At 37.8% G+C, this 259,339-nt stretch overlaps 2 protein-coding genes across 4 annotated transcripts; one reads left to right on the top strand and one right to left on the bottom strand.

The window, feature by feature from the left end:
• Window positions 1-7,177: 7,177 nt before the first annotated feature.
• Window positions 7,178-33,845, bottom strand: bace2 (beta-secretase 2). 2 transcript variants are annotated; one of them, XM_051864067.1, is made up of 10 exons: window positions 33,826-33,845; window positions 32,293-32,460; window positions 20,800-20,888; window positions 17,604-17,820; window positions 16,795-16,926; window positions 13,765-13,899; window positions 13,361-13,462; window positions 13,072-13,221; window positions 12,494-12,662; window positions 7,178-9,541 (listed from the first exon to the last, which is right to left on the bottom strand). In XM_051864067.1, the coding sequence occupies exons 2-10, from the start codon at window positions 32,365-32,367 to the stop codon at window positions 9,300-9,302; spliced, it is 1,311 nt and encodes a 436-aa protein (XP_051720027.1). In that variant the 5' UTR covers window positions 32,368-32,460; window positions 33,826-33,845; the 3' UTR covers window positions 7,178-9,299. The 2 variants fall into 2 exon arrangements, with proteins under 2 accessions (XP_051720027.1, XP_051720026.1); XM_051864066.1 differs by lacking the exon at window positions 33,826-33,845 and having other exon boundaries at window positions 32,293-32,816.
• A 21,565-nt stretch (window positions 33,846-55,410) lies between these two features.
• dscamb (Down syndrome cell adhesion molecule b) lies at window positions 55,411-258,967 on the top strand. 2 transcript variants are annotated; one of them, XM_051864046.1, is made up of 33 exons: window positions 56,092-57,794; window positions 89,598-89,915; window positions 92,922-93,068; window positions 175,128-175,274; window positions 177,742-178,020; window positions 180,474-180,749; window positions 183,322-183,618; window positions 186,774-187,046; window positions 191,390-191,668; window positions 197,661-197,780; window positions 200,713-200,892; window positions 220,469-220,665; window positions 223,083-223,179; window positions 223,330-223,458; window positions 225,511-225,678; window positions 225,810-225,880; window positions 229,936-230,176; window positions 232,542-232,688; window positions 235,210-235,365; window positions 237,855-237,988; window positions 238,814-238,967; window positions 241,717-241,834; window positions 242,105-242,268; window positions 242,842-242,940; window positions 243,117-243,305; window positions 244,067-244,357; window positions 244,530-244,706; window positions 244,831-244,861; window positions 244,955-245,070; window positions 246,229-246,378; window positions 248,800-248,997; window positions 250,293-250,595; window positions 257,314-258,967. In XM_051864046.1, exons 1-33 carry the CDS (start codon window positions 57,752-57,754, stop codon window positions 257,685-257,687), a joined length of 6,063 nt encoding a protein of 2,020 aa, XP_051720006.1. In that variant the 5' UTR covers window positions 56,092-57,751; the 3' UTR covers window positions 257,688-258,967. The 2 variants fall into 2 exon arrangements, with proteins under 2 accessions (XP_051720007.1, XP_051720006.1); XM_051864047.1 differs by lacking the exons at window positions 191,390-191,668; window positions 197,661-197,780; window positions 200,713-200,892; ... (20 more) ...; window positions 250,293-250,595; window positions 257,314-258,967 and having other exon boundaries at window positions 55,411-57,794; window positions 183,322-183,611; window positions 186,774-187,013.
• The last annotated feature ends 372 nt before the right edge of the window (window positions 258,968-259,339 follow it).

The following is a 259,339-nucleotide window of genomic DNA, read 5'->3' as shown; positions in this document are numbered from 1 at the left end:
TTTTACATGGGGATCATCAGACTGTAACAAATTAGCTCAAATTATGGGTGAAATTATATATATATATATATATATATATATATATATATATAAAATTAAATCATAATGGATTATGAACAATCATATACATAAATCAACCACAAAGGGAATTATATATATATGGATAATTAACCACAACGGATTATAATTAATTATGCATATATATGATCTAGTATTAGTTCTAGTTTTAGAATTAACTTCAAAAGGAAACAGGTTTTGTCCACCAAAACTTCAGTCTGCTGATCTTTTATCAACTCTAAAAAGGAAATTATTCTTCTGGCCAAGAGGAATAATTCTAAAACTAGGACTAATTCTAGATCTTTTATAGGCTTTGGCCTATGTATTAATTCTCTCTTTTGAACTCTTTTGGTATTACTGTTTCAGAGTTGCATATTATGGTTAACTAAAATCATGTTTGCATGTTTGGTATCGATGGACTCCAACTTTCGTTTCCTGTTTGGTAATTTATGTTACATGTTGCTAACTCTGTGGCACACTAGTATTATAAGAATCTAGAAGGTTCTTCTCTCATGCATCCAATCCAATGTTTTATGCTAATATCTTGCTACAGAACAAAGACGCGTAAAGGTTCCCTCTGAAGGGAAAATTCCTTATTGGCTCATTCACCTTAAGAGGGTGTGGTATCTTCACACTTTAAAATCACTGATCACAAGATCACTGCCCTTCTTTTTACTGAAAAACTCTGATATAATGATGATGCTGAGCTAGAAGACGTCTGAAGACACCCAAGCTTGTGCCAGGCTCCGGCCTAGACCTTCCATTCACCAAAGATCTTCTGAATCCAGCTGGTTTTCTCTCATCAAGACAACATCAGCAAAGATCAACAGGAGCCTCCACAAATTGCATCAGGACAGTTTTAATTCAAATGGGCGAGACATGCAAGTATTAATCTTAGTCTCATTAATTGATACATTAAGTATCCTTACCCCTTTTAAAGAAGGGCGTGTTAGAACTAAACTGATGGTTTGCTCAAGGCTGTTGATCTGCTGAATTTAAAACAATGCTGTAACTACTTGCTTTACTGTATTCTGCTACAGCTCTCTTTCCCTTGCTAAACTGTAGGCATGTATGTTAGATTAGTCTGTTTAGTGTAGTTAATAAAGTCTTGTTTGTGTCACACATAAAGTTGTCCGTGTTTCATGCTCATACACTGGAGTCCCTAATCATGCAGATCCTGACTACATGCTCTGAGTAGTACAGTACAATAAGAATGTTATTTCCATAACCTGGAAATGAACATTTCTTAGAATTAATAAATTATTAACACTGATTGTTCACTGGACAAACAGGTTAGTTGATTGTAATATTAATTTTACAACATTAAGTTAATTCTATTAACTGATTCATATATTTATAACTAATTATAATTAATTATTCATATTTCTTTTGAGCTAATTTGCTACAGACTATATATGGCAGCAAAAAGTTGGAAAACCCCTAATCTAGTCAGTCGCCTGCTGACAATGTTTTACTCTGTAAAGCCTTTGTGGGTGTCCAGAATTTTAGCATAGAAAAATACAGTAGCAATGTAGACTATGAAGCATCACCCACACAAAAATATGAGAAACACAAATGAACAAAAAATCGAAACAAAACAGTACTACAAAATAATAAAAAATTACAAAAACATGTACATAAAATATAATCAAATATAGTCACCATAAATGATAAGGTGATAAATGGGTATTTTTAAACATTTAAATAAATATTTTCATTTTAAAGGTAATTCATAACTTTATTTCTAACAAACTTTGCAATATTTTACAGTAAAACTATAACTGTATATGGTAATGTTACTCTCAAAAAGCAGGTTTTTAACTAGCATTTTTAGATGGTATTTCTGATAAAAGTTTATTTCCAATGAAAGAAACCATTTCCATGAACGATACTGTATGCTGCTATTTCAAGGGTTTTCTGTTTATTGAAAACATTATAATGTTAGCGCAGGAATATGATTTCAGTTGCCTTAAGTGAAATCAAACCTGCAGTCTTTAAAGGGTTAGTTCACCCAAAAATGAAAATAATGTCATTAATTACTCACCCTCATGTCGTTCCACACCAGTAAGACCTTCGTTCATCTTCAGAACACAAATTAAGATATTTTTGATGAAATCTGAGGGTTTCTGAACCACACAGCGGCAGCAACGTCATTGCACCTTTTGAGGTCCAGAAAGGTACTAAAGACATTGTTAAAATAGCCCACGTGACTGCAGTGGTTCAACCTTAATGTTATGAAGCGACGAGAATACTTTTTGTGCGCAAAAACAAAACAAAAATAACGACTTTATTCAACGATATTTTCTCTTCCCTGTAAGTCTGTTGACGTAGTAAACAGTGCAGCACTTCCAGGTTCTATGTCAGAACACCGACTCATTATTGGCCGATGCTGATCACATGATCAGCACGACGCATACGTGTGATGCTGACGCAGGAGCCGGCCAATAATGAGCCAGCGTTCTGATGCCCACCCTTTACAAACCCAATGACTTCCTTTCTAACATGGAACACAATAAAAGCACAATAAAATTAGTCAAGTCATTCAAACGAAAATACTGCCCTTCGCCATAGCTCTTAAATATCCTTCACAATGTTAAATGCGTTCATGCCAAGAAAGAAGAATTCATGCTGTTGTTGTCCACTTCGAAAGCTAGAGTGTTTTGGAAGGCGCTGTATGTCTGGAGACAGAAGCAGATTTTAACCCTGATAACAACATACTGTCTCTAATGTACACCTCTGCCTACTACAGTATCCCATGAGACAGTTACCCACATACTGAACCATCTCTGCTTCATTAATCAATGTGTCGGTGCAGTTAATGAAGTTATAAAGAGCATATGAGTCAGTGGAAGGACTGGAGTTGAGCTGCAGAATGATTACACCTGCTTTAGCTTCATTAGTGGCTTCATGAGGCAAACCTACTTAAAACAGGTGCGGAGAGACTGTTACATAACTCACTAAAAGACTTGAGAGTGTGTGTGTGTGTGTGTGTGTGTGTGTGTGTGTGCGGTGAATCATTCCTCTTGATATATCCCAACTCATTTCAGTCAAGAGTATAGCATATATGAACAGAAGTGCATAGCCTATTTACACTACTCTTGCAAATCAAGCACATTAATTCAGTATAGTTCAAGCTGTATGATAACTTTATATGTGCAACATTGCAGGGCTGTTTCTAAACATTTTGGCGAATTTCTCCAGCATGTTTGTATTTTTGAAACAATTGCATATATGCATGGTTTTTGAAAAAAGAAAAAAAATAAGTCACTGAAATAAGGCCTCAAAACACATACTAACATTTTTTTACAAGACTTTTGGGAACTATATATTTTAGTTTAGAGTTTTTGCTTCAAAGGGATGTTAAAATCATCATGCCTACTCTGTCACATGAAACAATGTATTGATTTTAAATTTCTAAGACACTTTTTGTTTAGGATGCGATATGCGAGAAGGCGTGAATCTTCATGAATAATGCTGTGATTCACACCTGAGGAGATTAAGCAACCACCTCAAAAACTCCTCAAAAACCAACCAGAAAACTTTGGAAACCAAAAGCGAAAACTAAAAACCACTCCTAATGCACTCCTTCTGTAAACCAATGACAAAAGTCTCATTACACTGTGTTCAGCACAAACTAGACTACAATAATATGTGAGCAACAAGTATGTACATGTTTGTATTTTTGAGACAATTGCATATATGCATGGTTTTTGAAAAAAGAAAAAAAATAAGTCACTGAAATAAGGCCTCAAAACACATACTAAACATTTTTTCACAAGACTTTTGGGAACTGTATATTTTAGTTTAGAGTTTTTGCTTCAAAGGGATGTTAAAATCATCATGCCTACTCTGTCACATAAAACAATGTATTGATTTTAAATTTCTAAGACACTTTTTGTTTAGGATGGCCATATGCAAGAAGGCGTGAATCTTCATGAATAATGCTGTGATTCACACCTGAGGAGTTTAAGCAACCACCTCAAAAACTCCTCAAAAACCAACCAGAAATCTTTAGAAACCAAAAGCTAAAACTAAAAACCACCTAATGCACTCCTTCTGTAAATCTAGTTACTTCTACTTATTTTCTCAATTTGATATCAGCAATTATTTAGCCAATGCTTTATCCAAAGCAATTTATGGTATACAATACTACAGGGACAGTCCACCTCAATGACCTCTAGAGGCACTAAACTGTACTGCAAAAATAATTATTGCTTTCAAACAATAAAGTTTCACTTCAAACACTCCATATAAATCATGGTTGTAGACAATAAAGTACGATATTGGAAAGTACTTTATTGTCTACAACCATGATTTATATGGAGATTTATATGGGGGGGGGGGGGGGGGGGGGGGGTATTTTACGTAGTAAAATAACGTACAAACTTTGGGCTACCAGTCCAGTTCGGCAACTACGACATTTTACTTCTGGAACATGACTGGGGAACTCTATACCTCTTCCTGGGTCAACATTTCATTTGGTAACATTATGCAGTTTTGATTTATATGCTGTTTAATGTTTGATGATCACATTAGCTTACTTGTGCATATGCAACTTCTGTCTGCTTCTTCTGATTTATGCTAATCATCTTCTTCACTTGTTTTTGGATCCGGAGATGCTGTAGCTTTTCAGAAGATCTGTAACAACGCCCCCTACCGTATAACCGTGAAAACACCGATTTCAGGAACTCATCAATGGCAGGGAAGCATTGTCTCATAAATGACAGAAAATCTCGTCAATGGAGTTAAATAATAAATAAAATGACAAAAAAAAAGATCAGGTGGTATTTTAAACACACATTTTTATTTGTGGGTTTCTTGTGGCAGTATGCAGCATTTCCTGGACTGAATATATGAGCACATGCAGAGAGAATTGAGCACTGAACTCAACACTAATGTGAGATTGAGGAAAGAATCAATGCATAATGGAAGCTTCTGGACATTTGCATTTATTTCAGTTACCTTTCAAATTTTACAGACTAAATAAATCCAATTCAGATCTGTCTGGACATTTCTGGAGTAGTGAGTAGAAATGACTATAAATATATACATTTTTATAATAAATAATAATTAATTAGCAATATACATGTATAATAAAATTTTTCTAATACATTTATAATAATTACATTTAAATCATTAAGGGCCAGATTTACTATACAGGGCAAATTAGCGTGAGACAGCAGTCCCATAAAAGAGCAGAAGAGAGCGTAAAGTTCTGTGGGTGAATCTACTGAACATTTCCATAATGACCAACGCAATCTACCAAGAGCAGCGCCGATGATAAGGTGTGGGTAATCTACTAACAATACAGGAGCAGCAAATTAAAAATAACGTGGCTTGCCAAGCAACATGTTCGGATATCATTGCTTAGTAAATCACGTTGCATGATTTATTTAAATACTCTCCTCCCGTAAATTTTGCGTCTGAAAGGGAAACTCCTACAAAGGCATATGCAATAATGTCAGCCACAAAAGTAACTGTCCATGGCTTTTCATCGCTAATTTTTCACTGCGTGTCTTTAGTAAATCCTGACAGTATTTTTTTTAACTCCAAGAGAGGGTTTGCGCTGGCGTAAGCTGTTAGTAAATCTGGCCCTAAATCACATAGATATACATCAGTTAAAAGTTTGAAAAACTCATCTGAATATGTTTCTTATGATCTTGCAAATGTAAAGGCCCAGGTTTTTCCAGCCCATCTTTACAGATTTGCATGATTTTCTTCATGTGAGATCATCTTATGATGTTTAGCAAATGTTCGCACTGCTCTTTTCCATACAATGACAATGAATGGGGATAGGACCAAAAAAAAAAAAAAAAAAAGCTGACCCAACAAAGGAATCCAATAGAATGGTACAGTGTTTCCTGTATGATTTTTATGTGCTTCTGTTAAAACAACAAAATGCTTCTTGTGTACAAAAAGTACCTGTACACAGCAAGAAAAGCTTTACGTGTGCTGGTAACTGTGCATTACCTTTACCTTACAAACCTTTTGAATACTTTCAGGGCATGGTGCCCGAGTTTTGTAATGATATGCCAATGCGTTTGTAAAATTGAGCATTTTATAACCAGTTTCAATATGGCCAATGCCCAAAATGGCCGATATGGGATAATTGGCTTGGCATGCTGCACCGAATCTAAAGAGATCAGTTATGATGATTTTTGCCCAAACCATTCAGAAGTTATAAGCAAAAAGAGCCATTTTTCATTTCTCCTGACCACTAGGTGACACTGTGCTGAAGCTGTGCAGGTAGCCTCAGGTCATGGTTGTCATAACACACCCAAGTTTGGTCAGAATTCGCCAAAGCGTTGCAGAGATATAGCCTCATATCCTTTTTGGAATGCTCTTCGTCAAATTCGTTTCTGTGTTATTCAAGTTTGACAAATCAACAAATCAACTCGATTTTTACATTTTTGTCAGCATGGTCTGAAGATGATCTGGTTCAATTTTCGTGAAAATTGGAGCAACGGCCTAGGAGGAGTTCGAAAAAGTAGTTTTTCTGGAAAATTCAAAATGGCGGAAAAATGTTCATGATAGAAATATATATGGTTAAAAAGTTATTAGCATCAATGTAAGTGAAACTTTGGACAGTTGGTGGCGCTTGAGTGATTGAGTTAGAGACTCCAAAATCACTGTGGTTAATGTTCAGACTGTCTTCTATCTGTGTGCCAAATTTCATAACTTTCCGACAAGTGGTTCTATAGGCTGCCATAGACTTCAAGAGCAGAAGAAGAAGAAGAATAGGAACACTAACAATTACAATGGGTGGCTACATGCCTTCGGTGCTTGGCCCCTAATGAAAATGAATGAAAAAACAACCAAGATAAAAATTAGGGGAAAAAATCCTTTTATCCTAAGTTAAACTTGATTTAGACTGAGATTTTTACTAAATACTCACCATTATTTCATATATTTTATTCTAGGTATTCACATACCCTAAATTATTGAGTCTTACTCTCACACCAGCTTTACCTTCATGATCGCACTGTCACAAACCCGCCATAACTTCACAGAAATTCCTTTTAGTCACGTACATACAACTTGCTAAATCAGATAATAATAGGCTTAATTATTTTAAGTGTGAAAAGCCCTATAATCTACTAGAAATAATAATTTCACAAGATTCCAGTCTAACAATTTATTTACCAGGTGTGGGACTGCACATGTAAATTAAAGAATTAAAAAAAAAAAAGATCAATCCATAATCAATGCACAGAGCATAAAAATAAGTCAAAGAAGCATACCAGACAACAAAAACACAACACATGTGAAAGGATTAGTTTACTTTCAAATGAAAATTAGCCCAAGCTTTACTCACCCTCAACCCATCCTAGGTGTATATGACTTTCTTCTTTCTGATGAACACAATCTGAGTTATTTTAATAAATATTCTGACGCATCTGAGCTTTATAATGGCAGTGAGTGATACCAACAAGTATGAGCTGAAGAAAGTGTCTCCATCCACATCCATCCATCATAAACATATTCCACACGGCTCCGGGGGGTTAATAAAGCCCTTTTGAAGCGAAACAATGCGTTTGTGTAAAAAAAAAAAAAAAATAATAATAATAATATATATATATATATATATATATATATATATATATATATATCTCCATATTTAACAAGTTATGAAGTAAAATATCTAGCTTCCGCGAGACCGCCTTCCATATTAAACTTACGAAGTATAACTTATGTTGTGTCAGTTAAGTTTTTTCTGTAAGTTGAATAGGGAAGCTGTAGGATGTAGCGTAAGCTTTTCGAAGTTGAATACGGAAGGCGGTCTGGTGGAAGCTCGATATTTTACTTCATAACTTGTTAAATATGGATATTTTTCTTACACAAACACATCACTTCACTACAGAAGGCCTTTATTAACCCCCCGGAGCCGTGTGGAGTACGTTTATGATGGATGTGGATGTGGATGGAAGCACTTTCTTCAGCTCATACTTGTTGATCCCACTCACTGCCATTATAAAGCTCAGATGCGTCAGGATATTTATTAATATAACTATGATTGTGTTCGTCATTAAGAAGAAAGTTATATACACCTAGGATGGCTTGAGGGTGAGTAAAGCTTGGGCTAATCTTCTTTTACCAGTCTTTCTTAAATATCCTGATCAGAAATGAAAGAAATCTTCAATCTGAGGGAATTAATAACTAAATTAAATTTTAACTAAACACAATCCCATGACCCTCAGGGGTCACAGCTTATCTAGGGCAAAAGATAATTTTTAATCAAGGGTAGTTTTTACACAAGGCACAACCCTCAAATCAAAGAAGACTTTCCCTGTTTTAAATCTGTATTATAATCTGCTCTGCTGGTATGAGAAGGACGTCGTCAGACACTAATACCAAACATGAAGGAAAAATGTACTCAGTATACTATATATATGACATACAGACATTCTGAGTGAACTTTTAATGGCGGCACGCTGAACTCCGTACAAGGAACAGGTTTATTATTATTTAATTGTGTGTTGTTCATTTTCTGTGAAAGCTCCTGAATACAGGCCACAGCAGAAAACTACAAAAAGGATTATAAACATAGTCCATACAGCTTGTGTGCTGCATAACAAGTCTTCTGAAGCAATTACAATAGCGTGTTTTTTATTTTTGACCTCAACAGCTTCCCTCCCCATTTACTTTCATTGTACGTAAAACAGCAGCATAACTTTCTGCCAAACATCTTCATTATACAGGTTTGAATCAACATTGAATCAAGGTGAGTATATGACAAATTTTATTTTTGGGTGATTTGTTCCTTTCAAAGTACTGCATCTAAAAGGACAAGAAAGCCTCTAGATGTGAATTTGAATCTCATTTAGGCCCCTGAGAGACCATCGCTGATTTACAGTAGCTTTATTGACACAATTATATTGAAGACTAAGAATAAAAAAGAGCAGCATACTTTAAAGTGAAGTATAGGGTAGTGCTGATGCTCCACTCTTTCTTGATACTCATTTTGGCACTTTTATTTATAATAATACTATAAAAGTCACATTAATAATCATGATTCCTTCATCCTTCAGTAGTTTTGTCCTGCTTGAAAAGTTCAATCTACCGTAAATGTACACAAGTGTCAAGAAATGTTCAAATCCCGGCATCTTCCACCCAGACAAACAGGAATCTGTGATCTTGGGCAAATTTCAGTGCAGTGTGTTCACTCCTGTTACCTGCCCTGAGTTCCCTTCAGCCCTGTTTTGCTGAGTTGGTGTCTCCTCGTCTTCCACCAACGCCTGACGTCACTTGATGCGATGCCGCACCAGCGAGGACTCGTCCGTAATCTCGCCATCTCTGTGGCATCGGCAGGGCAGTATGAGCAGGATGAGGAGTATGATCAGAACCACTGCACATATGACCATCAGACCGTATGCGATCACCCACATCATAGGTTCCCTAAGAGACACGCCGCTTGTGCAGTCTGACGCTACGCCCTCAGCTGGGAAAGGCCCTGCAATCTCTGCAAATGGTACACCGCCGTTTTCTGTTTGAAGGACAGGAGAGGAATATTCAAAAAGAACCCTAATAAAGATAGCTGCACTCTAGACCACTCAAATGAAAATTACCTGAGGGCCACTAGCCAGGCGGTGTTCAGGGGCCATTTGAACAGTTAATCCCAAAGTATACTTCAGATTTTATATGTACGCTACGACAGTGCTTCCCAACCCTGATCCCTGGTCCTTTAGGCGAACGGACCAGGACCAGGTTTGGGAACCACTCTGCTAGGGTATGTGTACCGTGCACGTGAAGCAAATTTTGTCATAGCATAGTACACACGTATTGAACATTTACACAACTTTCTTAATGTGCAGCCCCCAGATGTGCGCTTTGAGTTTTTCTAGAGGGCCATTTCTCAAACACTATCAAATGGAGTATACTTTGAAAGGCTGAGCATTGTGCGTTTATACTAATGTACACACAAAACAAAAAGAACTATACTTTGGGCTTTACAATTATAGGATTAGTTCACTTCAGAATTAAAATTTCCTGATAATTTACTCACCCCCATGTCATCCAAGATGTTCATGATTTTCTTTCTTCAGTGGAAAAGAAATGAAGGTTTATTATATAAGGGTGTTATCTAGAAAAACCATAGGCCATTTTCTAAAAAACAAGGCCATTTTTTAACCACAAATGCTCGTCTTGCACTGGTCTGCGATGCGCCACGCATTATGTAATCATGTTGGAAAGGTCACGCTAGACGTAGGCGGAAGTACAGTGGTAGGGTGAAAAACTCCATCTCATTTTCTCCTCCAACTTCAAAATCGTCCGACATCGTTGTTTTACCTTTTTTTATAAAGGGGGTTTGACTTAGTCTTTGGACGTTTGCTTTGTAAACATTGGATCGGTGACCTTTCCAACGTGATTACGTAATGCGTGGAGCGTCACAGAGCAGTGCAAGACGAGCATTTGTGGTTAAAAAGTGTATAATTTTTTATTTTTTTTAGAATGGTTTCTCTAGATAAGACCCTTATTCCTCGTCTGAGATCGTGTAGAGCTCTTTGAAGATGCACTGAAACTGACATTTGGACCTTCAACCCGTTCACTATATGGAGAAAAATCCTGCAATGTTTTCCTCAAAAACCTTCATTTCTTTTCCACTGAAGAAAGAAAGATAAACATCTTGGATGACATGGGGTGAGTAAATTATCAGGAAATTTGAATTCTGAAGTTAACTAATCCTTTAAGTTACTTGATTTATTTTTGTAGGCCAACATACAAAAACAAGTTTGCATCACCCTGGTTCCCTCGACAAAAACCCAATAGGATTTTTCCATTGGCTTTTGGATTACTGCAGAAAATAAGCTCTGTCACCAACAAAAGCTTATGAATCTTAAACATTTTATTTATCATGACAATCTTCATAAATGTTTATAATCTTTTATGAATTTTGAAGACTAAATACAATCATCAGAAGTTAAAATCTAAATGTACGATCTGCATCGCGGTGAGCGGTTTGTAAGAGCACGACTATAAACACAATAGCTATGTTTACATCCACCTATTTCTATGCACATTTTGGGATATCACATAAAAAATAGCTGGATGGAAACGTCAAGATGCACATAAATTCTAAAAATGTGAATAAAAAACCTGTATGCTCGTTTGAGTCAGATACATTTTTTTTTATTCAATACAACAACATGCACATAAACTATGATGGAAACGCATTTACTGAATAAATCCCTTGATGGCCATCAAAAAAAAAAAAAAAAAAAAAAAAAAATCACACGGCTTTGTGCAATGGGACGGCATAACTGGACTAACCATTGGACTGAGCTTTTTGCACAGCATCTGAAAGTGTCTGTTGCCAAAGTGGTTCGGTATACTGACCTTCCTGGACTGTCTTATTCGACTGCATTTCCAAACAGGCATCCGAAAAGCAAAATAACACATTTACTGCGGTTTGTCTGCACGCTCTGAGATGCAAATAATTACAAAATTTATTATACACAGTGGCTTCTCCTACTTTTCTTAGTGTTATTTAGTGCCAGGTTATCACAAAGTGACAATTTTGTTCTCTTTGACTCACTGGATGGAAACGCTGATTTATTCACAAATGTTTCATGTGATATTCCAATTTTGCAACTTTGGATGGAAACATAGCTAGTGAGGCTGTGAAAGTGAACTAGTGAGTAGATGTTCATTTTCATGTTCGGTGTAATGATATTTAACACTTTCCCTGCCAGCAATGTTTTTTCTTAAAAGTTGTCAGCCACTGCCAGCATTCTTTAAGACTACAACGTGCATAAGAAATGCTTTTATCACTTGTTTCTGCCCCCTTTTTTGCCTGTTTTGATACAGAGATTCAGAAGATGCGTAGTAGTGCCTCCTACTATATAACAGATAACATAAATGACAGAAAATTCCACCAATGTTGGGGAATTTAGCCACTTGTTAGCAACCACCTTTTTTAAGATGAGTAAAAGCTTTAAAAATCATAGGGGGTCTTACTGATGTAAATTATGTCATAGAATAAAACGTGAAGAAATGATGAGCTTGTGTTCACCTGATTTCATGCATTTAACAAAAAACCCATTAAAAAAAAAAAACACTGACTTCAGGACAATGGAACCAGAAGTGCTAAAATGCAACTTGTTTCCGGGTTTTGGCCTACAAAAATATGTCATCCCAGCACTCTATACAAGCAAAAATATAAGAACTAAAATTAGCAACATTAAAAGCCAATCCAAACACAAACCGAAAATTGATTTGCCTGCTGGATTGTCTAAGGATAAACTATTAACACTTCAATGGCCCACTGAGCGTTAGATCACTCTAGATTAGACCCCTGCCCTACTCTCTCCTTATTCTCTTTAACACTTTAAGTTAAATTGTCTTGTAGAAGACAGTTTATCCTAAATACAGCTGTGACACACTTGAGGACACGTCTCTGAGGCTCCCAGACCCCTGTGTCTACTAGTGACCCACCTACCTGCACATGTGCTAACAGCAAAGCCCACCCTCTTTTGTGCACGGTCAAAGATGACATAGAAGCCCTCCATCACAGTGGCTCCAATGACTAATCCGTTGGCTGAAGGGGAGATTCCGAAACGGAAACAGTCCAATGTGCCGTCGATATCTGTGACTGGCTGGACGTACAGCTGCAGAGACAAAAACTGATATCAAACGAAGATCTGCGAGGTATGTACGATATTATTTTCTCAAAACGAAAAGAAACCATGCAACATGACATGAAAAACCACAAAGTAAGGGAAGATTAGGACGATTCTAAGGGCCTCCCAAAATCCTGATTATTGACAGCTCCAAACCAATGTTATTTTAGTATTTATATACTATTAGAGTTATTAAACGCACAATATGTAAGATTTTTGGATTAAAATATCCCAAAACCACTAGAACAGTGTTATATATTTTGTTGACTTGTGTCAACAAAATCAATACTAGTACTGTATTGATTACAATATTATAGCACTGGAAATATTTTCCTCTATAAAAGGGGGGCCTGGCAGAATAAGTTTGGGAATCACTGCTCTAAGGGATAGTCCTGACCTGTGGAAGGATGGTGATGCGGAAGGACTGGCTGGTGTTCGTTGCTCTGAGGTAGATTGAGAGTTTCGGAAAAAGCCTCAATGGTGATTCTCCTCTCATCCAACATGCAAGCTTAGTGCCGTCAAAAAATCCAGCAGAGAAATCCTCGATCTAGGACAGCAGGAGAAAGCAGGGTTGTACCAATCAGTTGTAACTGAGGAGTCGTTTTAGAATAATCTAAAAAAATTTGAATATATGCAAAAAGTTTGTGTTTCTGAGGTAAATAATTTGCCAAAACAGTAGGTCATACCATTGATGTTTGCATAATAGCCTCCACCACAGCACTAAACACATTTCCAGGAAGTCGTAGTAGAGTCGTCCCGCTATCCACAATGGCTTTATCTGAGTTGTACTGAACAAACGACCAAAGGGAGAGAAGGATCAGTCAAGGCCTCCATCCTGCTCTGCTCAGGATTTCATAAACAAGATCACTAGATTCTTTTCGCTGTCGTATATCTTATCGAATGCTGTAGTTACTCTACTGGCAGCCTTTAAAGATACAATTTCAGCTCACCCTTTGGGCAATTCCAGTAGCAACACTTTACAACAGTTCAAATAATCATTGTGTTTTTCCCCTTAACTCCATCTAAAAGGATGGACTAGATTTTCTGGTTGAATTGACTTTATTTTTGGAGATTAGACTGTGTCATGTACCTCTTTGCAATCTAGGTTTAAATTTTGGTCTCCAACTTCAAGCTTCAAGATTTCCACTTGATAGTACCACTCTTCCAGGACCGGTGTGTACCAAACTGAACCCCGGTACAAGGTTGGTTCAACTCCTCCCATGATCTGAAACGCAACACAAAGACATTGAAGCATGTCATCTGAGGAATATCATTTTTTCATTTGTTTATATCAAAAATCTTCCAAGATATTAAGAATGGATACACTTGATATAAATGAAAGTGAGTGTGTTGTGACGTGTAGTCAACTATGGTGTCCCATACTTGGAATTTGTGCTTTGCATTTTACCCATCCAAGTGCACACACACATTGAACATCCGAAGCAGTGGGATTGATGTGGCGCCTGGGGAATGATTGGGGGATAGGTGCCTTACTCAAGGGCACCTCAGTTGTGGGTAACGAGAGGCTGTTCATTCCCCCACCTACACTATCTGCCGGTACTGAGACTCAAACCCACGACCTTTGAGTCCATCTTTCTAACCATTAGGCCACAAGACAGATGTTTTGTATTGCAAGTTTTCTGAATTCTACAGATGGAACTTGGTAAAGTGTAATAAAATAAACACTTAAAATGTGTATTTTGGATGTTTTCTTTCCACTGGTCTGAAAGATGACTTGTTATGGAAGCAAAATAGCCCAAAATCTCAAAATTGATCAATGCCTGAAAATTCTATTGTTTTGTCTGTAGTGTCTTAACTTAAATCTTTTTCACACTTATTTTTTACAAGATGGACAAAATTTGTCACCAAAAAGTCATTTGGTTGAGCCAAAATTTCAGTTTTACCGAATGAAACTTTTGGTTATACAAATGACGATATTTTCAAACAATGTTAACAGACTGATATCTAGCTAGCAAAAGGACAATCAAACATTTTATATTTAGTACAAGTTTTTGAAATATTACATTTTCCATGTTTTATAGCGGTTGTACCAAATGACCTGATGTTTCGGGACATGCGTATGAGCAAGTGAAAACATCTTTCAAATAGTTAAAAGAGAGTTAGTGAGAGTTACTTTGCTTCATGACCATGTGGTCCTTTGCAGGTGTCTGAATGATCCTGTCACATGATATTGACCGCATGACTTGATCCAAAATGGTCCCTTTATATTAGTTACTCCGAATGACATCAATGAAATTCATTTTTCTGGACATTCTTTCTTATAACAAAGCAACGACTTCTACACATAATTTTAATACCTGTATTGCACTATGTTGATGTATGATGTTACAAAATCATCCTAAAATCAGAATAAAAAACATTTATTACATTTTAAGATAGTTTAATCACAAAAGAAATGGCTGTATTGGCCTTTGGACAGTTAAACCGAATTACCTTTTGACACTTCAAAATCTTTAAAATACCTTTATATGTAGCAAAATATAATTAAAACCTTTTGAATTTAATAAAAGAGATCTAGTTGTACTACCTTACATACTTTGGATGTCATATTGTTGTTTTTTTATGATTATTAAGGCCTTTGGACAAAAAAAATGACCGTCACATCATTGGCCCACAAATAATAAAATAATTATAAATGAAAATCAATACAAAATAATCTTATTTGTTTATAAATAAATAAAACTTTTACGCAGAGAAAAACTATTTTGATACAGAACTGGTATCATCCGAATCAGCAGGTATACTTTTTTAGGTAACAATAATATAATAGTGGATCTACAGTATCCATTTTTCCTTAGCTTATATTACAGAATATAATATCAGATAAATCAAAAAATTCTCAAAAGACATCCAACTGAAGACAATAATAAATAAAATTGACTAGATCTGTTGCTTTGATTTCTGCAAATAGCATCTAATTAAGAGGCTATAGTCAAATATTTCCAAAAGACTTTGGACGTTGTTCAGCGGTGGACACAGGACACACCCCTCCCCACTGCGCTTCCCATCTGCTCCTGTCTGCGGGACACGTGGCCGCCTCTTCTTCCAGCGCTCCCGTATTGCTAACAGAATGTGCCGGCAGCAGGGGGCTCTCTTTAGCTTAATTAGCTTCTCACTAACGAGACATGCCATCCTATACGTGGCAAAGGAGGTGTGAGACACAGGGACGCACTGAGCTATTATGTTTCTTGAGTAGCGCTGAGAAACCCAATCTCCTCTGTCCTTGAGAGGTGTTAAGGGGTCTGATTTATGAGAGCAGGAATCCTGAATGCTACCTACAGCACCAACTCTTACGGTTAAAATCCATTTTACCTCTTAAAATAATGTTCTCAAATGTTTTATCAAGGGTCTTGTTATCAGGGTCTCTGATTTTGTAGACAATGGGCTCAAAGTCTGGTCCACTCTGCTTCAAATTTGTTCAAATTGTCCATAGAGACTGCTGCTACTTGTCTGAATACAATATCTGTAACAATCTATTTCTATACACCTAAACAGTCTCTTCTTGTAGTTCTCGGTCAGAATAAGCCGTACTGTGTTTCTGTCATTTGCCAATTTTAAAAAATATTGATGCTTACCTCAAAATGCTTTCCAACATTTTAACAAATAATGAGTTATCATCTTTTCTTTCCCTAAATTAGAAACATTACCACAATAAATTATGCTAATAAAGAGAAAATTAAGTTATATTGTGTTGGTAAAACTAAAACAGCTCTTGCCACAAATGTTTTTTGTTATATTACCAAAGACATGGTAACTTTTTTTTATTAATGTATTTAAATTGAGTTTTGAAATACAATGTTCTGTGACTGAATTAATAAATATTAATACAGATACTTAATACTGAAACTTATTTTCTAATCTTGAGAGCTGATTATAAACAAAAACTTTATAACTTACGTTAAACACATTCCATGAAAAATATATGTTTTTGAGGTCTAAGAGATCCAAAATATGAAAACTGAATAGTTTTCATGTTAACATGAACAAATTGAGGTACACACGGTAGCAATTCACTCCAAGTAGTTGGATTAGTTTTGTACTAATTTGGATTGTATATTTTTGCAGTCCAGTGTAAGACTGCTTTAGGTTCGGTACACACCAGGCTTCCGCCCGCTGGGTCAGCTGTAGTGCTGGCAGAGACCCCTGCTCCACACATCTGGAGAGAAAACACATCTGGAATGCCAGTCTGCCGCACAACAGAGTTAAAGAAGGGTTCCACGGATGGGTCGGGCTGAGAGGAGAAAAAGACAAAATGCATCCTATTTAAGGAGCTTTTAATATTTTCAGATTATATAATACAAATAGTCTAAATACAAATTAGTATTTGTGTTTAGTATTTAGAATTAACTGTCAAAAATAGATGACAAGGACAAATATAAGGGAAAATATGCTCTGAAAAAGGTAAAAAATGTCCTTGAAAAGTAAACTCCAGGGGGCAAATACTGAAAAAAGTTTGATACTATGGTATAGGGATGATATTAGAACCAACTGATTATAGCATCTGCCACTGGTATACACCATGGCACTAAATAACCATAATCATTTACCACTGTTTTTGTATGGTCCTTAAAAGAATACCAAGGTATCTGTACATCAAAAAACCTGTAACTAGCATGGTACTATTTGGTGCTTTAAAACAAACTATTTTCAATTATTATCTGAAAAATGCCACTTAATTGCAAATATACACCTACCTTATTTTTGGGTTTACTAGTAGAGTGCATAAACCATTATCAAACTCATAACACCACTGATGTTTGAGGATCTGAGCCACACCTTTGTGACAACATAATTTAACTTATTACGTGACAACCACAGCTGAGCTAAATCAAACATTTGCAACCGTCCCTAACATAACACACCTTTTCTCAACAAAACACCTGTGTAACACACCATCATGTGACTTACCCGAGCCAGTAGAGGATATGCAAGTCCAAGAATTCCCTGCCAATTGATTCCAGGCAGGAAGAAGCCTTCTGAGGTGAGGATTGCGGCTATGTTGATGGTGATGGTACCACTGGGCCCTTGAGGAATGGTGATGTGGTCAGTTCCCAGTTCTCCCTCCCATTCTCCCTGTGTGTATTTTACTGCAACTCCTCTCCCAGTGCTCTGATATGTACTGGAACTAAGCAAACCATCATAACATGATCACATCATAATCACATCACTAATGCACTGCTGAACTTACAAACATATATCACTGACATACATTAAAAAACTGGAATTAATGTACGTTTTGTCAGTAACACTTTATTTTAGTGCCGTAGTAACGTGTAACTATATGTACTTACTATAATAATTACAGTAAATTATGCATAATAACAAGTAACTAACCCTAAACCAAACCCTAACCCTAACTGTAACTCAATGGTAAGTACATGTAGTTAATTAATAGTACTCAGCATTTATTTGAGTAATTACAATGTAACTACAACTGTAATACTGTAAACCACTGTAAAATAAAGTGTAACCATTTTGTCTGTATGCACAGTGTGATGTAGTGGTGAGGTGTGTTTTGATCTTCCAATGCTCTGTTATAGTAGTGTGATATAGGGATGTGATCGTACAGTGTTCTGTTATAGTAATGTGCGATGTAGGGATGTGATCTTACAGTGCTATTGTTACGTGTTAAGATTGTTGTCCCCTCCCCTTTTGTTATTTGTTATTGGTTTCTTCCTGTTTTTCTGCTCTCTGCTGTCTCTCTGTTTTAGGTGCTGTGATTGGTCAAGTAATCTGTCCATCATGATGAGTCATCTCGTAGAACATCCGATCATTAACGGGTTCAGGATAAAAGACGCCGTGGAGAACGGAAAAGGAGGGAGCTTGGAGTGTTCGTTGGCTGTGCCATTTGTTTAATGCTGCTGATTAATGGTAGTTCGCTTGCTTGCTTGATTGTTTGTGGAGTCTGATACAGAGAATGTCTTATCTGAACTAAAAACTTCCTCAGCCCAGAGTTAAAGAACAGGAAAGTATGTCACGTGACTTACATCTTACAAACACACAGGATTGACTTTTAGACGGAGGAAGGAAGGAGCGGGTGCAACCTTGTGTAAGTTTTGTTCTGATAGATAGTGAAGCTTTAGTTATTGCGTGAACGCCGAAGTTTTCTTTATTTTCTGGTTTTGTTTTCAGTTAGCTTAGAGGGCGGGGGAATTAGTTAGTGAATGTTTTGGTTTTGTTTTTTTCTTTTTGTTAGCGCCGCTCATTTTCTTTTTCTCTGTGGCTTGTTTCAATTTATTATAATTTCTTTTCTTTGTATATAGCTATAAATAGGGATTTTTGGTTAGTGTTTTCATTTGTGTAAACTTATATTCTTTTTGTAAATATAGCGAACCACTTTTTGTCACGTTGATTGTCCTTGTGTCACTCACCCACAGTACTCCCCAGAGACCAAGATTATAGGTTGTGTTTAAATTTTATTATGTGTGTCTTCCTCATACCTCTATGCCACCAGGGGATGTAACAGCTATGTTATAGTAGTGTGTGATGTAGGGATGTGATCTTACAGTATTCTGTTATAGTAGTGTGTGATAAAGGGATGTAATCTTACAGTATTCTGTTATAGTAGTGTGTGATGTAGGTATGTGATCTTACAGTGCTGTTATAGTAGTGTGCGATGTAGGGATGTGATCTTACAGTATTCTGTTATAGTAGTGTGTGATGTAGGGATGTGATCTTACAGTGCTCTGTTATAGTAGTGTGTGATGTAGGGATGTGATCTTACAGTATTCTGTTATAGTAGTGTGTGATGTAGGGATGTGATCTTACAGTATTCTGTTATAGTAGTGTGTGATGTAGGGATGTGATCTTACAGTATTCTGTTATAGTAGTGTGTGATGTAGGGATGTGATCTTACAGTATTCTGTTACAGTAGTGTGTGATAAAGGGATAAAATCTTACAGTATTCTGTTATAGTAGTGTGTGATGTAGGTATGTGATCTTACAGTGCTGTTATAGTAGTGTGCGATGTAGGGATGTGATCTTACAGTATTCTGTTATAGTAGTGTGTGATGTAGGGATGTGATCTTAGTGATCTGTTATAGTAGTGTGTGATGTAGGGATGTGATCTTACAGTGCTCTGTTATAGTAGTGTGTGATGTAGGGATGTGATCTTACAGTGCTGTTATAATAGTGTGCGATGTAGGGATGTGATCTTACAGTATTCTGTTATAGTAGTGTGTGATGTAGGGATGTGATCTTACAGTATTCTGTTATAGTAGTGTGTGATGTAGGGATGTGATCTTACAGTATTCTGTTATAGTAGTGTGTGATGTAGGGATGTGATCTTACAGTATTCTGTTATAGTAGTGTGCGATGTAGGGATGTGATCTTACAGTATTCTGTTATAGTAGTGTGTGATGTAGGGATGTGATCTTAGTGTTCTGTTATAGTAGTGTGATGTAGGAATGTGATCTTACAGTGCTCTGTTATAGTACTGTGATGTAGGGATGTGATCTTACAGTGCTCTGTTATAGTAGTGTGTGATGTAGGGATGTGATCTTACAGTATTCTGTTATAGTAGTGTGTGATGTAGGGATGTGATCTTACAGTGCTCTGTTATAGTACTGTGATGTAGGGATGTGATCTTACAGTATTCTGTTATAGTAGTGTGTGATGTAGGGATGTGATCTTACAGTGCTCTGTTATAGTACTGTGATGTAGGGATGTGATCTTACAGTGCTCTGTTATAGTAGTGTGTGATGTAGGGATGTGATCTTACAGTGCTCTGTTATAGTACTGTGATGTAGGGATGTGATCTTACAGTGCTCTGTTATAGTAGTGTGTGATGTAGGGATGTGATCTTACAGTATTCTGTTATAGTAGTGTGTGATGTAGGGATGTGATCTTACAGTGCTCTGTTATAGTACTGTGATGTAGGGATGTGATCTTACAGTGCTCTGTTGTAGTAGTGTGATGTAGGGATGTGATCTTACAGTGCTCTGTTATAGTAGTGTGTGATGTAGGGATGTGATCTTACAGTGCTCTGTTATAGTAGTGTGATGTAGGGATGTGATCTTACAGTGCTCTTTTATAGTAGTGTGATGTAGGGATGTGATCTTACAGTGCTCTTTTATAGTAGTGTGATGTAGGGATGTGATCTTACAGTGCTCTGTTATAGTAGTGTGTGATGTAGGGATGTGCTGCTGCAGCTACAGCAAAGTTGCTGCTTCCAGTATCAACCAGGATGTTCAGCTGCAAAGACAGAACACAATGATGCTTATTAACATCACTCATTTTTTATTCATTACTTGGTAATAGTGGCATTTCACATGAATACGCTGTATTAAATATAACTTATGATCATCTGTGACAAGCTCTTGATTACCACAGAAAATAAACATCACCCAGCTAGTAAAGAACTGAAAAAAAATGTATCCTTATCTTGAATGCAGTGCAAGTCACTTTGGATAAATGTGTCTGCCAAAATGCGTAAATGTAATGTATAAGTAAAAGACAACAAAAAACACATTTACTGTAATGTACTTTAATGGAAGTCTAGGGGGCAAGTACTAGAAGGTTTTTTGTTAAGCAGAAATGTCTAGCTTCTGTAGCATCTGGACCAATCAGACACACAATTATTTGTTGTATTTAATGAATAATCCAGAAACTCTTTCTCTCAAAGTTCTGTGAACCCATCCCCCTAAGCTGCAACTAGCATCCCAAATGAAGCTAACACACGGACAGAACCAGGTGTCCTGTTGCAGGACACAAGAACACTGTTAAGTTTTATTGCCGTCTCATGATTTTCCTTTTATAGGCTTTGGCCTTTTGAACTCTTTTGGTATTATTGTTTCAGAGTTGCATACTACGGTTAACTAAAATCACATGGATAGCATGTTTGGTATCGATGGACTCCAACTTTCGTTTCCTATTTGGTAATTTATGTTACATGTTGCCAACTCTGTGACACATTAGTATTATACGAATCTAGAAAGTTCTTCTCTCATGCATCCAATCCAATGTCTTATGCTAATATTTTGCTACAGAATAAAGACTCGTAAAAGTTCCCGCCAAAGGGACAACTCCTTATTGGCTCAGACACCTCAAGCGGGTGTGGCATCTTCACACTTAAAATCACTGATCACAAGATCACAGTGCTCTTTTACTGAGAAAACTCTGATGTGAAGATGATGCTAAGAAGCTAGAAGCTTCTAAGGAACCCCAAGCTTGTGCCAGGCTCCGGCCTAAACTTTTCATTCACCAAAGATCCTTTGAATCCAACTGGTTCTCTCTCATCAAGACAACATCAGCAAAGAACAACTGGACCCTCAACAAATTGCATCAGGACAAGTTTAATTCAAATGGGCGAGACATGCAAGTATCAAACTTAGTCTCATTATTTGATACATTAAGTATCCTTACCCCTTTTAAAGAAGGGCATGTTTTAACTAAACTTATGGTTTGCTCAAGGCTGTTGATCTGCTGAATTTCAAACAATGCTGTAACTGTATTCTGTAACTGTAACTCTATTCTGTAACTGTATTCTGCTTCAGCTCTCTCTTTCCCTTGGTAAACTGTATGCATGTATGTGTGTGAATGTTAGAGTAGTTTAAGTGTTTAGTCTAGTTAATAAAGTCTTGTTCATGTCACACGTATAGTTGTCCGTGTTTCATGCTCATATACTGGAGTCCCTAATCATGCAGATCCTGACTACATGCTCTGAGTAGTACAGTACAATAAGAATGTTATTTCCCATGACCTGGAAATGAAAATTTCTTAGAATTAATAAACAATTAACACTAAGTGTTCATTGGCCAAACAGGTTAATTGATTGTAATATTAATTTTATTACACTAAGTTAATTTTATTAACCGATCCAAATATTTATAATTAATTATAACTAGTTATGATTAATTATTCATATTTCTTTGAGCTAATTTGTGTTTTTGTTAAGAACTTTTGAGCTGTAAAGTTGTCTAAATTATTTGTTTTTGAAGTGGGACTACTTTCCTAGGAATATGATTCCTGTGGGTGGAGTTATCTCCATGTGAATAGTGCTTTAAGGATTGTTACATCACATCCCATATCATATGAGAAGGAAAGGTCTTCCACTAAATGTTGGAACATGCAGGGATTTTTTATTTTTTTATTTATTTATTTATTTATTTTTTGCAGGCAGTCACGTTCTTCCAGACTCATGTTCATAGGATTATTGCCATGCTGGAATAAAAAAAGGCCCTTCACAAGCTGTTGCAACATGGTGGAAGGCACACAGTTCTCTAGAATACCACTGTATGGCGTAGCATTAAGATGTGTCCTCAGAGAAATGACTGAAATAACCAAACCCATTAATTAGAAGGGGGGTTAATCCTTTTGGCCATATAGTGTTCAAATATATGGAAAAAAACACAATATAAAGCCACTTTTTGTACATCTACAGTGGATATAAAAAGTCTACACACCCCTCAAACATAAATTGTATCAGAAATTTTTAATGTTTAATATAAAAATTGGAACCTATAGTGACACTGAAAACTAAAGTGACACATTTCAGAGAAAAAACATTTAAAATTAAAAACTTGGAATAACTAAGCAGATTTTCCCACTCTTCTTTGCAAAAACGCTCCAGATCTGTTAAATTGCGAGGGAATCTATTCAGGTTCCCCCACAGATTTTCTATAGGATTCAGGTCTGGGCTCTGGCTGGGATATCCCACAACATTAATCTTTCTTTGCTGAAGCCATTCTTTTGTTGATTTAGATGTTGTTTAGATCACTGTGATGCTGAAAGGTGAAAGTTCTCTTCATTTACAGTTCTCTACCAGATGCCAGAAGGTTCTGTGCCAAAATCAACTGATTCCCTCCACCTTCACTAAAGCGCCAGAAAATAAAATCTTTTTCCACATTGTTTTGGGAAAGTGGATATATATTTTTGCAAAGTTTAGCTGGGTTTGGAGAGAATACAGAGATAGTTGTCACATGTAAAGAGCAATCAGTACTAGCCAGAAAGAGCTGCAACTCTTGTAATGTTGCTGTAGGCCTCTTGACAGCCTCTCTAACCAGTGTTCTCTTTGTCTTCTCATCAGTTTTAGAGGGACACCCTGTTCTTGATAGTCACTGTTATGCCATATTTTCTGCACTTGCTGCTGACTGACTTCACTGTGTTCCATGGTACATCTAATGCCTCACCTGAGTGATACTTTTCAACAATGAGATCCCATTGATGCTTCTTATGCTCTTTATTGCCCATACAACCAAGAAGATGTCAGAAAAATATAAGAACAGCTGAGGTTTATTTTGAGTTAGAGTCATTTCAGGTGAAAACAGGTGTGTACTTTCACATGAGCTTGATTAGTTAATTCTGAAAACAGCCACATAACCAATTTATTTAAGGGTTTGTACACTTACGCAGTTAGGTTATTTTAAGGTTTTTTTTTTTTTTTCTCTCTGAAATGTGTGACTGGTTTTCAGTGGCTTTGCATAGGTTGTAATCTTTACATTTAAGGTGCAAAAGTTCTGACAAGATTTATTTTTGTTTCATTTGTTTTTTACATTACAAAAAACCACGGGTTTTATCAGGGGTGTGTAGACTTTTTTACAGTAGTAGATCCACTGTATATAAATTGTTCTTGTTGACTGAAATTGTTCACTGTATATAAACCTCTTGTTGGTTTCATATGGATTACATAATCAGAGAATATTTGTTTTCGATTTGAATTGGTTCATTTAAATTTCACATTTCAAGCTTTCTATAGACATTTCTTATCGTGACTGAGGCAAGTATACAACAAATTTCGTTTCATTTTTGTGACATGCTCCAGTTCAGGGAGAATGAGACGGCAGAAAGCGCATCCTGTTTTTTTCTTTATTTTACAAAAGCTCAACATTTTGTTGTTATTGTTTGTGTACATAAATAAAAGCAGACCCTTTACAGTTTTGAATGATGTCTTACTCTTATCTGTATGACCAAAAATGCGCCGGCCAGAATTTACATGCCAGAATAAAACCCGATTTTAGAACAATGCATAGCGCCACTTGGCCAGGTGTGCCAAAACACTTATTTATAAACAAAACAATCACAAAACGCTTTGTGACTTTTTGAAAAGCAGTGCATGATTAATACCGCTGGAACCAGGATCATAACTTGTCATCTCTCATCACACGAGCGGAAGCGTTGACAGTTCAGATTCTACTGTTGTTTAAATGTGCGTGTTGCATATATTTTAAATCTTCATTTAGGATATTTTATATGGTCTATTGGTGAAGTAGCATTGATTACTGTTGAGTGAGGGGGTGTACAAACAACTATATTGTATTGTTTTAGTTTATATCAAATATATATTTTTATGCTTAAATATCAACCATCTAAAAAGCATCAAACCCTGCTGGCACAGAGCCCTCCAATTTAGCCTCTCCACACATGTTTCTGTTTGCCAGGCGCTTGCGAGGCGGTCACGGCAGTTGGAATAATGTTGTTGGAGCGCTGGTTCAACGAGGGGGAACTAATGAGATAACAGAGCTGTGCCATCTCACCCAGTTGCCAAAGAGGCCATTATGGGCATTCCTCATCGTTAACGCCATCATAATATACACACAGATCTGCTCCACTGCACTGATCCTAACAGCTTCATTTAAAAACACTTAAACTCTTAAACCTAGGAACGCATTTTAATGCCATGTTTGAATTAAACATTATGGAAAATCTTGAGTTGTTATTAAGTAATGATTTTTATATCTATTCTACGGAGAGGGAAAAGGGAGGGTGAAAGGCCCCGGCTATGTTTGAGTGGAATGCTATTGTACTGCTTACTTGCCAAGTGTATACTGCCTACTGCGTTTAGAAATAATTTGGGAAATAATACATAGTATGCAAAAAAAAAAAAAAAAACTTTTCAAACATTAGGTGTGTTCGACTTGTTCCTTGCCCCTACTTTGCATGAACTTTCTTAACTCTTTGCAATCAGAACAAATAATGAGTCAAAAAGGAAGGTTTGGGCCAGTAAAGGACTTCAAAGATTTTCTCAAATATATGGAGACAATGAGATGGAGACATTTTAGATTATAGGGAAAAAATATCTATTGTCTAGGACATTATTTTACAAATATCTTCAAATAAGAAGTTATTTAAAGAATGAGATGAAAATAAAAACTTTAGATGATATCCACCCTTTGTTGCACTTTATGATTAAAGTTAGTAAAGTTAATATAGTAGATCATTTGATAGGACGAATTAATAATATATTTAGAAAAATTAAGGAGATGGGTTTATATAAGATTAAAACAAAATAGGAAATTGAATTAGATAATAAAATAACAGAAGGAGATTGGAAACAAAGTTTAAAAGAACATTTAAGAACTACGCAATCTCCATATTGGCAAGAATATGCTTGAAAAATGATTATGCAATATTTTATAACACCAGAAATATCTTCTAAATATAATCATTTATCTTCAGGATGTTGGAGAAGCTCATTACACTCATATATTTTACACTTGTAAAACAATAAAAAAATTCTGGACAGAAGTAATTCAGGTAATAGAAGAAAGTTTTAAGAAATCAAATATGATAAAGATACAACATATAGTTTTGGGTATAGGACCTATGCTACTTAGTAAAGATGAGTTATATCTATTTAGAATACTGAGAATTACAGCTTTTAAAGTAATAAAGTTTTGGAGAAGGCAAGAATCTCCAGTTTTAAGTGATTGGTTGGATTTACTTTCTAAAGTACACTCTATCGAGAGGATAACATATGAAATTAAGAGCAAAAGTATACATTTTGAAAAGATTCGGGCACCTTTAAAATTAAAGTATGTGTCATAAAAAATAAAGGAATGCATTTTTTTTTTTACCTTCTTGTATAATTCTGCCTCCTTTTTAATTTACTTATTATTATTATTATTATTATTATTATTATTAATTTACCTATTTAATATTACTATTAATTGGTTTAAATAATATTATTTGAATTACTTATTAGGAATTAGGTGACATTATAAGATTTTGAAATGAATATCTGAATGTTTAATTGTTTAAATGTTTTTTTTTTTTTTTTTTCCTATATGTAAAAGTGTTTATGTATGTATTGGCTTTGTCTCTAATTATTATTTATTTATTTTTTGTGTTGGTGATGGGTATTATCACAAAAAAAAAAAAAAAAGTGAAAGGAAGAGAAAATAGAATGAAAAATGAGGAATAACTATTGGTAAAAAATATTATGTCTTTAAAGGAGATGTGTATTGGTATAATTGTATTAAATATGCTTGAATTGAAAGACATAATAAAGTATAAAAAAACAAAAAGGAAATGTTAAAAATCATGGTAGGCCTATATTACCGGTTTGTTCATCATTACAGGGACATGTAAGGTCAGTCAAGCACAATGTACAGTCGAATACAGTACCCAGTGCAGAATGCTCTTTTGTAGTAGCAAATGGCGTTAATAATCCAGTTATTCTATGCATACAGGAAATTTCCACACTATCACACGCGTAACCATGGCTGGATTTACCTCATATTGTGACAGGCAAAATAAACATATGGGCCGCCTCAAAGCCCGCTGTCGGTTGGAAAACTCATTTGACCAAAACTACTACTGTTCAGGAAATGGGAAAAAAAAAAAAAAAAAAAAAAAAACTGTAGGCCTATTTTTTTAAATAATGAAACACTGTGTTGTCAGAGTTGATATTGTGGCTTTATAAATGATAATTTACTTGTATGTGTCATTATACACTGCCCGAATCTGCTTAACAGCGCTCAAAGCGTCACATTTTTAACATTTCAGTACCAACTTTGGTACTGAAATGTTAAAAATGTGGCGCTTTTGACAACACTAATCCCTATGTGTGAATAAAGACAAATTGTTTTCAGTTTGTTATTTGCCTAATAAATGACAATATTATTTTTAGTTTTAAACAAGTTTTTGGCAGATTCCTAAAATATTGGTGTCGTCATTATTATGACAGGTGGTCTAATAAATTTGTTGAGCACTGTAAGAGGGGCATCTTTCCCCATCTTACCCTAAATACTGTATCATGGTTATTCACATTAGTAAGTAAACTTATAAGAACAAGCATCTGTATCTGCTTCGTAAAGTATTTCAGAAATAGAATGTGTTTGTTTTTCCGAGCATAGCCTCTGTTTGTGCAGGGTGTGAAAGAAATTCGATCGTCATATTGTGTTTTACTAGACCTTTCTAAGTAAGCAGAAACTTGATCATTATTGTGTCTAATTCCTCATTCCTTGCCGGCTTAAACTCAAGACGATTATTAAGGACACATTTTCAGGCAAATAGCACAAAGTTCCCCGTTGTTTCCCACCCGGTTTCGATCACGTGGCTCCTCCTCGGTCACAATCACATTCTTCTATGGAGATGGGAAAAAACAAATATAATAAAAGACCACAGGGGTCATTCAGTAGTAACAGTGGTGCTAACCTTGCCACTAATAATTCTGGAGGATACATTAAGGACAAATTCCTCACTTTGGCTCCTGTCCAGCCATGCTTCAGTCATGACTTCCGGCTTCTTTGAGTAAACACGAAGTCTGTCCGCAGCAGGGCCCTGGCTGGCACACACATTCTCCGGCTGGTTCCAAGGAATCCGGCCACTTCCCTGTGCTTCCCGTTCCCTGTACTCCTCCTCTCTTCGCTCCCATGGCTCCTCTACAGCTGAAGCGGGATCTAATCACCCCTATCGAGGTGGCTTAGCTAATTGGCAGGCGCTCTGTCACTGGGAACGCATCTGCTACCTGTTTGTACCAATTAGCAGATGTGAGCCACTCCAGTCCGACGCCTCCGCACATACGACAGATTCCGCAATTAGTGGCTCGTTTAGAAAGAGCGCCTCAATTAACATGAGTACCCTTAATTACATATTCGCAGAGGATGCGGGAAGATCCTGGCCTCTCGCAGTTCACCTTACTCACTCGTTTGTGATGAGATGAGAGAATAAACATGATGTTCAATGACACTGGAGATTTCATTACAATATTTCCAGAGAGACACGCTATGTGAAGGATTTATGATCACTTACAGTCAAGCCTGATTTTCTAAAGAGAGAGGAATGCAATTACAGTTATAGTAGGGATGTAAAAATGCTTCTACCTGGCGATGAAAATTTAATGAATCAGTTTTTAAGCATAATTTAAGTAGTGGTGTTGGCCGGTTGAACTCCTCATTCTTAGGGTTAAAGTTAAATCAAAATATATTTTGATATTTTTGGAGAGCATAAGGGATTTTTTGGCACTATCTTTCATTATTATTTCTTTAAAAATATTTTAACAAAACTGAGTCACCAATTTGCGTGTTAATATTTGAAAAAAAAAGCCAAATCAAAGTCGTGGTGCAACCAACATGCAGACAAAAAAGGTCAATAATTCTCTTCTCAAAATAATAATTTGACTATATAATATAAAATATGCAAAATGTCATTTAGTGTAACTTCTAAAAATGTAATGATTAGGCATGTGACAAGACAGTTAGCTCACGAGATGAGACATGAGATTGAGTTCACGAGAACGAGACGAGATCTACAAATAAAAATCTTCAATGATGAAATAAATGACTAGAAATAGTCTGCAGGAGCATTTGAAATGTTTTAACTAATCATCTTGCAATGAATGTCATTTCAGTTCTACTTCGAGTATGAATTATCATATAAGACAACAATACTCAAGCACTGTAAAAGGTTTTGCCACAAACTCAACTGACTGGCTTCTCTCCTGTATGATTTCATATGAGTCTCTTCAGACCTTACTGTACATGATTTTTGTGCAACGAATCCTCCGCCATTGTCTCGTCAGTCATCTCATCACTTATTCTCGTCACATGATCAGTGGACTGCAGCTCGTGTTGGATGAGCTGGATGGGATTGAAGTGACTGTTGTCCAACTGAATTAAATGGTTTTTATTTCTATAAAAATCAAAACGACAATGGAGGCGTAATGTAACTGTAGCAGTGGCATATTCTATCCTAATTTCACCCTCACATTCGATCATGGCATTATTGTGAGACAGCTTTTCACCTCAATGAGAAATCTCGTCACATTTTAATTTCGCATGGCACGAGATCTCGTCATACCCCTAGTAATGATATTTCTGAATGAACCATTTGTGCTATTTTAAAAACACTTTACTACATTGAAAAATACATTTTAAAACTTTTTAAAAAAAATAATTTAAGTTAAGACATTTGTCAGACGCTCTGTTGCGCAACGAATCCTCCGCCATGGTCTTGTCAGTCATCTCATCACATGATCAGCGAACTCTGATTCCTGCTGCACAACGTACAGCTCTGCAGCTCGTGTTGGATGAGCTGGATGGGATTGTCTGTTATACAACTGAATTACCTAAATGGTTTTTATTTCTATAAAAAGCAAAACGACAGTGGAGGTGTAATGTAAACGTAGCGGTATCATATTCTATCCAAATGTCACCTTCACACTCCGTCATGGCAATATTGCAAGACAGCTATTCACCTCGACAAGAAATCTGGCACGAGATCTCGTCACACCCTTAGTAATGATATTTCTGAATTAATAATTTGTGATATTTTAAAAACACTTTACTACCTTAAAAAATACATTTTTAAACTTTTTTTAAAAATAATGATTATAGCTGAATTATGTAACTTAACTAGCTGCATATCTAGAAACCAGAATTTTTATTCTAATTTCTGTTGCATCAGATAATGTAGAAATCTAGTTACTGATTATAATTACTACAACAATCAATATCTCATGTACTACTGTAAGTGTTAATTTTAGTCAAAAGCACAGTACTTTACCAATTTTTTGTTGTACTGATCATTCTGCTAATTTCTGGAACATATCCATTTACGTGTGTATGCTTTAATTATGAATCATACCAAAACAAATTAATCACATTACTGTCCAAATTTTGGCCAGTTTTCACATTTCAAAATACATTATCATTTAACAAAGAATCAAATGTACTGAATAATTCAAATAGTCAGGATAGAAAACGAGGCTGTGAGAGGCAGACGGCTCAGTCCGATCAATAAGATCCACTTAAAACCTTCTACACATACAACACATCTAATATTAATCAAACACTTGGAGTTTTGCAGCAATTTTTGTTAAGAAAGAGAAATAGACAACTGGCCATAAAGCCTGTACAGACAAGTGGACACACACATCTGCTTCAGGCCCTAATCTGAGTCAGCTGCTCTCATGGAGGGGCCCGCTGTCATGTGAACCCATGTGAGCTGGCTCTTACATATTCTCAGCACAAAGATCAAGGGCTCTTTGGTCTCCCTCCTGCGCCCAAGGCATCTCATAGAGACTTTCACATCACATGCTTCTTGAACTGATTTGCTCTTAAAGGCTGAAACGCTGCTCTGAGATCAGCCTAGTCTATAGGACCCATCTAACCTGATGTTTTTGAAGCACAGTAACAGCTGATCAGAGATCAGTTTTGAACAAGACTGTGGAGGGCAAACCATATGAAAACTGCTGAATGTATACATGTAGTATAGTGGCCTACAAATATCTGAACGTCATTTTATTAGATAAGTGCTTTTCTCAGAACTACTGTAACTTCACTTTTCTCAGAACTACTGTAACTTCACTTCTCTCAGAACTACTGTAACTTCACTTCTCTCAGAACTACTGTAACTTCACTTTTCTCAGCTTTTCTTTTGCACTGTCTTCTAACAGGTCCAAAGGTGTTTTTAAATGGATGTATGATGTCAGTTGCTCTCAAATTCACACAGGTCTTAGCAGAGTAACCTAAGGTGTAGTTCATCACAAATTCACTCTGAAAAATGCTGGGTTAAAAACAACCCAAGTTGGGTTGAAAATGGACAAACCCAGCAATTGATTTGTTTTAACCCAGCGGTTGGGTTAAACGTTTGTCCAACCTGCTGTGTAGTTTTATTTAACTCAACTATTGTTTAAAAAGCACCGTATTGCTTGCTTAAATTTGAACCCAAAGTATGTTGGAAATTAACATATGTTTAATAAATGAACATTTATTAATAAGTTTAATGAATAATAATTAAACAAACATTTATTAAATTGCTTACTAATAAATGTTCAACTTCTGATTAATTGTTGCCTCTAGTAATTATGTCTGATTTTTAATTTCCAACTTATTATGGGTTCATTTTAAGCCAGCCATATAGTCATTTTAAATAATATTTTAAAACGTTCATTTAACCCAACTGCTGGGTTAAAAACAACACAAAAATGGAAAAAAAAACCCAGCAATTGGGTTGTTTTAACCCAGCGGTTAGAGTGTATGGTCATTTTCAACTAGTGTTTGACAACCAGAAAGTGTCCAAACGCTTTTTGCCCTATTTGAACAGTATATGTAAAATGATCTTGTGAAACTTTATAAAGTGTGCTAGTGCCAGCATTCTTTCAAATAACTAATGGTTGGGTTGATATTTTGATGCCTAATTCAATGACATTCATTTTTAGTGAGACTTAAAAGTCCACATACTTTTGGGTAATACTTTTTTTTTGTTGTTGTTTTTTTGCAGAGGCTATGATCAACAATTATAGAGAATCTATTAAAAGTTACAGTGCCGCAGGGTTTTAACTGGAAACGGTTGGGAAATGTTTTGTAACGTAGCTATTAACGTACAAAGGAAAAATATTAAATGAAAAGATTGAGATTTCAAAATGTGTACATACCGTTTGTCCAGGAGTCCCAATGACCATCTGCATGTAATACCCCCTGCCAGAGTCTCCTTTTAAATTATTGATCATGTCCAGAAAGTTGACAATCCCCGCCGGATCTGATGCCAGGGACAGTCCGCTCTCAACGGCGCCTTCATCCTGTCTCAAAGGCCTGAGGTCCAGCTGTGCAGACGCGTTGAAGTTCCCAGTAAATATTTTTAAAGGTATTTTAAACACTGAATGAGACGTCCAGAAGTAAAGAGAAAGTAGCAGGAGACCGTAGAGCCGCATCTCGTCAAACTTCACCTTGACACACACTCAGCTTTGCTTCAAAGTGCAGAACTCTGTCATTGATAGCTGAAGTCCCATTCTGATTATTAGTTATGGGAATAATCTTCGGCAGCATATGTGAACCAGACAGATGCCGCGGGGAAATAAAGTTTGTGTGTAATGTGTTCAATTCATAACTTCCTGAAAGAGCATATGACGGATATGACGAGCATATCCAAACATTCCAGCGTTTAATCAGGGCCAGAGGCACGGAAGAGTGAGAAGGACTACTGGGCTGTGTCTCAAAAGTACTCACTGCTGCTGCCTACGCAGCATTTGAGGGCGCTATCGGAACGCGACTGTGACGCTTACCTTCAGACCTGAATTTTTTCCAGAGCGTAAAAATATTTGCTCTTTAATGAGTCTAAAAAACAAGATTTGAGCAAAATGATTTTTTATTAATTTTTTTCATGTCCACTAATGGACATGAAGACTGAAGCACCAAAAAAAGTATCATATTTTAACCATACAGTAGCCTACTACTTAAGAGCTAGAGTTCAAACACAGTATGTGAACTATAGCATTGAAGATTTTGGAAATAACAGTGAAAATAAAAAACTGAATGACAGTTTATGGTCACAACACTGAAGACATAAAATCAGATAAATTTTTTTTAAATTATTCATTTAAGTCCCCCTGTGGTGAAAATCAAGTTTTTAATGTTGTTTATATGCCTGTGTGGTGTTTTTAATATGCTTTAAGACAAACCATGTGCAAATTTATAAGTCAGCATTGCTGAGTATTTTCTCCTTAAAACTGCAGTGAATAAAAGACAGTCTCAAACCTGTGGTTTGAAATCGCAGCTCTTTCTGACGTCACAAACGACCTTGTAACCAATCACGTCAACATGCCGGCGGGCTTTAGCATATCATTATTAGCGAAATAGCAGGAGAGTCTCGAGAGAAGTTATCCTGGTATTTTTTCTGTTGATATGAAAAATCGTGTAGATTTAGCAATATGGCAGGTGAATGATGTATATTACGATGTTATGATGAACTATATGCCTTTCTCCACTGATGTTCAGAGTTGGTCAAAGCGTTTGTAAGGATACTGATTGTTAGAAGGCAGCTGTCTGACTCTGACATGGCAAACGTGAAAATGGTTTGTGTAACATTAGCAACACAATATTAGCTGTTTGATAACGTAGTCAAGCAAAACGCTAATCATATTAATTATGTGTCAGATGTTGTAAAAAGTGATACCATTGTGAGCGTTTACCTCAGTAAGTTGACCAGGTGGATCTCTGAGCTGGCATGAGCGAGTGGAGGCGGGGCTAATTTGCATATTCATTGATCCACATATATTAAATGAGGCAAGAGTGTAGAGTTACATTCGAGCTATTTTAGGCATGAAGACAATTTTTTAACAGGAAAAAACTTTAAATATGTCATTTTGGTGAGTTTTAAAGGATAAAATTATTGACTACAGGGGGACTTTAAGACCTAATGTCCACTGCGATGGACATCAAACTGTTCTTCACCTCTGAAAGATCTTCAAATTAACTTTGAATATTATCACTTGATACTATTAAGATTATAATAGTTGCAATGATGCTACCATGAACATAAATCTGCATATAAAAAGGTAAAAAAAAGGAGCTCCTCTATCTATCTATCTATCTATCATTAATATGATGAACTAGCCTACATTCATCATAGGAACTAAAATTCAGCTGGTAAAATACAATGACATTTTTTTATAACCTTTTTGGGTACCCTTGTGTGCAAGCACTTATTTCTCTATCTCTCTTTTTTATATTAACATTTTAAAAATATGCTACATGAACAGAGATATGTTCATAAAACTCCTTACAGTCGGGCCATTGTCTTGCAGTACTACTGATAGTCGGATGAGGGCATAGTACACCGCTCACTCCCCAGCTAACCCCATCTAACAAGCTGTGCGGTAAATGAGGGAGATTATCGGAGTGAGCAGGCTAACAGTTTACAGTCCAAATCGCCTTTGCTGGAACATTGCTCCCTAATCTTCCACGAACCCTGATTGGAACAAGACTTGAGAAGCAAGACAGAGAACCAGTCAGAGGTAAACGCACCAGCGTCCTTTTACCTCAAGACGACACCCATCTTCCACAGAACCACTGCCATTTTAACCCACCACGTTCAAACACCTTTGTGGGGCAAGATGGTGGGTTATAACATTTTATATTTGGTGTAGTAGTCACCATAATAGTTTGAAGATCAATAAAAATGTATTATTAAAACAAATACTGTAAACAATAAAAAAAATACAGATATTAAATATTTTTAGTTAAAAATACATCCAGTGGCGACCAGCCTGACATTACGCGCGTTTATCTTTAACAATTACCGTGTACCGAGTGTCCCCTAATATTTCATAATAAAACTATTATTTAATTAAGGATATAAACAGCATATGCTCGCTTCCTCTTATAATATCCCCCTCAGTCTCGTGCCATGTCCGCCCTGAAACCGACCACCTGTTGTACATTTCTGCCGCTCGACCTCAGACCTGCACGCGCTCCTCAATAATCTGCATGCCTTGCGCAGGCCGAATTACTCAAGCATCTCTAAGTCCATAATGCTTGTCTTAGACAGTGCATCTGTTGGCATCTTGCATGGTGATATTGTGTAATTACAGGCAGGGAAGAGGAGTTGGACAATCTGGGATTAAGGGGGGGGAAGGAAAGGATGTGTGTAGTGATGACCTGTCCACATGATTTTGCTCCAAAGTTCATTTCCACCCTGGACCATTTAGTGTGCAGGTGATGGAGCAACACTAATGACTGGACCATGCAAAATTAATATTAATAGATTATGAAAGGCAACATTAAAGGGGTGTTTGATTATGATTTCACTTTTTTAACTTTAGTTAGTGTGTAATGTTGCTGTTTGAACATAAACAACACCTGCAAAGTAACGACATTCAAAGTTCAAAGCAAAGGAAGATATTTTCTTTTACAGAAATCGCTTTTTAAGGACTACAACAAACGGGACTACAACGAGCTTCTTCCTGGATTGGTGACATCACTAACACTAAAATTTACATAAACCCCACCCCCGAGAACACACAACAAAGCGGGTGAGGCCATGTTGGGCTGCTTTAGAGAAGAGGAAGAGTTGTTGTAGTAGAGTGTTGTTACCATGCCGTCATTTTACGCCAGACTGCTTCACAAACGAGGGTCGATTCAACACTGGATTTGCACAAAAGATTAACATGACGGCACATGCTAGTCGATGAGTTGAATGAACTCCACAGCAACTACATAAATTTATCCACTAACTATTCAGAAACGTCCAGTTTCATTCTAAAAGTTGTAACTTCTTCCTGAGTCTCTCCATCAGTGTCGACTCCGGTTTGAACAATGTAAGGCTGAACACCGTTACTGACAATCCTCATTTTGGCTGCGCGAGATTCTCCAGCTTTGTTGTTGTTGAGCAACTGAAGCACGAGCTGTTAAAGCTCCGCCCTCTCAGGGCTCAACGCTAAGGATTTTTTCTACAGTAGTTTAAATTTTTACTTGCCCTGCAAAATTTTCACTGGCTCCACAACAAAAAATTAATAAAGTAAAAGAAAAGAAAATGGTCCTATAAAATAAGCCTAGTTATGGTTTTCGTTGTTTTTGTAATCATCATAAATAAGGTTATGACACCAAAAGCTCAGATTAACTCACTTAAATTTTAAATATTGTTAGACCAGTAAACAGTAAGTAATAGGAGCAAATAATCAAATTACAAGTAATAGCACAAATAAATACAACAGAACAAACATATAAATGAAATAAACGGTGCTTTTCAGGTTTTTTTTTATGTAGGCTTAAACAGGAGATTTTCTTATAAATCTTTTAAAATCTTATAAAAATATAGTAATAGAGAATGGGGCTGGAGCTTTCTCTCTCTCTCTCTCTCTCTCTCTCTCTCTCTCTTCTCTCTGCTTTGCATATATTAATTTGCCATCTGAATGTTTACGGCTGGTTTTATGTTGTTTTATATCTCCAGTGTGTATTACTTGCGTAACTGCTAAATTGAATCAGGCAGTGTTCCTGCTAAAAGCTGGTTTAAAGATTCATCATTAGTAACTGGTAAACTCTCACTGGCTGTGTATTTAAAGACGAGTCCCTGAGCAATAAACACATCCAGTTGATTAGAAAATAACTACATTCTACAATGTCCTTGATAACTGAGAATCTTCACACATTTACTCTTAAAGAGGTTTACTCTGAACATGTTGATGTTACAAATCATCTATCAAGAGGCCATTTTTATTTAAAGTTGAACTAGAAAAAAGAACAGGTAAGAAATAAGAACAGGTTCATAAGATCAGATCTATGCTGTCCACATTAAGGAAGTTCAGAAGAAACATCCAAGACAAATTTAAGACTATATGTTATAAATTAAAAGTATAGGCCTAATTATTTACCACCAGTCTATACATTTTATTATGGGTTCATCTTCAGTCCTGTCCATAATAAAGAAAGAAAGAAAGAAGACACGGTAACACTTTCTATGAAGACCATGCTTATAATGAATTATAGCTCCATTTATACTTATTTATAAGCAAGTATTACTATTTTATAAACATATTTATAAAGACTTAAGACCTATACCACATTATAAGAACAGTTATAGTTACATTTATATTATTTATATAATTAATTATAAGTCATGCATTTTCAATGCTCATGCTCATAATCCATTATAAACTGATTTATAAGTATTAATTAGTCAGTCGTATGGTTCCATGAATGTATTTATAAAGATACAACCTGCATTGCTATAATGTTATTATATTATAGTTACAATTACTTTTTAGTAATTCAGATTTATTTCTGTCAAATAAGTGAATATATTGTTATTAATAGCCATGTTTTGTTCTTATCAATACTTATTGTGAGTAATAATAGTTACTATAAATGCATCATTGTTGGCTTTAAGTAAAGTGAAAAAATAGGTTGCAATTTTCCTAAAGCAAATGTGAAGAAATCATGAAGATGTGCTCATTATACATTGTAATTTGCTTACTTGTAAATGTAACTAATGAACAATAATTCCTGTAATAATAATAATTAATAAAAAAAAAACAGCAATCATTAATACGAACAGTTGGAAAAAAACTATATTTATAAAATAGTAATACTTACTTATAAATGGGCCTATAAATCATTATAAGCATGGTCTTCATAGAAAGTGTTACCGAAAACACTTTTCTCGGTTGTTTCTCCATGACCGCAGTCAATCACCAGAGATTAAATGGAGAAAAATTTTGGACTTTTGCACAATTAAGACTTTTTTTTGCACAAGTGTCATGCTTATCCTGATAAAAAGAGTCTAGTAATCTCAGTTGTCTCCTTAGGAGTTTTTAGAGGAGTTGTCAACTGTCTCAACTGGCCTTGCCAAGATATCATAGTCTACAACCAAACATAAGATTTCTTATAATTTTCTTCATAATGGTGATAGCCACATTTATTTTATAGCTCGTACTATCATCTCTTTATATTTCTCATATAAGAAACGTCAGGAAAAGTTGATTTTTAAAGTCGCCATGAAATCAAAATTGAAGTTTTTTGGCTTTAAGTATGCACATGTTAGTCTTACTGTTATCTATAAGCTAATGTGCTCCAAAACAATGACAAAATTTACATTTAGAAGATTTAAGAGTTCAAAACTTCCGCCAATATGGATCAACAATTTTGATGACATCACTCTGCACTTCAGCTTCTCATTAGATTTTCTGTCCAATCAAATGCTCTCCAGAATCTCGCGCTGTATTTGCCTCAATCACGGACATTCGCATGACGCGTTGTCACGCAAGCCAATCAGCGAAGAGCTAGACACGTCCGGTTGTATCAGAAAACGGAGGAGAGCATTATCGTAGCCGTCTGTTGGCTCCCACGAAATTTATGACACAACATCTATTAATACAGAGCCCGGACAAAAAGGAGATAGCTTTGAGAAAACTAAGCGAGGAAGTTGGACTACCTGTGTGTGCCTCTGGATGGTGCTGTGAACCCAGACACGTCGGCGTTTGGCTTTCTGGCGTATTTGGGACTTCCACAACAGGTACAGAGCAGCAATAATAGTTATCTTGGTTGATGACGGAAAAAAAATTGGCAGAAAAAAATTGTTGTTGTGTGCGAAGACACTCCTCAATGCGTAATGCGCAATGCGTAAAAAACAAGTAAATCCCGCGAGTAAACAAGAGCGAGTTACACGATGCAAATATTCGCTTTGCATTTGGTGTGAACACACCATTAGTGTCATGTGAAACGACGCAGTGCGCGCACAGTCTGCTCCGGCCAGAGACACGAGCACAGAGCAATCATATGCACGAGTTGGTGCAGACCACAAAACATATGAGACCCATTCGAATTCTGCACAGAATGCTATATTTTAAAGTGATATGGAGGAGATTAGGAGGAGAAACAGTTAGAGATTAGGAGGAAACTGCAGTTTTACCGAGCTTTGATATAAACAAAACGCTATTGGCTATTTTTAAAAAGGGGAGGAGCTGTTTGATATGTCCCACCCTGTCTTCCTGTTTCAGTTGAAATTACATCAACATATTCAATAATGCTCCGCGTTCCAAGGCACTTCAGTGGGCCTTTAACTGAAACAGAACTTCTTTCTTTCTTTCTTTCTGCTTGTTTTGTAGGCATTACCTGTAAAGTAAACCCTATGGCATTCACCTATAGGTTTTCTACATCCAAGTGTGTAGCTGTCCATACTGCAGTGTGCATCGCTGCACACTACGCACACTGCTGACGGCCCACTCAGCTGGCAGGGTTAAGCTCACCGTCCCTGTACCTGCCAGCTTGCTCTCTTAAGGGGCATCGCCCGCTTGCCATCTCTGAGGTATCACCCTCGCCCGCCATCTGCGCCCCGACAGACGCTCGTACGCCACACTGCGCCGCAGCTGTTCCCAGGACAGCGGGAGGTCGAGTGGTGAAGTCTTTCTGCCACCCTCGCTGCCTCACGGTGCCCCCTGGGGCCGGAGCCATCCTGCACTCGGCATCACAAACACCTTCTGTGATATGACCGCGAGGTGTGTTGATCACCGGCTCATTTGAAAAGGAACTAGAGGACATAGAGGAGAAATGTTTTGGTGGGCTGGAATCGCCATTAAAAGTAAAATTCACTTTGACACCAAACTGCATTGGCTGCGTTCACACTGGAGTTGAATCTCCTCATGTGACACAGATGTGCTGTATGTGACAGTGTGTACAGCAAAAATCACTTTGAATCTGGATCACTTCTGATCTGGCTCAATTTAACATGACTTGACACGATTTACCCTTGAAGAAGATGGAGGACAAGGAAAATGGACAGTTGAATGATGAGATGTTAGACCCAAGGGGTTAAGGTGTCTCTGGTTAGCATGGCCCTGTTAACCCCTGCCAGTGTAAATACACAGTTAGGGGCCAAGGCCAATCTTAAATTTATATCTTGATATGTGTGCTTTTTGGAATGCCTTGTCATTTGTGAGATGCGCAACATGAGTGCAGTGGTAAAACACATGTTTCCACCTTATTTTTCAACACTGAAGTAAGATATTTTCTGTGAATGTGCGGAGATTTCTGATTCATTAGCCGCCAAATAACAAGAACAATATCAAAGTATATAGAAGCTTGTTTCTGCCATGAAATAAAAAATAAAAAAGATAATTGCGACTTTTTATCTCACAATTCTGACTTTTTTGATATCACAATTCTGATATAAAGTCACAATTGCAAGTTATAAAGTCAGAATTGTGTGATAAAGTCAGAATTGCGTTATAAAGTCAGTATTCCGTGTTATAAAGTCAGTATTGCGTGATATAAAGTCAGAATTGTGTCATATAAAGTCAGAATTGCGTTATAAAGTCAGTATTGAGTGATAAAGTCAGAATTGCGTTATAAAGTCAGTTTTGCATGTTATAAAGTCAGAATTGCGTTATAAAGTCAGTTTTGCATGTTATAAAGTCAGAATTGCATGATATAAAGTCAGAATTGGGAGATATAAAGTCAGAATTGCGTTATAAAGTCAGTATTGCGTGATATAAAGTCAGAATTGCGTGTTATAAAGTCAGTATTGAGTGATATAAAGTCAGAATTGAAAGTTATGAAGTCAGAATTGCATGGTATAAAGTTAGAATTGCGAGTTATAAAGTCAGAATTGCGAGTTATAAAAATAGAATTGTGAGTTATAAAGATAGAATTGCGTTATAAAGTCAGTATTGAGTTATATAAAGTCAGAATTGCGTGTTATAAAGTCAGAACTGTGTGATATAAAGTCAGAATTGCGTGATATAAAGTCAGAATTGCGTGATATAAAGTCAGAATTGTGAGTTATGAAGTCAGAATTGCGAGATATAAAGTCAGAATTGCATGATATAAAGTTAGAATTGCGAGTTATGAAGTCAGAATTGCGAGTTATAAAGATAGAATTGCATTATAAAGTCAGTATTGAGCAATATAAAGTCAGAATTGCGAGTTATGAAGTCAGAATTGCATGATATAAAGTTAGAATTGCGAGTTATAAAGTCAGAATTGCGAGTTATAAAGATAGAATTGCATTATAAAGTCGGTATTGAGTGATATAAAGTCAGTATTGAGTGATATAAAGTCAGAATTGCGTGATAGAAAGTCAGAATTGCGAGTTATAAAGTCAGAATTGCGTGATATAAAGTCAGAATTGTGTGATAGAAAGTCAGAATTGCGAGTTATAAAGTCAGAATTGCATGATATAAAGTCAGAATTGCGAGTTATAAAGTCAGAATTGGGAGGTATAGTCAGAATTGCGAGTTATAAAGTCAGAATTGCGAGTTATAAAGATAGAATTGCCTTATAAAGTCAGTATTGAGTGATATAAAGTCAGAATTGCGTGATATAAAGTCAGAATTTCAAGTTATAAAGTCAGAACTATGAGATATAAAGTCAGAACTGCGAGTTATAAAGTCAGAATTTCGTGATATAAAGTCAGAATTGCGAGTTATAAAGTCAGAATTGCGAGATATAAAGTCAGAATTGTGAGATATAAAGTCGCAATTACCTTTTTTTATTTAGTGGCGGAAACAGGCTTCCATAGTTTTCTCCACAAACAAATTTGTTTATAATTAAGACAATACATTAAAATAATAAGAAATACCAGTTTGGAATATCAAGCAGGATAGCAAGCTGTTTTGTACAACTGGAAGCGGATATGAGACCGGAAACCAGACACATTCAATTTACAAATGGTTGCACTCACTCTTACGTGAAAAATAAGGAAGATAAAATGCATGCATAGGAATCACAAAATTATATTAAATTATATTAAATTAATTAACCACATAAGAATTAATGAGGTACACACCAAAGTTTAATACTTAGAAATGGAGGTTTGTTCAAATCTACAATAGAAATATGGATGTTTGCCTTTGAAAACATCATTAAATATTCTTCAGTGTCCCCTAAAGCTGCCTTCTTGTACAGTTATTCAATCTTTAGAGGCAAAATCATATTCCACAGAAAATTGGCGCAATGCTGCAACAGACACAGTAGAATTACATTGTAGCCTCAGTGTGGTGGATGATGGGAAAAAAGTGTCAGGTGTTATTGAGCGCTGGTGTCTGTCCTCCCCCCGGAGGCTGAATGGATTCTGCCGAAATTATCACTGTCAAGGCCAATCCAATAAAGGTACAGCCTCTTCTATAAGCCCTCTCCCTTTCAGACATTTCCCTTTCTCTCTCCCATATAGATACATGTGTGTGTGTGTGAGTGTGTGTGTGTGTGTGTGTTAAATTTAAACCATGTGATCTGCTTCCCTCCTACCCAGTGTGTGTTGAGAGACAGTGTTCTGGTTCAGATAACAACGCTGTAATGAAACAAGGGAGCTCCCAGGCAAAGCGCGCGCACACGCACACACACACACACACTCACGATAGCAGTGCTGTAGTAGGGAATAAGAAAATGCATAGTGTGCTTTGCCCTTGGCTGCGTGCGAGTGATTGTGCATGGAGAGCGGGGAATAGAGAACCGAGGAAGGAAAATAGGGGGGACTTCATACATTTTTATGACCGCACGAGATAAGGTCAGTTGTGTGCCATCGTTACTAGGCAACACTGCAACCCGGTATTGGATTGAGTTGTGGAGCTGAGCAGTCAAATTCACAAGCTTTATTGGACTCATCTTTTATTTATTTATTATTTTATTTGTTTTACAGTTGCTCATGAGCAGAATGACACACTTGCTGGTCATTTATTCTAATTGTCAAACACAAAATGATCTTTTGTTGATACTGGAACAACATTCCTATCTAAAAACATAGTCCTAGCCCTATCCGTACCACTAAACCTAACCCTACCCATAACCCCTAAAATCAAAGGGAAATGATAGGTTAATAACACTGAAGTAGAAGCACACTGATGGTTGTAAGCTTAAAGGGGTGGTTGATTATGATTTCACTTTTTTAACTTTAGTTAGTGTGTAGTATTGCTGTTTGAGCATAAACAACATCTGCAAAGTTACGACGTTTAAAATTCAATGCAAAGGAGATATTTTCTTTTACAGAAATTGCTACAACAAATGGCTGGTAGGGACTACAATGAGCTTCTTCGCAGGTTGGTGACATCACTAACCCCAAAAATTTACATAAACCCTGCCCCCGGGAACACGCAGCAAAGGGAGTGAGGCCATTTTGGGCTGCTTTAGAGAAGAGGAAGAGTTGTTGTAGTAGATTGTTGTTGTCATGCCGTCATTTTAGACCGGACTGCTTCACAAACGAGGGTCAATTCAACACTGGATTTGCACAAAAGATTAACATGACGGCACAAAATGTAAGGCTGAACACCGTTACTGACAATCCTTATTTTGGCTGCGTGAGATTCTCCAGCTTTGTTGTTGTTGAGCAACCGAAGCGAAAGCTGTTAAAGCTCCGCCCTCTTCTGGAAAGGGGGCCGGGAGCAGCAGCTCATTTGCATTTAAAGGGACACACACAAAAACGCTGTGTTTTTTCTCACACCCAAATAGGGGCAAATTTGACAAGGTATAATAAATGATCTGTGGGGTATTTTGAGCTGAAACTTCACAGATACATTCTGGGGACACCAGAGACTTATATTACATCTTGTGAAAGGGGCATTATAGGTCCCCTTTAACATACTTCATGCCATTTCTGCAGTTTCTACAGTTTGTGAATTTTCTGTTTGCACTGAATACCTGGATGACCTATATTTTTCCCCAAAATGTGAAGTATTCAACAGCGCACACCACTGAAATCCCTTTCAAAAGTCTGTTCGCTCGGCGGCCATATTGGCATTGAACTGTTTACAACGTCAACAGCATCAGAGACTGACACAGAAGATAAGAAATTGTTGAATAAAGATGTTATTTCCAGGCGTTCCCAAACTTTTTTGTTGGGCAAACCCTTTAGATATATTACTGTATTATTTATTAATTCTTATTATCATCATCATCATCATTTTAATCAATAAAAATAACAATAAATAATAAATATGTTTTAACTTTAATTCTAAAAATGTAGACAGAGATATATTACTGTTGTAAATTATAGGGGTGTAACGATACCCTTATGTCATGATTCGATACATATCACGATACTGAACTCACGATACAATATTATTGTGATACTCCAAGACATGGTAAAAGGTTAACAAAAAATGTACTGTTGATTAAAATGCTAAATTTGATATTACATTGGGGGTGGAAATAAATAGGCTTGGACTTGGTGCTGGTAACCCAATGCACAGGACAATGGTGACACAAGAATAAAACATTTATGATTCTAATGCTGAAACACAGATTTATTTTAGATGAATATGCTTGCACTCTGTCACTGACTAGATACAGTATATTTAAAATAATGTAGGCCACTTTTTACTGGTAACATAAGCATTTGGCATTATCAGGACCCACAAATATTCCCCCATTGCATTATTATACATTATATTCAACATTATATATAGTAGTTTAATTGTAGTACTGACACTAAAACTCTAAACTCAGTCATTTTCATTTTTGGGTGAACTATGCAGAACACATATTGTCACTATCCATGATACAATATTGTTGCATTTTTGCATTGCGATATATTGTGACACAATATATTGTTACACTCCTAGTAAATTACAATCGCATTGTAAAATGAAAAATGAATATTTTATAATAACTATAATAATGATTTTATTTTTCATCACAAGTTACAGTATTAATATTTATGTCTTAAATTCTTCACTTCCAAAATTTCAGATCCTCGAGATTTTTAAATTTCAAATCCTCAAGACTTTAGTTTGGCAGAATACTGGTGAAATGCTGTATATTTATTAGAATTGTATGCAATGTTGGATATTATGTGAATAAGTAAATAAAATAAACCTTAGCACACACAAGATTTTTAAAAAGTGTATCACGATTATTGCACAGCCCCATATATTTATTTTAATTTTACTTTTGATATAATTAATCATTAGCTCACAAACCCCCTGGAGTTTCTCTCAAACCCCATTTGGGACATTTAAGATAATTTTACACTAAATTCAGTTAAAAATAAATCTTTATTATTATTTCCATATTTCCAAGGTGATAAATGAACAGCGCTCAGATGCAGTGTGATGAGGTCATATGACAACATTTTAGCACACTGCATTTGAAACATTTATTCTAGAATATTTTTTCCTCTTTTCCAACAGTATATGGTGCATACTGTGTATATAATACTAGTATTTAGTGTCATTTTAAATTATCTCACTAAAAATACTGGATGTCTTAAAGAATGATTATTCACAGCAATTCAGTTATTGCCCTGTAATGTTGCTAAAGTGTGCTGTGTGCTAAAACTGTGAAAAACACAAAGCACACAGCCCTGTTCTGTTCTTGTCCCCCCAACCCCGCCTTCCCACCACTCCCTCAACATTTTCCTCTCTCTCCTCCCCTCATTCTAGCATTCTAACCCTCTCAGTGCCCTAGTTTAGTACTTCAAGGTTGGCCACATATATTCTACCCCATGCCTTACGGCCAGCCAATGACAGGCGAGCAGCGGTTGCAGTGGAAGGGTGGGGCTGTCGTGTCATACAGCAGCGCAGCGAGTAGCCAGTGGAAGGCGAGGGGCTGGGGTGGTTTGGGGGGGTTTGGTCGCTGCCACTGGTGTGTGATGCTTGTTTTACTGTGGCAGGTCACATCAGGGAAGAACCTGAGAAGAATAGACGGCATGTGTGCGGAGAGCCAGGCATTACAGAGGCTGAGAGCGGAAAATTGACTGGCTGGTTCATCATACATCTTCAGTGCTTGGATGCATTCAAGAATATTGTAAGATTTAAATATCAGATACAATTAGGAATTAAATGTAATACAAATAAACTCGTTAAAGATCATTGCCATACTGTCAGGGTTATTATAGTTAACTAAAACTAAAACCATAAAAAAAAAAACATTACTTGAAATAAAAATACAAATGAACTGAAATATAATAAAATATAAAAAATCTTGTACTTTCTTTGTCATTTAGAATGACTTGATGTAATAACTCAAATTGAAATAAAAGGAAAATGAATAAAAATGAAATAAATTTATAAAAACTATTTACAAAAAAACTAATAAAAATTACAAACACAACAAAATTACTAAAACTTTAACTGAAATTAAATTAAAAAATACAAATGTATTCAAAATATTTATAAAAACTACAGAAGTATCTCAATGATACTAAAATAACACCGTATACTGTATGCTATATTACTATATTCTGATTTTAAAAGTTACATATACATATAAGACAAACTAATTTAATCCTTAAAGTGACAGTTTTTCTTTCCGATCCTGTATGATTATCTGTCGCAGATGTCAAGGTTGTTGTTTTCCATACATCAGAGGTGGATAGTAAGTCTTTAAAATGCCACAAAAAAAAAACAAAAAAAAACTTGTGCACTATTTTCAATTCTTGTAAAACTGTAAATAACTTGTAAAAACATTCAAGCTCTCACTCACTAAAAATCTTTCCCTTTGCAGTACACATCAAATCTCATTCACAATTGTGCACATTCAAAGATCGTGGCACATGAATATTTTAAACTGAATGCTAACTAAACCCCTAAGTATTATAAATATAAGGACAGCTCATTCTGGTTGTGAATGATAGCTCAAATCACATGGCTATTATTTTTCTAAGTGTGTAGGGAAGAAAAAAAAACAACAACAAAAAAAAGCACATCCTAGCAAATACCATCCTAGCATTATGCATGTTCACATTTTCTTAAGAAAATGTAAAAAAAAAACAAGATATTTTTGCAATTCTGTTTGGTGCCTCCAATGGCAAAGAAATTACACACTTCACCTTTAACTGAAAACAATATTCCCAATTATTCTAATGAAATGCCTGTTCCCTATTCATGAAAGGACAAAGTCAGATTTTAGAGACCCTTCTCAATTAAATGATCTTATCGCAGTAGACTTTGAGCTGACTTTTAGCTCAATAATGTTACAGACTGTCTCTGTCCTGTCAGCCTCAGTCAATCTGCCCTTGTCCCAAAGGTCATCTCTCTCCTACAAGCACAAACTCCGCTCTGATAGAGACAGCATGTCTGCAAGACTTAAAGGAATAGTTCACCCCAAAATGTACCCTCATGTGGCTCAGTAAGTTCTTTATGCACCATTTCCACATAACAATCTTAAAAAAATATGATTTACCCTCTTCAAAACGTATTCCAAGTCCTCTGAGGCCATACAAAGCTTGCCTTAAAGATGCCTTAAAGATGAAAAAATGCTATATTACTACACATGAGACCCAATGACACTGTGATTACGTTGCCTTGGCATTTCTAATATTTAGAATCAGTAAAACACATTCTGATGAACAGTGGGACATAATGGCTTAGTGGGTACCAATACTGCCTCACAGCAAGAAAGGCCCTTGTTGGCATGGGTGTCATCTTAGACATGTCTGTGTGACATCAGAAAGGTCTGAATTCCTTGTACGGGCACTTCTCCGGGAAGAGCGCGCGCACACGTCGACCAGAGCAAGAGCACGCCCATCAACGCACGTTCGGCTTTACGGAAGTCGTCGGCAGCGCTGCACAGGTCACAGGACTTCACAAAATCAACAATGTCACCAAAGAACTATGTTTTTGGTTGTGAGGGAAAGATAACCTTGCTTCCCAAAGAACCCAGCGTTAAGTGGAGCTGAGAGTTTTGTGCTCACGCATTACATTAATGCACTCTCAATATTTGTTATTAAAATAACCATAGAAACTGATCACTTTTTTATTGGTTAAAATGAATGGAGAATATCTCGTGTTTTTCCATGGCTGCTCGAGCCCTCAGGAACTGCCCTTATGGTTTCATAAACAAGGCCCAGTTCTACGCTGGATTTACAGAACGTTTGAAACTGAAAGATGGAGCGGTCACAGCGATAATGATCCCGGTAATGAGTCGGAACCGCAGGTGGTGAGTAAAACTGCTTCAAATGTCTGTTTTGTTGGCAATAGGTGCCTAAGTGCATGTAATGTAAACAACACGAACCTAGTGAATTCATAAATTCATTATTCATCATTCACTTTACGCTATATTCATTATAGTGATTCAAAAGTTATCCAGGGATAATGCGATGGTGTGTTGTGTGTGTTTAAACACAGTTGTTTAGCTGACCATTGATAGTTTGCAGACGATTGCTTCGCAAAAGCTGCGTGTGCTCGTCACTCTTTAGCTTCGCTCACACGGCACGCCTCCAGGCGCTCGGCTGTTTTCGGAAAGACTCGGTACAGCGTATGTATCTTTTATAAATATGATAAAACTAAAGACTTTTTGGAGATATGAAGGATGCACTACTACTCCATAGGTACTCAAGATTTACACGAGTTTGGCAGAAACTGTGTGTGATACCCCCCCCTTTAATTAAATACTGTTTTTGTTTTTCTACTCCTGAGTCGTATTCGTGTGCTTTGACTACCACCCCACCTTACAGAAGAACCGACCTAAAAGTGATAAGAGAAAAAGTGAGTCTCGGTTACTATTGTAACCTCCGTTCCCTGATGGAGGAAACAAAACGTGGTGTTCATGACTGACACTAGGGGTCGCACTTGGGAGCCCCAAACATCTCTGATACTTGAGAAAAGGCCAATGAGAATTGGCGAGTGGAATTTCCATGCCACTCCCCCGGGCACACGGGTATAAATGGGAGACGGCATGCATGACTCATTCAGGCTTGTGCTGAGGAGCCGAGACAGTGTCCCGGCCATTTCAGCAGGCAGTTCAGCATTGTGGCAGGAAGGACACTATGTCTCGTTCCCTCCATCAGGGAATGGAGGTTACAATAATAACCAAAACGTTATCTACCTGTCAGTCACTTCAACGTGGTGTCGATGACTGACACTAGGGGTTCCCCAGGGAAAACGGCACAACAGCTGAACCGTGTTATGAGGTTTGGGCGGTGCAGATATCAGCAAGCCCTGCGTGCAGGGTAACAAGTGCACTTGCAACATCGTAACCTACCCAACACCCCACGTAAGCCGTGTAGTCTTTCGTACCATGTGGGGACAGAGAGGACAGTACTTACCATGTGAGAAGAAAGCGGACGTTGTTGACCTCCCTCAACTTAAGCCAGGTTAAGCCAGAGATGGCGCTCCTGGACCACCATGGTGGACATCGCCTGTCCGAGAGCACGCACCATGACCTTTGTTGCACGGAGCGCAGTTCCTGCATCAATCCTGGCTCAGAACTACCCTCGTGCAGCTCTTTTAGAGCTTTGGCCTAGAGCCCTGCGTGGGACTGATTTCTTAAACCCGCTCCCGCTGAATGTCTGACCAGGACCGCCCGCTCCTGCAACCTGCGTATTCCACTCCCGCCCGCTCCCGCAATGATTTTGTCCGCTCCCGCGGACTTTTTTCTCAGAGCTTGTGAAAAATGTAGGCCTACACAAATACTCAGACTAAATTCGTTCAAGTTAACATCCAGAATAACAGACTTTAAACATGATTGCGTTTAAGTAAGATGAAGTAGCCGCTAAACCAAAGCACCACACGTGATAAAAACATTGGGTATTTTTTATTGGCGTTATAAAACATTAACCGTTAAAACAAAACCACAACTAGCAGCACCACAGTTTTTAAACGCAGGCTACTGCATACACACTCACCAAACGATTAACTAAACAAACAGTAAATAAGCCAAAGCACAATAAGAAATAACTTTAACTTATTAAATAATTAAAAATAGGCTAGATATACTTTAAACAAGTTAAATACAAAACAAAATAAATAAAATAAATAGAATGGCTCAAAAAAATCTCAGATTTTACATTCACAAAAGCTTGCTTAACAGGTTATTGCAAAAAAGAAAATAAATAATACTAAAAAATAAATAAATAAATAAAAATAACGTAGCCTACTTAACAAACAAATGAATTTGATCACTGGGCCTTGCATTGCTTACTCCACATTACTATGAAGGAAAAGTACATTTCTGACTGACTGCGGTCCCAGACTTATGCGTCTTTGTTCCAAGGTCCACCCACACACACTGAATGCCCTCTCTGACGGTGCACTAGATGCGAGAATGCTCAAAATAAAATGCGCAAATTTTGAGAATTGTTTCCAGATGTCTGACTTGTCTTGCTTTGCTTTTGTCAAGTAAACAGCCGCTTTAATTTTCTTCTCAACTTCATGTGTTGACTCCATTTCTATTACACGCCAAATCCCACCATTCCCCGCGGGTCTCCCGCAAAATTTTCTGACCGCCCACTCCTGCCCGCAGCAAAGATAAAACCGCCCACTCCCGCGAGATTTGCGTTGGGTCCCACGGGAGCCCAAACCCAATGCAGCCCTCTACTTTGGCCTGATGGACCTGCAGGATGGCCATGGCATGCATGGCGGAGGCAGCCTGTCCAGCTGCACTGTAAGCCTTCGCTGTTAGAGACAACGTGAACCTGGATGGTTTTCAGGGACGATTCTGCCAGGTGGCGGTGTTTTGCGGGCATAAGTGCACCGCACCCGCACGCTCCACCTGTGGAACGTCTGTATACACCCTAGCCCTCCCACCATTGAGGGTAGCTCTTCATGCTTTTTATGCACTTCCAGGAAGAAAGGCACTGGGGCTGGGCGCGGCTGTGAGTTGTGTTTCAAGCACAGATATCAGTCAACCAGCCGTGAATGCTCGGGACAGGGCGGAGGATTCCACTCCAGCCTGATCTTCACGGCGGCCCAGGCAAGCATGGCTCCTCAGCATCAGAAGGCATAAGCCTGCCCGCTGATGCTGCTATTGATAGTTCGTCCTCACCCTGAATGAGAAATCAGGTGCACCATGTGAAGCACCCTCAAAGTCAAGGCAAGGACAACATGCAAGACGATGAACGGGAGGACCATTAACCCAAAGGAAACATTGCAATGTTGACATGGTTCTCGCAATGAGGACATGAACCATCCACAAATGCTGTCTCGGCATGGGTGAGGAGGAGTTCTTGGAGCTGTACCAGATGCTGCTAATGAAGGAAGGCCGCTGTCCCCTAATCGACTTAATCGATTACACCTCATGGGTGTGCGGATCCTCCTTCACCAAGGGAGTCATCGAGGAAGACAACATTAACTCCGACTTCACCAAGCCAGTACCAACTCCAGCAGCCATCTCCCTGCCTGCTCCAAACCGGAAGCCTCATCATCAGTGCCTGGAGCTTTCCGCAGTGGCAGAAACAACTTCTGTAATAGACGCAGAGGCGATGCCCACACCCGCCATAGGCCCCATGGTAGAACCCACTCACACTATTGACCCAGAGCCAGTGACTGTGTCCATCCTGGAGCCAGAGCTGACTGCTGTATCCATCCTGAAGCCCAAGCCTGCTTCCAGGTCTGTTCAGAGTCAGTGCCGGTAGACCAGTCCACCCAAGAGGCAGAGGAGAAGCTATGGCTCTTTGATTTGTGGACTATGGAGCCAGTCCCCACCCAAGTTCATACCCCAGCACTCTCCTCCTCAGCCTGTCCTGTCTGGCTTATTGGATGAACCGGTCCCATCTGTTGATTCCATGTCTACTTCATTATCTCCCTGTACAGCGACCTTGAGCTTGGAAAAGGTGCTTTATAAATAAAACGTATTAATATTATATGGAATCATCCCTTACCCATTGGCCCCACCCCCTCCGCTGGCTCCATCCACTTCCCTGGATCCACCTTCTCTGCTGGTGCTGTTCAACTGCTCAGCTCCACCCTCTATGCTGGCTCCCTCCAGCTCTTCGGCTCCACATCGGGCCTCTCTAACACCAGCTCAGCCTTGTGTGGATTCCCTAGCTGCACCTCAGGCCTACGGGCCCATGACTCCACCTTGGTCTGTTAGTCCATCAGCTCTGCCTTGGCCCATCATCCCTTGGGCTCCCCTAGGCTCCCTCGATCCTCCGGCTCCACCTTGGTCCATCGTTGTCCTGGTTCAGCCATGGACTTCTGGGCCTGCTGCTGTGCCTCAGCCTTCCACCCCTTCGGCTCCACTGGGCTCCTTCCCTCAAGTTCTTCAAGTGCCTTCCGGGAGGGGGGAGTTATGTAAGAGTTAGTTAAATTGTCATTTTGTTCTTGTGTGTCTGTTTCTTGTATTCCCTTTCAGTTTAGTCTCTGATTACTTCCTAGTTAGTTGCCTTAGTTACTGATTAGTTTCACCCGTGTCTCTTCTAGTTTCCTTTGTTTGCCATGTATTTAAAGCCCTATGATTAACCCCAGTTAATCCTTGTTGGTTCTCGTTTGTTCGTTTGTGGTATGCAATCTCCCAAGTTCCTGTTATTTACTCTTCAGCGATCTCCTGCGTGTTTTGTTTATTTAAATAAAAAACGTTTTTGTTTTTCTACACTTTGTGCTCTTTGGCTACCATTCTACCTTACAGTCTTTTTTTATTTACAGTGATGCCTATAGTAAATGTATGTAACATGTAACTTCTGAAGGAGAGATAACTGTTCAAAATTATACAGTATATGCTTTTTAATCAATTGTAAATAAATTATGGCTTTATTAAGACATTTTTATTTAGGTCACTCAAAACAGTGTGCCAAGACTGTGTCAGTGAAACCGTTAGTCTTGGAGGAAGTTGAGGGCTGAATTGTGATTGCACATACCAGATATTGCCAGTCAGTTTGTTGTGAATTAAGTTACAACTGATGTTACATCAGTTATGTTAAGTCTCATCCAAGTATAGCATCCGTAATATAGCAACAGGCATTTGACACAACTCTCATGAAAGGTTACACATCCATCTTTAGCAATTAATTTTCCACTGTAATTGTACTTTTGTGTTGCATGGAAAAGTTTCGAATGACACGAGGGTTGATTAAATAATGGCTAGTAATTTTTATTCTTAGGCGAATTAATATTTTCAGACTGACTTTTGATTTATCTGGGAGATACAGTATACATATGGCAATTCTAACACTACATTTATGGATATTGTGCATGTCTGCGTTGAGTGATCTGTAAGGTGAATTCTGGCTCTCATGGGCATGTATTTGTAAATGGTGCATTAGTGACAGTACACCCAGCAGATAACTTTACATTTCGTTGTTATATTTAGTTCTCAACACGTGCCTCATGTCTTTATCGCCACTATTGTTTAAGGTAACAAAAGAGATCATATGGCGTTGCTCTAGACGGATCTATTCCTGGCTAATGGGCAACATAGTGAAAGGGGAACCCGATCCTCTGCAGGATGTCTGGAAGTCAGCGGGCTGACATTTGGCCGCCGATAGACCGGTGTGTGTTTGGTTGTAAGGGAAAACTAGGCCTCAGTGGAGTTGTCAAAACAAAGGGGCTGCTCTCAACAGGACTGACTTACCGACTGTCAACTTGCGTATGTGTACATTGAAATGGCTGATTATGACAGAGGAATGGAATACTGTGATGCGTGTGAAAGTAGCTCACAACATTAAAACCTGACAGAAAGTCAGGCAACTATTATTGTTTAAATATTTGGTCAGACATTGATTTTATTTGATTATGATTATTTACTATAATGTCCAACACAAAATTGTAAATCTGGACACAATTCGATTTAAATTAATTTATATTGAGTGACTAGTGATCTGGATTTACTGAATTTTTACAACTAAAAAGAAGTCAAGAACTGTGTTTTGAGTAAGAAATGAACACATGCTTTATGTTTTTATAATAATTATAAATGGAGTTATAAACAAAGGTTGGCATGAGTGGGTTCATCTAATCCTGCCAATCGTAACACAAGATGAGATTTATCATGGACAGCTAGCCAAATCTGTTTGCAATCATTCCACTTAAAAATTATTTTACCATGTGAATGTGTGACTTGATTAAGAAGTTTCTTAATCGGTGTGTTGAATTTTCATGGTCAGAGTGATGTATCATGTACATACATGTATTAATGTGAAAATGTGTTCCACTGAAAATAAGTGTCATACTCTGTGGTTCTCGATACCAAGTGGGTATAATAACCACTTATACCATGTATCTGGTCAATGTCATTCTAAGTGTAGAACATGAACAAGCTGAAATATCTTCCACATCATCCCACTGATGGCTTTAACATGAATCTTATATCACTTTCATAATGTGATTGGGATTGTGCTACTCTCTGATTTAAAAATCATTCAATGCCATATTTTTTCTTTTAAATCAAAGTTGCATTAGATAAAAACATCTGCCAAATGAATAAATATACAGAGTATCAAAAAAGTGACCATCTTGATGGAAAATTCTATTTACACTAATTCCACCCACCACTGTCTGGTTGAACCAAACAAAACAACAAAAGAAACCCAGTAGTAACAGGAGCGGTGGCATGGAGAGTAAGGATAGTGGATTTAGCTTTTTATGCAACTGACCTGAGTTCAAACCTTTTTCTATTTAAAAAAAAAAAATGAAGGATATTTTGAAAATATTTGGATATTTAACAGGCATGTAATTAAAATTGGATGTGGTGTCCATGTGTTGATCACATGGACTAGCACCTTGACTGTGACGCATGCAGCTTACATTGTTTAGGGATAGGGATAAGTAAGGTCCCAATAAGGCATCCATTTATGATTTTAATAAATATGTTATATGTTACTAAACTATGTGCGTAGAAGTAAGGGGGCACAAAGACTGAAATGGTCAGTTCCCCTCGGGCCCGGTCATGGCGCCAACACTGTTATTATTGCATACTGTTTTATAATGTACTACAATACACTGGGGTGCAAATGCTGTCTGCCACTATGTACACCAGTTTTTCCCAACCCTGTTTCTGGAGGCATACCAACACTACACATTTTCAAACTCTTCCTAATCAAACACACCTGATTCAACACATCAGCTCGTTAATAGGGACTCCAAGACCAGAAGTAGGTAGGTCTGATGAGGTAGACATCCAAAATGTGCACTGTTGGTGTGCCTCCAGGAATAGAGTTGGGAACACTGATTTACAGTATAACTACTATTTACACTACTAGGACAGAAAATCCTGATATTTTGCATCTGTCACTACTTGCACTTGTTATTGCTTGTGTTGTGATTGAATGTTACCTTCATGTGTATTGAGGGTATAAGTTACCCTGATTTATGACATGACAATAGCAGTCAGTGGTTCACACAGTATGCCCCTGAGAGGGGACTGGTGTATTGAATTTCACACTGTAAGTGATCTACATGTCCTTGTCATAAAAGTATTTCACATTAAGGCAACTGTTCCCTCCCATGTATATCATACAGAGGGGAAAAAGTCCTATCTGGTTGAAATTAAATGACAGAATCAGAAGAAGATTAGAAGTATTTATTTATTTATTTATTTTTAAAATAAATATGATAAACAAATATATACTTGTGCAGTAATGTTGTAATTTCTATTGAATAATTAATTGTTACATCAACTAGCATCGGGGTACCCCAGGGTTCAGTACTTGGTCCCATCCTCTTCTCGATATATATCCACAGACCACATCAAAAAGACCGTCCAGTCATGCATATAGCATCTGGGAGATGTTTAAATAATTGCCATATGTGCAATTACATTAATAGCATAAGATTTAGATCAGAAACATGATCTACTCCAACATGCATACAGTATGACTATAAAACAGGACAGTTAATGCTAATGTCCACTATAGCCCCTTTGAGGAAGTGATGTGAATGCAACGCATACTTCTTTATGTATCAACACCACTGAATGGTGACATTGTTGCAACAGCGAAAATAGAAAACAACAAAATGGGTTTAGCAGAAAATGTTTTCCAGACAATTGAGCTTACAGAATTGGTTTCTCACAAGACCTCCTCTACGTCATGGAGATTTGCTGCTAACAGAAATATGCAGAGGTGAGGTGTTGTTTTGGGCCACAGGTGTACTGTACTTAAAGGGATAGTTCACCCAAAAAATGAAAATGCTGTCATCCTTTACTCACCCTGAAGTTGTTCCAAACCTGTATGAATTTCTTTCTTCTGCTGAACACAAAAGAAGATATTTTGAAGAATGTCGGTAACCAAAAAGTTGACTTTTTTTTTTTTCATACTATGAAAGTCAATGGAGTCCATCAACTGTTTGGCTACCCATATTCTTCAAAATATCTTCTTGTGTTCAGCAAAAGAAAGAAATCTTGAGGGTGAGTAAATGATGACAGAATTTTCATTTTTGGGTGAACTATCCCTTTAAATTGTTGTCCAGCCAATGGTGCACAGGCTTTTATCAGTCTGCAAGGAAAACATGTACATGTACAAACATGTAGATTCACAAGACCATTTTCTAATTTGTTACCCCATAAAATACTTTTTTTTTTTTTTCTCAGAATTTCTTTTGGCCCCTGCACTTTCAGTTAGAAATGGTTTGATATTTCTGACATCATGTTTAGGAAGTGAGTCTTGTTTTTTGTACATGGTTTAAAGTGAGGTAAGTCTCTTTTAGAGTCACATAGGTTCTGCATAGGTTCTGTCAAGCACAGTTCAACTAAAAATTAATTGTTAAGAGCAAAAACTGTAATCAGTAATTGACAGAAATACAAGTCCTTGACACAAAGCGCAGGAATACTTACTGTAAATAATGTGGTGTGATCAGGTTAACCATCCGAGCATACAGTGGGAGATAATGGCGCAACGACCAAAAACGAGATTTCAAGATTTGTTATTTGCTAGCCTGTAGCATTAGCAGCTGGTACATTTTCATTTAATAGACAGAACATGCTTACAGCCCTGAGTAAAAGGTAAGTTTTCATATATACATTTTAAATGTGTATATCAGCTAAAAGTTTACTCTGTGAACTTTTAAAAATGCTCTAGCATAGATAGTCTCAAACATGACAAAAATACAATTTGGTTGTGAAGTTCAATTTGAACAAAAAAAAAAACCCCAAAAAACAAAAACAAACAAACAAAAAAAAAAAAGCACGAAGAAGGTCTTTGGTGCGCTGATATTAAAGATTCGCGAGCTAAGACCGCGCGCGGGACTTTTTCCCTCGTTCATACTAAGTGCGCACCTGAAATAGGTGTGTCCTCCTCATCCCTCAGCCTTCAGAGGAGTGTCTCGGCTCCTTTAAGGCAGTGAGCAGTGAGCCAGGCTGTGGAGGCAGGGGAGAGAGAGAGGGTTATTCTCTAATGCTCTGAGGCAGAGAGGGTTAGCAGCACACGAACCAATGCGATTAAAGCGCCACGCAGGAGGAAGATGCGCCTGCTTGCAGCCTGCTGGACGGCGAGAGGTGCTCAAGAAGATGGTCTGACTCTGGGATCTCACCTTTGTTCCTGCCGCTTCAGCTTTTCCGGACTTTCTTTCCATTCCCATTTCTGATTAAACATCTATGATTTATTCTCCCCTGTTTAGTTCTTTTTCTTCCCCTTTTTTCAAAAATACTTGGTTCCCCTTGGTTTAAATGAAACGCTTGAACGGCACCGTTGCTTTTGCTTTGAAAGTTTTCTTTCTCCGCATCACCACCTGCTCCGTGGAAAGACGCTCCTGAATCAGCATCGCACCTGCACCCAGCATCCCCCCCTGAAGCACAGCAGCATCCGGAGAGCTTTAACCAAGACAATCACACCAGAACATCCGCACATCCTTCATGCGCAACGACCGGGCGCAAAAGCGCACACATAATACGCACGGTGGAGATCCTCTCAAGTCATTGGCACAGGAAATCAGGACTGGCTTTTGTTTTAACCTTCTGAGTGGGGGATCAGGAAAAAGCTGTGGACAAAGTGTGCGGAGTGAAAAGAGGAAAATCTAGCTTGGGGATTGAACGCAGCGGGGCATGTGGATATTGGCATTTCTCTTTCTCCAGAGCATCCTGAATGGTTAGTCCTCATTTTTTACCTCTCTCCATAATTTCAAACTTCATTTACTCTCATCAGGACATTCAGGAAAAGGTGTATGCAAATTAATTTCAAGATTTTTAATGGTATTACGCGTGGTCACCTTTAGGCTGGAAGAGTTTCCCTCCTCTAATCATTTATAAAAACCACCTTCCATTAGTCACATTATGGCCTTGGTGATGGCAGCACTATATAAGCACTGCGTACTGCAAAAGCCTCATGTAATGATTCCCGTGCACACACCGGCAGGTATTGCACAGGTTTCTTGTCGGTTGTTTTACGCATGGGGAGATGTTAATGAATGTGACCTCTTGTTTATCACACGGAGTGTTGTAGAAGCTACTCATCCATGTGCTTTCGATTTTCAGCGTTGCATATCTTATTTTAAAGGTCTTTTGTATCTATAATGACTAACGTTTTTTATATTGGTTCTGTGTGCTGCGCCCTTCCCCGTCCGCACAACTGTTTTAAATGAACAAAGTCCAATTTAATTTAGTTAACTACAGCAATATATTGTTTGATTTAAAACGGCTTTATTTTTTAAAGATGATTTTAAAGAAATCGTGGCATAGAATTATTATTTTTTGTTTATTGTATGAGCACAATCGTTTGACAGCAGACAATTAAGACAATGCAATATTTAAATATTTTATGTAGGCGCGTCAAATGAAGTTATTTCATCCAGTTATTTTTGTAATACACCCCTGTTGTGCACTTGAGCCTCACAGTGAGTGGATAGCAGTGAAAAAAAAGAGAAAACAACAGTCATTTCCTTTATATAATTAAATTTTTATCACGTTAACACGTGAGACATCAAATTTGTATCTGGTTTTTTTTTTTTTTTTTTTTTTTTTGCAAAATGTATTATATGCTTAGAGTCTTTAAAAACAAATTATGTGTTTAGCTTGCGGGTCATACTTTTTGAATTGCATATCTAAAATGAGACTTTAAAGCATACAAAAATTAATCAGTGATGTAAAAATCTGACGAAATAGAAAACAAAAATAGTCCGTAAGACAAATGCAGGGCAGTAAATACTACACAACGCCTTAATAAGTGTGTGTGTGTGTGTGTGTGTGTGTACTTAAGGGACTGCGCCTGCGTGGATTCATGTGTGTGCAGCGAGAAATTTAAAGCCATCTTTATATTTTATAAGGCCGATTGTGCCTTAAGCATGATTTTCCTTTCTTTCGTACCTGTTTTTAATACTGCATCTTCGCAGCAGTGTAAAAAGGTGCGATTCGGCAGAACTGGAGAGATGGTCAGTAGGTGCAAACATGGAAGGGTGTGTACATAAGGAGAGAGCCATGGAGGGGAAAAACAGAATGAAGCGAGACGGGAAAATAGACTTATCTCCTCGAAAAATTGCAGACAGACAGACATTGTCGAGGGAAGGTTATCGCATGATGCAAAAGAAGGAACAGAGACCCTTGAAGATTTGATGTAAAATGGCTATCGGGCAAACGCTGGCATGAGTCCTCGATGTGAAGCTCTGAATGGCAGTCATTTTGAGGCGGTGAGGATGTTACGAAAGCTCACCCTTAGAAAACAACACAAATAATCCCTCTTTTCAGAGGAGGGAGATAAACACACCCTCACTCTTGCTGTTTGAGCTCTGAACACGAGACGTTTCTCACTTGGGGCAAATATGAAATCAAAAATATTGAGATGTATTTTGTAATAACTTTGAATTGAAATTGCGCCACCCTGCCTCCGCTGAAACTCATAAAAGAGCAGTAAGAGCTCATCAGTCACCATCGCCCGACGCTTTCCTGATCTTTCTGAGTGTGCTTTGGCTGTTTCTTTCTCGTTCTTGTATTTCTATTACATCTGATGCGTGTGCAGCAGTTTTTAAAAATCTTAAGTTAGCTGTTGACGTCTTAATATGCTAATTTGTTAAGTGGGGAAAAGTTCTGAATATGACTAAACAAGTGTGGCTTTTTCCAAAGATATGAGATTAATCAAGCTTCCCATTATACAGTAAGTGGCCACTTTCTCGTCTCAGAAAGCAACTGTATTCTAGAACATTCGAGCCTCTAATCTAGAAGGTTTATCACATGCTGCTTGGCCTGTCACTATGGAAACCTCTATTATTAGAGCCATAGTCACGTATCAAATAAGGCCGTTGTGTGTGTGTGTGTGAATGAATGACCCCTGACGTTCAATAAAAGGGCATCGATTGAATAGGTGTCATTTAGGAACATGTTTTTATCAGTGATTATCAGATAAAAATTAGATTTCTTATTAAGAGCTCAATTTCAATCATTTGGGATTTAAAAAAATATATTTTTTTAATCATATATGCAGCATCGTATAACAGATATTGATTTTTTTTCTGTAATAAGTAAAGAAACCCTTCAACTGTTGCATTTGCACGACAGCCATGTTGTGCGAAGAAATGCAGCTGCATATATTGAAGTTCTATAGACGTCTAATAAAAGGGAGTGTTCAGCACCTCGATTTAAGGACAATAATATGCTTGAGGTGAATGAGGAGTGTAACCACCTCAGATCTGTTACTCAAAAATCATAATCCGTCACTTGTTGTCCACAGAAAACACATGCAGTCGCATGCGGGCACTGCGGATTATAATCTCAGCCGTCTAAATCCTGTGAAAAACATGCTGTTGTTATTGAGGATTACACAGTCCTCGCAGTAACTGAATTATACAGAGTAATCAGAATGATATGATCCAGAATAATGACTTCATTTCAGGTTTAACTGGGATTTCTTCAAGAGTCTATAAGGAGAAATGCGAGGAATGATTTGACTAAATTTGGCTGTGTGCAACTGTTAATCTATTGGGGGCAATTAAGGCAGTTTGCTGATTAGAGGCCCATCTGTTCAAGTTTGTGAGATAGTCCTGTAAGACCTGTGCCCTGCAATCCTCCATTACAATATTTACAGATTCTGAGTTAGTGTCCCTATCCTCAAGTACATATTTAACTCTTACAATTTACATTATCTTTTTTTGTGTGTGTTTGCTAATTTTGTTGCAATTTAAGTGTTTCTGCTCCTTTGACACATGTGGTATCAGGATATTTTCAATCAAACCACCCACTGATTTTAATGTTAGCCAGTTTGAATAATATTAGATTACATAGTTTTTATGTACTTACTTAAGGACTGTATACTTAAAGATGCATGAAGGACTGTAATGTAAAGTGTTGATATCAGTACAATTCAACCACAAAATGTAAAGCATATTTCTAATAAAACGAGCTGTATTGCTATAAATAATGGAAAGAATGTGAGATGATTTGTTATCTGAGAAAGACTTAGAGGACAAATATAGAGGTCATTTTGAGGACAACATGGTGAAATAGTTGTCCTGTCACATTATGATGTCAGTTTTATTTATTAGGTGTGAACTGTTATTTAATTTACTGTAAATTAATTGATTATTAAAAGCATTTATTATTGTTATTACTGGATTTAACTATATTTTGTTTCAAACTCATGAACATTTAAGGGAACCATCTAGGTTTTTTTTTAAACAATTATTATTTAAATTTAATTAATTATTTATTACATTTAAATATGGCAGGGAAAACGTTTCTCATCTGTAACCTTAATACACTCTAAAAAAAAATAATGTGTTGGCTCAAAATTGCATCAATTTTTTTGAGTTATGACAACTTTGAGTTCAACCAACAAGCTACGTTGAGTTAGAGGAACTTAATAATTTGTAGCATAAACACAAATTTACTCAGAAAAATTAAGTCGCTCCAACTACCCGGGTTGTAGCCCTGGAACCAGTTAATCTTATCTATTTCAGTTCAAATCAACAGCTGTCATGCTGGGAACTAGAAATCCACTGCCTAATTTCCGAAGTTATCAAGATAATTTTATTAAGTTACTACAACTTATTTCTGCAATAAATGCAGAAATTTGAGTTTAAATTACAGACGATATTAAGTTGATGTAATGATCAACATTATTATGTCAACAGAACTCTACAAAATAATATTTTCAACTTAAAAGGTTTAATTAAAACAATAAATTAGAATAAATGCATTTATTTAAGTTGCGGTAACAGGTCCCCATTACTTTTTAGTCAGAGAAAGCAAAGAAAGCTCAAGGAAATGTGTCACCTGCTTTGACCGTGAAAACATAACTTGAAAAATGATATCAATTTAATGTTCAATAATTATGATTTTTCTATTATGATCAACACCTATTTTAGTGTATTACTTTTTATAGAAACTACAGTGTAAGAAAAGATTTGTTGGTTTAACTTAAAAAAAAAATTGAGAAATTATTGAAATTCATTGAAATTAAAACTTTGAGTTGATACAATTAAGGTGATTGGTTTAATCAACAGAAACTCAAAATATTATGTTATCTGAACCACATTAATTATTGAAGTTGGTTTGAAAAGAAAATCATGAATTTTTTTTTTTTTTTTTACAGTCTACACACTCAAGATCGCATTTAAAAATATTTTAACATTTTTTTTCTGACAAAAAAGTAATGTAATTGCAAAAATAAAAGAAAAAACTCCTTAATTGTTGTTTTATGCAGTGCTTTATCCATCCAGTATGTGGAAATGACATCAACCTAATATCCATCAACCGAATGGACCTGTCTGTCATCAGTGCCCTCGGTAAAATACCATCATCTCTAGTATGCGTCTCTGTATTCATGTGCTTTCCCTCCACCGCTGTCTTGTTATTTTTAAAAAGAGACCCAGAGAGAGGAATGTAGGCTGAGGCATCTCTGACCTAGGTGGGAGAAAGTGACAGGGTGACAAATGACCAGAGCTTGCTTTCTCAACATTGTGATATATTTTTAAACATGGCATAGACTGTAAGATGTAAGACCAAGTTGGTGGTTGGTATTTTTAGCTGCCCCCTTTCACAGCACTGTCACTTTTGCCAGATGTCTGCTATGCATCGTATGTACTGCATGATGTGGACGTGCGTTTAGCCCAGCCGCGAGACTGTCATGTTCTCGTTCATTTCAACATTATTCATATCGCAAGATCTTTAGAGAATGGAAGCGCACATGTAGTATCTTCATCACTGCGCTGCAAATTAACCATACACTCTAAAAAATGCTGGGTTAAAAACAACCCAAGTTGGGTTAAAAAAGTGGACAAACCCAGCGATTGGGTTGTTTTTAACCCAGCGGTTGGGTTAAATGTTTGTCCAACATGCTGGGCAGTTTTATTTAACCCAACTACTGTTTAAAAATGAATATATGTCTGGCTTAAAATGAACCCAAAATATGCTGGAAATTAAAAATCAGACACATTATTACTAGAGGCAACAGTAATAATCAAAAGGTGAACATTTATTAATAAGCAATTTGTTTAATTATTATTCATTAAACTTATTAACAAATGTTCATTTATTAAACATATTAATAAATCTTAATTTCCAACATAGTTTGGGTCAATATTAAGCAAGCAATACATTAATTTTTAAACAATAGTTGAGTTAAATAAAACTACCCAGCAGGTTAAGCAAACATTTAACCCAACCACTTGGTGTGTCCATTTTCAACCCAGCTTGGGTTGTTTTTAAACCAGCATTTTTTGTTAAGTTGAAGGTCTTTGTTGTGGTATCAGTATTAGCAAGACAAGACCAGTATCAATATGGTTTTCATATTTCCTTGTCCAAGATTTGACCACACTCCAAAAAAAATTCTGGGTTAAAAACAACCCAAGTTGGGTTAAAAATTTACAAACCCAGCAGTTGGTTAAATGTTTGCCCAACCTGCTGGGTAGTTTTAGTTAACTCAACCATTGTTTAGAAATGACTGAATTGTTTGCTTAAAATGAACCAAAAATAATATTTATTTATATGTTTAATAAATGAACATTATTAATATGTTTATTGAATAATAATTAAACAATAAACATTTATTAAAATTGCTTATTAATAAATGCTCACCTTTTGATTATTATTGTTGCCTCTAGAAATTATAGTCTGATTTTTAATTTCCAACCTATTTTGGGTTCATTTTAACCAGTCATATAGTCATTTTTAAACAATAGTTGGGTTAAATAAAACTGTCCAGCATGTTGGACAAACATTTAACCCATTCACTGGGTTAAAACAACCCATACACTGGGTTAAAACAACCCATTTGCTGGATTCGCTGGGTTAAAACAACCCATTCACTGGGTTAAAACAACCCAATCACTGGGTTAAAACAACCCATTTGCTGGATTCGCTGGGTTAAAACAACCCATTCACTGGGTTAAAACAACCCAATCGCTGGATTCGCTGGGTTAAAACAACCCATTCACTGGGTTAAAACAACCCAATCGCTGGGTTAAAGCAACCCATTTGTTGGACTCGCTGGGTTAAAACAACCCATTTGCTGGATTCGCTGGGTTAAAACAACCCATTCACTGGGTTAAAACAACCCAATCGCTGGATTTGCTGGGTTAAAACAACCCAATCGCTGGGTTAAAACAACCCATTTGCTGGATTCGCTGGGTTAAAACAACCCATTCACTGGGTTAAAACAACCCAATCGCTGGGTTAAAACAACCCATTTGCTGGATTCGCTGGGTTAAAACAACCCATTCACTGGGTTAAAACAACCCAATTGCTGGATTCTCAGGGTTAAAACAACCCAATCGCTGGGTTAAAACAACCCATTTGCTGGATTCGCTGGGTTAAAACAACCCATTCACTGGGTTAAAACAACCCAATTGCTGGATTCTCAGGGTTAAAACAACCCAATCGCTGGGTTAAAACAACCCATTTGCTGGATTCTCTTGGTTAAAACAACCCATTCTCTGGGTTAAAACAACCCAATCACTGGGTTAAAAGAACCCATTCGCTGGGTTTGTCCATTTTCAACCCAACTTGGGTTGATTTTAACCCAGCATTTTTTAGAGTGTATGGTAACCATTTCTGCCAAAAATACTATAGTTGGTGTAAATGCTGTAAAATTATATGGGATCTTTTAAAGCATATTTTTTTAAAATAATTTTGTTTAATTTATTTTATGACAGTTTTATTGATAATTGTTATTATATCATGCTGTCATTTTTGCATATTGTTATAATGCCTTTTTATGTCGCGTAATTATTTTTTCTCAATTTACACAATGGATAGACCTAATTTTTTTGGTTTTAAATAATTTAACGCATCTTTCAGCATGATTTCCCTGTTAAATGGCTGCATTTGAAACACATTATTGTCCTTCAGCTCATAACAGCTGTCTCAGCTCCAGAAAGCATGAAGATGTTGCGTTTTGATGTGTGTTTTAGCAGTTAAATGTCTCATTAGAGCGGCAGTTGCCTGAGGTTTATTATGTGTTGCTCTCTCTCCTCTATCAGCTGTTCCCCACAAGTGATTATGCTAATTGCTGTTTGATCAGATGATTAAATTATAATTCGATTAATCCAGGGTACTAAATGCTCTGAATATATTTGTGTCTGCTCGGTTGGCTGGCTGGCTGGTTGTGTGGAGCAGCGGTCTCCTGTCACCTTGCTAGCACACATGAAGAAGAAGGGGGAAAAAAAAAAGGAACGTGACAACCTGAAATGGAAAGAGAAACACTCTGCAGAGAAGAGGGGTGGGGAGGGGTGCACTGTGTCCTTCCTTTTAGAAAACACTACAGCACTGTAGCCTACAGATGGACATGAACCATTTTGATACTAAAACGGAAAAACAACAACAGTACCAAAAAAAAAAAAAAAAAAAGAGATAAAACTGTCAAAAATGGCCAGTTCATATATTTCCCTATAATCAAAAGAAAATGAAATTATATTTTGCTTGAAGACAATGTAGTCTGTTTTAGGACAGTTAGGGTTAATTTGGGATAATTGGGCATTTTCCCCCAGTCATCTCATCATCTCAATGTCAAAAATGTCCCAATTTACCTGTATTCACCCTATTATTATTATTATTAATAATATTATATTAGTCATAGTAGTAATATACTATTATTATTCGCATTGTGGCATTATCTTTATTTATAATATTATTATTAATATTTTTTCTTTTTATTAGTATTAAAATCCAATAGTTATTGGACAAGATGATTTCATTGCTGTATTATAACAATGAGAATGTAAGTATCTTTTACATTACAGTAATCTTTTTTTTTTTTTTTTGCATTATGATAATGTGAATTTGGGGCAAATTTTGCCTAGTTCTAAAGAAAATGTCATGGTGATTTCAAGAAAATCTCAAATCAAGAAATGCGTCTCAATCAGCTCCCTAGTTCAGTAGTCAGGGCACTGGTCAGGGAGTCAGCCATTTTAAGGAATCCTACCAGTGCACTGAAACGTTCGCTCCCTAAAAAACAGATACGTCGCTACACAGGTAGTGAACATAATCTGGTTAACATTTATAGCTTATTTACGGCTGAAATGTTGCAGTAACGAGCAAAGTATTTATCACTGCGTTACTCACTAAGAAAGCAACTACACATGCTGAATTAAAAACAACCCAAGTTGGGTTGAAAATGGGTTGTTTTAACCCAGCGAATAGATTGTTTTAACCCAGCGGGTTAAATGTTTGCCCAATGTGCTGGGTAGTTTTATTTAACTAAAATTTACTGTGTTGCTTTCTTAAAATGAACCCAAAGTATGTTGGAAATTATCATTTATAAATATGTTTAATAAGTGAACATTTATTAATAAGTGTAATAAATAACAATTAAACAAACATTTATTAAATTGCTTATTAATAAATGTTCACCTTTTGATTATTATTGTTGCTTCTAGTAATTATGTGTCTGATTTTTAATTTCCAACCTATTTTGGGTTCAGTTTAAGCCAGCCATATAGTAATTTTTAAACAATAGCTGAGTTAAATAAAACTACCCAGCATGTTGGGTTTGTCAATTTTCAACCCGACTTGGAGTGTTTTTAACCCAGCATTTTTTTTTAGTGTAATTGCATTACTTAGTTACTTTTTATGGAAAGTAATTTATGTTACTTTTGCATTACCTTTTCTCACCTGGGCTGGGCTTGCTTGTTTTTTTCTTTTTATAACAACAACAACAACAACAAAAGTTCTATTTTTTGGCAAATGTTAAGGCCTTTTCGCATCAAAAGTTTTAGGCTGAAGGAAAATCACACCTGTACAGTAGAGGGCACAGCTCAAACAAACCTTTCTGGATCACAGAAGAATAGAATAAAGGAGAAGGAAGTTCAACTCTTGCTTCAGCAATAAAAAAATGAAACACGAATGTGATGTTTATCTAAAGTCATTTTTGCTTATTAGTATGGTTGAATTGGATCATCGAAGGTCAACAGCAAAGACATTGGTTAATAATGTGAGATTAAATACATCAAGGATGTTTTTGTAAATTTTTAATTTAAAAAATGGTGGCTGAAATAAAATGCTGCGTGAAGTCAACCAATCAAAATGTTGCGTGAACTCAACCAATCAGTGTGTTCAGCGCCCAAGTCCCACCCCTGAAAGTTCCTGAAAAAGTACTACCTCGTGAGCAGGGACTTTCTGAGGGTAAATTTTTACCCAGAACTTAATTTAGACCCTGGTTCCTGCGGTCGAAACACATCGAGTACCACCCCAAAGTCCCTAGTACCTGGGGAAATTCCTGCGCTGGAAACGCAGCTTTAGTCTAGAACTACTGTAATCATGTTCACACAGCGCACACAACGCCTCTGCACTTACTCACGATTTCTCTCAACATGGGCAAAGGAGAGGTGTCGGTCAATAAATGGGGAAAAAAAGTAACTTGCGTTACTTATTTGGAAAAAGTAATTCAGATAGATTGTTGTAAATTTTTAAAAGTAATGTGTTACTTTACTAGTTACTTGAAAAATGTAATCTGATTACGTAACTCACATTAGACTACTTGTAATGTGTTTCCCCCAACACTGTAAATAACATTTTAAAAAAAGTCAGAAAGATATTAGTTCTGCTGTTGTTTATAAGTACCAGCAGTGATATTGTACACTGAGGACGTTGTCATGTCACCGGAAATAATGTGTAGTGAGTCAGAGTCCTTACCACTGCCTGAATTTGTGTACACACTATACTGATTCACCACCTTGAGAGCTGATTGAGACACACCACTTTTCTTTCTTCTTTCTTTCATAGATTAACATTGTTTTATAATTGGAATAACATGCATTTCATGTTGACTTCAAAAAATGGGAAAATGACAGAAAAGTCTGCAGATAAAAATGACAGAAAAATGTACTTAATTTAGTAAAAAGCTTAATAGTCTGGCGATAAAATCAGTGACGTAGTCTGGATTTATTCTACAAATTCAAAGCATTTATAGATATTTGCTGTATGAAATTTACATTTTATTATCAATGCGGTGATCAGTGGCAAAGTCAGCTTGCTAATGTTACGAGGTTAACTTCCCCACTATGGTCTTTTGTTTGTATAAATTATACTTAAAGTCTATGGCTATGTTCAGAATACCATACTACTTTTACTACATTTCACAGTAAATTGTGGTATGCATACTGTGCAGATAATGAGATACATTTTCCAAAATGTGAAATATGCAACAGACCATGATGTGCTGGATACTGTATCCCACAATGCAATGTGCCTAGCTTGACCTTCCATTTAAAGTGTGACAAATAAACTAAGTTATATCAACCATTTCTTTTCTTTTCTTTTTTTTGATTGGGCTTGCAAATGTTAAGACATTCTTACATGCAGTAAGAATTTCCGTTTTTATTTCCGACATAACAGAACACCACTTACAAAATTAAACAATTTATTAAGGCATATGATGTAACAATGTAGCACACTACTGTTTGAAAGATTATTGCACACTGTTTTCACATACTATACCCTCTAAACTGAATTTGAGTCAAACTGGATCTGGTGTAGAATCCACATCTTTGTCAGTAAATTAGCATCAGTGTCATTGATGTCATTAATCATTATATAGCATTTGTGTTGTAGAGATAATGACATATTGTCTTATATAGGACCTCAGTAATGACCAGGTGTACTGAGATGTGGACTGGGATGTTTGGCATCGTTGACTAGCGCACACAGCTAACCGAGCTGGGCATTAGCCTTTGCAAGCTCAAATAGACGGATGTGTACAGATGCTATTGAAACAGACACCTGCACCATGATAAAGACAACACAGAGGAAGTCTTTTACTGAACCCAGAACAGCTTTACGTGCCAAGGAGGGAAAACAGCCACTATCCGGAGTTGTGCTGACCACAATGAGGGTTCTTGTTGAACCTCTCGCTGGCTCTAATGAAGGCAGGATGCTTGTTTGTAAAGATGCTCTACATCATTATGAACCGTCAAGGCAGGACAGCCTCTCTGGACACCGGTCTCATAGTCTTTCCTTTCAGTCATTAGATAGAGGCTTCTCTGTATGTTGACACAGGAGTTTTGACTTCCCACTGAAGAGCTCTTGTATCCCCTAATTTTTATTCCCTCTGCCCCTGTCCAATAACAGACTCTTATTTAGGAAGCGCCAAGATTAGAAGTCAGATTTTATTGATTAGACACATTTTCTTAAAACTTGAGAAGAAATATAGCTAACATCATGCTAATCAGCTAACATTAACCAGATAACATTCAGAGGATCATTTGTACAGAAAACTACTACTCATGATACCACGACAATGTTTTTGTGTTTTTCCTCCAGACATACTATGGCTTTTTGGACATTTACCTTGGGGTGTGTGTATATATATATATATATATATATATATATATATATAGTATAAGTATTGTGGTATTATCAGGTGATATAACTGCGATTATCACTATACATGGTATTCCCTCAGTACAGTTCTGGTAAAAGTAATGGTCTGGCCAGTGAATTTGTTTCAAATTAAAACATTACTACATCCTGCTCTTTTTTACTATTTCTTTCTTCAGACCTGTGTTGTGTTGCCAGGTTGTGCAACATAGTTTAATGACAATTCGTAATTCTTTTGCATTTCGGAAAAAATGTTGTCGAAATGCAATTGTACGCATTTGTACATTTCCAAACAATCTCATTTGTACAGTTTTATGACCTGTTCATGCCTCACTGAGGGTTAAGTTTTGGGTTGCAGGCTTATTTTATTTTCCTACATCATACAGATTTGCAACTTTGTAAAATAATTATGCTTTCTCGCAAGATTGGGTTGGATCTATGACTAGCAACATGTGGTCTTGGGCCAGTTGCATTAATATAGCCACTATGTTAAGACTATAGTTGTGTCCCAAATGACACACTTAACCCTGTAGTTTGTGAATTTTTTAAGGTTATTTTGTCAGTCAACATCTGTCTGATAGCCCCTCTCCCACCGCTACGTAATTAAAGCTGCGACAGTTGAGTGCATGAAGTGTCCAATATTCTACTTCATCCGGGTATTTAAAGTGCACTTTTTCTTTTTGGAAATTTCAGTGTGAACACACTGCTTTTAGAATTGTTAAAAGTACCGACTTCAGTACCAAGTCGGTACTGAAATTTTAAAAATGTGATGATACCAGCATTTCCCCCAGCATTTTGAGTGTTGTTGAGTGGATTCGTAAACACCTCTGATTGGCCATTGTGTTCATGAGCTCAACAGATATGTCTGTGATTGGCTACAATGATCAACGCTTCAGAAACATGTTGTAAATAGACATCTTTGATGCTCTTCAGCGAGTGTTTTTGGGAGCGTTTGAAAGCAGGCATCTATCAGCGGATCCGTCTATCAGCGAATATATTAGGGATCCGTTGATAGATGGATCCGCTGATAACATGTTTTTGAAGCGTTGATCATTGTAGCCAATCACAGACGTATCTGTTGAGTGCGTGAACACAATGGCCGATCAGAGGTGATTAACTTAGTCAGAATCCACTCACAGCGCTCAAAATGCTAGGGGGAAGTGCTGGTATCATCACATTTTGAAAATTTCGACTTGTCGGTACTTTTGACAACACTAACTACTTTCACTAGTTATACTACAAAACAGCTTAAAAGTACACAAATTTGGATGAGAACTAGCCTGACCAACTACAGTTAGCCAGTTTTACTTTTCGCATTCGAATTAGACCAATCTACCTTTTTATGCAATTGACTTAAAAACGTTATGAAAAAAAAAATTGAAAGACTAGCTTGTAAGACTAGTCGAAGCAGTTTATGGACCCGGCCACTGGTCCAGACCACGAACTGCCCACTTCTGACTGTGCTTTTACCACAGATTTTACCACAGTATTAAACAAATTCATTTAAATAATGATGTGACAGTGTTCGCAAGCAGTTTTACAGAAAACAACAAAGAATTTCTGTCTCTCCACAAGCAAATGGTACAAATTATTTCACAGGCATAGCTCCAATTCTAACTAAATGCACCTGAACCAGATAAGCAAGGATAGCTTCAGGATAGCTAGAAATTTAGAAAGTTGAACTAGGTTGAAGCTAAACTATAGAAGTTCCTATTTTGCTGCCGCATCCAACTGTATTATGTGGATCACATTCTGTGCTCCCATTGGTAGTTGTGGGGTTTTATCCAAACTTTGTCAATGTTGCTGTCATTTGTCTCTCTGGATTTGACAACTCTCATTGAAAATGTCTGGTTGCTGCCAATCGCTGTTATAGTCACGGAATATGGAAGACCTTTTCTTCCATATTGTGATGTACATCCGAGTGTAATGGATTATCAAAAAAGAAAAACAATGTAGGGTGGGGACTTGCATCAGTTGTTCATTGGTTTTTCAGATGTGGGCGTTTTTTACTGAAAAGTGGAGGCAGATAAACGTGAGCTTGCAGGGACGGGGTTTAAGCAGACTAAATGATTGGAGTCCTGCATACATCACCAGAGAGAAGTTTGTCATTTTCAGCGGAAGGTCCAGTTATGACATTTTGATTAAACATATGCACGGATTAATCGTTCACAATAAGATCTATAACATTTAGAAAATAGATAGATTTTTATTTCATGCCGACTTTAATGTGAACTTCTCTTTAGGCTGAATCCACACTGTTAGGCCTTATTCAGATTTATACAGTATCTGCATTTAAATGTATTCATTTAGCAGGCGCTTTTATCCAAGGCGACTTACAAATGACTAATGCAACAAAGCAATTTATCCTACACTCTAAAAAATGCTGGGTTAAAAACAACCCAAGTTGGGTTGAAAATGGACAAACCCAGCGACTGGGTTGTTTTAACCCAGTGGTTGGGTTAAATGTTGGAAATTAAAAATCAGACACACAAAATCAGAAAAATAATCAAAAGGTGAACATTTATTAATAAGCAATTTAATAAATGTTTATTGTTTAATTATTATATCATGAGAAGTGCTAGTACTAAGTTTCACAGGAGAGAGAAATAAGAAATAGTGAAAGAACAAAAATAATATTAATTAGGGATGCACCGATCCGCCTTTTTTGCTTCCGATACCGATACCGATCCGATATTCAAGTAATAATAAAAAAAGTGCTAAATTACCTAATGAACTGTATGCCTCACTGTGTGGAAGAAACTGGGATCATTCTTGTGCAAGGTATCAGGCTTGACTTAGACATTACTTGACTAACTTTGTAAAACAAAATAACAAACAGACACAAATGTAGTGAATTATTTATTAAATCAGTGCAACAACTGTAAATAAACCAATAGCTTCACTAGCTCGGTAGACATTAAAAATAAACAGGAGTCCAGTCGATTCCTTCACCCATGACTCATGGCTTGTTTTTCATGAATGTTTGAGTCATACATGACATAAACTAAATATATTTGTATATAAATATAGGCTATACAATAAAATTAAAAGACATTTCTTTTAAATTTATAGCAGAGTTTTTTTTGAGGCAGCAACATATGAATGCTATTAACATTAATGCAAAAAAAAATGCTATTAACAATCTTTCATTGCACAAAAGTAAGTATATAATATGAATGGCTCCCATACAGAGCAGCACTAACCGAATGCGACACGCAGTTTGAATGCTGAATTGAGAATGACTGACAGCCGCAGCGGAGGGAGGCATTTACGTGAACTTTAATTTAACGACTTAAATATTTATCTGTACCTCAAATTAAACTATGGAATGGCTTCAGAACACTTGGAATATAGTGCACGTAAACTTAATGGTGCTTTTTAATGTTTTTGTGCCTTTTGTGGAGCTTAACAATAACACAGAATAGTACAAGCACAATATCGGATTTGGATCGGTCCCATCCGGCCGATACCCGATCTGGCAAAAATGGCAGTATCGGAGCCGATACCCGATCTGAATATCGGATCGGTGCATCCCTAATATTAATAATAATCTAGATTTTTCTTAAATATTGTATGGGATTTGGCTGTCTGAGTAGGGTCAGGAAGATCATGCCACCAGTGAGGAACAGTGAACATGAATGTTCTGGAAAGCGTTTTGTCCTTCTGTGATGGTACCATGAGGTGCCGCTCATTCACTGGAGTGAAGGTAGTAGGGTGCAGAGCCTGTGGCTGTTCTGTATTCAAGCATCAATGTTTTGAACTTGATGATGATCCAGTGAAGATAAATAAAGGGAGGTGTGACGTGGGCTCTCTTGTGGGCTGGTTGAAGACCAGCCAAGCTGCTGCTCATTTTGTATCTACTGTAGAGGTTTGATTGCACATGCTGGAGGTCCGGCCAGAAAAGCATTGCAATAGTCCAGTCTAGAAATGACAAGGGCCTGGATGAGGATCCCACAGACAGAGCTTTCTGATGTTGTGCAATGCAAATCTGAATGACCTTGTATAATGGACGTAGGACAGTAAGAGCTGTGCGTGTAAACCTCACTCCCCTGATCTTAAGAGGGACTCTAGGGACTGTGGGTTTTAGCCTCCTTGTTAGCGCACCCGACTCCCATGCAGCAGACCTGGGTTCGAGTCCCGCTTAGACAAGAGGGGTTACACTTGCTGTCTTTGCAATGTGGTCTTTGAAGTTCCACTGATCATTATTTGATATCTAATCAGAGATGAGACCCTATTAAATATTAGATCTGATATTTTTACACAAATCAGATTTTGTGGAACCAAAATACTGGTACAGTACTTGTGACATCTTTAAATGCACCAAACATATCAAAAAGCCAGCCAATCAGATTGGAGCTAGCCAGGTGTTTTAGGCGATAAGTGAACAGAATTGGGCTGAAGGTGTGTTTGACTAAATGTGGCATTGCGCAAGACTGATCAGTGTCTAACTTGAAGCAATGCATGCTGGTTATAAATTCTGTCCGATTTGAGACGGCGCCGACAGCAGGTCGCTGTGATGCATGGCATCAAAGTACCGCAAGAGTGATTCAAGAGTTTCTCAAGAGTTTCAGTTTCTCCAGATTACAATGTTACAATGAACATGTTTGTTTCGTGTTTATTCTGACGCCTTCCCAGCTAACAGGGAACATTCTCGTAACTTTGGCTAATATTCTGGGAAGGTTGTCTTAAAGTTATGAACAAATGTTTTTCCAGTAACGTTAATAAAACATTTGTTCATAGTTACCTTAAAAACTCGACAGATTTATTCAAACATGCATTAAATATTTAAGAACATTAAAAATTATAATGAATATGTAATATGGTTCATATATTTAGCAAAATGCTCCTCTCTAGAATTAATTTTTCTAGCTGACTAACGAGTTTATGGTCACTGAATATGGTTTTTCTGCCTTTCCGCGGTTGAAACACTAATTGAACGATTACATGAGACATGATACAGATTTCAGTAAGTTGTACTGTATCTTGTAACATACCTTCAGATGTTCATTCATGTTTATTTTGTGCTGTAACTGGTATTAAAGCGGAGGAGATGATCAGTTTACGTTCGCTTCGTGCTGCCACTTCTCTTGAACTGAGGCGATACAGCGATCTGTCACGCCACATTAAAGAGCGCCAAAATGGTATTTATTTTTTGAATTTCGTAATAAAATGGACAGAATTTGAAATCTGAGACCTTGTTTCATATCAAATGTAACAAAGCACAAAACTTATTGTGATTTATTGGATGGGAGGCGCGCTACAATGTTCCGTTTATTCATCAACTGAAAACAGGATAGACTAATCGATTCTAGGGATTTAAGAATCAATTAAAATGAGAATCAATTAAAATCGAGAAATCAATATTTTTTACCCAGCCCTAATATTTATACAGTACATCGTTCATGGAACTTTTATTCCTGAAACATTTCAGCTAGACATTCGTTTAACGTTTTTTAAAAAATACTTGTTTCAGAACGTTCAGAGAACATTCAAAAGTACAATTCCCATAACGTTTGAAGAATGATCAAATGGAATGTTCCGAGTAACCAAGAAAAAATGTTTTTAGAACATTTAAAAAAAATGGAAATTTTGAGCATTCAAAGAACATTCAGAAAAAAAAAGTTTTTATATCTTAGAATGTTAGCAAAACGTTCTTAGAACATATTTTTATTGCTAACAAATTTGTTTTTATAAAATTAACTTTTTTCATGTAACCTTAAAGTTATATTGTGTCATGTTTATAAAAATGGAACTGATAAAAAAAAAATAGTCCCCACTTTATTGATATTTGCATAGTGTATTCTAATGTTGAACTTTATTCTTGTATATCCATGCGTTGTGCTAAGCAGTACATCAAGTATTGAATAAAAAGTGTTTCTGCTACTACATGAAAACCTCTGAAACATCTGTGTATTTGACAAATATTACATCAAATCCACTTCATATGTGAAAAAGGACACACAAAAAATTGCAAGTGTCACTACAGGGAAAAGAAAGTGCCCAACTTCATGTTTCTGTTTTCAACTCCTTCCACGATGGAGCGGCAAATCTCGCTGATAAACACCTTGAGTCTAGTTGTAAAATCTAAAGTGATGAAATGTGGCAGTAGCTAATTGTTGTAGCTTCTTGATATACAGTGCTTATTAGAATTAATTAAAATGTATTGAAGCAGTTGTGTTTGTCATCTGTTCATGCTCTAAGAAAGGCTTGAAATGGATTGGGTGTGTAACGTAGTGTGTAGGTTAAATGAATTTGATAATTGTTAATTACTTATGGAATTAAGAGATGCCAGTCAGTAGCCTTCAGCTGCAGCTCCAGAGATCCGACCTGACACGATCGTTGATAAATATTATCTTGCTGTACTTGGCTAAGTGACTTGCCATAATAGATTTAGAAGTTTTTGAATGTGGAAGTGCTTAGATTGAAATTGCCTGACTAACAGCCTCGTTCGTGCCATCAGCTGGGCAAATTCAGACATTAAAGTCAGCAGCGCTTTCGTTTTCCGATCTCAGCCTGCTGCCAAGTCGGCTCTTAACGAGCCGCTCACGTTCGCTCGTTTAAAACATGACAACGGGAATCAGAGGCGCACCGCAGGGCCACACTCGGCGCGCTTTACCCTTCGCCGACATCAGAGAGCCGATCTGTCTGCACATATCACAGGCGAGCAGACGGCAGGCCTTTTCTCGTCTGTCATGTCCTGCTTAATATTCATGAAAGCAAATTGGGAGACAGTCATTTGGCAAGTGCTGCGAGTGCTAAAGCCTGTGGGGGTTGTAGGAGAGAAGTGCATACTCACAGTGGCAAAAACCCTGTCCCGCTCACCCCTACCTTGTCCTCGGTCCGCAACGCCCGTCCCCAGCCGCTCCCTTCGGCACCTTGTCTCGTCCCATCTCCCCCCTCTGCTCCACAAACCCAAAGCCCCCCAGGCGGTGTTCTGAGTGCAGCCTTAATTACCCCAGGCCCCTGACAGAGCCTGTCATTGTGAAGCAGATATCCCATGATCCTGTCCAGGGCACACAGTGCCGTCCCTGCACTAGACCTGGCACAACCAGTAGGGCGGGAGCTAGGACTGGGCGATATGGCAAAAAAATAAAATCTCCATTTTTTCAGAACGATTGACCGATTCATGATTACGATTTTTTTTTATGTTTAACTAGTCAACTTAAAAACGTAACTACAATATGATTCAAGTAACATTCATTTTATTAACCATCTGCTTAAAAAAAGTTCCAAGTGCAGCACACCTGAAGTGATCAACAATGACTTTAAATATCTTTGCAGAAAATATACATGAAATATGAAGGCAAATGTTGTACAAACTTATCCTAAACATATTCTATATACTCAGAAATAATATAAAATAAGAAAAAATGCTACATATTTCTTAGCCAAAAAGTAATAGCAATGAATAACACCAGTAATAGGCTACGATTAACAGCCAATGCTTTGCTTTGTAAAAACAGAAAATAACAGCACCTTTTAGCCTGTCACCATCATGCAAACATGAAATATCAAACATACAGTTTGATACACCCTGCACTAGACCTGGCACAACCAGTAGGGCGGGAACTAGGACTGGGCGATATGGCAAAAAAATAAAATTAAAAACATGCAAACATGAAATATCAAACATACAGTAGTAGTTCTTTACAGGTTTTTTTCTATTTTTCCATTTTTCCTATTGTTTGGCGGACATGTTTGGCTGTTGCACTTGTGTCTCACGTCTTTTGCAGTGTCTCACCCATGAAACGGTGTGGTGAGAAATCGAGTCCCCCCAGGAATCAGGTCTCCTTTAGGAGACAGTTGCTGCAAAAAAGGTCACTGCAAAAAAGGTTGTGCTGTTGCAAAGTGCTGGACGAGCAGAAAATGACAATATAACGGAGACATGTTTTGAGACCGGTGGAGACAACAGCATTGAATAAAGCCACACATACCAGCCTCATAAGTTTCTGACACCGCGTCAGGAGACGCAGTAGTTCAATGTAGCCGCTACATGTTGTCATGTTGTAAATAAGACAACATCTGTATTGCAAACCCCTCATATTGCGGTTGTTGTTGTTTTAGAAACCAATACAGATATTCTGGAAAACAAAAGAGTGTCATGGACACACAAATCGGATCTGAACAGTTGTAATACACAGTGTGGACAGTCAATAATTTTAGATCGGATTCCAATCAGATACACAAATAATCAGATTTGGATTGACAGTGTGAACGTAGCCTAAATGAATCATTTTCTTTTTTTGGTTCGGACCAAAATAACCAAAGAGAACCGAACTACAAGTGTGAACACTCCCTAATGCTGTGTACACACTATAAGATAATCGGGCTGATTTTGGGCCGATTTCTCCCTTTCCGACAATCCTAGGTATGTCCTGATTATCTTGATGGTTCTACAGATTATCTTATCAGATTTTCCTGTGGTGTGAGGTGTGTTAAGAGTGGCTGAATCTGCTCAGAAGAACGTCGGAGGCACCCCGATCGCGAATCGTAAATATTCAACATGTTGAATATTTACGATCAGAAAACCTGAGGTGTGGGGGGAACCCCGAGGACAAACGCGCACACGCTATGGAGATTATGACGTGAAACGAAACAATATCCAATCAGAAAGCGAGATGACAGAAGACAGAAGCATAACAAACACAGTCATGGCGCAACAAAGTTAAATGGATTTGGACAGCAGAGATGGAGGATCAGCTTGACGATTTGTGGCAACAGCACTAGTATTTATACAAAGTGTCTTGTAAAACATACTAAAATCATTCCAAACACTATCAACGCAAATTCTTCCTGCATATCGTCCGTCATGTTTATCCTGAAGTCTCGAGAGATTGTGAGAGATTTCTCGTGTTCACAGTCGGGACTCTGGTTGAAAATCTGTTTGTGTGTGGTGTGCTGTGTTTGTCACATCATGGCACACCATACACTATAGGAGCAAAATGGTTAAATCTAGGATTGTTTGTCCTCATGTGTGTGGACTCTCACACTTTGAAAATATTATAAGTTTTCAAAAATCTTTTAGTGTGAACCCATGAAGTGTATTGAAGTAATGAAGTATTTTTACTTTGTTACTGTAGGCTACTTAAAGGGTTAGTTCACCCAAAAAAATTCATTTATTACTCACCCTCATGTCGTTCTAAAGACCTTCGTTCATCTTCAGAACACAAATTAAGATATTGTTGATGAAATCCTATGGCTCAGTGAGGCCTCTTAATCTTAATATTAATATTATAATATTATATATCTTAATATTATAAAGCGACAAGAATACTTTTTGTGCGCCAAAAAAACAAAATAATGACTTTTCAACAATATCTATATGGGCCGACTTCAAAACACTGCTTCAGAGCTTTACGAATCGAATCAGTGAATCGGAGCGCCAAAGTCACGTGATTTCAGCAGTTTAGCCGTTTGATAGGAGATCCGAATCACTAATTCAAAACAAAAAGATTCATAAAAGATTCATAAAGCTCTGAGTGCGCGCACGACTGATGGCGAAAAGTAAGTTACAAATTTTAATTTTAGGATTAATTATTGCAACTGAAAAATATATTTAGGTCACAACTGTCAGTTGTTTGTGAACTAAATCTGCAGTAAAGGGCGACCTGTTTAAGCCTACTGAAATGCTTTAATGCGGTCCACATACAGACCGCGATCTTGATTCAAACACCCACGCAATCTCATTTCTAAATGACATCGATTTTCCTGTGTTTGAGCCAGAGAAAGCGCACAGTATTGTTATTTCTGCGTTACAAATATCCAAATGATCACAGAAGTACTGAGATAATAGCTTGGATATAAACACGGAAGTCTACGTTAGCGATCAAAACAGAGCAAATCACCTTTTAAAACCATAGACTGTGTTTAAAATTAACTTGGCGCTTCTAAATAACGGTTGTATCGATTACATCGTTATGCCACTAGGTGGTGACAAGACTGCTAAAAATGTATTTGACATTGAACGATTAATTCAGAAGATTCGTTCAAAAGCATTGATTCACCAGTAATGAAAAAAGTGTAGTTATGAGTGAGCCCTTGAATCCTTCATTTAAAACAATTTTTTAAATAATTAAATATTTTAAATAGACTGCAGCAATTAATATTTTGTTCTCTAGTAAATAATTATGTTATTTTGTTTAGTTTTGTCTGTTCAGAATCGTGGGAGAATCATGATCTCTATTTGAAACAACAAAAAAATTGTGATTCTCATTTTATCCAGAATCGTGCAGCTTTAACAGAAATGAAAATAACGCATTCACATTCTTCATCTCCACTGCTGTAGAAATTTCTTAAAATGTTATGCATTTAGCCCTATGTGACGTCTGTTTTTTATATTATTTGTCAACACACATTACAATATTATGTATCTGCATCCACTAATCATCCATACTGACTATCGCTGGCTATTTGACAATTCATAATCATTCATAATTATTTTGAGCAATAGGATTATATAAAATATATAAGTACTAAATACTTTCACTATTATACGTATCTGAACTTTTACTCAAGTACTTGATTTGTGTACTTCATCCACCACTGATTGAATTTGATATTTTAATATTACTGGACACCTTAAACTTTTTTCACATTAGGCATTTGAGAATGTCTCGCTGTTTTCAGTGATTGAAATACTGCAGCAGGTGCTGGATATGGATCAAAATGCTCAAAACTTGCCGTTTGCTCACATATCTTAGTTTTTATTTATTAATCTTTTTTTTTTTTTTTTACTTTTGAGAGATGATCTAACTATTCATGACTTGAAACAGATGAAAAATTGACGGGCCTGTGCTGCAGCTATATGTAAGGTATTATAAATGACCGTTGACAACACCAAGATATGAGTCTTTGCATGCGCACAAGGCGAAAAGCATTGGGGGGCAAATTTAGATTTTTGAGTAAGTTAGATATTTTGATGTTTTAAAATATTGTTGTCATTTGTTTTAATGAAAACTAGGTAGTAAATCAAAATCACAAAACTTGAAGGTCTTTGTTATTGGCAGGTTGGAATGGTACACGACAGTCATAGATGTGTTGGTTTGTTTGTGGTGTTAGTGTTTGCCTCATCAGCATTGATCGCACCATTGCTCAGATCAAACGCATCAGTAGCCCTGAAAGCTGTTTGGGATGGCTGATTAGACAGTTGAAGATGATAAATGCTTTTGTCTGTGATTGACTAGTCACCCTAAATTTGAGTCAGAGACTAGATTTCTGCCTCTTGTGTTTTTAAATAAATGTGAAATTGTTCTTTTGTTCAACTAATGCTTCAGTGATTTATATTTTATCTATATCTATAGCCATAGTAAGCTCCAAATATAAGAGATAGAGATGTTTATAGAACATTAGTTCTCTAGAATGAATAAGACTTTCTGATGCTATAGAGAGAGAACTGTATAGAACGAACCGATTCAAATGAGCAAGAGATAGAGAGGATCATTTAGGACCAACTGACTCGCTAGAATAAATCAGACTTGCCAATGCTAGATATGAGAGAGAGCCATTTAGAATGAACCAATTCACTTGTTACTGGAAGAAAAAAAAACTATACTGTTTTAAAAGCTGGTGAGTGTTACGTTGAGGTGAGTGAGTGATTCAAATGAAACTGCCTACTAGAAAACATGTTTTTTTTTTTGGGACTCTCACATCTTATCTTAAAGGAACACTCCACTTTTTTTGAAAATAGGCTCATTTTCCAACTCCCCTTGAGTTAAACAGTTGAGTTTTACCGTTTTCGAATTCATTCAGCCGATCTCCGGGTCTGGCGGTACCACTTTTAGCATAGCTTAGCATAGTTCATTGAATCTGATTAGACCGTTAGCATCTCCTTAAAAAATGACCAAAGAGTTTCAATATTTTTCCTATTTAAAACTTGACTCTTCTGTAGTTACATCGTGTACTAAGACCGACGGAAAATAAAAAGTTGCAATTTTCTAGGCCGATATGGCTAGGAACTATACTCATTCTGATTATTACGCCAGAATGAGAGTGCAAAAAGTGCACACTAAGTGCACTTTTTGCATAGTTTGTTCTTGCTGTTTAATATTAAAATAAAAAAGCAGATTGCTTTGTGTAATCTGCATAACCTGGTAAGCTCCAGTAGTAATGAAAACAAACTAGCTTGTGTAAAGCATAATTAATTTAAAGGGGATCTATAACACCCTTTTTACAAGATGTAATATACTGTCTCTGGTGTCCCCAGAATGTGTCTGTGAAGTTTCAGCTCAAAATACCCCACAGATCATTTATTATAGCTTGTCAAATTTGCCCCTATTTGGGTGTGAGCAAAAACACATCGTTTTTGTGTGTGTCCCTTTAAATGCAAATGAGCTGCTGCTCCCGGCCCCCTTTCCAGAAGAGGGCGGAGCTTTAACAGCTGGTGCTTCGGTTGCTCAACAACAACATAGCTGGAGAATCTCACGCAGCCAAAATGAGGATTGTCAGTAACGGTGTTCAGCCTTACATTGTTCAAACCGGAGTCGGACACTGGAGAGACCTTAATGAACTCAGGCGCTGCGGTTTCAAAATGTGTACAACATGTCTTTGCTGTTCTTGTTGCATTTACACAGCTTTAACCAGCAGATGTCCTCAGCATGCTATGTTTTGTTGAGTGAATAGCTAGTGTAATCGATCTAATCTAACAGTGAATTTAGCTGACAAAGTCAATATAGTGGAATAAAAACAACGCCTATTCTTTTTCACTGCAACTTCAAAGGAAGCAAGACAATGTTGTTGAAACTAGCGCTGGATACCTGAGGTAATTTTATTACTCTGTTTGCTAGTCTGACATAATGATCTCATCGTTAATACTTCTTATCCATTTATTCTGAGGGTATGACCGATTGTTTTCCATATATCCATTTTCTTTAAAGTATCTTGAAAAGGGGGTTTGCCTTATCAAACAGTGGTGGCTTTTTCTGGACCTCGGCGATTAACTTCTCCGCAATGTCGTCTGCCATTTTAAATGCGCAAGCCCTTAAATTAATGATTCTGATTGGCTGTCAGTGTTTTATCGTTCAACAGCTGGAAAATTCGTTCTAAAAAGTGATCTCAACAACATTGTTTTTCTATATCATTATCATTATAGCTGTGCTGTGGACAGTGCTATTCTTTTATATTTAGATTTTTAAAACTATATCTTTATCGTTATCTTTATAGTTATCGTTCTTGGTGTGAATGAGCCTTTAGTCTCGGACTATCTTAAGCCTTGCCTGTGAAACCAGGCATGTGAGTGTAGAGGTTTCCATTCACAAATATGAGTAGATTTTGGCAACTTCAGGGAATTTGGGTTTAAACAACGAGTGGATATTCTCTTTGAGGCCTCTAGATTCTGACTGGTAGTCTTTGCCTTTGGCATAAAGCTCATCTCCTGGTGCTCTCAAAGACAACGCGTTTTAGCATGCTGTCAGTATGGCAAAAAAGCTCTTAGATTCTTCAATTCATAAATCTTCTTCGTCCCTTTATCAATACACATTCAGGTGTTCTGTTCCTTAATCAGTCAGTGATTTAGTTGAGTGAATAATTCAATGAATCGCTCATAAAGACAGTCAGGTAACAACTGCAGCAAAAGTTAATTGAAAATCAAACAGTACCTCCAAACCGTCTGTAAACATAAATTAATATTTGAGCATCTCAATTTGAGTATGCATGTGTGCATGCACAAATGCATAGCTAATTGTAGTATGTGGAATAAAAATTCATGCAAGTTGTGTGCGTGCTTCTGAAATGCCCTACTAAAGTCACCTTGGCTTGTTGTTAGCCACTTTCCATCAGGTTCAGCCCACGCCTCAGGTGACATGACATTAAAGGCCTACAGGCAAAGCAAGGTCAGTGCATTAGAGTCAGCTGCCATCCCAATCACTCTCCCAGCCCAAATAAAAGAATGGGTAGATGTGTTTGATGTACAGACCTTCAGATGAGAGAGCAGTTTAATATTGAATAGAGTGCAGTTTTTCTTCCAAAGCTGTACCCAAAGAGAGAAAAACCTTGGTTAATTATGAATGCACACAGTACATTATTAAACAGTGTCACTTTTTCGTCTTTATGGTTCATCTCATGAAAAATTATGACAATTATGAATTTTTCCTCTGGGTTGTTTTAAAAGAGCATTAAAGTGCTGTTTTCTTGTAAATTCAGATGTGTGGCCCTTTCAAGAAGGGTTTGATGTGACTTCTGCTTTTGGACATTTTATGCTTCATTTGTAAGGAAAAAAACTAAGCTTTAAGAAGGCTACCTTTTCAGAGCAAACTCATCAACTCATGTTGTGGATTAAAATAATATTTAATTTGTTTTGAACCATATAGGGTATAAGGTAATATCCTCAAAGGGGAGACAGGGCAAATTTTGGGTCAATGACATATAAGGGCCAGTTCACACAGAATGCATTTTTGCTGTTAAACATTCTTTTCTTTTTTTTGAACTTCTTTTTAACTTGAGCACCGTGTTTTTAGAACTCTGTGTCATGCGCGAGACGCTGCAAAGGATGCGAGGGCAAACACGTCTGGAAGAGAAGTTCAGTGGAATGGAAAAACACTTTCCACAATAATTAAAAAAAGAACAGAAAACATCTTTTAAATTTGAATTTTAAAGCATGCCAAATTCTTGTGTACTCCTTGTAAGTGAAAGAATGCTAAGAAAATGACTTTGTATTCATGATAGTTTCATATGGTTTAAGAAAACTTTTATACCACTTTTAAGAAATGTTTCAGCTTAGTGGTGTAACCATCAAGTAAAAAGCAATATTTTAACATAATTTATTTACACATTAAATACATTGAGATTTTAAGTATATTTTTCAAGATATTATTGAAGATAGATATTATATTGCCAAAAGTTTTGGGATGCCTGCCTTTACGTGCACATGAACTTTAATGACATTCCCATTCTTAATCTGTAGGGTTTAATATGGAGTTGGCCCACCCTTTGCAGCTATAACAGCTTCAACTCTTCTGGGAAGGCTTTCCACAAGGTTTAGGAGTGTGTTTATGGGAATTTTTGACCATTCTTCTAGAAGCGCATTTGTGAGGTCAGGCACTGATGTTGGACGAGAAGGCCTGGCTTGCAGTCTCTGCTCTAATTCATCCCAAAGGTGTTCTATCGGGTTGAGGTCAGGACTCAAGTGCAGGCCAGTCAAGTTCCTCCACGCCAAACTTGCTCATCCTATGTCTTTATGGACCTTGCTTTGTGCACAGGTGCGCAGTCATGTTGGAACAGGAAGGGGCCATCCCCAAACTGTTCCCACAAAGTTGGGAGCATGAAATTGTCCAAAATGTCTTGGTATGCTGAAGCATTAAGAGTTCCTTTCACTGGAACTAAGGGGCCAAGCCCAACCCCTGAGAAACAACCCCACACCATAATCCCCCCTCCACTAAACTTTACACTTGGCACAATGCAGTCAGGCAAGTACCGTTCTCCTGGCAACCGCCAAACCCAGACTTGTCCATCGGATTGCCAGACAGAGAAGCGTGATTCATCTAGAGTCCAGTGGCGGCGTGCTTTACACCACTGCATCCGACGCTTTGCATTGCACTTGGTAACGCAAGGCTTGGATGCAGCTGCTCGGCCATGGAAACCCATTCCATGAAGCTCTTTACGCACTGTTCTTGAGCTAATCTGAAGGCCACATGAAGTTTGGAGGTCTGTAGCTATTTGCAGAAAGTTGGCGACTTCTATGCACTGTGCCCCTCAGCATGCGCTGACCCCGCTCTTGATTTTAAATGGCCTACCACTTCGTGGCTGAGTTGCTGTTGTTCCCAATTGCTTCCACTTTGTTATGATACCACTAACAGTTGACAGTGGAATATTTAGTAGTGAGGAAATTTCACGAATGGACTTATTGCACAGGTGGCGACCTATCACGGTACCACACTGGAATTCACTCAGCTCCTGAGAGCGCCCCATTCTTTCACAAATGTTTGTAGAAGCAGTCTGCATGCCTAGGTGCTTGATTTTATACACCTGTGGCCATGGAAGTGATTGGAACACCTGAATATATATATATATATATATATATATACGCTCAGCGTAAATGAGTACACCCCGTTTGAAAAGTAACATTTTAAACAATGAATGATAAACAATGATCTCAATGAACACAAAAACAATTTCCAAAATGTTGACAAGACTAATTTTAATATAACATCTGTTTAACTTATAACATGAAAGTAAGGTTAATAATATAACTTAGAGAACAAAATTTTCAGTTTAACTCAAATTAAAGTGATGCAAAAATGAGTACACCCCACAACAAAAACTACTACATCTAGTACTTTGTATGGCCTCCATGATTTTTAATGACAGCAACAAGTCTTCTAGGCATGGAATGAACAAGTTGGCGACATTTTGCAACATCTATCTTTTTCCATTCTTCAAGAATGACCTCTTTTAGAGACTGGATGCTGGATGGAGAGTGATGCTCAACTTGTCTCTTCAGAATTCCCCATAGGTGTTCGATTAGGTTCAGATCAGGAGCCAGTGAATCACTTTCACCCTGTTCTTCTTCAGAAATCCAACAGTGGCCTTAGATGTGTGTTTAGGATCATTGTCATGTTGGAAAAGTGCACAACGACCAAGGGCACGGAGTGATGGTGGCATCTTCTATAAAAGGGTTTTAACACCCTTTTATAGTCAGCTGTCTGCTGGACAACTGTGTAATGAATAATTAGACTCACCTGTGGTTGAATTCTTGTTAAATTAGACATTTGTAGTCTAAAATTTAGCTTTGCTCCAGGGACTTTCAGTGGGGTGTACTCATTTTTGCATCACCCTAATTTGAGTAAAACTGAAAATTTTGTTCTCCAAGTTATATTATCAACCTTACTTTCATGTTATAAGTTAAACAGATGTTATATAAAACTTAGTCTTGTCAACATTTTGGAAATTGTTTTTGTGTTCATTGAGATATTGTTTAAAATGTTACTTTTCAAAGGGGGTGTACTCATTTACGCTGAGCACTGTATGTGTGTATATATATATATATATGTGTGTGTGTGTGTATATATGACCTATTATGCCCCTTTTACAAGATGTAATATAAGCCTCTACTGTGAAGTTTCAGCTCAAAATACCCCACAGATCATTTATTATAGCTTTGCCTCTATTTGGGTGTGAGCAAAAACACGCCGTTTTTCTGTGTGTCCCTTTAAATGTAAATGAGCTGCTGCTCCCGGCCCCCTTTCCAGAAGAGGGCGGAGCTTTAACAGCTCGCGCTTCAGTTGCTCAACAACAACAAAGCTGGAGAATCTTACGCAGCCAAAATGAGGATTGTCAGTAACGGTGTTCAGCCTTACATTGATCAAACCGGAGTTGAACACTGATAGAGAGACTCAGGACGAAGTTACAACTTTTAGAATGAAACTGGACGTTTCTGAATGGTTAGTGGATAAATTTATGTAGTTGCTGTGGAGTTGATTCAACTCATCGACTAGCATGTGCCGTCATGTTAATCTTTCGTGCAAATCCAGCGTTGAATTGACCCTCGTTTGTGAAGCAGTCTGGCGTAAAATGACGGCATGGCAACAACACTCTACTACAACAACTCTTCCTCTTCTCTAAAGCAGCCCAACATGGATTCACCTCCTTTGTTGAGTGTTGTCGGGGGCAGCGTTTATGTAAATTTTAGGGTTAGTGATGTCACCAACCCTGGGAAGAAGCTCGTTGTAGTCCCTACCAGCCGTTTGTTGTAGTCCTTAAAAAGTTATTTCTATAAAAGAAAATATCTCCCTTTGCCTTGAACTTTGAGCGTCGTAACTTTGCAGATCAAACAGCTCAAACAGCAACATTACACTCTAACTAAAGTTAAAAAAAAAGTGAAATCATAAGGACCCCTTTAAACAAAGATTTTTTTTCGTCTAAGAAATAATAACAGCCAGTTATAACAATATTAATATTTAATATGGGTTTCCTTTCAAGAATTTCACTCTTTTAATGAGACTTTTTTTTCTTCAGATTTTGGAAATGACAAGAGCATCATGACTCGACCGTCAGTCCTTTCTGCTGGTTTTTGTAGAAGAAACACTGGTTACTCTCTGCAGTCTGAATATTCTTAATTAGGATTTATTCATTTGTAGCAGACACACATGGAGTTTAAATTTGTATTACATCAGCAGGTCTTTATTTATTTCAGTGCCGGCCGCTTGTCTATTAACCGACATACCCACATGAATTCATCAAGTGCAAGTTGATTAGTGCAGAATGTGTTGAATCACTTGCGTTGGGTAGCAGAAAGTCCTCTTGGAATGAAGATCAACAATGATTGCTTTGGTTTACAACAGCGTGAGTGAGCAAATTCTTATTGCATAAAGGCCAGAATGTTTTCACGCTCTTTAATATCGGAACAAACGCTCCGCCAAGCCTCTCGCTGGCAAAACAAGACATTCTAACAGATGGTTGCTTCAGCGTGCCACTTGATGAATGATACCATATGCCTCAGATTGCCACAGTAAAGATTATCACCATTACGAGCGCCTGTTCGCGGGTTCCGTTTGTTTGCTTGTCGGTGTTTGCTCATCAAGCGTGCCAACAACTGGAGTGTAATATCTGAGCATGTGGGCGCACATGTGTTTATGAACGCACGTCTTCTTCTGCGCGCACCTTCTGCTTTGTGAGTGAAACCCGCTGATCCTCAGAAAAGGTTGAAACTGCTGCAATTTGAAACCTTGTTAGAAATTTATGAAGTGCTAAAATGTTTCGTCCCGAGGGAAAACACTGCCAGCTGTCACTGGTGAGCCATTTACTGCCAAACCGAGATTGGCGCTCAGATAGGGCCTGTGGCACGGCGTTGAAGAGATTTTCATCAAGACACACGCAAGATTTAGCAATTAGCAGGAAGCCATCCATCTTGAACTTTTCTTTGGCTGTGATTAGTGACATGATGTCAGATTTTTTCTTCTGTGTCTCAGTGTTGACCTTTAATACTCTCCGTATATTTATATATGTACTGTATGCATTTGAACTCATGTCATATATTTACTATGATATTACATCAATATTTACTGCCAATTCAATAGGTATTGTGATTATTTTTTTATTTTTTTTTTGGGAATATTTGATAATACTTTACAACAAGGTTTCATTAGTTAACCACAGTTAATTACTTTAGTTAATTAAAATAAGCTTATGAAATAAGAATGAACAATACTTCTACAGCATTTATTAATCTTAGTTCATGTTAATTTCAACATTTACTAATACATTATTAAAATCAAATGTTGTATTTGATAACATTAGTTAATGCACTGTGAACTAACATGAACAACAAGCGTATTTTTTATTAAATAACATTAACAAAGATTAATACTGTAACCAATGTATTGTTCATTGTTAGGTAATATATTAAAGTTAACAAATGAAACCTTATTGTAAAGTGTTACCATATTTTTATACATTTTATACATTTTTGGCTACAGTACATTTGCTGGTTTCTGTTTAACTTCTGTTTTTGGTTAAAAATAATTATTAGTAAAAATACTGTTTGTAATAATAGTAATAATAATAATAATATATTGAATCAATGATATGTATATAAGTATTTTCAACTTACTCGATTAATTGTATCAACCATTTTATCATAATTTTATTAGTATTTAAAAATCTAAAATTGTATAACTTATAATCTTATATACTGTACACTGTAAACCCGGATAAGTTGAATTTACTTAAAAATTTTGAGGAAACTGGTTGCCTTAAAAATGTAAGTATTGTGAACTTAAAAATTTCAGTTCATATAACTTAAAATGTTTTTACTATCAATTAATTTACAGTCATTACACTTAATAGTATATTTAAGTCCAATTTATTAATTTCCAAGTTAAATTTATATTAATTGTTTTATTTTTTTTAATTTGTTAAACTAGAAAATGATTTTTTCATGTCCTGAAAACATTTTCCCCATAAAACATGTAAAAAAAAAAATAGTTTGCTAAGTGCTAACATTGGAAGTTTAAACTTGAAAAGAGCCACTCAGCCATTTTTTCTGCCATTTTTTTTTTTTTTTTTACTTGACTTACTTATAGTTGTCTTTACATATTAAACTGTGACAGAATATATTTATAACATTAAAAACAAATGACTGCCATTACAGTCAACATTAATGCGCCTTCATCCGTATTACTGTTCTCACTCACTAACTCCTGTCCTGTCTTTTCCTTGACAGTTTTCGGTGAAGATCTACGTTCCAGCTTATATTTTGTCAATGCATCTCTGCAAGAGGTAGTGTTCTCCAGCACCACAGGGGCACTGGTGCCGTGTCCTGCCGCGGCCGTGCCCCCCGCCACGCTGCGCTGGTACCTCGCCACCGGGGAGGAGATCTACGATGTCCCAGGCATCCGCCATGTGCACCCCAACGGCACGCTGCAGATCTACGGCTTCCTGCCGTCCAGCTTTAGTAACCTAATCAATGACAATACGTACTACTGCACAGCGGAAAACCCATCAGGAAAGATCAGGAGCCAAGATCTACACATTAAGGCCGGTCAGTCAGAGTAAAAATCATAATTCAAGAACATGAAACCCAGTGAGAAACACACAAAAATAGCTTTTTTATTATTATAATAGCTTTATTATTATCATTAATTTAACTCTTGCTACTTATGTACAAACAAAAAAATTGCTAACACTTTACAATAAGGTTTCATTAGTTAACTATATTAGTCAAAAGTTGTATTTGTGAAAATCTACATTCACAAACAATGAACAATGTTGTAATTTTAACTTTTTAATTTTAATTTTTTATTTAACTAAATATATTGTTAGTTCATGTTAATAACTGATGTTAACAAATGAGACTTTATTGTAAAGTGTTACCAAAAAAAAAAAAAAAAATCAAACAAATATAATAAGCAAATATTGAACACCCTTTGAGTTTTTGATATCTTCTACAGTTCAAGCATAGTTTAAAAGTGCTCATAGAGCTATGCTTCTGTGACAGCTCTGAGATAGACAGATGAAAAACACTGAAATATTAATGAATTTTGCTTAGGTCAGTCATGCGTGGAGAAGACAATGCAGGAATTTGGGTCATTTAGTTTTTTTTGTACATTTCAGACAACTGAACGAACCACACTCTTAGAATAAAGGTTCAGTTGAGTTCTAAATAGAACCCTGGGCTTCCTGACTCAATTTAAAATGCCAAAAAGGTTCTAAGATAAGGAGAAATGTCTTTATTGCACAATACTTTCATGTTTAATGGGTTATTTCAATGTTTTCTTGTTTACAAGCTGTTTAATTCATAACATTTAATTGGAATTAAAAATGAATTAAAACAAAATGAATTAATTAAAACTAAATCTATAAAATGATCCCATGACGGGAAGCCCTAAAAGGTTCTATATATGAGGCACATGACCTATAAGTTTAGAACCTTTCCTTCTAAGAGTGCAGCAATAGGCCCTGGTTTTTTTCTTAAATATAAATAGCACAAATATTTACAATAAATTGTAAATTGTAAAACACTTTATTTTGATGTTTTTTTTTTTTTTTTTGATGTTTTTTCAGAACCAATTTACCAGTATTTTTTGAAAAGGTCCTATTCACACATGATCTCTTACCTGCAGGGCCGTAACCACCGTAGCCATTGAGGGGGACAAGTCCTCCCCAATAATTGAAAATGGCCAAAGTGTCCCCTCCAATATTTGCTATTTCTTAATGCTGCTCTCCATTATGTACCACTCCATTTGTTGATAGACAATAGAGTACCTCAGGGATGACGTGTTTTTGTAGGCCAACCTGGAAGTTAGCGGCGCACGGGTTCCCTCGATCGAAAGCCAATGCATTTTTCCCATAGACTTTTGGAAAATCGCAAAAAATAATCTCTGTGTTTAACAAAGGGTTATGACACTTACACGTTTTGTCTATCAAGATAATATTTACAAGTTAACACAACATTTATACATTTTGAAACCATAAATAAATTCGTCAGATATAAAAAGCTAACAGTAGGCTATAAACGGACTACAGCACACCATGGTCGTGGATCAATGTCACCGCCACCAAGCTTCCTCAAACTTTATTTAGAAAACAACTTTATTTAAAAACATGCTTGCTGATTATGATCTGCGCTGTGTATGAATACTTGTCCACTTTTTTATGAGAAATGCTGTCCAAATGTCCTGTTTGTCATGATGACGTCTAAAGTCCCTGCCAAAGGAAGTAGTCCCTTTTAGCAATTTGTTAGCAACCGCCATTTTTAAGACACAATAAAGGTTTAAAAAAATCACAAGCGGGTTATAACTGGTGTGTTTTATGTCATAGATCAAAACGTGAAAATATTTAGAGGCTTTGTTAACCACAGACCTTATTTCAGGCGATTTAGCAAAAACCCGTTCAAAAAACCCATTGACTTCGGGGCGATGGAACCGGAAGTCCTAACTCGCTTCCGGGTTTTGCCTACAAAAAACATCCCTGAGGTACTCTATCTAAAAAGTTACATTTTTAGGCCGGTCCTAACAGCGCTCGTCAATGTTAAAATGATGGCCAATCAGATAAAAGAAGGCGGGGCTTAATGTTCACTGAAGACGAGTGTGAACACCAGTGCAACACTTTTCATTTTAACAGTGAAAGTGTGCGTGCGTGGTAAGATATAAGTAGCTGAACATTGAATATTTGACAACTGTTTTATGATGAATATGTTTAACGACCCACAATAACATACAGTAATGCAAACTACTCAACTTTTTAAAATCAATTTCTCCATTTTGAATTGAAAATATGCGATCATTTAAATTATGTTATTCATAACTGAATGTGACGAGACGTTTTGTACATTTTTGACATATTAGACATACAAAAAAGAGTAAACGTGCATATTTTTAAATAAAATATTATTTGCGAAAAGTTTAAACAGACTACTTCAAAGCTATAGGCTAATTAGACCTAGAACTTCTTTTAGCATTCTTATTTCTTTTTAATCCCCTTAAATCCCTTTTAATCCTTTAATTTTTTTATTTCATTAAAATAAAAATCCCCCCCCCTCAAAAAAAAAAAGGTCCCCCCTAATGTTCAAGTCATGGTTACGGCCTTGCTTACCAGTAATTTACCAGTAAAGACTGTATGTGTGAAAGAGGCTGTAGTCAACAGACTATTGCCTATTTTGCACATTTACTAATGTATTAACTAATATATTCGTATATTGCTATTTATTTATTTAACAGAATATAATTAGGGTATATAGAGTATGTTGATCCTGGAACGACATTTCAGTCAACCAATCAGATTTGAGGGACAAGTTTACAGTTAATGTCAAGTTTAGGCTCACAACCAGTTTTAGTTGCCTATGATTTTAGGGATAACTTATGGATAGGGTTAGGTTTAGGGGTTAGGATTAAATCTTTGGACAGGAATGTTGTTCCAGGATCAACAAAATATGTCTAACTCGGCAAAATCAGGATGTGCATATTCTTGGAGTTCATACTTTCAGTTAGTATTTTGAATTTGTAAGAACGACACTGAGTGAAAAACGCTTGTTTTCTCCACACCGCAGTATTCCGGGAGCCGTACACAGTGCGTGTGGCCGATCAGAGAGTCATGCGAGGGAATACGGCCGTCTTCAAGTGCATTATCCCGGCCTCAGTAGAGGAGTACGTCAGTGTTGTATCATGGGAGAAAGACACAGTCTCACTTGTCTCAGGTAGGGCACTGCTTTTGATAAACGTTTGCAAGTCAACACGAAAGGCAATGAAAACATGATTTGATCACCTCATCAATATCACTGACTTTCTTTTACATATATATTTTTTTTTAAACAAAACTGCTGTTCACTCTCTAGCATAAATGTTGTGTCTCAATCTCCCAACGTTGAAACAAAAAGGCTTGTTTAATGTGTTAATATTGATCTGCCTCAGCTTTTTATTTTTGAAATAGTTGAATGCTTCACTTTATAGCTTGTTTGTTTCAACCCTTTGATTGAATGGGACCCTCTTGTTGGATTTGCCACAAATGGGAGCATTTTGGAAAGTTCAAGTGTGGTTTGTGGCTTTAGACATGTAAAGTTGAACAAGTACATTCACTTGAAGTAATTTGGAGCCCTAAGATTCAAAGATACACCTCTCAAAGAATCTGGCCATGAACATCTTGTACCAGAGCCTTTATTGAGCTTTGAAAAATCCATTCTCTCACCAATCAATGTACATCACCACTTATGACTAGCTGACGACATTTCCATGGTAACAGTCTGGTAGTAATTGGCCGGTGTGGTTGGTGAAATATGGAATACTATGCATGATATTCCTAATACCTTTGTGAATGGTTCTGCAGTTACATGGTCAGTCTCATTTATAAAGATGGATAACTGTTTTATCTGACGTGGTCGCAGCACATGCCAATATCAAACCGTGTGCGAAATGTCAGAAGCATTAGACCAATCCAACGCTCATCCCTCGCTAAATATTTAATGAAGGAGGACCTCAGACATGTTGCTGAAAGCTCTCTGGCATGTGAGGTTGAAGAATTGTTTACTCTTGCAGAGAAATGGGCTTTGTGACAATGAGGTTTTTATGCTGGCATGTGTCTGTGCTTCATTCCTTTTTTTAATCAAGCTGGTTTCTTGAATAGTTGTGAATGTGATCAGCCTAAAGTAAATAGAGTAACAGTGCTTGTAGGTTAGTTGAGGCAAATTTGGAACATGTATTTGAACATGTATTTCACAGAAGGAGAACAACAACAAACAAATGTACCACCCGTAATCAATCCAGCTGTAATGTCTGGGAGACTGTTGTGCTGTTGTACATTTGAAGGGTTAGTTCACCCAAAAATGAAAATTCTGTCATTGATTACTCACCCTCTAAACACGCAAGACCTTCGTTCATCTTCAGAACACAAATTAAGATATTTTTGATGAAATCCGAGAGGTTTTTTTTTTTTTTATCCCCCATATAAAGCAACGTAATTACCACTGTCAAGGTCCAGAAAGGTACTAAAGACATCGTTAAAACAGTCAACGTGACTGCAGCGGTTTAACCTTGATGTTATGAAGCGACGAGAATACTTTTTGTGCTCAAAAACAAAACAAAAATAATGACTTTATTCAACAATGTCTTCTCTTCTGTGTCAGTCTCGTACGCTGTTTACATTCAGCGCTTCCAGGTTCTACGTCAGAATGCAGACTCATTATTGGCCGATGCTGTTCACGTGAGCAGCACGACACGTGTGTGATGCTGACGCAGGAGCCGGACAATATTAAGTGGTTTAGTTCGAGTAAAACATCTAGTCTATAATTTGTCTGGCTCAACATCATGATGTCTGTCAGCCATCGGCGATGGACTATGTCATTGTCTATCGGCCCAACCCTAAAATGCAATAAACATTAATTTAACAACATTAGACATAACGTAAAGCCCTAATGTACATAACTGATTCGAAAAACTAAGAAGAAAAAGAGTTATTTCAACAAAAAATACATCAAATGTGAAATATCACGCAGGGAATTCAGGGAATTTCATTTTACAGGTTTTCACTGTAAATTAAACAATGACTTGTTCATTTTCACTTCCAAAAACTGTACATTTAACAGTATTTTACTGTAAAATGACATTAAATATAATCTATTACAGTTATTCACTGTATATTGTTCTGTTAACAAAGTAAGAGCTTTTACTGTAGCATTTTTACAGTCTTTTACTGTTAAAATCACAATCATTTTGTTCTGTTAAGCCCTTGGTATACTTCGTTTTTTTTACGCGTATGCTAGTGTACACGCACGGTCAAACGCACAACCTTAAGAAGTATACTTCATTTGACTCGTACACAGGCATTCGACGCATGCGCAGTTTTGAACAATTTCTCGCCATGAGTTACAGCCCATGTAAACATCTTTGTATTCTTTCATGCTAGAGTTGTACAAATGAGGGTACTTTCTAACCTCTTCACACAATCTCTCGTCTATGTAGGCCTCCATCGTCACTGTAGCTTGCATGTGTTCCGCTCTGTTCTGATTATGCAGTTTTTCTTTGACTACCTTGTGAATCGACGCCCCCAGGGCATGGTTGACACCTTGTGTATAAACTAATTACTGCAAAAACAATTAAATGCGCATATGTGACCGGTTAGAAAAATCTGGCGGTGCATGTACAGTACCTCTTCTGGTGAGAAATTCGTGTCGCACTGTACGTTGACCTTCGCGTACGCATAAAAAGTGAAGTATACTTTGGGCTTTATTTAACCTTAAAAATCCCCACTTATTATCTTAAATGGTAAGAAAAACATGTTGAATGAGTGCAGATTTCTGTAGTTATACATTCATTTCCTTTTTTCTATTTTACAGAAAAAATTGGTAAAATATTAATCAACATTTTATTTAAAATTACACATAATTCTGTAAAAATACAGAAAATTTCCTTAAAAAAAACAAAAACAAAAAAGCAAGCAATTCTATGCAAATATCTGCAAAAGAACAGGCATTTCATTGTATAATGACAAAACGGGAAAATTCTGTAAAAAAAAATACAGACCATTACCTGTAAAATTACAATTATTTTTAATAGTGTATGTATTCGGACATACTACTCTGTTGGTGTACTGTTTTTCGCGTACTGTATAGTAGGGAAGTATCTGATTTCAGATGCAGCGCATGTCTTGTATTTTACCTTAAACCACACTGACACTGCAATTTTTTTTATTGTTTCAAAATGTGATATTTTTATGAGTTATTTGAGTCAACACTTGCATCAAAATGTACAATAATTTATAAAAAGAATCAAAATGAATCATAGTTTTGCAAATGTTGCATTCTGAAATTAGTAATCATTTTTAGTAATCATCCTTTTTAGTAATCATTTTAAAAGGATCAGGATTGACGCATACAATACTGTGCGTCTGAGCTGAGCGCTTGTGCTGTTAGCATGAAGCGTTCCATCTCTTTTCCCTTGTCTGCTTAGCATAAATCAGTGTTCGGAGTGGACGCGCGAGCTATTCCGGCCCTATAATTCCGGCTAACGCTGGAGATTGTCCTGCAAATCACAGAGAAGATGAAATGCATGATTACAGAGTGGGACTTGTCTTAATTAATGAACTGTGATTGAAAATATAATTACAATATGAATTACCTCTCAAAATAAAGACTGCTCCCTAGTCATTTGAAGCGAGGGCCTGTTTTAAATGTGAATGAACGCGGCCTAATGATTCTCTAACTTACCATTAACCTGTCATGCATTTTAAAACGGACCTTTCTGTGTGCGCTTTCAAATTCATGGCCGTGGATCCGTCCCCTCTCGGCTTTTGATAAACAATTGACAGCTCTAATAAAGAGATGAAAGGCTGTGCAGGTGAAAGGGCTCGTGTGTGTGCGTTTGTGAGTGTATCTTCCTCTTTTTGAGTGTCCAGAGCACAGAACAGGTCCTAATGCACCTTGCAGGCTGTTTTTGTATGTATTTCAGGGGTTCGACTACTGAATATTGATGGTGGCCGTTTTTCTTTTGTCATCTTGTCTGTATGCAGGCCTTTTATCCATTGGCTCACCCATTTGATCTGGTTTTAGTGACTGAAGGGATGCAATCAGCTTCTTGGATGAAACATATAGTTAAAGTCAACATGACATTGAAATTAAGCATATTTATTTTCATAATACACATTCTCTGTCTTACCATGCATGATTTGGCATAAACCATCTATGTACGTTACTATGTAAAAAAAAAACTTTGTAATCTTTCATCAAAATGTAAAAACGTGCTTTCCTTTTCTGACGACATCCTCATGCCCTCAAATGTTTTAGCCCCTCCCCTCTAACCATGTCATACAGTATGTATGGAAGCTTGTTTAAAATAAAATTAAAATAAAATAAATAATATAAAAAAATAAATAAAATTAAATAAAAAAATAAAAAAGGTAATTGCGACTTTTTATCTCACAATTCTGACTTTTCTCAGTATTGTGTGATTTAAAGTCAGAATTGTGTTATAAGGTCAGAATAAAGTCTCAATTCTGATTTTTTTTCTCGCAATTGCGAGTTTTTATCATGCAATTCTGATTTTATAACATGCAATTGCAAGGTATAAAGTCAGAATTGTGTGATATAAACTCGCAATTGCGAGAAAACAACGTCAGTCTTTTTTCCCCTCACAATTGGACATTATAACACGCAACTGCGAGTTCCTCACAATTCTGACTTTATAACTCGCAATTCTGACTTTATAACTCACAATTCTGACTTTATTTCTCACAATTCTGACTTTATATCTCACAATTCTGACTTTATATCACGCAATTCTGACTTTATATCTCACAATTTTGACTTTATAACTCACAATTCTGACTTTATAATTCGCAATTCTGACTTTATAACTCGCAATTCTGACTTTATATCACGCAATTCTGACTTTATAATTCACAATTCTGACTTTATAACTCACAATTCTGACTTTATATCACGCAATTCTGACTTTATAACTCGCAATTCTGACTTTATAACTCACAATTCTGACTTTATATCACGCAATTCTGACTTTATAACTCACAATTCTGACTTTATGTCACGCAATTCTGAGAAAAAAAGTCAGAATTGTGAGATAAAAAGTCTCATCTTACCTTTTTTTATTTTTTATTTCATGACGGAAACAAGCTTCCATACTTATGTGTCTGGGTGAAAGGGCTGGGTAGGAAAATATCGATTTCTCGATTTTAATTGATTCTCATTTTTACGAACCGATCTCGATCCTTAAATCCCAAGAAATGATTAGTCTATCCTGTTTTCAGTTGATGAATGAACAGAACATGTAGTGCGCCACCCATCCAATAAATCACAATAAGCTTTGTTACGTTTGATGTGAAACAAAGTCTCAGATTTCAAATTCTGTCCATTTTATTACAAAATTCAAAAAATAAATATCATTTTGCTGTTGTTTTAATGTGGCGTGACAGATCGCTGTATCGCCTCAGTTCAAGAGAAGCGGCATCACAAAACGAACGCGAACTGATCATCTCCTCCGCTTTAATACCAGTTACAGCGTGAAATAAACATGAATGAACATCTGAAGTTATGTTAAAATATACAGTACAATTTACCGAAATCCGTATCATGTCTCATGTAATCGCTCAATCAGTGTTTCAACTGCGGAAAGAAACAGCTCATCATTCAGTGACCATAAACTCTTTAGCCAGCTAGAAAAATGAACTCTAGAGAGGAGCATTTTGCTAAAAAAAAAAGTGAATTGGAGTATAAATATAATTATGTGATTGTAAAGTTAGTATTATAACTTTACTATTATAAAAACTTCCTTGAGTGTAATGTAAGTACAAATCAGTTAAGTTTAACCTTCAATATTATATAGTATTGTAGTACAAACTGACTCCATGTATAGTTCACAGCATTAGTTGAGAGATTTTTTTTCCTTGAGAAAATTTGCCATGTACTATACCTGATATATATCCAAAATAATATTAAATCGAATCGAATTGAATCTGAATTACAAGCATTGTGAATTGAAATCGAATCGAATCGTGAAATTTGTGTCAATACCCAGCCCTAGTCATATACATGAAAGAGGTGTGTTTTTGACTCTGACCCCTGTTACTCAGATCGCTCAGAAACCGGCAGCTCCTCTAATAACTATCCTATACGCAGCTTGTTGCATTCATGCTAAACTTTGGTCCCTCTGTCATTTTTTTTTTTTTTTTTTTTTTTTTACAGCACATTGCCTTTGGCTTTTCTCATTACGGTTTACTTCATGGCTGCAGAAGTGTCCCTCTCTCATGGCTGACATTCACTGACATTTGTCAAACCATTAAGCTCAATTCACTTTCCCTTCCAGCGCAGTTAGAGGGGAAATCACAGCCACATGCTCTTTACTTATTTAATGGTTTGTTTCTAATGGGACTTTGCTGTAAATACTGAGAGTTTGCATTTGCAAATGCGTTGATGAGTTAATCTTTTAAGGTGCCAGTGTGGATTGGCGCTTAAGATGCTAACTGAAAAATGAATGAATCATTTCAGCCATGGTACTTTTAATGTGTCGGTGTTTTAGCCAGTGGGAACAGGTTCAAAATTCATCAGTCATTGAAAACACAGTGTAAACTCTGCAGTCTGAATGGGAGTTTCAATGAATTGCTTAAATCTGTGGGAAATGACTTTTAAAATTTTTATTTAAAAATAGTTTGGCTCTTTTCTTAAAGGATTAGTTCACTTCAGAGTTAAAATTTCCTGATAATTTACTCACCTCCTTGTCATCCAAGATGTTTTCAAAGAAATGAACGTTTTTGAGGAAAACATTCCAGGATTTTTCTCCATATAGTGGACTTCACTGGGGTTCAACGGGTTGAAGGTCCAAATGTCAGTTTCAGTGCAGCTTCAAAGGACTCTACACGATCCCAGATGAGGAATAAGGGTCTTATCTAGAGAAACCATCAGCCATTTTCTAAAAAAAAATATATATATATACTTTATACTATATACTATATATATAGTATATACTTTTTAACTACAAATGCTGATCTTGCACTGCTCTGCGCCACACATTACGTAATCATGTTGGAAATATCACGCGTGACGTAGGCGGAAGTACCGCGGTAGGGCGAAAAAATCTCATTTTGTCCAACTTCAAAATCGTCCGACATCGTTGTTGTACCTTTTTTTGTAAAGGCCGTTTGACTTAGTCTTTGGACGTTCACTTTGTAAACACTGAATCAGTACTTCTGCCTACGTCACGCATGACCTTTCCAACATGATTACGTAATGTGTGGAGCATCACAGAGCAGTGCAAGATGAGCATTTGTGGTTAAAAATATATTATTATATATATATTTTTTTTAAATTACAGATTGTTTTTTTTATATAAGACCCTTATTCCTCGTCTGAGATCGTGTAGAGCCCTTTGAAGCTGCACTGAAACTGACATTTGGACCTTCAACCCGTTGAACCCCACTGAAGTCCACTATATGGAGTAAAATCCTGGAATGTTTTCCTCAAAAACCTTCATTTCTTTTCCACTGAAGAAAGAAAGACATGCATATCTTGGATGACATGGGGGTGAGTAAATTATCAGGAAATTTTAATTATGAAGTGGAAATCCTTGATAAATTTCCAGAAAACAAGACTTATAATATATTCAGTCATTCTTTCTTCTTAAGTAAATGTATTGCAATTTAGGAATGTTTTGACATTTGTACTGAAAATCAAGTCAAAAATACTAAGTAAGAACATCTTTTTTTGCAGTGAACTAACTGAAACAAAAATCACAGTAAAAATAAATTTCAGATCACTTCCTACATTCATAAATCAAAATGTGACCTATAGAGGTGTAAAGCTGGTATAAACACTAAGCGTGTGAGTGGAGAGAGGAATATCAATGGCGTGGACTCCTCTGGGCGACTGCCGCTGCTTATAGAATATATAAAGAGCGGAGGGGCGGTCAGACATGTTGAAAACCCAGCGCCATGTTTGAGTGAGTGCGGCTGGGGCCAGAGACGGTGTCTGTGGCTGCCGCTGCTGCTGGGAGCCTGCAGATAGTGCATTCTCATTAGAACAAACCCACACTCCTTTCATCTTCCTCTAGCCTGCAGATTAAGTTGGAGATGGTGAAGCATCAGGCTTACAGGCTGAAGCTAGAGGAGAAAGATAAATGTAAGCCTTTCTCTCTCTCTCTCTCTCTCTCTCTCTCTGTTTCTGTGCTCTACCTTCTCTTTGTGTGTACAGCAAATGTTCTATGCAGTGTGGACGTCTCTCCTGAAACCTTGCTCACTGCTGTACGAGTAATGTGAAGATTTCTCATGGCTTTAACCCTCTTCACACCTTTCTTTACCTATATTTTTCATAATAGCGGCTCCGGAGAAATATATATATATATATATATATATCTTCAGGAGAAAAGAATTCGCTGTGCATTGTCAAATAACACTTATTTTGTTCCTTTCATGCCTACACATTATTTATTTTTTATTTTTATTATTTCCCCCATTTTAAAATAACAGTAAAGGCATTAAAACTAAACTGATGCTACACTAATTGGCTGCTTTACCTAATTTCCAAGAGAACGCGTGAACTCATGTAGGTTAAATGCACCGTAAGTCATTTCGGATCAAAGCATCTGCAAAATGCATAAATGTAAATATTGAACCCATCAGCAAAATTGCAGCCTGTTCATGAGCAGACACAGCAGCAAACAATAAGCCATTTAATTAAAATTTATGTTACCATATGTGACTCTGGACCACATAACCAGTCATAAGGGTCGAATTTTTTTAAATTAAGATTTATACATCATACAAATAAATAATATATTTAAAAATAATCTTTCCATTGATGTATAGTTAGTTAGGATAGCACAATATCTGGCTGAGATTCAACTATTTGAAAATCTGGAATCTGAGGGTGCGAAAAAATCAAAATATTGAGAAAATTGCCTTTAAATTTGTCCAAATGAAGTCCTTAGCAATGCATATCCACTCACAAAAATACATTTTTGATATATTTACAGTAGGAACTTTACAAAATATCTTCATGGAACATGATCTTAATGTCCTAATGATTTTTGGCATAAAAGAAAAATCGATAATTTTGACCCATACAATGTATTGTTGGCTATTGCTACAAATATACCTGTGCGACTTATGACTGGTTTTGTGGTCCAGGGTCACATACAATGGTGGTCAGAATTATTGGCAGCCTTGGTAAATATGATCAAAGATGACTGTAAAAATAAATCTGCATTGTTTATCCTTTTGATCTTTAATTCATAAAATTAGCAAAAATCTAACCTTTCATTGAAGAAAAAGAATTGAAAGTGGGGGGAAAATCACGTTATGAAATAAACGTTTTTCTCCAAAACACGTTGGCCACAATTATTGGCACCCTTTTATTCAATACTTTTTGCAACCTTCTTTTGCCAAGATAACAGCTCTGAGTTTTCTCCTATAATGCCTGATGAGTTTGGAGAACACCTGACAAGAGATCAGAGACCATTCCTTCATACAGAATCTCTACAGATCCTTCAGATTCCCAGCTCCATGTTGGTGCTTCTTCTCTTCAGTTCACGCCACTCATTTTCTATAGGGTTCACGTCAGGGGACTGGGATGGCCAATGCAGAAGCTTAATTTTGTGCTCAGTGACACATTTTTGTGTTGGTTTTGATGTTTGTTTTGGATCATTGTCCTGATCCAACCACGGCCTATTATTGGATTTCTAGCAGAAGCGGTCAGGTTTTGATTTTTTATCTGTTGGTATTTGATAGAATCCATGATACCATGTATCTGAACAAGATGTCCAGGACCTCCAGCAGAAAAACAGGCCCACAACATTAAAGATCCAGCAGTATATTTAACCGTGGGCATGGGGTACTTTTTATCCATGTGTGCACCAAACCCATCTGGTGGGTTTGCTGCCAAAAATCTCTGACCATAGAAGAATATACTTCAGAGATATTTTACTCATAAAAAATTCTAGGGGTGCCAATAATTGTGGCCAAAGTGTTTTGGAGAAAAACATTTATTTCATAATGTGACCATATTCCTCATCACTTAATCCTACCCAATACCTAAACTTAACAACTACCTTATTAACTATTAATACGCAGTAAATTAGGAGTTTACTGAGGCAAAAGTTGGATAATTAGTAAAGAGTGAGAATTGGACTCTAATCTAAAGTGTGATCAAATTATATATTAACCTCTTTTATTCTTCTTATTCGTATTAATATTATTATTATAGGTATATTTACTGATTTTGATATTGTTTTGTTGTAAATAGTAATTTTGTCAATCACAGTGTTTAATTTTCCCTTTAGCGAACTTGAACCCTGGTAAATTCAATGTGATTGCAAACACATCATAAAAGAGCAGATTTTGTTGTAGTATGATGTTAAAACAACCAGATTTTAATTCTGAATGAAGTCTACTTCTATTGTAGTATAGTTGACTATATAGTAAACTACCACATTATGAAGATCGTGAAGTTTTTAGAGGGACCGCTATGTAATTACCTTGAAAAAATAATTTCAGTGAATAATTTGCTATTACAGCTTTTACCAAGAAAACAAGAGATCCTGTAATTCTGAAATTATCACAATTATCACAATTGACCCAGGCCACCTCAAGGCATTGTGGGAGAGACAGTAGATGTTGTGTTGCCAAGTCCGCAGATTTCCCATGGAATTGGGCTACTTTTAAATTGTTGTCGTAGGTTCATTTTTTTTTTTTTGTGTGTGTGTGTGTGTTAAAGGTCACCATCTAGACATGTGATTAATATCCAGCAAAAGTTTGTTGTGACAAGTAGACAAAACCAAATCTCTGTAAACTCACACTATGCAGGAAGTATATGTATAAATTATGCTCTTAATTATTATCTTTGTCTTGTGTTCCATTAAAAATGCATAACATCCATCCTTAAAACAAGATACATCTACCTGAGAGGCACACTTGCTTAGATTCAGATACCACATACTAATTCTTTCTGTATAAACCTATGTTCAGTGATAGAATGAAAATAAAATGTCACTTTTTGTTCAGTGTTACTTGTACAATAAAATATGACAGCAGCTATTTGCTCTATAAGTGAAAATAGTAGTATTTCTTTTGCACTAAGTGTAAATAGTAGTTAGATGCTATTTATACTTTATTTTTGCACCTCAGTGTATTGTAGTATATTATAAAACAGTATCAATATTCAGTGTAAATGATTATATTTATTAAAATCATAAATGGATGCTGCTTTATTGGGACATTACTTGTCCCTGTCCCTAAAGCCTACCCCTAACCCTAGCCACTAAACACTTTATTCCCACTATTAAATGCTTATTAGGCACTTTATTTTCTTATTTTGTATTTAAAATAAAAAACCTGAGTTCAGAAAACGAATGAGTACAGAAAAAGGCGGATTCGAACTCGGGTTGATTGTTTCAAAAGCTGACGCCATCCGCCTCACTCTCCACACCACTGATCTCGTTATCAGCGGGATTTCTTTCGCCATTTTGTCTGGCTCAAATAGATGATGGTGGGCGGAGTGACTTTAAATAACCTCTGCCAACAAGACAGGCTATTTGCACTTGGTGTAAATAGATACTCTGATAAAATATTCCTCATCATATCCCAGTTTGACTTCCTGTAAACACTGTGGCCATTTTAAAACATTGCTCTCATTGTTTGTGGCCCATCTTGGTGATTTCCGGCTTAACTAATAGTGAGTTTTAGATGAACAACGAAGACTGAGAAATCTGTTTGGAAACATTATATTTGGTGATGCTCACAACAGAGAAATTACACACTGCACCTTTAAATATGTCTAAATTTTTTTACTGGAAAATAAAACACAGAACTGATTTAGAGCTGCAGGATTAATCGTAAAAAGATTGCGATCTTGGTTCAAACACCCACGTGATCTTATTTATTAATGACAACGATTCACCCGTATTTATTGACAAAATCATACCAGAACATTCAAATCTGTGTTCGTGCTGCCGTTGAACACTGAACCAACATCACAGAAGTACTAAGATAAACGTTTAAAGTTAGGATATAAACACTGATGTCTACGATATCGATCAAAATAGAGCAAACCACCTTTTGAAACTAACTTGGTGCTTCAATTACATCTTTACACCAGTAGGTGGTGACAAGTGACTGTTAAAAAATGTACTGTCATTGAATGATTCATTCAAAAGAACCGTTCAAAAACACTGATTCATCCAGTAATGAAACAAGTATAAATGAGTCATTGAATTCATTCAAAACGATATTTTAAAATAATTCATTCAGATTAATTAAACATTTTTCCTGCAATTAGAGTCCAGCAATTAATATTTTGTCAGAACCTCTAGTAAATTATTATGTTTAGTTGTCTATTCAGAATTGTGGGAGAATCGTGATCTCTATTTGAAACCAAAAACATTCAACATTGTGATTCTCATTTGATCCAGAATCATGCAGCTCTAAACTGATTAAGAATATGATTTCTGTTTTACTTTTTCTTGTACTTCACTTTTCTATGTTCTGTGTATTATTTCTGGTATATGTCCTTCCTTTGGATGCTGTATGTTGTAAGTAAATTGGGTCACGGCTGAAGAAGAGAACACAATCATCTCCAAAGCATCACACCAGCTCATAACTGCTGCCTGACTAGACCAAACGCCAGCTCACTTCAGCGAGAAATCCAGACCAGCAGATCATTTTGAAATCTAATTTGTCACATCATTGTTTCGTCCAGATGAAATGTACTTGAAGCAGTAATTGTGATGTGAGCTGTACGCGTATCGCTTAAAAAAAAAAAAAAAAATCTACAAATTCTGCTCCACATGCCTTTTAAAACCCCTGCTTTCATCACACAAAATTCGTCAGCGAGAGAGAGAAGGAAAAAGAAAGAAGGATATAGTGTAGAGGAGAAAAAAAGGACCTAAAAAATCAATAGCTATGTACATTAATCACACAGCTGCCACTGAGAATTATGGGAGCATAAGCTGAAGGATGCATTTGTGCATTTGCAGCATGAGTGCTGGTGAACGTTTAGGGAATACAAAGAGAGAGAGAGGGGTATCGGTTTTCTGATGTCTCCTTTAAGGGTGCGATGAACCTAAAGAAATGGTTAAAGGCTTGGTTTTTATTTCATAGTAGACACCAAACTCTGTTCATTTCACATACATATACTGACAAATATGAAAATACAGTGTGATTTATTTAAAGTTCATTTTTATAACGGTCTAATCAAAAATCATAATTTCCGGTTCAAACCCGTTTTGTTCGGTTTGGCAAAAAGCAAACAACACTCCCCATTGAAAAAAATAAACGAAACAATTTTGTGTAAATAGCATTTTCGCTTGACACCAGAGTGTTAATTTGCAGAACATATACTGGCTAGGGGTGTGCGATATTGACAAAAAATGATATCTCAATATTTTCTGGGATTTTCTCGATAACGAATTAGACGATATTTTGCTGATTGTGTTTATTGTGTTGGCACCTTGGCAGGTTTTGGGCTGCCGTGGGCAGCTGACTCTTAAAGTTTTTGATATTCTTCATATTTTGTGCAGTGGTTTTCAGTAAGCTTAAATTGATTTTTAACTTTTTATGGGCATTTTTACCTTTATAAAGGTACCTTATACCTATATATTTTTTAACCTAATTAAATGTATGACTCATCTTTTGTGTCAAATTCTTACCTTTAATCAATAAATTCAATTAGAACAATAAGACACAATAGGGCTGTACCAATCAAATGAAATCAGAATCAACAAAATTAATCTTTGCAATGCAGAGGAAACACAGGATCTGCATCTGAAGTGCCATTTAAATGCATTTACACACTGTTTAATGCAGCTCAGAGCTGACAAATGCATTTAACTGCAGTTATAAATGCATAAATAATGTTTTAAACATTAAATGTTGAATACTGATATTTTGAAATTATTTAAAGAATAAAAAGATACTTTAAATGTGAAATTAAAACCGCCAGTAGGTGGCAGCAAGTCACTGTTAATGAGTGAGTCATTGAGATTCAACCGATTCATTCAAATGTCTGATTCACTCAGGAACAAAGCATTTGACCGGTTTAATGAATGAGTCATTGAATCATTTATTCAAACGATTCGTTCATTCACTGCCGTTTGTTGGCCAGAGATGCAAATCAGTCCTGTGGCTTTGTTTGGAACTATTTTCTTTGGCGAAATAGAGAGAAAACAGGCAATATTGTGTCTAAAATGTAAGTCACTAAATATTAACTTCTTGTTTATTGAACTGTTTTATAAAATCAATACAACATTTGTAATCATGCTGATTTGGAGAAAATGTGATATTGATTAACTATATTAAATGATACAAATATAAAAGACATACAGATGTACTTTTACCCCCTTATCTTGAATACTGGGTGCATTATAAATGATTTTTAATGGACTATATAGCGTGCACTCTAAATGCGCCAGCACGCGCACTCTAATCTAACCTACTAGACTACAGCATGTAGTGTATACGTGCAACTCTGTGTGTTTTTGTAAAGTGAGGGACATACTCGATAATTTTAGATCGCATATCGTTAAAACAACAATCACGATATTATCGCAGACGATACATATCACACACCCCTAATACTGGCATATAATGAACATGTACTGACTGCAGAAATTATTGTGGCATTGATTGATTGATTGATTGATTGAGTGAAACCAGGCTACATAACAAAAAAGATGATACATATTTTAAAAAGACATCACAATAAACATTAAAGATTCCTGTCTTTATTTATAGTACTGTTTAAACAAAATTTATTAAGTTTTATCTTAAGTAAATATTATGCTAATTTAGCTTTTGTTTATGGTGAAATTAAGTTGTAAAAAAACAAAAACTTGTTATATTGATCTACATTAAATAACAATACTTAAGGAAATATTTTGATTACTGAAAAAAAAACAGCAAAACACAGATTGTCTGATTTACTCAGTTATATTATTCGTAGGGCTGCCCTTGACTGAATTTTTTTTTTTGGTCGGCTAGTAGTCGTTAATTCTAAGCGATTAGTCGACTAATCGCACGTTTATTAATAAACCATAAAAATAATAAAGAGCCTTTAATGCCTACATAGCCTAATCAGTGTTCAAGCGCACACATAAAACTCGCCACAGCGCACCGGCAGAAGTAATAATTATGAATGCGTCGGGGAAAAACAGCAAGGAAACTGCTTTAACATTTTAATAGTTAATTGATAAACTAGTGTTTTCGGCTACAGTGATGAAGTTGACGATGCTGACTCGTCATCTCCGCAGTAGTGGACATGCCTATATGCATTACATAACCTGAAAATATTTGTTTTCTAGTTGAATTGGTTCATTTATAAGTAGACATTTTGCTTTCTATAGATATATTTTTCATGTCTGTGAGGCAAGTTTACATGGAGTTTTGTTTTTTTTTTTTCCCCTTTTTTTTGGCACGCTCAAGTTCACAGAGAGAGACTGCAGAAATTGCATCCTGTTTGCTTTGATTAATTTACAAAAGCACAATGTTTTGTTGTTATTCTGAGTGCACACAAAAAGTAAAAGTAGACTCTTCACAGATTCAAAAGATGTATTACTCTTATCTGTATGACCAAAAATGACGGAGTATTTTAAGTGCAAGTGATCGCACCGACGCCTCCATGTTAGCTGTCATGCAGTTAGTGCGCTACTATTCAGCTACTATTCAGCATTAGTTATTTGTGAGTTACACAAATACAAAAATTGTCACTGAGTCAAAAATCGAATACTTCCCTACTATATAGTTTGTGAAAATTAGTACACAAACAGAGTAGTATGCCCGAATACATAGTATTTGAAAAACAGCAGGCAAAAAAACCCCAGATGACCTACTACTTCCGGCAGGATTCTGAAGTGTGCATACGGTGGACACTTTACTGTCCCATGAGGCCACAGGAGAGTATTTGTGAATGGCAGTGATTTGATGTGTTCTGGTTTCAGTTTCAAGGACTTTTAGTATGCTTATCATTGTTTTCCTGTTTGCTTTATTTCATTTTCCCGCTTTTTGTTTGTTTCTATGGTAATTCATTAATTAGAACACCTTCTCGTAGTTTGGTTCATTATCATTAGTTGACATCCACCTATTTTTATGCGCATTTTTGGGATATCGCATAAAAAACTGTTGGATGGAAACGCCAAGATGCACATAAATTCTAAAAATGTGCATAAAAAACCTCTGCACTCATTTGAGTCAGATACTTTTTATCCGATAAGAAAACATGCGCATAAACTATGATGGAAACACATTTACCAAATAAATCCCTTGATGCGCATAAAACAAAATCACGTGATTTTGCACGATGGGGCGGCATGTTCTGAAATGCTTGAGCAAAGTCTGCCGTCAAAGTGGTTAATGACCTTCTAGAACTATCTTATTAGGGATGCAAAGGAGTGAAAAATTTCCAGGTAAATTACCCAGAAAATTTCCAATATTTCCGAAAGTTCCTGAAATTCTGGAAATTTTCCGCCCCTTTGCATCCCTATATCTCATACAACTGCGTTCCCAAACAGCAGCATCTGCCTCCGAAAGCAAGATAACACATTTATTGCGTTTTATCTACTGCGTTTTAAATTCACAACTTTGGATGGAAACATAGCTAATGTGTATTTAAGTACGCTGTTTCTTTGAAGTTACTCGTTTTGAATTACCTGAGTTTTCTTTGTTTTATCTTTGTTATTTTCTTTGGACTAAAATGTGACAGTATGAATGTAATTTTTATCTTATTAAATAAAAAGATAATGTTTGAACCAAACCATAAATATAATTTGAGCAAAACTTGGCATTAACGTTTTTTTTTTTTAAGTTGGTCCAAAGTATTATTTTTTATCAATGTAGAAATACGACAGATAAAAAGAATATCTAAGATAGAACACCAAATTAAAGGTCTGTTTGTCATTTTTTTGGTAAATATTAAACTACTTTCTCCTATTAGTTATCACTTTACTGAAATAAACCATTTTGAGGTTGATTTCCTGAAAAGTGCATTTGAAAATGCATGTTATACATACAAATATGTATGAATGCGAAGGAGATAACCCTGGATTAATCCCTCTTACATCACTGTTTACTAATAAATAAGAGCAATATGGTGGCGATTAGGCAGTTTAGGATGAATATGATTACCGACCGTGCTCAGGCCACTGGGGACTAAGCGAGACTTAATCTTTAATAAGCGCTGATGGCTTCGTTACTGTCTGATGCTATGCTTCCGTTTGGCTCCGCTCCCCAGAACGGGACTTTTCCCGAGCTTATGGATAACACCACGCTCTGGACCATGGCCAGGGCATAAAATGGCAGCGCTCCAAATGGCAGATTAGTAATAAGTGTGGCGTGAGCTAATTACGGGCAGAACAACCAATTAATTTCAGTTTATAAACGCCTGTAGATTTGGCCTCGTTTTTACCCCAGGTGCCCTGGAATGGGGTCTATGTCGCCCCATTGCTGGAGGAGGTTGGTGGCAGGTGTTGTGGGCCGTGGTTGAGATCTTCCATATGTTCAGATGCAGAGATGCTTTTGGAGGTCTGAGTGGCGCTTCGTGTCTCATCTTTGGATTCAGGGTCTGCGGATGTTTTAAAAGCAAGCGCTCAAAACAACAGCCTATTTTTGAAATATGAGGATCAAGGCCATGTCATCATTTCCTTCCTCTTAAATCATGGGCTTTCTACCATGTTTATGAATAAACATTAACTAGTGATCTGATAAGCATGATATAATGTGCTAATTTTAGTTCACTTTTCAAATGAATGTTATTATAAAATTTACAATGCTTATTTCTTATTTCAGTATGTAATATTGACAGCTCGTGGTTGAAGTAGGTACTGCTTCAAAATATTGGAGTTGTTTGCCCTGCCCCCTGGCTCACGCAGGTTGCCAGATTGAGGCCACGCAATGGAAATGAGTGCAATTGACAATGGAAGGCGACAAGTTGATTCATCTGTGTTTTAATATTCCTCTGGTCATAGAGGTTTTTAGTTGGATGCCGAGATCTTTTAGGTTGGGCAGAGTCTGCTATTTCTAACCCAGTTTGTTTGCTGGCTTCCATACACTGTGTTTTCAACCAACTGGCAACCTGGAATGTCTAAATACTATTGGGTAAAATCGTAGTGGGCGGAGTCACACAGACCAAAACAAAAACAGATGTTCAGACACGGAACGCACATTTCAAAGTAGAATAACTGGATGTCGCATTGTTTTTCGAATAAACAAGTACGGTAAACACGAATTTGGCAAAACTCAAAGTTACGAAATTCAAAGTTTAATTAAGCAGAACTGGCAGATTTTTATTTTGTACTCAAACATTTTAATTGTAAAAGTATTTGAGTAAACTAATTCATACATTTAACTTAGAATTACCATGTAATCTTAACATAAACATTTTTATTAGTTAAAACTTAGCTAGCTATAACTAGCTAATACAGAAAATGCTAACTTGCTAATTTGCTAACATGTTAGCAATAGCATGGTATAGTACTTGCTGAATGAGTACAGCAATATAAAGCATTTAACCTACCTGCTCTCAAACCAAGCCACATGCACCACGGTCAAAATGATGGTAACTCTATAAAAACCCACATTAACAGAAACTGAATTAGCATAACAAAACATTAATCACTACTAAATATCCCACTTAACATTAATCTTGCACAAAAAAACATTATACAACATTTAATTTTAGCATTTACTCTCCCTTTTGAATGCCATGGGCAAAGCATGCTGGGAAATAGAAATCCCAGTCCAGTTTCAGTTAAACTTAAGTTAGTCTAAATTAAAAGAAATTAGTTCATAAAACTGAAAGCAATGAAACAGTTCAGTTTACTAAAAATATATCAGTTCTGTGAACTCGAAAGACAAAGAAAGTTTTAAATACTCATAAAAGTTAATTTGACTGAACTAATTTGCTAAATTTAAGTTTGTCCTACTTAAACTAGTAAATTATTTTGAGTGTTAGGGTTTACATTGTATGTGAACTTAGCATGTTCCCTAAATATCTGTAAATATATTATGTTATTTTTATGCTTTAGTACAGTCAAAAAATGACATACAGGACCTTTAAATGTACACTGCTTGCATACATATCATACAAGCCATATTGGCTACTGAAACAGTCTAAGTATGATTATCAGGACCTTTGCTGGGAATGAAATGTAGAGAGTGGACATTTGTAAACCCCATATTTAGGACATTAGCAAAGAATCATAGGTAACACTTTAGTATGGGGAACAATTCTCACTTTTGACTAGTTGCTTATTAGCTTGCGTATTACAAACTATTAATAAGCAGTAAATTAAGAGTTTATTGAGGCAAAAGTCATATGTGTTTCCCATTCCAAAGTGTTAGCGAATCATATTTAAAGTGAATCATTGTCAGTGCAAATGTTTACAACCCTTCTCCCCATGTATTATATTGTAACAATACCGTTGAGTTCTCTCCCTCTATACACTGAGGTCCCTGTATAGATGAGAATAAACAGACCCTGCCCGACTGCTGTCTGGGTGTCTCAGCCATAACTCTCAGCTGTCTTGTTTGACCTTCCATCCTCTTCCTTGTTTACCATGTTAACCATCAGTCTTGAGCCGTTTAGTTCCTGCAGACCCCTCTTAACAAACCAATCACAGTTATTTTGTTAAACCTATTGGATACCTTAAATCATAGGATGTTCGGAATAGAATACCATCTTACAACATACTGTGCACTTATACCATGAATACTGCCTAATATAAAATAAATAACATAACATAAAATAACACATTTCTTTGGCCACGTCACATCACAAAAGAAGATATTTAAAAAATATTCCTTTGAGGATCTGTTTATATCTGATTTGACCATTAGAAATGACTTGCGTTGATTTTTTTATAAAGTAATCAGTCAAAGTTGATTAAGTCACATTACATAATATTTCTGAATAAAAACGGTTTATTAAAATGTATACATTGTGGCAGATTTTTATTAGTGCAAACTGTCAGCTTGTAAAAGAACTCTCCGTTTTCAGACAAAGTGACACGTATCTTCAATACTGATCTGCAAAATGTCATGAGTGATTTTTCCCCTCAGTTAGTGGTGGATATCATGAGCTTGCAGGATGACCTTTGACTCTTGATGACGTACACTGCAATCTTAATGTAGCACGGGTCAGCCAATCACAACGGCTTCTGCAAGCAGCATTTGCTTATCACATGAATTCAGCTGTGCTTTTGTGGCTTTTATGTAAAAAAAAGAGCGAAGCCAGTCACTCCGTTTCATTTTATCAAATGTATAACATACTGCATCACTCTCTTACTTGTTCCAAGCAGCTGCTGTTTGGAATTTGATACGTGCCTGTTGTATTTAAAATGATCAATTATGGTATTCCGAATACATGAGGGTGAAGGGGATTTCTATTGCTGGTTGTGCTGAAATGAAAAACAGAGAGAGAGAGAGAGAGAGAGAGAGAAATTTGGAATCGATTTTCCCGTTACTTTCTGCTGTACTTGTGTTGCCATGGCAACATGGTCAGGTTTCTCCATCCTCCCAGGGCAAATGTAATTGTTGTCTGTTTCTCAAAGCTAGAGTCAACATTCAGCATCTCACACTCTCATGGCTGCTCAACACATCAAAATCACACATATGCTCTAAAGTACAATTTAAACGGTGTATCCGCAATTAATAGTAGTGTTTTTTTATAATTAATAATAATAATAATAATAATATTAATAATGTTTTAAATAATAATAATGTTTTAGTGTCCTTAGTAAGCTTTGAAAAAGCACACACACAGACTTGTTATTTGTTAACACACAAATTATTTTTTATTTAAATTCATTTAGCAATTAAACTATAGAGATAACAGTCAAGCAGAATAAATTCAAGCAGAATCAATTCTTTTTTTTTAAAAGGTATAAGCACGGTTTTCAGTTGTAAATGTAATTGTTATACTGTCAAAGAAATGATTTCTTCATTACATTATCATTATGCTGTAGCACAGTTATAACAACATCTTTGTTTCCCTCTGTTTAGAGTGGTGGGAGAATGTGCAGTGAATTTATGAATTTAAGTTTTAGCCATGTTGACTTTACTTAAAACTTAGACGCAGCAATTAAATGGTCCAGTTGAAGAGAGTTCGCAGTGTACCAGAAATGTAAGCCAAAAATAAGACAGCTTGTCCTGATATGCAAAGTCTTGATCAAAAAGTCTTTATAAATGGGAAATGGGACTAGCCTGTTTCCTTCAGGTGTAATTAGGGACTTTAAGCAGCAGCTGCTGATACAACGGCAACGGCATTCTGGCGTTCTGTTGCGCAAAGTTAACTGCTACTTCTTGACGTTCTACTGTAACCGTCTACTACGGGAGAATAGCCGATTTGCCGTAGTCGATAATACGTGACAGGTTAGATAAGTAAATGTTATGTTATGTGGTTATGTGGTATTTTAGTTGTATCTGTATATCATTTAATGCCAAAAGCAACCATTCTCTTGCTTTTATTTACATGTAATGTATTATTTACTATGTCAAATGATTAAATGATCCACGCCGTCTTCTTTGTTGTTGCTTAGCGATTTTTGCATTCTTTAGCTACGGTAGTTGACAGTTTACTTCCGGTCGGCGTTGCCGTTCCATCAACAGCTGTTGCTTAAAGTCCCTATTAGCAGGTCGACTGGTTTGGGAGCAGTGCTTGACATTATCTTTTTTGCTCACCAGTTACTAGCCACTCAGAATTTTCACTGGCCACAATATTGACATTGATACCTTGGGGAAAACTGCCATATAGATCTTTTATATATCATCTCATAATTTGTCAGCAGGTATATTAGGCTGCTGTAGGGGTGGGCGATATGGCAAAAATATCATATCACGATTTTTTTCAGGAAAATCACGATTCACGATTTTTGTCACGATTCTTCATGTTGTTTTTACTATTTTGCAAGTAACTGAGCATTACAGCCAAACTAATTTCCCTATTTTAAAAACAAAGCCTTACAAAATAACAAAATATAAAATAAAATTAAAAATGGCAGACATTTAGGCCAAAGTGGCGAAGATAAAAATCTTTGTCATTATTTTTTATGTTATTTGTTATTAATTTTATCTTTGTTATTAAAAAAGAAAAAGAAAAACATAGGCTACACATTATACAAATGAAATGAATAAAATGATTTATTTTTTCAGTTACAGTAGATGTATTAAACAGTAGCATTCAAGTAAAAAAATAAATGAACAAATATAAAAAATATAACACTAGACTTCACTGTATAAATTATACATTGATTCTTAATAAAGCTAATGTATTAAAGTTCTCAGTCAAGAGCAAAAAGTTATTTTGAAGAATGTGACCAGACAGTTGCTAGTCCATAGTGACTATGTTTTTCCTACCATGGTGGTCAATAGAGACCAGCAACTGTCCGGCTAACCCACATTCTCCAAAATATTTTATTTTGAGTTCTACACAAGAAAGAAATTAATACAGTTTTGAAACAACATTACAGTGAACTATCCCTTTAAGGACAAGCGACCGCATGGTTAAAATTAGGCTGCTCTGTCACTTTAAAGACCTGCACGTATATCTGATATACAGCCACGCATCCAATTTTCTCTCAAATGTTTACTTTCACTTTAGACATAACCAACTGTGTTTTTGTAAACTTTGTGCGTATTTGACAGTATTAGAGCAATAGGACTCTAAAGATAACTTAGTAATCAGGCGCTGTTTGACAGGCTTTTAGTGCCTGTGCGCTTCGCATGAACGCGCTCTGAAAAACGCATGTCAGAACAGCGCATAAGCACGCGAAAGAAAAGTTTAACCGGCCAGGCACATGAAATAATGAACTTTTGTGGATTGAAGTGTCCCGCGAATATTACTCTCTACCGCTGCGTTAAAATGTGACGTGAATGTACATCACGTTGAACAGTATGCTGAGACAGAGGCGTTGGAACTGCAACTGATATAAAGCACTGTAGCACGATACTACGATATTTCTTCATAAGCAGATCGTGGAGACATTTTAATCGTCCATGATCAAAAATCGTTATATCGCACACCCCTAGGCTGCTGTCACTTTAAGACCTGACGCACGGATTCATTATACTGTTACACATGTGTTTTCTTTCTCAACTGTTTACGTTCACTTAAAACAACTGACTGTGTTAACGGTAATACTCGCCATGACTGTCATTTTGTGTGTATTTGACTGTTTAAGTGCAATAAGCAGCAAAAAAGAGCTCAATTTAGTACTGAGAGGTGACTTTATGTGCGCGCACTTTGAGTGTGGGCTCAAAATCTGTGGTGCAATACGCGCAATCCCACGCCGAAATTCACCAACAATATTCATCCGGAGCAGATGAAACGAAGTGGGTTTGTGTCAACTCTCTGTCGGAGAGATGAGAGAGCGAGAAAGAGCAGCTGGTATCGTGTAGCCTATCTATTCTGTGGAAAATGAGTATTGGAAGCATTTCAGATATTTATTGATATTTTTGACAACACTACTATTGCACTTAGTTTATTATTTCAGATGCCTTTTTAAAAGACAACAACTGAAAAATGTATATATTATATATAAAATTCAGCCCACCAAAGTGGCTAGTAGGAGTGACTGCGTTACACGCCAGTGCTGAAATACACCCGCATTTGGCGGGTTGGCAGGTGTTAATGTCAAGACCTGTTTGGGAGTAAACTAGCTCAGCAGAAATCCTGATATCTGTGTCTCATACAGAATTGTCCCGTGGCGACGCTGCCTCTGCACCCTCCTTTTCTAAATCACTGCTAATTAATACTTATTCCTCAGGGACAGAAAAGCATCCACATGGGAATTACAGAAGGCTATTGATTCTGTAAAAGTTGTTTTTGGCTAAAGAAATCCCAGAAGGATTTTGCTCTGGCAAGGCTGGTTACGTTTGGTTGTTTTGCCTTTTTTTTCTTTACTATAATTAATTTGGGAAATATAACCTCTGGAATGTCTGGGGTAATTAAAAGTGATGTATTTAACTAGACTGTTAGTATGTCCCTGTCCTCACCCTTTGCTTAGAAAATCATATTATGAGGTACAGTAATGGTGTCAGATAGGGCTGAACGATTTTGGAAAATAATCTAATTGCGATTATTTTTACCAATATTGCGAATGCGATTTAATATGCGATTATTTTCTAAGCTCTTTATCTTCTATATTATTCAACAAAGACAAGCAATAAATCATTGTAGGGGTGGGAATCCTTTAGGCACCTCACGATTTGATTCCGATTCTGATTCTGGGAGTCGCAGTCCAATTCCAAAACGATCCTTGATCTTTTTTTCTTATTGATTAGTCTGTTAATAAAACTTTTTTAATATTTAATTACATATGTAATTATAAGTACTTTTTAAAATAATTACACATTAAAAGTTGAATTAAAACAATTGCATGTTAATAATTTTAAATAAACTAATATAAGACAGGGCTTAGATTAAGTCAGGATTAGGCGTTATGAATCAGCGTATCGAATCATGATTCGGATCGCGTGTAAAACCGCCAATCTGCTGAAAGCCATCAGATTTCAACAAAAATATCTTAATTTGTGTTCCGAAGATTAACGAAGGTCTTACGGGTGTGGAACGGCATGAGGGTGAGTAATAAATGACAGAATTTTTGGGTGAAGTAACCCTTTTAAGACATAACTGACTCTGTTTACATTAATTTTGCATCATAAAAACATTGAGATGCAAGTACACATTTAACCATTTAAAAGAAGTTGCACACAGCCGCACGCACAAACAAAGCACGCGTCATCATTTGAATTTGACATAACGACATAACTGAGGCAGCGTTGGACACGCTGCAAGCGTCAGCAAAGCACGAGTTTCTCATAGTGCATCCTGTGCAATGAAGCACGCGAATGTCCTTGTAATTCGTTTCAACCTTTCCGAACTTTATTAAAGATTATTTTGTGAATGGTTCGAGTGGTGTGTGTGTGTGTGTGTGTGTGAGTGAGTGAGAGAGAGAGAGAGAGCAATTGGAAGCAAGCAGAATAAGTTTCTAAGCACACGCAGCGCCATCGCGCATCTGTGGTTAAATACTAAGCTCAGAATCGACCCAGAATCGTTAGAGAGAGAATATTTTCTCCCATCTCTATTGTATAGTATGAACAACACAATATTTGATAGATAAAACATAAACTGTGCTTTTCTGTTGGCCAGGCATATGCATAGCGTGCCAAGTTGATGCTTCCTCTGCAGACTGCTTACTCTCGCGTCACGTGACGAGCGTGTATTTGCAGCCTTTGCGGTTAAAAAATCGCGTTTTGTCATATCGTGATATTATCGCAAATGCGATTAATCGTTCAGCCCTACTGTCAGACAGTAACACCAGATGATTTTATTTGCATGTTCCTCAAAGGTACTTCAAAGAATACCATGATTTTACCAGAGTGCATGTCCATGCGGCCTGTGGACTGCTACACTAATAAAAAAACATGGACATTTTACATTTTGTTCCTGAATTTATTGTGGTCATCGAGTTTACTTTTTGCATTTTGTGCAATCTTTGATGGTTATAGTCTATAAAGTTATAAATATGGATGTTTTTCTTACAAAAATGCATCACTTCGCTTCAGAAGGCTTTATTAACCCCCTGGAGTCGTATGGATTACTTTTATGATGGATGGATGTGCTTTTTGGGCTTCAAAATATTGGTTACTCTTCACTCCCATTATAAAGCTTGAAAGAGCCAGAATATTTTTTAACATAACTCTGATTGTGTTTGGCTGAAAGAAGAAAGTCATATACACCTTAGGATGGCTTTAGGGGGAGTAAATTATGGGATAATTTTCATTTTTTGGGTGAACTATACCTTTTTAATGGGAAAATCAGATGATAGCAGTTCTGTCCTTTAACATCCATTAGCATGATCACAAATTAAAGGTGCAGTGTGTAAATTTTAGCGGCATCTAGCGGTGAGGTTGCGAATTGCAATATAGAGAAGCTACGGTGGCCAACACAGGACAAAGATGTCGTCGTCTGAGACAGCAGAGAGTAGCCAGTCAAAGCAAATGCACTCTGCAGAGTGTTTGTCCGTTTAGGGCTACTGTAGAAACATGCCGGCGCAAAATGGTGACTTCGATGTAAGGGGACCCGTGGTGTATGAGATAGAAATGGCTCATTCTAAGGTAATAAAAACATAACGGTTCATTACGTAAGGTGTTTATACACCACTGAAAACATAGTTATGTATATTATGTTGCATTTCTTTCACTAAAATGTGCACATTGCACCTTTAAATTAGAACCCAGATGTAAAATTTTGCTTTATTATTTAATTGTTATGTAAATCCTTTATATTTGTACAAGCTTGCTCTTTGATGATCATGTATGATAGTGAATCATCACCCCGTGGCTAATTTCTAATTGGTTAAACTGATGGTGTTACTCACTGTGTCACACGCCCTGCTCTCCTCTATATATGTTATAGATAACCATTTAGTATGACCTTTCATTTTAGAAATTTAAAGTTAGTTACCCTTCAGTGTTTTAACAGTACGTATAGTAAATGACCATCCATGTATAGTCATGCCATCAGTGTGGCTTTAAAAACCTCCCAGTGCTCTCTTCATAGCTCTGGCTGATCGCTATTAGGGCTAATTCCTGATAATTGCTGGGTTATTAGGTCAAATCCATTCCACACGAGTCTGCGCTGTAATGTCACTTTTCATGCCTTTTCCATATGTCTATTTTCACAATGATGGAGTCGGCTCCTGTATCAGCCTGTAAAGATTGATTTTAAATACAAATATTTTATTGACTGAAACAGATCAATGTATGGACAGTGCTGGCTAGAAACGGATTACATGTATTCTGGATTACGTAATAAGATTTCAAAAATGAAGTACTTGTAAACAGATTATATTGTTTTAAAATGTTCATTATCAAATTACAGATACTTTTCGATTGCATGATTACATATTATTCACACAATAGCAGTGCATTGTTGATAATTTACTGATTATCCCAAATTGACCTTTCGCAAAGACCCGCCTCCTATAGTTACTGTTGCTCTTTCCGACAAGCCATGCCACTCTCACGCCACACATGTTCTCATGCAGTAAAAAATACATCACGGAGCAAAGAGGACACTGACAACGCGTCGACAGACAAAACACAGCAGGTTTTTGATATGAAACAAAGTCTCAAATTTAAACAATAATGTTTGTGGCTCTTTAATGTGTCGTGACAGATCGCTGTAGCGCCTCAATTCAAGCGGCTCATGAACCGATCATCTCTTCTTACTAGTTAATTTATATCATTAAATAAACATGAATGAACCACATTTCAACTACAGAAAGACGTCAGTACACATCATTTTTCAAGTTCAAGTCCACCAACGTTAATCTACTAACTCCCCTGACTGCTTTGTCAGACAAAATGGCGGATTCGGCGTTATGATTGGTTAGATCGCCTGTCAATCAAACTCCTGACGAAGGGTCAGTTAATCTTTACGTTTCTTTCTAAAAACGCACATGGCGTTTATAAGTATACATAAGAAAACATTTTCTTTCTCTTTGTATATTTATATAAGTATGGTACAAGATAGCCAATTCAAATCAATATGATAAGTCAGTTCAAAAGTAATCTAAAAGTAATCAAAAAGTAGTCAGATTACATTACCTAGAATGTAACAGATCACATTAATAATTACAATTTTGGTCATGTCATTTAAAATCAGTAACTGACTATAAGTAATCTAACTGTGTGTGACAACATCTGAACATCTTTCACATATAACCATCTTTGGTGGTATACAAATTTTTTACACTTCCCATTGGATTGAGTATGGAATATGCTCACTTGCGGCGGTACACTTGAAAATATTCCTGAAATTCCAGTTCCAACTAGTCTGCAGAGGATTTGTAAAGATTTGCACATTTCAGAAGTTGTGCTTGGATAAAAGAGTTCATGTTGTAGATGCTGCCAAGACAACTAGACATTTCAGTGTTTATCTACAGATCACCCAGGTGGTTCTTATCTGATCATTATGTTATTATATGACAAAAACTAGCTGTTAAAGCCAATTAAACAATTTACCTTGTTGTTCATAACTACTGCAGTCATTTTACACAAGACACCCCCCAACACCTGCACACTTTTATAAAGTACTCTATTAAAACACGCAAAAGCAAATTTAGCAAAAAAAAAAAAAGTCTTTTGTAAATGGCTTGCGGACAGATGGAGAGCACGTAACTAGTGATTCTTCTGAAGTGGGTGAAATCTATTTGCTTGTTGAAGCTGCTTGCATAATCCTTTAGTTCCAGTTGGCAGCTGTGAGCAAAGATACGGCACTGCGGGAATTTGCATGAATATCATTGAGAGGACAAAGAAATGAGCGCGATAAGCGTGCATGTGCAGACTCCTTTGCATAATCCCACCTAATCCATAATCTGAGCTCTTAGAAAATATCACCGAAATATAAGTGAGGAGAAAACCCATTAATAAGTGCATACAACTAAAATAACGCAAGATCACATCACTTTTTGTAGAGGCCGACAATTCATTATCAATGTGATTATCATTCATCCACAACGAGCAATTAAATAAGAGCTCAAATAAAAACAGGTATGATGCCTGCATGCTCAGAAGAGAATTACATCGCTCGAAGGTTTCTCTAGCAACAACCTGATAATGCTCTAGCAACCATCCAGCAACAACTCAGTGTGCTTTTCTATTAAAGCTCCTCACAATGATGTTTGTACAAAAAAAAAATAGACGTAAACAGGATGATTTTTGATATACATTAGGAGTACAGACTTTGGTATCATCGCCCCACAGTTTGACTCATTGTTGACATTATATGACCAAAATGTTTTCTAGAAACTATATTGATTAATTATGGTGGTCAATTATGGTATACTGATTAATTATTAGTGCTGTCAAATCGATTAAATTGCGATTAACTATCTAACCATATCACATTAATTATATAAATTTTTTAATCTATATAATTAATTGATTCTATGTTCAATATTTAATATCTTAAATTATTAATGCTTAATTATTAATATATTTTATTTTTAATATCATATAGCTATGTAATATGCCAAAAATGGGCATGTTTAGGTGTTATGAAAGTTATAGTATGTTTTACTACATTAAATAACATACATCAAGTTCAAACTTGATAATATATCAAAAAGATAATATATCTATACACTCATATATCTTGACACTCTATATATCTGTGTGTGTGTGTGTGTGTGTGTATATATATATATATATATATATACACGGATATATTATATATTTTCAAACTTTTATGTTAGATGATTAATTGCAACTTAATCGATTTGACAGCACTAATAATTAATCAATATACCATAATTGACCAACATAATTAATCAATATAGTTTCTATAGTGAGGCAAAACTTACTTATAATAATTATTGCAATATGCAATTTAATATGTAAGGCTCTATAAAATCCCCCCCCCCCCCCCCCAACTCCATTTTATTTTATTATTTATTTTATTTATTTATTTTATTTTTTTATTTTATTTTATTTTATTTACCAAATTCTGTTTTCTGTTTAGTGCTGCCCAACAGGTTTACTGTTACAATTACAACATGGATGAAAAACTGTGATTATTCCTTCAAAAATAAAGTCTTAATAATTATTATTAGTAGTAGTAGTATTACATTAAGACATACATTATATCGTACAATAGTAGTACACAGTACTACAATAGTAATAGGGCTAAACTGAACTTTTATTTTGACGGGTTGCCATGATCTTGAAGTTTCTGTGTGTTTATGATATGACAATAGTTTTTTTTTCTCAAATGTAATGGTAAAATGCTCATGAAGTGACTCTCAGAGCAGCTCTGGAGATGAAGGTTATGTATTCATGTCGTCATATAGTCAGATGGCAGATGCTAGGAAAAACACTGCGAGCGTCACACGTGCTTCAGTATGTGTAGTAAACATATTCACGCGTCTGCGCCATTCATTCACACAGAGATACACAGAACATGGAGGAATCATACTCAAATAGTCTTCTTGCGGTTTAATATTCACAGTCAACTGGCGGCCCGTGGGCCAAATCCGACCCTCCAATCATCTTCATCTGGCCCGCGGCACCCCAATCTCCCTCCTCCTCTTGGTTAGATATCGTGGCTGCAGTGGCGCATGCACCTGTACGGCTATATACACACTGTTCGTACCATGCATGCTCCTCCGACTGACCTGAGAAACGATTTCTGTCGATGGAACCAGCGATATCAGTCATTCGTGAATTAATCATTCTTTTGTCTTGATTCTTTTTCGTGAATTGGCCAAACGCGCTTGCATAATGATCTGAAAGGATTTGGATTCATTCGGACCGCTCTGTCACTGAATCATCTGAGGTGATTTCTCGGTCAGTAATGACAAACACAGAACAAATAGCGCTGTTTTCAGGCATTTCACTAGTTTACTTTGATGAGAAAGCGCGCTTGAGAAACAGTTTAGAGAGGAGAAATCAATCTACATATAAATTATTGGTCACTTTCTAAATAATAAAAGTTATAAAAAATTATTATATATAAATAAATTGGTTTTTACTGATGCAGATATGTTAGAAACGATGCATCGTGATACAAATGGCAACTTGTCCTATGCACACTTTTTAAAAATCGATGCATTGCATCGTTAACGTTTACGCCGATGCACCGATGCGATTTGATGAATCTTACCATCCCTAATGTGTGTGTGTGTGTGTGTGTCTATATATATATATATATATATATATATATATCGCTTTTTATGACTTAATTTCACTATAAGAATTTTAATTTAAGATAAAAAAAATGGATTAGTCAATGTTTAATTTAGCTTACTTACTATAATTAAAGACAACTTCCAAAGACCTTAATGTTTGAGTGAGTGAGTTTTTTTAGTATGTATCATATTTCTGTTATGTTATATTGTAGAAACAAAAGACACCCAAAAAAATATTAAAACCCGCAATGATTTCTGCAGTCAGTAAAGCTAGCCAGAGTAATCACACTCTGGTGTCAAGCCAAAATACTATTTAAACAAAGTTTTTTATTTATTTATTTTTTAAAAATGTGGAAAATGTGTGATTTTTGATTAGACCAATATAAAAATGTACTTTAAATAAATGTAAGCAGCAATGTAAGCAACCTGGCAAGTGCAGCATCCTTGCTAAAGCTCTTGCAACATACAGAACACTATAGCAACCGCATAGCATTACGGAAACAAGCATTAAGTTTTGCACAGGCTTTTTCTTCAGAAAATGTCATTAGCCGAGTTTCCACTGTCGGACCTAAAGCGGGCGTGCTAGTGCGTGCCAGGGCCAGTCGCGTTTCCACTGTCACTTCCGGGGCTTGATCGTGCCTCATCAGGGCTTCCTCGGGGCCAACGGCCAGGGTTTTTCGGCCCGCCGAATACCTTGGTCCAAAGCGGGCCAGCTCGGGCTTGAGGGAGTGGTTACGAACAAAGGCGGAGTTTATCTGTGTGTGGAGACGGAGGCGCCATGGATGATTACATGTAGGTTACCAGCTAACATCAGCATTAAAGACTTTTAAAAACAGCAAGTGTTTGAAATAACTTCTGTTTGTGATCCGATGTGGATTCTGATCACCAAGACTATGCGCGCTATTACCATAGTAAGCGTGGTAAATACGACGTCTTGAAGAAATCAGACAAATCATATACGTAGGCTATCACAATCATGTATTTATTTTATCTGTCAGCACGTCTCATCTCTTAACGGACTGTCTAATATACATATTTCATAAAATAAAGCAACTCTAGTTTTTCGGGATTCCTCTGTTTCTCAGACTGAAAATATACTGTCACTGGAGAGAGTGCTAAAGCTCCTCAGGTTGTATTTTTGGTGGAAAATTTGTAGAAATTATCATTCTTTGTAAATGGATGTAAACATACTGTCCCACGACTACAAATAAACAGAAACAGACGAGACTGAATAAGTGCGTGTGTCCTCTTTCTTTTGTGAAACAGTAAATACCACTTTATTTCTGTGACTAATGTTTAATCTTGACACAAATTAATTCATTATGATCAATTTGTTTGGTAAAACATCGATGCTTGGGTTTTTAAATCTTTAAGTAAACAACAAAATGCCAACAAACGGCTGCTTTTATCATGTTCACTTTACAATCTCGCTAGTTTCCAGTGATTTCTTTCTGATTATTTTTCTGATAAAACTTCCATTTGTTTGTGAAATGACGGGTTTGTGTGACGTTGTTCCAGAGAGGCGTGTTACGGGCGGGTTTTAGTGAAGCGCTGCGGAGCTTCTGACCCAACGGTGGAAATGCAGCGTGAATTTGGGCTTGGTGCTACAAGTCCAGGGCTATTAGCCTAGCCTGGCCCGCTGAAAGCCCTGGCCCGCACTGGCCCGACAGTGGAAAAGCGGCTATTTATTTGAGAGATGTTCATATGTCTGTGCGTGTGTGTGTGTGTGTGGTTGTATTGGTGTATTTCTTTGGTGAAAAGTCTAAGAAACAAGAGAAAGCCAAAGTCTGTACATGCACTCTATCTAATCTCATTGCTCAGAGAAACATTTTTAAACAAATCTCATTTGTGGTTTTCTGGTGTCATTATGTTGAAAAGTAAAACATCCAATGATTTGAATGCGCCTCGGTGATGTTGAGAGAAGGGCTTTGCGTTTGATGATACTATTGGCTGCCACAGAAATGTCGTTGAAGCTCCGCTGCCAATTGAATGAAAGCAGTAAATCATTCTTTACAGACAGAAAGGGCACTCGTTTCTCTTTTCCACCTTGCTGTACGTGCTGAAAATCTTGAGATTTAGTTGATTTTAGATTCATCATACTATATAGTTTATCTCTATACCTTTAGATGATCTTATATTAGTGCTTTTCTGTGACCACCTCAGCCTGTACAATATTAACATTTCATTCCAAAAAGATGGAAGAATAATGTAAAAAAAAATGAAGAAAGAAGACAATTCTGTTTGAAATATTTATGTCTGTGTAGGCAAGAAAATGGCCCAAATGTGAGACACGAGCAGAAAGGGGGAAAATGGCAGGAAAACATGACGTGTGGGGAGAGAGAGAGACCGAGGGATGAGGAGATGTGTCTTGTAAGCGGCTCACTCCAGGGCTGTGGCGCATAATCAATGAAGAGAAGTGCGCGCTGTAACCTCCGTGTTCGAGCGGTCTCGCTGAGGCCCATCCTATTTTTATAGGGAGGGCAGGTCTGTTGCTATGCTTCAGCTGAGCAGGACTACCACCGAGAACAGGCCACTCGCCACCAGCACCACTGCGCCTGTGCCGAGCACAGCATTTTTACAAAGTTGTCTGACACGTTAGCCAAAAAATTACATATATTACCCACTGGTCGATCAAAATTGATGCTAAATGTTGATCACAATTTGAATTCCTGCATTGTTTATTTTCAGGGTCGTGATATTATAGGATGGATTCTGTTGCCCTGATAAAATGGCATCATTAGTGGTGTTCACTACAGTAAACATTGTTTCAGAAAAAATTCTGTTTCAAATGAATGCTGTTCTTTTGAACTTTCTGTTCATCAAAGAATCCCTCAGAATTCCACCAAAATATTAAGCACCATTTTAAAATGTGATAATATTCTCTGGTTTATTAAAATTCATGCTAAATATTGATCACTATTTGAATTCCTGCATTGAGTACTCTCACAAGCCGCAGAACAATTATAGCATGACTCATGTCACTGGGGCATGAAGTCTTCAGAAATATTGTGCATACTGTAGTCCTGTTAACATTTCAAGATGTGAGATGGCTTCTAGCAGATTGTGTTGATATAAAGTGCGTTGCATATTCTTTGGTGGGTGTCATGATTTTACTATCCTCAGTTTGTAGCCTCACTGAAGTCATTTCTGATATCACATCAGATCTTAAACCCACACTTAATTTCATACAGCAAGACTTTTGACTATTCTCATTACAGCTTTCTCTGGCCAAGAACTGCCCACTTAGGAAGAGGCAGTCTGACCATCATATAAAGTGAACAAAGCATGTCTTTTTTTGAATTCGAAATACAGCCAAAATATTCCTTGATATATCATTTTAATTGCTTAAGGATGAGGTTTTGATTTTGTTTTTTTATAATTTATCTTAGCCTAGTAAGAATTCTTGTTGTATCTGGTTGAGATGGTGATGAGTATGTACACCTGTCAAATTGCTGATTGTACATTTGTGTGGTATGTGTTTACATGCATATTTAATGAATGAGTGATTTATACATGCAGTATATTTCTGCATGTGTGTGAGAAAGAGATTTTGGGAAATCTTTTTAAAGGGGACCTATTATGCCCCTTTTCACAAGATGTAATATAAGTCTCTGGTGTCCCCAGAATGTGTCTGTGAAGTTTCAGCTCAAAATACCCCACAGATCATTTATTATAGCTTGTCAATTTTGCCCCTATTTGGGTGTGAGCAAAAACACGCTGTTTTTGTGTGTGTCCCTTTAAATGCAAATGAGCTGCTGCTCCCCGCCCCCTTTCCAGAAGAGGGCGGAGTTTTAACAGCTCGTGCTTCGGTTGCTCAACAACAACAAAGCTGGAGAATCTCACGCAGCCAAAATGAGGATTGTCAGTAACGGCGTTCAGCCTTACATTGTTCAAACCGGAGTCGACACTGATGGCGAGACTCAGGAAGAAGTTACAACTTTTAGAATGAAACTGGACATTTCTGAATGTTTAGTGGATAAATTTATGTAGTTGCTGTGGAGTTGATTCAACTCATCGACTAGCATGTGCCGTCATGTTAATCTTTTGTGCAAATCCAGCGTTGAATTGACCCTTGTTTGTGAAGCAGTCCGGCGTAAAATGATTTGCACATATATAACACTTTACCGACTTTCTTCGGCACATTTTCTTCATAAATGAAATTCAACCACAGTGTCCTCAATGGCTCAGATGACAAGAGTCCAATAACAACACTTGTAATGTTTTTTGACAGACATTTGATATCTCCAGCTGCTACAGCGAGTAAACAGAAATGGCGGACTGCTGCGGCTCAGGGAGGGATCTGTGCTAAAAGGGCAGATCGTCACCAGTCATGGGTGGGGCTCTTACGTAAGAATAGAGGGAAACCTGGAACCACACATTTTGGAGAGACTGTTTATGATTTATGGAGATCATAAAAAAAGAGGAATGGGTGGATTTTTACTATTATAGGCTGGGTTTTTTTACACACACTGTGGACACACATCTGTGTTCAAACACCTTATAAAAGTGAATTTTTATTTTTATACTGTAGTTTCTTGTAGATATGCAAACAAATGGCTCACTATAAAATTCTCATATAAAATTCTTCCAGTACACTGATGAAAAAATTTGGTGTAGAAACGTTTTTATTCAGAAATCACTAGTAAATTTCACAGATAATTACAAAGAATCGGCAAGTAACACACTGAATTAAACATGACATTTTGAAATAGAAAAAATGAAATGGTATTTTCTTGTAAAACGTACCTCAATAATCTTTGTTTTATTTAGAACTTTGAGAAAAAAACCAAAAAAAACCCCACACTTTTTACAGTGTTTTGTATTATCTGAGCTATGCAATCCAAATTTAAACTCTTACCTCTTTACTAACATCAAGAGTTGTTGATGCTGTTGGTTTTTGTCTATTTACTTCTCCCAAGAAATTTTAGGGGAGAAATCTGAGATGAAGTTAATGCTTAAATGAAACATAATCAAGAACCAAGATTGCTTTGATCCTAGAAGTGCATTTTGCTATTGTCACATGACAGTGTGGGTTTTTTTGTATGATGTTGAGTGTGTATTATAGCTGTTTGTGCATGTAAATGTAAAAGTTACAAAACACAAATTCCATGCCAAAGAGAGAAATCTCAAAGAGAGAAATCTTTCCAATAGAAATCACTTGCCTGAAACACCTCGCTTGTAGTCATTTTACACATTTGCATAATGCCCTCCTACTGGCTGCTTTGGCCTGCTGTCAAATAACAGTTGGATAAGTAATTTCACTATGTCAAGGAGACTTTTTTTACTGCAAGGGCAAAAAAACATTGTATGGACTTATATCTACACCATAGTTACCATAGTATAATACTGTTTACTGCTGCTTATGAAGCCTCGGGAGCTGAAACTCAATTATGGTAAGGGCTAGGGTTAGTTATTGCCAAGGTTATGTTTAGCTGTCTTTTCGTTCCTGTGTCTCTAAAATACAAAGTTCTGTCATCAAACCCTAGATGGCACAGGCTGATAGGTCCTTAACTCAATCTGCTCGCAATCACATTATTAGCTTTAGGGCACAGCTGATTGGTTCCTGCTGTATCAGTAGCCAATGAGCTCGCTGCTAAACCCAAATACTTGGTCAGCATTTGCTGTAGCAGTCGCAGCGCGCTTTCAGATATCCTCCACCTTCCCCAGCTCCACCTGTATAGATCTGCTACGGGTAATTCATGTACGCTATATTGTACAGCAGCAGCAACATGTCTTACTTGCTCACGGTAGCGTGTCGTGTATGTATTGTAGCAGACCCCAAAAATAAAATTAAGAACTTGTAAATGAGCATAATATGGGCACTTTAACAATACCCTTTAAGGGTGCAATGTCATTATATAGTCCAGATCACATGAGGTTATTTCAGTCAAATGTAGTGAGAGTGGACGTGTTGGAGATGCAATTAATTTGTGATCCCTATAGCTCATCTTAGCAGTCATTACAAAGGTTTTTGCGATTTAGTTATCCCTGTGTGGATCTTGCGTGCGATTTTGCCGTGGCGTTGTCACTCAGTCCCGGGGAAGGCGTTTGTCACGTCTGATTAGAGTTAACCCCTCAGACAGCGGCGTGTGCATGTGTCACGGCTGCTCTGTCCTCCCCTCCTCGTCTCCTCCGTTTTCTTCCCCACCCCTCCTTCTCCTCTGGTTATTTTCAGACAGCGCAGCAGAAGAATATTTCCCCCTTCAAGGTCTCCCGCCCACTCCCGTGGGTGCCGTTTCCCTGGAAACCATGTCAGAGTTGACTCGGGGACCGCAGATGGATTGCCCTTTATCAGGTTACACAATTGGCCCATTAAAGAGAGGCAGCCTGCCGTTCTAATGACAGGACCAGCCAACCCCCCCATACACCCCACCCCTAATGGGTATAGCTGCACATCCATGTCTGGACACAGGGCTGGACCACGTCACAGCTTATAAGGTTGTTTATGTGCGGATTACAGCTCTCTGGGGATAGCTTTGTATGCCAAACCTGACCTGGCTGATAGAATCCGAATGGAAACTTTGAATTGAAACAATGTTATTAGATCCTATGATTGGCCCACCTGACCTGACAAGCAACGTAATAAATCCTACCATATGAATCCAAGCTTTTGTCCTAACCAACTAGGCCTTTTGCAGCGATTCCTTTTACTTGGCGACTAGTCATTTAGGGGCGCATTTCCCGTACAACGACGCAACTTGCTGCTCACTACCAGAGTGCAATGCTTTGTTGGAGAAATGAACTAGCTAGTCATGACTGTTTCCCAAAACCATAGTAACTAAATATGTAAACAAAACAGAACTGTCATCAATGACATTGTCATGCAGGTAAAGTAATAATCTGCTTGCGAATGTTTGTTGGAACTACAGTATCGGGAAACATCAAATTGTTGAATTATGTTGATAATGACGGAACTTGCGACCATAGTTGGCTAATGATACTTTTGGGAAACACCCTAGAAATGCCCTTTATTAGTTGGCAGATCAAAGTTTCCCTTAGGTAAATACAGCTCTGGAGGAATGTTTCTCGGCTAGTTGGCGTAAAACGAATTTGTTGACTAGTAACTGTGTTACTTAAACAATGTTGAACTGTCGCTAATGATGGTGTTGCGCAGTTGGTGGAGTAACTACTAATTAGCAGAACTGATAAGTGCAACCCCTATTGCGTTGAAGGAAACAATACTGCTCCCCATAACTTTATATTAAACAATATAATTCTGAGTGGCTGTGATTATTTCACAATGTGCAGCATTTTAATTTTCAGTTCGGACAAACAAATTATTTGTCCCTGAAAACTTGTCACTAACACAATGTTAGCTAAAGGCCGTGAAATGTGTGTTTTACAGTACATTCAGGCATGTCAGGGAGAATGGTGAGCTGCCCAATAGCAGGACCTTTAAAGTCATTACCGCACGCCTCATCTAGACTTCAGTCTCTGCCATGTGACACTAATCCTGCTAACATATGGAGACGGCGAGAATTACAACAGCAAGAAAATGAATGACTGCAGTGGACTTCCTCTATCTTAGGAATTATCCACATTCCTAGTGACGTAAGATACCTGTTAGATATTTCAGCATTTTTGACTGCATTTTCAACATCTAAAGACCTGAAATGTTCTGTATAAATGTCATTAGTTGAGCGTATGATTGAGAGTTCAAGTCTAGATTCTCTTTATTTGTGGCGATGGGATGCTAGGACTGGCTATAACCTAATTCTTGGTTCTCTGTTTGCTGACCTAGTGATCTAGTGGCTTGATATACTTACTGGGCAAAGCTTTCTCAGATTAATCAAGATCAAAGAGCTGTCACGGCAACTCCTTGTGTTTAAAGAGGTTTGGTTTTACAGTTGGATTCCTCAACAACAGCATAAGGTTGAGTCTTGGGTTTATATCCGAGACTGCTCTGATAAATTATCATGTGTGGAATCATTCATTATATTCAGAGATGAAGATGTCAGCTGTGATACTATCCCTATTTAATATGGTTATGCAAGCATGCCACACAACTGAATGTATGTGGATGCCATTTTTGAATTTCAGGAGTCTTGAGCCATTTGCAGCTTGACTTTAAGTCATTAATGAGGACAACTTTTGGCACAACTTTTTTTAAGCTGGGCTACCTGTTTGGAAGGGGTTGGAATAGTGTTTCTAGTGACAGAGAAATAACACTATTTAATAGGGTATTGACACAATTTTCATGATTCGATTCGATTTCTATTCACATGCTTGCGATTCCATTACAATTTCGATTCGATTCGATTCGATATCGATTATTTTGGATGTAGTATATCAGTTGCAGTACATGGCAAATTTTCTAGAGGAAAAAAATCTCTCAACTAATGCTGTAAACTACACATGGGAGTACTACTATAATAATATTGAAGGTTAAATTAACTTATTTATATACAAACACTTGAATTACACTAAATTATGTTTTTTATAATAAATAAAGTTTAGAATTACATTATCATATTTCTACTCCGTCGTTTTTAAAAAAAAATAGCCTATAAACATTTAAATCGTGGCTGTCATAACTGATTTGTTCAAACATGCATTAAATATTGAAGAACATTAAAAATTATAATGAATATGTTTAAGGTCACTGAATATGTTTTTCTGAGGTAAATGTGACATTACGTGACATTGTTTACAAGCTGTTTTATTGACGTCTTTCCGAGGTTGAAACACTGATTGAGCTATTACACGGATTTCGGTAAGTTGTACTGTATATTTTAACATACCTTCAGATGTTTATTCATGTTTATTTCACGCTGTAACTGGTATTAAAGAGAAGGAGAGGATGTTCACATGCGCTCCATGCTGCCGCTTCTCTTTAACTGAGGCGCTAAAGCGATCTGTCATGTCACATTAAACAGCGCCAAAATGGTATTATTTTTTGAATCTCATAATAAGATGGACGTCATTTGAAATCTGAGACTTCGCTTCATATCAAAAGTAACAAAGCACAAAGATTATTGCGATTTATTGGATGGGATGCGCGCTACATGTTCTGTTCATTCATCAACTGAAAACAGACTAGACTAATCGATTCTTGGGATTTAAGAATCGATATTGGTTCGTTAAAATGAGAATCGAGAAATTGATATTTTTTACCCAGCCCTACTATTTAACAGTCCACAAAACTGTGTTTGCAGCCCATTATACTTATACAAGTGAAACACAATATTCACAATGGTTTCATTTATCCATCAGGAATATGTCGGATTGTGAAAAATCAGTTTTATATCAGAATGTAGCCATGGGACTCCTTTTTTGAAGGGGCTGTTTGAGCAGAAAGTTGAGGCTGAAGGTCAAGTTCACTCCTGAGATCCATCTTCATGCATTACTGTGTTAATTATTATCAAGATTTTAGAATGCAGAGGCAGATCAAATTACTACTATACAAATTTCTATATTCTATTTTGTTAGATTAATGTTCACTAAGTGCAAAATTAGACTGTTAATGTGTATTAATAAAGTAAATATGGTCAATTGTGTCCACAATCTCACCCTAAAAATAAGTGGAAAAAATCTGTACATTTATACAGGTACTTTAATTAAGATCCTCTGTGTCTTGGTTTTGTATTGTCAGATGTTCTAAGCTGTTAAAAAAACTCGTCAATGTATAACAAGCAGTTTATGTAATCATCCAGGCTTCTTTTTGGCATTAAGATATCTTTTGCAGCCTGATTTGCATCAATAAACAGCAGCGAGTGTGGCTTTTTAATGCCTAATTGGGATCTAATAAGTGGTCGTATTATTGCGAGTGCTGGGGTTCAACCCTATTAGTTGCTTGGCTGCCCATAACATTTGCTTCCTCCCTCAGTACTTCAGTGTTGCGGGCATGATTGTGAATGAGATTTCTCTCTCTCTCTTTATCGTTTTATTTTTGAAGTGCTAAAAATAGACCCCCCATTAGCCACATCGCCTGTTACAATGTGTCAGCAATCAGTATGGAAAGCACGCTGCGCAGAAATTACAATGGACGTTTTTTCATCTCCCTCCCTCTTTCTCTCTCCTTTTCTCTTTAGCACCCCACCCCCTCCTACCCCTACACACACACACACGCACACATGCGCTCCCGCCAGAGCTCTCAAAACCTCTTCCCTGGAGAAACAATCGGGCCTAATTTATGGGTGAGGTGGGGAGAAGCTTTTATCTTTGAATTGCATCTGAACTCAATGTTCATCTGTGATGTTTTAGTATGGTGCAGATAGGGTTGAAGTCTGTAAGATGATGCTAATTTCCCATCAGTACCATTGCCCTGGTAATTTCTCCACACTGTGCTGTGTGTGCCTTAGTTAAGAATGTCTGTTAGAATGAAAATCTCTTGAGCCGATATGCTGTTACTAGACAGATTTTAATAAACCTGTCAACAATAAAAGTCAATAATTAACAACATCACAATGTTGTATGCTGAAAGCTGTTGGTTGTATTTTTAGTGTGTTGTTATTGCAGCTGAAAGATTGTTTAACCTATTTAGACATATGTATGACATGTCTCATAGTATATCTTGCATATCTAACAACCAATTTGTTATTATGAGTGAAACTTTCTCAAAAGTTTTAGCCTAATAGCACACTGTATACAGTATAAGAAGTGTCCCTGTCCATGGTGCTGATTCAGGATCTCATGACATCAAAATTGGAGTTATATGGATTTTAGTCAGTGTCTATGGCTTTGAGGCCATCTATAATGATGGTTAGGGATGGGAAACATGAAACATGTAATGATTTATTTTCAAGCTCTGATTCCTCCTAATTCTTCTGTCATATTAACGTGTTTGTTTACGCTATTTCAATAAGAACAGCTGGCGCAGAGTCATTTGTTTGTGCATCAGACTATACTGGTTGTGTTGTATGTTATTTTTGTATGCAGCCCCTGAGGAAAACTCAGTAGGAAGACATTTCCTTGACCAACAATCAACTGTTTGCAAAGGAAGCAGTTGGATTTTTCAAATTTTATTTCATTGCTTTCTTACAATTTGCATTAGATTTTGCAGAGCTGTAATATAAACCTAAAGTATTGGCTGTTTAAAAAAGGGACCTTCAATACGTCCTACCCCAAAACAGAAAAGAAGACTGTGCTTATCAAGCAATTTCATGAAGTCTTTAACTGGTTTTCCTTGAGAAAATCACAACACAATGGTTTCAATTAGTCTGGGATTTGAGAAAGAGTCCTATTGGAGATATATACATTTTTGCATTTTACTCAAACTGATAAGCAGATGTAGCCTTTCGGTTTTAACAGCCATGCTAGTCTTCTCAACACCTAGAGATTTCTTGGATTAGAATCAGTTTACAGATTTTGACATCAGAAAGTAGAGAAGATGAGTGATTACAATGATGGGAGATCTTCGCTGAGCCTGGGTCTGTTTATCAAGCTCCTGCTCAGGGAGACGGGTCTCAGGGGGCAACGGAGGTCCTGTGGGAAGATGTCAATTAACAGCAGAAAGAAGAAGCCCCATTTAGCTGTGTTTTTCATTCTTCAATTGTAATTTAATAAAAAATGGGAGCCGTTACCCTGAGGCAACTGTTGACATTGCATTCTGAGCTGTGGCACTGCTAAGCTATTGCCGTTTTTTCTAATGTATTTATACATCATTTCTGAACAGAGGACCCTGTTACTAATTCATCTACATAAAGGAGTACTGTAGCGCCCGGGGGCACGAACAAATGAGAGCAGTTAGCGTCGTGCACCCTCCTCTCGTCGGTTCCCCACCCCTCCTTCTCGTGTATACCCACAGCCGACTGCTCTGTTAACTTGTCACTTGTCATCGCCAAAATGGAAGGAACCATATGCCACACTGTTTGTTGGAACAACCACCCCCAACCTCCCTGCACGCTGCTGGCGCTTCTCTGCTATCAAACAACAGAGTGTCGCTACAAAGGGAGCGATCCCTTGCGCAAAGTGACTTCAATTGAGGATGAAAGCGACGCCTGCTTCTCCCTGCCATCTGATTCCCCGATTTGCCATCGATGATCAGAGAGAGTCTCCACGCTCATTTTTATCTCTTGCATAATGCAGGAGTGAATTTCGCTCCAGCGATGACGAGGGAATATCTGCCCTAGCAGGCTAACACAGCTGTTAACTCTTCTACTAGCATTATATACTGTGTGACAGTCTCTGTGCTGAGAGGGAAACCCTCTATGTCTGACGTCACCGAGTGTTTCCGTGCGAACATGACCCACTGACTTACAAAGACGTTCACGTTCATTTATTTGCAATCAGTTACAACACATTAACTTGTGTGCAGTTAACTTTAGCACCACAAGATGGGCCTTCCAGTATTAGTTAGGGTGCCTACACACAGGAAAGTTGACCAGGGGCGTAACAACCATATTCCCACATATAACTGCAGGCGACACATTATAGAAGGTTTCCACACCATTTTTTGGAGGTAATAGTTATATTTAAAGTCTATCCTTTTGCTTGACTGCAGTGCAAAGTAAAAAATTGTAGCCTTTTGCAAAAAAACAATGACAAAGCAGAAGCTTCTGCCACCCAGTTGCTGAATGAACACAGAAGTGTAATCCTAAGAGGCCAAATGTGTCCTGGATGAGTGGCCCCAAGTGGGCTAGTGGCCACTTACATGCCTTTCAGCAATCATTTAGGACTACTGAATGAACATTACATCACCTTGTTAATAATCATGAGCCAGGCTGAAAAGGTTCATAATTGTGTTCTCAACTTTGAGGTCCATTTTTCTGCAGAGTTTAGCTTCAGCCCAGATCAAACTCCCCTGCCTGTAACTTTCTAGTAATCCTGAAGACCTTGATTAGCTTGTTCAGGTGTGTTTGATTGAAGTTGGAGCTAAACTCTTCAGGAAAGTTGACCTCAAGAGCCAGAGTTGAAAATCCCTCGTTCATAAGTCCATTCCTACACCCTGATGTTGGAAAGATTAATTAGAGGTTTGTGGAAAGAGCTGGGTCAGTTAGAATACAGCAAACTGAATTTTCAAAAGCACAACTGGACCCATCAAGCTTCTCAATTGACTCTTTTTAACTTAGTCTGATCGGTAAAAAAAATTCTCATTTGTCAACGAATGCCTATGCATTTTTATGCTGTTGTATTTTCCTCTACGTTCTTACAACGCACCATGTCCATTGAGATCAATGGATTTGCGTCATTCTCGTTGTAGCAAGGTTAAAGGTTCAGGGAAGGAGGCGAGAATCGACGAACGTTCAACATAATACTTTAATTATAAGCCTACTGCTGCTTAAACTAAAACAAAACTACAAAATAAATAGTCCAAGCCTGGTCCTCTATCACCTTGCGCTGTCGTCATTCCTTTTATCTCCTCCGTGAGACTCAAGGTTGGTGTGGCGCACAGGTGACGGTCATTAGCAATCGGTCCTCTCTGTCTCTCCTCATCCTTCCATCTCCTTTTCTCTCGCCTTGTCTGTCCTTACCCCCAGGTGCTGCGGCCGCTGTGACAGGCTACCCCCGGTTGGGGTAGAGCGCAGTCTTGAGGGTACCCACTGCCCTGCTCGCCACATACCCCCGTCACCCCTCACAGGCTTGGGGTTAACCCCTTATCCCCCCCTCCCGGGGGTTGCCCGTGGGTTCATGGCCCTACACCAGTGTGAACTCCTCCATGATGCCTGGCAGTGGTGCTGGATACCCCTTGTGGATGCCCCCACGGGCCAAATTTTTGAGCAATGTTGCTAGGCAATTTTGCCGAGCGATATTGCTTGGGCACTTTCCCATTGAGAATGGGCAACAAATTTCTATCTGGATACTTTAGACTGAAAATTGTTGTCCATTCTCAATGGAAAGTGCTCAAGCAAAATCGCTCAGCAAAATTGCCCGGCAACATTGCTCAAAAAATTACCCTGTGTATCATCACCATAACTCCTCCGACCCCTGGTGGACGGCTCCTCCGGTTTCGGGCAGTTGGCGAGAGAGTCCTCCATGGCGGATTGCAGCAGCCTACGGCAAACGTTGGCAACTCCTCCGCTCCTTCTCGTGCGGCAGCCTCCCCTCCAGAACCCAGGCGGATGGCAGCGAGTTTGTCTGCCCCCCTGACAAGTCACTCCAGCCCACCGCCTTGAGCATCCATGGCAGTAGAGTCTGCGCAGCTCAATGGCACCGCAGAGTGGTGAGGGCCCTTTGACAGCACGTTCCTCCTTCCTTCTGGGTTTCGGCACCAATGTAGCAAGGTTAAAGTTTCAGGGAAGAAGGAGTATATAATACTTTAATTATAAAATAAGCAAACAAAACGAAAGTAATGCGGCAGCCCCTCACGAACAACTGCCGCTTAAACTAAAACAAAACAACAACATAAATAGTCCAGGCCTGGTCCTTTCCTTCACTGTCGTCACTCCTCCTTTTATCCTCCAGGAGCTCCTCCGTGAGACTCGAGGCAGGTGTGGTGCGCAGGTGATGCTCATTAGCAATCGCACCACCGGCCTCGCTCCGTTCCCATGGCTCTCGGCCCCGCCCTGCTTGCCACACTCGTGCAGCGGAAAATCAACTGTGTAGGCCCTTTTAAGTTGAAAGTATAGGTCAATTGTCTATTTGCCGCTACAAAGTAAGCATGACGTAAATTTCTTTATCAGCAGTCTGTGAGGACTGTACGCATGCAGCCAAAATTTTCCTAGCCTTTTCTAGTAGTCTGAATGCATTGTCTGGATTGACTGCACTAATTGGCTGAGTAAGGCCATTGCTTTTAAGAACTACTTGAAAAAATAAGATGGAAATTGCCTATAAAAACAACAGAAGATGAATGTGGAAACAACAAAAAAGGATATGCAAAGAAGGCATCCACATTTGTGCTCGAGTTTGAAAAAGGGTCAAAGGAAGAGAACAAAGCAGCGTGCACGTGTCGACCCCATCCGTAGAAGCTCATGGTCAGTGAAGTTAAAAAGTCTAGAATGCTTGACCACGCACAAGACACAACAGCAGGTGGAAAAATGAAGCATACTCCAGGCTTTAACTGCAAACGTGTCATGTGAATGTACACGCGGAATTGGGTGTCGCTCACTGTGCATGTGGCTGATTTATGGGCCATGCTTCAAACAGGGGCCAGGCTCATTTGCCGCGGAATAATCAAAGCATAACCCGATGCCTTATGTGTCTTTCCCTCAGCTTTTATGGGGGAAATGGTTAGAGCCTTACGCCCATCAGCCGAGCCTACTAACACTTCCAGTACGTGCAAGGTTAGTGCTGGCAGAGGAGATAGCATATAAATACTGTCAGAGAGCTCATCCATCGCCACTGACCGCATTTCACCCTTTCATTGACAGCCTGTAATGTATGTTAATGGCACTCTAGAACATTAAGAGAGCGTTGCGCAGACGTTTGTCTGGCGGCTCTGAGCGTGTGTACACATGTACAGGAAGGCTCATAAAACACAGCAACAAGGGCCGTCTGTGGCAGCTGCTACTTAATCTGATTACATCTCATTCAATCTGGAGAGACCTCTGTCTAATGTCTGACATTTACGTACAGGCACAGCTGTGCGTACGTTACAGGATCCACACCATATGGACTGGTGCCGATCTCGTGCGCCTCGCGTGCTGATGCGAGCCAGCAATAGCGGGGATGGTGGTCCTGTGCATGCACAGTGCACAGCTTTTTATCTTCACATTAATCTTGCCCTCATTGTACCCTCTCACCCATTTCTGTCTACCTCTGAGCCCCACTGCCTGCCTCTGCTGACTGTTACCCACTTTGACAGTAATTAGTCTTGAAAAGGACATTTTTAGTGGAGGCTTTCAATGAAATTTAGACAGCCCTCCCCCCGCCGAGCCTAAACTCACATTAGAAACGTTGCTCCAGTGATGTTTTGCACTGCAACACTTGAAGAACGCTAAATACAGAAGTAGTCAGAACAACTATGTTAACAGAAATGTTTGATTATGGCACTGCATGAATTACACTGGGAAAAAACAAACAAACAAACCAAAAAACTGTCTTGTTTTCCAGCACAAATATAAATTTACTGGAGAAACAAGTGAAAGCTTGTTTTCAGAGAGTATGAAAGTTTATTTTGATCTATTGATCTATTGGGAAATAGTTTTTTAGCATTTCTTCTTAAAACAAGAAATAGAATTTGCAATACAAGCAATAAAATTGTTTAACTTAATGCTAAACTTAATTCAGGAAATTTCTCTGAAAAAAGTATTTTATGCATGTTTTTTTAAGTAAATGAATCTTGTTTTAAGGTTGTTTAGATAATTGTACTGGAGAACAAATCAGAAATATGCAATTTGTGCTATTTGAAACATACAGTATGTAACTTGAAAAATTTTTTTTTTTTTTTTTTTTTAGAGAAGAAACGATAAATCAATGAAATTGACACACCTGACACACCTATATGGATAAATTCACAAACATCACCCTACATATACCCTAGAACAGCGGTATTCAAATGACGGACCGCAGTTCGGTTCCAGACCCCGGCTTGGTTCCATCTGGACCACAGGACATAATTGCGCCATTTTACCATTTCTACGGATTAAAGTGAGCAGTGCGTCAAAACAACGGAGCGCTACACAACACAAGCCCTCAGTTTCGTTTATGGTAATGATCTTTTAGCGCTACATCCTCTAATATTTTTTATCTAGAGACAAACGTATAACAAATGCATAACTGTTCCAAAAAAGTATTGTCCGGACCACCACTGAAAAGGAAATATAGAGACTGGACCTTTCTTGGAACTCTAATTAAATACCCCTGCCCTAGAGGGAATATATACAGTTATAAAGTATATGCTATACAAAAGCTTGTGCAGTGTCATAGTTAAAGAGAAGAAAGCAAGCGTGGGTTCGGGGTCTCTGAATTATTTTCACAGTGTGAAGGTCATCCACGCTGTAGGGGGCAGCATCTCTGTTTCAATCCTCCCGTTGAGACACTCACTCTGTCCTTCTGTTTTCCCCCAGGCTTTGCCTGACCTTTTTCACTGGGTCATGAAGACATCTCTCTTATAGCCAAGAGCCATCAACAAATACACAAACACACACACATACTTTGGGAATAAAGGTGTCACATACAGTTTAAGCATATTCTGAAACATATGCAGCCTTCTGCATTCTATATCAATGATAAAAGTGTCACTCATGCTTAAATCAGATTCGATTTTTCATCCTGAGTCCAAGACCATATTTTCAGGAGCTTGAACTCAAATGAGCTGGTCTCGATTAGTCGTAGAAAATATGGTCTTGGACTTAAGATGGACTTGAGTCAGAGTTTGGTCTTGTCCAAACACTGCTTTACTAAACTGAATTTATTCTGTCTTTACTGAATCGACTGTTGTTCCACATCAGTATGATCAATATGACTGTTCCAAATATGTATGACTCCATAGTAGTAGTCCATATTTTTCTGAAGCCATATGATTGCTCTGTATGAGGAACAGATAAAAAGAAGTCATTATTCACTGAAAATCTTCCATTTAATTCTCCATTCTGCATATTCAAATTGGCTTGTCATGTTTTTTGCATTGCGAACAAGATTGAGATTTATTTTCTCAACAAAGCTATGGTATGGCTTCAGAAATCTTGAATTATAACACACTATCAGGGAGTGGTAGCTGTAATGAGCGCACAACGATGGAGATTTAAAGAAACAGTCTTTAATAATAAATCCAAAAAGGGAACACGTAGGAGAATATTAGGAATAATATATATAAAACAACCATACAAAGACGTGACTGAAAAGGTTAGTTCACCCAAAAAAGAAAATTCTGTCATTTAATACTCACCCTCATGGCGTTCTACACCCGTAAGACCTTCATTCATCTTCGGAACACAAATTAAGATTAAGCTTCGGAGCATTATGAATCAGCTTGTCGAATCAGCGGTTCAGAGCGCCAAAGTCACGTGATTTCAGCAGTTTGACAGTTTGACACGCGATCCGAATCATGATTCGACAAGCTGATTCATAACGCTCCGAAGCTTCCTGAAGCAGTGTTTTGAAATCGGCCATCACTATATAAGTCGTTATTTTGTTTTTTTGGCACACCAAAAATATTCTCGTCGCTTTATAATATTAATATTGAACCACTGTACTCACATGAGCCGATTTAAATATGTTTTTAAAACATTAATGGATCTTGAGAGAGGAAATGTCATTACTGGCTATGGAGGCCTCACTGAGCCATCGGATTTAAACAAAAATATCTTAATTTGTGTTCCGAAGATTAATGAAGGTCTTACTGGTCTGGAACGGTGTGAGGGTGAGTAATTAATGACAGAATTTTCATTTTCGGGTGAACTAACCCTTGAACAGAGGAAACTAAGGGCTTAAATACACAGAACTAGATAATTAACAAAGTAGAAACAGGTGCATATCTTAATCAACAACCATGGAAACTAGCAATGACCAGGAACACAGGCAAAATGGGAACAGGGGAAACAAAACCAAAACACAATGGCTGCTTCTGAAAACTTAAGCAGCTGAATTGTTGCCTTGCTGCCTTATAGGCAGTGACTCTGCAGGTCGTTTGCACACAAAGGCACCTCACGAAACTGATTTTGGACATTCTTCTGAGGCAATGTAACAGTTTAATGATCTACAGCAAAATAGAGCGAGCTTTGGTGAGAACTAAACAAATATTTAATTACTACAGTAGTAATAACCACCCAAGTTAGGTTGAAAATGTACAAATTGTCAGGGAACGGAGGAATCAAAGATGGCAGGCAGAGGTGAGGATCCAAATGCAGGGAGATTTAATGAAAATAAACAATCATAACATAAATCATGAACAAAATAACACTGAGAAAAAACAAAGCAAAACACAAGGAACCACAGACACCCGCATGACATCAAACAACGACCGACAGAGAACCAGAGAAAACAAGGGCTTTTTATACAGATGGGTTAACGAGCTAAACAAGGAAAACTTACACAGCTGGAGCAGACTAATGAAAACTGAAAAAAACTACAAAACTACAGCCTGGACACAGGACACAGGAAAGAACACAGAAATTAGGCACAGAGAACTTCAACATAAAAGTCCCACAAAACACAGAACCAGATCTGACACAAATCCAGTGATTGGGTTAAATATTTGCCCAATGTACTGGGCAGTTTTATTTAACTCAACTATTGTTTAAAAATTACTAAAATAGGTTGGATATTAAAAATCAAACACATAATTAGAGGCAACAATAATAAACAAAAGGTGAATGTTTATTAATAAGCAATTTTATAAATGTTTATTGTTTAATTATTATTCAGTAAACTTAATAAATGTTAATTTATTAAACATATTAATAAATGTTAATTTCCAACCTATTTTGGGTTCATTTTAAGCAAGCAATACAGTAATTTTTAAACAATAGTTGAGTTAAATAAAACTACCCAGCAGGTTGGGTCAAACATTTAACCCAACCACTGGGTTAAAACAACCCAATCGCTGGGTTTGTCCATTTTCAACCCAACCCAGCATTTTATAGAATGTAGAAATGATACCACAAGAGGAAAACCTTAGTCAAAAACGTACATTTACCCACAAACTGACCACCAACCACAGCTTTTAGATGCCATCTTTCTTTTTCTAGCTCAGCTGTCACCGAATGGAACGCACAGGATTGTGGAATATCAAAGGCAGCGAAGTATACAATTATGCTGCCTTCAAAAATCTATCAGATGAAGGTTTCTCAGGAGACAGGAAGTGAAGCTAACTAACATTGGATTTGGACGTGCCTTGATGCCTTCCTACCTTGGAATGCGTCCTCCGAAGGCAGCATTTTTTAAGTTTTCGGATGCACCCAATGAAACTAAACAGACCTGTAACACACACATTGTTTGGATCACTTTCATGGTGTGTATGTTCTTTTTGGCCTTGGCATCTGTGGTCACTATGAACTGCAGTTGTGTGGAAAGATTTTTAAAAATATTTTGTGATTTATGGTTTTTGAACATGTGAGGATGAGTAAATAATGACAGAATTTTCATTTTTTGGTGAGCAATTCCTTTAAGTGTTCGTGTTCTGCAAAAACGCTAGGAATGAGACGGCATTTATTCTGGAGCTGACATCTTTGTTGCACCTTTCCTTGGCTTTATTCTTCTGATATGAACAGGATACAGTTCTTGTCCAAGTCACACAGCTGACACATCACACTCTCAGAGCCTAGCGCAGACACGCTTAGCTTTCTCGCTATCTCTCCGGTTGTCACAGTAACCGTCTCACCTCCTCTCTCCAGGCACACCTAATGAGGTGAGTGCAACACGGCCGTAAGAGAGGAGAAGGGAAGTAACGGGGGTGTTAGCACAAAAGAACACGCTTTATTGAAGTCATGCCAAATATGTGTTTTGTGAGCATTCTCCGGGTTTCTGTCACATATTTCCAGTGTGCTGTAAGTGTCGCTGTCAGCCAGTCCTGCCTGCTTTCAAAGACAAAAACAGGAGATTCAAAAAATGCACGTCGAGAAAGCGAGCGAGAAAAATGCGGGAGAAATGCGAGACAGTGTGTGACAAGGCATCTGACGTCTTGAGGTTGTTATTCATCCAGTAACATAGAGCTCCTCCCTCGCTCAGGCAGTCGTGTGTTCTTGTCCTCTGTGTGGCTGTTTGCTATCTTGCAGTTTTGCTGAGGATAAAGGAAGGCCATTCAATTTGCTTATTTACTGTGGGGGAACCACGGTACTATGATGCTATCACATGATAATCATGTGGTGTTTGATATATACTAGAGCTGCACGATTCTGGATAAAATGAGAATCACGATTTTTTGGTTTCAAATAGAGATCACGATTCTCCCACAATTCTGAATATACAACCAAACAAAATAACATGTAATTTACTAGAGGTTCTGACAAAATATAAATTGCTGACTCTAATTGCTGAAAAATGTTTGAATTAATTATTTAAAAAATGGTTTTGAATGAATTCAATGACTCATTAATAAATACTTGTTTCATTGCTGGATGAATCAGTGTTTTTGAACGAATCTTTTGAATGATTCAATGACAAATACATTTTTTAACAGTCAGTTGTCGCCACCTAGTGGAATTAGATGTAATTGATACAACCATTATTTGACGTGCCAAGTTCGTTTCAAAAGGTAGTTTGCTCTATTTTGATCGCTATCGTAGACATCGGTGTTTAAATACTAACTTAAAACTTATATCTCAGTACTTCTGTGATAATGTGAATATTTGTAACACAGAAATAACTAATGTGTGATTCAAAACGGCTCTCTCTGGCTCTGGCAGCACGAGCACAGATTTGAACGTTCCGGTATGATTTTGTCATAGGTTTAATAGACGCGGGAGAATCGTTGTCATTAATAAAGTAGGATCGCGTGGGTGCTTGAATCGAGATCGCGATCTTTTTGCGATTAATCGTGCAGCTCTAATATATACCAGTAGTTCTCAACTGATTCAGGAAATCACATTTTGCTTTGGACATCAAGTGAAGACCCAATAAAGTAGCAACTGATTATCCAATGATAATAATCAAAAATCTCCTTGAGATACAACAAATATATAAACATAATATGGAACTGCATAGACCAAACAATGTGCAAAATTATTAACATGACATATACTAAAAAAATGGTAACACTTACAATTCAATTTATTAACATTAGGTAATCAGGTACACTCAAAAAAGGCCTACATTTAAAATTAAAATGATACAATTTCTATTCATTTGGATTGCACAGTATTAATAAACTAATAAACACAATGTGATATTTGTCAGTCAATACCTGTACATAAATTAAATGGGTAAGAAACGGGTAAGATTTTTGCACTCAAATTCATGGCATAGTATATTATTAACTATTTGGATCTATTTGATTTTATTTTAATAATTATATTTTCAAATTGCTTTCAATCAGCACAAATCTGTCCATGGTGAAAAAATTAAATTTATTAAGTTAAAAGGTATGAACATGGTTAAAATATGGCTAGCTGTGGAACAAGCAATATTCAATTATTTAAAATGAATTAGATCGAAAGAAATTGAATGTATTGATGAAAAAAATATATGAACCTGGTTATTGTGTATTTAAAACATTCATATTATTAGTACTATTACAGAAATCAACAATTTTAATGAAACGTCATCAGATTTGTGCTCACAGGAACAGTAATCTCTACAACAGTACTTTAAATAACACATTATCTTCAAAAATATACATCAGAAATGTAGGCGGAGCATGTGTAAGGCTGGGCAAGGCCACAGACTTGACAGTAGCATAGTATTTTCTCATTCAAAACACTGCCTGCTGTTGCTTTTGATTGCTTTTAGAGGGAAAAGCTGCCCATAACTAGTACCAGTTTTTGCCGTAATAATAGCATACTGGTGCAACATATATGGCAAACGATCCAGTGTTTGCGCTCTGGAGAGCATCAAAGGTTTCTTTTTACAGCGTTGAGCAATGTAGCCAATCACAAACATATCTGTTGATTTCTTGAATGCGACGGCCAATCAGAGGTGTTTAAATTAGCACTGAACAAAAACAAAGTGGATTCTGTGTTCTGCACACTCGCAAATCCTCAATCAACAAACAATTATGTGAGATTCATTGTGCAGTCAGCTTCATTTATTATAATAGAACTTGTGAGATCGGATGAAGACGAGTAGATGAGTTTCTGCCATGCCAAATCCGGTATACAACTTTATACGGGAACAAGAGTTAGTGTCGTTCCACTCAATGTTAATGGCTTCAAACAGTTGATGGATAGTTGAAAAATGTCTCCTAGTTAATTTGAGTTTAATTTGAGATCAAATATTCATTATAGGGTTCAAATCTGGACCAGGCCAAAACATGAGCCTGATAGACTTGTTCTCAAGGTTGGGCAGGAGCATTGTCTTGTTGAAAAATAACATCTGATCATTCCTCTTTAGATAACAACTTTTCATTTTTGTAAAGCAAGCCATTCTGCAATATTCTCCTGCACTCCAAAGCATTAAATGACTTTTAACAGTGAAATAGAGCTGTGTATTGCCAAGAATCTGGCGATACGATACGTATCACGATACAGGAGTTACGATACGATATATTGTGATATATTGTGATACTGTAAGAAAGGCGATATATTGCGATATTTCTGGTTTTTTTAGAAAGAGGATCTAATTTTAGAAAAAACGGTAATAAAGAACACACCACCATATGCATAAAACCTTACAAACAACTTTATTTTATTTAATCAATACAGTATCATTTGCATATATCACTAATCACTATTTTGTGCAATCTAAGGGAAAATAGTAAAGTGACTGCAGGATTCTTTAGGTGTATGTTTTAAAAGTTCACAGTATAGCAGTTTTTAATTTCTAAACTATTTAACAACTAGTGCATAGTCCATTTCATGACTGAATGTTTGTTTTATATTTAGTACCGTAAAGCTGCTTGCTTTAAAGAAGTCTATTATATAAAGTGCTATTTAAATAAACGGGCCTTCACTGAAGTGCTGAACTGCAGAGCTGGTGCAAACATATCCACATCGCTATGATCGGATGCTTTCTTTCTGCTGTCACCGCTGTCATTTTTTTTTGTTTGTGTTTATTTTGTTACTGAGAGGAAAACTTGCAGTACATACTACATACTCTTGTTGATCTCCTTAGTGGTTTCTTTATAGTTGAAGCCAAAATGAGTCCACACACTTAAGCTCTGTATGCCTCGGGAGCGGTATAATTCTATTGTCTTGTGAGCTGGGTTTGCTAATGCTAACGCTAGCGATGCACCTTACGCTTCTCCGGCTACGCGTCAGTTTGCGTTCTGAGATAACGCTGACATCTAGCGGTTGGGTTTTATACAGTCTGTGGTTTAAACCGAACACAAAGCCACGAATCCTGGATGGAAGTAAGTAAATAAATAAATAAATTTCGATACAGTGTTTTTTAAAATCGATACAGTATCGTCAAACATAATATCGCGATATTCACGTGTATCGATATTTACTTACACCCCTACAGTGAAGCAGCTCACCAATACCAGCAGCTAAAAATACACTCTTCCTTCATGCCTCACTGTGATAGAGATGCATTTATTATTATATTTCTCATCATTTTCGAAGACACCACTCTGGAGAATCACCATGCAACTCGTATTTCATTGTGATTCATCACTCCACAGACAACTTCCCATATTTTGCCAAAAACTTCATTCTGTCTTTGATATATTTCAGAGACAGCAATGGCTTTTTAAGTAGTGTGTTTGCTTACATTTTTTGCTAATTTCCTGACCAATAATTTGTGGTTAAGACAATTAAAAGCTTAATGTTTAGCCATTTTGGGCTTGGCCCATTTTTTTGCCCAGGAGTGTATGTTCTGGCAACAGCCCTGTTTGGGCCACAGAACAATGAAGGCATCTATCTGAAGTCCTGTCAGGGCCCCTTGATTGAGTCAGCAGCTTAGGATGTGTTTTATTGGTTCGCATTGTCAATTACATTAGCTCTAATTAAAGATGCTTTACATGACTTTTTACTTGTCTGGGAAGCTATTACTGGAGTTCAGAAAGAATACGCAAGCAGATATTTGTCATGTCCTTGTCTATAATGGAAGAATAAATGGTGTGTGTTTAGCTTTATTGGTTGGTATGTCAAAGATGCAGCATTCAAAGCTAAAAAATAGTGACATATGCCAATCAAAGTCCGATGTGGGATATTTCTACTTGATATCAATGACTTCCAACCATAAAGACATTATATTTCTGATGCTCTGAAGATGATGTATGAAGAAACATGACAATGGTACCGTGTGCTTTGCAGGTGTTCACATGTCAGCAAAGAAGTCTCCTGGCATACGGATTTTGCAGGTGTACGATTATAAACACAGAGAATAATTTTTTTCACACCTGTCTCTGTAAGCTCTTGCTAAACAGGTTGTATTGTCTTGTAATGTAGCCACTTGTACTTGCTGATTCATTTTATTTGCTTAAAGTCGGCATGAAATGGAAGTTTCACTAGTCTTTTCTTCCCTATTGTGACGTGTATATCCGAGTGAAATTGCTTCTCAAACAAGAAAAAATGTAGGGCTGGACTTGATTTTGTCCATGGAGAATTGATTGGATGGTTGTGGTTTGCTATTTGAGGATCTCATGTGAGTGACAGGTTGACCCGCCCTCGAGCCAGTAAACACACCATCAGAGAAGAGAGGTCGTTGCAATTATTTCATTTAAATATTATGAGGCCACATGAATTAGAATGTGGATGGATAAATCGTTTATAATAAATGCTGCAATATTCCATGTCAATTTTGATTTCATGGTGACTTTAAAAATGAATATTTATCATCAACTTTGTACATCTCTCTTGGTGCCGCCATGTTCGTATGATATCACACATCCACAGTTCTGCAAAATCTGATTGGACATTCCAGCACAAGTATCCAATTTGAAATGGAGTTCATTGCACTTTTCCAAGTAGGCAGTTCAAATTCTGATTTGAATGGGAAAAAAATAATGCATTTCATTTATAAATGGCTTTTTGAGATTCTGAGATTCGTGAAGCTCACTCGTTGAGCATTTTTCCGTTTCAGACAGACATCAGCGGCTCTCATTAGCGTACTAATAAAGACCCCACGACAAGCAGTTCTGTGCAATCAGTCAATGGGGACAATATTTACAATCCTAGCCATCTTCAGCGCTGAACACAGACCAAGACTTGGGCTTAAGACTCTCTTCCATTTTTACCCCTCTTTTCTCACCGTCAACTTAATTAGTCACATCAGACGTTAATTACACCAAGTGTAGGAAGTCGCAATCTCAAGTAGATCAAATTAAGCGGCGTGCAAAGCTTGAAGTGTCTCATTTCTGCCTGTGTGGAGACGATCTCAATTCTGCGGGGAACACGTCACGTGAGCAAACCTCCCTTACGGCTGCTAAATAGGATCTTAATGCTGGAAATCACCCCATTTGAATTGTTAAGTGAATACGTGTGACTCGCAGTGAGAAGTAACTCATCTCTGGTGTGAAAAAGAGTTAAGGCCTCGGAAATGACTATGTACTGTCTTGTATGGTAGAAACTAACGGGTCATTGGAAGTCAGTCAAGTTTCATGATATCCTAAACACTGTAAAAAAAAAAAAAAAAATTTAATTTGTAAATAAAACAGATTATTGGAGTATGTTACTTGGTGTTTAATTTTACTAGCAATTTCTATACCAAATCCTACACCATTTTTTTTTTCATTGAAGGTTTTTATTTTATTTTGTTTTATTTTATTTTATTATTTTATTTTATTCACCTATCCCAGTTTAATATGCAGAGACTTATTGGGGCAATTGTGGCCAGATGGTTAGAGAGTCAGACTGGTAACCCAAACGTTGTGGGTTCAATTCTCAATACTGACAGGAAATGACTGAGGTTCCCTTGAGCAAGGCACCTCCCCAATCGCTCCCTGGCGCCACAACAAAATGGCTGCCCACTGCTTTGTGTGTCTCCACGGTTTGCAGTGTGTGTGTGTGTGTGTGTGTGTGTTCACTACTCACTACTCCTAATGTGTGTGCACTAAATGGTTGGGTTAAATGCAAAGGACAAATTCCGAATTATAATATATTTTATTTATTTATTTTTACATGTTAATTTCCCTGAAAAGTGTGAACATTGTGGCTCTGTGGTGCTTTCCATATCATTTGATTTCCATATCGTTTGTTTGAGCATCCTGACCAGCCTCAGACTTCATACTGGAAGCCAGAGGGCGCTCTCATGCAGAAAGTCCAAAACAGACACATAGAAGTAATAACTTATGACGTTCCAGGAAATCCCTTTTATGGACAAAGGCATCCAGCTGTAGCTGAATACAAAGAGCAGAAACGTTTTGGCTGATGAAACGTGAAGACAATAAACACATGATTGTGACAACAAATGGTTTATGTGTGTATTTTCTGCCTTATTCTGTGATAAAAATTACATTACTATAAACATGATAAACTTGTCATATTAGAGAAAACAAATCATTGGTTAATGTTCGGCTGTGTATTTGATTACTTAGCCAGTTAAAGAGATAAGAAAAATAAAACCTGCCAATTAGACAAAGGTCAGAAAAAACTTCATTACTGTCCCTCTCACTTCTGAAATGATGGCTACGACCCTGCTAAGCAGTTTGAAAGTTTTGAGGAAAAAAAAAAAAAAAGATTGAAGGTTAATAGTCCTTATAATTAAGATAAATCCTCTTCCTGTCATTCCGATTCAACTTCCTGTGGGGTGTGGCCATTTCAATTGAAGATTCAACTCCAGTTCTTCAGTTCTGAATTCTGAAAGGCATTTGGAAAATAATTTTTACAGTTCCATCTGGTGCCACTAATGGCACCGAAATTACACACTAGAGATGTACATTACATAAAAAACCTCCACTATTGAAGAGCTTCTTTGAAGAGACCTAATATATCCATAAGAGGAGCTTCTGTAGATGGCTGGGTGAGCTATAACTAGCATCCATGACCTCGTCTGTGGGCTGAAGAACATGGTGAAGAGCTTTTAATGAACGCTGCTTGGAACGGGTACACTAACCTTGTGTCCTGCAGGTCTAAGTGACCTAACCTTTTCATTTTCAACAAATGCAACATGGTGTCACAGCACAGCTGTAGTTGGGCTATGCATGAGTCACTTTGATGGTGCATATTCAACTTAGATTGCAACTTAGTAAAGTCAAGCCCTCTGGTTAAGATCAGACTGCCCACCCTCCAGACATTACCTCTCTTAGCAAATTTAACCTATTACACAAATACATGATTTTTTTTTTTTTTTTTTTAATCTGAAAACTTTTAAAATCAACATTACAAATTTGATCAAAATTGAGTGACACTTGATTTTGAACTGCTAATTCACCCTTAAGAGCATCTTGACATATTGCAATGTTATTATTTTTAGGGGTTCAAGGACGTAGCGCTGAAAAACCTATTGTAATTGTTAAAATTTCCAAGGATCAGCATTCTCCCATAAAAGTGATCGGGCAGAGCAAACCGTAAGTCGTAGAGACTTGAAACTTTGAGGACTGGTAGTACTCACACCAGCTACAACGTCACCGATCGGCCTGATGGGGGTGCTACAGTGGTGAAAAGTACAAAATCGCTCATAACTCCTGAACCGTTAGGCGTAGTCTTAAGTGTCTTATATCGTTGGAATCCTTGGCTTAAGAAAAAAACTACTTTTGCAAACTAGTCCTAGGTTTTTGGCCCAATCGAGCGTCGCTAAGGGCCGACAAAACGTGGGTGAAGCCACTTTTACTAAAAGGGCTGTAACTCATGAAGGGAATGAGATATTTTCACCAAACTCAGTAAGAGCTCATTCTGTGGTTGTGTGAAAAAAGTGCCGACTGGCCACTCGGTGGTGCTATAACAGCAAAAAAAAAATATATATGAAAATGTCTATAACTACTTCACCGTTGGCATGCGATGTCTTTGACCGAGGTGCCATGACTGTCTATGAGGACGCTGACATATCTCAACAAACATGTCCGCCATCGGCTAATGAAGTTTGAGCAGCTATCAGAAGGTTAACAGAGGCCGATCGGAACGAAACTCGCTGGGCCTGTTTGACTCACGGCCCTAGAGGCCTGTGAGAAATTCGAAAGAAATCTGCCACAGGGGGGGGCGCCTTCATGTTTTTAACATGCGGAAAGGATTGTGTATCGTGCAATTTTTTGCACACACCCAAAACATTCATACCACATGGTAGAACTCCTCGTTATGAGCAACTTTGCCTCTAGGACTGCCGCTGTCCATCAAATCATTTGTTAAATATTGGAGATTAGTTCAAAAACCAACTTTGGCGAACTAGTCCTAGGTTTTTGGCCCAACCTCGATAACTTAAAAACCTTTAAAAACTATATATTCCCTATGGTAAATTGCCTGTATTGGCTGTAAATGCTTTTTTCCATCTATGATTGAGGCTTGCTAATTAAAACATAATACCTTTTACTTAATGGTTAGAGTCAGACTGCTAACCCGAAGGTTGTGGGTTCGGTTCTCAGTACCGGCAGGAAATAACTGAGGTGCCCTTGAGCAACACACTGAACCCACTATCACTGAACCCACAGCAAAAATGGCTGCCCACTGCTCCGGGTTTGTTGGGAGTTTGGTGTCTTCCTCAAGGGCACCTCAGTCATTTCCTGCCAGTATTGAGAATCGAACCTGCAAACTTCAGGTTTCCAGGCCACAAATTCCCCAATGACTGTCCACGGTTTGCAGTGTGTGTGCGTGTGTGTGTGTGTTCACTACTCACTACTCCTAATGTGTGTGCATTAACTTGGATAGGATAAATGCAGAGGACAAGTTCTGAGTATGGGTTACCTAGGGTGACCATATGTGCCATTTTCCCAGGACGCGTCCTGTCCAGGATTTCTAAATTGCCTAAAATGGCTTGAGCCCTTGCCTCTTTAAACGCTATTTCTACACAAAGGTCTGTGCAAGCCACTGTTCTTATTGACAGTCTTCATGCAATGCATTAAAATGTTGTCGTATTTGCAATGCTTTGACCGTTCTCTGTAGATCCAGCCTTCTCGCAAGCCACGATTGGTCGGTTATGTATAATGCACGCTATTGGTCAAATTATTTTTCAATCATTACCTTTCGCAAATATGAAAACAAAACTGGGACTTAGCAACTTAGAAATCCTGGACATCCTAGGGTGACCAGGTTACCATACTTGACCTTCACATGTCACTTTTTGTTTCATTATTTTTTTTTTTTAATTATCTAAAAATTGCTATAATTAACTTGTCTTCAAAAGCACTAAGAAAAACGTTTCAGTTTTTAAGTACATTACTGTTGTCTAAATGTACCCTAAATTTTCCATAATTCTGTCCCTTCATTATATGGAACTAGGCCTTTTTCCCAACTTTCTGGGGAGAAATAAACAGTTGGTCATTCAAGGGCTGCTGGCATCCCATCTGCAAAAAAAATAACATGAAATCAATGAGAATCCGATCACAGACTGCTCAGAACGCTACAGTAGCTGTATTAGGTGCGATCCTTATTTCACTGAATTCCTTTCCTTAATTATGTTCACAATGTTATAAGCCTTGTTTATTTTAGTAGGTTTTGTGATGCTTAGTAATAACTACAGAGATCCAAATCCAATCTGAATCAAAAATGTAAACAGATCCTATTTTAATAATACTGTTAATTATTGTAAGTAACATATATATTTTTAAACGAATCCCACCAGATGGTGCTAAATCAGTTCCAAGTCTTTTGTGCTACCTTAATGGACCAAAATGAACTACAGTCACTGTATATGATTCTCACCTTGAATTTTTAATGTAGTGTGCATTTCCTTGAGCTTTAATACAGAATTACTACAGTAGTTATCTTGTTAATACACATTTATAAAGGAAACCTGAGATAAAAGACTGGAGACGTCTTACAGAAGCAGAGCTTTCTCTCGTTTTGATATCGGCATGGGTTTGGCTCTCAAATGTTTGTAAAGAGTTGCTTTTTATCGAGGCAATAGTCAGTCTCATAAGAATACGCAATGCGTCGGCAGCTTTGAATATCACTGTTCGTTGTTGATTCTTCAGTTTGCTTGTTTGTTTCCACATCCACAGTCATATGAAATGTTTGCTGTACAACCCCGAGCAATAAGTCACCATTACACACAGCAATAGATACCGCCAATATTAAACTGTAAATATTAAATATTAAAGCTGTGATTCACGGCGGTCGTGCGACGCCCCTGGGTAGCTGCTATAATCCTGCAGTTTAAGTCATATTTGTTTTTAGCAGATTCTCTGTCTCTAAATGGTGCTAAATGAGTCTTTGATGGCCGTGTTTAATTCATGGCAGCCTTGCACAAACAGAGATGGCGCAGAGCGGTGCTATGAAAGATTAAACAGTGCTAATTTTGTTTGATAATCACACATAACTGTGCTTCCGTCCCAGTGTGCCATGCTGGGCGGTCAGGAGGACAGGGCTTTCGGGTAGGAGATCTGTTCCAGACGTGTTCATCTCAGCTGTCTGCACGATTCTTTCTGAATATGCGCTCTGGTGGGATTTGCATAAGTACATGCAGAGAGGACACAGGCACTGTTAAAAGCACAGTTAGATCAAACCAAATAGCTGGAGGCAAGATTGTAATTAGATCAGCCTGAGGCAGTTAAGAACTTCTTTATGAAAACATGTGGCCAAAGTCATTTTCCATTCTTTTACGGGAATTGAAATGAGCCTTAGTGAGTGTTTGGAGGGGAAAAAATATCTTAAAGGCAAAGCGTGTAATTTCTGTGCCACTAGCAACACCAAAAATAATTGTTATGAAATAAATACAGTAATAACTAAGCTGTAGAGCACCTCTCCTAAATAAGCTGCGCAATTTCACAATGTTAATTATAAGTAAATTACTTAAGGTTGGGAGTCCTGAAATAATAAACATCATCCTCATCATCATCACCTTCTCTATTGTTGTTGTTATTATTATTATTAAAGAAATTAAATATATTGGAATATGTGAAGACTTTATTCCAGTAAAAATTGTAAAAATTATTATTATAAATGATTTATCCATGGACATCATTATTATTTTTTTTTTAAATGTTTATTCATAATCAATCAAAATAACTTCCCCTCCCTCTTGCAGCGACATCTCTTCTCTGATTATGTGTTTACTGGCACGAGGGCGGGACAACCTGTCACTCACATGAGATCCACCAATAGCAAACCCCAACCATCCAACCAGTTCACAATGGACAAAATAAAGCCCTGTCTTACATTTATTCTTGTTCGAGAAGCCGTTTCACTTGAGATAAACATCACAATAGGGAAGAATAACTAACGCAACTTTGCAAATTGTTTCATGCCGACTTTAATATTAGAAAACCACACACTGTAAAACCTGTGGTAGCCTGTATTTGTTACCCTAAAGAACTATTTCTACCTGAATTAATGCATAAAAATTAGTATTTTGGTATAATAATAGTGATAATAATAAACTTTATTTATATAGCACTTTTAAAACTACATAGCACAAAGTGCTTTACAAAAGGTAAAAAGACAAAGAGCTTTACAAAATATACAATCAAGCAAACTTAATAAAACAAATACAAAATGCTACATAAAACAAAAGATACAAAACACACAAAAATACTTCACAAAGTAATAAAAGCAAGTCTATACAAATAAGTTTTTAAATAAGACTTAAAAACAGACACAGATTCCCCAAATCTAATATTCATTGGCAGGCTATTCCATAACCTTTTGTTTGTCACCTTTTGTTCTATATCTGGATCTTAGAGCTAACAATCCATAACAAGAAGATCTAAATATTTCATAAGGCCTGCTAAATACTGTACTAATACCATATAGTGCTTTATGTGTCAATAATATAGTCAACATTTGAAATGGATCAAAAAAGTTCATCAAAGTTGTCCTAAGAAGAAGATTTTAGGACAACTTTGATGAAAGGTTTTGATCCACTTCAAATGTTGACTACCATAATATTTTAAAATCAATCCTAAAATTAATTGGTAGCCAATGTAACGAAGCTAAAACTGGAGTAATATGATTAAAAGACCTAGTTTGTGTCAGTAATCTAACAGCGGCATTTTGTACTGAAGTCATGATAAAGTGTGTTGACTTAAAGTAGAAAACAAGGCATTACAATAATCAAGACATGTTATCAAGATATGTGGATGATATCTTTTTTTTTTTTTTTTTTGAGAACTGCTTTATAGATGAAATGATCTATATTTAATAATTCATGATCTTTACAATAGAACTGAATCAACACCAAACTGACTTCAGCTGAATAACAGCAGAAATGCATCATTTTTGTACAAACACACATTTATGTACAAACACCATGTAAAAGTGAATTTTGCATCTAATGTCCCCTTTAAAACAATCTGTATTGTATAAAGCACTATATAAATAAAGGTGACTTGACTTGACAAGATGAAATGAAAGCATGAATAAGCTTCTCTGTTCTTGGAAATATTTCTTAACTGATAAAAATACGACTGAACCAACTTGTTAACATGATATTGGTAATTGGTATCAAAATAAAAACCCTATTTTTTCACTACCTGCTGAATGTTTGGAAACACCTTGTTAAGAGTTAACTCAATCTGACTTGTATTAGAGCCCTGACCGATTATCAGTACTTAACAGCAGAAAATTACAAGCCATCCAATTATATGCCATATATCCAATATATCAGCTAAGCATGCTTGAAGGACGTTTAAGCTAGTCAGATTATTGGATGGCAGTGATACATATAACTGTAAATCATCTATATAGCAGTGAAAATTTATATGAAGTTTCCGGATTATGAGTCCAAAAGTTAACATATAAATTGAAAATAAAATTGGTCCTAACAGGAAGCCCTGTGGAACACCACAATTGATTGTAGAAGAGGAGGATAAATCATCTCCAACTGACACTACAAATGTTCTATTCAACAAATAAGAAACAAACCAGTCCAATGCCCTCCCTGATACTCCCACACATCTATTTAATGTATCAATTAAGATTGAATGACTATCAAAAGCTGCAGTCAGATCTAGCAATATTAAAACAGAGCACTCTCCAGCATCCTCTGCCATCAGCACATAATTTGGCACGCTTAAAAGGGCAATTTTTGTACTATGGTTTTCTCTGTTTTTTGTTCTTTTTTTCTTTTAATTGGATGTATTTATGTTGATTCAGAGATGTAAAAAAAGATTTTTGACTTTTTTTTTTTCCTTACAGTTCATTTTGATGTTATAATTTTATGTGAAAAAGGCCACAATCCATGATAAATTGTCACACATGTGGTGCTATGTACTTGAAAAGCCTTTCATTTATATATATTTTTTCCTGTTTACAGTGTTTGCAAAATTTACAATGCTTGAACTCCTCCACAGCACTTTAATACATACCTGCAAACTAGTCGCTTTTTGGCGAAATTCGCCGTTTTGAATCAAAATATGTCAATTGCGTAGATCCGAAGATTTTTTTGGGGGTGGGGTGTCAGGGTGAATTTGCAGGCACAATAAACCTCACAAGAATCGAAAATGGCCTACTTTCCCATAGACTGGAGTGAGACAATAAACGTCTCTCAAGCTGTCGTGATCTTTTTTTGGCGCTCTGTGGTGTGACTGACACATCGATGTAGCGCTTCAGTTCAAACAGGCAGAGCGCACGTGAACCGATCATCTCTTCCGCTTTACAACACGAAATAAACATGAATGGATGTAGGATGAATGAATACCGAAGGTATGTTGAAGGATGCAGTACAACTTACTGAAATCCGTATCATGTCATATGTAACGTTAATCGATCAATCATTGTTTCAACCGCAGAAAAGCGCCAATAAAATAGCTTGTAAAAATGTCACATTTACCGTAACATTTACCTCAGAAAAGACGTTCAATGTCAAAAAACTCGTTAGTCAGCTACAAAAATGAACTTAGAGAGGAGCATTTTGATATATATCCACTGTGACTATAGGCCATTGCATATTCATGTACTTAACATGTGCTTCAATACTGAATGTATAAAACCGTTTTATGACAGCCACCATTTAAATGTTTAGGCCGATATTAAAAACATAATTAGAATTAAAAATTTATTCTAACATTATTATAAAAACTTCTTTATGTGTAATTTATATGTAAGTAGCTTACAAATCAATTAATTTTAACCTTTAATAATATAATGATGTACCAGCTGTGGTTCCCTGTATAGTTTACAGCATTAGTTGAGAGATATTTTTTCTTTGAGGAAATTAGCCATGTACTGTACCTGATAGGCCCCAAATTAATCATTATGGAATTGAAGGTAATCAAATCGAAATCAAATCGCAAGCTTCTGAATCAAAATCGAATCCAATTGTGAAATTTGTGTAAATAAATGTTTTTTTTATTTTTTTACTTGAAGCAAATGTTGTTGTTTTTTTTCATTTATTTTCTTATGGGAGTGCACCAGAATGCTTAGTTTATATGTTAAAATCACAAAAAAATTCTCTAAACATGTCACCTTTTTCACCTCTTTGGAGTTTGCAGGTATGTTAATATAGAAAATTCACCATAGTATAATTGTGTCTTCTTGATATGATTGTAAAGCGCTTTGGGTGTACAGTAGTACATATGAAAGTTCTATATAAATGCATCAGTCATTCATTCTTGACAGATATCTCTAAAACTGTTTGTCATAATATATTTTAAATTAGTAATAAAATCAAATGCAGTAATAGTAGCATAGATTTTGTTTCTTTAGCTCAAATCCCACTATATATTTGCACGTGCTTAAGAGTAAATAAACAGCCATTACTTCTATCAAAAGGCAATTGGCTCTTTCAAATGACAAACTGGACACACAGCTGCCATATTTCTCCGAAATGGTTTGTTGTCTCTGCGCATTAAACCAGGATACAAAAAAGTATTAAATTACTCTCTTCACATTCAACAGGGATGTTGATGAGATCTGGATCAAGTGAGCTGCTGTAGTTCTAGCCAAATGAAGAAATGTTAACCTGCACAGCTAGCAAGATGGAGTCCAAGTACATAGAGATAGATAGATTTCCTCTGTGTGCTCTCACATCAGCTTGATTCTGATTTGGTGAGGTAATTCCATAGAAATTAACGCAGATTGCGCATAATTGATCCTGCTGGCTGTAATTAAGCACTAACAAGCTACATTGCAAAGGAAGTGCACACTGCCAATAACACTGTGCCTCAATAAAACATGATAGTGGTTGCAGATATGGTGTGTGTTGGAGTGGTAGAGAGACTGACAGATGAAAGAAGAGAATAAACATATGCAGTGGGGAATGGCTGGAGTATTGTCTCTGTTTCATGCAGGGAAGAGGGGTTGCGGACAGTTTCAGAGTCTTTCATCTTGAACAACATGCTCTGGGGGAGCGTGGGGCATTGTGAATTTTATGTGAAGTATTTCAAAGGCCTCGTGCCGCTGCGGCTGATACTTGTCAATTTCAGTGGCTGTGCTGTTCGGAATAGTGAGGAATGGTGACTAATTATTACTCACTCACATTTGTTTCTCAGTCTTAGCACGTTTTTTCTTAATCCATCATTCTGATAACTCTTTACAATAAGGTTTCAATAGTTAACATAATTATTTATATAGTAAGTACATGTTGTTAATTAATATTACTCAGTACTTAAATGTATAATTACACTGTAACAAGGAGACCTTAAAATAGAGTGTAACCTATAATTGTTTTACACTAATTAATAATAATGTAATTAAATGTATATGAGAAATTACTATAAAACAGAATGTTTGCTATGCAACAGCAATAATGATCAGCTATTGTTCATATCGCAGCTTTAAATGAATTTTTCTTGCTTATTTTCAATATCACTGCATTTTATTGAATTAAAATGAAACTGACCACATCAAACCTCTACAAACACTATTGACTTTAAATGTTTGAGTCATGAAGAAGAGAATGTCACTGTATTATGAATCACAGGCCTGAAGTGTTAAATATTCATGGCGAATGCTGTGTGGAAATGAGCGATAAAAAGGTTTGGGATTCTGCCAAAGCAAATGGAAGAAGAAAAAAGACCAATGGGAGCTCTGTATTAACAGCAGTGGTTTAATGGCGCGAATCTAACGCAGGCCAATTAAAAGGCAGGCAGAGAGCATGGGGGTGGGCCTCCATTCATTTGAGAGGAAATTGAGGTTGAAATTAGGCATTGTGCGACCACGTGGCCTGTGCAGAGCCTGGACCAGCAGCAGCTCTCATTAACTCTTGGCCAACTCTTGATACTGGCAAAGACAGAAAATGGGTAAAATTGTGCAAATCCAGCAACAGCTTTGTTTTGAGTCTTCAAGCTCGGAAAGTGGCCTGGGTCAGGTTTCACCATCTGTTCGTGAGTTCTTATTTAAATCAGAAATTAAATTCCACACTAGAAGATTAGTAGCTAGTTTTTAACTAACTCTGTACTTTATTTTGTTGCACGATTTGTTCTTAAACCCTCGGTTTCCGGTTTTATTTTGTAGAAACCATGGAAACACCAAAGACGCTTTAATATAATACACATTTTATTAGACAAGGGAACAACTGTTTTGATATATTTATAGACAGAAATCTAATTGTTGTTATATAGCTCAACACGTTTAGTCTTATTGTTTAAATCTAATTTTCTTGATTTTTTTTTTTTTTTTTTTTTTTTTGCGAGTACCATGCTTTACCATGCCTCAGAGAAAAACGCTATTTTGTCAAGTAGCTAACATAGGATAATCAGATGCAGCTTTATTTTTAGTAACAGTAATACAGAATTTTCTCCATCATACAATATGTTTTAAAATGAATTGCATGCCATTTATCAACACAAGCCATCCAGTATTTAATATGATATTCTAAAATCGATCTATCTTTCTGCAGTGTGTCTCAAACAAGTGTCTCGGAGCAGCCGCCGAGCGAACGCACAGAGTAACGTCATAACATAATTTCAAATGTATCTAATATGATAAACAGAGCTGCGTTACCTCATACTTATGACCGGAAAAGCGGAAGCGGCGCCGGCGACTGTGGCATAATAAAAGTTCCGTTGCTCGTGAGGCGTGTGTTGCGCAATCGCTCCAGCGGCCTCGTTCAGCTCCCACAACACTCGGCCCTGCTCTGCTTCATACTACAATAATGTTAATAATCGCATCCATGAACATGATTTCTTCCCGAGTCCTATCCCTATTCGTTTGCACTGTCCGTTGAGGTGAAGACCACATGTCCCAAGATTCTACGCTCAAACTTGGCGTCATCAAGCTACGCCTTTGTTTGAATAGGCCTCTAGCGACCTCTAGTGGACAGAATTCTTACATACTGCACCTTTAAGAACATGGCCAGTAGGTCATAAGCTCTCTGTAATGCGTAGTCACATAATAAAATGTTTACACTCAGTTATCCAATATCATCCTTCAAGTACATGAGCAGGAGTTGTGTTGAAACGCACATTTTTGTTTATTCTTGATTCTAAATTCTTTTGCCTCACGTAATGGTAATTGTATCAATTAATGGTAAAAATGTTTCCGCTGAAATATGATAGGGGTGTGACGAGACAGTTAGCTCACAAGACGAGACGAGACACGAGATTGAGTTCACGAGAACGAGGCGAGATTTTTACACAGTATTTTTAAGAAATCCTCAGTGATGAAATACATGACAAGAAAAATAGTCTGCAGGTGCATTTGAAATGTTTTAACTGATCATCTTGTAATTTTGTCATTTCAGTTCTTCTTTCTGAGTGTGAATCATATGCTTTGAAAGACAACAATATTCAAGCACTGTAAATGGTTTTGCCACAAACTCAACTGACTGGCTTCTTTCCTGTATGATTTCATATGAGAACTTTTGACCTCCTAACTGAACTCCTTTCCACAAATTTACTTATTAAGTGCAAAAAATAAGTGCAACCATAATCAAAGTACTCTCAATATTCAAAGTGCAAATAGAGACCAAATTTTTCTTCAAGCATGATACAGAGCTAAGAGATAGTTACAACTACACAACCCAGCCTAACATAGCTTTCATATTGGGAGATATTTGCATACATCAGGGAGACGCTTTCAAAATGCGGAGTATTAAAATTGTGTTTGAATTGCGTTTTACTTTCGCAATTGCACGTACTCTGTAAATAGGGAGTGGCAGTGCTGAGCACGCATTCTACAAGATAAGACATTTGTCTGAAGCTTAGGCTCTGTTTTGCAACGAATCCTCCGCCATGGTCTCGTCAGTCATCTCATCACTTACTCTTGTCACATGATCAGTGAACTCTGATTCCTGCTGCACTACATGTACTCTGCAGCTCATGTTGCATAATGGAAACGTAGCAGTGGCATATTCTATCCTAATTTCACCCTCACACTCTGTCATGGCAATTTCACGAGACAGCTTTTCACCTCAACGAGAAATCTCGTCACATTCAGTCAATCTGCTATTTTATTCCAACTGTTATTCCTGGTTGGAGGTTTCTGTAAATATTTAGTTTATACATAGAATTACATTTCAACTAAGTTTAGCGGTGCAACGCAAAAATATTTAATAGTACGTAAGTTACTTAGTGTCCCTTTACGTCAAACTAGGCTAAAGGCCCATTCACATCAAGAACGATAACTATAAAAATAACAATAACGATAATTATATTAGGGTCCACACAACGCACGATATCCTTCTGTTTATTATAAGTGTGCTGCAGTTTTGTCATCTGCTGCTTAAAATGTTTGAGCTCTGGATGGATTCTGATTGACTGTGAATGTTTTAATTGTTCATCAGCTGTTGTGAAAGTAATTCCAGTGATATTGTTTGAAGTTGTAACTTACGCACAGCTGGTGTAACCAGCCCCTGTTCACTCACGTAACTGAGATCTAATTAGTGTTAACAAGTCTCTTCCAAAACCTAGTGTGCTGCCTTCCTAGACTGCATTTTAAGGCATCATGCTGTAGGCATGCTCCTGATCGAAATTTTAGGCAGCATAATTATGGTGCCTTCTAAGGCAGCATTCCTTGTAACTTGCTTGGAGAATATAATCCCAGAATGCATTATGGCAAGCTTCATTCAAGAATGGAGTGCAGAAAATTTTGTGTAAATATACACATTTAATTACATACTGCAAAGTAAATGAGTATTTCACCAAATATTTGTTTGTATTGTTTTGAATTTTTAGAGCATTGTGTTGTTAGCTTAGCAGCATGATAGCATCAAACTCTATTGGAATCAGCAGTAGGTGAATGGTGAGCTTCGAGTAAGGAGCACTATCTGAGTGCTCGTGAGTGACCTCAAATCAGTCACTTCCAGATGCAATGACAGTTAGGATGCTGCCTTCAAAGGTAGCTGCCCACGTATGCAGTGAACAGTGAAGCAGCTCACTTGATTTTGGAACAGACCATGTTAAGCCCCAGAGGGGAAGCTCATTCCTCCAGCTGTTGTATGATTCTGAAAGTGACCTTTGGTTAATGTCACACATCACAGAGTTTAATATCACTCCGTGACTATATGCCATGACACAGGAATCTGTTGTTTTTTGCTTCCTTTCCCTCAGTTACTGTTGCTCCAGACCTCATTTGCTCTTATGAAAATCTGAGGCTCCATCAAAAGATATTTTTGCTCACAGTAATTATCACGTGTTGAGAAGGAGTGGAGGACTAATCGTCTGGAAAGGAAAGAAAAGGAAATAGTTTCTAGAGGAGCTGTAGCTGAAGGCTACAGTAGAGCAGGGCTGCAGAAATAGACTGATTGTCTCAAAAAATGCCCTCTAACCTCTTCAATTAAAATTAAGTCAATTTTTACAGGCTTTTTTTTTCTGGTTTTGTAATGGAGCTGACCTCGTGTCTTGTCAAACTAATCTACTGATAAAGTGTGTTCCATGTGCTCATTAGTAAGACCTGGGGAAGTTTGAATAACTACAGTACATGAATCTAATCACTTATCAATGTGTTGCTAACTACTGCAAAAGGAATTCCTGTACAACGAACAAAGATTTCAAGTGCTGCAAAATTAAGTGCCAATCCGCCTTGTGTGTCAATGTACGAGACCAAGGGCCAGATTTACTAACAGCTTACATCAGTGCAAACCCTCTTTTGGCGTTAAAAAACGTCTCAGGTTACGCATGTTACCATGGTTCCCTGAGAACAGGGAACAAGACACTGCGTCTTAACGCACATGGAGACGCAGTGCGAGTTCCCTTTCGAAAGGGAACATCTCAGGTTACGCATGTAACCATGGTTCCCTGAGAACAGGGAACGAGACACTGCGTCTCCATATGCGTTAAGACGCAGTGCAAGTTCCCTTTTAAAAGGGAACTACTGTTACACCGTGTCCTAACAAGACGCGATGCAATAAAATTCCAGCGACAAGCAGTTTGACTGTCCACACTAGACGCGACAATGAGAAGCAATAAAATCAATCAAAAACCACAGCCAATCAGAAGAGAGTGTGGGCGGGCTCTCTTGGCAAGAGCACAACAGACACAATGAAATGGGCAAGTACATAGTAAAACATGGAAAAGATACCTTATACCTATGCAAAAGATGCCTTTTATCGCGTCTGGTTAGGACACGGTGTTAGGATTTACAAAAGACACGCAGTGAGAAATTAGCAATAAATAGGCTTGGACAGAGTTATTTTTGTGCAGTCATGACTAGAGTGTAAGATGACTATTCATTCATATATATTTCTGAAAAGTAGGTAACACTTTATTTTAGGGTCTTTTAATTAGTTGCTTATTAGCATGCATATTAATAGAATATTGGCTGTTTATTAGTACTTATAAAGCAGATATTAATGCCTTATTCTGCATGACCTTATTCTACATTCTTAATCCTGCTCAGTACCTAAACTTAACAACTAGCTTACTAACTATTAATAAGCAGTAAATTAGGAGTTTATTGAGGGAAAAGTCATAATTAATAGTTTATATGTGTTCCCTATACTAAAGTGTTACCAAAAAGTATAGTTGATTAGTTGGAAGTCTGTCAAAGTTTACCTTACATAAAAGATTGACCATACAGTATTCCATGCAGTTAAGATAATGCAAGTGAAAAAATAAGAGTCCCAGATTTATGCTGCTTGCGATGCATCAATGAACATGAAGTTCATTAGATTTTTTTTTGTGAATCAACTATTTTTGTTTTTATCCGATTTTGTATACAAATATAATGTTTACAACTGTACACAACACTTTCCAGATGATGCACTCCTTTTTTCAAGAGCTCCAAGAAATTTTGTTCATCAGCAATACAGTATGTAAGCTTAATCCTTTCCTGTCTGAGGTCAGAAGTTAGATCAGATGTTTGAAACTGGCCCGTATGCTAATAGGGTAATTAGCAGAGGCTATAGAAACTGCATCCCTCCCAGGTAGCTCACCATCCTACCCCAAAACCTTGGTGATTTAGCTAGTGTTCAGAGAGATGTAGGTGAACGTTGAAGGAAGAGGGTGCCGAGCGGTAAGGTACAAGTGGGAGATAAAGCTCTTGGGCAAATGATCGCATCAATCAGGTAGCGGGCTCACAGCAGATCTGGAAATAGCCGAGCTCTTGTCAGACAGACAGCAGCTGGCCAGGGAGATGGACATGCCCTCAGGCTGCAGGTAGTGTTTAACAAGCTCCAGCATAATGAAGCCATGTGTGTCATTTGATTTCACTTTCTCTCAACATACACAAACACATACCCTCAGTTTGCCTCTGTTTGTTCCTGCTATGATGATTTTTCTTTGGTGAAGTGTGTAATTTCTGCACTATTAGCAGCAAACAATGTCATGGCAAAAACACTCGCATCTGCCATTTATTGGCCGAACAGATAGTCACACCCTAAAAATAATGCCATTGGTTAAGCCTGTGTTGCTGTGTGTTTCCCATACAACGACAAAACTCACTGCTTAATCGTAGTATAATGCATTGTTGAAGAAATTAGCTAGCTAGTCATGGCTGTTTCCTACGGAGCCCCTAAAGGGACATGGTGATGATAAAAAAGAGACATTTTTGTTCACCAAGAAACGTTGCATTCCCTCACAAAACTTTTATGATTTAAATAATAATGTGAGATGGGAGAAAAACTATATTTCAGTGCTTTTGCGAGGGAACGCAAAGTTTCTTGGGAACGCAATACTTTTACAAGAGAATGTTTTGAACGCAATACTTTGCGAGAGAATGCTTTGAACCCAGTAGTTTTATGAGAGAATGTTTCGTGAGTGAATGCAAAGTTTTTTGGGGGAACGCAATACTTTTGTGAGAGAATGTTTTGAACCCAGTAGTTTTACGAGAGAATGTTTTGCGACTGAACGCAAAGTTTCTTGGGGGAACGCAATACTTTTGTGAGAGAATGTTTTGAACCCAGGAGTTTTACGAGAGAATGTTTTGCGACTGAACGCAAAGTTTCTTGGGGGAACACAATACTTTTGTGAGAGAATGTTTTGAACCCAATAGTTTTACGAGAGAATGTTTTGCGACTGAACTCAAAGTTTCTTGGGGGAACGCAATACTTTTGTGAGAGAATGTTTTGAACCCAATAGTTTTACGAGAGAATGTTTTGCGACTGAACGCAAAGTTTCTTGGGGGAACACAATACTTTTGTGAGAGAATGTTTTGAACCCAATAGTTTTACGAGAGAATGTTTTGCGACTGAACGCAAAGTTTCTTGGGGGAACGCAATACTTTTGTGAGAGAATGTTTTGAACCCAGTAGTTTTACGAGAGAATGTTTTGCGACTGAACGCAAAGTTTCTTGGGGGAACACAATACTTTTGTGAGAGAATGTTTTGAACCCAGTAGTTTTACGAGAGAATGTTTTGCGACTGAACGCAAAGTTTCTTGGGGGAACGCAATACTTTTGTGAGAGAATGTTTTGAACCCAGTAGTTTTACGAGAGAATGTTTTGCGACTGAACGCAAAGTTTCTTGGGGGAACGCAATACTTTTGTGAGAGAATGTTTTGAACCCAATAGTTTTACGAGAGAATGTTTTGCGACTGAACGCAAAGTTTCTTGGGGGAACGCAATACTTTTGTGAGAGAATGTTTTGAACCCAGTAGTTTTACGAGAGAATGTTTTGCGACTGAACGCAAAGTTTCTTGGGGGAACGCAATACTTTTGTGAGAGAATGGTTTGTTAGTGAACGTAAAGTTTCTTGGGGGAACGCAATACTTTTGCAAGAGAATGTTTTGAACGCCATAGTTTTACGAGAGAATGTTTTGCGACTGAACGCAAAGTTTCTTGGGGGAACGCAATACTTTTGTGAGAGAATGTTTTGAACCCAGTAGTTTTACGAGAGAATGTTTTGCGACTGAACTCAAAGTTTCTTGGGGGAACGCAATACTTTTGTGAGAGAATGTTTTGAACCCAGTAGTTTTACGAGAGAATGTTTTGCGACTGAACGCAAAGTTTCTTGGGGGAACGCAATACTTTTGTGAGAGAATGGTTTGTTAGTGAACGTAAAGTTTCTTGGGGGAACGCAATACTTTTGCAAGAGAATGTTTTGAACGCCATAGTTTTACGAGAGAATGTTTTGCGACTGAACGCAAAGTTTCTTGGGGGAACGCAATACTTTTGTGAGAGAATGTTTTGAACCCAGTAGTTTTACGAGAGAATGTTTTGCGACTGAACTCAAAGTTTCTTGGGGGAACGCAATACTTTTGTGAGAGAATGTTTTGAACCCAGTAGTTTTACGAGAGAATGTTTTGCGACTGAACGCAAAGTTTTTTGGGGGAACACAATACTTTTGTGAGAGAATGGTTTGTTAGTGAACGTAAAGTTTCTTGGGGGAACGCAATACTTTTGCAAGAGAATGTTTTGAACGCCATAGTTTTACGAGAGAATGTTTTGCGACTGAACGCAAAGTTTCTTGGGGGAACGCAATACTTTTGTGAGAGGATGTTTTGAACCCAGTAGTTTTACAAGAGAATGTTTTGCGACTGAACGCAAAGTTTCTTGGGGGAACGCAATACTTTTGTGAGAGAATGGTTTGTTAGTGAACGCAAAGTTTCTTTGGGGAACGCAATACTTTTACGTGAGAATGTTTTGAACCCAGTAGTTTTACGAAAGAATGTTTTGAACCCAGTAGTTTTACGAGAGAATGTTTTGCGACTGAACGCAAAGTTTCTTGGGGGAACGCAATACTTTTGTGAGAGAATGGTTTGTTAGTGAACTCAAAGTTTCTTGGGGGAACACAATACTTTTGCAAGAGAATGTTTTGAATGTCATAGTTTTACGAGAGAATGTTTTGCGAGTGAACTCAAAGTTTCTCAAGTTTCTCTGGCGAATACAATACTTTTGCAAGAGTCCATCACCATGTCTAGTTAGAGGCTCTGTAGTTTCCCCAAAACCATAGTTACACCTCCATCATTTAAACCACGTTGGTTCAGCAATATAGAACTGTCGTTAATGCCATGCGCAGGTGGTGCTGTACTACCTTAATAATCTAATTGATCGGTTACAGAGTTTTAAAAAAAGTTTTAAAAAAGTTACAGTTACAAAAATCTCATTAACATATAGTTAACATAAGTATATAATAAGTATGTAATTGGATGTATTACTCCCGTAATACTCATGTGGTTCATTCAGTCAGCAGCTTTCTCCACAGGGTCAACGAAATGTTGCTGCAGCGAACATCCCATCTAAGAACGACTTCACAGTTTTTTCACCGGCCCGTTTGCTTTACTTGATGTTTGATTTATTGTGGCTTTAGATACATGTAAATGAAATGAAAGATATCGATTGTACTGCATGTAAGCTTGCTTATTGTGCCCAAGAGTATATCGAAACTATTCTTCTAACCACAGGTCGAGAGCTGTTGTTCCTACCACACAAGTTTGTAATGATGTTTGCAAATGTTCATTGGAACTATGGTTTCGGGAAATGGTGAATCGCTGAACTCTGTTGGTAACGATGGAACTTGCAACCATAGTTTTGCTTCTGGGAAAGGCAGCCCTGGTTGGGAGGCCGGTAACTGGTGCTGCGGTGCCACAGTGTTTACACTTAGTTGTTCCTTCATATTAAGTTGGGATATGACAAAGAGCTACACGTGTTCTTATAGCAGCTCGTTTTGATGTGTGCATGTGAGCTTTATGGGGGTTACAATGACGTTAGCTGTCAGTGTGTCTCTCTAATAATGATAAATGGAGCTTATTACATCAGTGTTAATTTCCCCTCCACAGATTGGTCTCAGATGCTGATACTTATCTGGCACTGATCGAATTGTACGAGTGTAATCGCTGAGAACAGACCCTATTAAAAACCGGGGCCTGTGCATCTGATATCAACTCTTATGGGAGGTCTGATTAGTCATCATGCTCTCTACCTGCTGACATGTCACTATTCTCAACTCTGCAAAAATATTTTTCACTGCCCTCAAATATGCCAGCTGAAAACACAAGCATCTAGACCGATCCTTTTCTAGACAACACATTAATTATACATTAATATCTACCCAATGCAACCATACATTAAAGTCACCATAACCTACCAGTTTTTATAATTTCTTCAGCTAATTCAAATTATCACTTTCTCTATGATCCACATCTTCACAAACACATAAATAGCCAAACAGTCTTCCAATAAACAATTTGTGCTTTAAAAGACATTGATCTGTTGACCTTGAAAAAACTCAAACTAAATGAAATCTGTTCATCATATAAAGGAATGTCTCTTCAGAAGACTAGGATTGAACAGACTGATTCATTTTGCTAACATATTTATTAACTTTTTGAAGCTTGAAAGTTTGGTTGGAATGGACTTTTAATGGAGGGACAGAAATCTCTCAGGTTTCATTAAAAATATCTTCATTTGTGTTTAAAAAATGAATGTAAATTTTGCTCTACAAAAAGTGCACAGTACATTTAAACATTTGCAATTAAAACTTATCGCAAATACGATCATTACCTGAAGGCCAAGTTAGCGCACACACAGTAGGAGTAGTGAGTAGAGAACACACACACACACATTGCAAACTGTGGGATAAAATGCTAATTTTAAAAGAATTCAGCTTGAGTTGGCCTCAGTTGATTTAATTAAAAAAACATGTCTGATATTGTCTCAAAAAATGTTTGAATCTTGCATGAATGCAAGACTCTTGAGTCAGCACTGGTTATTTGTGGTGTATAGCAGAGACGTTTTCTTTTAGCATATGCTATGTTGAGCTAAATGCCAACGCTTAGCACAGCAGAATATCCTCTTGTCTCTTAACGCATTCGAGAGGACCCGGTTCACTAATTGAACTCATTTGATATAAATGTGTTAATTGCTCGAGTTGAGCAAGCGCTGTAATTGGGTCATGATTGCTCTTGCTCTCCTCTTCAGTGCGCACACTTCCGCTAATAATATCAATGAAACTATCATGAGAGCTGTGCTCCTGAACGCAGCTTTTTTTTATCAAATCGCTATAAATAAGGAAGTACCTGCCACTGTGTATAGATTCTGGGATATCGGAATTACAATCGATTATCGCTTTTACGTTTAAACCTATTGCTTTTAGTGGCTCATTAGGCATTTTGATTTGTCTAAAGTTCATCTCGTGTGCGCTTTTGAAGTACTAGCCCACAGAAGTGTGTCGTGATCCACTGGATTTGAATTGAATTTCAATGCTCCCACTTTCTCCCTACTTTCCCAGCATGCAACAGAAATCTCCTGTTGTCAGTCCAGAGGCGAAGGGCCTCTGAATTCATATTTTCAGTCTTTGAAGGAGACGTACACTGCTTTCTCAACTCAGACGCCCTGCTGAGGCATTGTGGGAGCACGATGTCTTGCACAGGTCCAGAACCACATATTGTGATTATTCTGATATTTTGCAGCAGAAATATCAAGGGGTCACTTTTGCATTAAATTATAATCAATCTGAATTAAGAAGGCAAATTTATTTTCATGTTGACTTACCCAGTAAATCATGCACAGAGAATGCAGTATCAGCCTCACTCCAGATGCATGATTATTTCATACGGCACATCATGCACAATGTATTTATCCTTTTGAAATATAGATGAATCATTTCTGTGGCTGCCGGTCATTTTTTTGCATGGTTTGCAACAAAATTAAATAATTTATGGAGGAAATATGAGAGGCTGCCTGTTTGCTTGAATGACACAAGAGCGTAAAACGCAGCGTAAACAGTGGAGTCATGGAACAGATGTGAGGGTTGAAATTGAGGGACCAAGTTTCAGTCTTTCCAACTTCATGAGCTTTTAGTTCATTTATGCATCCTGAACATCTTGAGTATTTTTCTGTGTCATTTTCGACAAATTTTGGAGATGGTTGTGAAGTGGAAAAGGTTATTGTGTTGTGTCTTGGTGCACTACTGGGGCTGCGCTGCAAATGAATTATTCATGCTAAGAATTGGAGAGGAGTGCTGGAAAAAGAGCAAAGAGAACGAAAGACAAAGGATTCGTGAGATAAATCAGTAGATAAATATGTGTGAATGCAACTACTTAATTGCTCAAAACAGTCTTTTCTTTAAACATTTTCTTTAGGCAAAATATAATTTTTGCCATAAAAGACTGACATGTTCTTTATAGGTTGTGTGAGATTTACCCATGTCCTCCTGGCACTTGTATTCAAACTCCACAATGTGTCCCAGTATGTCTGCCGGGTGGCAGGAGGGTTTGTGAGCGGGTTGAAAAATCCAAGTCCAGGGTTAACCAGGAACTCTGACCTTAATCATCTCTGATTAGTGCTCTCATCCCCTGAGGAACAGGCAGTCTGGATCCTGGATTTAACATTGATTAGCTGGGAACATGTTGTCCAGCCTTCTGTCACCCACGTGGAGACGTTTGTTTTGTTTTTTTTAGTTTCAATGAATTTAAAATTTTAGAGCACAAAGGTTACTTACTTCTTAAAGTCAAACCAACAAATCTTTTTATTTTTATTTATTTATTTTTTTTTTATATACAGTTAGGGGGCAGGGAATTCACATGAAAATCTGTGCTAATTTCTATTGAATTTTGTAAAAGCAGATTCAATAAAGGCCTAGTCATGACACGAGTCACAAATAGGAAAAAAAATCATTATTTTGTAGGGATGCACGATATATCGGCCACCATATCGGTATCGGCTGATATACTGTACAGTCAAACCAAAATTTATTCAGACACCTTGAACATTTCATTCATTAATGCAGTTTATTCACTATAGTTTAAAAAAATTGGTAATAAAAATATGACAAGATCTCAAAGTTAAACTGTGTCAGAAAAAAAATAATCTTAATTGTGTCAGATAACAATTAAGCAAAACATGGTCAGGTCAAAGTGTCTGAATCATTTTTGGTTCCAAATTTATGAAGAATTCCACTGTATGAAGAATTTTTTGGGTATAATATGTCACAGTTTACTTTATTTTGCTATCCTTACTTATATAAATGAACTATAGTGTCCTGCACCCACTAGTAAAAATATATCAAAAATATCTTAATGTTTTAATGTTATCGTTGTTGGCCCAATAAGAAAATTTGACCAATATATCAAAGCTGATAAATAATGAATTATTTCCTTCAGCTGAGACACTTCAATTGAAATATTTGAGTACACTAATTTGTACATTTAACTTAAAATTATCGGGTTATCTCAACGTAAACATTTAGCTAGCTATAACAAAATAATTCAGAAAATGCCAACTTGCTAATTTGCTAACAATAGCATGGTATAGCACTTACTGAATGTGTACAGCAATTTAAAACATGTAACATACCTGCTCTCAAACCAAGCAGCATACACCACTTGTCACCATGATGGTAACTCTCCAAAAACTCACATTAACAGAAACTCTTCTAAATTAGCATAACAAAACATTAATCACTACTAAATCTCCCTTACCATTAATCTTGCACAAAAAACATTTAATAACACTAAATTTTAGCATTTTCTATCCCTTTCGAATGCCATGGGCAAAGCATGATGGGAAATTTAAAAAAAAATCCCAGCCCAGTTTCAGTTAAACTTAAGTTAGTCTAAGTTGAAAGAAATGAATTCATACAACTCAAAGCAATGAAACAAGTCAGGTTACTTGAAATATGTCAGTGCTGTGAACTCAAAAGAAAAAGTACTCATAACAGTTAAAGGGTTAGTTCACCCAAAAATGAAAATTCTGTCATTAATTACTCACCCTCATGTTGTTCCTCACCCGTAAGACCTTCGTTCATCTTCAGAACACAAATTAAGATAAAATCTGATGGCTGAGTGAGGCCTGCATTGACATCAAGTAAATTTACACTTTCAAATACCCAGAAAGCTACTAAAGACGTATTTAAAACAGTTCATGTGACTACAGTGGTGCAGCAGTTCAGTGGTTATGAAGCAATGAGAATACTTTTTGTGCACCAAAAAAAAACAACAACTTTATTCAACAATATCTAGTGATGGGCGATTTCAAAATGTTGCTTCATGAAGCTTTATGAATCTTTTGTCTCTAATCAGTGGTTCGGAGCACCAAAGTCATGTGTTTTCAGTAAACGAGGCTTCGTTACGTCAAAAGTGTTTTAAAATTTCAATGGTTCACCACTGGGGGGCGTGACTTTGGCAGTTTGATACATGCTCTGAACCACTGATTCGAAACAAAAGATTCGTAAAGCTTCAAAGCTTCATGAAGCAGTGTTTTGAAATCGCCCGTCACTAGATATTGTTGAATAAAGTTGCTATTTATCACAAAAAGTATTCTCGTCGCTTCATAACATTAAGCTTGAAACACTGTAGTCACATGAACTGTTTTAAATACGTCTTTAGTAGCTTTCTGGGCATTGAAAGTGTTAATTATCTTGCTGTCAATGCAGACCTCACTGAGCCATCGGATTTTATGAAAAATATATTAATTTGTGTTCTGAAGATGAACGAAGGTCTTAAAGGGTCTTAGTTCACCCAAAAATGAAAATTCTGTCATCATTTACTCACCCTCAATTTTTTCCAAACCTGTCTAAATTTCTTTGTTCTGTTGAACACAAAGGAAGATATTTTGAAGAATGTGGGAAACTGAACAGTTCTGGGGCACCATTGACTTCCATAGGTTTTTTTTTTTTTTTTTTTTTCTACTATGGAAGTCAATGGTGCCCCAAAGCAGAATGGTTATAAACTTTCTTCAAAACACCTTCCTTTGTGTTCAACAGAACAAAGAAATTTATACAGGTTTGGAACAAATTGAGGGTGAGTAAATGATGACAGAATTTTCATTTTTGGGTGAACTAACCCTTTAATTTAAATACTCATAACAGTTAATTTAACTGAAGTAATTTGTTTAATTTAAGTTTACCCTACTCAAACCAATTAAGTATTTTGAGCTTTAGGGTTTACAGTGCACGGCTTGAAATTTAATACATCCAAACAGTGTGTGGTGTTGTCAAAATATGCGTGGTCATGTAAATGCATTATCATGGAAATTCTACCAGCCTATTCTATTCTATTCTATTCTATTTTACATGTCAGATCAAAATGTCTCTGTTGAATTTAAAAGTGTGCAAGCTCTCATATATGTTAGGCGTATAATCATTGCTTTCTGAAACAGGGCCCACTTGCAAAACACACCATGAAATAGCTGTGAAATGATATGATCCTCAGTCCCACAACACAGCTCAGCTAATCTAAGAATGGTGCTTATATTTCCTTTCTAATTTTAACCTTTTCAAAACAACAGTGCACAGATGCATTTTCCCAGCTTTCCATTTGCACTGCTGGTAGCAGGTCTCAGACGACTGCATGTAAACTAGGAGCTATAACCCCCTCTAGGGTATCAAATCCTGGACTCTCATTTCTAACTAGGTCAATGCTTGCTATAGCTGCAGACTCTCTATTTCTCCTTTTCTGTCTGTCTCTCTCTCTCTCTCTCTTTTCAACCCCGGTGCACCACAAGATCCATTTCTCATCTCGTTCGCATCAACATCACAGTAATTTGTGTCCATTTACACAGTCATTTGACTGTAAGCAATATAATCCTGAAAATAAATGAATGAGATTTCAAGAACTAACCGTCATAATTGTACCGTTTCTCTGGCTGTGTCTGTGTGAACTGTAAGACTGGCTGCAGTCGTTGAAAGCTTTTCTGTTTCAAGCTCTGGGCGACTGACTGAGCGATCAGCTCGCTTGCAAAACAGTCACGTCCGATAGTTCAATACTGCGCTCCCTCAGGTCTGCCAGCACTGGCTTCAAAGAGACATCACGTGCAGATTCTCTTATCCTACAAAAGCAAGAAATGTTTTATATACATTTGTTTTTGATGGAATATATAGAGTCAAATAACATACTTTAATTGGGGTTACAGCAAGTCTAATCACAATATTTTGCTCTTTTTTTCCAGGATCAAGATATCTTATTACATCCACGGGGGCCTTGTATATTCTGGATGTGCAGTCAGAGGACGCGGTGAATATTTATCGCTGTACCACGCGGCACCGATACACAGGGGAGACCAGACAGAGCAACAGTGCCCGACTGCTTTTATCAGGTGAGGGGCCTTTGTGTTGCTGTCATGGCTTCTCATAAATCAGTAGGTGCATGCCAGAGCTTCACGATTTGGTAAAAAAAAAAAATCATATGCCAATTATTTACACATGTTGTGTGTAAAATTTAAACTACAATAAGATTAAGTAACAAGGGTCACATGATGAAAGTTTTAGTCAACAAATACTTTCTCTGTCTGTATAGAAGCAAAAATGCTGTTAATGTCACAGTCAGCCATTAAAACATATTTGATGTTTAATATATAGGGATTCTGGGCATGGCAACTCAGTGCAATCTAATGATAATTCATAACTTTTTTAACATTTGGTGAGGTGGTTGTGAATTTGTATGAATTTGTGCAATCTCTCTCTGATCGTCCCTGCCTGAGGTTTAGCTCTAGGGGTTTGGTTAAATAACACATTCATATAATAATTACACAACAAAAATTATTTTCTTAGTATTTTTGTCTTGTTTTCCATTACAAATATCTATAAGTTCTTAAATCAAGATGCACTTTCTTGACAAGGAATGACTTAAGATATTAAAACCCATAAGACCTTCGTTCATCTTCAGAACACAAATTAAGATACTTTTGATGAAATCTGAGAGATTTCTGTCCCTCCACTGAAAGCTATGCAACTACTATTTTGATGCTTTAAAAAGTTGAGCTTCTGCAAGAACCAATGAGGTTCATTCTCGTGTGTGACGCAGCACCTTTGAGCTTCAACAAGAACCAATGAGGTTCATTCGTGTGTTACGCAGCACGTTTGAGCTTCTGCAAGAACCAATGAGGTTCATTCTTGTGTTACGCAGCACGTTTGAGCTTCTGCAAGAACCAATGAGGTTCATTCTTGTGTTACGCAGCACGTTTGAGCTTCTGCAAGAACCAATGAGGTTCATTCTCATGTTACGCAGCACGTTTGAGCTTCAGCATGAACCAATGAGGTTCATTCTTGTGTGTTACGCAGCACGTTTGAGCTTCTGTAAGAACCAATGAGGTTCATTCTCAGGTTATGCAGCACGTTTGAGCTTCAGCATGAACCAATGAGGTTCATTCTTGTGTGTTACGCAGCACGTTTGAGCTTCTGTAAGAACCAATGAGGTTCATTCTCAGGTTATGCAGCATATTTGAGCTTCTGCAAGAACCAATGAGTTTGTGGTAGTCGCATAGCTGTCAATAGAGGAACAGAAATCTCTCAGATTTCATCAAAAAGATCTTCATTTGATCTTTGACATTAGGATGAGTAATTAATGACAGAATTTTCATTTTTGGGTGAACTAACCCTTTAAAACAAGAAAAAATATATATCAGTTGATAAGAAAAAAATAATTGTTTTACTTTTTGAATATGTTTATTTTTTTTCTTACTACACTTGCAGATATTTTTGTTCTTGTTCTAAACTTACAATAAACTCGGTTCTTTTCTTTTTTTTACTTCAGAAAACAAGACTTAATGGGTGGGTTGCACCAATAAGGATTAAATTAAGCAAAGTTTAGAACTAATCAAGGATTTGTTGATCTAGGTGTGAATGCACCACTTAATTTTAAACACAGATTAACAAAACAACATGGATTAGAAATCCAACCTGTGATTAAAACATGCATCTACGGTTTATTTTGTCTGCCACAATGGATTCGCCATTGCAATCAAACAGCAACAACATTTATATATTCAGTTTCCGCTTTGATTCAAGAAACTCTCTCTCTGACACAAGTAGCTCTTGCAGATAAAGGATATAAATGTGTAAAATATCAACTGTCTGTATTAACTGCTACTGTTACTGAGAGACAACTACAAAATATGCAGGGTGCTGCGGCTCTGCAGTTGGATACTGTTGCATGAGTCTGGTGTGAAGAAGGCATTAAATAGGAGAAGCGCAGTAGTGATCACTGGCACTCACCTCATCAACTATATTTTACATTTAGTATTTAAAACTCCTCACATGTAAATTTAAAATTAATCCCTAAAAGAGGATAATCTATCTAATAATCTTAATCTATTTTACATTTAAATGAAATCCAGGATCAAAAGGATGCTTTTATTAAGCATGTTCATTAGGATTTTAAGCATAATTGATATAAGTTTGCTGTCTATAATACCTGGATCCTCATTCATCTCAGAGGTATTTGCTTGGCTAAGACTGGGAAGTACACAATTTGAAATTCACAATTTAATCATGGCAGCTCATGGCCACTCAGATCTGCAGCCAGGTTAAAAAACAAACAAACAAACAAAAAACAAAAAAACAACTATATATTTGACATCTTTCTCTCTTCTGACTGCCATAAATGATCTCTCTATATGTTTTTACTTGTAGTTGTTGTAGGCTGATAAATGTGAGGGGGGGAAAGAAAAAAAAAGAGATCAGATTGTAGTAATTGCTGTAGAACATATGGGATGGATGGGTAGACACAGACCTCATTTTCCACTGCTATATAAAGAAAATGTATTTTCTCTCACTCCCTTTTAGAACCTGTGGACTCCGCTCCGGTGATTCTGGATGGGTTTGAACGGAGGGAGGTTATGGTGGGACACCGGGTGGAGCTCCCGTGTAAAGCGTCCGGTCACCCCCCACCCAGGTATCGTTGGCTGAGGGACAACAGCCCCTTAGAATCAGACAGCCGCTACCACCAGAGTGTATCGGGCCTTCTCATCGAGGCCACACGACCCAGTGACGCAGGCAGTTATGTGTGTGAGGTGTGGAACAGCTTCGGGAACGCCAAAGTGGTCGGACGGCTGGTGGTCAAACGTAAGTTATCTTTTAAAGCAGAGGTTCTCAACTCTTGCCCTTTGAGATCCACTTTCCTCCAGTTTAGCTCCAACCATGATCAAACTCACCTGCCTGGAGCTTTCTAGTAATAGTGAAGAGGTTGATTGGCTTGTTCAGGTGTTTGATTGGCGTTGGAGCTAAACTCTGCAGGAAAGTGGATCTCGATGGGCAGAGATGAGAACCCCCTGTTTTAAAGTGAAATTATTTGACATGTATAGCATTCACATTATTACATCTATGAGAACTATCTGAATTTTCATATGTGCCCTTTGACAGTTTGATTTTGAAAACCAAAAAATTCATGTAAATGATTCCTGTAAGACTTAAAGAGTTAGTTCACCCAAAAATGAAAATAATGTCATTTATTACTCACCCTCATGCCGTTCCACACCCGTAAGACCTTTGTTAATCTTCGAAAAGCAAATTAAGATATTTTTGTTGAAATCCGATGGCTCAGTGAGGCCTGCATAGCCAGCAATGACATTTCCTCTCTCAAGATCCATTAATGTACTAAAAGCATTAAAAATATTAATATTATAAAGCGACGAGAATATTTTTTGTGCGCCAAAAAAAACAAAATAATGACTTATATAGTGATGGCCGATTTCAAAACACTGCTTCATGATGCTTCGGAGCGTTATGAATCTTGTGTCGAATCAGCGGTTCGGAGCGCCAAAGTCACGTGATTTCAGCAGTTTGGCGGTTTGACACGCGATCTGAATCATGATTTGACACGCTGATTCATAACGCTGATTCATAACGTACATTAATGGATCTTGAGAGTGGAAATGTCATTGCTGGCTATGCAGGCCTCACCGAGCCATCGGATTTCAACAAAAATATCTTAATTTGTGTTCCAAAGATGAATGAAGGTCTTACGAGTGTGGAACGGCATGAGGGTGAGTAATAAATGACATTATTTTCATTTTTGGGTGAACTAACCCTTTAATACAATTAAAACCAAAATTGCGTTGGCCAAAAAATTGAAGTTGAGCATGATTAGCAAGTACACACATTAGCAAACAACATGATTGTTTGGATGTGCTGTTATTAGTTAACAAGTCTTTACTTGTGCTGTGTTCTATCCAAAGCTGTATATCAATATCTCAGGCTTCCACCTAATGTCCAAGGAATTCCATATCTTAAAACAAAATGGCTACCATTAGGTGTGCTGGTGTTTGTCGACAAGGCAACAAATTGTGTAGGATAAATGATGATATTGTACACCTTCAAAAAGTATAACAACAGAAAATATCCGTTACTAGGGGTGTGACGAGACAGTTAGCTCACAAGACGAGACGAGACACAAGATTGAGTTCACAAGAACGAGACAAGATTTTTACACAGTATTTTTAAGAAATCGTCAGTGACAAAATACATGACTAGATAAATAATCTGCAGGAGCATTTGAAAAAACTAATCATCTTGTAATGAATGTCATTTCAGTTCTACTTCCTGAGTATGAATTATCATAGCCAGTAAAAGACAACAATATCCAAGCACTGTAAAAGGTTTTGCCACAAACTCAACTGACTGGATTCTCTCCTGTATGATTTCATTTGAGTCTCTTCATACCATACTGTACATGATTTATGAGCTTCTACAACTTTTGACCTCTTAACTGAACCACAAATTGATCATTGATTTCTCTTAGTCTTATTAAGTGCAAACAATAAGTGCAACCATAATCAAAGTACTCTCAATATTCAGAGTGCAAATAGAGACATTCAAGCATGATACAGAGCTAAGAGATAGTTACAACTACACAGCCCAGCCTAAGATAGCTTTCATATTGGGAGATATGTGCATGCATCAGGGAACCGCTTTCAAAATGCGGGGTATTGAAATCGCATTTGAATGCATGCTCGCGTTTTACTTTTGATTTCGCAATTGCGCATACTCTGTGAATAGAGAGCGGTGGTGCCGAGCGTGCATTCTACAAAATAAGACATTTATAAGACACTTAGGCTCTGTTGTGCAACAAATCCTCCGCCATGCTCTCGTCAGTCATCTCATCACTTACTCTCATCACATGATCAGTGAACTCTGATTCCTGCTGCACTACGTATGACTCTGCAGCACGTGTTGGATGAGCTGGGTGGGATTGAAGTGTCCGTTATCCAACTGAATTAAATTATTTTTATTTCTATAAAAAGCCAAACGACAGTGCGGCGTAATGTAACTGTAGCAGTGGCATTTTCTATCCTAATTTCACCCTCGCACTCCATCATGGCAATATCGCGAGACAGCTTTTCACCTCAATGAGAAATCTCTTCACATTTTAATCTCGCGAGATCTCGTGGCACGAGATATCGTCACACCCCTATCCGTTACCACGTTTTACTCGCTTGTCTCTGCAAACGAATTTTTTTGAATTTAGACTAAATTATTTTATTTAAATGTGTATTTATGTGTGCTTCCATCTACCCCAGAGCCTCTGAAAGCAGTGGTGAGCCCACGGAAGGTGAGAGGCAGCGTGGGTAGCCAAGTGTCTCTGTTCTGCAGTGTGACTGGTTCTGACGAGTATGACATCACCTGGTACAGGAACGGTGAGAAGATCTATCAGGGTATAAACGTACGTATCACGGGCATCAACAACGAGAACCTGGTGATGGAGGGAATGGCCAAGAGTGATGGAGGAGCGTATCAGTGCTTTGCTCGAAATGGCAAGATGTCCACCCAAGACTTAGTTCAGGTCGTCTTGGAAGGTAAGTCCATCTTGGAAGAAAGAAGAAGAAATGGTGTAATGCTTGTTAGTGTTAAATTACTAAAAGTAATCTCCATTCTCCATTGACTTATTCTACTTAAATCCTACCCTTGCAAGTTTGTGTTTATCTGCATCCACTTTTGAGTGCAATGCACACATCTCAAAATCCAATCAAAAACTGATGCATATGAACCAAGTCCTCACCCTACGTTTTTTCTTTTTTGATAATTTATAACACCCAGATGTGCATCACAATACGGAAAAGATCAGTCGCTACTTCTATTTCAACTATAATTTTTAATGACCTGTGAAATTGCAGAGTGCTACTATGAACATACTGTGGTGTAACTGTGCATGTGTTTTAATATAAGCCTGCACTGGACTCTACTGAAGCTACTCAGCCCTGCAGCTGAAAAGATTTGTTGCTTCAGCTCGGTTGCTGGGGCAACTGTCTCCTATTGCCACAAAACTGCATAAAGAGGATATTGATAATCTATAATGATGTTAAAAAAAAACAGGATGATCAGAGGGTAAAGATTTCGATGGCACTAAGCTTGAAAACATAGCTGTTTCTTGCTAAGTGTCATGATATAAGAAAAGGGGGCTGAAAAGATTTGCAAGAAATGTCTGGCTAGGTGTATTGTTTTTTTTTTCATCATCCGTAATTTACTGAGAATGTGAAGAGGCAGTTTCATAATCCCTTTTCTATGTGTTTTGTTATGATATTGAAATGTTATGTCTCAAATTGATTAATCGCATCTTACAATCGCACAGCTACAAGTGTGATTTTGCGTTTATACAACAGTTCGACGGCAGTGTGTAATTAAATAAGAACAACAGCGGATGGTCTTTAAAAACTCAAATCTCAAGTTGACAGTTTAACAGTTGAGCCCAAGCCTCCGTTACTAATTCTAAAATGTCACTTCAGAACTAGTAACAAAGGAATGTTGAGTTGCTTCATTAAAGCTTATTGTATAAAGTAGAGCATTATGGTATTCTTAGAGAGAGATCGACTAAACGAGTACCTGCATCTGATATAGCATTCATTCTTCAGGTCGATGTCCATAATATATCCATTATAAAAAATCAGTTTGAATGTCCGCTGAGGAAAGCGTCTTTGTCCTTTTAAAAGTTAAGAAGATTTCCCACAGCGCTAAAACAACTTCACTCATAAAGAGAGTCTTTGCCTCATGTAATGGCATAATAATGCAACTTTCACTGATACTGTTGACGGACCCTTTCTCAATACCAAATATGGCATTTTATTTATATAAAATAATATTAATTGAACACCAATATTTAAATTAACAACAATAGCCATTATAGAAGACATAAACACAAGCAAACAAGTTAGTCAAACGTACAAAAGTACTGCTCTAGTACAGGATTTAAGTTAAATATAGCCTAAATATAAAGTTATGAACTTTATTTTTCCTCTTAACCCAAATCGTTTTGCTCTGGAACAAGTAATAGATTAATAAGACCAAAGATTGCCCAGTTCATATACCCCTAATGAATTATATTTTTAACCACTATCTACATAAGAGCCAGCAGCAAATCCCCTAAGCACTGTCCGAGATGAAGCTGTTCTCGGCGGGTACACGAGCACTGAACGGCCGATGAAGGTCTGGAGCTCACATCTACGAAAGCGTCAAAACAAATAGTAAAACAGGTGCTATGATTAAATATGAGTCACATATTTCAGGTCTAAACAACTACATTCTCACCTTAAAAACTCTTAAAACTACAGTTCGTGGTACAAGTGTAGTATTTGTAAAAAATACAGTGGATTTGCTCGGCCGCCATGACAATCGCTTCAAGTGGAGTGATATAAATGATGAAAAAGTAGGAGTGCTGTTATCACTAGAATATCGCACAGCTCTCAGCCAATCAGATTCGAGAACCAGAAAGAACTGTTTTATAATTACATACTGTATTCGTGATTAATCGCAAGTTTGTATATATAAAGTACTGTCAAATCGATTAATCGTGATTAATCGATTTGACAGTACTTTATATATACAAACTTGCGATTAATCACGAATAATCGATTTAATAGCACTACATTAAATATTTGAGAAAATTCAGAATATGCAAAACAGACTGAACATCTGCACAACAACCAGGAAAATAGTTTACTCAGCAGTGAATTACCTACAGCACTCGAAAAAAGAGCTGTCTGGCCCACAATGCTCTGCTATTTTTTAATATATATATATATATATATATATGTCATTTACATTTCATAAATATAATTCAACATGCTTTTTAAGATCGTTTTTTATCTTCAGCTTTTTAAAGATAATACGATTATTTTTTAAAGTGTTTTATTGATGATACCAGCAATTTCATTTAAGATATAAAAATCTGAAATTTTTATGACAGATTAAACATCACGTTTTATGAACAATGTGTCACCTAAAGAAAGTGTCCTTGGAATGCTGCTCAACAATCATAAGTGTATATTGAAGGTTTTTTATTCTTAGTAATTTTGTATGTTTTCTGAAATATTGATTGCTGAAATATTGCATCATTAAACCATCTGTCTACAAATCTGTCTTCCATTTCTCTAGACGGGACGCCAAAGATCCTCTCTGCCTTCAGCGAGAAGGTGGTGAGCCCGAATGAGCCCATCTCCCTTGTGTGTCACGTGAAAGGAACGCCCCTCCCCACCGTCACCTGGACCCTGGACGACGACCCCGTCATCAAAGACAGCAACCACCGCATGGATCGCATCATCACCACGGAAGGCCACGTGCTCAGCTACCTGAATGTGTCTCACACACAGGTCAGCGATGGGGGCGTCTACCGCTGCACCTGCAACAACTCGGCCGGATCGGTCTCCTACCAGGCTCGAATAAACGTAAGAGGTGCTTGTCAGATCAGCTCCTCAAAAACACCCACACCACACGACAACCACACACCACAATTTTAGGTTTGTTCTGAGATTGTCTGTTTTCTATGTGGAATTTTTAGTTAGAAGGAGAATTTAGTGGTTTTAGATTGTCAATGCAGTGCAGCCTCCTAAAAGTGTTGTTCTCAATGACAGTAATTTGTAGCAACTAAAAGTGATTTATTTTTACTGAAATTTGACTCTTGAGCAGCGACCAATGACGGCACAATGAAAAGCATAGTTTAACTTTATGAAAATGAACAGTGACTCAATGTAGAGACAACCAATGGGAGTAAAGGCAGTAGAGCTTTTATAATCCGCCTTCTGATGGAGTTAGAGATTGCAGTTGAGCAGGGGTGCGTTTCACTTCGCTTATAGCCTGTCAGTGTCCCAGTAGTGGCACGCTTTTTCCCCTATCACATATTTTAGTAATAGTCATAAATTAGGTATCATTCAAAAGCTTAAACACTCAAAATTCATCCTGTGAAAACAGTTTTGAAATTGGACATTGCTTTACCATGGAAACTGTACTTTAAACCTTTCAGTGGGCTCAATTTTTGTGATTCGACTTTTAAATTTGGAACTTGGTTAGATATATGGCTTTGGATTTATGGTCCAAATTATATAAATATAATAATATAGATAATTAATATAAATAGATATTTTATATAAAATAAAAAATGTTTATTTCAATTCATTTTTTTGAACTGCTTTCACTTCTGCAATAATCTGCTGAATCTTCTTTAAAAGGAGACCAACCATAGGTCTTTATTGAAAAGCATTCATGAATTACAATCATTTAAGTTCAGATTAGACGTCTGCGTGGGACTTTTTTTTCCGTCCTGTTCCCGCTAGGTTGTATTCCGCACCCCCTCGCTCCCGCTTAAAATTCACTCTGTGTTCACCCGCTATATGATTTTCTTCATGACGCGATGGGTCCCGCTAAATTTAGACCTCACATTTAAACTTCCCCTAAAGAAAGAGTGAGTGATTATTGGTAAAAATATATAATTTGTTGGCTATACAAGAACTGTATTTGTTATTTGTCTTATGATACTGTCAACACCATAAAAAATGTTACAGAAAAATAGGCTAAATTAAATACGACATCTGTCACTCAAAACTATGAGCCAAAACATACGAATAAATGAAAGCTGTTGTCTTACTAGCTATAGCTACTGCAAAATGAAATCTTTTTTTAACATCAACGCAAGAACAGAATGTCGCTGACTGACGACGGTTTCTGTAACAAATGTCTCTCCTCCAAAATCCGACCACACAGACTGAATGTTCTCTCTGAAGGTGCACTCTTGGCCAGGATGCAAAGAACATCTTGCCAGGTTGCTCAGGGCATTGAACTGGGAACTGTGTGAACGCCACCACTGCAGAAAGTTTGGTCCCGCTTTATATTAGGTGGCCTTAAAGGGTTAGTTCACCCAAAAATGAAAATTCTGTCATTAATTACTCACCCTTCCAAACCCGTAAGACCTTCGTTGATCTTCGGAACACAAATAAGGATTTAAAATTAAGATAGTCCAAGGTTTTTTTTATCCTCCATAGAAAGAAATGTAATTACCATCATTCAAGGTTCAGAAAAGTAGCAAAGACATCGTTAAAATAGTCAACGTGACTCCATGAGATGGAGTTAAGTTAGTGAAAGAAGGGTATAAAAAAGCGAAGTGTAATTAAAATAGCTTTTGGCGTGACCAGTGCAATTGGCTGATCTGCCGCTATTTGCACTTGTATAAATAGCATCTAATGTAAATAGCATTTAATGAACAGGCACCGTGATTTTGCCAAGTAAGACATGTTCCTGGGTCAACATATTTTGTTGATCCTGGAACACTTCTGTCCGAAAATTTAGTCCTAACCTTATCCTTACCTCTAAACCTAGCCCTACACATAACATCCTTTAAATCAGAGGGAACCTAACAACCTAACCATGGTTGTAAGCCTAAAATTGACAGAAACTGTAAACTTGTCCCTTTAATCTGATTGGTTGTTTGGAAAGTTGTTCCAGGATCAACAAAGTTGTTGATCCAGGAACATGTTGGACTTTAGATGAATGGAAATGCTAACGGATAGTGCTCTCCAGGTATGATAGACTTCCTCTACAGTCAAGTTCTACTGCCTTCACTCCCATTGGTTGTTGCTATATTGTGCTCATTTAAAACTCTGTTTACCCCTAAAGGCATACTCCTCCCCAAAATGAAAAATCTCTCATCAATTACCCACCTTCATTCTGCCCCAATGTATATGACTTTCTTTCTTCAGATGAACACATATAATCCATGTAATGCAAGTCCATAGGCTCCTAAAGTTGACACTTCAAAAACCATGCAAAAAGAATACGATGATAAACCATATGACAGTTGATGAATCAATATCTTCAGAAACATAACTATAGGTGTGTGTGTGTATACTAATATTTCTAAGTTTTTAAACTTTAAGCCATCTCTTCTGACCAACTGTCAGAACAAGTTTCACAATGTGCTTGCATAACACTTCACAACGTCAAATGTTTGGCGATGGATTATTGTTAAGTTTAAAATATTTGTATTTTTTTCCTCCCTACCCTTCTCTCTCTCTCTCTCTCTCTCTCTCTCTCTCTCTCTCTCTCTCTCTCTCTCTGTCTCTATCTCTCTCTGTCTCTCTCTCTCTCTCTCTCTCTCTCACTCACACACACACACACACACACACACACACAACCACACACACACCTGTCATTTCACTTTGAAAGACATTGTTTTTATCAACTACGGTTGTGTGGATTACTGTCATATTAACTATGTATGGTGCCAACCTTGAGGGATTTATTCACTTGCATTTTATGGACTCAAATTGATGAATTATTTTTCTAAAAAGCACCATTTTTGTTCATCTGAAGAAAGAAAGTCATATACATCTGGGATGGCATGAGGGTGAGTAAATGATGAATTCTCATTTTTGGGTTGGAGTATCCTTTGAAGTTAAAACCTCCATGAGGGTTTGAAGTTAGGATGAAGTTAGTTACTGTCAGTTTGTTCAGAATATGTATATGATAGTTGAAAGCTAAAATATTGACACATACTACATAAGCCTATCAACTGACTTTCAAAGACTCTGTATACTGATAGTTCTTTCTCACAACAGGCCCTGCCAGTATTCGACCAATGAAAAATGTCACTGCCATCGCTGGGAGGGACACGTACATTCACTGTCGCATCATTGGTTACCCTTACTACTCTATTAAGTGGTACAAGGATTCCAAACTGCTCCCGTTCAACCATCGCCAACGTGCCTTTGAGAACAACGGCACACTGAAGCTGTCCAATGTGCAAAACTCGGACGAGGGAGAGTACACATGCTACGTGTTGGTGGATCCAGAGAAACAAATTCACAGGAGTGTTCATGTGACAGTGAAAGGTACTACTGTGCAGACAGAAGTCAGCCATTACATGAAGGCTAGATTTTAATACCGGGATATCGCCCCAATAGTGATCAGTGTCATTTTCAATGATGTTTGTTAACCCTCTGGTGCTGTTCGCGTGTTGGTCAAAAATTACCTTTTTTTTTTTTTTATTTCAAAGAAATGATTGTACTATATTTTAGTTTGATAATGTTTTTTATTTAATATTTTGTATTATAGGGGATTTTATGGTATTAATCATATTGATGCAGTAGTTATAATCCATTTATTCACTTTTTAAGCATGTACCTGAAAATGAAATTTCCAAGTTAAACTGTCATAAATCTTGAATGCTTTGGAGCAGTTTAAGTTTGATCTCTTTTTAAAGACGACACTTGGCAGATTATTGCTGAAGTGAAAAAAAGTTTAAAAAAGTGAATTTGAAAAAGATATACATTTTAACATTTTTTTTTATGAATAATGCAAACAAATATTTTAAATTTTTATATGAAATGTATATTTTCCTAAACACGTTTTACTGTGAGAAAATCAAAGCCAAAAATGGAAACAACCTGTGTTCCAAATTTGAGCTTGATTTCTCAAAAAGTGAGCTTTCAGTAAGATTTTGTTTGGGCGCAGTACCAAACATTTTCAATAGACACATTTTTAACCACGAACAATACAAGTGTGATTTTAATTTTTTTTTCGGGACCATTTAACCTTTTCGAATCTTGTCTATGATTTTTTTTTTATTTGTTCACACAGCAAGTGCCAAAACCTTTACCCAGTTTCGTACCATTCCGATAAAGTGAAAAAAATGACCCCCCAGCACCAGAGGGTTAAAGCTAGCATAACTAGGGCTAGGCCTTATGACTAGCGAATTCACAAACCCCTAACCCTAAAGCCCAAGGTATACTTCAGCCATCCTGGTTTCGTGACGGTCCACGCACTGTATGCATAACGTAATTTTATGTCATTAGGAGGGTCTGTGGACAATGCGTGTACAACAGTGCATGTGCAAGTAACTTGAGCGCTTGAAAACAAAGTCCACTAGATAGTTTGCACGTGCCCTACACGTCTTTTCGCGCTCACAGCCAAAGGAGTATACTTTAAAGGCTCACGCACTGTTGAGCGGAACATGGAAAATGAAGTATACCCAGGCCTTATGTACTACACCTTGGCATACTTGTCTGTGCTACAAATCATGCTTTTTGAGGAGAGGTCAGACCTTGGCAAAGAAGACCATAATGCCAAAAGCATTGCATAATTCCACCTTGCAGCACCAATACCATCGTCTCTCTTTCGCTTCGCCATGTTTGAGAGCTGTGTACGGAAGAGCTTCTGTTCTCCTTTTGGTCAACTTCACAGATGTGACAGAACCCGTCGTGGAGGACTGAAAAAAAATTTAAGTCTTTCAGTCGTGATATCATGAAGCGTTGCTTGTCATGCACTATGACATACTATATGAGATGAAACGATCGATCAATGCCTATTGTCATTTATGAATCACCATGACACCCTACATCAAATGGATTGTACCAAAATTGGACTGATAAGTTTCAACTATGACAATTTGCCAAACAATGATAAATGTGGCCGGACCTTTACACGCGGCAACTTTTTGAGCAGTGTTGCCAAGCCATGTTGCTTGAACACTTTCCCACTGAAAATGGGCAACAAAATTCGATCTGAAGTATCCAGATAGAAACTTGTTGTCCATTCTCAATGTGCCAAAGCAACATCGCTCGGCAACATTTCCAGGCAACACTGCTCAAAAAGTTGCCCCGTGTATCATCACCTTTAGGCTGGTAAGCAACCACAAATCACCATAACAACCACATATGGGGGACAGTTGTGGCCTAATGGTTAGAGAGTCAAAAGTCTCAGAAAGTCCCATTGAAAACAATTGGGAAAATACACTAGCCTCTGGAAAAAATGCATTGGTGTAATACTTCATGTTTAATGGGTTATTTTATTTTCTTCTATTGATAACGGTGGTGAGGCCAGATATGTTCAAGTGGGTGGGCCTTCATAAAACAGGCAAAGTGTAGAATAGAAAACTGCATGCCAAAATATCAACAAAAAAGTTCACAAATCACCATAACAACTACATATGGGGGGCAGTCATGGCCTAATGGTTAGAGAGTCAGACTAGTAACCCGAAGGTTTCAACTTGCTTGTATCTGCTAAGTGAAAGAGAAAATATGAATATACATGACCTTAAAACGTATAAAGAGACTCCAAAAATTGGGATTTAAAGGGATGATTTAAAGTTTTCACCATTTTTAATAATTATTTTGTGTTCGATAGTCTTGTGGTGTGACAGATGAATATTTGAAATTGCAAATACTCCATGTAATCTCTCAAACAATATGAGCTCATGTATCCGCTGCATGTGTGATAGTTATAATAGAATGAACAAAATGCTGTTTACAATAGTTTTACCTGTATGTCAAACCACAGAACATTTTAGCTTTCCAAAAGAATTGCATGTCACTTACCAAATACCCAATTACAAGTTCTATAAAGACTCTAACGATTTTTTTATTTTTAGTTGCGCTAATTCCAACATGACATAAAAGCTTTACCTCAAAGCACAGATAGAGCACCAATTAAAATAATCCAGACGTTTATATTGTTAAAGTTGAAGTAGACACTAGTTAAACTGCAATTTTTGATTCTGTTGTTGCGTAATAACCAAGCAAGCATCTGTTTTTGTGAGTTCAGAGTCATGAAGTCTATGATTGAGTTAGCTAATTTGCTCCATTCATGCTTAAAATTCTGAAGCGTGCGAAGGGATTCCCTGGAGTCCATTATCCCCATTTTGTTGTGAATTAAATAAGCACTGAAGTGCTGCTTTATTTCAATGTTATTTTAACTCATTGATTCTCAAACGCGACAGGCTGACTAGCACCATGCTTGCGAAGTCTCCAGGGAACGCATTATGCCAAATTTACTGGGAGACGAAAGAGCGCTTTTATAGTCTTCTTTATTTTGTCTTTCTTTGCTCTGTTTCTCCCTCATTAGTTCACATTATGCCTCCTCCTCTGTGAAATCTCTAGATTCAGAGCCGTAATGACTTGTTATGAAGGCCTACTGGAGCCTTATTATTGCAAATCACACATAATTGTACATGTGTGATCACATATGTTCTGTCCGCCAGTCCATATTGTGTGTGTTCTGAGCCGTTTGTCAAGACACTAACCACTAGTTTTAGATGTAAATAACATTTGGTCATTGGTTATATCAAGCTTGCTGTTTGATATAGGGGAGACTGGGAGAATGTAACTGTACCCTTTAAAAACAACAAAATGGCAGCTATAGTTGACTGAACTTGCTATAAAAAATGTGGTAGCAATGTTCTAGGTTTTACGGACTGAACTTAAAGGTGCAGTAAGCCATTTCTGAGAAACGCTGTTAAAAGTGAGCCACAACACTCTTGTAGCCAATCAGCAGTAGGGGGCGTGTCCATTCATGATGGGGGAGAAGAGAGAGCGAGCAAGAGGGAGATTTGAAGAAAGACTGTAGAAATATAGTCAATTTCAACTAGATGACAAAACGCATAAAATAACATTTTATTTCAACATTTAATCTCCCTATCCAGCCCTGTGAAAAGCATGATGGGAAGGGGAAATCATGTTCCTAGTTTTTATAGTGCTATTTTAACACAACTAAAATCATTTATGTACTCTCAACTCAAATGGATTAAGTAAAGTGGGTGAAAAGAATCATGATGGAATAACTTTATTTTAAGTAAATCGAACAAGCATCAAATGTTATATTTGGCTTACTTAATTGAAACATGTTCTTTCAAAATGAAAATATTGAGTTGAGCCAAAACACAACTGTTTCAAGTCAGTTTAACACAATGCAATTGTGTTTGAATAAGAAACCTAATACAATGGTGTTAAATGAAAATTATTTTTTTTAAATAAACTGAATAGTATTGTAAAATCACTTTTTTTTTTTTGAGTGTATCCATGTACTTTCTTCACTGAGTCAAATATCTTTAGATCAGAATGACAGTTGACAGATGTAAAAACCATCAAATGTGAGCTGTCACACAAAGAATTCTGGGAATGTCAATTTAGGGGTTTTCACTAAATCATAAGATGATTTGTTATTTTTCATTTACAAAAACCTGTTAACAAATTAACAGGTTATTACTGTAACATTTTAACATTGAAATTATGATCATTTTACCATTGAAATTATGATTCAGTGTACTCTAGTTTTTGCTGTGTAATATGCAAAAAATGTTATATTATAATTGTTTGCTTTGTTTAAACACCTGCATTTCTAAGAGCACCTCTGTTTCTGTTTGTTTGTCTCTCTCTCTCTCTCTCTCTCTCTCTCTCAGTGCCCCCTCTGATCCAACACTCCGACTCTCAGAGCGCTTCCATCGGTCAGCGTGTCTTCATCCCCTGTGTGGTCATATCCGGCGACCTGCCCATGTCTATAACCTGGCACAAAGATGGACGACCAATTAATGCCAGCCTGGGTGTCACCATCGACAATATAGACTTTACCAGCTCATTACGCATTTCAAACCTGTCGGAAATTCATAACGGCAGTTACACCTGCATTGCCCGTAACGAGGCTGCAGCCGTCGAGCACAGTATACAGCTCATCGTTAAAGGTTTGACATTTCTTAATGTTTTTCTTTTAACTCTTAATAATGATTTCACTTTAGAATAATTTTAAAGGATTAGTTCACTTCAGAATTCAAATTTCCAGATAATTTACTCACCCCATGTCATCCAAGATATTCATGTCTTTCTTTCTTCAGTTGAAAAGAAATTAAGGTTTTTGAGGAAAGCATTCATCTCAGGTTACGTATGTAACCATGGTTCCCTGAGAACAGGGAACGAGACACTGTGTTTGACACGCTATGGGGAACGTCTCCACGTGAACCGGTGTCTGAAAGCAATTATCAAATCTCACCAATCCTATTGGCCGGTGACAGCCTATGACGTCATAATAGAAGTATAAAAGGAGCGCCTAGAGAAGCAGTCAGTACCTTATCGTCTTCAGGGACTGTTCAGCAGGCAGCCCTGATGTATGGCAGGTAACGCAGTGTCTCGTTCCCTGTTCTCACCTGAGACGTTCCCTTTCGAAAGGGAACTCAACCCTGCGTTTGACACGCTATGGGGAACGATATACCCACGCCGCCATGCTTGAGGGGAGTGCATGCCAAAAAATGGCTAGATAAACGTCAGAACTAGCAGTTTCAACTGAAATGCCAGAACCACTCTCCCTACGGGTCATACATAGGCTGTCAATGACAGCATTCCCAATGGCCAACAGCCCAAGCTATAAGCATCAAAGAGGCCTTCCAAAGAAGGCCTACCAAGGCCGCTCAAATGCTTCTGGGACCAAGCTTCTTTTTGAAGAAAAGAGGGTACCTCTAAGGGAATGTAGCCAGGGGGCCTGAAGGAACCCTAGCCGGTCACTTGTCAGGGGAACATAATCAACCCTGATTGCCACCAGGGAGGCCAACCTGGTCCAATTATAGTAACCTAGTCTTGGCCAACAACCTGTCTGATCACAGAGTCTCAAATCATTTTCTTCAGAGAAGATATCGAGTAAGAGGGACTGCAAAGAGGCAGTAACCAACTCAGACCAGAGACGGGCATCCTGGAGAGCAGGACTCAGCTTAGCGCTTTTTACCCTTACCAGTAAGGGGAGTAAAAACTCTGCTCAATCCTAGGATCTACTCAGCACTTGATTATTTGCACTGAGGAGTCTGTGCACTCTAAAGGGACCCAAACAAGGGGAGTACAACCAACCTAGGGGCCGGTCCTCAACAGGGAGGCCTCAGAGAGGCCTTCAACCATTGACCAGACGTAGGGAGCGAAGTACTATGCAGAACAACCCTCCAAACGAGGGGAGTACTGGGCTCAACCTAACAGGTGGACCATACTGTAGGCACAAAATCATGGAGGCTCCCAAAGGGCCTGCAACATGAAGTAATTCTACACAATGTAGAATATATCACAGCAGCCTTGCAAAGGCCATACATGTGAAAACTACATGCTTAATCTGCTAAAAAACACCCAGATGTGGGGGGTTCGCTTACAGGGCGGCCTGCGAAGGCCACACACCTAAAAGCAACTCAATTGCTGATAATGCAAGAGCCCACAAACATGGAAACTCGTTCTGACTGAAACTGAGTTTAACTAGCAGCTAAGACTGTATAGTGCCCACATAACAGTCTACCTCAACACGTTCCAACAAGCAGTGTACTCAGTAAAAACACTTTTAACTCTTTAAGCAAGAGGAGAACAAAATTGCGCCATCATGCTCTGAAGGAGGCCCAAACAGGGCCTGCAACTCCAGAAGGACACGGGCGTCAGCCAGTGGCAGTATCTAAGCTCTAAGGGAGCCAAATCTGAGAACCAAACTATCCTGTGAGGTTAACTAGTTTAACGCAACCTGAGCTAAATTTTATCCACACATTCCACCACGCAATGTACTCAGTAAAACACTTTTTACTCTTTAAGCAAGAGGAGTACAAACTTACGCCATCATGCTCTAAAGGAGGCCCAAACAGGACCTGCAACCTCAGAATGACACGGGCATCAGCCAGTGGCAGTATCTAAGCTCTAAGGGAGCCTGAGCTTAATTTTATCCACACATTCCAACAGGCAATGTACTCAGTAAAAACATCTTTTATCCTTAAAGCAAGGGGAGTACAAAGAACATTATGCTACCATACTCTGAGGGAGGCCAAAAACAGGCCTACTACTTCAAATGATCATGGGCATAAACCTGTGGCAGTGCTAGTTTCTAAGTGAGCAAAACTCTAACTAAACATCTACAAACCTTGTAATACAACAAGCTATTGTGCTCTGGAGGAGGCCCAAATGGAGCCTTCTACTTCAAACAACACAAGCAACATCATGTGGCAGTGTTCAAACTCTAAGGGGAGCTACATAAGAACCAAACTAAATAGTGAGGTTCACTAAAAACTGAACCTGAGCTTATACATTCCAACAGGCAATATACTCAGTAAAAACACTTTTTACCCTTTTTAGCAAGGGGAGTACAATTTAAATCAGAACTAGAGCATTAACAACCCTGAGAAACAGGTGAATGCTTTCCTTTTCATTCATACTACCCTGAAACATAATTCTAGGGTGGGTACCTTTCACCAAAAACAGAAACATCTGTACTGAACCCTAGGGAATAGGAGCTTTAAGAAAAGCTACCACCGTTTCACTCAAGCTTGAACATAATTCAAGGGGTTCAGGGGAAAGACTAACATCAAAGTATTGAATGAATAGTTCTAGGGAAATGGGGCCACAGCAACATTATTAGTTTCTTATTCACATAATGACAAGGAGCCTATCCACCTGAGACAGCGGCACCAGGGAGACTTAGCAATAGTCTGCTACCTTAGCTGCTATCTATCTTGCACCTACACCAAAGGGATAATGAGACTTGGCCTGACAACTCTGATAAGAGGAAGCCAGAACTAGGAAGAACTACATTCACCTGACAGGGGTAGTAACAAAAAGGGTGTAAATGCTTCAGCATATCACCTAAACCCTAGTTCTAGCCTAGGCCAGCTATAGCTGTGGGCCTGTAAGGCCACACATATGCATAGATCTGCCTGGGGCTTAAAACTCAGCCTCTAACAAACACTCTTGATAGAGAGGAGGAAAACTCTGAGAAATAATCTCCATAAATTAAGCGCTCAGAGGAGCGATGCTCAACCCAAGCCAAACAATGTCAGGCGGCCCTGAAAGCCGACGCTTAACATTAGATCTATCTGAAGTAAAGAGTGCTGATCTCTAATTCAAATTCCAGCTAAAACCAGAGGAGAAAGCTACTCTACCATATGGTGGCTGTTAAGGCGGCCATTTTGCCGACACAAAGAATTAAAACCATTCTAGCCAACTTAATGGGAACTTCAGGGCCCTTGATTCCCTTTTTTTCACACACCCAGAAAAAACTATACAGGAAACTAAGGTCAATATATTTTATCATATATAAATATAGACCAAGCTCAACCTGCGGCTTGAAGGACGGAGACTTACCATCATAGAAAAGATGGAATCTATGGTCCTTTCAAGCCTGAAAGTGCCCCTTTTACTACCAAGCCAGAAGGCGAGCCATCAGAAAATATAACTCATCATGGGCCCAGCCCTCGGCCTGATTGTAAGAAGCGCCTGGGTATAAATTTACCATTGCTCAGGAGGCGGAAGAAGAAAGGAGAGGGTAGATGTAACTACCCTCATGGAGAGGTAATAAATTACAGACGCCAGCAGCCCTCAGATCCCTCTTCTTCCTGGAGTCCCGCCTTCTCTGGGACGTGCTCCTAGGAGGAGGAGGTGCCCGAGAGGCGACACTGGACTTTTGGTCCTGTCTCCGATCCTCAAATCGGGATGGGCCAGAACCTCCTGTCTGTCTGGGCCCGGATTCGGATCTGAGTGGTATGCAGGTCTTAAACGCTGCAGAGCGCGCCTTCGCCTCTCTGAACTTTCCCACCACCACCTCGACGGAGGTGCCAAAAAGTTCAGAGGGCGAAACTGGCACATCGAGGAGAAAGCCCTTTTCTTTCTCCTCGATGTCGGCCATGTTCAACCACAGATGCCTCTCCGTGGCCACCATTGCTGCCATCAATCTTCCAACCGAGGCAGCAGTCTGTTTAGTGGCCCGGAGAGCAAGATCTGTGGTGCGGTGCAGCTCTTCTACCGCCTCAGGGGACAGACCCTGCCCCTGATCCAAAAGCCTGACCCGCTGCCGTGTATGCCCTGCCATTCAAGCGAGATGTCATCTTAAGGGGCTTTGAAGACAGGACCGGAGCTTTTAGTGTCGGTGCCTGCCCTGTGACGAGATAGTTTGCAATCGTCTCGTCAATAGGGGGCATCGACACATACCCATGCTGGCTCATTCTCTCAACATCAGCGAAATTAGCTCGCTGATGTCGATGAATACGAGCCGAGTACGGGTTCTTCCATGCCTTCTCGATCTCTACATGAAGATCGAGAAGGAATGGAAGGCTCACGGGGGCTGCTGGATTATGGTCGGAAAGGAACCGCTCGTCGAGCCGTCCGCGTGCGGTCCCTTTCTTAACGCGCTCCCGTGGCAGCTGCAGCCTGCCAGAAGCGCGCTCCATAACCTCAAGCAGCTCCACATACGCGGGGCAGGGTGGCTTTGAAGTATCAGAAGGCTCGCCTTCTTCCTCTTCAACAGCCACCTCCTGCTCTCTTGTGCTTAAAGCCAGAAGAGCACTCGCTGCTGGATCTGATGATGTCAAAGAAAGCACATCATCTTCCAGCAGCTCATCCTCGTCAGCCGCTGGGGGTTGATAGGTAGACGCTTACAGTTTGCACAGACAGCACCCTCAAGCACTGTCCGTGCATGCTCTTCTCCCAGACAGAAAACACACAGATTGTGTGTGTCATCAGGTGTCAAAAACCTGGGACACAGATCCACACACTTACTGAAATGTTTGTTAGACATAATTTTTTCTCTCACGAGATGAAGAATCGCAATCAAACAAAACAGTCCCTGAAGACGAGAAGATACTGACTGCTTCTCTAGGCGCTCCTTTTATACTTTCGGGTTGTGTCTATTATGACGTCATAGGCTGTCGCCGGCCAATAGGATTGGTGAGATTTGATAATTGCTTTCAGACACCGGTTCACGTGGAGACATTCCCCATAGCGTGTCAAACGCAGTGTTGAGTTCCCTTTCGAAAAGGAATTAGGATTTTTCTCCATATAGTGGACTTCACTGGGGTTCAACGGGTTGAAGGTCCAAATGTCAGTTTCAGTGCAGCTTCAAAGGGCTCTACACGATCCCAGACGAGGAATAAGGGTCTTATCTAGAGAAACCATCGGTCATTTTCTAAAAAAAATAAAAATTATATACTTTTTAACCACAAATGCTCGTATTGCACTGCTCTGCGATACGCCACGTATTACGTAATCACGTTGAAAAGATCACGTGTGACGTAGGCGGAAGTACCGCGGTAGGGCGAAGAACTCCATCTCTTTTTCTCCTCCAACTTCAGAATCGTCTGACATTGTTGTTTTACCTTTTTTTGTAAAGGCCGTTTGACTTAGTCTTTGCACGTTCACAAATGTGTAAACGCTGGATCGATACATCTGCCTACGTCACACGTGACCTTTCCAACGTGATTACGTAATGTGTGGCGCATCACAGAGCAGTGCAAGACGAGCATTTGTGGTTGAAAAGTATATATATATATTTTTTTTTTTTTTAGAAAATGACCAATCGTTTCACTAGTTAAGACCCTTATTCCTCGTCTGGGATCATGTAGAGCTCTTTGAAGCTGCACTGAAACTGACATTTGGACCTTCAACCCATTGAACCCAAGTAAAGTCCACTATATGGAGAAAAAACCTGGAATGTTTTCCTCAAAAACCTTCATTTCTTTTCGACTGAAGAAAGAAAGACATAAACATCTTGGATGACATGGGAGTGAGTAAATTATCAGGAAATTTTAATTCTGAAGTGAACTAATCCTTCAAAGGGACATTTTGCAAAAATGTAACGTTTTTTTTTTTTTTCTTTAAAAAATCTCTTAACCCTGATTTAAATAAAAATAATTTTATATCATACATCTTTTTATATACTAACATTCTTTTTATGCTCAGTTCCACCACATTTTGAGGTACAGCCAAGAGACCAGGACGGCATATATGGGAAATCGGTGATCCTGAATTGTTCAGCAAAGGGAAACCCAATCCCCACTATAGTATGGAACCACTCCAAAGGTATGCTAGTGTTTGAAATATAATTATATATTATTTTTTTCTGGTTGTACATGACCAATGTCTATGGGCAAACATGCAAAAGACTAATGAATATGAAATATTCCTTACAAATGCATTTTCAGGTTATGGTTTTAACCCCCCAAAAATAATAATAATAATAAATAAAAATAATAAGTTTAATTTTGCATAAAGAAAATGAAGCCTATGACACGTTTTTGCATTGTGATAATTAAGCAGGTTTTCCTTTCAAGTTTCAACTATCAGGGTCAGTATTTTTGTCATTGCTTCATGTATAATATATAGTAAAATACTTAATTTATTAACACCAACTGTTTTCCAGCTATTATTATTATTATTATTATTAATCATCTTCTTTTAGTCATCAAATCTTCAGTAAACACTGTGGGTGTGTTGATGTTGGCAGGCACTGGTGTAGCTTTATTGTAAAAACATACATTTACATGTATTTCATTTTATAAAATTCTGTCATTTGTGATGATTTAAATAAAATCATTGTATTTTGGGCTAAAGAAATATTACCACAAATAGCTGCTGTTCTGAAGTAATTATACCATTCAAAAAAAATATACTTTTTGTTGGTACTCACTAGCCCATTTTTTGTGTGAGTTTGATTTTTGCTGTGAGATCTCAAATGGAAGGTAGGGCCATGTAATGAAGGGGATCTGAAGCAGACACATTTGGTGTGGACATAATTTCAGTCAGGCTTTGGTAGTAATGTGGTTTAGGGGTTATCTGGACAGGTGGGCTGGGCACAGGTGTATGTTTGCATTGAGGCCATGGCCAAAGAAGCTGGATTACTGGATTAGAACGGGAGCAGGTGACTCGCTCGACCTTGATTCTTCCTGAAGGAGAATGAGTGTTTGAAGCCCTCGCTACACATTGTAGATGAAAGCTCACAAATGGAAATCCATATACACAACAAAAAAGACGGCTGCACATTGGGAGGGTGGAGCTCAACGGGGCTCAGATAAAAGAATAAAGGGTTAGATGGAGTCTATGGGGTTGAAGGGGATAGAAATGCATTGTGGCATTGTGGGTAAAGGACTATTTTTCTTCTATTTTCTGGCTTATTCTCTGAAATCAAATTACTAGATCCCCTCAATTAGTGGAAACTCTTTTATCATTTTCTTAACCCTTACTAAAGCCTGACATTAAATAACAGTCAGAAAAATCTGTTTTGTTTTTTTTTTTTTTGTTTTTTTAATGGAACAGTGTTTTTAAAAAGCTAAAAAGAAAAGTTTGCATATGTGTTTTTAGTATCATATTTGATATCATATTTTTCAGTATAGCAGACTACTTACATAAAATGCATATAAATAACAATTGTCACTCTACATCTCCTAATTAATGATGTATGGATAATCAAGTAATCCTAAGTTGCTTTAGTCCATCTTGAAATATTACTAACAATATACTTCTTTTTCTTCTGATATTTGGTTATAAAACTCATTAAAGATTTCACATCAAAAAGACACATGAACTATGACCTGAAGAGGGATGCTTTTAGAATTATACAATGTAAAAAAAAAAAAAATTGCCAGGAATTTACAGGATTAAAGAGTATTATTTTACAATAAATAACTGTAGTCAGAAATTTACAAAGAAATTAATGCATATTGGGTCATTTTCTTACTAATTACTGTTAATCAACAGCAAAATTATGCTAATACAGTAATTTACTGCTCCTGTTTTACAGTGAATTCACATTATAAAATTGTCTTTAACCATGATTCCACTGTAAGAAAGTATAGTTTACCACTGTAATTGTTTTGAAGTCACCGTAATTGTGATCAGTGTTCCATTTGCTTGGTATCTTGGACTTTGTATATTTATATTCAAATTTCTGTTATAGCCAATTCAGAAGTGTGACAAATGAATACATTTACTAAAACAATGACAAGCTAGAATATGAAATAAGCTAATTGGCTGAATTTAAGTTAGTCAAACTATATTATTATTAGCGTTATTTCAGCATTAAGATTTACCAATATCTTATTTCAAATTCATAATTGTTTGTAGATGGATATTTCACAAAAGTAAAGCAGCTGCTGAAATTTATCTTTGAAAGGTGTGACATCATCTTGCAACACAAGATTTTTTTTTTCTTCCATCATCTAATGATGCACAGACATCAATACTCGACATACAAAACACAACAATGGTGACACTCAATAAGTAAAAATAATAAAAATGATCAAATCTGAACATTACGAAATAAACAACACAAACTGCCAAAAGTGAACCAAAAATAAGTCCTACTGTGGAATTACTGTAAAAAGTCATGCAACTATTAACCTGGAATATACTGAGTGTACTAAAAGGCCTTTTACTTTATAAAAAAAAAAGTATGAATTATCAATCAGACAACAGAAGGCACATATTATTTCTATATTCTATATACAACATTTAGAGATGTTAAAAAGAGTATGTAATGAAAGTGTGTACCTTTTTTCTACACATGTTGACAGTCAAGATTATTTTGTTTTGTTGCCCAGACAGGCCGTAGTTTTGGCAGATTAAGTTGCTCATGTGGTATTATGATTTATTTCATATTATTGAATTCCACAGTATCCTCTAATCCTAATCCAGACATGACACCAGATACGAAACAATTCCCCTCAGAGATCTTTAAATCCAATAAAGAAATAATCAAATGTAAACACACAGCATAACTAGAGTTGATATTGTTCATGAAAAAAGGTTATAGATAATCAGATTACAGCAAAGCATATAGCAGTCTCATGAAGCAGTCATTTTTGTTATGCTAATATGAAATAGAAGTAGCATTTAAAAAAAATGATAAAGATCAAATATTTATTATAATATTCTAGATATATAAAAATGATATACTACATTTCTAAATATACAGTGTATAGATCTTACATGGATCCTGCTCTGTTTTCTGACGTAGGTGCTGGCGTACCTCAGTTCCAGCCCATCGCCTTGAATTCTGGCTCACGTATCCAGCTCCTGGAAAAGGGCTCTCTGCTCATAAAACACGTCCTGGAGGAAGATGCTGGATTTTATCTGTGCAAGGTCAGCAATGACGTGGGAGCCGATATCAGCAAGAGCATGTACCTCACCGTTAAAAGTAAGACCCTGTCAAGTGGAGCATGTTGAGTGTATGTGTGTGTTCAAATGTGTGTGCGTGTATGAATGAAATAATGAATGGTGATTGTGATATTAATAGACATATGTATTGCATCTAAATGTTTGGTTTCTGTAATTTTTTTGGTCTGTGCCACTCTGTGTCTATGGAGAGTGTGTGTGTGTGTGTGTGTGTGTGTGTCTGAGCCTGAGGGTCTTCTGCCCTGTTGACTGCTGTGTGTATGGTATTGTGCTCCTTGGTGAACTGTTTGTTTGTTGAGCAGGCAAAGACTTACATCCCCTCCATTAAACCCACTACACAACATTTATGCCCACTCTGGCATGAGAAGAAGACCAAACCAACAGAGCAGTGCCACTCGTATTCACATTACGTCACATTCCTTTTTGTCTAAACATCACCACCCATTTAGATCAGCAACTGAACTACTGAAAATTTGAAAATAAATAGAGACATTAGAAAGAATGTTTATGCTGAATATTTCCATGCCGTGAAGATGATTTGGGACATGGGCTGTTGAGCTTCCCACAATGACAAAAAAAGAACCATAAAAGTAGCCCATACAACGTTTGCATCAAAGTGTGAGCAGCCCAGGACAAAGCCTTGGGGAATGCCAGGATTGAAACATTTTATTTGTCTGTACCTTTACCTGTACCTGGGAGCAGCAAACCAGCATCCAGCATCCCATGCTGGTCCCAGTATGCAAATGCTGGATTTTTCAGCAGGGAAAGGTGTAAACAAAATTGATGAATGCAATGAACACTTATTTTACACAATATTTCAGTTTAAATTGCCCAGAATTTCAAGGGCAGTGTAAATGGTCATAGTGGAAATAGTACCCATGTGTTACTGCTGTTGAATCTTTGTTATTTTCTATCATCAGTGATCTGTGACTCAAGGGCCTTTACAAAAAGTGGTCAAATATATTTCTCTCAGTTTCTCTTTTTCCTTGTTTTTCAGTAAAAACATGTAACATTCTTAAAGATACATTTACTTAAGCAACAAATCGCAAAAGATATTAAAGCAGGGGTCTCAAACTCAAATTGGCTGGGGGCCGTTGCTGTGATTGACACCTCATAGGAGGGCCATTTTAACATTCAAACACAAGAAAGTGCAAAATTTCTGAAAAATTACTTTCCTGTGCATTATTTCTCATTTACTTCAAATTTCATTACTAAAATATTTTTGCCATACTTAAAAAATGTAAACAGCTGTGTCTCTATCATTGTTACATACAGTATTAGTTTTTAACAGTTAGTGCAAATATTTTCCCTTACTTTATTTTAGCTTAAATAACATCAAAATCTTGCACTGTACTGAACAAATGCAATCCCTGAATACATTTGTACACTATTCTATTTCTTGCCAGACACCTGGTAGCGCTTCTGCTCACACAGCTGAGCCACATTTGTCCAAGATGCCGTTTGAGCATTGCATCGGTAACGTTTATTGGTAGCATCGGACGTGTTTCAGTGGCTTAAATCGACGCTTGCGACTTGCATGAGTGCTTTTACTGTTATTTAGGCAGGCGCGCTCATAATAGAAGCTCGTTTTTCCAGGCGCGCCTATGCCGCGGCGAGATGAAAAACATCTCAACTTTCCAGAATGCCGCAAGCGCACCGCAGGTCATGTGACAAGGACCAAACGAAGAGCTTCGGGCTTTCCGCAACAATACCGAAAGCTCAGCCAAACAGCTGATCATAGCTGTTCAGGACAGGTTTTTATTTCTCATCTCCATATAAATATATCTAGTAGTAGAGCTAATGCAAAGACTAGAAATCAATTTTTCTTTTGCTGAAACTTCCTAGTCATCATGTTATAATAATAATAAAATTTTAGCGGGCCGGATTGTGTGGTGAAAACTGAAAAACTGAAATATCACATGGTCCTAAGTATTCAGACCCTTTGCTCAGTATTTAGTAGAAGCACCCTTTTGATCTAATACAGCCATGAGTCTTTTTGGGAAAGATGCAACAAGTTTTTCATACCTGGATTTGGGGATCCTCTGCCATTCCTCCTTGCAGATCCTCTCCAGTTCTGTCAGGTTGGATGGTAAACATTGGTGGACAGTCATTTTTTGGTCTCTCCAGAGATGCTCAATTGGGTTTAAGTCAGGGCTCTGGCTGGGCCATTCAAGAACAGTCACGGAGTTGTTGTGAAGCCACTCCTTCGTTATTTTAGCTGTGTGCTTAGGGTCATTGTCTTGTTGGAAGGTAAACCTTCGGCCCAGTCTGAAGTCCTGAGCACTCTGGAGAAGGTTTTCGTCCAGGATATCCCTGTACTTGGCCGCATTCATCTTTTCCTCGATTGCAACCAGTCGTCCTGTCTCTGCAGCTGAAAAACACCCCTACAGCATGATGCTGCCACCACCATGCTTCACCTTTCTCCACACATACCGCTTAGAATTAAGGCCAAAAAGTTCTATCTTGGTCTCATCAGACCAGAGAATCTTATTTCTCACCATCTTAGCAAACTCCATGCGGGCTTTCATGTGTCTTGCACTGAGGAGAGGCTTCCGTCGGGCCACTCTGCCATAAAGCCCCAACTGGTGGAGGGCTGCAGTGATGGTTGACTTTCTACAACTTTCTCCCATCTCCCGACTGCATCTCTGGAGCTCAGCCATAGTGATCTTTGGGTTCTTCTTTACCTCTCTCACCAAGGCTCTTCTCCCCCAATAGCTCAGTTTGGCTGAACAGCTAGCTCTAGGAAGGGTTCTGGTCGTCCCAAACGTCTTCCATTTAAGGATTATGGAGGCCACTGTGCTCTTAGGAACCTTAAGTGCAGCAGAAATTTTTTTGTAACCTTGGCCAGATCTGTGCCTTGCCACAATTCTGTCTCTGAGCTCTTCAGGCAGTTCCTCTGACCTCATGATTCTCATTTGCTCTGACATGCACTGTGAGCTGTAAGGTCTTATATAGACAGGTGTGGCTTTCCTAATCAAGTCCAATCAGTATAATCAAACACAGCTGGACTCAAATGAAGGTGTAGAACCATCTCAAGGATGGTCAGAAGAAATGGACAGCACCTGAGTTAAATATATGTCACAGCAAAGGGTCTGAATACTTAGGACCATGTGATATTTCAGTTTTTCTTTTTTAATAAATCTGCAAAAATGTCAACAATTCTGTGTTTTTCTGTCAATATGGGGTGCTGTGTGTACATTAATGAGGAAAAAAAAATGAACTTAAATGATTTTAGCAAATGGCTGCAATATAACAAAGAGTGAAAAATTTAAGGGGGTCTGAATACTTTCCGTACCCACTGTATATATATGACACACATATATACACAGACTGTATATATATGTGTGTCATATATATATATATATATAATTAATCTACAGTAAATAGTCAGTATTTATGCAGGTTTTATGTACTGTGGTATGTGTGTGTGTGTGTGTTATGTGTTAAGTGGAGAGAATATATGTTCAATTACAGTCATGGCTTGATAGAGAGTGGTTTTTGCTTTATATTGTCATCTTCTCCTTGTGTGGGTCTGGTGGCGCTCCCTCGTCTTCAGTATCAGAGAGCACATGCTCAGACTGTGACCAATTGTGCAAGAAAAAGGGGGAATTGCTTCAGCATGGCAGCCTGCTGCACTCCACCAACCACACACACACACACACACACACACACACACACACACACACTCGTGCTGCCCCTCCCAGCACAGAATATACCTCATTCCATTGGCCTGCACAGAGAAGGCTGTGTGTATGTGTGTGTGTGTGTGTGTGTGTGTGTGTGTGTGTGTGTGTGTGTGTGTGTGTGTGTGTGTGAAGGGGGTAGATGGCCCACTGAGGCGTGGCAACATGACGAGGTGGCCTAGTTTCCCAGGGTGCCCCTGTACTGGTGATAAAATGAGGGCTGAAATGGATTATATACACCCAGAGTTGCTGCTGCAGCCTCTGTATTCATACGGCATGACATGCCATACACACTAATCATATTCAACATGGCCATCAAAGTGGAAAACACAAATGGAGTTATCATAGTTAATACACACCCAGCTGTAAATGCTGGCCCAAATTGCCAAGAATATTTTAAGGCTCACTTGCAGAATGTGAATGATCTGTGATTATAGTTTTGTCATTATTACAGATTTATGGACTGTATAAAAATATAAATATTTACCCTTTTTTGGCCCAGAGGTCATTGACTGCCGCTATAATGAGTTTCTGCATCACCATCAGACGCTCATCTTTCATGCTTTTTAACCCGCGCACGTCTTTAAACTCCACTTATATGCTTCATTGAACTGACAATAAAGACCGTTAAAAGCTACATATGCACCTCATCTTTTGTTTGTGTGTGTGTGTGTGTGTGTGTGCGTGTGTGTGTAGAGAAATATTACTTGCATACTTCCCTTGATTACTTTCTTGTTAAAATGTAAAGCTTTTCTCAGAAGACAGTTGCTGAACAACATTTTCGGCCCAGGTTTTAGTACACACACACAAGGTACATTTTCAAGAAGAACCTGTATTGTGTCGCACCTTTGGGTCACTCTGCTAAATTTATGCCCTTTGTGTCCATCATGAACACTTGTGTGTGTGACTCCAACTACAGGAATTTTCTAATCTTATAATTTTTTTTAATTTTAAGTATGTTTTTATTTCTCCTTCATTAAAAAGATGTTCTGTGTTGTAAGCTTCTCTGTGTCTAGTATTAGAAAACATGCTCATTAATAGCACATTTTAATTTTAAATATCATAAGCAAGCAATTTCTGACATAGCTGTGCTCTTTTTTTCCTCTATAATAAGTAAATATCGTCTCGGTTACAAAGGTAACCCTCGTTCCCTGAAGGAGGGAACGGAGACGTACGTCGGACAGACCGACGAATAGGAATCTCGCTAGAGAGGCCAATCTACTTCGAGTGTAACTACAACGAGCCAATGCACATTGGCATGCAATCATATGCATCAGCTGCTCGCCTCGCAGCGCGGGTATATAACGAGCAGCAGGTGCGTTGCATCTTCAGGTTTTCGCTGAGGAGCCGAACCGGATAGGCGGCAGCATCAGCGGGGTACAGCGACTGTGGCGACGGGACGTACGTCTCCGTTCCCTCCTTCAGGGAACGAGGGTTACCTTTGTAACCGAGACGTTCCCATTCAGTCGGTCACGTTCGACGTACGTCGGACAGACCGACGAATAGGAATCCCTACCAAAGCGCCACAGGGGCTGCCCTCTTCCAGCGCTCTGTTGTAAGCCACCTGAACCCCCTTGCCTACGGACGGTGGGACAGGGCTAACACAGAGAGTGTCAATCACTGCTGTTCCCCAAAACCCATTCAGTGAGACTATTGGATAACGCTGGGAAAGCGTACCCTTCCGCTGGGAAAGGAACGCTGCGGAAGCCACATCCTTCCCGAAGGAGTTAAGTGGAGAAGTACATATGGACTAACCCGTAGGCTGTACTACATATGGAAGAACTGGGGTGACTCCAACTCGATGAGAGGTGGGTTCTCCCAGAGGGAAAGACACGGGCTTCGTTTAGGAGCAACCGTGGAACTAGACATATGGGATCCCAGTAGGGTCACACATATGGTACCCAGCCTAAACCCGGTTCTCAAGGATACAACGGAGTATAGGCCTAGCGCCAGACGTTCCGCCACGTCGGCTGCCGAAGGGAGATCGGAGGACTCAACAGGGTCTGCCTTGTAGGGACTCTCTGGAGAAAAAAGCGCATGTAAGCGCAGCAAGCCGACACTAAGCCGGGGCCTCTCCGTGCCTCTGACCTGAGGTGAGAACACGGGAGGAGACCGGCTCGACACGAAGGCTATAGAATCTAGCGAACGTGTTAGGTGTCGCCCAGCCCGCAGCTCTACAGATGTCTGTAGCGAGGCGCCACGAGCCAGCGCCCAGGAAGATGCGACGCCTCTCGTGGAGTGCGCATGCAACCTGAGCGGGCAGGGCACGCCCTGAGCTTGGTAAGCCAGGGCGATGGCATCCACTATCCAGTGGGCCATCCTCTGCTTGGAGACAGCCTTTCCCTTCTGCTGGCCTCCGTAACAGACAAGAGCTGGTCTGAGGTCCTGAAGCTTTGAGTTCTGTCTATGTACAGTCGCAAAGCGCGAACTGGACAGAGCAAAGCCAGGGCTGGGTCTGCCTCCTCCGAGGGCAGCGCTTGCAGGCTCACTACCTGGTCCCTGAAGGGAGTGGTAGGAACCTTGGGCACAAGCCAGGCCGGGGTCTCAGTACCACATGGCCGTCACCCGGCCCGAACTCCAGGCACGATTCGTCGACCGAAAAAGACTGCAGGTCCCCTACCCTCTTGATGGAGGCCAATGCAACCAGCAGCAAAGTCTTCATAGACAGAATCTTTAAGTCTGCTGATTGCAAGGGCTCAAAGGGAGCAATCTGAAGTGCTCTCAGCACCAGAGCAAGGTCCCAAGAGGGTATGGAGGGAGGACGAGGAGGATTTAACCGCCTCGCCCCCCTAAGGAACCTGACGACCAGGTCGTGCTGACCAACAGATTTGCCATCTATGTGGTCATGATATGCGGAGATAGCAGCAGTATGGACTTTGAGGGTGGAGGGGGACAGCCTACGCTCCAACCCCTGCTGCAAGAAGGAAAGCACGACACCGATCGAGCATCTTCGGGGGTCCTCTCGACGAGAAGAACACCACTCGACGAACAGGTTCCACTTCAAGGCGTAAGCCCGTCTCGTAGACGGAGCACGTGCCGAAGCGATGGTGTTAAGTACCTCGGGGGGTAAGTCACCTAGAACCTCCGCGTCCCGTCCAGGGACCAGACATGGAGTTTCCAGAGGTCTGGACGCGGGTGCCAGAGAGTGCCCCGTCTCTGAGAAAGAAGGTCCTTCCTCAGAGGAATGGGCCAGGGAGGGGCTGTCGCGAGGAGTGAGAGTTCTGGGAACCAGGTCCGGTTGGGCCAATAGGGCGCAACTAGCAGAACCTGCTCCTCGTCCTCCCTGACTTTGCACAGGGTCTGTGCAAGTAGGCTCACTGGGGGAAACGCATATTTGCGAAGGCCCCGGGGCCAGCTGAGCGCCAGTGCGTCTGTTCCGAGTGTTCCCCGGACAGGGAGTAAAACAACCGGCAATGGGAGGTTTCTGGTGAGGCAAACAGGTCTACCTGAGCCTCTCCGAACTCTCTCCAAATCAGCTGGACCACCTGGGGGTGGAGTCGCCACTCTCCTGGCCGCGCAGCTCGTGATAGCTCGTGGGCCACACGGTTGAGCACACCGGGAATATGAATGGCACGAAGCGACCTCAGATGCTTCTGACTCCAGAGGAGGAGATGGCGGGCGAGTTGCGACATGCGACGGGAGCGTAGACCACCTTGACGGTTGATGTACGCAACGGTCGCAGTGTTGTCCGTCCGGACCAGTACATGCTTGCCCCGTAGCGGCCCTTTGAGGCGGCTCAGGGCAAGGCGTACCGCTAGCAACTCGAGGCAGTTGATGTGCCAATGCAGATGGGGGCCCGTCCAACCCCTGACACTGCATGCCCGTTGTACGTGGCACCCCAGCCTGTGGCAGAGGCATCCGTGAATACCACAGCATGCCGGGACACCTGCTCTAGGGGTACTCCAGCCCGAAGAAACAAGGGGTCCGACCACGGGCTGAAGGTTTGGCGGCACTCCTGAGTGATTGCCACCCGGAACGTGCCGCGTTGCCACGCCCATCTCGGGATCCGGCCGTGGAGCCAGTGTTGAAGCGGTCTCATATGAAGCAGACCGAGCGGGGTTACTGCCGCTGCGGCTGCCATATGCCCCAGGAGCCTCTGAAAAAATTTCAGTGGAACCGCTGTCCTGCCGTTGAACGTATTCAGGCAGTTCAACACCGACTGAGCACGTTCCTCTGTGAGGCGTGCTATCTGTTCGACCGAATCCAACTCCATACCGAGAAAAGAGATCCTCTGCACCGGGGCGAGTTTGCTCTTTTCCCAGTTGACCTGAAGACCCAACTGGCTGAGGTGTCTGAGCACCAAATCCCTGTGTTCGCACCACTGATCCCGGGACTGTGCCAGAATGAGCCAGTCGTCGAGATAGTTAAGGATGCGAACACCCTGTTCTCTCATGGGAACAAGGGCTCCCTCCACGACCTTCGTGAAGACGCGGGGAGACAGGGCCAGCCCGAAGGGTAAGACTCTGTACTGATATGCTTGACCTTCGAACGCAAAAACGCAGGAATGGCCTGTGTCGCGGAAGAATCGAACATGAAAGTACACGTCCTTCAGGTCGATCGCTGCAAACCAATCCTGGGGACGGATGCACTCGAAAATGCATTTCTGCGTGAGCATTTTGAACGGTAGCTTGTGAAGGCTCCGATTCAAAACTCGCAGATCCAGGATCGGTCGTAACCCACCGCTTTTCTTGGGTACAATGAAGTAGGGACTGTAGAACCCTGACGTCATATCGGCTGGAGGGACCGGCTCTATCGCGTCCTTCGCCAGTAGGACCGCGATCTCCGCACGCAAGACACGGGCATCGACAGCCTTCACTGCAGTGAGGTGGACACCCCTGAACTTGGGGGGGACGCCGGGCGAACTGAATCGCATAGCCGAGCCCGATGGTCCGAATGAGCCAGCGAGACGGACTGGGGAGCGCTAACCAGGCTCACAGAGACCGTACAGGCGGGATCAAAGGGACCGCAGGCGTACCCGCAGTGAGGCAGCGAGGTGGAACACAGGGACGCAGCTCGGGAGGCTCTCTCTGCGAGGCGGCCCGAAGCGGGGTCAGAGTGTGCTGTGCAACACCTACCTGGTTCCACGGTTGGGCAGGGGGCGCAGGAGAGGCTTTGCTGCCTTCTCGACTGCACGCTGCTGCCCTCTGGCGAAGGAAGAGGGGGATGAGAGTGGTGAGGCTTTTCTCCTCCCACTGCTCTCCGAGCCCTCTTCAGACCCAGAGATGGAGGAACTGCTCTCTTTTTGAAAATTTGGGTACCGCTGGCTGTTGGACCAGCGGGAGAACAGAAACAAACCCAACCAACAGGATTTACCACCCGGCCCTCCTCCGGGGGGGGGAGAGCAGCCCCACCCGTCTCTGGGTCACCCGTCTCAGGGGTGATTTTTCACTAACCACTTAAACAGTAGCAGAGACGGGAGGTGTCATCTTCCTGCAGCGGACACAGTAGAGCAGACTGGGCCGGAGTTTTTTTTTTTATTCTGCAGGGGACGACACCCTTGGCGACGAGCAGACTGAGGGCCCACGAGGAACTCAATGGTTTGTCGGGGGAGGCTCCCCGGTCTGCCACTAACTGAGGAGAACTGCTGGGCTCAGTCCCCGACAGTGTCACCGAAAAGGCCACCTTGTGAGATGGGAGTGTCGAGAAAGCGTTTAGCTTGACGACCTCTTGCACCTCAGCAAGGTAAGCCAGGGGGGCGCTTCTGGACCACTGAGGTGGACATCGTCTGGCCGAAGGCCTGCGCCGTGACTTTGATCACGGTTAGTCAACAAGCGCAGCTCAACCCCGGCTCAGAACTACCCTCATGCATAAAGAGTGCCTTGGCCTCACATGCAGGGTGGGTGTGGTCTGTGAACAGCCACCCCACCCATAAGGGTAGTGAGAGAGTAAAAACTTATGCAGATTTTGGCACTTTTGGCATTCCATATTTATGGCACCAATATAGCTCCATACTGCCAAGTTTTTCATGCACATCCGGAACACCCGGGAAAGCATGGCTGTAAACTCTGAATCTGAGTCAGCATAAGCACACACCATTACAGTGGGCAGCGTCACCCTCATTTCCAGAGCATAACAGCCCTCTCTCCGATGCTGCAATCGACATCTGACCCTCAGCTGGAGCCCTAAATGGAATGCTAGGTTCCCCTATGAAGAGGACCAGCAATCCAATCCAGAAGCTGCACAGCATGTAATGCGCTAGAGGGAGGGGCCCTAGGGGGTTGGTTCCCCGAAGGAACCCCTCAACCTCAAGACACCCAAGCCATTTCACCAAAGTAGACCTCTTCTGGTGCACCAGAGAGGGCGCTACAATGGAGATTAGGCAAGGAGACCGCGCATCTAGAGCGCCGAGCGAGCGCTGGGTTGCCGTGACAACCCGCGCTGCAGCCCGACAGCTCGACGGCACACGACACGCAGAGGAGCGAGAGGTTTGCTCTCGCTGATCTCCGCGGTCTCCCAGAGTGTCGGGCAGACCCGCGGCTGTGCTTTTACACACAAGCGGCAGCTGGCCAACAACAGAGGGGACTCAAGCTTCCCGGAGAAAGAAGAGTCACGACCGGCGTGTCGACGTGATCATGTTCTCATACGAAAACATGAACCACCCACGAACATCGTTTCAGCACGCGCCCAGACATGTGAAACAGTGATCGTGGCCGTCAGTGAGGACAGGAAACGACCGCATCCAGAAACACACAAATAGAATGTCATCTTTAAAAAGACGCAAGCTCTATTTGTGTAAGCTCTTTTAGGGACTTTACTCTTTTAGAGTGCTGAAGCACGCAGGGGAACGGCCGCCGCAACACAGACAGGGATTGTGTGCAGCCTGTCGTGTGCTCTTTCTCTCTTTGAAGGCGCTCACTCTTACCAGCCGTAAAAACGGCTTTCAGCGCTCGAAGCGCACCGTACCGGCCGTGAGAACAGCCTTCTGACGCTGTCAAAACAGCTATTTGCTCTATAACGGCAAACGAAACAAAAAACAGAAAATAAAGAGAGGACTTCGACCCCGCTGCTGTGCTGTTCGCCCGCACTCGAAAAAAAAAAAAGAGAAGTTCAACCAAAAAGCTTGACTCGTCTTCTAGCAGACACTTGCTTGCAGAGAACAGGAACAACACCGTTCGGCTCCGAAGCGAAAAGCTGAAGATGCAACGCACCTGCTGCTCGTTATATACCCGCGCTGCGAGGCGAGCAGCTGATGCATATGATTGCATGCCAATGTGCATTGGCTCGTTGTAGTTACACTCGAAGTAGATTGGCCTCTCTAGCGAGATTCCTATTCGTCGGTCTGTCCGACGTACGTCGAACGTGACCGACTGAATGGGAACTGTATTATCACTTTATTTCATGTTGTGTAATGTTTGTCATTAGGAAACGAGCTTAAAATTTCAACCCTGTTACCGTATATTTTTAAAGGTTATTGAAAAGCAGATGTTTGTAGAAATATCAGCATTATACAGAGCACCTAAAGGGACATGGTAATGAAAAAAATTGATAAAATGTATATTGTACATTGATGCGTTAAAGGGATAGTTCACCCAAAAATGAAAATTTGATGTTTATCTGCTTACCCCAGGGCATCCAAGATGTAGGTGACTTTGTTTCTTCAGTAGAACACAAATGATGATTTTTAACTCCAACCGTTGCAGTCTGTCAGTCGTATAATGCATGTCAATGGGAACTCCATCTATAAGAGTAAAAAAAAAACATGCACAGACAAATCCAAATTAAACCCTGCGGCTCATGACGACACATTGATGTCCTAAGACACGAAACGATCGGTTTGTGCGAGAAACCGAACAATATGTGTATCATTTTTTTACCTCTAATACACCACTATGTCCAACTGCCTTGAGCATCCGGTGTGTGAGGTCTGAATACGTTCTGACAACGGAAGTGATCTCTCGCACTCATTGAAGTATGAAATGTAATTATGGTGGTAGAAAAAATATGAGAAATTATATTTCAATGACTTTGCGTTCTCGCATATGTTATGCGTTGTTTCTTGCAAAAGTTGTTTGCAAGCGAACGCAAAGTTTCTTAGGGGAACGCAAATGTTTTTTGTGAGTTTCTCAAGGGAATGCAAATTTTTTGTGAACAAACGCAAAAATTTTTATATATATTTTTTCCTCCCATCTCATATTTTTTCCACCACCATAATTACATTTCCATTTGCATTTCCAGACACCGTGCGCATAGTCTATTAAATCGAGTTCTCTTTCATGTCTTCTTGCGTTGGAATGGACAAATTCACACAAAATTATGTCAAAATGCCCAAGTATCCTTGTGAAACATAGTCGGTTATGTGAACAGTTGAGAAAGAATACACGTGTGTAACAGTGTGTCGGATACGTGCATCTCTTAAAGTGACAGCAACCTAATAAACCTACAGCTGTCTTTGTCCTCAATGTTAATCTAACATCAAAGGACAAAGAGAAAATCACTCTGCTATTGACTGAATAACTTCTGAATAACACCATGTTCTACTGTTTTAAGTACAGGAATGCATCAAGCCCATTACCATCATAATTCCCCCTTAAACCAGTAAATCACAGCATTAAACTACTGAATCACAGAATTTTGTCGACAGAAGGGGAACTACACAATACCTAGTATCTAGTAAGAGTAAGGCCACATTCACACAGCAGCAGAATGCAGTTGTCAGTCCTGTATTTAAATCCTTAATACAGTTATTGTTTACACAAAATTCAGTTATTTACAGAACTAACGGACCTCACACCCGTAAATTTTCAGGAATGACAACGGCATTCTCTGAAAACCCACGCTGGACAACTAGTCTGTCACTAGTTAGGAAAATGTTTATAAAAATCGGCATTAAATTCTATGCAAACACCTTGAGTAACTGTTAAACTCTCAACCCCATTACCTTAAAGGTGTAGCTTTTTACAATTTTACAAAACATTTATAATTTTGAAGAAGCATTTTTGAAGATATTTACTGTTACATTTTCAAAACAGAATGGCTATGAAAAAAAAAGTGTTGTTTGTGAAAAGATAACATCTACACACACATGTTGTGAATATCAGCCTCTCTTCTGTGCTCCCTGTGGCTTTCCCAGGTTTGTTTAATAATAGTTAGGTGCTGTTCTATGGCTGCTGAAATGAATAAAGGGAGATTCTGTTTGATGTGCAGTTATAGCTGCCATCAGCGCTCCCCCCTCTCTCTTTATTACAGGAGCCTGTAATATTGCTGGATATTAAAAATATACATCAACTAAGCTGTTATGGGAATACCATTTAGAGCCCCTCTTGCCTGAAGCCCCTCGGCTGCTGACTGCAAGACTTTAAATGAGATTATACACACTCTTTTGGAGGTGTACTAAGGAGAATTTCCAAGAACTGAGGACTCGCCATATTGTGATAAGTTTATTTTTTTATTTATTTTTACATTGAATTCAGTATCAATGTCTTCTGCCACGTCATATGAAATGCACTGGTGAAAAAAAAGCAGTCAGAGTCCTTAAGTAAATATGCTGTTAATTTTCTCTATAGAGAAATAATATATAAACTTTATACTTATATGCTTTAGTAGAAGCACACTTAATTTCATTAAAATTTATATTTTATTACAAATATTTAAAAAAACATGTTTAATAGTGGAATTCCTGATGAAGGACTGCACTACCCATGGAAACACAACTCAGCAGTGACAGACCACTCTCATTAAGTTGCGGACAAAAATATATATGTGGCCATGGTTCCATTGTTTTAGTTGTTTAGAATTCATTTCCCACAACTTATTATTTATTATATTGCATGCACTATTTAGTAAAACGAGGGAACAAATTATGTGCACGATTTACTTAAAATGAGACCAGCTAGTAAAACATGCTGATGTATTAGTAAGACGTGGGAGTGTTTTCCGCACATGTCATGTGTGCCGCTTCGTAAATATTGAACAGGCTTTTCTTTATCATTTCTATTTTTTTTTTTTTTTTTTTTTCTTTTGTAATTCATCTTGGAGCTGGTTGGTTTGTTTCAAGTCCTATAACTCTTTACTGAGCAATTGTTTTAAATTTCTATAGAAAAGTGAATGGGAAAAAGGTTGTCTGTAGTAGGGGTGTAAGAAAATATCAATACACATGAATATCGCGATATTATGTTTGGCGATACTGTATCGATTCTCAAAAACACTGTATCGATATTTATTTATTTACTTACTTACATCCAGGATTCGTGGCTTTGTGTTCGGTTTAAACCACAGACTGTATAAAACCTAACCGCTAGATGTCAGCGTTATCTCAGAACTTAAACTGATGCGTAGCAAGAGAAGCGCAAGGTGCATCGCTAGCGTTAGCATTAGCAAACCCAGCTCACAAGACGATAGAATTATTCCGCTCCCGCGGTATACAATGCTGAAGTGTGTGGAGTCATTTTGACTTCAACTATAAAGAACCCACTAAAGAGATCGACAAGAGTCAGTTGTTTGCAAAATAGACCATGTTAAAATCCAAAACTCAGGAAACGCATTGAATCTGAGAGCTCACTTAATATCCCGATGCCATCCGCGCTGCTGAGAGAGGCGTTCGACAGAATATGTAGTATGTACTGCATGTTTTCCTCTCAGTAACAAAATAAACACACAACAAAAATGACAGCGGTGACAGCATAAAGAAATCTTCTGATCATAGCGACGTGGATATGTTTGCACCAGCTCTGTTCAGCACTTCACTGAAGGCACGTTTATTTAAATAGCACTTTATACATTAGACTGCTTTAAAGCAAGAAGCTTTACAGTATTAAATATAAAACAGATATTCAGTCATGAAATGGACTATGCACTAGTTGTTAAATAGTTTAGAAATTAAAAACTGCTATACTGTGAACCTTTAAAACATACACCTAAAGAATCCTGCAGTCACTACTGTTTTCCCTTAGATTGCACAAAATAGTGATTAGTGATATAAATGCAAATTATACTGTATTGATTAAATAAAAAAAGTTGTTTGGAAGGTTTTATGTATATGATGGTGTGTTCTTTATGACAGTTTTTTCTGAAATTACATTCTTTTTCTAAAAAAAACAACAAATATCGCAATATATCGCCTTTCTTACAGTATCGCAATATATCACAATATATCATATTGTAACCCCTGTATCGTGATACGTATCGTATCGCCAGATTCTTGGCAATACATAGCCTTGGTCTGTAGGTAAAATACAAAAATTTCTTTCCCATATCTTCTGGATCTTGCTTCAGTGCAGGTCTCAGAATCGCATCAGATCTTCAGAGAAAAGCACCCTCCGCTAAAGAGCAATAACATTTAGAGAAGGCGGAGGGATATTTTCATTTTTTAATGTGTCGTACTTAACTTTCATAGTTGTCATGCAAAATAAATCAGATCTCTCGTATGGTGCTGCTGCGCGGAGCTTGTGAGTGAATAAGAGATGAGAGTTAAACATTCACAGGCCTGACTCTGACACTCTCCATCATGTCAACTTCCGCCACTTCACACCGCACTAAACCCCACCAGCATATGCCTCACAGAGCCCGAGAGACTTCATGTGTGTCTGTCTGTCCTTGAACAGCTAATGTTTGGGGTGGGCCATATGTCCAAAATCACATATCACAGTATGAGTACTTATTACATTTAACAGGACATCAGAACATTTTTGTTGCAAATGCAACCATATATATATATATATAAAGTCAGACAGCGTGCGAATAGCATGTCTTCTTGCCCTCGAACAGACAAATTCACACAAAATTATGTCAAAATGCCCAAATAGGCAAGTATCCTTGTGAAACGTAGTCAGTTATGTGAACAGTTGAGAAAGAAAACGTGTGTAACAGTATGTCGGATACATGCAGCTCTTAAAGTGACAGCAACCTAATAAACCTACAGCTGTCTTTGTCCTCAATGTTAATCTAACAACAAAAGACAAAGAGAAAATCACTCTATTGACTGAATAACTTTTGCAACTTTAATAATGATTAGTCTAGATTCATACTAATCATTTCTAGATTTTAGACTATGCAGTGTTATTTTACATTTAATTTATTCAATTTCTGTACCTGAAAATTGTGATGTTTCACTAGTATCTAAAAATTTCAACCACTGGCCCAACCAAAAAAAAAAAAAAAAAATCCTGGAGCAGCTCTAAAAATTCAGTGTGCTCTTAAATTAAAGATAAAATATGAGCAATAATATGAACAGTGAAAGTAACAGTGTAATACATTTTAACAGGCATAATTAGATGTGAAAATAACTGAAGGAAATATCTTTTTACTAAGCCAACTAATTTGATCCATATTCTTTTGGAATGCAATGGAAATACAGGCATCGGTACTCAGTATCAGCAGGTACTAAAAATGAAAGTATCAGTATCGGACTTGTTCTGGAAAAAGTACTATCAGTGCATCCCTACTGGTCACAGACACAAAGATGTATCTTTAATTTTAATGATTGTTTACTAAAACCCCCACCGTCATCATGTTTTCAGCCATTTCAAGTTTGATTTTGACATGACATAAAGTGGTGATATCTAAGTGGCTGAGTTGTTTACTTACGTTTTAATCAGTCTTCCCATTAACACCATCATTGTCTTCATTTGGCCGCTTCGAGAACGGGCACGAAATCAAGAGGCGGGATTTATTGCACAAATCAATTATATCTAGTCATAACTGATCATATCCAATCATAGCGCGATGGAAGCTTTGCCTCCTCTCACGTGTCTTTCTTCCATTCATTTTCAATTACCCCCTTCAAACCCACCGCATGTTTTAGGGGGTCTGTTTAAAGTCAAAGGGTTCAGAGGAGGCAAGCCTCCCATTGTAACTTTACCAGCGGGTGTCGCTGTCGGACAGTGTTACTTTATAAAAACTAGTGACTTTTACACTTTTTAGTGTCACATTTTGTAATATTTGTGTTGTTTTATTTTTGTAATGTCGATTATTTTCTCAACCACTGCCTCCCTTGCCTCTGCCCCTGATGATATATATATATATATATATATATATATATTTCATTTTTATTTTGTATGGCCTCCTTTGGCCTTGGTAACAGTTTGCATTCTTGCTGGCATAGTTTTTATGTACTTTCCCACAGTCTCTGTTGGTATTGACTTCCAAAGAGTTTCTAGTTGTTCCCTTTTGATGAAACTTTTGTGCGAGCTATCTTTGAATCCATTAAATCCCAACAATAATCATATTTTAGCATTAGAAACACTACTGTGACTAAAGAGCTTACACACACTGGTGTGGATTAACCATTACAGAAACACAAAAAATGATTCTGATAATCACCAGTACTGTTAGTTTAAGGCAGCTGTGGCACAAACCTTACATTGGGTGGTGGATTTGGTAAGTTTTACTCACTGTATTGCTGAGGCAAAACAAGCAAAAGGATCTATATGAATAATCGAAGTGTGCTCATCTTTTAATCATAGCCATGCCTGCCAGGAGAGAGAGAGAGAGAGAGAGAGAGAGACAGATCCCTCACACTGCTCCAGGGTAACAAGGTTTCAGACAGAGGCGGTGAGACAGGCCTGAGAATGGTCTCGTGGCTCTTTTCATGTCTGTGCTTGCAATGTGAACTCCTCACCAGTGAACAGCTCAGCTTGCTTTCAGCTCATTTACTTCATATGGGGTGATCCGATTGCTGCCCGATGGAAAATAAAACTACATTTGTAGAAAGACACTTGGAGCAGTGCTAATGGTCAATTTAATGTACCAAGACTTTAAATGATGAATTTAGACCAACTTAGGGTAACACTTCACTTTAGGGTCCAATTCTCACTATTAACTAGTTGCTTATTAGCATGCATATTACTAAGATATTGGCTTTTTATTAGTACTTACAAAGCATTTTTCAAAGCATGCCTTTTTCTGTATGACTATATTTTACCCACACCCAATACCTAAACTTAATAACTACTTTACTAACTATTATTAAGCAGTAATTAGGAGTTTATTGAGACAAAAGTCATAGTTAATAGTGAGAATTGGACCCTAATCTAAAGTGTGACCCAACTTAGTTGGTTATTACGGGTCCGGACATTTATTTTAAGAGTGTGTGATCCAGATCTACATGTTTGTAATTTGTTCTGCTGTGACCCATATCAGATATGAACGTGTTTTGTTGTTGATGAAGCAGGTGGCCATGTAATATAACCTTTGTGCAGTATCACAACAACCTCACGAGGCCAGTCAGTTGCCTGTGCTTAAGTTCTTCTGTTTTACATATGAGATGTGCTGATCATTTATTCAAAGACCAGTTTCCAAAAGGCCATTTTGGGTGAATTTTACAAAGCGTGTTAAGAGCATGTCCAAGTCACATTTCAGCCCAAACACACAAACAACATATTTTTGTAATTATCATTATTTTCAATAATATTTTTTTTCATTATTGTAATACAGTCCATATTTAAAAAATAAATATTTTTAAATATGGACTGTACTACAATTTCAGTTTAACATTGAACATAAACAACGTACATGAATTTAAAGGGGTCCTTGATTATGATTTGACTTTTTTAACTTTAGTTAGTGTGTAATGTTGCTGTTTGAATATAAACAACATCTACAAAGTTACGACGCTCAAAGTTCAATGCAAAGGGAGATGTTTTCTTTTACAGAAATAGTTTTTTAAGGACTACAACAAATGGCTGGTAGGGACTACAACATGCTTCTTCCTGGGTTGGTGACATCACAAACCCCAAAATTTACATAAACCCAGCCCCCGAGAACACTCAACAAAGGGGGTGAGGCCATGTTGGGCTGCTTTAGAGAAGAGGAAGAGTTGTTGTAGTAGAGTGTTGTTGCCATGCCGTCATTTTACACCGGACTGCTTCACAAACGAGGTTCAATTCAATGCTGGATTTGCACAAAAGATTAACATGACGGCACATGCTAGTCGATGAGTTGAATCAACTCCACAGTAACTACATAAATTTATCCACTAACTATTCAGAAACGTCCAGTTTCATTCTAAAAGTTGTAACTTCTTCCTGAGTCTCTCCATCAGTGTCTGACTCCGGTTTGATCAATGTAAGGCTGAACACCGTTACTGACAATCCTCATTTTGGCTGCGTGAGATTCTCCAGCTTTGTTGTTGTTGAGCAACCGAAACGCGAGCTGTTAAAGCTCCGCCCTCTTCTGGAAAGTGGGCTGGCAGCAGCAGCTCATTTGCATTTAAAGGGACACACACAAAAACGGCGTGTTTTTGCTCCCACCCAAATAGGGGCAAATTTGACAAGCTATAATAAATGATCTGTGGGGTATTTTGAGCTAAAACTTCACAGACACATTTTGAAGACTTATATTACATCTTGTGAAAGGGGCATAATAGGACCCCTTTGAGAATATTATAGTATAGTATTTGTTATGTCCCTTTTTGCTTTAATAACTTTGAACAGGCTTGGAGTCCACAAGTTTGTGTTAAACATGATGATCCATTTTATTCCAATATCATTTGAATATGTTTCAAAGAGCATCTTTTGTGCTTTAATGGAAGCACAAATCATTTTATACCAAGGATTTTGCATGCTTAATGTCACATGTTTGCTAGAAATAGTGACTTAGACATAAAGTAGATTTTGCAAGTATTTCATTTTCATTTTCCATCATAACTTTTCTTTCTTTTAAATTGTTTAAAATCTGTATATAATTTTCACATTATGGTAATGAAATTTATTTATTTATTTATAATGCAGTGAGAATTGAGAAATCCTTATTGTTTTAAAAATGTTTTATTTTCTTAACCAAAAAATAATTCAGCTAAAATATGAGCCCTTCATGTTCTTGACAAGATTTGTGCAATTTACAATAATTGTGAAAGTACATGTTTTATGATGAATATATATTTTTGAGCTGACCATGTGAAAGTAAGTGCTACGACAGTGTCGTCGCTGATGTTGAATATCATTTCATGTATAATGTCGCTCTGTTTCTCTTCCTCTTCAGTTCCCGCTATGATCACATCTTACCCCAACACCACACGAGCGGAACAGGGTCACATGACTGAGATGAGCTGCACTGCTCACGGTGAAAAGCCCATCAAGGTTCGCTGGGAGAAGGAATCTCATATCATCAACCCAGACATGAGCCGCTATGTGGTTACTGTGAAGGAAGTGGCCGATGAGGTCATATCCACCCTGCAGGTGAGCAGAGTTCCATCTAAACTGAGAATGCAATCATACGCCTCATTTCCAAGAGACATATTCAGGTTTGCCCTAGACTCGCTGTCAGTGAACGACATCATTTCCTGTCAGAAAACATCTGGAGTTTTCACAAATACTCACAAAATATTTGTCCTTATTTTCAACATGGAACTGCGCTTGCAGCTCATTTATCCTTCTAATGTGACTAATTTCCAAGCTATATTCAATAAGGGCAAGACATGAATTTATCCATCGGTGACCGATTGGATGGTAAGAAAATGTCACAATGTTGGAAATTTCCACTTACTACATGCTATGCTTTAAATTATGTATACTTTATAATATATTTTTTTTATTATTATTTATTTTTTATTTTTTTACTAAAAGTATGTGAAACATGAAGTATGCAGTATGCAACAATAATCAATTTAAATCTAAGTTTGCAGCATAATCTATTTGGGTTTTTTATTATTAATATTACAATTATCCCATATGACAAAAAATATATATTAAATAAATATAATTCAAAATATACAAAAATGGCCAAAAATATATTTGCTAAAATATTTTTAAATATATATATATATAAATATATATCAATTCTCCATGTATTTCAATCCAAGAAAATACGTTTGACACAATACACGTCACATTTGAAGAAAAACCTTATTTATTGTCCATAACACATATGAACATTAACACTAATTTTAATAAACAGCAGCAAGAAACATACTTTGCAATGTTTCAAAAATTAATTACAATATATTTAAAAAATAAACATTATTAAATTATTATAAATCTAGTTTTAATCTCTAGTATGCTATTCCATCACAGTTACACTTAGCCTACACTTAGTGAGACATTTTTTTTCTTGCCCCTGAAATACATTTTGAAATATATTTTGGTATATGAAGACTGAAACTAAATATATTTTGAATTTCAAATATATATTTCATTGAGCTTCACTGTTGCAACATATATTAACCATATATGTGACCCTGGACCACCAGTCATAAGTCGCACGGGTATATTTGTAGCAATAGCCAACAATACATTGTATGGGTCAAAATTATTGATTTTTCTTTTATGCCAAAAATCATTAGAGTATTAAGTAAAGATCATGTTCCATGAAGATATTTTGTAAATTCCCTCCTGTAAATGTATCAAAAATGTATTTTTGTGAGTGGATATGCATTGCTAAGGACTTCATTTAGACAACTTTAAAGGTGATTTTCTCAATATTTTGATTCAGATTCCAGATTTTCAAATAGTTGTATCTCGACCAAATATTGTCCTATCCTAACAAACCATACATCAATGGAAGGCCCTTATGACTGGTTTTGTGGTCCAGGGTCACATATATGCTAATATATTTTGGCCATAATTTTTTTTTTTTTTTTTTTTTTTTTTTTTGCTGTATGGGATTACCAGTCAAATAATGAGTCAAAAAAGTGATATTATATCCAGGTTGATATTACCAGAAGTGGAAGGTTGTGTAAGGCACATTGCATTATGGGATCTAGTACCTAGCACAATATGCTCTGTTACATACTGCATATTTTGGCAAAGGCAATAAATGTTTTTGGTTTCTATGCCCACAGAAAATCTTTGTACTGTTCACCTGTTGGTATAGTTCAAGGAAAAAAAAAAACAATTTGAAACAATGTTCACATTTAGAAATTGCTAGTGAATTTCTCAAATAATTACAAAGAAATGGCAAATAACACATTGAATTAAACATACATTTTGAAGTAGAAAAACATACAGTGGTCAGACCACCACAGTATTCATAATTTTAAGTTTTTTCCATGATTCTGCAAACGTTTGAATAAAATGAAAGCCCTTACTACATAAAAAGGAGTAAAAAAAACACTAATATTTTTGGCCTGGATACAAAAACCAATCTTATCATGATCAGAATCCTTAAAGTCATCTGTGCTGATGGTTAATTATTTCAAAATGGCTATATATTTTGAAGATCACACAATAATAAATCAATCAATCAACCAATCCTTTAGGAGGACCTTATATAAAAAAAGAAATGACCCTGGAAGACAGATTTACCTTGTATTATAAAGAGGTTCTGCAGACATTTAAAGGAGCACTTGACGGTTCCAGTAAGTATTATTGTATATGTTTGCAGATCTGTTCAATTGTTTTATTTAACATTGCACAAAATATTACTCAGAAATCATGCTGAAGTGATCAGAAAGGCTGTGCACTGGAGGCATTTGTACACTGCATAACTGTAATCCTTCAAATGTAATAATTCAAAAGACCATACCTGACATAATAATGAATATCTATCCCACCGATCTCTATGAAATGGTTTTGAAACATAAAGACTGGAATGTGAAATCAAACAGCAAAACTTCTCCTATCCATTTACCAAAAGTCTTAATTTTGTGTCTTCACAGATCTTACATACTGTCAGAGAAGATTCTGGCTTTTTCTCCTGCATTGCTATTAACTCTTATGGTGAAGATAAAGGAATCATTCAGCTGATAGTACAAGGTAAGGTTTCTGCTTTGTTGTTGTTGTTGTCTCCATTTTAACTTAATTTCAATATTAAATAATATTCTATTATTCTAAATTATATAATAGTTTTAAGACCAACCAAGTATGTTATTTATTGTCCTTCTCTCTTCCAACATTTCTCCAAAGATCGTCCTGATCCTCCTGAGGTTGAGATCAGAGAGGTCAAGGACCGAACCATCGCACTTCGCTGGACAATGGGCTTTGATGGCAACAGCCCTATTACAGGATATGACATCAACTATAAAAACAAATCTGGTAAGAGATTTTTTGTCTCAAGTATTATTTGTATTGTACTGCCAATGGCCAGTGACTTAAGAAAATTTACCAGCCAAAACTATTTTTACCAGCCACGAAACAAAAGCAGGCGATTACGACACCAGTATTTTAGATACTAGTGAAAATTCACAATCCACTATTCCAATTTTCGAAACCACGACTAAAACTACTAGCTTAACTAATATACTTTTAATAGCCAACATTTTTACAGACAAGTAAACAGTCAGTAATAAAATAAGAACAAATAATCAAATTACAAGGAATAGCACAAATAAATATAATAGAACAAAGATACAAATGAACTAATCAGTGCTTTTTAAGGCAGGTCTAACAATAGTTTTCAGGTACAGAAATTTAATGAAGTAGTCTAATCAAATAAATAACACTGCATAGTCTTCATATCCTTTTAAAAGTTCAAGAGCAGTGAGTGATTTTTTTTTTCCTTTGCTGTTTGGTAACATTGAAAACACAGATAGCAGCAGGATTATTAGGATCCTGTCACTTTAAGAGTGTGAGAAGCACACATCCGAAGCGCTCACAACTGCGCAGTCTCAGACAGCTTGCAAATAATAAAATTAATTCTCTTTCATGTCTCCTTGTGCCTAAACGGACAAATTCACTCAAATTTATCTCAAAATGCCCCTCTTTGCGAGTATCCAGGTAAACAGTTGGTTATGGCTTAAAGGGATAGTTCACCCAAAAATGAAAATTCTGTCATCATTTGCTCCCCCTCAAGTTGTTCCAAACCTGTATGAATTTCTTTGTTCTTTTGAACACAAAGGAAGATATTTTGAAGAATGTGGGAAACTGAACAGTTCTGGGGCACCATTGACTTCCATAGTATTTATTTTTCCTACTATGGAAGTCAATGGTGCCCCAAAGCGGCCTGGTTACAAACTTTCTTCAAAATATCTTCCTTTGTGTTCAACAGAACAAAGAAATTCATACAGGTTTGGAACAACTTGAGGGTGAGTAAATGATGACAGAATTTTCATTTTTGGGTGAACTGTCCCTTTAAGTAAGCAGTAAATAACGAACGCATGTGTATCATTATTGAATCCGTGCGTTAGCCTTAAAGTGAGAGCAGCCTAATATTCCTGCTGCTGACTGTGTTTTAATGTTAATCAAACTACAAAAGACAAAGAGAAAATCACTCCCTACTCTTCACTGAATAATGAGCATAACAAGCATTTTTTTGTAACTTTAATAAGGATTAACCTTTATTTAATTTCTATTCTGAAGATTATATATTTTACATTTGATTTCTGTACCTGAAAAACCTGAAAAGCACTGTTTATTTCATTTGTATCTTTGTTCTAGTGAATTTATTTATTTGTGCTATTGCTAGTAGTTTAATTATTTGTTCTTTTTTTATTAATTACAGTTTACTGGTCTTTAATAATCTTTGAAATTCATATTAGTTAGTAGTTTTAGCTGTGGGATCGAAAATGGAATCGAGAATTGTTAAATTTCACTGGTATTTTATTCATTTATTACTTTTTTTGTGGTGGGGCCAGTGAAAATTGAATCATTTAATTCAATGAATCGAATCAAAAGTCGAGAATCGAATGGAATCTCATAGACTCAAGCATTTGCCTATTTAAATCCCTTTTTTTTATTTTCTTTTCTTTTTTTTCTTTTTTGGCCGGGAAGTAAGTGTTGCTAGAATGTGATATTGACCAATCAGCATCTTAGACTGGAACAGTCTGTTTTATAAAAAAGTCTTTTAATAAAATGGATAGACTGAGTTATTAAATTTGACTGGATGAGTAATATTCACATTGGCTGAATTCTGTGTGCCAATCATTCATAGAATAATCTATAAATAGCCTACAGTTAGGCTAATGAACTAATTACTTAAGAAATATACACATGGAAGAATTGCTAATTGTGATTGTCATTATGAATAAACAGAATTATTTTTTTGATTGTCTTACTACACCCTTTAAGCTGTGGTGAAATGACTGTACCCTGGCCTCTTGTGGTTTACTGCATTATCACACACTCTGTATTTCTCTGCACTCCTTGAAGCTTCATGGGCCTCATCTCAGATGACCAAAGACGTCTCCCCTCAGCTGAATCAGGCCACCATCATTGAACTCCACCCTGCTTCCACCTACAACATCCGCATGTTTGCCAAAAACCAGATCGGAGAAAGCCGACCAAGCAATGAGCTGACCATCACCACAGATGAAGCCCGTGAGTATTCCTACAACTGAACATGATGTGAGCCTTTGTGAGCTTTTCTGTTGTGCATTGTGTTATCTGTGCCGCCACCTAGTGGCTCAGTCCATTATTTTCTCTGTCTGACCTGCATGTGATCAATCCAGCACCTGATGGCGCTCCTCAAGACGTGCAGCTGGAAGCAATCTCATCCCAAAGCATCAAAGTCACGTGGAAGGTACTACTGAGGAACTACTCACCCATGGCAGAAAATGAATCTGCATGCTATCCCTCATGAATAGTGTGCAAAATTAGAATTTGTGCTGGCTAGTGGCTACATCATAGTACATTTTAGAGGAATAATTTGTGTTCAAGCTCTATTGAAAGTAGTGACATAATAGTGATTATCAGAGAAAATAGTTTTGACTCGTCCCTCCCCAGCAAACATTTGGACGTTTAACGACTGTTGAAAAGACGTCCTTCCAACACGTCCCATCATGGTTGAAAAATAGTTCCAAAATGAAATTTGAAGCGATGTCTTAGACATTATCTTATTAATTAATTAACTAATTAATTATGTATTGAACTACACATAGCTAAAAGTCAAAGTAACAATTATACATGCAACCCCAGAGAATTGTAGACATGTACAAACTTATCTGAATGCATTTTTAGGAAATGTTCTGTGATATTTTTACAGATTTATGCCATCATACCGGGACTATTTTTGGCCAGGGACATGATGTTGCTATCAATGACCAATGTTTGCTGGGTCATTTCTGTGAATAAACATAATATTAACAACAACACATTTACAGTGGAGGTAAATCAGACCAGCATTCTGAAGGGTCTAAAAGCAAAAATGTGAAGGTCATATTTTGTTAAAACATGTGAGTTCTTCAATAAAAAAAAAAGTATTATTTCATCTGTTACATTGAATAAACAATCCTTTTAGAGGTGTGACTACATTTCAGGTGGATAAACGTATGGTTGTGTGTTACCAAAGTAATTCAGTTGTGAGTTTTTGTTTTGTTTTGTTTTAACGGAGACCCTAATGCCTGCTACAGACTGCGATTTTGGCAATCCCATAAGATCATTACAAATCACACTGTACGACATGGATCTAATAATCGTGGGTACGACATGTATGTAAACTGTACAACGATGATATACTGACAAATGTCGAGAGCACATCAATGTAATATACAAGCGCAAATCTCTCCGCTTGCACGCGGATTTCCTTTGCTCTTGCACAAAACTAGACGCACGCTCTCAAATATACAGTGCTCTCTTATGAACTGCCTCTCCTCTCGCTCAGATATTGCGTGTACACACTCAAACTGTGTCTTGCGTGCTCAAACTGCGCCCGTTGCGCTCGCAAATCTTTCTGTGATCTTGCAGAAATTAATTTGCTTCTGGATTAAACGCTGTCAAAAGTTATCAACCAATCAGAAGAGACGCCTGATCCATGAAAGAGCTACGTGGAATCTTATTGGCTGAGAGTGAACTGCGCCTGGAATTCTTTCGACAAAGATGGATATTTAATTTCTTTACAATTTAATAATATTAATCAAATGTAACCTAGTCTAACTGCATCACATTACAGGTCAAACCCCAATTTATCTAAACAAACAAACAAAAAAAGTTTCTTAAAGTTACTGTGGTCGTAAGTTTTGTGTACTTGTGTTGAAATTTATATAAAAAATAGGTAACATTTTAAAATAAGGTTTTTATTTGTTAACATTAGTTAATGTATTATCTAACATGAACTAACAATGAGCAATACATTACTGTAATTATGAGTCTTTGTTAACGTTAGTTAAAAAAAAAATACAGCTGTTGGTTGTTTACTTCACACTACATTTACTAATGTTAACAAATACAACTTTTGATTTTAATAATGTATATCAGATCATCATTCTCTAAATACTTAAAATGTGGAGATCAAATATACCACCAATAGTGAATTTCTATTGAGGTCTGGTAAAACTTGACATACAAAAATACTTCGGCTATAAGCTCATATGTATGCACGATTAATCAAAAGAATGCAATCTTATTCCTAAATGACAACAATTCGGCTATGTTATTAAACCTTTGAAATTACGGTTAATATTTAAACCTGCTTTTGCATTGCCGCTGAAAGCAGTGGTCAAGTTGTAAGTTTTAAACAGCTTCACAAAGTTTTCAACAACACACTATTGCTACTTCTGTGTTGCAAACATTAAATAATAACGCAAGTATTGCAATAACAATTTATAATCCTAATATACACTGATTTCAGCAATCAAAATGAGTAAATGACCTTTGAAACTAATGTTATTACACTGTTCTGCCAGTAGGTGGTGACCAGTGACTGTTAAAATGTATTTGATGTATCAGAATCATTCATTCAAGAGATTCGTTCAAAAACACTGGACGAAACATGTCTTCATTAATTTCAAACGATTTTGTAATGAATTCATTTAAATTAATACATATTTTTTTAATAGGCTAATTTATAACATTTTACACATTTCTAAATAGACTCATTTATAACATTAAATTAGTTGTTTAATCTTTTGTTTTAAATTAATGTTTAACTTAATGTTTTGGTCCATGATATTGGCTAATATGATGGTTTTGGATAAATCGATTAGACCTGTAATGTGATGCAGTTAGACAAACAAGCTTATTAATATAGAAACCATCCTTTTCTAAGATATGACCTAAATTTTGATTAATATTATTAAATATTATTAAATTGTAAAGAAATTAAATATCCATCTTTGTCGAAAGAATTCTATGTGCAGTTCACTCTCAGCCAATAAGATTCCACGTAGCATTTTCATGGACCAGTCGTCTCTTCTGATTGGTTGATAACTTTTTGACAGCGTTCAATCCAGAAGCAAATTAATTTCTTCAAGAGCACGGAGAGATTTGCGAGCGTGCAGGACACAGTTTGAGCGTGCACACGCAATATCTAAGCGAGAGGAGAGGCAGTTCATAAGAGAGCACTATATTTGAGCATGCACGTCCAGTTTTGTGTGAGAGCAAAGGAAATCCGTGTGCAAGTGGAGAGATTTGCGCTCGCGCATTACATTGATGTGCTCTCGCGTCACAATAATGTGCTCTCGACATTTGTCAGTAAAATAACGCCATACATTGACACCTACTGAATTGGCTGCGACGCAAGTTAGTATAGAAGAATAAAACATCATCAGTATGCACTAGTGGTAAACAAATAGAACAAGATGAATCACACTTTGGCAGTTGTGGTTTTTATGTAAGCTGAAAAAAAGAGGAGGAAGCGAAAGAGGAGAATATGGATGCGGTCATGTCCAGTGTTGGGGTAACGCTTTACAAGTAACGCGAGTTAGGTAATCAGATTACTTTTTTCAAGTAACTAGTAAAGTAACAGCTTTTGGTGTGAAAATTTGCCAAAAATCGAACTTTTTTGTTGGTATTAAAAACAAACAAGCAAGCCCAGCCCAGATGAGAAAAAGTCACGCAAAAGTAATGCAACGCATTGCTTTTCATAAAAAGTAACTTTCCCCAACACTGGTCATGGCTAGGGAAAAGAGGCCAATTTGGCATGCCAATTTTGCATATAGAGCTTGAGGTAAGTAATAGTTTTAAGTTTTAGTGCCATGTCGCGTTGATCAATACGCCATTTCATGTTACATTTTTATTGGCTAGTCAGTAGACGTAGGTCGTAGCAGCAAACACACTGTGAGATGATCATGCTAAATTTCTGACACTGTCAGAAAATGATCACAGGACCACTGTTTAGGAGCCACAACCACAGAAATCGCCATGATTGGTCATCTTTTGTCTGGGACAGCCCAAAATCATACAGTGTGTACTGGGCATAAGGCAGGGGTGTCCAAACACTGTCCTGGAGGGCCACTGTCCTGCAGAGTTTAGCTCCTACTTGCCTCAACACACCTGCCTGGAAGTTTCTAGTATGCCTAGTAAGAGCTTGATTAGCTGTTCAGGTGTGTTTAATTGGGGTTGGAGCTGAAGTCTGCAGGACAGTGAGCAGGACTAGGAACATGGGCCAGTTGCACCAGTTGGATGTTAAAAAGTTGGGTGTAAGCTCTACGCTGGACTTAGCACACACAGTGAACACTCACCCAGAGCAACCCCGCCATACAGTTTGTACATAACGGCCATACAGTTTGTACATACTGAAAATGACATACTTTCCCATCACCAGAGAAATACTTAGTTTTGCGAATTGTAATGTAGCCATATTTTGCAGAGAAACTGCCTTTCTGATATTACAATATCTATTCTATTGTATCTTTCCAGCCCCCCCTCAAACATTTGCAGAATGGTTTGATCCGAAGCTACCAAGTGTGTTATCGGGAGTTTGGGACAGGGGGCAGCCCCCAGTACAACACCATCAATGTTGACACCACGGGGGACATCGAAACCCTCACTCTGGATAACCTGAAGAAGTACACACAGTATGAGGTGCGGGTGCAAGCGGCCAATCGGGCAGGAATGGGTCCCACCTCAGAGGAAATCACCATCACCACGCTAGAGGATGGTTAGACACTTTGTGATTATCGCCTTTGTTGCATTTTATGGAAGCTTGGTTTCGCCACGGAATAATAATAAATAAAAAGACAATTGCGACTTTTTATCTCACAATTCTAACATTATTTCTCACAATTCTGACTTTTTTTCTCATAATTGCATAATAAAAAGTCGCAATTGCGAGTTATAAAATCAGAATTGCGGGATATAAACTTTTTTTCCCCGATATACTCACAGCAAAGTTCTTTTTTAAAATTTTATTCTGACTTCTTTTCTCAGAATTGTGAGATATAAATTTGAAAAAAAAAGCAAAAAAAAAAAAAAAAAGCAAATAATTATTTTATTCAGCAAGGATGCATTAAATTGATCAAAAGTGACAGTAGCCATTCATAATGTTACAAAAGATTTCTATTTCAGTTGTGAGTTATAAAGTCCAATTCTGAGGAGAAAAAAGACAGACTTTTTCTCAGAATTGTGAGTTTATATCTCACAATTCTGACTTTATAACTCACGCAATTCTGATAAAAAGTCGCAATTACCTTTTTTATTTTTCATTCAGTGGCGGAAACAAGCTTCCATAGCATTTGCATACTTTCTGTTGTGGTGAAAAAAATCCTGTAGACTTGCATTGAAGATTAATTCATTTATGTTATTATTTATAAAATTTATTTCAACAAAATCGCAGAATGAACTGGTGGTGTAACATCATTTTGAGCAAAATCAGGCCAAAGTGAAGTTCATTTGGAATTTGTTTGTAGAGTTTGCAACAGCTTGCCAATGTGAACATTCTGGAAAAGTTTGCACCGGCTGGAAAACACCTTTGAACTACCAGTGGTCTGTGGTGATTACAGAAGAAATGAACCAAGAAGATATCCACATCAAAGAAGACGGAGCCCCAGAGCCACACCTAAATATTAATAATCACCATGGACCATCAGAATTATCGTAAATACGAGTTTCCTAGTTAGAAAAATGGACATGAACGCAAGTGGGTACGCATTGCAGAATCAAATAATGTCCAGCTCCACCTCTCTGGATGTCTAATGGGGGATAGAGTTCACTCTAAAAAATGCTGGGTTAAAAAACAACCCAAGTTGGGTTGAAAATGGAGAAATCCAGCAATTACGTTGTTTTAACCCAGTGGTTGGGTTAAATGTTTTCCCAAACTGCTGGGTAGTTTTATTTAACTCAACTATTGTTTAAAAATGACTGTTTTGCTCGCTTAAAATGAACCCAAAATAGGTTGGAAATTAACATTCATTAATATGTTTAATAAATGAACATTTATTAATAAGCGTAATGAATAATAATTAAACAATAAAAATGTGTTAACTTATTAATAAATGTTCACCTTTTGATTATTATTGTTGCTTCTAGTAATTATGAGTCAGATTTTTAATTTCCAACCTATTCCAGCCATATAGTAATTTTGGTAACACTTTATTTTAGGGTCTTTTAACTAGTTGCTTATTAGCATGCATATTACTTGAATATTGACTAATAATATTTATTAGTACTTAAAATGCACATATTAATGCCTTATTCTGCATGACCTTGTTCTACATTCTTAATCTTACCCAATACCTAAACTTAACAACTACCTTACTAACTATTAATAAGCAGTAAATTAGGAGTTTATTTAGGGAAAAGTTGTAGTTAATAGTGAATACATGTTCCCTATACTAAAGTGTTACCATAAAACTGCCAGGCACGTTGGGTCAAATATTTAACCCAACCACTGGGTTTGTCCATTTTCAACCCAACTTGGGTTGTTTTGCTCTGCATTTGCTCTGCAGTGAGCAGCCTCTCTCTCAAGTCGTATTTACCGCTGGGATAATTGTGATATCCAAGGTCCCGAGTTGGGTGGGAAATAAACTGTAAACATGGCGGAGGGGAGGTTAAAGTAGTGAATATTTACATGAATGAATAATCATTTTATAGCATATTGTATGTCTTATACAAAGCGCAAATAGCCTGTATTTGACCAAAATGCCATAATCATCAGCAAGCTGACTAGATAGATAGCTGTGTGAATGTTTATATGTTTGTCAATGAATGGGACACTAAATATCATTTTGGTTTTAATAAGATTTTCCCATTAAACAGGCAAGAATAAACCGGGTGTCCTCCATGATTCCTGTTCTTTCCGACAACAAAGCACTTGAATGTGACGAGCTCGTAGTTACGACTTCAGAAGTGGGAAGTTGGAAATTTCCGATAGCACATGAAATCAGCATACGGTGTTTACTTGCCAGAGCGAACTTTTCAAAAAGCCTGCTTTTGTTGGAAATGACATCACACCAGTTTGTTCTTCGCACCTTTTGATTTAAGCATATCGGGGCTTTAACACTGTCTGTTCTGTTTACCCACCACAGTGCCCAGTCGCCCACCGGAGAACGTTGTGACCACAGCCACCACCCCCGAGACCATCTCCCTGTCCTGGTCTGCTCTGCCCAAAGAAGCCCTGAACGGCATGCTCCTTGGATATCGTGTCATCTACTGGGCCAATCTACCTGATGGAGGTCAGGCAGATGTTCATATACTTATGCATAAATATGTAGCTCACAGATTCTTCAGGTGTTTTCTTAGATGAAGGGAGTTTTTTAGTTTTTATTGTTTTAGGTTGCAGAGGTTTCAGTTCCAGAGTGTGTCGGCCAACTGGAGGATGATCCTTCAGATATCATTCTAATATGATGATTTGGTGCTCAAGAAACATTATTATCAACAATGAAAACAATTTGGGGTAAGATTTAAAAAAAAAAAAGGCAAATAATTATTTTATTTCAGCAAGGATGAATTAAATTGATTGAAAGTGACATTATAATGTTACAAAAGATTTCTATTTCTAATAACAGCTGCTGTTTTAGACTTTCTATTCATCAAAGAATCCTGAAAAAAAAAATGTTTCCACAAAAAATATGAAGCTGTTTTCAACATTGATAATAAAAACAACCATTATTAATTTAGCACCAATAATAATTGAGCAGCAAATCATCATATTAGAATGATTTCTGAAGGATCATGTGACACTGAAGACTGGAGTAATGATGATGAAAATTCAGCTTTGATCACAGGAATACATTACATTTTAAAATATATTGAAAACATTTCTTTTAAATGTAATAATATTTCACAATATTACTGTTTTTGTTTTTTGTTTTTGTTTTTTGATAATATTACAAGTTATTACCATAATCATAAACACTGTTTTGGTAGTTTTACCTTTTGCTGCACTTTGTTATTCTTCTAGTCATTTAACTATAGCGGCTAATGAATCTAAAGTCTCGCACATTCACAGAAAATAGCTTATTTCTGCATCGTTGATTCTCTTTTTTTTATGACTTAATGAAAATTAATATAGTGAAACATATGGGACACACAATTTCAGTTCAATTGCATTTATACCTCAGACCACCAGAGGGCATGGTGTCTCTGTTGTTTTGGGGACAGAAAGTGAAGGAACAGAGGGCAGACGATAGAAACACAAGTGGGACATATACTTAATGGACAGATTAAATACATTTAGATTTACAATCTGCTTTTACAATCTGATTTACAAAGGTAGAAAGCCATTTACTGGATGAATGTTTTGTACCGGTCCCAAGAATGTGGCTATATGCATAAACCATACCACTCATATTGTTTATGTAGTGTGTACTGCATACTATGAACAGTACACAAATTCACTGTATACATGAAATATCTGGATGACCAATGAGCTCAGCAAAATAAAATTAAACAAACATTAAAATGAGCTAAAACAACTAAAAATCAAGAGATTTCTTTTTTGAATTCATCCCCTCAACATTGTTTTCTTTGAGTAACCAGTTTTCCCACTGTCTTGTAAAACCTGTACGTATATATGAGCAAAGTGTAAAAAGTTTCTAGACCTTGAAAATTCATGTAAATGAATAAAATCTAACAGAAAATCTAAATTAAACACAATTTTTATAATGAATATTAGTTATTCTGAACCGTGATTTTACAGGGTAGAAATTTAGTAAAATATATCCTTATCCTTAATCCATATCCAGTAAATCAAGATTGACTGAAAAAGTCACATAAATTCATTGGTTAAAAAGAGTGGAAATCCTGAAATTTAATTTACAATCGAACCTAGGAGTATCAAGCCTTCAAATATTGTTGTGGAAAATAATCTCAAGAGTCAAAAAGGTTGAGAACCACTTGCCAAAATGTCTAGTATACAGCAAATCACACCACATGGGACAGTATTCATTATTTGATCAGACTCCAGCCGGATCACAACGGTTCCTCAGACAGTTCCTTAGAAGGAAGCTTTTTTTTTTTTTTTAGATAAAATTTAGATCAAATCTAGCTTAAATTTTAAGTTTTAGTTTCAGAAAATGCCACCTTCTTCACACATACGCAATCTTTTGAAACCGTGATGAATGTCGGTATCAGAGCAGCAGAAAGAGCAGTGGTCGTTTTCCAGGCTGTACTGCAGAGCCATTAATAATTGAACTACAATAAGATATTGATACACAGAATCAAGGGTAAAAATCAAAAGGGATGTTGGCACACGCAGCAGTCTGTAAATGTGCAGTATATTGTAGCATTATACAGGACACAGTGACCTATGACTATGAAAAAATGCAATTAATAAATGTATAACATTTTCAGATAACCCTGACATGATATATGGCACATGCCAAAATATAGATTTTTTTTTTTTTTTTTTGCGTAAAATGGTTTTACTGAATGAATTTAGCATTGTGGGGTTCTTTCTTTCTCTGCTATGACTTAATTCCTCTTATATTGTGGCCTTGGAAGGTCTTGGTAAGTGTGAGCACAGTTTGAGACACTGTTGAGGTATTTGAAACTCTAAAAGAGACACAAGTGAAATTATGAGTGGTTCCTCAGGGGGGAAACATTGAGAAGCAGGTCATCTACTATAAGCATACACCTGTAAGTCTCAATTTGCTCTCCATTTAATTGCATTTCATTCTAGGAAAAACAATTAAATGTCAGTTGTGATCCCCTCCCCCCCCCCACATCAGTTAACAGTTTGTGTGTGTGTTGCAGAGCTGGGAGAGATCAGGAACATCACAACCACCAAGCCTTCACTAGAGTTGGAACGGCTGGAGAAATACACCAACTACAGTATCCAGGTTCTGGCCTTCACTCGAGCCGGAGATGGAGTCCGTAGCGAGCAGATATACACGCGCACCAAAGAGGACGGTGAGACTCCCTCCAATTGCACATGCTTGCATTCTTTTACATAGGTTATGTGTGCCTTTTTTATTAAGTTAAAAATACTTCCCTGTTTCAGTTTAATCTACAGAAACAATAGAAAAGGCGATGTCCCTCTAGCCAGTTTTCACTTAATTTAACAGCTTCAAGTCCCTGCCGACAACATTCGCCAGATTTGAGAGGATTGTTCAGTCACTGATCCAAACGCAAAGCACATGTTGCAAATGGCAGTTGTTATCCGTGGTGATTCTATACCCATCAAAGGGGTTTTCTGCAGTTTTAATACACTTAAACAACACCTTTTTTTTTTCTCACTTAAGTTGCGAATGGACATGTGCTTTCTACGACATATCCTGGTAAAACAAATTCACATCCCACTTTAAATTCACTGCATAAAAATCACATACTATTTCATTCTATTATAGTTATCTACTGTGTGCTCTTGCTCTTATTTTGGCGATCAGTGACTGGGAAATGTCAAAGGCAGTAGTTTAGCTTGTCACCACTCTTCCATTCTTGATTGAAAAGTGAAACAGAACTGAGATTTCTATGGAAGCTTGTTTTCTCCAATAAATAAAAAAATAAAAAATTCTGACTTTTCTTCTTGCAATTGCGAGTTTTTATCATGCAATTCTGCTTTTATATCTCAGGATTCTGACTTTTTTTCTCAGAATTGTGAGATTGCAAGTTGCACAGTTGCAAGATATAAAGTCAGAATTGCATGATATAAACTGGCAATTGCATCTAATAAAGTCTGAATTGTGAGAAACTCACAATTGCGAGTTATAAAGTCAGAATTGCGATATAAACTCACAGTTGCGAGTTATAAAATCAGAATTGTGAGAAACTCACAATTGCGAGTTATAAAGTCAGAATTGCATGATATAAACTCACAATTGCGAGTTATAAAGTCAGAATTGTGAGAAATAAACGCACAATTGCGAGTTATAAAGTCAGAATTGTGAGAAACTCACAATTGCGAGTTATAAAGTCAGAATTGCATGATATAAACTCGCAATTGCGTCTAATAAAGTCAGAATTGTGAGATATAAATTGACAATTGCAAGTTATAAAGTCAGAATTGCGATATAAACTCACAATTGCGAGTTATAAAGTCAGAATTGCGATATAAACTCACAATTGCGAGTTATAAAGTCAGAATTGCGAGATATAAATTGACAATTGCGAGTTATAAAGTCAGAATTGCGATATAAACTCACAGTTGCGAGTTATAAAGTCAGAATTGCGATATAAACTCACAATTGCGAGTTATAAAGTCAGAATTGCGATATAAACTCACAGTTGCGAGTTATAAAGTCAGAATTGCGATATAAACTCACAATTGCGAGTTATAAAGTCAGAATTGCAAGATATAAATTGACAATTGCGAGTTATAAAGTCAGAATTGCAATATAAACTCACAATTGCGAGTTATAAAGTCAGAATTGCAAGATATAAATTGACAATTGCGAGTTATAAAGTCAGAATTGCAATATAAACTCACAATTGCGAGTTATAAAGTCAGAATTGAGATATAAACTCACAATTGCGAGTTATAAAGTCAGAATTGTGAGAAATAAACTCACAATTCCAAGTTATAAAGTCAGAATTGCATGATATAAACTCACAATTGTGAGTTATAAAGTCAGAATTGCATGATATAAACTCAAAATTGCGCCTTATAAAGTCAGAATTGCGAGATATAAATTGACAATTGCGAGTTATAAAGTCAGAATTGCATGATATAAACTCACAATTGCGAGTTATAAAGTCAGAATTGTGAGAAACTCACAATTGCGAGTTATAAAGTCAGAATTGCATGATATTAACTCACAATTGCGTCTAATAAAGTCAGAATTGTGAGATATAAACTCACAATTGCGCCTTATAAAGTCAGAATTGCGAGATATAAATTGACAGTTGTGAGTTATAAAGTCAGAATTGCGTCTTATAAAGTCAGAATTGCAAGATATAAATTCACATTTGTGAGTTATAAAGTCAGAATTGCGATATAAACTCAATTGTGAGTTATAAAGTCAGAATTGCATGATATAAACTCGCAATTGCGTCTTATAAAGTCAGAATTGCAAGATGTTAGTTGTGAGTTTATATTGCAATTCTGACTTTATATCACGCAATTGTGAGTTTATATCTCGCAATTGTGATAAAAAAGATAAAATGTCACAATTACCTTTTTTATTTTTTATTTCACGGTGGAAACAAGCTTCCATAGATTTCAGCACAAGCCTTCAGCAGGAGTCGACTAGTGGGATGACGCCTTAAGTAAGCCATTTTTAGGTTGGCTTCTTTGCACAGACAACCCAATGGCAAAAGCATCCCAAACAGAAAGGGGTGATTGGGGAAACCATGTGACACACCTCACCTTTACATGCAGTTAGAAGCTATAGGTCACTTGCTTTGCAGCATTTCTAGAGCTTCTTCTCAATGAATGATGATATTTCTCTTGCTAAAACCAGTTCCTGGCCCTCCGGCTGGAGTTAAGGCAGCTGCTTCCACAAGCTCGGTGGTGTTTGTTTCCTGGCTGCCTCCATTCAAGCTCAACGGAATCATCCGGAAATACACCGTCTTCTGTTCTAACCCTTACCCCACGGTGAGCGTAAACTGTGGCTCTGTGTGACTCTGCACAGCTCCACACAGCCACTCAAATTTCATGATTTACCAAACAATATTTTAATAGAATTATCTGAAAGGCAGTAGTCCTGAAGACACCAATATTTTAACAATCCATAAAAGATGAATCACTGTCTGGCCATGTGAGATTTAGGTATGGAGATAAAGGTTAGGATTGTGATTTTTCGGTAATACAACTTGAGTGTGTATATTAGTTAAATTTGTTGTTTGCGTTTGGAAACAGTGACGTGTGATCTTAGACTTAACGAGTGGATAGCCCCTACAAAAAGTCCATAGGTATAAGATACCTGAATGACCTACTACATTTAACAGTTCAGCTCGAATGTTTATTGCTTAATGCTTACTGTTTCCTTTTTTTTTTTTTTTTTTTTTAATTAGTAGGCAGTGTAAACAGTGTACATCACTGTATGCCAAGGCTTGGCAACTCTGGCCTCTAAGAGTTTAGCTCCAATCCAGTCCATAGCTTTCTTGTAATCCTGAGACCTTGATTGGCCTGTTCAGGTGTGTTTGATTGTGATTGAAGCTAAACTCTCCAGGAATGTGGTTGTCCACCCCTGCGGTCTGCAGTAAGCGGTACATTTGTATTCCGTTCTAGATAAGAACCAGGTAATCAAGGTCTTTAGCATCACTACAAACTTGCAGGCAGGTGTGTTGGAGTAGAACGCCATAGGAAAGTGGCTCTCCAGGAGTAGGATTGGACACTCATGTAAATGTGAAAACAATGAAAGAGCGTTTTTTGTTTGTTGTTATTATTATGAAACCTTTTCATGGGGTGCCATTACAGGTGATCAGTGAGTTCGAGGCTGCTCCTGATGTTTACTTCCGTCGTTTGACCAACCTGAACCAGAACTGGCAGTACAGCATCTGGGTGGTTGCGGTCACTGCGGCAGGTCGTGGGAATGCCAGTGAAATTATCACCGTAGAGCCCCAAGCTAAAGGTATGAAACACTGGCACATGGCAATCAATCACACTCTCTGTAACTTTATACAAATGCAGCCATATAGAGTGCTACAGTGATGACGTGTTGTTGTAGGCCAACCCGAAAGTTTGCATCATCCTTCTTCCCTCGACAAAAACCCAAGAGGATTTTTTCCATTGGCTTTTGGATTATTGCAGAAAATAAGCTCTATGACCAACAAAAGCTTATGAATCTTACATGTTTTGTTCATCATGATAGTCATCACAAATAAACACAACTTTTATGAATTTTGAAACCTAACTACAATTGCCAGAAGTAAAAATCTAAACTTAGGCTATAAACGAACTACACCACGGTTGCATGACTTCAACGTCACTACCATTAAGCTTCTGATAGCTTTTTCAGTCTGTATTTAAAAACATTTTCCCTGGAAGTTTGCGTTAGAATAGTTTGCAAGAGTGTGATTATAAATGCAATGATGCTGTGAAAGAGTACTAGTGAGTAGATTAGTTTGCCTGTTCGGCATCCCCAACAAAAAGTTTAATATCCCCAACAATCTCTGTAATCCCATTTAGCCTCTTGGTAGCCACCACCTTTTTCAAGACAAGTAAAAGCTTTAAAAACTCAAAAAGGGGTATTACTGATGACATACATAGACTGCAATAAAAATCTTGAGCCTGTGTTAAAGGTATTGTTCACCCAAAAAATGAAAATTATTCCTTGATTTACTCACCCTCAAGCCATCCTAGGTGTATATGATTTAATTCTCTCAGACGAACACAATCTGAGTTATATTAAAAATATCCTGGCTCTTCCAAGCTTTATAATGGTAGTGAATGGCACTCATGATTTTGAAGCCCAAAAAAATGCATCCATCTATCATAAAAGTAATGACGCGACACATGACATATTGATGAACGCAGAAGCACAGAGGATAGAGCAAAACAAAACATCAGTCACGAATTAGAAGTCTAAAATGAGAATTTTTCAAGAGAAATGTCGGAGGATTTCGATGTCAGAGTGGTTATTGTAGATAATAAAGTTATAAATATGGATATTTTTCTTACAAAAATGCATCGCTTTACTTCAGAATGCCTATATTAACCCCCTGGAGTCGTATGGATTACTTTTATGATGGATGGATGTGCTTTTTTCGGCTTCAAAATCATGAGTGCCATTCATTACCATTATAAAGCTTGGGAGAGCCAGAATATTTTTTAATATAACTCTGATTGTGTTCATCTGAAAGAAGAAAGTCATATATACTTAGGATGGCTTGAGGATGAGTAAATTATGGGATCATTTTTGGGTGAACTAACCCTTTAACCACAGACCTTATTTCAGGCATTTAACCAAAATCCCATTCAAACAACCCATTAAAGGGCTGGTTCATTGCGATTTCACTTTTTTAACTTTAGTTAGTGTGTAATGTTGCTGCTTGAGCATAAACAGTATCTGCAAAGTTACAGCGCTGAAAGTTCAGTGCAAACGGAGATATTGTCTTTTAAAGTTATGGCAGTTTAATGCCTACAAAAACGACTGGTTTGGACTACAACAAGCTTCTTCCCAGGTTGGTGACATCATAAACCCTGCAATTAACATAAACCCTGCCCACGGAAACACACAACAAAGTGGGCGAGGCCATGTCGCGCGGCATTATGGAAGCGGAAGAGTTGTCTACACCGGACACGCGTGGCGCGACGTAACACGTCAAAAGATAATAGAACCCATTATAATCAGTGATATTGTCTACAACTGGATGCGGCGCGGAAGACCGTTCCCACTTTAAAAGCAGAAGCTGCTGTTTATGAGCCCCTAACTGTAAGTACATTTTATTGTTTGTACATGTCTTTTAAATGTATTATGTTGCTATTTTTTGGTTGCATCAATTACGTAAACAAAGATCAACGCGTTTTTGCTTCGCTAGCCAGTTGGCTAAATTCTGTTGCATACTTCTCCAACAAACGCCAACAAACTTCTATGTTCATAGACAAACAGTTGTTCATGCTATAAATTAAACAATACCTTTACAAAAATGCTACTACTCAGTCATGTATTCAGCTACAGTAAAGCTTTAATCAGGATAAAACCATATATTGAAAGCTAACAAACAGCAGTAACATTTACAAGTGACAGCATATCTAAACACTTTGACACAAGTACAAATGGAAATACTTACAATTCATGAACGTCCTTTAAAAGCCGTGTTTGCAGAGGTTCTGCGTGACCCTCTTCATCATTACTGCTATCTGGGTCTGATTCGGGCTCAATTTGATAATATATTTACATTTCCGCTGAAGCACATATAACAACTAATGGTAAGGGGCTTGGCGTTTCTGGACGCTTCAGCGAATCACGATGCACTGGGCCAGCTAACCAATCTGAGCGCATTGTGTATTTCGGAGGGAGTGGCTTCATAGAACCAGGAAGTCAAACTGGCCGTTCAAATGACAATGGAAACAGCGATGTAGAATAAAGGTAAAATATATGAAAAATACAGCGTTTTCTTTAAAAACGAAGCATTAAGACATGTTAAACTGCACCCTATAAACACAATCAAGCCTAGAAAAAAACCACTGAACCACCCCTTTAACTTCTGGACAATGGCACTGGAGGTGATAAAATGTGAACTCGTTTCAGGTTTTTGGCCACTACAAAAATACATCATCTTTGCAGCACTCTATTGTAACATTAACAGGAGCAAAATGACACAGAAGAGTGTGAGGGTTTCAGTCTGACATTGTAATGGCATTGTTTGTTTCTCAAGCCCCTGCTCGAATCCTGACGTTCAGTGGCACTGTGACTACCCCTTGGATGAGGGACATTGTCCTTCCATGCAAAGCAGTCGGAGACCCTCCTCCAACCATCAAGTGGCTGAAGGGAAAGTATGTTTGATTTTTCTATATTCTTTACAATTAATAGGGAACATACTTCATCTCCAGTCTTTGTTTTAGCCAGACAATACACTCTTGCACTTGCTTAAGATGTAATTTATAATAATGAAGTCATTTTGTAAATCTTGATTTTTTTTTTTTTATAGTTTTCTAAAGATTTTGGGGAAAATATAACTTTTTTTGTAAATTAATTTTTACAAATAATGCCTGAATGAATTAGATCTTTATTATTTGCTTTTTATTTGCTATGTTTTCCTGCAGTAATGGTACACCTGCTCCAGTTTCAATCGATGGTCGTCGCAGCGCTCACAGCAATGGCAGCTTTGTTATTCGTACAGTCAAAGCAGAGGATTCTGGGTACTACAGATGTGTTGCCAGCAATAACTGGGGTTCAGATGAGATCATGCTAAATCTTCAGGTCCAAGGTGTGTTCGTGATCAAATAATCATAATATTCTCTGCAAAGAGAGCTTTTTTGTGTATTGAATGTGTGTATTTTGTATTGAATTGAGTTTGTGCCTTGAGATTTTGCTGGAGTTTTTTTTAGCAAGTAGCAAGTAAATTAAAAAAATGTAAGAAATGCTACAAACAGACTTAACTAGGAACACCATACCACATTATTCACACTCAGTATTGTTGTACAATGTAAAAACAAATCTGTGAAAAAGAAAGGGAAAAAAAATGATGTAGCCAATAAACAGTGAAAGTCACAGCGAAATTTTGTGGGTAAAAAAGGTCCATTGTCAATAGTCTAGTGATGTATGAGCACAGCTCTCACAGAAGTTACTTTCAAACCAAGCATCTTTCAGTTGGCCAACACTTTGAATTTGCATGAAATCTGCATGTGAAAATCTTTTGAAATTCCAGATTTCTATTGAAATGACTGGTTTCAACCGCAAACATTTGGCGAACAATGGTAAATGTGACCACAATTTTAGCGGCTGACAAATTACACCAATTTTTGTGTGTGTATGTGTGTTTACTCTCAAAATATTTCAGTACCTCCGGACCAACCACGCCTCACAGTGACCAAAACCACAACCACCTCCATCACACTGTTCTGGATCCCTGGAGACAATGGAGGAAGCTCCATCAGAGGTTAGACTGCACTGTTATTTGTATTTTGATGAACTTGAAGGTCAACATTGCATAGTACAGTAGGCCAATTTACAGTGCACGTAAAAGTGAATGAATAAAGTTTGGTATTTGGGGTTTATTTGTCAAAATGAGCACAAGTACTGAGCATGAAGGTGGTGCGGTGTTTCTCTGTTCAGGCTACATTCTGCAGTACTCTGAGGATAACAGTGAAGAGTGGGGCAGTTTCTCCATCAGCCCCAGTGAGCGGTCTTACCGTCTGGAGAATCTGAAGTGCGGTACTTGGTACAAATTTACTCTGACTGCACAAAATGCAGTTGGTCCTGGACGCATCAGTGAAATCATTGAGGCTAAAACCCATGGGAAAGGTACAAATCTGTGTCTTTTATCTTGTGTTTATAGTTAATTATGGCAAACTCTAGTGGTTAAAGTGCATGACTGATAACTGAACAGTAACTGAATGATGATTCAAAGCAGGCCATGAGCACACAAAAGCACACAAACCACCCTTGAAATAAAACCAACAGCTTAGAATAGTTTACATCACTGTGTTCACTTACGTCCTATTGAAACAAGTTGGCAGGCCATGCTGAAGTAGGGTTGTCAAAAGTACAGACTTCGGTACCAAGTCGGTACTGAAATTTTAAAGATGTGACGATACCAGCATTTCCCCCTAGCATTTTGAGTGCTTTTGAGAGGATTTTAAAACACCCCTGATTGGCCATTGTGTTCATGTGCTCAACAGATGTGTCTGTGATGTTGTAAATAGACTCTTCAGCGAGCGCTTTGAAAGCAGCCATCTATCAGCGGATCCCTTATATATCCGCTGCTTTCAAGCGTTCCTGTGTGTATCTGTGTAAGTGCTGAAGAATGTCAAAGATGTCTATTTACAACATGTTTTTGAAGTGTTGATCATTGTAGCCAATCACAGACATATCTGTTGAGCGCATGAACACAATGGCCAATCAGAGGTGTTTAAGAATCCGCTCAGCGTTATTCACCTATCATTTCACTTTAGATTAAACTCCCTGCTAAATTACTACTCAGGACAAAATTTTAATTCTATTTCAATTCTTAAAAGTTTGACAGTTTTCTCTAACATCAGAATGAATCTTCTCCACATTATCAGAACCACAGTTCGCCAAAGACCATGAGCTTTTCTCAAGTATCAACTCTACCCGTGTGGAGCTCAACCTCATTGGCTGGAACAACGGCGGCTGTCCGATCGACTCCTTCACACTGGAATATCGGCCCGTGGACACTATGAAATGGACCATGGTAAAGCGAGATTCCCTCACCAAGAGCTACACTCTGTACGACCTACAGGAGGCCACCTGGTATGAGCTCCAGATGAGAGTGGGCAACAGTGCAGGAACAGCAGAGAAGAGGGTGCTGTTTGCCACTTTAAACGTGGATGGCAGTGAGTACTAGATCTTATATTACCACACGGGGTCAAAATCAGTGTTGTTTCAATTCAGTGTTTGGAAGCAGTTGTAGTTGTAAGACCTCTCTGTTGTCTAAGCAGCATTTTTGTTGGCGATGCTTATTTACCAGTCAGACCAACTTTCAACTACTCAATCTTCTTTCTCCAGGCACAATTGCTCCATTGCCAAAGACTGTGGACCCCAGCCAAGAGAACAGGCAGGGCAATGAAGGACTAAAGATGATGGTCACAATCATATGCATTCTGGTGGCAATCTCCATGGTCTTCATTGTTCTTCTGGTATTGAGGAGGAGGAGAAGAGAGCAGAGACTCAAGAGATTACGAGGTGTGTGGACTCGTACCATATTTTGCAAACAGAACATCATAGATCCTTGAGGATACTCCAAAACATTCTTCTTAATATCAGTGTTTTGCAATTCATATCTTCCTAATTTCTCTTAATTCAACAGATGCAAAGAGCCTAGCAGAGATGCTAATGAGGTAAATAACTATAATATTGGCTTATAAGTCATTAAATTTTGTCATAAAGTAGTGCATGTAATTGTTTTCTGTTGTTTTGACGTGTGTCTCCAGTAAAAATGCACGTACACCAGACACCGTGAACAAACAGCAGCAGACTCTGAGGATGCACATCGATATCCCACGTGCTCAGCTGCTCATTGAGGAGAGAGACACTATGGAGACAATCGGTAAGAGACCATTATGTTATGTTAGAGGTTTGCCTTTTCCTAACAAACTCCTAACAACCCAAGTACTTAAACACTCTCACATAACTCACCCTGTACGTTTTTGTGCTAACATGTAAGAGAAACAGGTAAATTTAGCTCAAAGTGTTTTTAATAATTGCATCCATAGGGATTTTTGACAGAATCACTGTTTTACAGCTGATCAAATGAATCGAAGTGCTGGGAAAGTTACTTTTAAAAGTAATGCATTACAATATTGCGTTACTCCCTAAAAAAGTAACTAAGTTACATTACTTTTGCGTTAATTTTTCGACTTGGGCTGGGCTTGTCAGTGTAGTTAAGTCAATAATATTGCTATATATAAAGAAAGAATGTGAGGGAATGACTTTTTCAGAGAGTGAAGGAATTAAATATCATGTTTCTGGCAATATATGCAATTTCTGAGACCTGACCTGAACGAACTATCAGTCAATTTAACCCTCACATTGAGTTTTTAATGACTCCGTGAAACTTCTTAATGCACCAGTTCAGCTACAATTTGGAGGTATTACTTCGTTTCTTGTGTTGGGTCAATGGGGATTCCCTTTTGTGGCATAGTTCACTGAAAAGGACTTCCCTGGTTCGCTTATTCGTCTGAGGACTGTTCATTTCTGGAGTCACATCTTGAGAAGCCAATCATGATGGTGCATTGGCAGATGAACAGATGCAGAGTCTCATAAGCGGATTAAAGTTTAAGGCTGGCAAAGACTAGAGTAACAAACGAGACTCTACGGAAAATAAACTAAGTAAAAAAAAAAAAAGAAATGGCTTGTTTCTTTATGTTAGACTAGTCGCAATTTGTTTGTGCCGTGTGTTTTTAAACTCTGATGGTTGACCAACCCCCAAAAGGGGTTCTGACCATGTAGACATTGTCTTTAGTTCAGGGCGTAACTGTGTTTTCCTATCTCATATTAATCAACATGTTGTCTTCTCAGTCTTCTGCAGTGTATAATTTAGCTTTGATTTCTAAAATGAGAATACAATGAGTGATTAATGGAGCCATGTGGCTTGTTGAGGAGATGAAAAAACCAATAACATCCACCACTCATGTTTTCTTCAGAAAATGTAAATTGCATGATGACCTTCTCTGCTTTCATTTACCTGTTTTCCTCTGTCTTTCAGATGACCGCTCCACAGTGCTATTGACGGATAATGACTTTGGAGAAACGTCTAAACAGAAGTCCTCTACCGTCACCCATACAGTGCATTACCAGTCTCTATCTCAGGCCACTGGACCACTAGTAGACGTGTCTGACGCTAGACCTGGTACAAGTAAGAACTGAACTGGTCGGCTTGGTTCTGTTGATGACATAAACTCTCATAAAGCTGCTCATTTGTGTAGATGATTTCATAGTCACAATCAGTTATAAGTAATGGCATCAACAAACTGTCCAAAAGTAGTCTTTAGCAGATGTAAATTGTATGCAAGATCAGAATTTGTGAATCGCAAATCATAAAATACTATGCCAAAGATGCCTGGGTAGAATTCATAGATTCATTTTCAAAGGGTTCGTACATCAGTGGGGGACAAAGTACACAAGTTATTTTAAGTACATACACCCTAATGAACTATTACTGCAGTGAAACTATAGATACTTCTTTTATTTTTACTCTAGCAAAAGTTATAAAGTATTTACTTTTTAATGTTCTCAAGTATTACAGGCAAAAGTACTGATTGATGATCATTTCCCCCCCCCCAATTCTATATGCTCAGTCCTACCTGTCACATAGAACTTAATTAGAATATAACACACACTCTAAAAAACACTGGGTTAAAAACAACCCAATTTGGGTTGTTTTCAACCCAAGGGCTGAGTAAATATAGGACAGAACACATGTTGGGTTAATTTTACCCAGCAAATTGTGTTGTTTATATAACCCAGCATAATGGGTTGATTCATTTTTACTATAATACTAGCTTATTTTATTTATTTTTTACTTCATACATGAATTTATGTTTGCAGATTAACTTAAATCCCCTCAACTTTTTAAAAATACTCCACACAACCACTGGTTTGCATGATAATTCTTTTATTTTCGATCATATTTTTACAATATAGCATATTTTATAGCATTTTTTTAATACATATTGCCTACATTTAAGCTCATTTAACAAATATTAGAAGTAAAAATTAAACATTTAGAAGTAATTCAAGAGTAATTAACCAGTCTCTGTGTCCTGTTTCCACCGTAACGGTGCTGGATCTCGTGCCGGAGATGACTCGCGTTCGGCGGGGGAACTTCAGACCGCCGTCATGCGTTTCACTCGTAGCCGAAATATGCTGTGACTGACTCCATAACCTGTCCATAAATAATCAGTGTACAGTTCTTTGAACATATTTTAACATCCTAAGTATTTATATTCTGTATACTGTATTTTTGATTAAAATCATGAAATTTTATGCAAGCATCAGGCGTTTCCATCACACGAAAAGACCGACACGAGACTCGTTTAGCTGACTCACATCGCGCCCCTATATGTTGCTTTGCATAAAATTAAATGATATACAAAACAATAACGAATTTTTAGATAAAATAAAATGTACACAAACTTGTATTTAACTGAAGACATGCACCAATTTGACGGAGCTGCACTGCTCTCTCCTGAAAAGGTCACAAAAAACCTGTGATAAATAACTCAACCCCTGATTATATGACCTAGGAGCTAGGTAAAGTAAAAACTCCCCAAACACTGGGTTGTTGCGTCTGACCCAGGAGCTGGGTAACTCAAAAACTCCCCAAACACTGGGGTGTTGTGTCTGACCCAGGAGCTGGGTAACACAAAAACTACCCAAACACTGGGTTGTTATGTCTGACTCAGGATCTGGGTAACACAAAAACTACCCAAACACTGAAAAATAACCCCAAAAAATTACCCAAAAGGCTCAATCCAGGACATGGGTAGAAAAAAATAACCCAAGATTTTTTAGAGTGCAGTCTGACATTAATATTAGTACTTTGTAAGATGTAAATAAACATACACACAGTTTGTAAGACACAAGTATGGGTAGCACTTTATTTTACAGTCCTGTTCCCCATGTACATACTATGTACTATAGAAAGTATTATATGTATTATAGAATATATACTATGTACTATAGAATGTATTATATGTATTATAGAATACATATAATGTATTATAGAAATTGCACTAACTGGGTAATAACTAGGTAATAACTGTGCATATGTGCACAAGGTATTTTTAAATCTGTTTGAGAAAGTATTTGGATTCAATAGTTTACATTGCTAAAGTTTCAGAATCAAACATTCAGGAGTGCCATGGTACAGTCTTGAATTGAAGTGAAGCAGTTTCACACCTCCAAATTAATATTAGATTAATGCTTTGTCCTCCTCACCTCTTGCCTGTCAGATATCCTGAATAATCATCCTGAACATGGTTTCATTTCACATCAACCCATTAAGTGTGACCTGAAAGAATATTGAGGTTTCTCTATCCAGTCCTGTGATTTAAATAACATGTACAGCACATGAGCAGTTTAATGGAGTTCACAGGAATGTTAGAGTAGGTTCCTCTGCTCACTGACAGCTTCAGTGGAGCTGAACTAAAGAGAAGCATTTCTCTGATACTGGTCATGATCACAGTCATTGACGATTCAGGTGGATTCGTCAGTGTTGCCCTAAATGAGCCACATCGGTCACTGTTTGAACAGGTGTATGTCTCTGTTCCCTCAGACCCCACTGCCCGCCGCACAGCTAAAGCAGGTCCTGCCACACGCAGTCGCTACGCCAGCCAGTGGACCCTGAACCGACCGCACCCTCCCGTCTCCTCACACACTCTGACTACTGACTGGAGACTGCCCACACCCCGCGCCACGGGCTCAGTGGACAAAGAGAGCGACAGCTACAGTGTCAGTCCCTCTCAGGACACAGGTAACAGATATCCACTTAAGTTAACACACATAAATAACTGTCAGCAGAACCGTCGCAAGGGCTGAGCCAAGTGTGCGACCACACAGGGCCCCGGACAAAGTAAAGTGACAGCTGATTTGATGATGTCAAGCCAATAGTTAGTTCATGTTTTTGTCCTTCGAAATAATATAATACTATAATAGTTCAAATACAGAGCTAAAAGTGAGACTATTGTGACTGTATTATTCTGTTTGTTAAAAATGTATCAAGCAGTAACTTACAATATTGCTCTGAGCGTGTGACCATGCATGTCAGTCAGCGCAGCATCATCGCACGTCAAGATTGTAGGGAGCTTTATTCAGTCCATTTTAAATTCTGATTTTGGCCGCCTCTGAAATAGGTCAAACCATAGATATTACCTGAGAAGTTCAAGTAAATACACTAGAAATCCGCGCTCATTCGTGGATTTATTGCATGGACGGAGAAACCATGGACGCCCTGCAGGATTTCATCTGACGGTACGCACAAAGAGTTTTTAATTTAACACTAAAAAGTTAAATAATCATATATAGCCTAACTATTATGCACCTTTCGGACCATCAGTGAGAGCAACAGTACCGCAGAAAGAGTGTAGCCTACTCTATCTCTAGACGTTTTAAACGTTTTTTTAATCTGATAACTCCAAAAAGCAATGAAATTGTCAGACATCCATTTAGTTTATAGGTTTTCTTAAGACATTACTGACATGAATACTCTCCAAAACTGACATTTTGACACAATTTTGTGTGTATTTGTCCACTTAGATGCGAAAGAGAGCTCAATTCAGTACTCGTGCGCTTTTAGCTTTCTGTGTACGCAGGGTGTGTGCACAGAAAACTGCACCGAATAGATCTGTCGTCGCGCTTTTTCAGATTTATATGTCTGCTCTTCTCTTTCATCCAGATATTTACATTTTTTAACATTTTATGAGACATGCAGCAAGTGTATGCCAACTTGTCCCGTCGGGTATATCAGCGCATTACAATTCAAATGTGCGCATCCCGAATCATCCCTCCCTAACGTTTTCGTCTTGTTTTTATTCGTTGACAAAAATGTCAGTAGATTTTCGTCATAGTTTTTGTCATTCAAAGCTGTTTTTTATTTAGTCATCGTCTCGTTTCCGCCTGTGGAATATATTACCAGACCTCAAGGTAAAAATAAAAAAGAAAATAAGATATGACTGATCATTTAATTACTATGTTTTGAGAGACACTGCATCAACCACATGGGATAAAAAGCTTTATGATCTATAATGACATGTGCATTCTCTCTCACAGACCGTGCTCGCAGCAGTATGGTGTCTACAGAAAGCGCCTCCTCCACGTATGAGGAGTTAGCCCGTGCCTACGAACACGCCAAGATGGAGGAACAGCTGCGACACGCTAAGTTCACGATCACAGAGTGCTTCATCTCAGACACATCCTCCGAACAGATGACGGCCGGCACCAATGACTACACAGACAGCCTGACGTCCAGCACGCCATCAGAGTCAGGCATCTGCAGATTTACCGCCTCCCCGCCCAAACCACAAGACGCCAGCCGGGTCATGAATATGGCCGTGCCCAAAGCACACAGACCCGGTAAGGCTACACACATTTGAAGAGTCAGCTGCCTAAGCTCTGGTTCTGCTTTCAGAAAACCAATTTGCTGTATTCCAATTTGCTTGATTTTAAACTGACGCAGCTCTTTCTACACCATCAAAATGGAATTTGCACATTCGTATCTGTCAAATGCTCAGTAAGGGCTGGTGTCCGTATTAAATACACACATACAACAATCCTGGTTATTAGTAAATCATGTGAAAAGACCTTCTTGACCACTAAATTATTTATAAATTAAATTAATTCCGATGGGAACTCAAGTCATTTCCACTCTTTTTATGGTGGAGTTTAATTATCATTGAATCTCTGCTTTTATTAAATATACCCTATGAGCAAAACCCTGCTGAAGTCCTTTTACTTTCATAATTGGACATATTTCTGAGTAAAGCAGGATATTCAACATGAGAAAAAGTAGAGCGGGACTCAAATTTATTCATCAGGATTTGATTGGATTGTGTTACATACCAGAATGGAGCCAGGTAGTCGAAGAAGAGGGATTACTGAAATGTTAATGACACATTAAGTTGGCATTAAATACATTTATAATGCTACAAAAGATTTCTATTTCAAATAAATGCTGTTCGTTTGAACTTTCTATTCATCAAAGAGTCCTGAAAAAAATGTTGGCAGAGGCTATTTACACTAACTCTGCCCACCATCATTTTATTGAGCCAGATGAAATTATGAAAGAAATCAAATTGATAACAGGATCAGTGGTGTGGAGAGTAAAGGCCCATTCACTCCAAGAACGATAAATATAAAGATAACGATAAAGATATAATTCTAAAAATCTAAATATAAAAGAATAGCACTGTCCTGACCACAGCTATAACAACGATAGAGAGAAACGATATCGTTGGGATCACTTTCACAATAACTTTTTTCCAGCTGTTGAACGATAAAACACTGACCGACAATCAGAATCCGTTTTAATTTAAGGGCTCACGCATTTAAAATGGCAGACGACGCTGTGGAGAAGTTAATCGCTGAGGTCCAGAAAAAGCCACCACTGTTTGACAAGTCAAACCCCCTTTTCAAGGATACTTTAAAGAAAATGGATATATGGAAAATAATTGGTCATACCCTTGGAATAAATGGTATTAATGATGAAATCATTATGCCAGGCTAGCAAACAGTGTAACTTAAAATGACCTCAGGTATTCAGCACTAGTCTCAACAACATTGTCTTGCTTCTTTTGAAGTTGCAGTGAAAAAGACTAGGCGTTGTTTTTATTCCACTATATTGACTTCGTCAGCTAAATTCACTGTTAGATTAGATCGATTACACTAGCTATTCACTCGAAACATAGCATGCTGAGGAAATCTGCTGGTTAAAGCAGTGTAAATGCAACAAGAACAGCAAAAATATGTTGTACACACTTTGAAACCACAGCGCGCGCGAACTTGTCAAATTAACGGTCTCTAAACAGACCCGTTATCGTTCTTGGTGTGAACGCAATTATAGTTATAGTTATTGTTCTTGGTTTGAACGGGCCTTTAGGTGGCTGGCGTTAGCTTTTGATGTGTTCGACCCGTGTTCGAATCCACCTTTTTTCCCCATCACATATCAGCTCAGAGAGGCATTTATTTTAAATGAAATTTAAGAAAATATTGGAAATAATAAAGAAAAGTGAAGAAATTACTGGGAAAAAGAAAAGTGGAAATAAAGTGCCTAATAGGTATTTAACAGTAGGAATAAAGTTTTAATGGGTGGAGTTAGTGGTAGGGTTAGGGGAGGACTTTAGGGACAGGGACAAATATAAAGCAAACATCCATTTATGATTTTAATGAATATAATCATTTACACTGAATATGTTATTATTGTATGCTATGTTATAATGTACTACAATACACTGAAGTGCGAATAGTATCTGCCACTATTTGCATATATAGCATCGAACAACTATTTACACTTAAATACTGCAATTTTCACTGTGTAAATACGATCTATCACTTTTACACTTACTGTACATAGCATTCAACGTTATTTGAACTTAGTGCAAAGAAAATACTTTTTGCTACTAATAATTACTATCATAATTATTCCAAATGTATAACTATTTGCAAATAGCTGCTGTCTTAAAAAATTGAATCCCACTTTATATCAGGTGTCTTTAACTACCATGTACTAACATTTAAATGAATCATTTGATACAATGCACTTATTGTGTACAATACATGTTTTTTCATAGTACTTATATTTTAAAAAATACCTGCATGTAATTACATCTGTAATCAATTTCTGTAATTGCATTTATAATTATACTTTTGACACTTCCCTTACACTTTAACCCACCTTTAAACCTACCCATACCACCAAACCTGTCCCGAATCTTACCTGTGTCCCACCTCAATAGCAGCACTAGTGTTTTGCAATACAGTATGAACACAGTAAATACATTGTACTTATTTTTTGATGTAAGTACATAGTAAAGGCCACCTAATATAAAGTGAGACCAAAAAAACATAATTATTTAAAACTTTTGGGCAGTAGTATATGTGTTCGAGTCCGTTTTTCCACACGTTCCTCAGTTTACCTGTTCAGCAGTCAGCTGTCGCTCTTGCGGTGTGCTATCAATTCCTGTGTTGATGGGTACAGGCTGTTGTCCAAACACACACACTGCCATGTTCTTTTTGCATCAATGGGCTTAACGTGGCCTGTGTCTGGGCCACCCAGGGCTGATTTCAGGACCCAGACAGTTCTTGGGTTACTGGTTAGAGTTTAGTGTTACTGTCCCATTGTGAATGTATCTGCGCTATGCCCCCAGACAGGAAACCTTTGGTTAGTGAAAGCACATGACACTGTCCCTAAGGGCAAATAAGGGCGATCTGCATCCTGTGCTGTGGAGGTATTGTCTGTCTTTACGAAACAGCAGTTTACTATCACATTGGAGCCGCTGAATGTGATATAAACTTCAATCACTGGCTTAATTGGAACAAGTTTTATATAATGCTGCACTCCATACAGGATTCACATTTGGATTTAAAATTCTACTAGTTGGCTAGACAACTAGATGAGGAGGAGATCAATAAAGTACTATCCTACCCTACCCTAAACCTATTTTATCCAAATCCAAAGACTATCCTGTCATGTCCTGTACTGTCCTGTTGGATGCTGTCAACAGACCTTGAACCCGGAATCTTATTTTGAATTTAGAACATTCACTTAAAAACTAGTTCTTATTCTATCCCAAACCAATCCTATGCTAACTTATTTTAAACCTAACCTGTCATATCCTACTCTAACCTCTCGTATCCTCTCCTATCCTATCCTATCCTCTCCTACCCTATCCCATCCCGTCCTCTCCTATCCTGTCCTGTCCTGTCCTATCCTATCCTATCCTATCCTCTCCTCTCCTCTCCTCTCCTCTCCTATCCTATCCTATCCTCTCATATCATATCCTATCCTCTCCTATCCTACCCTACCCTATCCTACCCTACCCTACCCTAAACCTATTTTATCCAGTCCAAAGACTATCCAGTCATGTCCTGTACTTTCCTATTGGATGGTGTCGACAGACCTTGAACCTGGAATCTTATTTTGAATTTAGAACATTCATTTAAAAACTGGTTCCTCCATCCATTTTTATTCTCATTTATCACATTGTGGAAAGCAAACCTGATCTTATTCTATCCCAAACCAATCCTATCCTATCCTAACTTATTTTAAACCTAACCTGTCATATCCTACTCTAACCTCTCGTATCCTCTCCTATCCTATCTTGTCCTCTCCTACCCTATTCCATCCCGTCCTCTCCTATCCTATCCTATCCTCTCCTAACCTCTCCTATCCTATCCTCTCCTATCCTATCCTATCCTATCCTGTCCTATCCTATCCTATCCTATCCTATCCTATCCTATCCTATCCTGTCCTATCCTCTCCTATCCTATCCTATCCTATCCTCTCCTCTCCTATCCTATCCTATCCTATCCTCTCATATCCTATCCTCTCCTATCTTCTATCCCAAACCAATCCTATCATATCCTAACTTATTTTAAACCTAACCTGTCATATCCTACTCTAACCTATCCTATCTTATCCTATCCTAAACCTAACCTATCCTAACTTATCCTATCTTACCCTAAAACAAATCTATCCTATCCTACACTATCCTGCTCTATCTTATCCTTTCCTACCCTAAACGTAACCTATTTTATCATAACATATCTTGACCTACCCTAAGACAAACCTTCCCTATCCTATCGCAAATCTACCCTATCCTATCCTGTACTGTCTTGTCCTATTCTCTCCTACCCTAAACTTAACCTATATGTGCACTATATATAATGTTTAGTGACATTTTGTACATGCATTAACAGGAAACAACATAGACTAAAGGGTAAACCTTACCTATCCTGTTCTGTCCTGTCCTGTCCTACATTAAACCAAACCTTTCCTACCCCACACTATACCTAACCTTTTCTATCATAACACCTTATTTTTCCCTGTCCTATTCTGACTGAAACTATCCTATCCTATCCCAACCTCTCCTCTCCTATTCTATCCTCTCCTATCCTCTCCTATCCTCTCCTATCCTACCCTACCCTACCCTACCCTACCCTACCCTACCTTCCTATCCTCTTCTCTCCTATCCTATCCTACCCTACCCTAAACCCATTTTATCCAATCCAAAGACTATCCTGTCATGTCATGTACTTTCCTGTTGGATGGTGTCAACAGACCTTGAACCCAGAATCTTATTTTGAATTTAGAACACTCATTTAAAAACTAGTTTGTCCATCCATTTTTATTCTCATTTATCACATTGTGGAAAGCAAACCTGATCTTATTCTATCCCAAACCGATCCTATCCTATCCTAACTTATTTTAAACCTAACCTGTCATATCCTACTCTAACCTCTCGTATCCTCTCCTATCCTATCTTATCCTCTCCTACCCTATTCCATCCCGTCCTCTCCTATCCTATCCTATCCTCTCCTAACCTCTCCTATCCTATCCTCTCCTATCCTATCCTATCCTATCCTATCCTATCATATCCTGTCCTATCCTATCCTATCCTGTCCTATCCTCTCCTATCCTATCCTATCCTCTCCTCTCCTCGCCTCTCCTCTCCTCTCCTCTCCTCTCCTCTCCTCTCCTCTCCTCTCCTATCCTCTCATATCCTATCCTCTCCTATCTTCTATCCCAAACCAATCCTATCCTATCCTAACTTATTTTAAACCTAACCTGTCATATCCTACTCTAACCTATCCTATCTTATCCTATCCTAAACCTAACCTATCCTAACTTATCCTATCTTACCCTAAAACAAATCTATCCTATTCTACACTATCCTGTTCTATCTTATCCTTTCCTATCCTAAACGTAACCTATTTTATCATAACATATTTTGACCTACCCTAAGACAAACCTTCCCTATCCTATCGCAAATCTACCCTATCCTATCCTGTACTGTCTTGTCCTATTCTCTCCTACCCTAAACTTAACCTATAGGTGCACTATATATAATGTTTAGTGATGTTTTGTACATGCATCAACAGAAAACAACATAGACTAAAGTGTAAACCTTACCAATCCTGTCCTGTCCTACCTTAAACCAAACCTTTCCAATCCTACACCATCCTACTTAGCCTATTCTATCATAACATCTTGTCCTGCCCTGTCCTGGCATTGATATAGCTTGAACCTGGCAGATTGTTTTGAACCCAGAACATTCCTTTAAAGACTATTTTCTACATCCATTTTTTTTTCTCATTTATCACATTGTGGAAAGCAAACCCGATCTTATTCTATCCCAAACCTATCCTATCCTATCCTAACTTATTTTAAACCTAACCTGTCATATCCTACTCTAACCTATTCTATCTTATCTTATCCTGCCCTAAACCTAACCTATCCTATCCTACACTATCCTGTTCTGTCCTATCCTTTCCTACCCTATTTTATCACACCATATCTTAACCTACCCTAAAACAAACCTTCACTATCCTATCGTAAATCTACCCTATCCTATCATAACCCATATGTGCTCTATAAATAATGTTTAGTGACATTTTGTACATGCATTAACAGGAAACAACATAGACTAAAGGGTAAACCTTACCTATCCTGTTCTGTCCTGTCATGTCCTACATTAAACCAAACCTTTCCTACCCCACACTATACCTAACCTATTCTATCATAACACCTTATTTTTCTCTATCCTATTCTGACTGAAACTATCCTATCCTATCCCAACCTCTCCTCTCCTATTCTATCCTCTCCTATCCTACCCTACCCTACCCTACCTTCCTATCCTCTTCTCTCCTATCCTATCCTACCCTACCCTAAACCCATTTTATCCAATCCAAAGACTATCCTGTCATGTACTTTCCTGTTGGATGGTGTCAACAGACCTTGAACCCAGAATCTTATTTTGAATTTAGAACACTCATTTAAAAACTAGTTTGTCCATCCATTTTTATTCTCATTTATCACATTGTGGAAAGCAAACCTGATCTTATTCTATCCCAAACCAATCATATCCTAACTTATTTTAAACTTAACCTGTCATATCTTACTCTAACGTCTCCTATCCTCTCCTATCCTTTCCCTATCCTATTCTGACTGAAACTATCCTATCCTGTCCTGTCATTGATATAGCTTGAACCTGGCAGATTGTTTTGAACACAGAATTTTCCTTTATTCTGATCTTTGAGTAGTGCTCGCACTTACATGACCCTGTCTGTCTCGTAGGAGGTGAGCTGGTCCATCTTCCCCCTTACCTACGCATGGACTTCCTTTTGAACCGGGGGGCGGCCCCTTCAGGTCGCGAGGCCACAGGACAGACTTGTATGGACCCACAGAAGAGCCGATTGGCGAAGCGGCCAGCATTGCTGGCCCCCACACCCTCCGAGACCCCCTCGTCAGCCCTCTCTTCCTCCGGCCCCCCCAGCAGAGAGGCAGTACAGCAGTGGCAGCCGGGAACTGCCTCGACACTGCCACAGCGCGAGCCGGGCGACCTGGCCCAGGCCGCCAAACTCAGCAGCTCCCAGGAATCGCTGCTAGACTCCAGAGGACACCTGAAACAAAGCAACAACCCCTACGCAAAGTCCTACACACTTGTATAACACAGGACTACAGCTACGGACCACGTTGCACTGTCACGCACACACACGAACGTGAGGACCTGCTGCAAAGACGAGCGCTTTTCTGATTCAGAGATGAGTCCTGTACATACATTCTGAATTCCTAAAGAAGTGGATAGTTTTCTTTGCATCTGTCTTTCTTTCTGTCTGTCTCACTCTCTCTGCTGTTTTTTTACACTTTCTTTCTTTCGCTCACCTTCTTCTCTTGCCCTTTTTTTTTTTTTTGACTAAGTTGGATTTTTTACGTAATCATTCATTTATTTTAAATACCACCGTTATGGAAGATTGCCAAAATTATTTATTTAAATTGACAGAGGAACTACTTTTGAATTTATATCAAGGATAATTCTATAGTCATTATTATTATTATTATATAAAAATAGAGAAAAATTATCAAAAAATGGTTTAAAAAGGCGGGGTGTGGTCAGCTCTGCAGGAAGACGTCGCTTTCTTTATCCATGACTCTGTTGTTTTGAGGTGTGATCGGCAATTTCGTAGCTGTTTATCGCGGCGGTGTATCTGACGATCGCAGAAGACATGGAGGAAGGACAACGAGTCCAACTTGGAGGACACTCGTCCACAGTTTCCACTCGTCTCAGAATGTTGTGCTTTCTAAGGACTGCATGGGGACCTGAAAATAAAAAAAATAAATTCCAAGAGATTTTTTTGTCACACTAAGGGATTATATAATGTTATAATATATGTTATGACATTATATGTTATAATATATGTTATAATATACGTATAAATATAAATATATATAAATATATACATACACATGAAGAGATCACTTTTATTTGTGGATAATACAGGGAGAAAAAAAAGATTTGGTAAATAAAGTCCTTAGTCATGTTTGCACACATCTGGTTTGATTAGAAAATTGAAACTGTTGGGTTCTCTTGTCTTTTTTTCCTCTTTTGGAGCTTTTTGTGACTGCGTAACGGTAGTTTCATCTGATGAGCTGCAGAGCATGTGTGACGCAAGGAGAGAAACGTGGAAGAAACGTAAACGTCTATATGCAGTTTTCTCCAGCAGCTCCTTGAATGAATGGTATCTGATTCACCTGTTTGTAGATGGTGTGGCCTGTTTTGTGTAAGACACGCAACAAAGAGAAGATATTTTAATTGAGCAATATGACACTGGATTTACTAATAATTTCGTAATTCTTGGACATCTTGAAGTACTAACAGATATGAATGTATTCAGTAATGCATAATGAAAAATAAACCCGAAGATGATTGACAATAAAGAGACAAACTAATGACACAGTCTCTAAACTATAATTGAAAAACATTTCTAAGGGTGAGAATAGTAAAAAAGAGAGAGAATGATGAAAAAAAACAGTACACAATAGTGTTCTGATATCTAATGTTCTACTTCATGATTCGTTTTTGCCATTCATGTCTTCTGTTGTCAAGCCTGCCTTTCGAATGTCAGTCTAGACATCAGTTTAAATACGCTTGCCTTAAACACAAAGATCAAATTGGAAAATCGTATTGTCAATATGACAATGTAAAAATGACTGACTATATATAGGGTCAATTCAGGGTGATTGGGACACTTTTTACCATTGAGATGACTTGGAAAAAGTGTCCCAATCAACTTGAATTCACCCAATATATAATCAGAATTAG

This window comes from Ctenopharyngodon idella, chromosome 15 (assembly GCF_019924925.1).
Source record: "Ctenopharyngodon idella isolate HZGC_01 chromosome 15, HZGC01, whole genome shotgun sequence".
Lineage (NCBI taxonomy): Eukaryota > Metazoa > Chordata > Actinopteri > Cypriniformes > Xenocyprididae > Ctenopharyngodon > Ctenopharyngodon idella.
Note: the sequence above shows the minus strand (reverse complement) of the source record. Positions and strands in the feature narration are given on the sequence as shown.

Bases quoted from the DNA above. Each gene is read 5' to 3' on its own strand.
- bace2 (XM_051864066.1), bottom strand. From the start codon at position 32,568: ATGCGGCTCTACGGTCTCCTGCTACTTTCTCTTTACTTCTGGACGTCT. The intron at 17,821-20,799 runs GTAAGATCACAT...TGGTTTGCTTAG, and splicing joins CACTACTATAACAGAGCACT to TTCCAGTACATATCAGAGCA. The intron at 9,542-12,493 runs GTAGGTGGGTCA...TCCTTCAAACAG, and splicing joins TGCTGTTAGCACATGTGCAG to AAAACGGCGGTGTACCATTT.
- dscamb (XM_051864046.1), top strand. From the start codon at position 57,752: ATGTGGATATTGGCATTTCTCTTTCTCCAGAGCATCCTGAATG. The intron at 178,021-180,473 runs GTAAGTTATCTT...CATCTACCCCAG, and splicing joins CGGACGGCTGGTGGTCAAAC to AGCCTCTGAAAGCAGTGGTG. The intron at 223,459-225,510 runs GTAAGAGATTTT...CACTCCTTGAAG, and splicing joins CAACTATAAAAACAAATCTG to CTTCATGGGCCTCATCTCAG.